Genomic DNA, 288,358 nt, shown 5'->3' with positions numbered 1-288,358 from the left:
CTGAACTTTCCCTGTAGATAACAGAAAGACCAGTACTGTCCTTTGACCTGGGCAAATAAAGCTCTTTTCCTCAGTCCTCAGTCTCAGGGCCTCCCTTCCCCATCTCTCAGACTTTGGAAGGATCTTCTCAAAATTTTGCAAGCCCCTGTCCAGTCCCTGGGACCAGTCAAGATTACAGTGTCCCCATAGCCATTTCTTCCCTTCACAACAGTCTCCAAACCCTAACTGGTGTGCTGTCTCTCTCTCCTCCTCCCTTAAGATGGGTTGACCAGATATCTAAGGGAGTTTCAAACTCATGCCTATGGGTGCCCACAATTAGCTCAGTTCCATAAAGGTACCTGGCAATAAAAGCATTATTTTGTGGGATACTACAAGATTGAGCTGCCAGAAGAAGGAAGACATGCTGATTTGGGGTAACTCAAATTGTTTATATGGACAAAAACTCTCAAATAAAAATTTTTTACTTTTCACAATTTTCACAATTAAGCCAGGTCTAAAGCCATAAAGTTATTGCTAGAATACTGTGAAAGAAAGGAAAGATGACTGAAATGAAATATAGGGCTTAAGGACTAACAACATTGTAAATGAGTGTTAGAGTGGGATGGGAGGAGAGACATTGATTTAAATCATCTATCTAGAAGCAACATGAGGTCTCACAGCACATAGCTACCAACAGAGGATCATCTTAAAAAATGATCCGCTCAGAATAAGGATCGTTCACAGTGAAGTTAAACGTTGTATTTTTTGAGGACAGCCAGTGCCTGATTCCTCTAAGAATCCAATTTAGCATTTTTAGTTGAGGGAGGTGTCTCAGTACACTGCTGTACTTCGAAATTAGTTACATGTTTCCTTTATCTTTCAAGGATTATGAAAAGAACTCTGAATTTTATAAACAATGCCAGTATTGTCCTATAAAACAATGGGTTGGTTTGATTCAAAATATTCAATGATTCAGGATTAAATCATAACATACTGGCATTATAAGAAAAACTGAGATGTCATGGAATATTTGCTGGATTCTACCTACCATCATCTGTTTCCCAGTCTCTTGACAGCAGCATTTTAATTTCCTTTGGAGAAACACCTTCTTCCCTACTCTGAGTCCCTGTAGTTCAAGTTGGGGTACTGCACCCCCATGCTGGGTCCAGGGATGGGCATGTGACATGGACTGGACAATCAACACGGCCTTTTGCCCTGGCTCCAGTGACTATCCCAAGGATATGCACATATCCCATTCCAGGCCAGAAGGCAACCACAAAAATTTTTAGTAGAATTATCCAGGAAAAGATATTATCTTTCCACTGCAGTTATTAAATCATCAAAAGTATAATCTAGAGTTGTCAAAGAGCCAGCACATGAAAGTCTGCTTGAACATAAAATCAACAAAGAAGAAAGCAAAGATAAGCATTAGACAGAGAATCCTGAAGACCTCATTTTAGTCCTCAATCCAAACATGTGAACTGTTATACATGAAAATAGTACTGTTACAGACAAAACTGTGTATGACAGAAATTCATATGCTGAAGCCTTACCCCTGATGTGACTGTATTTGAAGATAAGCTATTTTTAAAAGAATTCTGGTTTGGGGGATGTGGATAAAAAAAAATGTACCAATATTATAAGGGAGTTGTATTGCCTTAGAAACCCCAGGGCTGGGAAACGAAGCTCTATAATTACTCAACCTCTAAGGCAATTAAAACTCAAGTCCCCCCAAAACTTCCCTAAAGGAATTTGACCGCTGAAAGAAAAAAGGAATCTTCTTTAATGACTATTTCAGCTGTGGCCACAAGGGGCGATAGAGACCAGAGCCCAGAAGAGACTGGGGACAAAGGAATTTATTTCACTGTTAGGTCAGGGGTCTCTGATATTCCTGTTCTTCATGATGTTACGTATGTAACAGAACAGCAGCCATTATATATCATCTCCCTTTCTTTTTCCCTGAAAGTTTTTTTTTTTTTTTTTTTTTTTGCCCAGCCACGTGGCATGTGGGATCTTAGTTCCCTAATAGGGATTAAACCTAACCACTAGACCACCAGGGAATTCCCGAAAATTATGTTAAATGTTACTTTTAAATTATGTTAATCCTCTTTTCCTTTCATAAATGTGCGATAAGCCAGGATAGTTAAATATATTATTAAGCTATAGATTCCAAAATCGTAGGCGATGACTCTAAGTCCAAACAAGAGGAATCTGTGACATCTAGATAACGTGAACTTTGAGCTCAGTAACAATCACTCTTCCCCTTTTGCCTTCTTGTCTGAGATGATCCTTCCTTGCCTTGTGACACACGGTAGTATGAACGTACTTCTATTACAACACTTTTTATTGCTTAGTCGCCCAGTTGTGTCCGACTCTTTGCAACATGGACTGCAGCACGCCAGGCCTCCCTGTCCCCCACCATCTCCAGAAATTTGTCCAAGTTCGTGTCTCTTGCTTTGGTGATGCCATCCAGGCATCCCATCCTCTGATGCCCTCTTCTCCTTCTGCCCTCAATCTTTCCCAGCATCAGTACTTAGAAGACTAGAAATTCCTAGAATGGAATTGTGCCTTCTCTGTGAGCTCAGGCAAGTTGCTTAAGTCTCAGTTTCAAGTTGTGTATGATGATTACAGCATGCAGAAAACAAAAACCTGGCAGATGATAGAAACTCCAAAAATTTTTAAAGTATTGTTAAAATCAAGAACTTCCACTATCTGAACCTAATCCATGTTTTCAAACTTACTTCACACTGTGACTCATCAGGCATCTAACACTCCAGCCAGAAGCTCCTTTTCTTGTACTCTACTTCTCCAAGGTCCGATTCAAAGAAAACTGCTAAGGGGAAGAAGAAGAAAATAAAAACCTCCGTTTCCTCTTCCTTGATAGTAAAAGCATAAGTTTCCTTTGAAATTATATTCTCTGTGTTTAGAGCATAACACTACATATTGTGACCTTTTAGAATAGCGCTGTTCAAAGACCATAATGGCATGTTGCACTTTTGCAACTACAGACATTTAAGTGATACTTCTTCAAATTTTTATATTAAGCCAAACAAAATAAAGCAAAGATTGTGCTTGCTTGAGCTTTGTCACGGTACTTCTTCATGGAGAAGCCAAAATTCCCTGTGAGAAAACAATATTTCATTCAAAGATGAGAAAATGGTGGCTAGCACAGGTTAACTAAATCATGCAAGTGCATATATATAAAGAGAGATAGTAGCACATTGAAGACAGGAAATCAGGGCTTTCTCTACTGTTCTCAAGGAGGGTTGTAGGAGAGATTAGGCAGCTAATGACAACCTAGGTTACTTCTCCCATCTTGGTTCAGGGTGGGATTTTTATGAGGATGGACACCAGCAATAGTTCACTACTCATAATCCAGAGAGGGGAGCAGAGAGCTGGAGCCAGAAACAAGTAGTGAGGGGATCAAGAGGGAAAACAGTGAGGGAGAATAATTAAAGGAGTGAGTGCTGACTAACTTTCCTCTGTACTGGCTTTGCCAGGGGCGAACAGCAGCTTGCTCCCTTGTGTGCTGTGGCAGAAAAGCAGCGCATTCCATTTAGTTAAGTCTCTGCAAGTGGAACTTGTGTTACTGAATTGCAGAAAAATGAGGTGGGGGTAGGAGTGAAATTAATAAGAGGGATCATTTTTCTTTTCTTTTCAAAAATGTTAAGAGGAAAGAAAAAGAACAAAATATAGAAAACCATTATTCCTTCATGGATTAGTCAGGAGAGCTAATTTCATCCAGTTCTACTTCCATCCAGCCTCACAGTACAAAGCTCTTTGGCCTTCCATTTCCTCAACGAAAAAGTAAGGGATTGTGCTGGTTCCAAATTTCCAGGGTTTTGTATTAAGGAAGTAATGACTTCGTGTTTTCATGGAAATAAGGGAGGAGATAAGAAACTAACATTTAGCGATAGTCACCTAGTGCCAGGTAAATGAGACTTGGGTTTTATATACATAGACTCAGAACTCAAACAGCCCAGGTTTGTTTATGTGTTCTGCCACCTAACTAGCTGTGTTACCTTGGGGAAGTTACCTAACCTCTCTGTGCCATCAATGTCCTCAGCAGTAAAACAGAGACAATGATAACTACGCCCAAAGTGTCACTGGGATTAAATGACTCTATCTATCTATCTAGACATATATTGATGTAGAATACTACACATATGTAGTGTTATGTATATAGAATAGTAACTGGCATAAAGTAATTGCTCTACAAATGCTATTAAAAGGATTAATACAACTCTAAAAAGTGGACATTCACTCCATGCAGATGAAAAACAAAATGGCTAAGAAAACCAAAACTTCAGAGCTTTGAGCTTTTCTGACTTCCAGTAGTTTTAGTCTGTTAACTACTACCCTGTACCAGTTAAAAAAGGGTGAAAGTCACAGCATTTTGTAGGCAGCTAGGGAAATTCTACCAGTTACACAACCAACAGTCAATCAAAATCATTCAATAAATACAGAATAAACCACAGGTCACAAAAGTCCTCCAATCCCTAGCACAGCTTTTGGAAGAGTGTAATAATAGTTAATTTGCCTAGGTAAAGAAATGCCCCAAAGGGATTACTCTTGTATTGGGCTGAGGTCCAAAGAAAAGACTGACATCTAGTCTAAAGGTTCTCAGAAATGCAAATTGCCTACTTCAAATTCCAGGGAATTTAAATCTCTGCATGGAGGAGTCTTTCTCTGGACTGGAGGAAGAGACTTTTTTGAAGAATTGGTAGACCCTTTCCCCATCATAGGGAAGGTTTTGATGGGGGTGGGGGCTGCAGGGAAGGGAGCACCAAGTAGAGAACTCCAGGTTCAGAAATCAAAAGGGGGAAGGGGAAGGTGGTAGGGGGAGATATTTCAGGATAAAATCAGATACCACAGAAGAAAAAACACAGACTGTAAGAAACTGATGATTAGTCTGTTTCTCTCTTTTTTAGGGGGCTTAAAATTCGAGGAACTGTGACAATTCCATTACACTCAGTAGATCTCAGAGTATGAGAAAAGGAGCCCTAAAACAAATCAGTAGTTTCTGAGAGTTTGCAAGAGGGAAAAAACACGAGCTAACTCTTGAAAAACCTACAAGGTATAAAAGAAGAAAAGTAGTCCAGAAAGTACTGGATTGGAGCTAGAAACATGGTATTTAAAATTAACTTATCTGTTCAACAAATATTTATTCCTTGTTATTTTATTTATTTATTTATTTATGGCCAGATACTCTTCCAAAAGCTGATTATACAGTTCTGATCAGATAGGCATGGCCCTTAGGGGATTTAGAAAGCTAATGAAGGAGAAAAAGAATATTCAAGAAAACAAATATACACAATTGTAAGTTAGGGTGATCCTATAACAGAAAAAGAGAGGATGTCATATAAGAAGATAACAAGGAATACACTTTTATATAAGGAATCTACTTTTAACCAAGTATAAGAAATCTAGTTTTAACCAGGCAGGAAGGCTTCTCTGAAGAGGTGACATATAAGAAAAGGCTTGATAGGTGAGGCTTAACCATGAATAGGAGGAACTGGAGGAGGGAGAAGCATTTTAAGCATGTGAAACAGAAGGTGTGAAGATCCTAAAGTAAGAGATGATCTACCAAGGAGAAGGCTGATGTGAATTATCTGCTCTCCAATACAGCAATATACTGTTTTTCTTTCCACAACCACCACCTAAGATTTGTAAATCTCGTAAAAATAAGTTCAATGAATGGATTCACCTTTTTTATGTACGTTTTTTTCTTTCTCAGGGTAGTGAATCACTAGACAAAGCCAGCCATCTTCCAGTGCATATTAAAAATAGCTTTTCCAGATCTACTGTTATCATTGGCTTTTTTCCAGGACTTTATGCTCTACTGAAACTAAGCACTTAAATGAGCAATTTAACTCGGGTTTTTTAGCCTAGGAAAAAGTGACGTTTTTGATTCTGTTTTGTGATGTAGGGCTGAATTTTAAGTTGCTCAGTTATAATTAATCCTTTGTAACACCGCAGAAGCAAAACATCTGTGACCCCTGTTCAGTAAAAGAGCCCTGTACCAACCACGTAAGTAAGACAAAATGCACTCGAAACAAGGCATTAAGGACCATTCTGAGTAAAGCAGCCCAGTGTTTATGCTTCGACATATAATTGAGACAGGCTCAAAAGGCCTTGCGACATCGTGACACGCTGCTCACTTTGGCCAGCAGAGGGAGACGAGAGAGTCGTCAAGCACCTAATGGAGCCACACCCCGAATATGGTTGCTTATTATCTCTCTTCTGATATTTTAAAACCACAAGAAGAAGATGAAAAATTCTTGTCCAGAAAACGCTTAAATTTTAACACTGAGGCAAAATCCACATAACAGAAAATTAGCCATTTTAGAGTGTACATCTATTACCTCCACAGTATTGCATAATCAGCCCCTTCTCTAGTTCCAAAACATAAAAAATGCTTATATTTCATACAAAGAAAATTTACAAAAGCCCAGCCCTGTCTTCTCCTCATTCCGTCACATTCTGAGTTTTGCCTCCACCTGCATTACGTTAGAAATCGTTCCCGCGCATTCTCCGAACAGCCTTCTCCACTAAACAATTCACAGACTCTGATCCAGGGTTAAAATTACATGTTCAAAAACCAAAACCATCTCAAGTCTTAAGTTTTTTTCTCTGGGAATCGTGAGGTTGCAACAGCCAGTACACGTAACTGTTTAAAAATTCTATACATATTATGTTTTGTCCTTTCTCAACAAAGAAATGAATAAATTATTTTTATTTAAATAGTTACAAAACAGAAATTAACAATGTAATACACCAACACCTTTCAGTCTTTTATGTGAAATTTAAAGTTCTTTCCATCTAGAGTGAAATTTTAAGATATTTCTAGGTTAGAACGAGAGCCAAGATTTTAAGGGCACCATGTCAATTGGTTAGATAACAAATTTGGGGGGGAAAAAAAGAAAACAGTTAATGTCACAAAAGCTTAAGGTTTACAACCTAAATCCACTATTTTATTAAAGAATTTAATCTACTTCATGGGGCCTTGGCCCAGGGAAGGGTAAAAAAATGACAAACTGGAGAGGCAGGGGGAGGGGAATTGCTGGTGGTGACTCTGGGAAAACAGGCGGGAGGGAAACTGAAGAGCAAATGAGGCCGGATCCGCCCTAACAAAGAGGCAGAAACTGTGTCTCAACAGCCACCAAATCCAGTTCAGGGCGGTTTGAGCCAGTTTCTGAGCTGGATTGAGAACAACAGCCTCGGCTGAGACTTGACGAGGGTGAAACAGAAAATACAAAATGGACTTCGCAGTGAGAAGTGGAATTGGCCTGGACTCGCAGGAGCCTAAAGCTGTTTCCTGGAGTAGCAAAGTCAGATAAAATATAAGGCCTGGAGCCGGAACAGCGGCCTACTAAGTAAGGAAAAACGACAGAGCACTGCCTCTGTGCCTGGATCCAGTCCGCATTTTCCCTCCTACTTCCCCTAATTGTGGCTGGTGAGGGAAAAGGGCCTCAGGGTATCAGTTTTCAGAGAAAACTGGCTGCGGTGTGGGGGGAGGGGAGGATTGCGTGTCTAGGGTGGTTTAATGTGTATCCCGGGGGGGTGGGGGTGTAGATTGTGTGAGAGTCTGAAGGAGAGGGAACAACACTTCACACCCTGCAGTTCACACCGCCTCTCTGCACCTCTGCTGCATTATTGCACAACCTCAACATACACCGCACAAAGGTGTCTTGGGAGCGCGCTACGCTCTGGATACTTGCACATGTAATTACCAGGCTCCTTCGGCTCTATGCATTAATGACAATACACGAATCAGGACTGTCCACATGCTCTTCTCAATTCGTGCCCTAGAATACATACAAGCCGTACATACGCTCTCAACCAAAGGACACAGCAGTATTAGGTAACAGTGGAATGACAATCCTGTCCTCGCTTCCCCTCCCCCAGGTGCCAGAACCTCTGACATCTGATCAGTCCCACCCTAAAGTGGCTCCTCTCAGAGAACAACAGTGAGCTGTGGCCCGCAGCTGTCCAGGGTGCGCACATCCTGCGGCCAGGTTGGGCTCAGAGCCTTCTGGACCACTTACATCTCCTGATCCCCCCTGAACTCCAAAGGCTACCTAGGAATTCTAGCCGAAGTCCGGACTTAGCGTGGTGTGGGGTGTGGGGGAGGGGAAGAGCAAACTTGGGGATGGGGTGCTAAATTCCCTTTCCCCTGAATATCCATCCCAAAGATGTTTAGACTCTTCCAGAGGCACTACATAAGTGCCTCCAGACCCCAAGGCTTGTTTGAATTGGAAGGCAGCCCTGGTGTGGGGAGGATTGTGGGGACCCCGTGAGTGTACAGATCTCTCTCTTTCTCTCTCTCTCTCTCTCTCTCTCTCTCTCACACACACACACACACACACACACACACTCAAAGACACATTCAATTAAAACCGGGTCTGTAGAGTTCCAAATACCCTGAGAGATTGGGGGAGAGGAGAGGGAGAAGGTCAAACTAAAAGACGTCACCGTGCTATTTTTATCTTTATACCATAGATGCATGCATGGGTGGACCACTGGAACACATTCATTTTGCATTATTTATGTTCCACAATCTTCCATAAATGAAGCTTGTTACTAGCATGTCCTAGTTGACGCTATTACACAAGTAAATAACTTACGCAGCCCTTCTATATTCATTTCATTAACTATTAGATTGGGGCTGATATAGATTCTGCCAGAAGGTTTTTGTTGTTTGGGTTTTTTCGATTTGTTTTTTAGTAGGCAGTTTCTCCCCACAGGAACAAGCAGAAGGTTACAGAGGAGATGAAGGTAACAGAAGTGAACAGAATCATAATACCAAGAGCTTGCTATAAGCTAGATACAATACCAAGTATTTCATATATTAAAGTATGTTATTCAGTATTCGCATATACCTCTGAGTTAGACATTGTTCCCATTCTAGAGATGAGGAAAATGGAGCTTGTAAAGATTAAGTATTTCATCAAATTCCTCAAATGAAGTGGCAGACCAAGATTCTGGTCGAGTCCTTGTTTTTAACCCCCTGTTAAACTGCCACCTCGCTGGCAAATAGCCTTAAACTCTTTTTTCAGATCCCACTGTGTGTCTGCCTACTTTGGGCAGGGAGGTAAGATGGTTAAGGTGAGAGGGGAGGACTGCTTCAGCGATGAGGACGTGGTTCCTGCCTTCAACAAGCTTTCAATCTAACCGCTGTTTTTTTCAAGGACAATTCAGGACTACTGTACGAGGAATTATTTTTCTCTGCCTCTGGGTCTCAGAGGCCATCTGGGAATTATAGTTCGGCATTTCCCTGCCATTTCCGTGCTGTGTGGGAGGAACGTTTGAAGTCAGGACAACCCTGGTACAAGCAGGCGGCACGGGCAGGCCGGGTGGAAAGGGGCCGGGCGAGGCCGCTGGGGAGCCGTAGCCATGGCAACCCAGCCTGCTTTCCAGAACAATGTCTCCAACCAGGAAAACGGCTCCAGAGAGCTTTCTCCTCATAATCCCCGCGGCCCGTTGGGCCAAGGAATGCACCAAGGGGATCCTTTCTTTGTAGAGAAGCGACTCTTTACAAGACCCAGGACAAAGGAAAACATTTGTTGTATAGTGTCTGTATTGGTTTGGAATAAAATCAACAACGCGCAGTTACTTAGGTCCTCTTCACTGTTCACAGGAAACGAACACAGGTTTGTTACACAAGCTTCCTATTTGGGGATAATATTTGTTTAACTTTTGTTTCATCCCCATTTTACAGATGGGAGAGTAGTAATCATGAATGAACTGGCTCTCTGTAAAACTATCATTAAAACACTGGTGCGTCCTTTCACAAGACCAAGGGGATCCTGCCTTTTTGCATCATTTATGATCATTCTACTGATAAAGTGAACAGAGTTCCTGTCCACGTGCTCAGGGGCCCGGGAGCTACCGCGCCTCCAGGACTCAGGTCCTTCCCACTCTCTACTTCCAGCCACTCGGCCCTCCCCCTCGCCCGCACCAGCAACCGCAGCCTGGAGGAGGCGGTGAAGGGGGAGGAGGAGGAGGAGAGGAGGAGGTGGAGGAGGGGGAAGAGGGGTAAGGGAGGGGAGGGGAAGGGAGGGGAAGAAGGAATGAGGAAGACATTCCAGCCCCACCCCTGCAAGTCTCCAACTCCAGCCAGTCGGGAAACGCCTGCTCAGAGAGCTGAAAGAAGACAGTGTGTCGACCGGTGACGACTACTCCAGGCTTTCAAATGATCTACAGCCTGACTACACCCTGAGCCTTGAAGACTGTAACTTTGCTGAGCCAGGGCGTGACCTCCCTAAAGATGACATCAAGGCCGCGGAAGTCAGTCCCCACCCGCAAGACTGAGAACAAAAGTTAATACCAGCTCAGTAACAAATGATCTACCATAAAAGCCCAAACTTATAAAGAATGTAATTTTTAAATGTAAATTTCCGGCCATGTGAGCCAGAAAGACTAAGAGCTCAGCAACTTCGTGGCAGTAAAAACCCTGCTACCTGATTCTGGGTGCCCCCCAGGAGCCCAATCCGCTGTAAAGTCTCCAAGACCAAAATCAGATTGGCCTGCCTCTACGTCTGCCCATTCATTGTGCAGTGACTGGGGAGGAAGGAAAACAGGTCACCTTCTCTGGGTGACTTTACAGAAATTGCCTGAGCGACTTCCTTAAACTACACTTTTCCACCTCATCCCCAGATTTTTTGTTGCCAGAGGATGACTTAAAGGTAGATGTCACCCCCCAATATGGAACAAAGCTGAGAACTCCTGCCAGTGTCACCCTTGTAAGGAGTTAGTTGAGTGACCTTTGGTTCTAAATGAAGGCTTAAATTTGTTGACCTTTCTCCTGGTAATGTATTTCAGTAGATACTGCTAACTTACCCTGCTTTAGGAGTGTAAACAATGAATCTTTACAGTGAATTTTTTGAAACTCAGAGTATTTCCTAGAATGCAGGGACGTAAAGTCCCTCTCCCCAAGATTGATCCTTGTAGTATTAAATATCCGTTCCGCATTCACTGAACACTTCTTAAGGATCAAGCACTATGTTATTTTTCACTACATTAGAACTGTGGATTTTAAAAATCACATAAAACATGAAACTTACTTTCAGAGAGCTTATAGACTGGGAAGGCCAATACCCAGGAAGTCAGCTATTGCAGAGTGGTATGATACATGCTTTGTAAAAATAAGAACAAGAAGATATATGTGGGAGAAGAGAGGGACATGAAAAGCAGAGTAAGGCTAGGCGGAGCAATCAGATAACTAGAGGGCTTCCTGTCAGGAGCTGGAAAATAAGATGGAGTTAGCTAAAGTGATACCAGAGCTCAGAGTCAGAACTGAGTTTTAATTCCATATTTATCAGTCTGTCAGTTATCAGGAAGACATTAAGAAAAAAAAAAAAAATCAAAGGGTAATAAAGGGCTTCCCTGATAGCCCAGTTGGTAAAGAATCTGCCTACAATGCAGGAGACCCCGGTTCGATTCCTGGGCCTGGAAGATTCTTTGGAGAAGGGATAGGCTACCCACTCGAGTATTCTTGGGCTTCCCTTGTGGCACAGCTGGTAAAGAATCCAACTGCAATGCGGGACCCAGGGTTTGATCCCTGGATTGGGACGATCCCCTGGAGATGGGAAAGGCTACCCACTCCAGTATTCTGGCCTGGAGAATTCTGTGGACTAGTCCATGGGGTCTCTCGACTTTCACTTTCACTTTCAGAATAAAGCAAAGCAGGGAACCTGAAGTCCAGTAGGTTAGGAGCTTTGCAGGACTGGAATTAGAGGACTGACATAGCAGAATTGATCTTTTCCCTCACCCTGGAGGGTTCCATGCATCTTGTAAGAAAAAAAGCCACATCGTAAATATGAAGAATCCTGCAAATTTAGCTATTGAGCAGCAGGTCTCAACACTGCAGCACTTTTAACATTTCAATATGTTGTTTATAACTTGATGTTTATTAGCACAATTACACATTATTGGACCTTATATCCAGTATGCTTGCCTGGGAAATCCTCTGGACAGAGGAGCCTGTGGACTACGCCCATAGGGTTGCAGAGTTGGACGTGACTGAAGCAACTTCACACACATGCAAGAACTGAAATCAGAGTGCGATTAAATACCTGATGCTGAGTCAATACTGTTTTCACTGAAATTTTCAGTTAATTTGCCAAGATCTGTTCACACATGTTATACTAAGATCTAGCGCCAGCAATTAACATTTGATCTATTCAACCACTTCTGCTCTTAAAGATAATAACAACAAAAGAGAGACTCTTTAAGAAGTTTACAAATGTTAGAGGGTAGAGTGTAGAAAGTCTGTTTTCAAACTGCAACTCCAATTTCTGGTCCCTCCAGCAAACAGCTTTTTCAGACACTGCTTTTCTCCTTCTGGTAATTCATTCATCGGTAGTTCACGGAATGTTTCTACATTTCCAGTTTCTGATCACAACATAAGATTGCATCATCTGACCACTTTGAAATTAGTGGTATGTTTACTTTGGTCAATAAGATAGGAGAGGAAGTGATACATGTCACTTCCTGGAAAAAGCTTTAAGACCTAGTCAACCATTAGCAGCCTTTCCATCCCACTTCTGAGGAGATCACAGAAGCAATGTTGAGATGAACCTCTTTCAGCTGGGGTCTTCTAGCCAAACCACATTGGGAGGTAGTATGAGAGATAAATGAACTTTTGGTGCATTGCATCATTAAGAATTGGTGGCTATTTGTTACACAGTGTGATCTAGACTATCCTGATTGACTCACCTCAATATCCGTTTATCTAACCTACTTCCCTCCTAACTCTACACAGTCTTCTGTTTCAGAGAAGCTGACTCTAGCTCCAGCTGAAGGATCTTCTTCAGCATAAGTCAATCATGATGATAGTCTCTTACCAGTCAGTGATCGAGAAATTGGGAGGTGACCAAGTTTGGCTAGTGAAATGTCCAAAGAAATCTGCTGGGAAGCCTCAGAAAAGTTTCTAAAAAGAGTTAAGACAGAGACAGACAGAGAGAGAGAAAGAGCTGCTCCTTTCTTTCCCCAGCTGTTGTCATCTATACATAAGGCACTAGTTATCTAGCACCATGTTATAATTTACATGTTTATTTACACATGATCTCAAATATTTATTATTCCACAGTTTCTGTGAGTCAGGAATTCAGGAGCAGCTTAGTTGGATACCTCTGACTCAGAGTCTCATGAAGCTGTGGTGAGACACCTGCTAGGGCTGCAGTCATCTAAAGGCTTGACTGGGCTAGGAACTTTACTTCCTAGATCATGCCCTCACATGGCTGTTAGCAGAAGGTCTCAGTTCATTGCTAGTTCTTGGCAGGAGGCTTATTACTTGCCATGTGGACCTCTCCGTAGGGTTAACTGAGCATTCTCATGACATAGTTCCTGACTTTCCCTGGAGGGAGTGACCCAAGAGAAAGTGTAAGGAGGAAACCCAAATGCCTTTATGTCCTAATTGCAGCAGCAACACACTGTCATTTCCATGACATTCTGTTCTTTAAATGTGAATCACTAAATGCAGCCCACCTTTAAGAGGAGAATTATGCTCCACCTTTTCAGAGAAGACTACTAAAAATTTGTGTTTAAACCAACACAGATGTAACAGCAGAAAGTACTGCGGCTGTGTAGAAACTACAAGGGGCTCCAGCCTAAGGGTCCCCTCACACTGAAGAAGGCACAGAAGGTATGGAAAGGCCCTTGATGACATTGCTAAGGTACAGCCTACCCTGGACTACTAATTATGTGAGAAAAAAATAAATTTCTTACAATTTCAGCATGTTTAAGATGAGGCTGACTGATAAATAGCAACTGTAATGGATATTCAGCATATTTGATTATCAATATATATTATAAATTAACCTATATATCAGTGAATATAAAGGATACATTTTCTATTTCTAAATTATAAAAGATATATATATCTGTGTGTGTCTATATACAATTTTTTATTCTATTACATATGTAAGGTATGTATGTATATGTGTAGAACTATGTACCATAGGATAAATGCTTGATACAAATTGTTCTTCAAATTATTCTAATTTCCAAGTAATTTGTTGATTTTTAGAAATAGTTGGTGCTATGTTTTGATACAGTGCTCACTAGCTAAAAGATGCTCCAGTATGAGTTATGATTCCATGGAAAGATCTGCCATAAAATTTTTCCAACACCATTTTAACTGAATTGATAGTCATCAGGTAGCTTATAATATGAATAAGTTTTCAGTTTGTCTTAACGCCAGCAATGATTTTCATGGTGCTGATTTTTCAGTTGCTGCTGAACTAAAAAACCATTCCATTCAAAATTTTTCTAGTAGAACAGTTTTAATAATAACTCATTTTATATAATCAGTATACATTTTATCAACAATCAAATAGGAAATATCATTTAAAAATAGGATAAAGAAAATTCTTCGGGCCAAATGAAAGGTGGCAATTAATGTGAGCTCATGTGCCAGGTTGGCTTGCCTGGATTCAAATACTGACTGGTCAAGTAAATCTTAATTAATTTTCTCACTTTAAAAATAGGATTGATGATGATTTCCTAAATCAGTTAGTAGACTTTTAGATTAGACCTGATACAGAGAAAATGCTAAGGTAAGTAATCGTTAACATTTTTATTAATAAAAGTAATGTCAATGTCCTTGATCCATGGGCATTCCATGAGTTTTAATGAATTCATCACAATTAAATGGATGTGAAATTCAAAGAGATTATTAAAAAGTGGTTCTTACACCTCAGATCACTCTTGGCTCCAAACTGACCCCAAGAGCCTTGTCTTTTTTTCCATTTTCCTTTCTGTTTTGAGAGTGCCTGTAATGACAGCAGAAAGTACAGACCTCTGTCTATCTGTGGCTGTATTTGCCCCGGCTGTGACCTGCCCATCTGCATTTTCTCTCCTTTTTTTGCTCACATGCAAAACATGACAGAGACTATATCTCCCATAAGCAGTTGTATGAGGGTCACTGGGGACCATCACCATGGGATCATTAGGTGTATCCTGGGTCTTCAATGCCAGAGTGCCAGCACCATATTAGAGGCCCTGTCTTCCCCACTGGGCTTAGGATTCAACTCTCACCAAGGCAGGTGCCTCCTGGATGTGGGCTAGACAATGAGTCCCAGCGCCCAGTCCTGAGGCAAGGTCATTAACCTTTCAGTTGATGAATTCAGGGGAGTGTGGGAGGTTCCAAGGGAGGGGCTGTGATAAGGGTGTTATTCTTATTGCCAGAGAAGTGTTTAAAGCAAAAAGAAAATAGTCTTCCAGCTAGTGGATAACTGGACTTCATAAAGAGGGAAACTCATGTTTGAGAAGGAGAGAAGTTAATTACCTTCACAACCCTTCACTATAATTCAGACTACTGATTGGGAAAAACTATGTTACGGAAGATGTTCTGAAAGATCTTCGTATGAGGCTCAGCCCTGGTAATGATTTTTTTTTTTAAATATTACTTTGTTGCTTATACTCTTCAAATTTATCAAAAAAGAGTACTAAAATATTATGACTTATTCTTAAGCAAAGTAGATCAAGGTCACTAGAGTCTTTTCATGAAATATATTTACATATCTGTACTAAGAAGAAAAGCTATGACCAACCTAGACAGCATATTTAAAAGCTGAGACATTACTTTATTGACAAAGGATCATCTAGTCAAAGCTATGGTTTTTCCAGTAGTCATGTATGGATGTGACAGTTGGACTATAAAGAGAGCTGAGCACAGAAGAATTGATGCTTTTGAACTATGGAGTTGGAGAAGACTCTTGAGAGTCCCTTGGACTGCAAGGAGATCCAACCAGTCAGTCCTAAAAGTAATCACTCCTGAATATTCATTGGAAGGACTAATGCTGAAGCTGAAACTTGAATACTTTGGGCACCTCCTGCAAAGAACTGACTCATTGTAAAAGACCCTGATGCTGGGAAAGATTGAAGGTGGGAGAAGAAGGGGATGACAGAGGATGAGATGATTGGATGGCACCATTGACTTGATGGACTTGAGTTTGAGGAAGCTCCAGGAGTTGGTGATGGACAAGGAGGCCTGGCGTGCTGCAATCCACAGGGTCGCAAACAGTTTTACATGACTGGGTGACTGAACTGAACTGTACTAAGCCAATAAGCAAGAGAGTTCCAGAAAAACATCTATTTCTGCTTTATTGACTACGCCAAAGCCTTCAACTGTGTGAGTCACAATAAAATGTGGAAAATTCTGAAGGAGATGGGAATACCAGACCACCTGACCTGCCTCTTGAGAAACCTGTATGCAGGTCAGGAAGCAACAGTTAGAACTGAACATGGAACAACAGACTGGCTCCAAATAGGAAGAGGAGTACGTCAAGGCTGTATATTGTCACCCTGCTTATTTAATTTATATGCAGATTACATCATGAGAAATGCTGAGCTGGAAGAAGCACAAGCTGGAATCAAGATTGCTGGGAGAAATATCAATAATCTCAGATATGCAGATGACACCACCCTTATGGCAGAGAGTGAAGAGGAACTGAAAAGCCTCTTGATGAAAGTGAAAGAGGAGAGTGAAAAAGTTGGCTTAAAGCTTAACATTCAGAAAACTAAGATCATGGCATCTGGTCCCATCACCTCATGGGAAATAGATGGGGAGACAGTGGAAAGAGTGTCAGACTTTATTTTTTTGGGCTCCAAAATCACTGCAGATGGTGATGCAGCCATGAAATTAAAAGACGCTTGCTCCTTGGGAGGAAAGTTATGACCAACCTAGATAGCATATTAAAAAGAAGAGATATTACTTTGCCAACAAAGGTCCATCTGGTCAAGGCTATGGTTTTTCCAGTGGTCATGTTTGGATGTGAGAGTTGGACTGTGAAGAAAGCTGAGCACCAAAAAATTGATGCTTTTGAACTGTGGTGTTGGAGAAGACTCTTGAGAGTCCCTTGGACTGCAAGGAGATCCAATCAGTCCATCCTAAAGGAGATCAGTCCTGGGTGTTCATTGGACGGACTAATGCTGAAGCTGAAACTCCAGTACTTTGGCCACCTCATGCAAAGAGTTGACTTATTGGAAAAGACCCTGATTCTGGGAAAGATTGGGGGCAGGAGGAGAAGGGGACGACAGAGGATGAGATGGCTGGATGGCATCACCGACTCGATGGGCATGAGTTTGAGTAAACTCCGGGAGTTGGTGATGGACAGGGAGGCCTGGCGTGCTGCGATTTATGGGGTCGCAAAGAGTCGGACACGACTGAGCGACTGAACTGAACTGAACTGAAGCCAGAATGAATAATCTATGCAAATCCATTGAGGCTCTTTAAGGCAAATATCTTCCCAGAGATAAGAAAGAAATTTGTCCCTTTATATTCTAAAGAGGACAAAATAAAGATGCACTGAGATTTCCTTTAGAAAAGTGAAAGTGAAGTCAATTAGTCATGTTCAACTCTTTGCGACACTATGAACCAGGCTTCTCTCCCCATGGGATTTTCCAGGCAAGAGTACTGGAGTGGGTTGCATTTCGCTTAGGGTAGAATTCTAATTCAAAGTCTCCACTGAGGATCTTCATCATTCATTACGCAATTAGGAAAACAAGAACCAACCTAGTTCTTTCAACCAGAAGAAATTTAAATAAAGGAATTGGTTAACCTTATTAGGAAATCTGGAGAGGGGAATGTTACTCTTCGAGTAATCAAGACTACCATTTCCGGGTTCAGTTCAGTTTAGTTCAGTTCAGTCGCTCAGTCGTGTCTGACGCTTTGCAACCCCATGGACTACAGCAAGCCAAGCCTCCCTGTCCATCACCAACTCCCAGAGTTTACCCAAACTCATGTCCATTCAGCCGGTGATGTCATCCCACCATCTTATCCTCTGTCGTCCCCTTCTCCTCCTGCCTTCAATCTTTCCCAGAATCAGGGTCTTTTCAAATGAGTCAGCTCTTGGCAGCAGGTGGCCAAAGTATTGGAGTTTCAGCTTCAACATCAGTCCTTCCAATGAACATTCAGGACTGATCTCCTTTAGAATGGACTGGTTGGATCTTTCTGCAGTCCAAGGGACTCTCAAGAGTTCTACAACACCACAACTCAAAAGCTTCAATTCTTTGGTGCTCAGCTTTCTTTATAGTCCATCTCTCACATCCATACATGACTACTGGAAAAAACCATAGCCCTGAATAGATGGATCTTTGTTGGCAAAGTAATGTCTCTGCTATTTAATATGCTGCCTAGGTTTGTCATAACTTTCCTGCCAAAGAGTAAACATCTTTTGATTTCATGGCTGCAGTCGCCATCTGCAGTGATTTTGGAGCCCCCCAAAATAAAGAATTGGTTTACCTTATTGGGAAATCTGAAGAGGGGAAGGTTACTCTTTGTAATCAAGACTACCATTTCTGGGTTAGGAGAGCAAAAGCATTAAGCAGAGGGCAAGGATGCGTGCAGCTAAGGTTTCTGTTACTGGAGCCCAGCTGCCTGAGCCACAGTCCAGGAGCCTGCAACCCTGGGTTGAAAGAGTTACAGCAGCTTCCCCTGACCTAGACATCACTGCTACTGTTGCCTCTGACTCCAGTACCATTATCGCCTTTTTCTTTGATCACTGAGGCAGTCTTTGTTGTTTCAACTACTGTTTGAACTTGGAAAAAACTGGAGAGTCACATCTCCCCTCCTCTTGCTTTTAAATCTTCCTCCATCAGCAGGATCTGACCCCAAATCATCGAATATATGTAGGTTACAGAATTTAAGCACCTTACAATGTTCAGCAGAGCACACAAGTGTGAGAATGAGGGCTGAGAACAAATACTAAATAACCAGCCTGAGAGGCTGTAAGGCAGTCACACCACATGGACTTAATATGGTCGAGACACTCCTTCACATCCCTTGGAAGGTTCTCTGAAGACAACAGTAAAGCTCCGGGTAGCTACTCGATAGTCTTCAGCCTTCAGACACAGAGACTAGGAAACTTCACACAATTGTAGGTTCCCATTTTAAAGCAAAAGATATGGGACAAAAGCAGTATTGGTAAAATCTAAATATTGTTTTTGTGAGTGAATTTGATGGCGGGAAAAGGACATGTAAAATCCTATGGCCTTTTTCTCTTGGTGTCCTAAAATTTTGTTTCACTAAGATTAAAGCGCAAGCTTATCCAGAGATGAAAAAGCACCATTATATTTGGAAATCTAAAACTGCATGCCATTCATATTAGGACAAAGCAGATGGAGAGGATAAGGTTTAACTTCAAATACTAGCCCCATGTAGAAAGTTACAAGGGTGGGCAAAATATGGAGATAAAAGCAAAGACCTATAGCAAGGGAGTCAGCCACTATCACTTGTGTTTTGGCAGAGACTCAAAGGCAGGCAGAGGAGTGGTAAAGTTTCATAGTGAAAAAAAAAAAAAGGGAAGCCTTCAAATATGCCCGAAATAAAGGCACGGGAAAACTGCCAGGAAAGCTAACTAGAAGTGAGGAGTCCTACGTGATTGGTTAGGGTATATGTATGGCTTTCTCTGATTGGTCCTAAGTTGGAAGGAGGAACAAAAATTAGGTAAGTTGTCAATTATTAGGGGTTTCTGGGTGACTCAGTGGTAAAGAATCCGCCTGCCAGTGCAGGAGACACAGGAGACACAGATTCGATTCCTGAGTTGGGAAGATTCCTCCGGAGTAGGAAATGGCAACCCACTCCAGTATTCTTGCCTGGAAAATTCCATGAACAGAGAGGTCTGGCAGGCTGCAGTCCATGGGGTTGTAAAGAGTTGGCCATGACTGAGTGACTGAGCACACATCAATTATTAGTCAAGTCTTGACCATACAGGTCTAGTTGTCATAGGCATTATTGTTTGGTTTCCTGGACTATCTCTAAAGATAGCAATTTGTCTTCCATAAGCCTGACTTTCAAGCTGGCTTTCTGAGCTTGTTATTGAAAGTAATACATTGGATTCTGGGACAGGTTGCCTCAGGTTATGGTTATAGGGGAGAAAAAACTTTTCTTCTACTCTCTTAGGTTCAGTAGGTGCACTCTGATAATTAAGCTGACAGAAGACTGATTAAGAGGAGAAAAGTACACAAGCTTTATTTGATGTTAATATCTTTACGTGGTATGAGGGCTTCATAGAAAAGAACTGGAAACCTCAAAGAAGTGACTAGACTCACAGGTTGACATATCATTTTTATCAAGGGCTATAAATTGTGGTGAAATGACTAGACAAAGGAAAGGAGTTTGGGATTCTTTGGGCTGTAAGTTGTGGGAAAGTGACTACAAATATGGGGGAAACTAATGGAAGATAAAGGTTATTCTGCTAAGGTTTGTTAGTGTAGCCTCATCTTGGTATCACCTCTCTGTCTCTGTTGATAAGGATGTTCTCTTCTTCCTGGCACCAGTAGGCCACCTTTTTCATGAGAAATTTGTGACCTGCTTTAAGGCAGAAAGGGGGAGGGTGGAAAGCCCTTCCTAGATCTGCTGTTTCTCTATTGCCTTTTCCTCAAAATTATCAGTATTATCAATATGCCAAAATTATCAATATTCCTCAACAGTGTGTGCTGGGTAATATGTTCTGATTCCCTCTTATAGGTCAGAGTTCTACTTTTATATATAGTCTGGCCATTGTCCGTTTGTATATTCAGTCTCTCAACTCCAATGGCAGAGGTAGGGTTGAGATCATTCTTCTTCTGACACTGACAACTCTATTAGGCTGTCTCTAGTATGAGGTATTAGGAGTTTACTTACTTCATGATGGTTAATGCTTTTTCTTAGCAATACTGAGGCCAGGTTGAAAATTAACAAGAGGAAAGCAATGTAACCAAATATTTTCCCCTAAGATATGAAAAAAAGATAACGAATTTTTAATCCTGAAAGGGGAATTTGAATTTCTCAACTTCATACCCAACACTCCATATGCATCTCTAATGGGTAAAATTTCAAGTTTGATAAAATGGAGAACTTTAGCCAATTATTTTGGGACAGCCCCACAAGAGAGCTGTCTTGGGGTGTATTTTTTGGAAACAGATCCTACACAAAAGATTTCAGTGTAAGTAGTCTGAGAGGTGATCTTAGGAAGCCTTGATAGGGAAAGGAGAGGTAAGTCAGGAAAGGGGAGGAGCAGTTACAGTAAAAGGTAAATTACTACTGGGACAACACAGCCACTATGCATATTATCAGACAAGAATTGCACAACTTTGGGAGGAGCTGAGGAAGTTCAGATCTGGAAGGGGAAGTTGGAGGAATAGCTGTTATAAGCAATTCTCCAGAAGCCCTGGGGTGGGTGGACAAAGGGAAGCTTGCAAGGAAATCTAAAAAGTCAAGCACATCCATCAGCAGATGTAGGGCTGTGAATGGGGAGCTCGCTGAGCACTCTATGGGAAACTATGCCTCTCTGTAACTTTAACTTCTGTGTATGTCCACTGCTATGTGTCTGGTGGTGGGCCTACAACTTCTGTTGATCAGCAGGGCTAGCAGCTGGGAAGGAGTCTAGTGTAGAAAGGAGCAATTCCAGGTGTGGAACCCAGCAATTCCATACCTGGGTATATATCTGGAAAAAACAAGTCACTAATTTGAAAAGATATATGTACCCCAATGTTTATGAATCATGAGTGGAACCCCTGAGCTGTATCCCACTGGGGGAAGAGGAAGCTGGGGCATTTATTCTCTCATTCTTATCAGTCACTTGTTGAGAGCTGTTCCCATGAGTATAAATTCCCAGCACTTAGAACCTGCTCTACACCTCCAGTGAGAGAAAGCCCTCAGGCAGTCGTGACTCAGCAGTAGGACACTGTCTCCTTGTACAGAAATAGTAAGTTGTAGGGAAAAGAGGATGGTGTTGATAGTATCTTCCACACTAGCCAACAAAATAAGGCCTCGGATTCCCTAGAGAGTACTGGGATCTAAGAGAAATCAGAAGAACTTTGCAGCAACACTTCTTGTTACCTGTTTTCTTTCTCCCTTCCCTGTATGTGTATATAGTAAATTCAAAAGATATCTCAGACTTTATTTTTGGGGGCTCCAAAATCACTGCAGAAGGTGATTGCAGCCATGAAATTAAAAGAAATTTCCTTACTCCTTGGAAGAAATTTATGAACAACCTGGATAGCATATTTAAAAGTAGAGACACTACTTTGCCAATAAAGGTCCGTCTAGTCAAGGCCATGATTTTTCCAGTAGTCATGTATGGATGTGAGAGTTGGACGGTGAAGAAAGCTGAGCACCAAAGAATTGATGCTTTTGAACTGTGGTGTTGGAGAACACTCTTGAGAGTCCCTTGGACTGCAAGAAAATCCAACCAGTCCATCCTAAAGGAGATTAGTCCTGGGTGTTTATTGGAAGGACTGATGTTGAAGCTGAAACTCCAATACTTTGGTCACCTCATAAGAAGAGTTGACTCATTGGAAAAGACCCTAATGCTGGGAAGGATTGTGGGCAGGAGGAGAAGGGGACGACAGAGGATGAGATGGCTGAATGGCATCACCAACACGATGGACATGGGTTTGGGTAGACTCCAGGAGTTGGTGATGAACAAGGAGGCCTGAAGTGCTGCGATTCATGGAGTCGCAAAGAGTCGGACACGACTGAGCAACTGAACTGACTGACTAACCATACTTCTGACTTTAGTTTCATTTACAGCCCAAAGTCAGGGTCTGACCTTCTCTTTTAGAATATATTGGGGTTGAATTTGGGGAGAGGAAATTATATGCACCACAGTAGAAAACAATGAAAATAATATGAAGTATTAGATAGTGTTCCCACCAGATCTGGTATCCTGAGAAAGAGTCATCACTTTTTTTATTTTTCAATCAGGAATTCATAACCTGAATCAGATCACGAGGAAACATCAGACAAATCAAAACTGAGAAACATTCTATAAAGCAGAATATACTCTTAAAAAATGTCAATGTTATGAATAGCAAGCAAAGACTGAGGAATTTTTCCATATTGAAGGAGGTCAAAGAAACATGACAATTAAATGTAATATGTGATCTTGGATCCCATGCTTGAAGAAAAAAAGAGTAACATAAAGGGCATTATTGTGACAAAATCAGAATATGTTTCCTAGAATAAAGTATCAATGTCAACATTTTGAATTGGATAACTGTATAGAGCTTTCATAAATAATATCCTTTTTCCTAGGAGGGTATCCCTGGTGACTCAGATGATAAAGAATCCACCTGCAATGCAGGAGACCCAGGTTTGATCCCTGGGTCGAGAAGATTCTCTGAAGAAAGGAATGACTATCCACTCCAGTATTCTTGCCTGGAGAATTCCATGGACAAGGAGCCTGGTGAGTTACAATCCCCAAGGTCGCAGAGAGTCAGACTCAACAGAGTGACTAACACCTTCACTTTTCACATTTTTGTTCCTAGGAAATACACTCTAAACTGTTGAGACAAAGGGCCATAATATATCTATTTCCAAATATGTCTTCTTTAAAAGGTTAGGTTGCTTTACATAGTGAAGAACTTACACCAATCCTCCTCGAACTATTAAAAATTCAAGAGGAGAGAACAACCCAAATTCATTCTGTAAGATCACCATTACCCTGATATCAAAACCAGATAAAGACACTACCAAAAAAGAAAACTACAGGCTAATAATTTTGATGAATATAGATGCAAAAAACCTTAACAAAATATTAGTAAGCCAAATCTAACAATATACTGAAAGGATCATACACCATGATCAAGTGGGAATTATTCTAGTCAGAAGGATGGTTCAACCTATACAAATCAATCTATGTGATACATCACATTAACAAAACAAAAGACAAAATCCACACCATCATCCAATTGATGCAGAAAAAGCATTTGACAAAAGCTTAAGAGGTTTTTGTACAGCAAAGGAAATCATCAACAAAACAAAAAGACAACCTACTGAGTGGTAGAAAATATTTGCAAATGATGTGACTGACAAGTGGTTAATACAAAACATACAAGTCACTCATACAACTAAATATAAACAAAGTGAAAGAAAACAACAATAACACCCCCCAAACAATCCAATCAAAGAATGGGCAGATAACCTGAATAAACATCTTTACAAAGAAGACATGTAGATGGTTAAAAGGCACATTTAAAACATGTTTAATATCACTAATTATTCAGTTCAGTTCAGTCACTCATCCATGTCTGACTATTTGCAACCTTGTGGACTGCAGTATGCCAGGCCTCGATGTTCATCACCAACTCCTGCAGTATATTCAAACTCCTGTCCATTGAGTCGGTGATGCCATCCAACCATCTCATTCTCTGTGGTTCCCTTCCCCTCCTGCCTTCAAGCTTTCCCAGCATCAGGGTCTTTTCAAATGAGTTAACTCTTCACAGCAGGTGACCAAAGTATTGGCGTTCAGCTTCAACATCAGTCCTTCCAATGAACATTCAGGACTGATTTCCTTTAGGATGTGTGAGGCGAGCAGAAGTAACGCAGCTTAGATTAGGAGTAGGCCTTCCTACTTGGTAAGATTATCAGGCTAACACTGACCGCTGTTTGCCAATTAGGACCAATTAGCTTTCACTTAATACTGACCGCTGTTTGCCAATTAGGAAATTAGGAACAGGGCGGAAACCCCCAGGAAAGTCCCGCGCGCGCCAAAGTTTTGACCAATGAAATTGCTTTGCAAACGTGTAACCAATCCACTTCTCACCCTATAAATTTGTGTAACAGCTTGGGCTCGGGGCTCTCTGACTCGCACCACTGCATTGGTTGCGGCAGAGAGTCCTGGCTCGAGTCAGTAATAAACTTCCCTTCCTGCGAGTTGCATTGTCTTGGAAGCCTTCTCTCTTCCCGCTCGGGGATTCGGACATCGGGCATAACAGGATGGACTGGTTGGATTTCCTTGCAGTCCAAGGGACTCTCAAGAGTCTTGTCCAACACCACAGTTCAAAAGCATCAACTCTTCGGCACTCAGCTTTCTTTATAGTCCAACTCTCACATCCATACATGACCACTGGAAAAACCATAGCCTTGACTAGACTGTCCTTTGTTGGCAAAGTAATGTCTCTGCTTTTTAATATGCTGTCTAGGTTGGTCATAACTTTCCTTCCAAGGAGTAAGCGTCTTTTAACTTGATGGCTGCAATCACCATCTGCAGTGATTTTGGAGCTCCAAAAAATAAAGTCAGCCACTATTTCCACTGTTTTCCATCTATTTGCCATGAAGTGATGGGACCATATGCCATGATCTTAGTTTTCTGACTGTTGAGTTTTAAGCCAACTTTTTCACTCTCCTCTTTCACTTTCATCAAGAGGCTCTTTAGTTCTTCTTCTCTTCTGCCATAACGGTGGTGTAATCTGCATATGTGAGGTTACTGATATTTCTCACGGCAATCTTGATTCCAGCTTGTGCTTCATCCAGCCCAGCATTTTTCATGATGTACTCTGCATATAAGTTAAGTAAGCAGGGTGACAATATACAGCCTTGACATATCTGTTGTTCCACCCTTGGTTCTAACTGCTGCTTCCTAACCTGCATACAGATTTCTCAAGAGGCAGGTCAGGGGATTTGCTATTCCCATCTCTTTCAGAATTTTCCACAGTTTATTGTGATCAACACAAAGGCTTTGGCATAGTCAATAAAGCAGAAATAGATATTTTTCTGAAACTCTCTTGCTTTTTTGATGATCCAGTGGGTGTTGGCAATTTGATCTCTGGTTCCTCTGCCTTTTCTAAAACCAGTTTGAACATCTGGAAGTTCATGTTTCACATATTGTTGAAGCCTGGCTTGAAGAATTTTGAGCATTATTTTACTAGCATGTGAGATGAGTGCAGTTGTGCGGTAGTCTGAGCATTCTTTGGCATTGTCTTTCTTAGGGATTGGAATGAAAAGTGACCTTTTCCAGTCCTGTGACCACTGCTGAGTTTTCCAAATTTGCTGACATATAGAGAGCAGCACTTTCACAGCCTCATCTCTCAGGGTTTGAAATAGCTAGACTGGAATTCCATCACCTCCACTAGCTTTGTTTGTAGTGATGTTTCCCAAGGCCCACTTGACTTCACATTCCAGGATGTCTGCCTCTAGGTGAGTGATCACACTATCGTGATTATCTGGCCCCTGCCACAGGGACAGGGGCTCTGGGTGCAGCCGACTTGGGTATGGCATATGCCCTCTTGTAGGAGGTCACCGTTAACCCCCCCATAGAGATGCCAGAACCTACACAGGACTGGGAAATAGTCTCTTGGAGGGCACGAACAGAATCTTGTGCACCATGACCTAAAAGAAAGGAGCAGTGACACCACAAGAGAATGACCCAGACTTGCCTGTGAGTGTCCAGGAGTCTCCAGCAGAGGCATGGGTTGGTAGTGGCCTGCTGCAGGGTTGAGGCCACTGAGTGTGACCGTACATGCATGGGATGTTTGAAGGAGGTCACCATTATCTTCATAACCTCCAACATAGTTTGGCCCCAGGTAAATAGCAGGGAGGGAACACAGCTCCACCCATCAAAAGAAAATTGGGTTAAAGATTTACTGAGCTTGGCCTCACCCATCAGAACAAGATCCAGTTTCCCCCTCAGTCAGTCTTTCCCATCAAGAAGTTTCCATAGGCCTCTTACCCGTCTCTATAAGAGGGCAGACAAGATGAAAACCATAATCACAGAAAACTAACCAATCTAATCACATGGACCATAGCCTTGTCTAAATCAATGAAACTATGAACCATGACGTATAGGGCCACCTAGGATGGATGGGTTATGGGGGAGAGTTCTGACAAAATGTGGTCCACTGGACAAGGGAATGGCAAACCATTTCAATATTCTTGTCTTGAGAACCCCATAAACAGTATGAAAAGGCAAAAAGATAAGACAATGAAAGACGAACTCCCCAGGTTGGTAGGTGCCCAATATGCTACTGGAGAAGAGTAGAGAAATAGCTCCAGAAAGAATGAAGAGGCTGAGCCAAAGAAAAAACAATGCCCAGCTGTGAATGTGACTGGTGATGGAAGTAAAGTTTGATGCTGTAAAGAGTAATATTGCATAGGAGCCTGGAATGTTAGGTCCATGAATCAAGGCAAATTGGAAGTGGTCAAACAGGAGATGGCAAGAGTAAACATCAATGTTTTAGGAATCAGTGAACTAAAATGAACTGGAATGGGTGAATTTAACTCAAATGACTATTATATCTACTATTGTGGGCAAGAATCCCTTAGAAGAAATGGAGTAGCCATCATAGTCAAAAAAAGATTCCAAAATGCAGTACTGGGATGCGATCTCCAAAACGACAGAATGATCTCTGTTCGTTTCCACGGCAAACCATTCAGTATCACTGTAATCCAAGTCTATGCCCCAACCAGTAATGCTGAAGAAGCTGAACTTGAACGGTCCTATGAAGACCTACAAAACCTTCTAGAACTAACACCTAAAATAGATGTCCTTTTCGTTATAATGGACTGGAATGTAAAAGTAGGAAGTTAAGAAACAGCTGGGTTAACAAACAAATTTGGCTTGAAGTACAGCACCATGCAGCTGCTGCTTGCCGTCCATCACTAATTATTACAGAAATGCAAATTAAAATCACAATGAGGTAGAATTTCTATCAGAAATTTCTATTACCAAAAAATCTATAAATAAACAATGTTAGAAAGGATATGGAGAAAAGAGAACCATCATATACTGTTGATGGGGATATAAATTGGTGCAGCCATTATTGAAAACAATATGGAGCTTCCTTTTTAAAAACAAAACTAGCATGTGATCCATCAATTCCACTCCTGGGTATATATCTGGAAAACATGAAAACAGTAATTTTAAAAGTGCACTCTAATGCTCAAAGCATCACTGTTTATAATAGCCAAGACATGGAGTCAATCAATGGCCATCAATAAGCAACTGGATTAAGAATATATGGTGTATATATATGAAATAGAATATTACTTGGTCATAAAAAAGAATGAAATAATGTGTTTGCAACAATGTGGATATGCCTAGAGAATATCATGCTTACTGAAATATCTCAAACAAAGAAAGACAAACACTACATGATATAACCTATATGTGGAATCTAAATAATCAGCAACCTCAGATATGCAGATGATACCACTTTAATGGCAGAAAGTGAAGAGGAAATAAAGAGCTTCTTGATGAAGGTGAAAGAGGAGAATGAAAAAGTGGGCTTAAAACTCAGCATTGAAAAAACAAAGATCGTGGTATCTGGTCCCATACTTCATGGCAAATAGATGGGGAAACAATGGAAACAGTGACAGATTTTGGGGTTTTTTGGGCTCCAAAATCACTGCAGACAGTGACTGAAGTCACAAAATTAAAAGACGCTTGCTCCTTGGAAGAAAAGCTATGACCAACCTGGATAGTATATTAAAAAAGCAGAGATATCACTTTGCCAACAGAGGTCTGTATATTCAAAGATATGTTTTTTTCCAGTAATCATGTACGGATGTGAGAGTTGGACCATAACGAAAGCTGAGCACTGAAGAACTGATGCTTTTGAACTGTGGTGTTGGAGAAGACGCTTGAGAGTCCCTTGGACTACAAGGAGATCCAATCAGTCAGTCCTAAAGGAAATCACTCCTGAATATTCATTGGAAGGACTGATGACAAAGCTGAAACTCCATACTTTGGTCACCTGATATAAAGAATTTACTCATTGTAAAAGACCCTGATGCTGGGAAAGATTGAAGGCAGAAGGAGAAGGGGATGACAGATGATGAGGTGGTTGGATGGCATCACCAACCTGATGGACTTGTGTTTGAGAAAGATCCAGGAGTTGGTGATGTACAGGGAGGCCTGGCGTGCTGCAGTCCATGGGGTCACAGTGTCAGACACTACTTCACAACTGAACAACAATGACAAATAACAACACAAATGAATGTATATACAAACCTGAAACAGACTCATAAGATATAGAAAACAAACTTGTGGTTCCCAAAGAAGAGAGAGAAGGGGAGAGGGACAAATTAGAGGTATGAGATTAACACATATAAACTACTTTTGAATAGATAAGCAACAAGGATTTACTTTATAGCACAGGTAATTATACCTACTGTGTTGCACTAACCTATGATGGAATACACTCTGCAAAAATATTGAAAAAATAGGTTGTTTTGAAACTCTTCAGGATGATGAAATAAAATTTATGAAAATGCTTCTTTTGGTTCACACACACACAAGAACTGAGTGTGGCAACTTAACTTAAAGTCTCTGTTTTCATAGGCAATATGCCAATGATGTGTCATTAATCATTCCTCAATTTTTAAATATTAAACAAAATGAGAAAAACCCTAGAACTTGCCTGGAATGGAGTTCTACCTAACTAGGGGTTTTTCTTTCTGGGAACTGATGTGGAAATAAAAGAACAGACTTTCAGTAAAACTGATTCTTTCCTAAGCTATTAACTAAATCCTGATGACATATTTGCAATCTTTATTAATTTCTGTATAATATGGCTGTATGAACAGGTAGCATAATTAACATAAAGTCACTAAAGTAAGAAAGGATAAGAATTAGAGTAGAATTCCTGTACAGAAGGTGGATAGGTATTAACATCTGGTGGTTAAGCTCTTGGGCTCTAGCAGGTAACCTGGGTTACAAACCTGACTTCATCGCTTGCTTGCTGCATGACAATGTGAATATTTTAACTTTTTTTTTTGTCTGCACCAGGTCTTAGTTGTGGAATATGAAATCTTAGTTGCAGCATGTGGTATCTGATCAGAGATTGAACCTAGGCCCTTTGCAATGGAAGTTCAGAGTCTTAGCCACAGGACCATCAGGAAGTCCTTCCTTAACTTTTTTAACCCTGTTTTCACATTTGTAAAATGGGCATAATAGCAGTGCTACCTTTCTGTAGTTCTTAGGGAGATTTAATGTGACAGTGTATGTGACAGTTGGGATAAACGTGGTCTACATATGTTTTAAGACATACCCATTTTAATGTATCATAAGGGTTCAGGGAAGGAACAGAGCCACTATATGTGTGTTTTTAGACAAGGAACTTATTACCGGAACTAGAGATTACACAACTGTGGGAGGAGCTGAGGAAGTAAAGATCTGGAAGAGGAAGTTGGAAGAATAGTTGTTATAAGCAATCCTCCTGAAGTCCTGGGGTAGGGGTACAAGTGGAAGCTTGCAAGGAAATCTGAGAATCCCAGCAGCCAATGTAGGACTGTGATTGGACAGCTGGCTGAGCACTCTATGGGAAGTTATGTCTCTCCATAACTATAACCTCTGTGTGTCCACCGCTACATGTCTGGTGGCTTACAACTGCTGTTGACCAGCAGGGCTAGCATCTGGGAAGAAAAGACTAGTGTAGAACAGAGCAGAGTGGACAGACTGAAGGCACTGAGCACCTTTACCTCTGCTCATCACCACGAGGACCTTAAGACAGATATGGCTACTGTTTCACTTCTGCCGCTCAAATCATGAGCAAATTCTTCTTGTGGTCAACTCTAACCTGGAACTATATGAGGAAAAGGATCCTGGGAAATGCACTCCCATAGAAGCCAAATTGACGACAGAACAATCCAGCATGCCTCAAATAAAACTGGCTTTAAACGTAGAGTTTATTTCTTGCAAATCAAAACCACAATGAAATATCTCACACCTGTCGGAATGGCTATTATCAAAAAGAGAACAAATAACCTGGGTTGGTGAGGATGTGGAGAAAAGGAAAGCCTTGTACAGTGTTAGTGGAAATATAAATTGTTGCAGCCATTATGGGAAATAGTATGGAGGTTCCTTAAAAAATTAAGAATAGAGCTACCACAGGATCCAGTAATTCTACTTCTGGGTGTTTATCGAAAAAAAAGGAAAGACTAATTAAAGAGATATATACACCCCTATATTCAATACATTTGGAAGCAATGGACGTGCCCATCAATAGATAAGTGAATAAAGAAAATATGGTATATTACTCAGTCTTAAGAAAGTATAGGGGTGGGAGGGAGATTCAAGAGAGAGGAGATGTATGTATATTTATGACTGGTTCACATTGTTGTACAGCAGAAACCAACACAACATTGTAAAGCAATTATCCTCCAATTAAAAATAAATTTTAAATAATTTAAAAAAAACCAACCAGAATTGGTTGATTAGAGAGCACATTAATTTCTGTAACAAGTGTTCTTTAAGAATATTGACCAGGTCAATCATACTCTAAATGCATCAGGAAAATGGCACACTTAAAGAAACTTTCCCAGGGCAAAATATTTACTAAAAATAAATTAATAATAATAATCTAATAAAAATAATCAGATAAAGCCAGAAACATTTCATCCAAAAATTGATTAAATATTATATTTATTTTTTATCTACTTATAGGGTTACTTATTTCTTTTTTATTTACTTATAGGCCTTTGAGTGTTTAAGTGTCTCCTGCAGAGGTACAAGTCAGCAGTAGCCTGCCAGCAGACCTGGAAGGTACAGCACGTGGCATAAATCCTCTTGGAAGAGGTTGCCATCAGCTCCATCATAGAGCCATGGAGCAGATGATCCACAAACTGGGAACAATTATATCAAAGAAGTTCTCCCACTGTTGTAAAAGTTCTAGGGCCCACAATAGATTCCCCAACCTGGGGATTTGACAAAGGGACTGAGAACCCCCAGGGAATTTGACTTCAAAGGCCAGTGGGATTTGATACAGAATTTCCACAGGACTGGAAAAACACTCTTGGAGAGCACAAAAAAACCCCTATGTGCACCAGGACCCAGGAGAAAGGAGGAGTGACCACATAAGAGAGTGAGCTGGACTTGCCTGTGAGTGTCCAGGAATTTCCAGCAGAGGCATGGGTTGACAGTGGCCTGCTGTGGGGTCAGGGGCACTGAATATAACAGTCCTGGGAGCCTTGGGGTGTGCTGGCATAAGTCCTTTTGGAGGAGTTCACCATTACCCCTACCATAGTTTGGCCTCAGGCCAAGCTACAGGGAGGGAACACAGTCCCACCCATCAAGATAATTGGATTAAAGTTTTACTGAGCATGCCCCATCAGAACAAGACACATTTTCCCCCACAGCCCAACCCTCCCATCAGGATTCTCCCACAAATCTCTTATCCTTATCCATCAGAGGGTAGACAGAATGAAAGCCACAGTCACAGAAAACTAATCAAACTGATCACATGGGTCATAGCCTTGTTTAATTCAATAAAACTATGAGCCATGCCATGTAGGGCCCCCAGGACAGACAGGTCATGGTGGAGAGTTCTGACAAAATGTGGTCCATTGGACAAGGGAATGGCAAACCACTTCAGTATTCTTGCCGTGAGAACCCCATGAACAGTATGACAAGGCACAAAGATAGGACACTGAAAGATGAACTCCCCAGGTTGGTAGGTGCCAAATATGCTACTGCAGAAGAGTGGAGAAATAGCTCAAGAAAGAATGAAGAGGCTGAGCCAAAGAAAAAACAATGCCCAGCTGTGGATGTGACTGGTGATGAAAGTAAAGTCTCATGCTGTAAGAACAATACTGCATTGGAACCTGGAATGTTAGGTCCATGAATCAAGGTAAATTGGAAGTGGTCAAACTGGAAGTGGTCAAACAAGTGTGAACATCAACATTTTAAGAATCAATGAACTAAAATGGACTGGAAAGGGCGAATTTAACTCAGATAACCATTACATCCACTACTGTGGGCAAGAATCCCTTAGAAGAAATGGAATATCCTCATAGTCAAGAAGAGAGTTCGAAATGCAGTATTTGGGAGCAGTCTAAAAAATGACAGAATGATCTCTGTTCGTTTCCAAGGCAAACCATTCAATATCACAGTAATCTAAGTCTATGTCTCAACCACTAATGTCAAAGAACCTGAGGTTAAATGGTTCTATGAAGACCTACAAGACCTTCTGGAACTAACAACAAAAAAAAAGATGACCTTTCCATCATACAGGACTGGAATGCAAAAGTAGGAAGTCAAGAGACACCTGGAGTAACAGGCAAATTTGACCTCGGAGTACAAAATGATGCAGCCCAAAGGTTAACAGAGTTTTGCCAAGAGAACACATTGTTCATAGCAAACACTCTCTCCCAACAACATAAGAGATGACTCTACACATGGACATCACCAGATGGTCAATACCAAAATCAGATTGATTATAGTTTTTGTAGCTGAAGATGGAGAAGCTCTATACAGTCTGCAAAAACAAGGACGGGAGCTGACTGTGGCTCAGATCATGAACTCCCTATTGCCAAATTCAGACTTAAAATGAAGTAGGGAAAACCACCAGATCATTCAAGTATGACCTAAATCAAATTCTTTATGAATATACGGTGGAAGTGACAAATAGATTCAAGGGATTAGATCTGATAGACAGTGTGCCTGAAGAACTATGGATGGAGGTTCATAACAATGTTCAGGAGGCCATGATCAAAATGATCCCCAAGGAAAAGAAATACAAAAAGGCAAAATGGTTGTCTGAGGAGGACTTACAAATAGCTGAGAAAAGAAGAGAAGTGAAACGCAAAGGAGAAAAGGAAAGATATATCCATCTGAATGCAGAGTTTCAAACAATAGCAAGGAGAGATAAGAAAGCCTTCCTCAGTGATCAATGCAAAGAAATAGAAGAAAACAATAGAATGGGAAAGACTAGAGATTTTGTCAAGAAAATTAGCTATACCAAGGGAACATTTCATGCGAAGATGGGCACAATAAAGGACAGAAATGGTATGGACCTAACAGAAGCAGAGATATTAAAAAGAGGTGGTGATAATACATGGAAGAACTATACAGAAAAGATCTTCATGACTCAGATAATCACAATGGTGTCATCATTCACTTAGAGCCAGACATCTTGGAGTTAGAAGTTAAGTGGGCCTTAGGAAGCATCACTACAGACAAAGCTAATGGAAATGATGGAATTCAAGCTGAGCTATTTCAAATCCTTAAAGATGATGCTGTGAAAGTGCTGCACTCAATATGCCAGCAAATTTGGAAAACTCAGCAGTGGCCACAGGACTGGAAAAGGTCCGTTTTCATTCCAATCCCTAAGAAAGTCAGTGCCAAAGAATGTGCAAAGTACTGCACAATTGCACTCATTTCACATGCTAGCAAAGTAATGCAGAAGATTCTCCAAACCAGGCTTCAACAGTACGTGAATTGAGAAGTTCCAGATGTTCAAGCTGGTTTTAGAAAAGGCAGAGGAACCAGAGATCAAATTGCCAACAAACTTTGGATCATAAAAAAGAGAGAATCCCAGAAAAACATTTATTTCTGCTTCATTGACTATGCTAAAGCCTTTGACTTGTGGATCACAACAAACTGGAAAATTCTTAAAGAGATGGGAATACCAGGCCACCTACCCTGCCTCTTTTTTGTTTCCTATCCTGCCTTTTGAGAAACCTGTATGCAGGTCAAGAAGCAATAGTTAGAACCAGACATGAAACAGCAGGAAAGAGTAAGTTAAGGCTGTATATTGTCACCCTGCTTATTTAACTTCTATGCAGAGTTCAGTTCAGTTCAGTTCAGTCACTTGGTCATGTCTGACTCTGCCACCCCATGGACTGCAGCATGCCAGGTTTCCTGTCCATCCCAACTCCTGGAGCATCCTCAAATTCATGTCCATCAAGTCAGTGATGCCATCCAATCATCTCATCTTCTGTCCCCACCTTCCCCTCCTGCCTTCAATCATTCCCAGCATCAGAGTCTTTTCAAATGATTCAGCTCCTTGCATCAGGTGGCCAAAGTATTGGAGCTTCAGCTTCAGCATCAATTCATCCAATGAATATTCAGGAGTGATTTCCTTTAGGATGGACTGGTCGGATCTCCTTGCAGTCCAAAGGACTCTCAAGAGTCTTCTCCAACACCACAATTCAAAAGCATCAATTCTTCAATGCTCAACTTTCTTTATAGTCCAACTCTCACATCTCTTGAAAATACAAGAGAGTTCCAGAAAACACCTACTTCTGCTTTATTGATTATACCAAAGCCTTTGACTATGTAGATCAAAACAAACTGTGGGAAATTCTTAAAGAGATGGGAATACCAGACCACCTTACCTGCCTCCTGAGAAATCTGTATGTGGGTCAAGAAGCAACAGTTAGAACTGGACATGGAACAACAGACTAGTTCCATACTGGGAAAGGAGTACATCAAGGCTATATACTGTCACCGTGCTTATTTAACTTACATGCAGAGTTCAGTTCAGTTCAGTTCAGTCGCTCAGTTGTGTCCGACTCTTTGCGATCCCGTGAATCACAGCACACCAGGCCTCCCTGTTCATCACCAGCTCCCGAAGTTTACTCAAACTTATGCCCATCGAGTCGGTGATGCCATCCAGCCATGTCATCCTCTGTCATCCCCTTCTCCTCCTGCCCCGAATCCCTCCTAGCATCAGGGTCTTTTCCAATGAGTCAACTCTTCGCATGAGGTGGCCAAAGTATTGGAGTTTGAGCTTCAGCATCAGGACAATGAACACCCAGGACTGATCTCCTTTAGGATAGACTGGTTGGATCTCCTTGCAGTCCAAGGGACTCTCAAGAGTCTTCTCCAACACCACAGTTCAAAAGCATCAATTCTTCGGCACTGAGTTTTCTTCACAGTCCAACTCTCACATCCGTACATGACTACTGGAAAAACCATAGCCTTGACCAGATGGACCTTTGTTGGCAAAGTAATGTCTCTGCTTTTTAATATGCTGTCTAGGTTGGTCATAACTTTCCTCCCAAGGAGTAAGCATCTTTTAATTTCATGACTGTAATCACCATCTGCAGTGATTTTGGAGCCCCCAAAAATAAAGTCTGACACTGTTTCCAGTGTCTCCCCATCTATTTCCCATGAAGTGATGGGACCAGATGCCATGATCCTAGTTTTCTGAATGTTGAGCTTTAAGCCAACTTTTTCACTCTCCTCTTTCACTTTCATCAAGAGGCTTTTTAGTTCCTCTTCCCTTTCTGCCATAAGGGTGGTGTCATCTCCGTATCTGAGGTTATTGATATTTCTTCCGGCAATCTTGATTCCAGCTTATGCTTCTTCCAGCCCATCATGCGAAATGTCAGACTGGATGAAGCACAAGCTGGAATCAGGATTGCTGGCAGAAACATCAATAACCTCAGATACGCAGATGACACCACCCTTACGGCAGAAAGCGTGCAGGAAAAACCACAGCTTTGACTGGACAGACATTTGTCGGCAAAGTAATGTCTCTGCTTTTTAATATGCTGTCAAGTTGGTCATGGTTTTTCTTCCAAGGAGCAAGTATCTTTTAATTTCATGGCTGCAGTCACCATCTGCAGTGATTTTTGGAACCCAAGGAAATAAAGTCTCTTAACGTTTCCATTGTCTCTTCATCAACTTGCCATGGAGTGATGGGACCAGATGCCGTGATATTAGTTTTCTGAATGTTGAGTTTTAAGCCAGCTTTTTCATTCTTCTCTTTCACTTTCATCAAGAGGCTCTTTAGTTCCTCTTTACTTTCTACCATAAGGGTGGTGTCATCTGCATATCTGAGGTTATTGATATTTCTGCCTACCAGTAGTCAGTTCACAATGATAGGAAACTAGCTCTTAGATCTTTTTGCACTGCTGTCCACAGCTGGCAACTTTACAGTATAAAATGGGTTATAAAACTCCAAAATTCAAGTCCTCATTCCAGCCAGTAGGAAGGAGAAAAAAGTAAACTATTATTTGTTCATTCTTTTTAAAAACACTTCCTAGAAAAGTCACCAACTGCAAGGAACTCTGGGACATATAATCTTTACTACAGGAAGTCTTAAAATCAGCTAAAACTTGAAGGAATGAGAAAGCAGGCATCAGGGACAAATAGCTATCATTGCCACAGTTCACTCATCCACATGCTCCTTCTTTCTACACAGAGACCTTGTCTCTTCAAGACTTAAATCCAAAGCGCCATCTGGTCACTGTATTAAGCTCAAAGTCCAGAAACTCTGGGTGATATTCAGTCATCTCTATCATGGGAGGATGTGACCACTCACACTCCAGAAATTCAAAAACCAAAAGTCAGTTTCCCTCCCCCTCACTCATATTCAATACATAATGGTGAAACAGGACTGAGATAGCCTTAATAAAAATTCCAGCTGGATAAGAAAAAATAGGAAATTTTCACACAACAGTCACTGGCACTGGTCCATAGACATGATCAAACCCTATTGGGCAGGAATTAGGAGGCTCTCTGGCCCTGGTGGCTCAGCTGGTAAAGAATCTGCCTGCAATTTGGGAGACCTAGTTTCAATCCCTGGGTTGAGAAGATTCCCTAGAGAAGGGAACCGCTACCCTCTCCAGTATTCTGGCCTGGAGATTTCCATGGGCTGTGTAGTCCATGGGGTTGCAGAGTAGGGCACAACTGAGCAACTTTCACACATACACTGGCCTGGAAACAGTGAAATTCCTTGATTAGCCTATTAAATGTCTGCTGATTCTACTCTCGGTGATGAACTCCTTCACTTCCTGCCCTTGTTATGGACTGAACTGTGTTTCCCACAAACTCGTATGCTGGAGTCCTAACCCGTAAACTGACTGTATTGGAAATAGGGCCGTTAGCAGGTAATTAAGGTTGAATGAGGTCAAAAGGGTGATGCCTTAATCTGATTTGACTGGTGTCCTTCAAAAAAGAGAGAGACCCCAGAAACAAGGCCATGAAGTTAGTTAGCTGTCTACACACTACGGAGAGCTGCCTCAGAAGAAGCCAAAGCCATTAACATCTTGATCCTAGGCTTCTAGTCTCCAGGATTGTGAGAAAACACGTCTCTGCTGTTTAAGCTTCCAGTCAATGGTATTTTGTTATGCAGCCCTGGAAGACTAACACAATCCTCATGGCCCTTAGCTTTGCTCCCTCACAAGTTCTTCCTTGCAGGCAATATAATTCTTTCAAATAGGATTTCCTTTTTATTTACTTTCAGTTCTTATAATCATAGCTAAGATCTTGTCTAGACATCGTTTTTTTTTTAAGTCTGAATGCTGATCTTTTACTTATTGGTTGTATTATTATGCCCAACTACATCTCCCTAAATTTAGTGGAGTTACCTCGTAGTCATTTAAAACTGATGAGTGAGAAGAAAGAAACCTTAATCCACTGTTTGTTAGCAATTGATCTCCTGCTAAAGTTGAGGAATTTGAGCCACTGCTTATAATTGGTTCAGTTTGGGGGTGCAGAAAGTTTTATCCCTGCAGAGACCTAAATTATCAACTTAGAATACAGGCCTCAGAGAGATAGTAACTCTTATAGCAAAGCTGTAGTGTTGTCAATCTCTGTTTCTGTACTGTCTGTCTCTAGCCTGTAAGGCTTTGCTGAAAGTGTCAGGAAGCAGACAAGACACACAAAAGTATTAATCTTTCTTATCATTTCCCCTAAAACTATAGCCCCAGTCAGTACATGGTTTCCTTTCCAAGCTAAAGTAGGGGAATGTTTGTCATGAAAAGGTCAGCCTGCAACATTGAGTCTATACCACATGCTGCTCCACTTCTAAAACAGTACCATGTATAATATTTCTGTTGTTGTTCGATGCACTACCCAATTTTCTCATACTTAATCCTGTGTTTACTGTGAATCCATTTAGCATGAAACAGAGAAACCTAAAAAGAATAGATAATTCAGTCAAATGGTAGTTGGTAGTTTTTTCTCTTTAATGTATATTATGTTGGAAGTAAAGCAGGCAGGGTTTGAAAGCAGTGCTAGTTCTGAAAGACCCATCCTTCTATCTTGTTGCTCTTCCATCCTCAAAACTGTCTCAAAGTCTGTCTCCTAGCTAGTGAAAAGAAGAAAGGTGTGAAGAAAATAATACCTCCTCTTTTCAAAGTAGATTTTCCAGAAGCGTACATGAAACTACTTTTGATGCTAAAAACTTGGCCTCTGTGCTGAATCAAATCTCAGAGAAAAGAGTTTTGTATGACATTGAAAAGAATAGTGTTGCTTTGTCAGACAAATGGGGACACAGTGGACTCACGCCCTTAAAAGCTGTGTCTCCCCATCCAGGGGAGATCTGGTGAAGAGTTTTATAATGGTTCAAGGGCAGGGTTGCTGATGAGGATCAAGGTATGTGCAGGACTTGGATTTCTTTAACTGGCCCTCAGGTATCCTCATCCAGCCAGTCCATCCTAATGGAAATCAGTCCTGAATAATCATTGGAAGGACTGATGCTGAAGCTGAAATTCCAATACTTTGACCACCTGATTCAAAGAACTGACTCATTGGAAAAGACCCTGATGCTGGGAAAGGTTGAAGGCGGGAGAAGGGGATGACAGAAGATGAAATGGCTGGATGGCATCACTGACTCAATGGATATGAATTCGAGCAAGCTCCGGGAGTTGGTGATGGACAGGGAGGCCTGGCGTGCTGCAGCCCATGGGGTCGCAAGAATCTGCACGACTGAGCGACTGAACTGAACTGAATTGAACTGATCGTCCTGATGAGATTCTGTGGGTCTCAAGATTATTAAACTGTGACCTTTTCTCTGGAATGAGGAATGGTTCATCAAGTAGTTAACATTTTCCATTTGTTGGGGGTTTTAGCCCAGCAAAAGACTTCAAAGATACTGTTGTGTGTGTCCTTTGAGGCGGAACCAGGACACTGTCCCAAGACTGCACTATTCTTTCTTGACTGCTCCTCCCTTGTCTCTGCATCCCCTCCCTTCCCTGATAAGCAACTGCTTGAACCTACAGTTTAGTACACAGGGAAGGTCATGGAGGCTGAAGCCTACTTCCTACAAACAAGAACCAAGGGACACAGGAAAACTTCCTGTGTCCAGGAACGCCACAGAGTCCTGTTCAGTTTCACTTTTGCTTATACCTATTGGACAAAACTTAGTTCTATGCAACACTGAAAACATTCCTTTCAGCTAAGTATGACAAGTTGTAAAAAGGAAGAGGCAAAGAAAGGTATGTTCTCTCCCTTTGGGTACACTGCCCGAAAACAAAGTACTCACAAATTCTAGTTGTGATCTATGGGTAGGCGTTTCTACCTGCTAGGGAAGCTAGAAAATAAAGTATTATAGGGAGTCAAATGGAAAGTTTTGTTACTAAAGGGAAGATAAGGAAAGAACACGTGAGATGACCAATTGCAGGCTTGGCTATGGGATGTGAAACACACAGCACAGCCTCTATCATATAGTTAAAAACTCAGTAAAGGTTAACTATTATTTGTGTCAAAATGGGGTCTAAATGTTTATTATTTGTGTCTGTTACCTTGTTTTATTCCTACTCAGATAACTTTTTTAAACAGACTTATTTTTTTTAAGAGAAGTTTTAAGTTTAACAGAAAAGTTGAACGGAAAGTACAGAGAATCCGCATATATCCCCTGCTCCACAGATGCGTGGTCTCCCCCACCTTCCATGAATAACCTTTAATGTTCACTATATAGAAGTGAAACCCAACCTTCTACTTCTTAATATGCTTCTATTGAAATCACCAGCACAAAAGACTCAGATGATTTCTTGAGTATGAAGTGACTTCACTACAACTTGAAAAAATCTTAGATTACAAACAACATACACAGTTTAATGAATAAAATCAATCTACTCTATATTTTAAGTTTATATTGTTAGCATATTTCATGAATGTTAAAGAATGAAAGCAAAGCACAGATCAATAGTTTATTTATTGTACCTCTGAAAATACATGCAGTGTGAATAAATATATTCCATATTATAACTTTCTATTTACAGAGCAAGTAAAAATTAATATTGCTTTAATAACACAAAGAATGACACGTTAAACTTGACCAAATCATTGCTAATGTTAAAATAGAAGATTTAGTGATTATCGACTAGGTTGAGACAATAACATTTCAGGGGCTGTGGGAGGGTTACCCTACTCACTACTCCACTCCTCAAAAACTCTTCTCCCTCTCTCGATACCTGAAATTCTTTTGTAAAGAGATAAAAGAAAAAAATAAATATTATTAGAGACTAAAGGTTGAGAGCACAATGAAAAAGTGTTCCTGAATGGGAGAGTCTTTGAAGTCAAAAGATCATAAACCCTATCTGCCCACATGAGGAAAGCAAATACTCTGAGATCATTGGCTACTGATGCCTTGTGCTACCAGCTGGGTAAGCACTGAGTTGGTTGGAAATTATCCACTGTGTCTTTGGTACCCATCTCAAGATTATGGCTTGTAACTGCCTCTGCTGAGTATCTGAAGCCCTGCTTTGGAATTAGAGTATGTAGCTTTCACTTGGCATGAATCAGGATTATTTCACTCAATCAAGCGTGTATCAGGGTCATAGACTAAGTGTCCATGTCTCTTAGATGAAGGTTTATCAAAAGTAAAAGATAAATGCAATTAAATCTTGGAATGGTGGAACAATGTAAATAAGATTCTGTTAAGGTATAAGTAACTAATAAAAGATCCTGACATATTTTGTTTCAAAGAGAAGAAAATAAAATAAAAAATACAACAAAATTTCAGTACTTTAGCAATTGTTGATGTGTGGTAGTAAGTAAGCTGACCTCCTCCATAGAAATAATGAGCGCAAAGGAATATCACTCGAATTAGCGTATGAGGTATTCAGATACAGTTATCTCTCCTGCAGGCTGCCATGTTGCCTGAATTCCATCTGTAGTCTTTCCTTCACCTCTCTAAATTCCTAGCCAGCACCACTGCAGAACTATTAACTTGATCCAGTTATTAAAAAACAATTTTAGGTATGTTAGGAACTTGAGTATGTGAATCTATTTTTTCAACAATAAATTTTATGAAATCTAAATACAGATAAAGTCTTTCTCAGGAAAGGTTAAGGTTCAAATTGAAGCTCTAATAACTAGGCTTTGAAGACAACACCAAAAAAAAAAAAAGTAAAATATCTTATTGTGAAAAATATTTACTGAAAGAAATAGTATTTTGGATATAATCAATTAATTAAAACATTAAAGTGAAAAAAATCCACTTTCAAATTACAAGGAATAACATTACTAGACATTAGCTCACTAAGGAGGACATGGAAAGTAAAAGATGTTGACTATTAAAGAAGCTTGGAAGTGATGAAAGGGTTAGAAAGGGAAAGGTGTCAGACACAAGCTTCACCCATCTCCCGACCCAAGCCACAGCTTTCCCGGTAGTTAAGCTACAATCTTGAATTACTAACTTTTACTTCTCTGAAGAATCACACAAAACATTGTTTTCCTGTTACTCAAGTATCAGGCAGTACCAGTGTAATTTCTTTAGTCACAAAAAATTAAGTCTTTTCTGGACTACAAATTGAGTCCCCTTTGTCCCAAAGGAAACTTCTCTCCAAATATATACTCAGAGTCCAATTTCACCTCCGTTTGTAACGAATTTCTCATATAACTTAATCGAAATTCTCATATTACTGGACAAACGCTTCCAAAAATTAGCATTCTTTAGCATCTCTTAATCTTAACTTCTTGTTTATTCTTTCAAATTTTGTTGCTCCAAATTTCTACTGCGACTGAGATTTTTTTCTTCCAGTCTTTCCAAAAGTAGGTAACTAACTCACTTCGGTCTTCATTTTGCAAAAGGATTCTACCTGGGCAAGAAAAGCTCTAGGGGTTTTAAATATGTAAATTGTCATTTGTATCAAAGAGATATCTAATCTAGTGCCATGATTTTATCTTCATGTCACCTTTGTATCTTAATGTGGAATATGAGGGTGGGACTAGAGGAAAGCTCCGCTCTTCCCCTCACTGGAGAAGTAAAAGTAGAGGGGAAAACAGAAGTCCTAAAATTGGTTTCCACTTGTCATTTACTAAGTTAGAAACTAGGCTACTCTAATAACACTGTAGCTTCCTTTTTTTCTGTCACGGTTTTTCAGGTTTAGTTCCTGGTAGTGATTAACAACAAAACTACCAAAGAGGCAAATCACCAGGGTAGGTTTGTCTTTACAGCTTGACAGAAACGTGGAAGATGATAGCACATGAAGGCAGAAGAAGGAAGGTTACCCAGAGAAGAGCACAGCCGGGCAGGGAGACATGGGCCCTGTGTCTGAGCAGGCTTCGGGCCCCTGTGTGGGTTCACAACTAGGTGTAACTTCCTGAATTCATTATCTAAGCATGTCTTACACTGATCTCCCAGAGAAGCAGCTTCTGGAGATGGGAGATCTGTGATCAGGGACCAGTCTCCTCACTCACCCTGGACCAACTTATCTCTATGGAGGGCATGCCTTTCCAACCCCAACAGTCAGCTCCTGGGAAGAATTCCTTTTTTTAAGTTCTCTTTATTAGCTGTATTTAAGTGATTGCTTGGCAGGCTCCACACTCTTTTATCCTTTATCCTTGCAAGTTAACAGTAGCTTCCTGGGACTTGCGGGAGAGATGAGGGGTGGGGGAAGAAAAGATAGAATCAGCCCATTTTCCCTAGTACCTTGTACAATAAACGCCCCCCCCCCCAATTTTTTTTTATAGGCTTCTTTCTTTTCCATATATAAAATACAGCCTAAGTGATTTTTTGTTTTGTTTTGACCCACACAGCATGGCATGTGGGATCTCAGTTCCCCAAACAAGGACTGAAACTTCATGCCCTGCATTGGAAGTGCAGTGTATTAACCTCTGGACCTCCAGGAAAGTCCCAGCAGCATGATAGTGGTGGTGGTTTAGTTGCTAAGTTGTGTCTGACTGTTTTCAACCCAATGGACTATAGCCCACCAGGATCCTCTGCCATGGAATTTCCCAGGCAAGAATACTGGAGTGGGTTGCCATTTCCTTCTCCAGGGGATCTTCCCTACCCAGGGATTGAATGCACATCTCTTGGATTTCCTGCATTGCAGGCGAATTCTTTTACCATTGAGTCACCAGGGAAGCCCAGAAGCATAAGTGATGTTTATTGTATAGTTGTGATGCTGAGAGCTTGGCCTCTGTGCACTGGTGCTGAGTTGAATCTCAGAGTCAGAGTTCTAGATGATGTAGAAAAGGATAACTTTATTATTTTGCCAGGCAAAAGAGGACACAGTGGGTTCCTGCTTGGAAAAGCTGTGTGTCCCCATCTGGGGGGACTTGGTAAAGAGTTTTCTAACAATACTTTCCCAAGGTTGGGGTTGCTGACAAGGTTAGGGTGTGTCCAGGTGGTCTGTCTCCTAACCATGATGAGCTTATTTGTTCCCTGTAATCCTGCCTCAGGTGCTTTCTTGGCTACTCCTCACTTGATTAGCCCATTGGAACTCTGGGAAGGTCGTGGAGGCTTACCTACAAGAAAACTAGGAAATAAAGGGCCTCTGTGCCTGGGAGCTTCACCAGGCCCCACTGGGTTTCAGATGTTCATATATTTTATAGAGATTTTAAATGTTTCTATATTATGAGACCAGTAAAGCCTTGAAGGTTTGACAGTGAGTTCATTGGACTCCTTCAGTAGATCACAAGAATATTCAGTTTCTGAGTTTTCCTGACAGCAGGCTAGGAAAAGTATCTGTTTTTCGTTTCTGTTATTGCATTGTTTTGGTTGTTTTAAATCTTCAGAGTCTCAAATTTCTTATTTCAGTTTGCTAACTTAAAGCAATCAGTTAGCAAATATTGATTTGCCCTAACCTGCTTCTTACAACATACTTTGTAAAGGTCAGGTTGGCATAAGGCAAGTTTCCTGTACTTGAGTGGCTTAAAATCCACTTGGGGGATTGGATTCCTTACCAACTGAGCTATCAGGAAAGCCCGGGGGAATGGATACAAGGGATTTTATTATCCTTTGGTCACTGGGTTGATTCAACCTCTGACAGCAGGGGTTTCCTTCTTGTTTCTGCATAGGCACAAATCTTCCACAAGATGGATAACTTTCTCACACAGAGATATGAAAAACACTCCTTTTAATGCAGGAATCATTTGCTTACTATTAATAGTGTGATGACTCAGATGGTAAAGAATCTGCCTGTAATGTGGGAGTCCTGAGTTTGATCCCTGGGTTGGGGAGATCCCCTGAAGTAGGAGATGGCAACTCACTCCAGTATTTTTGCATAGAAAATTCCATGGAATGAGGAGCCTGGCAGGCTATAGTCCAGGGGTCGCAAAGAGTCAGACGCAACTGAATGACTAACAGTTCACACTTTCAATAGTATGAGGAAAAGGACAGCAGAGTAAGCAAACAAGACGACGGGATGTACCTTCAATAAAATGCTATAATGCTGGAGTGATCTGATCATAGAGAGATAACCACTTTTGTCTTTGACTAGGCTATTTTATAACTCTTTAGAGATTAAAATTAACTTGTAAAAAACAAGTAACCGTGCAGATAATTCTTGTCCAGAGCCAAACAATATACATGCTGTCCAGAGGTGTGACAACTCTCACTCTCTCCCAAAAGTCGGTTTTATAGTCATTTGCAAATTCATTTCAATATTTTTGATCAATAAATTGTGTCTCTTGTTTGGATTCTCCTTTGAATCTGTTGTAACATCTTACTGGTTTCCTCATTTAACTACTAAGACTGCCTGTGTGAATGCTCACCATGTCTGACTCTCTGCAACCCCATGGACTATAGCCCACCAGGCTCCTCTGTCCATGGAATTTTCTACACAAGAATACTGGAGTGAGTTGCCATTTCCTTCTTCAGAGGATCTTCCTGAAACAGGGATTGAACCTGTGTCTCTTGCATCTCCTGCATTGGCAAGGAGATTTTATACCACTGAGCCTCCTGGGAAGCCCTTAACTACTACAGAGCTAGTAAAATCTTTAAAACATAGTATTTTTATATTTGCCTGAGAATCATGATTTTATCACTAAAAGATTACCCTTAAACACTAGACACAAAAATCTACTAAAATTAATTTGGGCAAATGGGAAACTGCAGGTCCATTTCAAGGAAAACCAAAGGAGGATGTATAAGGGCCTCTAGGTCTGGAATAGGAGAATCTTTAGGAGTCCAAAGTGTTTATCTTACCATCTTTCCCAATACATGTAATCTTTTTCTTTCTGCTTCTCACTTTTTTCTCAGTTTTCCATGTATGACGGGAAATTGCCCTCTCAAGCCCTAAAATTACAGAAATTTCTTTTATGCAGTCATTCAACAAAAATCTGTCAGAGGCTTACTATGCAAGATACCTCCTGTTCCAGCACACCTGCCAACAGATTAACATTTCAGTGTTTCTATACACTTTCCACACGCAGGTCAATAAGACAGACTCTTATTGGTTTATTTAGCTCATGCACCTACTCTGATCACATCTGCAGTACCAAAAAGGCAAAAATCACATAGTTCACTGCCATGGGAGAGAATTCCTAAGATGATGGCTGGATAAGGCAGATGAGTGGATAAATAAGCTTTTTCCATACATGGAATATAAACTATTAACATATAGTGTTAGATATACACTCCACTGCAGTCCCAAATGGAGTGTACTGCAATACATTCTGACACTAACACCCAGTGTTGGAAGACTACAAAGGTTAAGAGCTCGGTTCTCCAGAGACTGCCCTTACTAGAGTCGCTAACTATAGGTCCCCCTGCACTCATGACTGCCTTGGCTATAACGTTAGGAGTTTCCATAGCTTCCTCAGTTCAGTAGAGTACAGTCACTCCGTTGTGTCTGACTCTTTGTGACCCCATGGACTGCAGCACGCCAGGCCTCCCTGTCCATCATCAACTCCTGGAGCCTACTCAAACTCATGTCCATCGAGTGGGTGATGCCATCCATTTCATCCTCTGTCATCCCCTTCTCCTCCCGCTTTCAATCTTTCCCAGAATCAGGGTCTTTTCCAATGAGTCAGTTCTTCGAATCAGGTGGTCAAAGTATTGGAGTTTCAGCTTCAGCATCAGTCCTTCCAATGAATATTCAGGACTGATTTTCTTTAGGATTGACTAGTTGGGTCTCCTTGCAGTCCAAGGGATGCATCATTGGCCACATGATTAAACTCAATCTCTAGCTCCCTCTGCCACCCTAGAGGTCAGGCTGACTCAAAATATTAAGCATCTAATCCTTTGATCACATGGTTGGTCTTTTTGGTGACCAGTCCCCATTTTGAGGTTATCTAGGGGTCACTACAAACAAAGCTAGTGGATGTGATGCAATTCCAGTTGAGCTATTTCAAATCCTAAAAGATGATTCTGTGAAAGTGCCACTCTCAATATGCCAGTAAATTTAGAAAACTCAGCAGTGGCCACAGGACTGGAAAAGGTCAGTTTTCATTCCAATCCCTAAGAAAGGCAATCCCAAAGAATGCTCAAACGACCACACAATTGCACTCATCTCACACATTAGTAAAGGAATGCTCAAAATTCTCCAAGCCAGGCTTCAGCAATACGTGAACCGTGAACTTCCAGATGTTCAAGCTGGATTTAGAAAAGGCAGAGGAAACAAAGATCAAATTGCCAATATCCACTGGATAATCGAAAAAGCAAGAGAGTTCCAGAAAAACATCTATTTCTGCTTTATTGACTACGCCAAAGCCTTCGACTGTGTGGATCATAATAAATTGTGGAAAATTCTGAAGGAGATGGGAATACCAGACCACCTGACCTACCTCTTGAGAAACCTGTATGCAGGTCAGGAAGCAACAGTTAGAACTGGACATGTAACAACAGACTGGTTCCAAATAGGAAAAGGAGTACATCAAGGCTGTATATCGTCACCCTGCTTATTTAACTTATATGCAGAGTACATCATGATAAATGCTTGGCTGGAAGAAGCACAAGCTGGAATCAAGATTGAAGGGAGAAATATCAATAACATCAGATATGCAGATGACACCACCTTTATGGCAGGAAGTGAAGAGGAACTAAAAAGTCTCTTGATGAAAGTGAAAGAGGAGAGTGAAAAAGTTGGCTTAAAGCTCAGCATTCAGAAAACTAAGATCATGGCATCTGGTCCCATCACTTCATGGGAAATAGATGAGGAGACAGTGGAAACAGTGTCAGACTTTATTTTTGAGGGCTCCAAAATCACTGCAGATGGTGATGCAGCCATGAAATTAAAAGATGTTTACTCCTTGGAAGGAAAGTTATGACCAACCTAGATAGCATATTAAAAAGCACAGACATTACTTTGCCAACAAAGGTCCATCTGGTCAAGGCTATGGTTTTTCCAGTGGCCATGTTTGGATGTGAGAGTTGGACTGGAAAGAAAGCTGAGCACTGAAGAATTGATGCTTTTGAACTGTGGTGTTGGAGAAGACTCTTGAGAGTCCCTTGGACTACAGGAGATCCAACCAGTCCATCCTAAAGGAGATCAGTCCTGGGTGTTCATTGGAAGGACTGATGTTTAAGCTGAAACTCCAATACTTTGGCCACCTGATGCAAAGAGCTGACTCATTTGAAAAGACCCTGATTCTGGGAAAGATTAAGGGCAGGAGGAGAACGGGACGACAGAGGATGAGATGGTTAGATGGCACCACCGACTCAATGGACGTGAGTTTGAGTAAAATCCGGGAGTTTGTGATGGACAGGGAGGCCTGGCGTGCTGCAATTCACGGGGTCGCAAAGAGTCGGACATGACTGAGCGACTGAACTGAACTGAACTGAGCTGAACTGAGGGGTCTGTCATAAGTCACCCACTGGTAATAAAAAGTATATTCCTCTCCAAGAGTTTTTGATGCTCTGTACCAGGAATCAATAAAAAAGATCAGATATATCTTTATTACATCACAGTATATCTTTATTTCTATTGTGGTAAACACTGTAAGAATTCAGGCATTCACTCCCCATGGTGGGTTAACAGCTGAGACAAAATGAGTTGGTTTGCTGAAACAGAAATTTCAAGAAGGTAAGGAGACAGTAAAACAAGTCAGATGAGATCTTTATATCTCACTGTTTTAATACAACATTTTGGTTAAAAAAATTACTATATTTTCATTTGACAGAAATGAGAGTTTGTGTGGAAGATAAAGTTCTAAAAGCAACTGGACTGCAACAATGAGGGATTGTGAATGCCAGGCTAATAACTTTTGGAAACTTATCCTGTTGGTAGGATGTTTCATTGTACTGAGAGGAGCGTCAAAAGTGGTATTTTAGGAAGGTCAGACTGACAGCACTTTGTAGTTTGAATTAGAAAAGAGAAATCAGAGAAGCTATTAGGAAGTGCCAAAGTGTGATTTTAAAAAGAGCATAATTTTTTAAAACATGACTTTTATACAAATATAGAATGAATATGTATCAATGATTACTATTTATCTCATTAATGAGTTGGTAAGTTAGTTCAAAGAAGAATTAGAAGAAAAAAAAAAAGAATTAGAAGAATGGAGGATATATAAATGTCCATCTGAAAAATCATATAGAAATGCATATGCTAGGTTTGGGAAAAACTTCAAAGTTTTTTGTTTTTACCCTATGGGAAAGAAATGATTTGTATCTTTCCCTGAAAAATACATTTACAATTTCAAAAAAATTATAACAAAGTCTGGGGTCTAATCAATATTAAATATTAAGTCACACAAAACTATATTCCCAAGAAAATTAAATAATCCTGAGTGGTTAGGGATAAGAAAGTTAGATATTAAAGGGACATGTAGTCATGAGAAATGCTGGGCTGGAAGAAGCACAAGCTGGAATCAAGATTGCAGGGAGAAATATCAATAACCTCAGATATGCAGATGACACCACCCTTATGGCAGGAAGTGAAGAGGAACTAAAAAGCCTCTTGATGAAAGTGAAAGAGGAGAGTGAAAAAGTTGGCTTAAAGCTCAACATTCAGAAAACTAAGATCATGGCATCTGGTCCCATCACTTCATGGGAAATAGATGAGGAGACAGTGGAAACAGTGTCAGGCTTTATTTTTTGGGGCTCCAAAATCACTGCAGGTGGTGATCACAGTCATGAAATTAAAAGACGCTTACTCCTTGGAAGGAAAGTTATGACCAACCTAGATAGCATATTAAAAAGCACAGACATTACTTTGCCAACAAAGGTCCATCTGGTCAAGGCTATGGTTTTTCCAGTGACCATGTATGGATATGAGAATTGGACTGTGAAGAAAGCTGAGCGCTGAAGAATTGATGCTTTTGAACTGTGGTGTTGGAGAAGACTCTTGAGAGTCCCTTGGACTGCAAGGAGATCCAACCATTCCATGCTGAAGGAGATCAGTCCGGGTGTTCATTGGAAGGACTGATGTTGAATTTGAAACTCCAATAATTTGGCCACCTCATGAGAAGAGCTGATTCATTTGAAAAGACCCTGATGCTGGGAGGGATTGGGGGCAGGAGGACAAGGGGACGACAGAGGATGAGATGGTTAGATGGCATCAACGACTCCATGGACATGAGTTTGAGTAAAATCCGGGAGTTTGTGATGGACAGGGAGGCCCGGTGTGCTGTGAGTCATGGGGTCGCAAAGGGTCAGACACCACTGAATGACTGAACTGAACTGACTAAACTGATATATATATATATGAAATCAGTATTTCAAAGAGATATCTATATTCTCATGTTCATTGAACCATTAGTCACAATAAACAAGATATAGAAAAAATTTGTATTCATGAACAAGTGTATGGATAAAGAAACTGTCATATACACATACACACACTGGACTACTATTCAGCCTTTAAAAAGAAAGAAATCTTGCCATTTCAACAGTATTATACAACATAGATGAACTTGGAGGACATTATGCTAAGACGAGGAAAGAAGCTAGACACAGAAAGAAAAATACTAGATGATTGTGCTGATATGTGGAATCTAAAATAGTCAAATTTTCAAAAGCATAGAGTAGACTGATAGTTACCAGGTGCAGGGAGGTGGGGGAAGATGGGAGATGTTGTCAACAGATATTAAGTTTTAGTTGTACAAGATGAATTAGTTCTAGAGATATAATGTACTAGATGGTGATTACAACTAATACTGTATTGCATACTTGAAATTTGCTAAGAAAGTAGGTATCAGGTTTTTTGTTTTCCTTTGTTTTGTTTTTCTGCTACCCTATATGGCATATGTCACCCAACTAACACATAGTTACCTAACCCAACTAAGGATCAAACCAACATCCTCTGCAGTGGAAGCATGAAGTCCTAACCACTGGACCCCAGGGAATTCCGATATCAGGTATTTTTAATATACACACAAATGTAACTGTGGGAGGAGATGGATATTTTAATTAGCTTGCTATTGTAAGCTAATTACAATACATAATTTTATTATGTATTATATATCAAAGCATGTTGTACACCTTAAATATACATACATTTTATTCTTAAAGGAATATCAAATACAATTAACTAAGGAAAGATATGCTACTAAATTGATTGGGAAGTTCTTTCTATACACCTCTTAAAACTGTGGAAATAATTTTAAAAAGTAGAGCATACCAAATAAGCTTCATTTTTAACTTTCTCTTTTAAGAAGGTAACAATAACATTTGTGATTTTCAGAGGATCTCTGAATAACAAAAGGGATCTTATGTTTTTTCTTGAATTTAGGTTCTAGTTTTGGAAGGAAAAAAAAAATTTAAAGCTATAAAAGGAGATGTGGTCATGATTAACATAGACTCATATATGCCTTAGAACAATAAATGGTTATAGTTTGGCTGTCTCTTAATCAAAATGTCAAAATGGTAATTTTAAATAAACATAACACAGATTCTGTGGTCAGTCATCCAGTGGTTTGAACTCCATGCTTTCATTGCCAAGGACCTGTGTTCCATCCTGGTTGGAGAACTAAGATCCTGCAAGCCACATGGTGTGGGCCGAAAAATTAAAACACAGCAGAAAGTAACACAATTGCAAGGAAACTTAGCTTTTTCAGACGTGAACACTAAAAATTAAGTATAGCAGAAAGCACAGATCATTATCTTAATGACATAACAAATCTCTTCTATATGGGCAGAAGGTAAAAAATAACACTTTATTCTTGCAGAAATAGAAAAAAAAATCCATCCATTCTAAAATTCACATGGACTCTCAAGCGACTTCAAGTAGCCAAAATTATCTTGAAAAAGAAGAGGAAAGTTGGAGGTCTCACACACTTCCTGATTTAAAACTTATTATGAAACTATAGAAATCAAAACACTATGGTCCTGGCATAAAGACAGACAGACCAATAGGATAAAATAGAGAGTGCAGAAACAAACCCTCACGTATATGCTTAAATGATTTTTGACAAGGGTACTAAATCATTCAATAGAGAAAGGACATTACTTTATTTTTTCATCATATAATGAAACATATTTCAACATATTTATTTTCATCAAGTAATGTTAGGGAAACTGGATATCCACGTGCAAAAGAATGAAGTCGGACCCTTACCTAACACCATATACAAAAACTAACTCAAAAAGAGTCATCAAAGATCTGAGAGCTAAAACTGTAAAACTCTTAGAAGAAAATATGGGAGAAAAGCTCATGACATTGGATTTGGGGATAATTTTATGGATACATACCAAAACATAGATAACAAAAGAAAAAATAAATTGGACTACATAAGAATTTTAAACATTTTTGCCCCAAAGGAAACAACAGAATGAAACAGCAACCAATGGAATAAGAGAAAATATATGCAAATCATACATCTGATGAGTAAATAACTTTGAATACATAAAGAATTCCTACAGCACGGAAACAGTAACAACAAAGCAAATCACCCAATTAAAAAATAGGCAAAAGACTTGAATAAACATTTCTCCAAATGAGATATGTAAATGGCCAAATATGAAAAGACACTCAACATCACTAACCATTAGAGAAATGCAAATGAAAAAATAAAAACCATTGAGACATCACCTTACACTCATTAGTATGGTTATCAAAAACAAACACAAACCAGAAAATAACCAGGCTTAGCAAGGATGTGAACAGACCTTGAAAGAAGTGACATGATTGATCATTGGTCATGATGTGCATCTGTTATTAACATAGTGATTTTTGTGTTAAAAGATAAAGTGAATCATATTAAAAAGTTTAAGAGTTTTTTGAGCAAAAATTTATTTGAATTGAGTACCATCCAATTTAGGAGATAAAGGAGCTCTGAGGACCAGTATTTAATAAAAGATTTTCATAGCAGAAGGGAGCAGACACAAGGAAGTTATACTTGGCAAAAAAGCAAGTTGGTTATAGCAAGGTTGCTTTCCCTTAGGGAATCACAGGGGTCTATCAGACAGATTACCTAACTAGTGCTGAGGAGGTAATTCCTAATTGACTAGTTTTAAGATTTCATTTCTGGGAGAACTAAAACTATAATTAAGTTTCAGTTTGGTGATCTGGAGATTATTAGCATAAGCAACTGCATTTGGGGTCTGTTGTCTTGCTTTTTAATAAGACCTATTGCAAAGTTTTTACTTTGTGCAATTACTAACATTAATATATCATGATAATTAAATTGGAAATATATTTTGGAGGGAATGGGTGTTATTTAACTAAAGATGATGTTATAAGTTGAATGATGATCCTAAAAGATAATTGGAAGTCATAATCCCTTCTATTTTAGAATGTGACCTCATTTGGAAATAAAAGTTTTTGCAATTACAAAAGATGTAATTGATTAAGATGAGGTCATACTCACAATATTATGAGGCAATTATCCTTCATTAAAAATAAATACAGTTTTTAAAAGAGATGAGATCATACTGGAATTAATCCAGTATGACTGGTGTCCTTATAAAAAGACAATGTGAAGATAGTAGGAAGAACATGATGTGAAGATGCAGGCAGAGGTTGGAGCTATCCAGCTGTAAACTAAGGAACATCTGAGGCGGACAGAGACTGGAAAAGGCAAAGAATGAGGACCCCAACACCAGACTTGTAGCTTCCAGAATCAATTTCTGTTGTCTTAAGCCACCCAGTTTATAGTAGTTTGTTACAGCAACCCTAGGAAACTAACAGGCATTGTAACTACACTGGAGAAACCTACATTTCTCTTCCTGTGCTTTTCTCCTTTACTTTCACACAGAACACTTCACTTCTGACACTTCTGGTCACCAAAAGTTTGGGGTTTTCCCCCACACTAAGCAATTTGCAACACTAACTGGGTGTTGTTCTGCATTTTTAGCTTAATTCAGACACTCTCTCTCTGGAGATAGTATCACATCCCACAGGTTCATCACATAGGCATGATCCATCATTGATTCCATTTTCAACCCTTCTCTATTCTCAAGAGAATGAGGTAGGGTGGGGGGAGATGACAATTCCAAGCTTCTAACCATGGCCTGGCGTTTCCAGTAACCACCCCTTACCCGGGAGCCATCCAGAAGCCCAACTCAAGTCAACCCATAAGAACAAAAGACACTCAGCACCCAGGAATTATAAAGCTTTCAGGAACTCTGTGCCAGGAATTGGGGGGCAGAGACCAATAAATATTTTCTATTATCTCATAGTAACTAGAATTACAAAATGATACACATGAGATGGTTGGATGCCATCACCAACTCAATGGACATGGGTTTGGGTAGACTCCAGCAGTTGGTGATGGACAGGGAGGCCTGGCGTGCTGCGGTTCATGGGGTTGCAAAGAGTCGGACACGACTGAGTGACTGAACTGAACTGAACTGACACATGATAAAACAAAATGTGGTAACTAAAATTCATACATGTCAGAATTGTGCAAACTGAAGACTACCTATAGTCTTAAACATCCATATTACATATATATTAAAAAATTAACTAACTGCTATTTCACAGAGAGAACATGAAGATTTGATACTTGTCATATGTAAGCATTTTAGCATTTCACTGAAATATGTGATGACCCTCATAACCATATACATATATGATTTTTAAACCTTCTTAAGGTGGCAAAAATGAACACTTACAGACAGCTGTTTAATAACATAAGAAAAGTATATATAAAAATAAATGTATACTTTATATATATAACATATTTAATATATCTATTAATATATAATGACCAATTTTCAGTATTCTATCATATTTAGAAATTTTTCAGGTAATCAGATGAATCTTTAATTAGCCAATATTAGCATCTTGAAATTAAGGATTTTAAGTTGATGTGCTAATGGAATATAATTAATATTGATATAAGAAAGTTTACTAGAATTATAATTCAATTTAATTGAATGTATATTTCATGATATTAAATTTTTATAGCATATTCTCTACTAATTAAATCAGGAAGATACAGTTTTTATTTATTTTTTGAACCTTATCTATCAAACTAGTCCCATTTGTCCAAGGATTCACCATAGTCCTGTGAACTTGATTTTTATATCTAAATTCATCTGAGTTAGAAGTTTTTAATGAGAAGATTTGTTTCTTTTGAAAAGGCCAACACATTTAGAACCTTAGAAATTCAGGGGTTTTCCCCCGGGCCAGGATTCTTATCCTCTTTATAGGTTGTAAGATTTTTTTTTTTTCAGTCTGTATAAAACAACAAAATTGGAGCTCCTTTAATGTAGAGGCTTTATAATTTAATTTGTTTTTGTGAACATACTCCAAAAGTAACACACTACCTCTTACTAATGCAATGGGATGGATATGCTTGGCTTTGTATTGCTTTTTTTTGGCTCCACAGTGCAGCATGCAGGATCTTAGTTCCTGACCAGGGATTGAACCCACGTTCCCCTGCAGTGGAAGCTCGGAATCTTAACCACTAGACCATCAGGGAAGTACAATGCATTTGCTATTTTTAATAACAGACACAAAGACACACAGAGTTCAAAGATTCTCATACAACCTTATCCATGGGTAAAAAGTAAATCCAGAATACAAAATTCACCTGTCTAGATATCCAAAGATTCTTTTATTCTTTCCAGGGGGCACAAAACATTTGTTGCATTCATTTGGATTCATAAATTGTCAAATAAGCAAGGAAAATGACAAAAAAACCAAAATACTCTGCCACATCTCACTAAACAAAGAATAGAATCCCACAAGATCAATAGAGATCACTAATGATTCGGATCATAAAACCAAATTTCCAGTCCTTGCTGCTACCAATGGGAAATAATTTATCAGCTATGTGCACATCAGAACTGGGACTGAACCTGACCAAGAACCAGAAACAAAAAAGGAGATAAAGAAGGGTCAGCTTAAGTAAAATTATATTGCTGCCTGGAATTCACTCCAAAGACCAAAAAGAGTAATGCCTTAAGTATTCCATGAGATGTACTTCCTGAACAAGGCAGTTTCACTGGCTCTAGCTTGGTGAGTATAGGTTGGTATCTAGGTGGAACAACTTCCATAACTGTGAAAGTTAAATTTTATTTCTATAAAGTTTAAAATGACTCAAACATACATATAATGACACCCTCAACAATTTCTTTCATTACTGAGGGAACTAGCAGGATTGTAAAGCTGATTTAAAGGAGAATTAGAGAAATTAAGGACTATAAAATAAACCCTCAAAAAAGACATAATAAATAAATGACATAATAAATAAAAGATAAAATAAATTTGTTACATTTGGGACAAAAGTGATCAAAATCCAATAAGGCTAATATAACCTATGATGATATCTCTTCCCATTTATTAGTCATATATCTGCCAGGAAAATAATCTACAAGATGATATGTACCTTACAGTCCTAAACCATAGTACTTAATCCTAGAACTAGGGAGAACCTGTTTACAGGATGAAGTATAACACTGAAAGAACATTCAATCATCCTTTTTCTTTAGCTCCAATTTTTAGATACATTTTTTTAACAAGGCAAATGAAAGTAAAGTATGAAAAAAAATTAGTTCAAATTTACTTCCTCTCTAGAGTTTCATTTATTTCTTAGTTACTTCTGCCACATTTTTGTATATTGCTGCGATCCCAAGTCAGGGGATCCTGTAGATGACCTAAAATTGCTTTTGTTACCAAAACACCAGTCCCTGTAATCAGTGCACAGTGAGGCAAAACAACACCGAAACACTGGAGTTCAGAACAGAGAAAAGTTTATTGAGGGCCATGCAAGGAGATGAGTGGCTCATGTCTTAAAAACCCTAAATTTCCCCAAAGCTTTCAGCAAAGCCCTCTTCTAGGAAAGGTGAGGGAGGTTCATGGTGAAAGTCTTTGTTCTGGAGGTCAGGTCATGGTCAGATAAGGATGTTCTCTTAATTTTACCAAACAAATAATTATAAATCTCTACCAAACAAATAATTATTCTCTGTTCTGACAAGAAACGGGCAGGTCCCCAGGCATGACTTCCACCCTCCAAGTGGCTAAGAAGAGGTCCTGGCTAAGAAGAGGCAGACCTCAGCTGGAGGCTCCCTCAGGGCAGGTCCCCAGACCCTGCCCAGCCATCATCATCATTGTTGAGGGAGCCAGGCGCCCACAATCCAACTGGCCCTTAGGCTCCTCAGGCCCTCATATGGCAGGGGCAGGTCCCATGAGCTGTGTCCCAGGAAGACAGCTGTTAGGTCACAGAGGTGGAGATGGGGGAGAGGTTCACTGCCACCTCAAGGTCTTGGGCTGGCCAGTAGGCGGCCTTGGCAGGGGCTCTGGAGCCTTTCAGGACACAGCCCCCAGCCTGCTCCCTGAGCCCTCAGCTCACCACCCACTCAAGGCCAGGTGAGCTGGAGAGCCCCTGGGGAGAAGACAGGGCTCTACCTTTTACCTCACTCTCCATCTGCCAACCACCACTCTAGAGATTCTTGTCCGAATCCCGTCACCACCTGTTGCTCCTTGACAGTTGGTTGCTTGCGGGCAGGGCCCGCTGCAGTGCTGACTAATAGCCGAGCAGGACCACTAACAGTCACTCCTTGACAGTTGGTTGCTTGTGAATGGGGTGGGTGGGGCCCGGGGCCTGCCATAGCTGAGCAGGACCACTAATGGGTCGCTCTGTGACAGATGGTTGCCTGGGCACCTGACTAACGAGCTTGTGGGAGGGGCCCACTGCTGTGCTGACCAATGTCTGAGCAGGATGACTAACGGTCACTCCTTGACAGTTGGTTGCTTGTGGGAGGGGCCCACTGCTGTGCTGACCAATGTCTGAGCAGGATGACTAACGGTCACTCCTTGACAGTTGGTTGCTTGTGGGAGGGGCCCACTGCTGTGCTGACCAATGTCTGAGCAGGATGACTAACGGTCACTCCTTGACGGTTGCTTGTGGGAGGGGCCCACTGCTGTGCTGACCAATGGCTGAGCAGGATGACTAACGGTCACTCCTTGACAGTTGGTAGCTTGTGGGGGGGCCCACTCTGTGCTGACCAATGGCTAGCAGGACCACTAAGGGTCCTGTGGTAACTGTTGTCTGGTAACAGAGTGAGTGTGGGTAATGGCCTAGAGCAACAGCCACATGCTCTATCTTCACTGAGAATTTTTCCTTAATGTATTAGCAAAAGCAAGAATTCTATCACCTTTAGTTTCTTTTTAAGCAAATAAATGGTAATATTTCTTTAATAGGAGCACTTATAGCTGAGTTTCTAAAAATGGAGAAAGGGAGTTTGAAGTGGATCAAGTTCTAACATAACTTCCACATTCCAGGTCTTCCCACAAATAATTATGAATCATTTTTAACATTTATTTATGCCTGTATAATGGAGAAGGAAATGGCAACCCACTCCGGTATTCCTGCCTGGAGAATTCCATGGACAGAGGAGCTTGGCGGGCTACAGTTCATGGGGTTGCAAAGACTTGGACATGACTCAGCGACTGTAAAAGAACAGTGCTTGTATAATATACAAAGTCTACTTTTGCCTGTTTCACTCAATTATAGTTGAGTTGTATGTTTTGAAGTATTTATTCTATGTTCTACTCCAAGATCTTATGTCTTTCAGCATAGAACAGGGGCATAAGAAGCAGCTTAACTCCGTCTATTTTTGTGATCTTGGATAAATACATGAACTCTTTTGCCCCACTTTCTTTATCTGGTTTTATGTTGAGAGGAAAAATAAATTCTTCCCCAGGAAGGAATATTATACTAGTTCTTCACTGCCCCATCAAATTCATCAATCAAGGTTCAATTATTCACCCATCTCTGTCGCTATTATGATTCAACTGATAAGAGAAGGCCAACCAGGTAGCACTTCTTATTTTACACAAGACTTAGCTAAGAAGCTAAGATTCCTAGCCTTGTATTCAGATACTCTGATTCTGTAGGACTGAGATCAGCAAAGAGTCTGAATTTTCACTCAGATCTCCCAGGGAATTCTTAAGCACAAGGTCCTGAACACATTGTTGAAATGGTAAACTGAAACAGCTGAAAATAGACTTTGAAAGCTAATTTTCCATACCAACTGACATGGAGGCAGAAAACAAAATACAATTTTGGGTAACTATAGCATTGGGAGAAATTGGGGCTAGCCTGGCCCAAGTGGCAACTATTAAGAAAATAAAACAGGTATAGAAGAGATTACTCATTGTAAAAGACCCTGATGCTGGGAAAGATTGAAGACAAAAGGAGATGGGGGCAGCAGAGGATGAGATGGTTAGATAGCATCAGCGACTCAATGGACGTGAATTCAAGCAAATTCCAGGAGACAGTGAAGGATAGAGGGGCCTGGTGTGCTGCACTCTATGGGGTTGCAAAGAGTCACATATGACATAGTGACTGAACAACAACCAAGTGATCCAGGCACAGCAATTGCAGAGGTTAAAAGAAAGGCAGTAGCTATTTAGACAGTGTACTATGAGTTCTGCCAAAAGATGCTTCACTTCAGAAATCAATGGTTTTAGCCTCACTGAAGTGGAATTTGCAAGAAAAATTTGACAACCAGCTTACTAAGATGTTGCTAAATGTATATTTCAAAAAGACACTTCATGTAACAAAAACTGACTCAAGCCATGACAATAGAATTATAGGCACTTAAGCAGTTCTCAGACTTAAATAAGTTTATAAAAGTAAAATATCTGAATAACGGGAGTTGAGAAATCCCACAGAAAGAATGATATAACATCACACACTGGGAGAGGGAAAATGGCAAAACTTTTGGATATTGGCTGTGACCTAATATACCAAGGTCTTAGGACTCAGGACATCACTAATTCCACTTATCAGAATAGGGCTTAAAGATAAGAATGATAAGATATATTATGTATTCATCATAAGATATATGAATTTGTTGCCCAATGGCCTCAGTCGGATTCTGAGTTCATTCTGATAGCCCTTGCTTAAAATAGGATGGCTAGTTATTAGTTGGATGATGTGACCCACATTATGGTTGTCAGTCACCCTTGACCTTGTTCTTGCTCAATGCATCCATAAGCAAAGTAGCAATAGTTGCGGTGAAGGAGGCCATCATTCCCATTTATCACCTGTACTTCACTTTGCCATCACTAACTCATCAGCTCAGGCTTCCCTGGTGGCTCAATTGATAAAGAACCCGCCTGCAATACAGGAGAGTGCCTGTAATGCAGGAGACCTGGGTTCAATCCCTGGGTTGGGAAGAAAATGGCAAACCCACTCCAGTATTCTTGCCTAGGAAATCACATGGACAAAGGAGCCTGGCAGACTACAGTCCATGGGTTGCAAGAGTTGGACATCATAGTGGCTAAACCACCAGTATTGCTAAGGGTTTAATTGGCAAGGCATACTGATCTTTATTAAGAGGAAACTCGAGAGAGGGGATAGGGGAAACCATCTACCTGATTGTATGATCACATGACTCAGTTCTGACCTGTGAAACATAAGCAGAAATGTTTGTGAAAGTCCTTAAGTGGGGGTGGTTGGGACATACCATTTTCACTTCTTTCTTTACTTGCTGACTGAAAGAATGTATGTGTGCTGTCTTATTTGAGAATATTCAATTCTTCCATTCAGGATAAAGCAAATGAGATATTTGAAACTCATAAGAAGTACAAAGTCTAGATACTGGGTAAGCTATGAAATAAAGGTGAAACTCATGGAGGGTGTTAACTATAGATATGTGTAGGCAGGTAGCTTATGAGATGTAGGCAAATTTCATAAAGTGTGTTAAATACAGATTTTAAGTAAGTTAGTAACTTGTAAAACATGTCTAAGTTACATATAATAAATGGAGTATATGGCAGGATAAACACGAATTTTATTCATAGATAGAAAGGGGTAAAAAAGTTGAATCACAAGGTACAGGTATATCTTTGGGCTAACAGCTAGGTTATCCTTCAGTCAGCTGTTGTAGTAGACAGAACTGTAAAATGGTCCTCCAAATTTCTGGCCCCCAGTGTATATACATCTTCACTTAGTTATTCATCAAACATTAATTTAGGTGTTGTGAAAGGATGTATTATGTACACATAATAATGCAATGTATACATTGCAGATATAGTTGAGATCCTAAATCAGTTTATTTTATTATAGGGGGATTATACAGATGGACCTGACCTAAGTTTAAGAAGGCTGTAGCATGAGACAAGTGCTCGGGGCTGGTGCACTGGGATGACCCAGAGGGACGGGATGGGGCGGGAGGTGGGAGGGGGGTTCAGGATGGGGAACACATGTAAATCCATGACTGATTCATGTCAATGTATGACAAAAACCACTACAATATTGTAAAGTAATTAGCCTCCAACTAATAAAAAATAAATAAATAAATAAAACAGAAAAAAAAAAAAGGTTGTAAATATAGGCATAAAGATCAGAGACAGAAAGCTAGAGATTCAAAACATGAGGAGTTGATGCATCGTTCCTGCCTTGAAGACGAAGGGGGCCACAGGGCAGGGAAGATCAGCAGCCTTATGGAATCAAGAGCAGCCCCTAGCTCACAGCCAGTGAGGAAAGGGAACCCCAGTCCTGCAACTTCAGCAACTGAATTCAGTCAACAGGAAGAATGAGCTTGGAAGTGGATTTGTTCACAGAGCCTCAGATAAGAACTCAGCCCAGATAAACCTTGGTTTCTGCCTTGCAATGCCTTGAGCAGAGAAACTAATCATGTAGAACCTCTAGCCTCCAGAGCTGTGACTACTAAATGGGTGTTGTTTTAAGCCTCCAAATTGGTGATAATTTGTGACACAGCATTAGAAAAGGAATACAGCTGCTCATTAGTGATATTTATCATGGTACCATTTTGGCCTCACACACGTTCTACCCTACAAGCATAGATAACACTCATAATTGTTCAGCAAGCTGATTAGGGAGCTACACTTGCAGCCAGGCATACTCGTCCCTACCTCTTGTTGATAGAACATAAGAGTTTGTTGGTTCCAGAAACCTGCCTGCCAAACTCCCTTGCTCAAATCCTAGTTCTGCTTATAAAAATCATACCATCAAAGGGGAAGAGTGATGAGGTAGAGAGAAAAAGAGAATATATAAACATTATGTAATCAAGGATTCAGTTAATATGGTGCTTCCATCTACTTGCATCCTAAGTGTATGAAACCTTTTATCCTTGTTTCTTTTTCCTTGTTTTCTCATTCTGTGTTATAAATTGATTTAATAGGTCACATAATTTGAGCATCTTCATTTCATTTGCAGACCTTTTTGTCCCAAAAACTCTATGATAGCTTGCATGCTAGTGTACTTAGAGTTTACTGTTGCATCAAAGAAATTTCTCACAAGACAAATGTGGGCATAATGTCGGGCATGCAAGCAGCCATTTTGGTCCCATGAGACAAAAGGTCCATGCTCAGGATGGTATTGCTGTCAGATAGAGGGAGAAACAATTTAAAAGGAGCCTGAAATCCTTACATAATGGTGGGCTGTGAAAGCCCTGAATTGCCTATTTTTTATATGTGAGAGAAATAAGCTTCTATCTTTAAAAAGTGTCAGTATTACTGATTTTTCATCACTAACAAAACTAGCTGAGCCTAACTTTAATTTATGCAGTAACGTTTCATGTTTCCTCCACTGTGTCTAATAATTGGTTTTTAAAACAATCTTTAGTTGTGGCATGCAGGATCTTTAGTGATGACACTTAAATGCTTAGTCGTGGCATGTGGGCTCTAGTTCCATGACCAGGGATCGAACCTGGTCTGTCTGGATTGGGAGTGCAGGATCTTGGCCACTGGACCACCAGGGAAGTTCCCCCTACCCACCCCACTGTCATCTTTCAACTCAAGCCCTGCTCAGGGAAGCAGCCTTGAACTGCATTCCAGGATCAATGATTAGATCAGGGTAGGTATATGATTGGAGGGAAGCTAGTTTACATCCTATGAGATGACCAGCTAAACATGTGATTGTAAACATCTAAGACAAACACCCTAGCTTCCTCTGTAATTTGGACTATGGAGTTTGAAATGGGGAGGTTACCAGTTAGCAGAGAGTTGTGGGTTTAACAGTCTAGGGTGGGGCCTGAGGGTTTTTTTTTCTTTTTAAATATCAGCTTTCTACTAGTTCCTATTTATTTCCTAATTGGAGATCTCAGTTGTATTGAAAAGATTATGGTATACTGAGTCAAGTATTTAAATCTCATTCCTACCACTTGCTAACTTTGCTAGTTGTCACGTAATCTCTCTGATTTGTAATTTCCTCCACTATGAAGATTATGTCTAACTCTCAGGGTTGTAAAGATTACATGACATAAAATATTTAAAATACCTGGCACATACTAGGCACACTGGAAATCTTCAATAAATGGAATGTAGTAGGTACTTTACTGATATCATACAATATTTGTCTCTCTCTGTCTGACTTACTTCACTCAGCATGACAATTTCTAAGTCTATTCATGTTGCTGCAAATGGCATTATTTCATTCTTTTTAATGTTTGAGTAATATCCCATTGTTTAGATGGACCACATCTTCTTTATCCATTCCTCATTGATGGACATTTCAGTTGCTACCATGTCTTGGCTGTTGTAAACAGTGCTGCAATGAACATTGAGGTGTATGTATCCTTTCAGATCATGTTTTTCTTTGGATACATGCATTATCTGGGTAATCTAGAGGTCTGTTTTTAAAGGCTGTATCTTCCTGTTCAAAAGTGATATTTTCCTTCATATTTGCAAGCCCAATTTTTAAAGAATTGTATGTTGAACATTGTATATCCAAAAACTTATGGGAACTGAAATATTATTTTTGTCCCAGAGAGTGCATATCTTTTCCACTGTCAAGAAGTTAGATTGTTCCACGTGGGATTATGCTCTGTTTGGGTTTAAAGTGAAAGTGAAAGTGAAGTCGCTCAGTTGTGTCTGACTGTTTGCCACCCTGTGGACTGTAGCCCATTAGGCTCCTCCGTCCGTGGGATTCTCCAGTCAAGAATACTGGAGTGGGTTGCTGTTTCCTTCTCCAGGGGATCTTCCCGACCCGGGGATCGAACCCAGGTCTCCCACATTGCAGGCAGACGCAGGCAGACTCTTTAACCTCTGAGCCACCAAGGAAGCCCATTGTTGGGTTTAGATTATTACACATTTATTTTGTTTGAGTTTACCTCAGGTTTCAAGTATCTGGAGAGTGAAACTTGGAGTTCTCTCCTGTGTGTATAGCATATCCATTCCTCTAGTAGGACTTTTGAGATTAGGTATTGGGAGACTGGCTACATCTTACTGGGAAGCAAAACTCCTATAATTAACAAATTTATACTTGCTTTTGAAAGACAATTTGGAAAATAATTCCAAATAAAAAGACAAAACTCAATCAAAGTACCATCACTACAATTAAATTTCATCATTATTTTGATGTATTTTCTTACAGAAATTATGCTGGGGTTTAATAGCATATAATTGTCTCATTATTTAATTGAAATGCTAAAAATAAATGTATACTTTGATTGAGAGTGAGACTACCTAAGAAATTTTTTTTGGTCAAAACCTAAAGGAAAATAATATTTATAATGAGACCGCTTGCTTTTACATTTTGTCTAGTTTTCTCTGAGGAGACATCCACAGTTGTATTCTTGCAAGACCATTAGTGTGGTAAAGTCAATTCAGAATGGCTTCTTAAATTATTATTCTCAGAATTTTTGTTGGGAGTTGTGTGCTGTGCCTATAGTTCTTTTAAACAAATCTGCTTAACTAATACCCAAACCTTCTAATTTTTGAGATATTAATTTTGGTTAATCTCTTAGGTAAACAGGCCTATAACTGTCAGTAGCTTTTCTAAAAGGATACATAGGTCATATATTTTCTGAACCTTTGAGTATCTAAGAATAAATTTGTTATTTACTTTTTTACATTAAAAACAATTTAAACATAAATTCTAATGTCCCATCCTTTCCCCTCTCAAAACTATTATGATACTGCTCAATTAAGTATTTGGTATTAATACAGCAGAGGAGAAGTCTGATGCCAATTTGATTTTTGTTCCTTGAAATATAACATTTTGTATCTCCATTCTTTATACAACCACCGAAGACCCACCCATGGCATATATACCTTCTTATGCTCCTCTCAAGCTAAAGGTCATAGGATTTTTATCTTGCCTATTATTCAAATATGCTGATAAAATGTTTTAGAACACAGGTTTCTTTTTTATTAATATCATTTGAAATGTACTTCAGAAGCCTGAAGTGAAGCACTGGCCAGTGCTCTCTAAAGGTCATCTTAGTCAAAACTGGTGCTGAACAAAGAGGTCAAATACTGACCTTGTCAAGTTCCAGATAGTTCTCACTCTCCTTCACTTCACCTCCAGCTTGTCTTCCTGTCTGTGAAACCTGTTGATGAGCAACAGACACTTGGTTAGGACACAGAACCCATAGCTAACTACACAGAGGCAACAGCTTTCCCTATGTAGTCCCACTTAGGCAGCATTACAAGCCTTACTTTTCAGAGAAGTTAGCTAGTGACTCCTTCTCTGTTCCTTCAACTAGCCTTCTCTAGCTGTTATTTCCCTAGCTTCAACTACAGGTGTAGAAGGTTTAAATCACATAGAATCTCTTACTTTATAAGACTCATTTAGATCTCTGCTTCTCTTACTTAATACTAAATGATATTGTTATTGGTACTAATAATTGGTCCCGGGGAACAGAAACAAAATGATGGGACTTTCAAACTGATTTTCTGATCTGCCTAAATTTGGGATTAATGACCCTGTTGCCAGGAATAAAATGGTAACCTATTGCATGAATTGGGCAAGATACTTAAATTATAACACATTGTCATGAGCAATCAATGGCCTATAGAAATAGCTGTTACCATAGATTATCTCATGGGAAAAACAATAGTGCTGGCTGATTGCTTCCAGAGGCACTGTAGAACTTGAAGAACAAAAATTATGAGTTCAGAACCTTAAATTTCCAGCTTTAGATCTGGATAACGAACAAGATGACTTCTATGACTGCCTTAAAATACATCTCTATCTCTTTTATCCGCAGAGTGTCAAGGTTTCTGACCAAGTCCAAAGTCTAGATGTGTGAATGGCTAAGTTACAATGCAGATTAAAATTATAACATCAAATGGTCTCTTATATTAATGTTAGAACTTTGATTAGGAGGAGTGAGAGAATTGGGGCTGGTACATAGAGGAGACTCCAATTAGGCTAAGAACTCACATTTTGTCAAGCATCTTTCGCATCAGAAACAGCCTTTTGTATTCTGTCTTTGTTACTTTTCTTTTGTCTGAAGGACCAGTAATGACCTTTCTTAAATTGGTTCCTTTATAGGGTCCAATGATCCGCAGTATGGACTTGGAAAGTATCCCTTTGAAAATAAAGTACAAGTTGTTTCATCTGATCCCTTCTACCAGTAAGAAAGGGACGGGATGCTTTTTGTGTCTCTTCGGATTTTAGAGATAACATAAGCTACTACTATGATGCACTTACTGGATAACCCAAAGCCTGCTGGTTTGGTATGGATCCTGGAAGAACCTCAGCATCAGATCTAGTCTTCAGCACAATCTGTTCTGTCATTTGGGCCATATAACTTAGCAGATATGATTATGCTTTGTTTTCTTTGGTAGATAGTGCTACTATATGGAACCTCTGGCTGACTCCTATAGGATTTTGAGGCAGAACTACACCATCTTCTGTGGATGACTACTGTCCTTTGAGAAACGGCTTCTGTCCCACTATAGGCCCTAATACAGACTGACAGCTTGACCAGAAGCTACTAAGTTACCATGTAACCTCAGTTGCCTGTCATGAACTGAGTAATGTATGATACATAGAGGCATAAAATTAAGTATTCATCAGTTCAGTTCAGTTGCTCAGTCTTGTCCGACTCTTTGCGATCCCATGAACCACAGCATGTCAGGCCTCCCTGTCCATCACCAACTTCTGGAGTCTACCCAAACCCATGTCCATCGAGTCTGTGATGCCATCCAATCATTTCATCCTCTGTCGTCCCCTTCTCCTCCTGCCTTCAATCTTTCCCATCATCAGGGTCTTTTCAAATGAGTCAGCTCTTCACACCAGGTGGCTAAAGTATTGGAGTTTCAGCTTCAACATCAGTCCTTCCAATGAACATCCAGGACTGATATACTTTAGGATGGACTGGTTGGAACTTCTTGAACTCCAACGGACTCTCAAGAGTCTTCTCCAACACCACAGTTCAAAAGCATCAATTCTTCGGCGCTCAGCTTTCTTTATAGTCCAACTCTCACATCCATACATGACCACTGGAAAGACCATAGTCTTGACTAGATGGACCTTTAGCAAAATAATGTCTCTGCTTCTTGATATGCTGTCTAGGTTGATCATAACTTTCCTTCCAGCAGGACTCTATCATCAATATAGATTGGTCTTGGAGAAATTCCTACAGGAAGTAGTAAGTTGTACGAGTCTGCTTCTGTCTTCTGCTACACTTCTTCTCTCTTTTGCACCTATGAATACATTGGGACTTCCTATAACTAAGAAAATTTTGGGTGGACCTGGATTAAAGATGGTTCTGAATTATATACTGGCATCTTTTGAAACTTGATGGGTACAGTACCACAGTCACACTCTGGAGTAGACTTGAAGAATATGAGTGAAGGAAAAACCTCATTTGGTGGGATTTCAACTGGTACATTTAGTTGTCTACTGTATCAGGACCACAGAGTTGGTTAGAAGTGTGGATCTATATTTATTAATGGGCATTTGCTGTTATCTGGCTGGATGGTCAGGGACAAAACAGAATTTGAAGACTGATGGCACAGAAGTTTGGGGTAGAGGTATGTGAATGGACACCTCTAAATAAGCACAGAGTGTGGAGATATTTGTATCCCTTGTGAATATCACCCAAGAACAACCTCAGCAAAAGAGTACATTTAAAATAAGGCAGAAAAGACAATCCATTCTATAGATGTTAGGCATCATTTTTCTTCAGACATCCCTGTCCTTGACAAATGGGCTTTTGCACAAAGTGGTCATGTGGTCAAGGATGGAGGTTATGCATGGACTTAACAATATGGATTTCCATGGACCAAAACCATTGCAATGAGCCCATGATTAACAGTAGAGACCAACAATGACCCTCCTGCTTTAAGACCATTCCTGGAGATAAGTCTACCTCGGTAGCAGGCTGATTACATTATATTAATTTCATCATTCAAAGGGTATACTTTGTTCTCACTGATATAGACTATTTCAGACTAATATAATTTGGAAGAAGATTTACCTTTCCTGCCTACAATACTTCTTCCAAACCCACCACAACCTGTGGATTTACAGAATGCCTTAAGCACAATGTTCCAAAGAATATAATTTTCAACCAAGGAACTCATTTTATGGCAAAGTATGTTGATATGCTCATTTCATAGAATTCACTAGTCTTCCTGTTCTCATTACCTAAAACAATTGTCCTAATAGAATGGTAGAATGGCCTTTTGCTTTAAAGACAAGTTATCTTTTAGAGTAATTGAAAATATTTTCTTTTACCTTCATTTATTTCATTTCTGATACTCTCTAGTTCTTTATGTTGATGCATGTTTCTGACCTATCTAATATTCCTTATCCCTGAGAACTTCTCTAACATTTCTTTTAGAGTATTTCTGCTGACAATGAATTTCCTCAGTTCTGATTTGTTTGAAAATATTTTTATGTCTTCTTCATTTTAAAGGATACTTTTGCCAGGTATAGAATTATGTTTTGTTTTGTTTTTTTCCTTTTAGCACTTGAAAAGTGTCACTTTATTGTCTCTTGACTTGCATTGTTTTTGATGAGACATATATGTTATAATTCTAAGCTTTTTCCCTCTATGAGTAATATATCTTTTTCTCTGGATGACTTCAAGATTTTTACTTGTCTTTGACTTGCAGCTATTTAAATATGATATGCCTAAATTGTGGGGCTTTTGTATTTATCCTACTTGGTTCTCTGAACTTTTTGGATATGTGATTTACTCTCTGTAATTAACTTTGGAAATTTTTTGGCCATTGTTTATTCAAATATTCTACTTTGTTCTTTCTTCTCCTTCTAGGATTCTAATTATGCATAATATCAGACCATTTGATATTATTCCACATCTCCTGAATATTCTGTTCTATTTTTTTTTTATTCTTGCTTTTCTTTTTGCATTTTAGTTTGGATAATTTCTATTGACCTACCTTCAAGTTTATTGGTTCTTTGCTTACCTATGTTGAGTTTACTGATGAGCTCATTTAAGGTATTCTTCATCTCCATCACTGTGATTTTTAGCTCTTCCAGCTGTACTGTACTGATATTTTAAAAATCTAATCATTTTAGCATGAGGGGGTGAGGAAGGAGGTGAGGGATATAATGTTGAGATTAAGTCACAGCTTTAAGCAGGCCTGTGAATTTGGGTCTTGGGGTATGGATTTCTTAAGTGTTCTGTCTCTCTTGCTTGAGTGTACAAGACTATCTTGGATCCCCTCTATCATTTCTTTTGGGTTTATATTCCAGGAATGGGATTGCTGAATCCTATGGTAATTCTATGTTTAACTTTTTGAGGAAATGTCAACCTCTTTTCCACAGAGGCTATACCATTTTACATTCCCACCAGTGGCTTAGATGGTAAAGTGTCTGCCTGCAATGTGGGAGACCCCGGTTCAATCCCTGAGTAGGGAGATCTCCTGGAGAAGGAAATGGCATCCCACTCCAGCATTCTTGCCTGGAAAATCCCATGGACAGAGGACCCTGGTAGGCTATAGTCCATGGGGTCACAAAGAGTCAGACACAACTGAGCGACTTCACTTTCTTTTTCTTTCCAGTAACGCATGAGAGTTCTAATTTCTCTACATTCTTGTCGACATTTGTTATTATTATTTGCCTGTTCGTTTTTGGTGATAGCCCTCCTAATTGCTATAATGTGGTATGTCATTGTGATTTTAAAAAATATTTATTTTTAACTGATTGATGATTGCTTTACAATATTGGTTTGATTTCTGTCACACACCAGCATGTACAACATAGGTGTACAAATGTCCCTTCCCTCCCACCCGTTCCCACACCTCTACGTTATTACAGAGTTCCGGTTTGAGTTCCCTGAGTTGTACAGCATATTCCCATTGGCTGTCTGTTTACATAAGTTAGTATATATGCTTCCATGCTGTTCTCTCCATGCTGTTCTTCTCCCTCTTCTCCCCCACCTTTGTCCTTAAGTCTGTTCTCTATATCTCGGTCTCCACTGCTGCTCTGTGAACAGGTTTATCAATATCATCCTTCTAGATTCCATATTATGTGTTAATATACAAAGTTTGTTTTTCTCTTTCTGACTAACTTCACTTTGTATAATAGGCTCTAGGTTCATCCACCTCATTAGAACTGACTCCAATGTGTTCCTTTTTATGTTTTAGTAGTATTCCATTGTATACATGTACCATAGCTTCTTTGTCCGTTCATCTGTTAATGGACATCTAGGTTGCTTCCACGTCTTAGCTATTGTCAACCGTGCTGCAATGAACATTGGGGTACATGTGTCTTTTTCAGTTTTGGCTTCTTCAGGGTATGTGCCTAGAAGTGGAATTGCTGGGTCATATGGTGGTTTTAGTTCTAGTTTTTTAAAGGGATCTCCATACTGTCTTCCATAGTGGCTGTATCAGTTTACATCCCCACCAGCAGTGCAGGAAAGTTCCCCTTTCTCCACGCCCTCTCCAGCACTTGTTATTTGTGAATTTTTTTTTTATTATGGTCATTCTGTCCAGTGTGAGATGATATCCCATTGTAGTTTTGATTTGCATTTCTCTAATAATGAATGAGCGCCGAAGAATTGATGCTTTTGAACTATGGTGTTGGAGAAGACTCTTGAGAGTCCCTTGAACTGCAAGGAGATTGAACCAGTCCATCCTGAAGGAGATCAATCCTGGGTGTTCATTGGAGAGATTGATGCTGAAGCTGAAACACTAGTACTTTGGCCACCTCATGCAAAGAGTTGATTCATTGGAAAAGACCCTGATGCTGGGAGGGATTGGGGGCAGGAGGAGAAGGGGACGACAGAGGATGAGATGGCTGGATGGCATCACCGACTCGATGGTCATGAGTTTGAGTAAACTTTGGGAGCTGGTGATGGACAGGGAGGCCTGGCGTGCTGTGATTCATGGGGTTGCAAAGAGTCGGACACGACTGAGCGACTGAACTGAACTGAACTGAGTGAATAATGAATAATGTTGAGCATCTATTCATGTGTTTATTAGCCATCTGACAGAAGATAAGATGGTTGTATGGCATCACCAACTCGATGGACGTGAGTTTGAGCAAGCTCCGGGAGTTGGTGATGGACAGGGAAGCCTGGTGTGCTGCCGTCCATGAGGTCGCAAAGAGTCAGACACGACTGAGTGGCTGAATTGAACTGAACAAAGACATTTCTTTGGGGAAATGTCTGTTGTTTTCTACAGAGGTATATCATTTTACATTCCCACCAGTAATGCATAAGAGTTCTGATTTCTTCACATTCTCATCAACATTTGTTATGATCATTTGCTTGTTTCTGGTGATAGTCCTCCTAATTGCTATAATGTGGTGTGTCATTGTGATTTTTAATTTTCATTTTCCTAGTGACTAATACTGTGGAGTACCTTTTTGTGTGCTTATTGGATATTTGTATATCTTCTTGTAGATAAGTTTGTTCAAGTACTTCACTCATTTTTGAACTGGGTTTTGTTGTGTTTATTGCTGTGAGTTATAGGAATTCTTTATAAATTCTGGACTTCTATTAGATTTTCAATGATTTTGTCCCATTAGGTGGATTGTCTTCTTATTTCCTTGATATTGTCCTTTGATATATAAAAATTTTAATTTAAAAAAATAGAGAAATAATTAACACAGTATTTTATTAGTTTCAGATATACAACAGAATTCAATATCTGTATACCATGCAAAATGATCACCACAATAAGTCTAGTTAACATCCATTACCACACAGAGTTATAAATTTTTTTCTTCTGAGAACTTTTAAGGTTTACTCTATTATCAATTTTCAAATATATAATACATTATTTTAAACTAGACACAAAGCTGTAGATTACATCCCCTTGACTTATTTATAACTGAAAACTTGTACTTTTTGACTCCTTTCACCAATTTCACTTACCTCCCTATCCCACATCTCTTGCAAGTGTCTGCCTGTTTTCTGGATCTATGAGTTTAGCGTCTACTTTGTTGATTTTTAAAAAAATTCCACGTGTAAGTGGGATTATATGGTTTTTATCATTCTCTGACTTATTTCACTTAGCCAAATGCTCTCAAGATCCATCACAGTGTTGCAAATGGCAGGATTTCATTCCTTTTTAGGACTGAATATTTCATTATATATATATAGATCACATCTTCTTTATTTATTTATCCATTAAATGATCACTTAGGTTGCTTCCATATCTACTGTAAACAATGTTGTAAGGAACATGGAAGTGCAAGTATCTTCTTGAGTTAGTGTTTGAGTTTTCTTTCAATAAATACCTAAAAGTGTAATTGCTGGATCACATAGTTCTATTTTTAAATTTTTTGAGAAACTTCTGTACTGTTTTTCATGGTGACTGCACCAATTTACATTCCCAGCAACAGTGCACAAAGTTTCCTTTATCCTCTACATCCTCATCAACACTTGTTATCTCTTGTCCTTTGAATAATAGTCATTATGATAAGAGTGAGGTAATATCTTATTGTGGTTTTGATTTACATTTTCCTAATGAGTACTGATTTGATCACTTTTTCATGTATCTGTTGGTCATTTGTCTTCTTAGAAAAATGTCTATTCATATATTGCACTTATTTTTCAATATTCTTTTGCTGTTGAGTGTATGAGTTCTCTCTGTATTTTGAATATTAATCCGTTATCAGATACACAATTTATGAATTGGTTTCTCCCATTCTGTAGGTTTCCTCATTTTTTTTTCTTTTCTAAATCAATACAATTTCTCAAATTTATTTTTTTCTTAAAGAAGTACTTCTAATCTCTGTCAAAAGGGAGGTGAGGAAAGGTCCTCCCTCCCTTGTAAACACTGAAATACAGATCTGAGAAACCAGAGTCGACACACACAAAAAGTGCATTTTACAAAATATCAACTAAAATATATTTTACATGAATTATACTTCCACTGAAATTCTACCAGCTGCATTTTCAGGTTCGAAAAAATATTTCCACATCTAAGAGATTTCAAAAGCATTTAAGTTCTGGGCAGTGGACCTCGCCTCCCTGGAGGAGGCCTGATCTCCTCCTGTTGGGTGAGGCTGGGCTCCTTAGCAGCCCCGACTCTGCCACCCTCTCTTACTGCCCCACCCTCCTGGACTGATGTCTTCCTCCAAACAGCTTATTCAGTAAGAGGCGACCCAAGTTTCTTACCTTGGGGTTTGAGATTGGGCTTCCCATGTGTGAATTTACCTCTGAATGGTCCAGGCCTCACCTGAGACCAGTTACTAAAACAGGAGGAGCTTTCTGCTCAGGGACAGGGCAGGGCTGGGGGATTGCTGGGCGTGCCCTCAGGGTTTGCCTCCACCTCCTGCCCAACTGCCCTCACCCAGTGCCACCTCCTCAGCCTGTGGGATCCATGTCTGCTCCTCTCTAGGGGAGCAGGACCCAGTGCTGCCCTCCTTGGCTCCTGTCCCCAAGGTGGTGCCCTGCAGAATGGCTGAGCATGCGCCTAGCGCCAGGCCCAAGCCACGCATCCTCTCCCCGTCAGGCTCCTCTTTGGTACAAATAGGAAAGAACTAGGCTGCTCCAGCCCCCACAGAGTGCCCCAGGGCCAGGGCCTAGTCCTGGCAAGGACAGCAGGGGGGTGAGCCTCCTAATCTACTCTGGGGAGCAGCATGAGGTGAGAACAGGGCCCCTTGGCAACAGGAACAAACTAAAAATGCAGGTCTTTAGCTTCTAGAGTGAGTGGCTGCAGCTCAGCAGGTCTGTGGACTGATACAATGTTGATTCTTGCTGGGATGTAAATTAGTGCAATCTACAAAAGACTAGGGAAAGGGGTGTAGGGGGCAAGGGGAGCCACAGCACTCCTTTGGTTTGATTTCAGGTGGGTGTGGCTTGAAGAGTCATGTGTGAAGTTCTGCAAGAGGTTTCCTAGAACCTTCAAGTGTAAGGCAAGAGGAGAAGTCTTCAATAAATCAGGTAGCAATTTTCCTTGCCCCCTGCCCCCAGGTTTCCTCATTTTATTGATGGTTTCCTCTGCTATGCTGAAGCTTATTAGTTTAATGTAGTAATACTTATTCATTTTTGTTTTTGTTGCCTTTGCTTTTTGTGTCAAGTGTAAAAACTCACTAAGACCAATGTCAGTGAGCATAACATCTGTTTTCTTCTAGGAGTTTTAAAGCTTCAGGTCTTACATTTAAGATTTTAATTCATTTTGTATTAATTTTTGTTTATGGTATAAGACAAATGTCCAGCTTCATTTCTTTGCATGTGGCTGTTCTGATTTCTCAACACTTTTTATTGAAGTGACTGTCATTTCCCTATAGTATATTCCTGGCTCCTTTGCTGTAAATTAACTTACTATATTTAACATATTGGTTGATTTTACATATTTGTGGATTTACTTCTGGGATCTCTATTCTGTTCCACTGATCTATATATATATCTGTTTTTATGCCAGTGCCATACTGTTTTGGTTATTATAACTTTGTAATATAGTTTGAAACCAGAGACCGTGAGGTTCCCAGATTTTCTCTTTCTCAGGATTGCTTTGGTTGTTCAGATGTGTGTGTGTGTGTGTGTGTGTGTGTGTGTGTGTGTGTGTGTGTGTGATTCTTTGTATCTTTAGGGTTTTCTGCATATCATATCATGTAGTCTGCATAATAAAACTGTCATAATGACAGTTTTGCTGCTTTCTTTCTGATTTGGATAACTGATTTCTTTCTCTTATCTAATTGTCCTGGCTAGGACATTCAATACTCTTTTGAATAAAAGTGGCAAGAGTGGGCATTTTTGTATTGTTCTTGGTCTTAGAGGAAAAGATCTTAGCTTTTTACCATTGAGAGTGATATTAACTCTGGGCTTGTCATATATGGCCTTTATTATGTTGAGGTATATTCCCTCTATACCACTTTGTTGGGAGTTTTTGATCATAAATATAAAGTTGAATTTTGTCAAACATTTTTCTGCATCTATTGAGCTGATCATAATTTTTATCCTTCATTTTATTAATGTGATATATCATACTGATTGATTTACAGGTATTGAACTAGCCTTCCGTTCAGTTCAGTCACTCAGTCGTGTCCGACTCCCAGGTTTTCCTACTTAACACCTCAGTAAACTACTCTGAAAATTGGAGGACAATAAGAAGTATCAGGTTATGGTTCATTCATATTCTACCTTAATGGTAGTACAGGATATATAGCAAGAAACTGCTCAAAGTGATCTATGTTTATGACATTACTACTCTGACAAATATTACTACTACTACTACAATTGCTACTATGATTACTATTAGCTAACACTCATCAAGGTATCAAGGCTAGTATATACTCAGCATTCCTCAAAATGTTTTATCATAATTTAATCTTTGTAAAAACATTATCAGATAAGGGACTTTTTTACCATGCCCATTTCATATTTCTGAAACCATTTGGATAGACAAGTTTAGAACATGTAATAAGAAGCTGAGCATGCATGTGTGCTTAGTTGCTCAGTTCAGTTCAGTCACTCAGTTGTGTCAGACTCTTTGTGACCCCATGGGCTGTAGCACATCAGGCTTCCCTGTGCATCATCAACTCCTGGAGCTTGCTCAAACTCATGTCCATAAAGTTGGTGATTCTCAGTTATGTCCAACTCTTTGTGAACCCATGGACTGCAGCACGCCTGGCTCCTCTGTCCATGGGGATTATCCAGGCAAAAAAATTGGAGTGGGCTGCCATAACCTCCTCCAGGGGATCTACTCAAGCCAGAGATCAAACCAGGGTCTCCTGCATTGCAGGCAGAGACAAGATTTTAATTCAGGTAGTATATCTTCAGAGCCCATTTTTATAAGCACGAAATAAGACTGTTTCTAACTGATTTTGAAGCTGAAACACCAATACTTTGACCACCTCATGCAAAGAGTTGACTCATTGGAAAAGACCCTGATGCTGGGAGGGTTTGGGAGCAGGAGGAGAAGGGGATGACAGAGGATGAGATAGCTGGATGGCATCACCAACTTGATGGGCATGGGTTTGAGTAAGCTCCGGGAGTTGGTGATGGACAGGGAGGCCTGGAGTGCTGCAATTCATGGGGTCGCAAAGAGTCGGACACGACTGAACGACTGAACTGAACTGAACAGTACTTAGAAACTCCAGCTTTCCCTTTTAACTGTTCCTTTCTCAAGTTTATGTTGCTTTTCAAAAGTTTTATTTTCCTTGTTCAATTGTTGCTCAATTGCTTCATTTTAAAATATTTACTATTTTAGGATTTTTTGCTTTTTGTTTTTTGGAATTTTTTCTGTGATATTGCTTTACTCCACTTTTTTTTTTTCTAGAAGACTATTCAGTCTGTATATATAAATAAGCCCATCATGGAGGGTAAAATATGTAAATCCTTCAGTACTTACTGGTAAGTAGCTGCCCTACCCCAAATATCCCTTCAACCGGCCAGTCTGTCTCAAGGCTCAGCTGAAGAACCCCTGGACCTCTCCATAAACCTACAACTAGAGGATTCAGTTCAGTTCTGTCACTCAGTTGTGTGACTCTTCGCGACCCCATGAATCTCAGCATGCCAGGCCTCCCTGTCCATCACCAACTCCCGGAGTCTACCCAAACCCTTGTCCATCGAGTTGGTGATGCCATCCAGCCATCTCATCCTTTGTCATCCCTTTATGCTCCTGCCCCCAATCCTTCCCAGAATTAGGGTCTTTTCCAATGAGTCAACTCTTCTCATGAGGTGGCTAAAGTATTGGAGTTTCAGCTTCAACATCAGTCCTTCCAATGAACACCCAGGACTGATCTCCTTCAGGATGGACTGGTTGGATCTTCTTGCAGTCCAAGGGACTCTCAAGAGTGTTCTCCAATACCACAGTTCAAAAGTATCAATTCTTTGGTGCTCAGCTTTCTTCACTGTCCAACTCTCACATCCATATATGACTACTGGAAAAACCACAGCCTTGACTAGATGGACCTTTGTTGGCAAAGTAATGTCTCTGCTTTTAAATATGCTGTCTAGGTTGGTCATAATTTTCCGTCCAAGGGGTAGCGTCTTTTAATTTCATGGCTGCAATCACCATCTGCAGTGATTTTGGAGCCCAGAAAAATAAAGTCTGACACTGTTTCCACTGTTTCCCCATTTATTTCCCATTAAGTGATGGGATCAGTATGCAGATGACACCACCCTTATGGCAGAAAGTGAAGAGGAACTAAAAAGCCTCTTGATGAATGTGAAGGAGGAGAGTGAAAAAGTTGGCTTAAAACTCGACATTCAGGAAACTAGAGGATTAGCATCTGGTAAATTCAGTTCAGTTCAGTCGCTCAGTTGTGTCCGACTCTTTGCGACCCCATGAATTGCAGCACTCCAGGCCCCCCTGTCCATCACCAACTCCCGGAGTCTACTCAAACTCAAGCCCATTGAGTGATGCCATCCAGCCATCTCATCCTCTGTCCTCCTGCCCCCAATCTGTCCTAGCATCAGGGTCTTTTCCAATGAGTCAACTCTTCGCATGAGGTGGCCAAAGTATTGGAGTTTCAGCTTCAGCATCAGTCCTTCCAATGAACACCCAGGACTGATCTCCTTCAGGATGGACTGATTGGATCTCCTTGCAGTCCAAGGGACTCTCAAGAGTCTTCTCCAACACCATAGTTCAAAAGCATCAATTCTTCAGTGCTCAGCTTCCTCCACAGTCCAACTCTCACATCCATACATGACTACTGGAAAAACCATAGCCGTGACCAGGTGGACCTTTGTTGGCAAAGTAATGTCTGTGCTTTTTAATATGCTATCTAGGTTGGTCATAACTTTCCTTCCAAGGAGTAAGCGTCTTTTAATTTCATGGCTGTAATCACCATCTGCAGTGATTTTGGAGTCCCCAAAAATAAAGTCTGACACTGTTTCCACTGTCTCCCCATCTATTTCCCATGAGGTGATGGGACCAGATGCCATGATCTTAGTTTTCTGAATGTTAAGCTTAAAGCCAACATTTTCACTCTCCTCTTTCACTTTCATCAAAAGGCTTTTTAGTTCCTCTTCACTTTCTGCCATAAGTGTGGTGTCATCTGCATATCTGAGGTTATTGATATTTCTCCCGGCAATTTAGGGGTCTTCAAGCCTTCTTCTATTCTAATTGGTCAGTGCCTGGTATCACAAGGATTGATAAACATTTTAAGCATCATATTACCATAAATTTAAGCCACACCTTTTCCTCTTTTCAGTGCCTTTGCATTTCTGTTTTATCTAACTTGAATCTTATTTCTTTTGTACCTATTCTGACAGCCACTTTATGTTGTACATTATGAGTCAGATCAAGCATCACCTCTTCTGTGAAATTTTCCTACATTCCACAAGGAAGATTTATGTTCTCTTGTTTTACATTTCTTTTATTTTTAGTATATAACCTCATGATTGTAATGATCTCATAATGTGAATCTGTATATATGACTTCTTTCTGATTAGAGGCAGTGTCATTTCCTCTGGGCATCTCTAGTGCTTAGGAAAGTGTGTGAATAAATAATAAACGGTGTACTTGATTGAAACAATGAATGATTGGTTAGATTAACCAGCAGGTAGAATGGCTAAAGAGCCTATAAACATGTGATCGGGGATATATGAGGGAAGATTCAAATACAATAAAACTGTCTAACTGGAGTTTTAGGGAGGCAAGTCTAGAATATGAGCAAGAAAGAAAATTGACCAATTGGTGATTTCATGTTCAATTATTTCCCCTTTGTCATTAGCCAAGACAATTAAGAATGAACTATTACAAAAATGATTCCTTTTTATTTGCTTATAGAAGACAAAGAGAAAGCTAATGAACTCTACTATACCAATCTCATTTCTTATTATAGAATTTTAAATATTGATAGATTTATAATTTGCTGAGCATCTATTTTATAACTGAGCACTATGTGTTAAGTAAATTATAATACCTAATTTGTTATAATTGAGCCTCTATTTCTTTATTGAGCACCAATGTACTATATTCCGTGCTAAGGACAGAATCAAATTATAGAAATAAATATTAACCACCCCATATTAATTTCTAATTATTTACAAAAACTTCCTGTTAACTTTTTTGTCTCCTCCACTGTAGTAGAGATTTCTTAAAGACAGGCAAATTAATATAGGTCTGGAACACACTCATTGCTAAATAAATACTGAATGAATAGATTAAGCGTTAACGTTTACTAATAATATTAAAAAACAACCAAACTTCACTATCCATTTGTCAGTCTGCTTTTGCTTTGCAGAATACATTTACATCTATCCGATCATTTAATCTCCTCGACTGATTTGAATTACAGTTATCATCATTTTGGAGATGAGAAAACTAACACACTTATTCCAAGTAACAAGTAAGCAGGAGTAACTGGACGTAATCCCAGATTCTTCAAAAAACACGAGGAGCATCTTTTTTTTTTTTTTTTTTTTAATTGCACTCTGTGGCCTTCATGAGGGTTTGGCTCGCAATAAAAAACTGAATAACAGGGATACAACAGGTGGAAAGGTATAACTGGAAGCGCTTGTTCTGGTAGAGAACAACTGAAAGAAAAGATGTGTTTGCGCCATTCCCTCGTGACTTACACAGTTTAAAGTATATTTTCGGAGTTTTTAATATAAACGATAAAGTAACATGCTACAGCCTTTTTCGAAAACCTTGCCGTAGCTCTTTTAACTTTCACCAACCTATTTCCTTCCTTTTTTGCTGAGGCTCATAGAGGGCGCTCACAAAGTGCTACTCACTGGTTGAGCGATGCGCCACTCAAAAACACACCTCACTGCAACTAAAGGGCGCAGCGCCACCACCTCGGACTAGCTTCTCTTTTCTACGGCAGGAGGCGGGGCCAATATTTCTCATTCAAATAAAAACCCAGGAGATTTGCATGGGGAACGGCCAACCCGGGAGCCTATTGGCTGAAAGCACGGCGGGCGTGGCCAATATTACGACCACCGAGCCCCGCCTACAATAATTTGCATAACGGCCCCGGCGCGTGCAGGGGAGAAGCGGGTTTGTTTTTGAATCTGCGGAGGCGGCGGCGGAGGCAGCGGCGGCGCGGCGAGTGAGGAGCGCAAGAGTGAGCGGCAGCGGTGGGGACGGCAGCGCGGGACGGCTCTGTAGGACGGAACTTGGTTCCTCCTGCCTCATCTCCTGCCCCGAAAGGTATATGTGAGTCCCAGGGGCTGTTATAACCACATTTTGTTAAATTACTATTGTATTTCTTAAGAGTCAAGACCGCATTATGGCGGCTGCGGGAGTTGTGTTTGCGCCTGCGCGGTTGCGGAGCTGCGGGCGGGCGCTGCATGGGAGCACGTGATCTTGCGGGGTCGGGCTCTAGCTGCAGTTGTGCAGCTGGCGGGGCGGTGGCTGCGCAAGCGCAATATTCATTTTCAAGATCTAATGTTCTTGGACGCCATTCGGGTTCTAGATTTAATTTTTCAAATTCTTGAGGGGTTTCTTTTTGTTATGCGGGAATTCCTGTATTTTTCAAGGAAAACGTTTCTCTTATGCTGTATTCCTGTAGCGACCTGAGAGGAGTTTTTTTGTGTGTGCGTGTGTGTGTGTTTCTCCTATTCTCTGAGAAGCTGTGGACTTAATTTTGTGTAAAAATGATTGTCTATTTGTGGTTCTCGAGTTTAATTTCACTTTAAGTGTATTGCTGGGTTCAAGTTTATATTTACGGAGCTGAAGATCAGCACCTAGTGGTGTTCTCACGGGAAGTGCAATTATTTGAGCTGCATATTTGCAAATACATTTTTAACCCTATCCTTACCAGTTCTATTATGGAATGTTTTCAAAATAGGAAGTTTGAGGTTTAGAAATATGAGAGGGAGGGGACATTGGAAGAATCTATATAATGTTGTTTAAAAAGAAATCTCAATCTCCTTAGGTATTTATGTTTTTTAAAATAACTTGATCTTCGGTCGGTGGAGTTTTAATCAGTGGTGTGCCTCTGACCTTGCTTGCATTTGAGTTTTACATTTTTTCTATTTCTGATTGCTTGTCTATTACTGCTTCAGTTAGATTATTTTTGTTACTTTGACTTTTAAAATTGTAATGATATGTAAAATATAACTCTCAAACTCGGTAAATTTTCCTGATAAAGAATTCTACAAAGAACTCCCAACTACCTGGAGGCCTTTAGGAGGAGATTGTGAATCATCAATCAATCAGTTGATTAAAAAAACAGCCTGCTATATATAAATGTGTGTAAGATATTTTGTGTTTGGTTTTTTAAGTTGTCTGTTCCTGGTTTTAGTTTCTTAAAGTACTTACAAGTATCCTGATTATTTTAGTTTAAAATGGTAGTGTTACTATATTTAAATCTTATGTAAGCCTCTGGGAGAAGTTTTATACGATTTAATATAATTCTACCATTGTGCAGATTATTTCTTACTGGCCTGAAAACTTGTAAATGGTTGTCATAAACGTCATCTTTGGCTTGTATATACAACAACTGTTTTCTTGGTTGGTTATGTAACTCTTAAGTTAGTCACCTGTCAAATGAAGTGACTGTCATTTTATAATCTTGGTTGGTTTAGGGACTTTATTGCCTACAGGTACCGTTAATAAGTATTAAATAGATGTAGTTGAAAGGAATACTTTCGGTTGATGGGTTTTTTAAAAATGACATCGCATGGATAAAATGCAGTGATAGGAATAATTCTTTTTTTCTGAACAGAGTATTTGTTATTGTGATATAATTTTTGAATCTTCTAAGTCTTTTACACAGAAATATATTTAGAGGGCAGTTGTGTAATTTTTTCCCTTCTATGCTTCCAGGTTGATTACACAACACACCCCTTCCATCTCCAGATATAATTTCAAATATTTTAGAGTTGAAACATGTTTTTTTCTGTGTCTGTGTATGCATACATAGGTTAAGAAAAGAACTTCTGTCATAGGGCGTGTTTCATTCTGCACTTCCAGAAAAGTGAAATATTTTGTTTTATATATTTAAGGTTATGTTTTCATTTGCATATACAAATAATTGCCTCAAGTTAATGCTGAAGCTTATAAGAGGCACTTGACAATACTGAAGAACATAACGAACTATGTAAATATTAGTATTGGTAGGATAGTTTTGCTGTTAAACGTTTGTTAGAAAGGCAAGTATAGTTCTATAAACTTAAAACTAAGAATAATGTACTGTCTGAACATCTACTATTTTTTTGTTCATTAGTACTCTGTGAATAGCAGGCATGATTTGGAATTTTAAGTTACTGTTAAGACTGAATGAATTCTGTTACTGGGAGCTAATTAAAATCCTTTTAGATTTGTACATTTTAAACAAAAAATTCAGGAAAAAAAGGTTTGACTACTTAAGCCAAAGCCATTAAAGTTTGTTTTTTCTTTAAATTGTGGTTTGAATATTGATATTTAAAACTTTTTACTTGTTCGTTTTAGCACGTTTCGTTTTAGAAGGTGTTGAAAATTAATTAGAAATAAACACACTAAATGTTTTTGTGACTTTCCTATTTATTGATTGATCAATTAGTTTATCTTTTGGATCATAATTTCATTCCTGCCCCTTAACCTGAGCATATGCATACACACATAATGTTGTATTGTGGATATTTACTTCCCTGGTGGCTCAGCGGTAAAGAATCTACCTGCAATGCAGGAGATGTATAGGAGACATGGGTTTGATCCCTTAGTTGGGAAGATTCCATGGAGGAGGAAATGGCAACACATTCCAGTATTCTTGCCAGGGAAATGCCATGGACAGGGAAGCCTGGCAGGCTACAGTCTATGGGATTGCAAAGAGTTGGACACAACTGGGCATGCACACACACACATACAACCTAGTGCTATATTGTGGGTATTTATCCATTTCATTGTTTTTTAGAAGTATGTTTTTCAAAAATGATTGCATAATATTCATTTTGTGAGAATATCCTAAATCATCAGATGTTCTTGAAATACGTTTTTAAACAGCCACATAATATCAGTGTCTTTAATGAGAATGTACTGTGACTTTCCTTATTGAACATTTTGTTCATTTTGCATTTCTCTATTATAAATAAAGCTACAGTGAACATCTTGTACATGAATTATAATCTATATCTTATTTCTTTGAAATTACTGTTTCAAAGGACTTTTAAAATAATTTACAAAATAAATAAAAACTTAGTTTTTTTGAAAAGCATTTCCCATGCCACCATGATTTTGGTGGTTGAGAAATAGTAGCTTATTAACTTTTTTTCCTGGTAACTAGTGAAATTGAACTTTTAAATATTTAATATATATGCAACTTTCTCATTTTTCTTGACTTTGCTGTTTGAGGATATTTTGTGTATCTTTTTTTGTGGTAAATGTTAATATTTTTCTTATTTGTAGCAGTTATTTGTGAATATGAAAATTGCTTTTCATATTTTTTGCAGGTTTTTTTTTTTTTCAGTTAAATTTTTTAAAACAATTACTGTGGGCTTCACAGTGAAACAGTGGTAAAGAATCCACTTGCCAGTGCAGGAGACACAAGGGATATGGGTTCGATTCCTGGGTTGGGAAGATCCCTTGGAGTAGCAGTGGCAACCCACTCCAGTGTTTCTTGCCTAGAACATTACATGGGTGGAAGAACCTGGCTATCTACAGTCTATTGGTTCACAGATTTGGACATGGTTTTACCTACTTAGAATTGTTATGTTTTAATGTAGTGATGTGCACTGCTTTTTCATTTATATTTCCAGGACTTGTCTGCATAAAAAATATTACCTGTTGTAAGATGAACTAAATGCTTGTCTGTTCTGTTTATTTTTTCCAGGTGTTTTAATTATCTTAAAAAATACCTTTGCACCTACATAGAGTTTATTTTGACATTGTGTACAGATGAGTTGCTAGTTTCAATCTTTTCCAAATATCTAATTTTCTTTGAATTTTGTGTTGGTGATTCATTTCTTATTGCTTTAAGATGCTTCTTTGACCATAGCTTACTAGATTTGAGCTGTCAGTTCTGCTTCATTTACTAGGGATATTTAATTAGGTCCATTGACCTTTGGGGGATCTATAGATAGGTTTGAAAACTTGCGTGGATTCCAGTTTTATGTGAGTGAACATAATTTGCAAGTTTTTCTGGGGAAAGAGTTACAGTTTTATCAGTTTCTCACAGGAATATGTTATGTAAAATCTAAAAGCAGGTTAACAACACTGTAACTGGCCCTTGTTTATATAGCAGTACTGTGTTGTTTTATCTGCTGTAGTGCTATAGACTATATAAATATATGAAGGGACAATACATAGCATTCCTTTTCATAATTTTCTAAGTGAGTTTTCCCTGCCTTTGTAATAAATTTGGCAAAGTTTTAAAACAGCCAACTATTTGGAGTTTTGTTTAGAGTTGCATGAAAGCTAAGTTAGGATAATTTACATCTTTATACAGTTTTTTTTTTCCATTCATGAATATGATGCTTTTCTTGTAGATCCCACAAAAATGTACTGTTTTTAGGAACTCTGGAAAAAATTGTGGTACTTGTTACTTTTTATTGAGGTGTTACTTTACTGGTTTCCTATAATGATATAATGTTAATAGGGATGAGAAGGTAGAGGATGTAGGATTTCATTTTCATTTTTAATCTGCTTCAGGATATAACATCATGTTAATAGTGCAAGTATAAAGTTAGTAGTAAGAGAAATAGCTTGCTGAGGTAAAGTGTTCTACAATATTTAAAAACAATTTTTCTTCTTTGTTTAACATAGACTGTTTTTTTAAATGGGAAAATTTTGAAATGTTATCTGATTCATTTTTTGGTCAGTATGGAGCCTAGTAGATAATATGTAATAAAGATTAAAGTTTTTTCTTTTTAATCTCTTTGGTAACCTTAAATATTTCTCTCATAAGTATGTTTCCCTAATTTTTAGCATAAATTCATTCTCTAGTAAATCTATTCTTTGTGCTGATTGCAGTGAAAAATATAATCTTGATTAATAGTGTATTTCAGTTGTAATTCTACTTTTAAAAATATTTTTATAATAAGTACAGGAAAGAATATAAAATAATTGCCAAAATATTTATGTTGAATATAATGAAACTTGAAAATTCGTGTCATGTGTGTAATGGAGAAATCAAGGAACTAGAGATAAAAATCAAATGGTAAAATATTGGCTTTATAAAAATGAATCTAGGACTAGTTAGAAATCATGTTAAGATACTAAATTACTTTTCTTCAGTATTTTCTTTTTAATGAGAAATTTTGTCTTTGGGTATTTTTCAAGCAAATCCACTTATAGAAGTTTGCATATTTTTATTTTTTTGTGTATGACCTTTGTCCTTACTTGAGAATTTTTCCTAGTTCTCAATATTGTGATTCTTATGTTTCCAAACTATAATAGATAAGTTGCAGTAAACTAAAGAGTTTGCCTACAGTGCAGGAGACGCAGGAGACATGGATTTGATCCCTGGATCAGGAAGATCCCCTGGAGAAGGCACTGGCAACCCACACCAGTATTCTTGCCTGAAAAATCTCATGGAGCCTAATGGGCTACAGTCCAAGAGGTCACAAGGAGTTGGGCGCAACTGAGCGACTAAGCACACAGCACAGTAGTAAATTAGGGAGAGGAGAGGAATGCGTATGGATGGGGTTAGGAAGTGATGGCTGGCATCTTCTTAGTGAATTGGGGTTAGGTATCAAGTGCGAGAACAAAAATTTACAAAGTTAGTTTTGAGGTTATTTCGCTTGGGAATTATTACTCCTAGAGACGAATCAGTATTTATAGAATGTTCATTATGGTACCTGAGGATCTTATTAACAATTCTGAATTATAGAGGATATCTAATGATGTTAAATTTGTTCAAGAAGGCAAAGAGGTTTAGATATGATTTGGCTTAAAAAGACTTCTATTACTTTGTTTTTAAGTTTTGAGGTATAGGGAAAATTCATATATTATCATACCTAGTTATTCAAAGAAGTCACAGGCAGAAAGAAGTTTGAGAGTAAAGACCTTACTTTCGAGTTCCTAACAGCTGTGAGGCATTATAGGAAAACTTAGGTGATGTTTTAACAGTAAATTATAAAAGCATCATTGAGTAACTCTTGGGAGCATTGTCCTTCTTAGTTTCCTAGAGTACGCAGAAATTGCCTATCCGTTAGTGGAGCTTCTCTTAAAATTCTTGCCCATTTGATCTTGTTATGTTCTTTAGAGATTTCAAGACTAGAAATTACTTCTCAGTATTCTTTCTTAGACGGTCATGCAGTCTAGGGAGTAACTCAGTGGTCTTTTCTGTCGTTTTAGTTTTTTTCAAAACAGAGAAGTGAATTCCAAAATTAAACTATGTTTATATATGCTAAAAGTTGTATGGTGAAATCCATTTTGTGTTGGAGACAGTATGAGTGCTGGGCAGCATTTTCAGTGTTTTTTAAAGTACTGCAAAATGAGAAAACCAGGGTATTAGTATTGATTTATAATGGAATGTTTCCAGGTTTGAATTTTGATCTTTGGGTTTTTTAATCTTTAAGAGAATGACTAGGACATCTCGTTGGTCCCCCTCCTAAAAAATGTGGCTGGCCTAAGGGTGCAGTTGATAGTGTCTGCTTGACAGTCTTTATGTAATAATTGGACTTATATAAACACAAATGTCTGGGAAATGAAGATGATCTATTAACTTTACTGTCAGAAATACTTTATTCGGATCTGCAGTTTTTCATTGTTCAGAATATTTTTTGTGTTCTTTTGTATCAGATAACTGTGATTAACTGACTGTACCCCTTTTAGTTTGGGAGGGAGGGAGAGCCCCTTGTGTGCTGATGATGACTTGCGGTAGTAGTGTCATTATGTCGAACTATATATTCTTTTCTCCCTCTCTTTGTGGTTTGCGTAACCCTATGCTACTTTGTGAAACCTTGTTTTGGTAGGTACCCAGGAATTATGTGTATGGCACTTTTATATTCTATTAGCTTGAATTGGATGTAAAAATGGAGGTTCGTGGAACTGAAAGAGCTGTGAAAGAATCTCTTCTTGAGTCAGTAATTGTCAAAGATGTCTTCCATTTTGTAGAAGAGTAAACTTAGATGCTAAGAAAAGATTCTGCTCTTTTGAGGACCAGGGACAAAAGAAAAAGAGATTGGTGAAACAATAATGAGTGATTTTACTGCTTCAGCTCTTTCTCAGTTAAGACTTTTCAGCTTAGGTGTGTACCTGCCCTGTTACCCTTATTAGATTAAATGTCTCAAGAAAAGGAATAAATGGAGAAACATATGGAAAAGAGGCTGTTTTTGAACTTCCCTTGTTTTCTTTTAGGTAGTAAATGTCAAGAGCTGTTGGAATACAGTAAAGGCTAAACTTTCTGAGAAACTGTTAGTATTAAGGATAATGAATGTTTATTTCTCTTATAAGATAATACAAAGGAAAACTCTTCAGGTGTGTAAGTGGCTTTGGCTTAATATTTGTGGTTTCTCTATGTTGAACATGGTTTCTAGGTTGAACATGGATGATTTCACCAGCCAGGGGCAAGGGAGAAAGAACAATTGGAGTGCACAATCATTCTTTTGAGAGCCTCATATGGATGAGGCATATTATCAGTTTGAGTCATGTTTTATGGATCTGCATATAATCATTGGAACATACATAGCTGGAAGAGGAAGGCTGGGAAATGTAGTATCTGGCTGGACAACCATTCATTCAGCTAAAGTTAGAAAATTTTATAAAAGAAGGAAAGAAATGGTATTAGAGAAGTTAGCATTTTCTGCTACTAAAGGAAGCTGGAGAAGTGGTCTCTAATTCATAACTTGATACTGAAACTGACTCTCTGTTTTAAGATCCAATTAAACTTAGATCTAATTATAACTCTCTAGCTTCCTTTGAAGGGCTTCCCTGATTGTTCAGTGGGTAAAGAATCCACCTGTAATGCAGGAGACCCAAGAGACATGGGTTTGATCCCTGGGTTGGGATGATCCCCTGGAGGAGGGCCTGGTAACCCACTCCAGGATTCTTGCCGAGAGAATCCCATGGACAGAGGAGGCTGGTGTACTGCAGTCCAAAGCTTCACAGAGAGTCACATGTGCCTGACTGAGTAAACACACATGCATACACATACACATCTTCCTTTGAAGTGAAATTTTGAGAGCTTTACAGTCATGATTCCTGACTGAGGTTCTAGTTACTATGAATATCTTATTAGGTAGAATTTTTTCTCTTTCTACTTGTCTCTGAAAACGTTAAATCATGATGAGTTTTGCAAGAACTCAGTGTAATATCTTTGAATTTTGCCAGTTAACTTACTTTAAAAGGATGAAAGGCTATAGGTAAACTCTGAAAGTTTGAACTGCTTCTTTTAGCTTCAAAGTTGAGTTTATGTTTGAATTATCCATATACTATTTTTCTTCCTTTTATGTCTATATAAATAAACTATACTTACTTTTCTCAAGATAGAAAATGTCATTTTTGAGGGCTTTGCAATATACACAGGTAAAAAAAATTGTGGTCATAAATTCTTTGCTTTCAGGTAAAACTTAACTGATAAGTAATAAGTAAGTAAGTAAAAGTTATTGTCTACAGATGATAAATATAACAATAGATATTTGTGTGAGGCACAAAAAGTGGGACTCTGTTAGATGGAGGTCAAGGAAACCTTAGAAGAATTGTATTTTAAAGGAAGAATTAGGAGGATATTCTTAGTAAAGGTTATTCAAAATCTCAGAAGTGGGAAAGTAGTATGTTTAGGAGAATATACTTATAATGTGCCTAATAAAGGATATTGTTATCCTGAGCTGCTGCTAAGTTACTTCAGTCATGTCTGACCCTGTGCGACCCCGTAGATGACAGTCCACCAGGCTCCCTCGTCCCTGGGATTCTCCAGGCAAGAACACTGGAGTGGGCTGCCATGTTCTTCTCCAATGCATGAAAGTGAAAAAGTGAGAGTGAAGTCACTCAGTCGTGTCCGACTCTTAGTGACCCCATCGACTGCAGCCTTCCAGGCTCCTCCGTCCATGGAATTTTCCAGGCAAGAGTACTGGAGTGGGGTGCCATTGCCTTCTCCATATCCTGAGCTAGGAGTCTCTAATTTCTCTTTTTACTTTGCTCTACTTTGTATCTCTTTTAAAGGCTTTTATTCCTTTCAACTTTTTATGTTTATAATTACTTGTGTAGAACTTTATAAGCATCCTGCAGTTAGGAATTTTATCTTGTTGATGTATTTGACAACTGTCACATTTTAAAGACAAAACCCTTTTAATTGGGGATAAGACTGCTATTAAAGTTACAAAGTTGCTTTCGACAATGTCTACATTATTATTTAGTAAATATTTGCTTATCGAAAGAACAGAACCCCTTTATTTTAGGTGCCAAAAAAAAGGGAAGGGGGTGGGGAAGATGTTTTAACTCCTTTCATTTACTCATGATAATCCACAGATGTCAGAACTTTTCAGAAAATAATTAGCCATGAAGTTTCAAACCCACTGGATAAATTGTCAAAAGATTTGACACTTTGCATCTGGAAAGTTATAAATAGTGAAATAACTTTCGGAAAAAAAATCTTCAGTTTCATTTATTAAGAAATAGAAAAAAGAAAACACTTTTGCTTACCTATTAGTAAGTTCTTAAAATATAAATCTGAAGGACAAATGTATGCAAATAAATAAGGGTTTGATGAAAAGGTGGAATGACTTAATTTTGTGTTGTTTGTGTGATTGTCTTCTTCCCCGTAAAACTTAAGTGATATAATAGTTGGAAGATTAAAAATATGCAAGCAAATTAAGAAGAAGAAAAAGAAAAGGCAAAGAATTTTCCTAAAACCATTTAGTAATATAGTGAAATGGAATGTATAGTAATTTTGTCTTGGAGCCTGGCCAACTAGTGTCTCGGAGCAGTATTTCTTTCACATAAAATGGTGATACCACCTACCTGGTAGGCTTATTTTGAGGATTAAATGAAATTAGTTATATAAAATGCTTAGCATTTGTTCTTGACATACTTTTCAGATTTGGCTTCAATCAGTTGATGAATCTTTTAGTAAGACATGAATATTTACTAAGAGGCAACCATGTGCAGCTTTAGAGAGCCCTGCAGTACAAGGAGGTATATAGAAAATGACAGTGTTCTTGATTACTGGAGTTAGAACTTTAACAGTGTTTAAAAAGTAACTTAAAAGAGTAAGTTTGATAATGCCACTCCCTAGTAGGAAAAATATACATTCAGAAAAGTAGTTTATTTGCAAAGGTTTGTGAGAGTTCAGATTTAGGACTTACTCATTAAATTAAGATAAAAACAAAAAACAGAAAATACCACTAGAATATTTAAAGGATAAAAATCTTTCAAGGATATTGAATTCACCAGCCTCATCATGATGAAAAAGCAGCCATTTTCTCACATTAGTTATTTATCTTCAAGGTTTATCATAATTCTTCAGACTGTCATTATTGTCAAAGTTAGAAATGAAGTCATTTATTTGGGGGGCTAGGTCCATACAGAATTATCCTGTTTTCTTTTTGTAATTTCAGGGTGCAGTGTGATCCCTCACCACTTATTTACCTGTCGGCTGTGGAACTTGCTGGACATGCTAACTTAAAATTGAGGCAAAACAAAGTGTCAGTTTTCTTCCATAACCCTTCCTGTGACCAGGTTTCTACCCCATAAGGCATAGTGTTGACCATATAAGTTTGTTTAATGATTTTCTGATTCTTTATTTTATTTTGATATTTTGACTACTTTATTGATCTAACGAAGTACTGTTAAGTATAGAAGGGCTTCCTTTTATCTGCTTAACAAAACTATACATGTTTGATATGAATTAACTTCTGTCTAGTTTTATAAAGTATAATAATTTACTTATTTATCTGCTTGATTACAAGATTAGGAGCTAAGGTCCATCTAATTTATCTCAGTGAGTTTTCACCTGGAGTACTTAAAGCTGTACTGTATCATGGTTCTTTAAGATTCCCACATTTGTCAGTGTTCCTTGTCTGTCAGCAAGTGATATTCTTTATTCCTCTGAGCTGGGAATCCCTTAAGTTATAAAAGAGATACTATAATGATTTCCTGTGAAAACCTACAAGGCATCGTTTCTACACTTGAGGTGCAGTCGTCGTTCCCTTTCATAGCTAATTAAAAGAGATAAATATCTCCTGTCTCTGTGGTCATGGTTACAAATTTGATTTATCCAGTTTTATTCTGGAAGGGAGGAAAACAAATTCTTACTGAAACTATGTATGTGAGTTCATAAAAAGTAGAGAGACTCAGTTATGCTACTTTATACAAGATTTAATCATTCTTCTGTTTTTTTTTTTTTCATTCTTCTGTTTTTAAACAAGGCCAATCAGTATATTTAGTATTTTTCTATAGAATTGTGCTTAAAATAACCTGATGGTTTATTAATTTACAACATATATTAAGATCTTTCACAGAATATTTTTTTCTCCTGAATTCTGAGGGTATTGGATCAAGAGACTATTTAAATAATCATTTGTACAAAATATATCTTAAATTAAGAGTTAAAGGTAGATTAAGAAGATAGTGATTTTCTTATATGACCATTAAAAATAAAATGTTAACTGCAATTAGTTAACTACAATGTAAACTAAATTAAACTTCAGTTCTAGGTAATTCTTACTCTCCTGTTCCTAGGGTTAAGTAATCTGCTTAAACAAAGTTGTCTACATTGAACTAATAGAAGAGTGGAATTCCTGACTCATTTTCTTGATACAGTTATGACAGAAGTTGATCACTAGGATGTGTGTATCCATGAACCTCATCTGTATAATAGTTGGGATGTAGTCGAGTCTGACTCTGGGCAACCCTACAGACTGTAGTCTGCCAGGCTCCTCTGTCCATGGGATTCTCCAGGCAAGAATACTGAAGTGTGTTGCCATTCCCTTTTCCAGGGGATCTTCCCCACCCAGGGACCAAACCCACTTCTCTTGTGTCTCCTGCATCAGCAGGTGTGTTCTTTATCACTAGCGTCACCTGGGAAGCCTGATAGTACAATTGGTACAGTTCTTTACTAAGGACTTTTTGGTGTTTGTTAAGGAGACACTCCCCCTCCCCTACCCATACAGCTTCAGTGGCAGGAAGGATCATGATTCATTTTTGTTTCTTAATTCTCATTGCTCTGGACTGCCTACTCACTTTCTACATCTGGTACACTACTTTAATCCTTAAAATTTTATTCACCATTGTGGGGATTTCTCTCACCCCTCTTTTGTGTAGAACTTTTGTTTTCTGTGTGCTGTATCTTTTTATTGACTTACTCTGTCATTAGGAGGAGTGGATCACATTCTCTAGGAGCTTTTTGAGAAAGAGTATATGGGAAATATGTTTTTTGAGATCATGTGTGTCTGAAAATTGCCATTTTATATTTTCATGCTTGATTGATAGTTTGGCTAGGTATACAAGGCTAGGTTGGAAATCATGTTACTTTAGAATTCTAAAGGCACTGCTCCATTATCTTCTTGCTTCTGTTACCACTGAGAAATTTGAGGCCATTCTTATTTTTTTATTTTTTTTCCCTCAGTGGAAGCATGTAGAATCTGTTATTACTTTCTAGGTGTTCTGAAATTTCACTTTAATTCCTTGATATTGGTCTATTTATTATTGTTTCCTGGAATTAATTAATCAGTCCCTTTCAGTTTAGCAGCCGTTGTCTTTTAATCCTGGAATTTTTCTTAAATGGTGACATCTTCTGCTATTCTATCATTCCAAGGTGAATTTTTGGGTAGAGACTCACATTTTTTTCTCTCTTGTTTATGACTTTGTCTTTTTGCTCAGGTAGATTTTTTTTTATCATAAGGTCCTTCTATTGAGTTTTTCTTTCTTTTTTTTAATCATGTTCTTAATTTCTGTTGTGTATTCCTTGCCTGTAGTATTTTATTCTTGACATGAATGCAGCATCTTTTAATATATGTGGATATTAATTTATTTTTGAAGTGTTCTACCTGTGTAGTCTGTTACTTTGTGTTTTATTTTTTGTTTGTTTGTCTTCCATATTAGACTTTTCTTAGTTGTCTTTCTCTTCCTTACCTGACTGTATAATATGTTGTGGCAGAGTAAAAAATTGATTAGAATATCTAAATCTGTCAGTTTTAGACTTCATTATGGGCTCGCCTGGGTGGGCTGTTTTTGGAAAGTTCCCGAGACCTAGGGTCTTGTGTCTTGTGCTTGTTAAATACCCTTAGAAGGTAGTCTTTCATTTTCATACGTGGAGAGTAAGGATGTTATTGCCAGCATTCTGGAAGATTAATGGAGGAAGAGGATTGGGTTGTCTTCAGTGAGCACTCAATCCCTCTCTTTTTCGTATGCTACTCTAAGTTTTTTTAAAAAACCTTTTTATTTTATGTTGGAGTATAGCTGATTAACAATGGTGTGATAGTTTCAGGTGGACAGCAAAGGGACTCGGCCACACCTGTATTCATTCTCCCCCAAACGCCACTCCCGTCCAGGCTGCCACACAACACTGGCTGTGCTCTGCTGTGCTTAAGCTGTGTTCGACCCCCATGGACTGCCACCAGTCTCCTCTCTCACCAGGCTTCTCTGTCCATGGGGATTCTCCAGGCAAGGATACTGGAGTGGGTTGCCATGCCCTCCTCCAGGGGATTTTCCCAACCCAAGGATTGAGCCCAGGTCTCCTGCATTGCAGACAGATTCTTTACCATCTGAGCCACCAGAGAAGCCCAAGAATACGAGAGTGGGTAGCCTATCTCTTCTCCAGGGGATCTTCCTGACCCAGGAATCGAACTGGGGTCTCCTGCACTGCAGGCAGATTCTTTGATAGTTGAGTTACTACTCTCCTTTTAAACTGTGGATGTTGTTTTCAGATCTTTGCTAGGATTGGGGAGAGCAGGCATTCAGTGGAATGTGGTAAGGACATCTAGAGATTTCATTGCTTCACAAACAGCTTTCACTAATCTCTTTTTTAGTCATGCCATCCTACTATTTGCTCCCTTCACTTCAAATTGGTTCCTAACTTATCCCCTATGCAACTTAGAATGTAGTGTTTTGGGAACTGCTTAGTTAGTTGCCAGTGAAAGTGAAGTTGCTCAGTTGTGTCCGACGCTTTGCAACCCCATGAACTGTAGCCTATCAGGCTCCTCTGTCCATGGGATTCTCCAGGCAAGAATGTTGGAGCAGGTTGCCAGTGGTTCTGCTTATTTTCCAGTTCTCAGAAATCTTTGTAGCTATTGTCCCTTTTACTTTTCTCTTTGTTCTTGAGAATTCATGTCTTCAAAAAATACCTCCAGTGTAGGTTAGTGGGATTTGAGTGAGTGAAGTTAGGTGTTTTCAGTTTACCATGTTAATAACCTTCTATTGTTATTTTTAATGTTGATAGTAACCTGTGTACTTAAAGTGTATTAACAAAATTAATAAAAATGTATTTTTACTTAATACAGTGAAGCCATTTGTTTAGATTCCATGGAAGTTTCAACATTCACATATGCAAAGTTTTCTAATGGTGTAATATGTGATATATTAAAAGTATAGTAGTTGACTAAAGTTAATTCTCTTATAGTTCTTTTTCATTACTACTTGTGTGACCCCTGGCAAATGATTTTATTCTATAGTCATAAAATGTTTGAGATTATAGTACCATTATTTTACATGGTCATAGTAAGAGTGAAATGAAAGTGCTAGTTTTACTTAGGAAAAGGGTAAAACATTGAGTAATCATGGTGATGTTTACTTTACATTAGAAATGCCTTTCAAATGTGTTTACTTTTACAAATAAACATTAATTGGGTTTATTAAGACTCACTCTAGCTAAAACAAGTTGATTATAATCTCTGACATTATATAATCAAGCTGTACTCTTTCTTAGTAATATTGAAATTTTTTAAAGTAGATACTATGATTATATCTGTAATTTTCTATAGAGTTTTTTTTTTTTCCCAGAATTCAGCTGTTCTAAGCACATGTTATCTCCTGTATAGTGCCTATAAAAGCACTTTAAAAACTGAAAAATGCTCTACAAAAGATAGTTTTTCCACTTTGGGTTTTGAAGTGCAGAGTTCTTTAAGTTGACAGTTAAAAACTTAGCTGACATATTCTCCTTTCTAGAGAATAAGAGTTGAGATCCTAAAAAATGAAGATTCTTAAAGATGTAGAATTTTCAGGGATTTTTGTGGAAGAAATGAACACATGGGGAATTACCCTGGATATGCGCGAGTGCCTCCTGGTTTATAGTCTATGGGAACTTGAGTAGAATTTGTATCCTGCTGTTGTGTGTAAAGTTGTGTAAATCTTTTAATTATGTTAAATTGGTTAATAGTGCTTGTCAGGTCTACTATATCTTACTTTTCTGTCCATTCTGTTAATTAAAAAAAATTTTTTTTTTTTTATTTTTCAGTGGGCTTTGTCATACATTGATATGAATCAGCCATAGAGTTACACGTATTCCCCATCCCGATCCCCCCTCCCACCTCCCTCATTCTGTTAATTTTTGAGAGTTTGATGTTGAAACTCCAGCTAAAAATCTTCATTTACTTAAAATAATTGTAATATATAGTGGAACTATATGTAACTTATGTTCTGTATTTTCCAAGTCTCTTGTAAATGTGTTATAGTACTTTCATAATTTAAAAAACAAGAAGAGAGAAAGACAAATACCATAAGATAGCACTTACATATGGGCTTTGAAATTTGACACAGATGAACATATCTACAAAACAGAAACAGACTCATAGACATAGAGAACAGACTTGTGGTTGCCAAGGGAGTAGGGTGGGGTGGGGGAGGAATTGGGAGTTTGGAACTAGTAGATGCAGACTCTATTATATAGGGAATGGATAAACAACAAGGTCCTACTGGGTAGCACAGGACACTGTATTCAGTATCCTGTGATAAACCATAATGGAAGAGAATATGAAAAGTTATATATGTGTATGACAGTCACTTTTCTGTACAGTAGAAATTAACACAATGCTGTCAATCAACTATACTTCAATAAAATGCATTTTTTTAAAAATTAAAAAAACAGGGAATTAATTCCAACTCACCAAATATTGAGCAAATAAATACTGTGTTTCACACTATGGAAGTGAGTGGAAAATGAACTAAGTTGTGATTTCTGTCCTATAAGGACTCATACGTAAAGATGTCAATGACAAAAGATGCTGAGTATGTTAGTGGTATGTATAAAAGATCTTGAGAGAGCAAGTACACCTGGTTTGGAGTTTGTACATAGTAAGAGGAAAGGAGAGCAAAAAAAGGATTGTCAGTGATAAAATAATTTAGGTTGAATTATGAATAGGATTTATTGGGTAAACCAGCACATAGTTTCTTGGGGATAAGGAGTGAAACTTTGGCAGTGACACCAGATCTCTGAGTAGCAGCCTGACCATTATTCTGAGTTGTTTACGTGTTGCACAGAAACAAGCACTGTGGGAAGGGATGGACAGAGCTCAAGTAGGCTTAGGCTGAGTGTAGTCTAGAATATATTTTAGCTATTAGCACTTTCATGAAGTTATTTACTCTCTGTTTCCTCAATCACGAATTGGAGATAAACCTATTTGTAGGGTTAGTGTGAGGATAACTAAACAATGTATATAAAACTTACATGAAATCTTGATTTATGTTAATATACTTTACTGTTCCTTTGTCTTCTAAAGCCCCTTGCATGTAGACAATCGATACATTTATTGATTTGACTTAAAGTGTCTTGGGATAATAGAGAGAATACAAATAAATTGGTGGTAAATTGGTTGTAGAGGCTGGAGGAGGATTGGTATAAGGAGGGAACTTAGATTCTGTTTCTTATTTGAAATCTAAATTGGGTGAAAAGGTAGCTCTTATAGCCAATAGCTGTTGGGAAGATCCCCTACAGGAGGGCATTGGCAACCCACTCCAGTGTTCTCACCTGGAGAATCCCCATGGACAGAGGAGCCTGGTGGGCTGCATACAGTCCCTGGTGTCGCAAGGAGTGGGACACAAGTGAGCGACTAAGCACACATAGCCAATAGCCAGCAGCTTAGCTTGCCCTGGAGAGCTTAGATTGAGAAAAACGTGTTTAGTGTTTACATTGGAAAGGTATTTGGCAAGACATAGGAGGTTTAAGGAGTGCGGGGGAGCAACCTACACTTGAAGGGATGTTACATAATGTATATCTCAGTAGAACAAGCTTCCAAAAGAATCTGCTGCTTGAATATCAGCTGCTGTTCATCAGGCAACTCAAAATGTTTTGGTTGTTTGTCTCGCCCCATTAACCTTAGCCACATTCTGGTGCTACAGTAATGTCTGTCCTGTTAGAATCTTTCCCAGTTTAGCAATTTCTTGCTTTGAACAAGTAGATCTGAGGCACCCTCAGAGAATCCATTATATTTTTGAAGAATTAATGTGGCTTGGATCAAGTGTTAATATCAACTTTTCTTCCCCTAATGCAGTACTTAAAGCAGTTTACATTGTCTGGCTATCTCATGGAGGATAAATAAGGACTTTTAAAAAGCAGATTTTTTTTTTTTTAACTTTTATTAGGGACAATTTCAAATGTATACAGAAATAGAATGAATTAATGAGCTCCATGTGCCCATCACTCAGCTTACGCAATCATCAATTTTGGGGGCCAATCTCCTTTTGGCTAATCCCTACCACACCCTTACCAAGTTTTCGTAAATACCTACCTTTAGTGGTGGATAGAGACGAGAGCACAAGGCAGCTAAATTTAGGAAGGTAAACCAAGTCAGAGAAAAGGAAAAGATGGATTTCTTGGCTGATGTGAGTTATCAAGCAAACAGGTTCTTCTGTGCCTTTGTCCTTTTCCTTTTAGTGGTTGGTTAATGCTAAAAACTAATTCTTGTTGTTAATACACCCACTTTCAGACTGAATTTTACCCTTTTGTTCTTCCTATTTGTTTTTTCCCCTGAAGGTGTCTACATTCTTTATTTTTATTTGCTTTTCACCCATGTCAAAATGTTGAGAGGTCTGTGCCAGGGCATGAAATTAAGTTTGCCCTGGGACCAGCCACTCACCTGGAGATGTCTTTGTGACCATCTGGACTACAGACTAGAAGAAATTGTTTTTACCTTTATGGCAGGTTATTCAAAATAAGCTTTGTTGCCATTTTAGCTGTAAAGTCTCTAGTCCTCCCCAGTACTTATTTAAAATTATTGTCAAGAGTCAAAAATCTGATTGCAAGGTTTAACCACTTGGCTAGATTTGAGCACTTTGGAGCTTAGATTCTGTGGGAAAATCTTTAACTAGCTTTCTATAAATTGAAATTGATTATCAGGATTTAAAAAACTTAATTTTCTAGAAATTATAAAAATTGGCACTCTTTTCATGTAAAAAGTACTGTAAAAGAGTTAAAAAAAAAAAGACCTTGAGCAGAGTTTGACTTTTTTTTTTTTTTTTTTTCTGGACTGAAATGGAGGCTTTCTTTCAAGTGAATTCCCTGATGTTTGCTGTGTGTGATTTGGCTCTATCTCTGTAACTGCTAATATGTGGCATGGACTTTAAGCTGTTTGGGATCAGGATGTACCCAAACTCTGTATTGCAAGTCGGGATTCACAGGCATTATGTTACAAAACTGGCTTGCTGCCTTCTGTTTTCTGTGTTCTGAGTAGCTGCATTGTTTGTTGCAGTATATGCACAAGCTGTTGTCAGTGTTGTTTCCTGCAGGCTGACATAGTGGGAGGGGCTTTGTCTGATACATAGCTGAGTTTCCACTGTGTGAGTTCTTGAGTGCACACTGCAGCCATCTTAATTACACTTTAGTGCAACTGAGACAGTGCAGCTGTCTCAAAATGGCTGCTAACCTAGTCTTTGTAGCTGCTTAGGCAGCCACTATGCCCCTGAGGAGACCTGCCACATGCATCAGGACCAGAGGTAAGAACCAATTACTCTTTATCTCTGAACATTTTAATTAAAAATATTTGCATTTTACTAAGTTTATATAGGAAGGTGAACTTGGAGCTTGCTTGCTAAGAAGTTGAAATGTTTGCTGATAGAACCTATAAACCTCTTTTATGGAAACAGTACATAGCATGCTGAGGTCAAAGGTTAAATTCCTGTAATTTCTCACCATCTTATGCTCTGTCATTACCAGAACATTTGATCACCACAGTAGTGCTTTTCTGGCCCTGGTTAACTTCATTGTTTCCTTTTATGTTGGAAAATTCAGTGTGCTTGTTATTTATTTGTAGAAACAAAGCACAGTATATTATCTCAGATTTTTTTTTTTAAAGAAGCCATAAATAAATCTTGTTTTGCACGAAGATTGTGATTTTTTTTAAGTTTGTATGTGTGTATCTGTATGTTTTGGAGGTATTGTTTGATAGCTTTCTGGGAAGAATGTTAATTTTCTGGATATAAATCACAGTTACAAAAATTTAAAAAAATTTTCAACACTGTTACTTTTTTTGTCCTGTGCGTCCCAGTTCTTTATTATTATGCTGCCTCCTCCCGGCCACCCAGTTGTTTCACAGTTTTGATGGGGCTAACTTTTATCATTATATTTTTTGCTTAAATTGACATTCAGATTCAGATTTTGAATTTAGAAATAGCTCACATTTTCTAGGTCTGGATACCCTTTTTCTTTGTATCTAATGTATTCTTATCAACAGGACTGAAGTAAATCTCAGTTTTTTAGTTAATTAAGTGATATTTTGTGTGTCCAGTTTACCTTAGTTAAAATGTGTAGTATACTTAAATTAATGACTCAGTAACTTTGTTAATTTAGTTTCAAAATTTTCAAAAAGCTTTCTTAACGTTGTTTTGAAGTAGAAAACTTTATTGAGATATTGTAAGTCGGTAGTGACCCAGAAAGTAGGAGAATTAAATTTTTGTTATTGTATTATTTCAGATAGCAGAACAGTTATTTATAATTAAAATGCTGATATTTAAGCAGTACTTAAAATTTTTTTTCTAAATGATATAGTGCATCCCTCTATCTTTATAAATAGAGTATTATGAATATATCCCTGACTAATATGACTTAGAACAGTAAGTTTTGGACTTTCTAAATACAGCAGCTTCTAAAAAATAGCAACTTTTTGCATCTTAAATTGTTATGAAGAACCCTAGCATATAAAAGGGATATATGAATGCTGTATTTATTGTATATTTTATAATGTAAACTTATGACATCTCCTTATTATAAACTTACTTAATAAAATGAGAACAATTAGGCTGTTATGATGAAAATGATAGTTAGAAACCAGATCATGTATGACAGTTATGGTCTTTAGGATCTAGGTCACCTATTTGTAGATGTCTAGGTGCTAAGGGACTGTGGAATTCAGCTTGAAAAATACTCTAGAACATATATCCTTTATTTCTTTTCTAATACACAAATTTTCATGAAAGTAGTGTGTAAGACCTATATTTGCATGATTTAACAGTTTAAGATTGCTGCCTTGCCCTGAAATTGTTTTACTTGTTCTTATTTTTATACTTTTTAAGCAACATTTTTGTTTTTCCTAACTTAATCAGTATTTATTTATTCGGTGGCCTAAAATGTATCTGGGATCATTAGCTCAGTTTTATCAACAGCTGCAGTATGTTCGTTTTATGTATTAATTTATTACTTTGTAAAGTTATTAGGACTTTTTTGTGTGCTGTAATGAATTCTCATAATCTGAACATTTCTTTATGTAAATGTACGTATGACCTTGCCTGTGAAAAAGTAAAAGAACTACGAATCCAATATGTGTGACAAATCCAATATATGTGAGTGATTCTATCCATTGTGCATTTCGTTTCAGTAAGGTTTTGCCCTAGAGTATGAAATAGGAAAGTGAATGTGCTGTGACTCTAATCACTCTTATTTTTTTGGCTTCTTATAGTACAAACAGCTCACTGTATTTCAAAAATTGCATATGATGTAAACCAGCTACTTGGTTTTATATTCTTTATTGCTGGAGAGAAACTGGCTAGGTTGAAATTATTGATCAATTTATGTTAACCTTCAGAGTAGGGCCTCAGGGAAATTTTAATGATCCATTCTTCTTGCCTTCTATTGTAGACTATAAAATTTACATCCACCTTACCCTCCACAAGATGAATCCACTGATTATTACTTAGACAAGGGGAAACCCCAATACACTGCGGTTACTCATTTCTAATTCTTTCAGTGCCATGTTGCACTTTTGCAGCTATGAACATAAGCAACTATAAACATAAACTTGACCTCACTGGGATTATTACTTTTAGGATTGGTGACAGTTTTTAAATTTTCTATGCTGAATTCCATGTTGGCTATTATGCTCAATAATTGAGGGCATGGTAAATCTGGGTAATTAAGGTGTTACATTATTATTTTGTCACTTTTTGCCCTCCTCATTTGTTTATCCCTTTTCACAAGCCATTTTGCTAGCATAAACCTTCAAGAGAAATGTTGAGGTAGCAGAAAGAACATTGACCAAGAGTTCAAACCTATATTTGAATTATACTTTTGCTACCTTTTTCTTGGCTAACTTTTACATTTTCTGACTCTCATTTCCTTATCTATGAAATGGAGGAAAAAATCCTATCTATTTGGCAAGGATATGTTGGCAATTTACATAATGTTTTTGAATAATATCAGAAAATACTCCACAAATATCTGGTATGCTAACTTTCCTGTAGTACTTGAATGCTCTTCAGTTTCTTTTCTCAGATGTCAATACTATATCAAATACAGTTGGATCAGGGAATGTGTTCTGTTTAGAAAGAATGGGAATTTTCTCATAGAACTCATGTTCAGAAGTGGTAACTAACACCATTATATCCACCTGATAATTGATATATTCACATTTGTACTCCTGGGTCCTCTCTGTTGAAGAAATTAGCCTTCCTTTGCTGTATGTGGGTAGTGGCAGATGTATTTATTAAGTCAAGCCAGTATAGAATGTTGTCATTGCAGGATTAGAGTAGGAGAAATGTTTGGTTCCAGTCTGGCTGAGTAGTCCACATATGCGGTGAGAAAATAACTTTTTCTAAAGAGATAACTTGAATTTAGGGCCTAAAGAGTTTTATATGTTTCAGTACAGATGAGAGTCCTTACAGTATAGTTCTCTTTCGGTGGCCACAAACTGGCAGTGAGCAGACTGCTTTAATGTTTTAACCGTTGCTATATTTCTCTAACACTTAAAGTTGTCAGATTTTACACAAAAATCTGCTTGTCTCATCTTTTAGAAAATAGAATATTGGGTAGTACTAGAAATGTATTTTGCTTGAGAAAAATAATCTGTCTACAGTTGAGTACATAAACTCCTTCAGATAGGGCCTCCTCCTCACAGCTGGTCCTCTTCATTGATTCACATTACCTTCTAGACTCCGGTGAGCTGTTCGTTTTAAATCCCTATCCTGCTTACTTCACAGATTGTTGGCGGTCGTTAATACCTAAAATACAGCTTCTCATCCAGAAGAAAGTAAACATAAGTAAAATCTAACCTACTTCATGTGGTAGAAGACATAGCATATGTAAAATCAGCTTACTCTTTAGAAGATACGGCACATTGTCTTGTCCTGGATTTTATATTAGAGTACCATGGTTACTGATTGAAGGAGATCTACTGACTTCAGCAAAAAGTGACATTCATTTGAAAGCAAAGTAGTTAAAAAAGTACAAACTAGGAACATTTAAGTTCCTCAAAGTCTTTTAATGTGATAATAAATTCTCTTTACATGTTATCACTGTATTAAATCTATCACTATATTTATTTGTTATATCACTGTTGATGTTTTAAATGATGATATTGAATAGAAAATGTTAAATTATATTCACGATGCACAATTTACTGAACAGGTAAATGGAATGAACTTTATCAAAGAGTTTTGCTTAAATTGATTAAGAAATATTAGCACTTAAAATGAGTAAGTTCCTAATAGAAAGTTCTCTTCACTGTACTAGACTAGATAATTTCAGAGGTTATTATATATACTTGTTTTTGTTAATATTTCACTTCCATGTATAAAAGATTTACCATCTCAACTATGTGAAGGCTTCCTTGATAATCCATGAAACATGGTAGTGTATAATTGTGATCTGATGGGAATTTGAATTCCACATTTTCCAGAGTAAGCCGGCTTCTTAGTGTTCATGTAATGCCATGACATTGGTAACTCCAGTGATGTGCTAGAAGAATGTTACTCATTTTTAGAAAGTGAGTTTCAAGTTAGAAAGCTTTAGGGAAAATTGAAAATCCAGTTAACTTGCACAGGAAACATTGATTGACTCCCTTGTTTTCCCACTTCTTACACTCCTGAAAGAGAAAGTGATTTGGAAGAAAGCGTAAAGTTTATTCACATAAGGGATTGTTAATAAATTGCTCTAGTTAGAACTTCCACTGAGTGTTCTCTATTAGTAATTTGTAATAGTCTGTTATTGGACATTAATGTGTAAATACGGAAATGATGAAAATAGTGCTTACTCAATAAATCTTTGAGTTTAATGAGAAGGGGGAGTTTAACATCAGAAAAAAAAGTCTAGAGTTGCTTCTGCATCTTCTTGAGGGCATCTGCCTTCTCTGCTGAAGTAAACCAGACAGTACTGCCCCGTGGAGTCATCTGACTGATGCTTTTTTTTTTTTTTTTTTGCTGACATACAAGCACCATGGCATGCAGAGCGGAAAGTATTAGTGCAGAAGTCAGGAAGTGATTGTTTTGGTGCTGCTCGTGAGTAGTTGCGTAGTTTGGATAAATTATTTAGGCTCTAGATGCCATTTTGTGACCATTAAATGAGGAAGGTGGTTGGACTATAGGTAAGAATACGAACTTTAGAATCAAACAGGGTCAAGGTGATTCATGTTCTTCCACTCATTTGTTAGAATAGTGCTCAGAGTGTCAATATAATGCCTATTTATAGTAAGTGCTCAATTGGTCCTATGCGTTATTTTTTATGAGATGGAGGCTATTTGCTTATTTTCAGAATTTCAGTTTTCTTAAAAATGGGGATAAAGTAGCATATAGAGTTGATACTGGGATTTAAATGGGTAAGACAAAGTACCTAGTGTAGTGTTTGATACAAATAAAGTATGAGTAAGATTGGTTGGTTGTTCCTCACAAGGTTCTCTCCAGCATGAATTGTTTTGCTCTGTGTTTCTTTTTTTAATCATTATGAAATTGAGAGGTCTGGGGTACTAGGTACTCTAGAAAAGGGTTTAGGGAGAGAGGATTGTAAGGGCCCTGGCTGATACACAGTAACGATGCCCAAGAGCAATGTGTTTAAATCTCAAATTGAAGACCTTCAAGAGCCGGAAGGGGACAAAACAAAGAGTTTTTATTTGTGCTAGGGTAGCATGATAGAGTGAAACAAAAATGTACTGTGAATTGATCAGTTGAATCAACAAATTTAATAAGTATTTATTATGCTCCTCTTAATTTGCCAGGCACTGTTTTGATGACTGTAATACAAGATCCCTTGCTCTCAAGGAGTTTACATTGGGGCAGGGAAAAAAGGAACATAGAATTAAATATGAGACGCTCAACTGAAGATGCTGGAGGTGGAATGCGGTAGTGACTAGCTAGGTGAACCCTACTCAAAATGTGTTCTGTGAGTCAGTTCACGGTCAGTTATCAGTTCATCTGCTCCTGGTCCTCCATTAGATAACTAAAATTAAGAATGTCTAGAAAATTTTACATCAATCTAAGAAAATAATTTTATATCAGATCAAAGAATAAAAGTCATATTTTATATGCTTCCCTCACCCCCCAGATAACTCATCTTCATTGTGTTTTACAAGAGTACTAATCTGTAATGGATTGGAAATAAAACTTTGATTCTTTACCATTGTTAGTTTGAGAAACATTGTTTCTCAGTGTTTCTCAACTTTAATTTAGTGTGGTAATTTCCATTCTTGGCACTTAGGTAAGCAGGCTGCAGAAATTTTGAGCTTCTTATGATTAATTAATTCATTGTCAGGATTAATTTATTTCTCTAAATATTGTTATTGACATTATATTTTATGCTGGACTAAAGGACTTTAGGTCCTTTGATTTTAAGTACATTTATTCAAAGAGTTGGGTGTATAAAGTAGAAACAGAGAGGGAGGAACCAAAATTAAAACTGGAATGAATACAATACTTAGCTGATTTCCGACTCTGAGATTTTATGATCAGTTGTTCTTTTGGTATAAAATCTTTCCTCCCACCACGTGTTAACTTGCACGGTGTCTACTATATGAAGTCACACGATCTTATATATTTGTCCCTGTCCTTTCATCTGATGCCGGTGGAGCACAGATCCTAAGAAGAGAATATAGTTGTTGAGGAAATCTACTACTGCTTATCAGAGATAATGTAGGTAGCATTTAGGATTATCCACATATTAGAAGTCTACCAATTCCTGTTTTTATATAGCTTTATCATTTCCTTATTTAGAGCCTTATTTATTGCACAGTAGGGATAATTTAAGACCTATGTTTTAAGACAACTGAACATAAGATTAAAAAATAAGGAACATATTTTGGATAACCCTTAGCATAGTAAATGGACTTCCCTGGTGGCTCAGATGGTAAAGAATCTACCTGCAGTGCGGGAGACCTGGGTTCAATCCCTGGGTCAGGAAGATCCCTTGGAGAAGGGAATGGCAATCCATTCCCGTATTCTTTCTTGCCTAGAGAATTACAGGGACAGAGGCTATGTAGTCCATCGTGTCAGAGTCAGACATGACTTGAGCGATTAACACTTTCATAGATAATGACTCAATTCTTACCCAGTCAGATCTGATCCATTAAAACAATACATAAGTGATTTAGGTTCAAAAAGAATATGCCACACAAAATATGTTCTTGTGTAGATACTTGTTATATAACATGCCTGAGTGTTGATATTGAGTGCATACTTTTGTAGTATTCACCAGTGGTAAATATGTCGAATAATTTAAACATCATAATAGTGACACTTGAAGATGTATTATCTTACTATCTGGTAAAACATAAAGCAATATGATTCTAAGAACATGTCTATTTAATGATCATTTACTATTTAAATGATTAATTAAATTTTGAAGGCAGTTGTAGAGTAGAATAAGGACAGCTTTTAGCTAATATGAATTATAATTTATATTTTTAATGGTTGTTAGAATAGCAATCATTGGATTTATGTAATCATGTTGGTCTATGCCACAAATTAAGGCTTTTGAATATCTCGGGGGGTTAAAAATATTTTTGATGTAGTGGGGTTAGAATTTCAGTTATATAAGAACTCTAAGTTGGTTTTTTTTATTACCTGGATTTTAATCATGTTAGTAAACAAATAACTGGATATATTCTAGAACCAGTCAGTGCCTGTTGGGGAACAAGTGGGGGAGGGTTCACTCGGCAGTATTCTTCAGTTTGGTCATGAAGTGAGGACTGCTTTATGTAAATTGTTCTTACTGGCGCCAGCTAGCTGTAACTGCAGTCTGGCTGTGCTAGGGCAGCAAATAATATGTGTCATGGATTTTCTGTTTGGAATGTATAAGAATGCAGCCTTTTGGACTGAAAGAACAGAGTTGATGTATTAGGAGTACTGAGACCTCCACAATTGCCAGTGAATAAGTGAAGTAGTGAGAAGCTATAAGCCTTTTAAGTTTCTGTTCTGCTTTTATAGATTTGTACCTATTGATACTATTGGGTAATATGTGGGAGGTACTTAGCTGCACACAGTTGCTGCAGACTTAATAGTTGGCAGCATAGAAAGCTATACAAAAGAATTCTGATTCTAGGCATCTTCACTTGCAACAGTCCTTTGGAAGATGTACGTTGAGTGTTCTGTGAGCTTCACTGACATGCTGTCTGATGTTTTCTGGCTTTTGAGGTTGATGGGATATTTGCTGCACAAACTACACAACAGATGTGAACCACTGAAAGGAGCTTTAATATGTAGCCAGTCTACTGTATTCCTATTTTTTTTTTAATGAATATGTACCAAACAAGAAATAATTTAGGCTCAAAAAAAGCTGATCTAGAAATCTGCATGAGCTTTTATGGTTATACAAATGAACTGAGTAGCAGTGGTTAACAGAAGAGGAAGTCTTTTTCACAGTATCAAGCTGCCCACAGGTAAGAGATTCAGGTCCTTCTTCTATGATAGCTTTTCTCCCTCCCCTACCTCCTCAGGCCTTATATCTGCCTCTCACCTTTGGGAGGTTTTTTTTTTTGTTTTTAGTTTATTAATACCAGGATTACTAGATTGTTTAATGTTAATTTTCAGGAGATTCTAAATGTCATACTTGGATTTGATTTCTTAAAAATATTTTCATCTTCTCTAATTTATCTCAGGTTTAAATTGACATTAACAGTAGGCTTCATATATGAGTATTATTCATGCATACAATATGTTCTTATTACATGGAAATCAGTTTTAGGTCTCTTCATTATAGTTCTGTTACTGTGTTCTCAGTTGTAGTGACACCAACTGGTACATGAAGAGCGATGACTTTTTGTAACCTTACTAAACATGAAGTTTTAGTTTAAGTGTACCCCTTTAACCTCAAAATCAGAATGCTTGTGTTTTCACAAGTGACTCATTAACATACATTAGATAATGTATGTTTATACATATAACATGGTCAAGTGTTCCCTACCCCCTTTATCATTTCCATTTCCACATATTTAAATTCATCACCATTTTATGAAGTGAATTTAAGAATCTAAAACTAACAAGAATGTATTAATTAGAAATTCTGTTGAGTCTAATATTTTATTTCTTAAGCTCGGTGAAAGGTACATGAGCATTTATTTTTTTTTTTTTTGTATGTCTGAAAAATTGCATGCAAAAAATCTCATTGAAAAAAAATAAAGAACTATATAAAATAATGAATATGGTAACCATTATTGTAAGTCGGGCGTAACAGAGGCAACTCAGCACGCATGAAAAGATACGAAGATTTATGTTTATAAAGAAATGCATACTGATGATATATCATTATTGTTGTTCAGTTGCTAAGTCTTGTCAGACTCTTTGTGACACCATGGATTGCAGCATGCCAGGCTCTCCTGTCCTTTACTCTTTCATACTGTATCAGTATGGCCAATGATAAGATATATTACAGATTGATATAACAGTTTTAGAGGGATGAGAGTGGAGAGGTAAGAAAGTTGAATGAAGCTAAGAGGGGGCAGTGAGGCTAGTTTAGAGAAATGGAAGGAAGGAATTAGAGTAGGCAGTTCTCTGCCTTTGCATTCTTTTCTGGGAGTTAAATAGCAGGTTCTTTCTGCAACCTGAAAGTGCTGGTTTTAGTTGGGACTTCAGTTCTCTAGATGAAAGGTAGTTGGTCCTTTATTACTGAGTAGTTGAATACTTAAAATCTAGAGGTCAACTGTGATAAAAGGCACACTCATGTTTCAGGGGCCCGAACTATTTCCCGTTGCCCTTTGACTGTATTGCTTGGGATTTTAAAAATGATTGTATTAATATATGTTCTCTTGAAGTATAAAAATGTATATTTGTGGATATATTTCCTCTAAGTAAAGAGTTTCACTAGAATTGGAGAAATAGTGATAGTAGAAATATATCAATTTTGAATAGTGTGCTTGAGGTTCAGTGGAAGAATGAGGCTGGATATGTTCTCTTGGTGTAGAGAGCACAGCTGGGAAATGTTTTCAGACTTCTCTTTGAGGCAGTGTTTGGGAGAATGTTGGGCTAGGAAGACAGTGGAGACAGACTGGTTTATATATGTATATAGATAAAGAGGCAAGGAGTTGTTAGACCAAAACAGAGGCATTTATTGATTACTGTTAGAGTTAGGGGTCAAGGCAAAGAAAGATGATGGAAAACAGGAGTATTCTGTCTATAAAGAAAAAAACCTAAAAAGAGGCACATAAGACAAAAATAAAGGCCATGAGCATAATAAAGATGTGCAATCTTCGAGAATGTTAAGCTTGAGTTTGCATGATTCAAAAATCTAGGGAATGAAATCTGAAGTTTTAGTTTTGGTGTTCCTCTTAGGCAACAAAACTTTTGTTTAGCAAGCAGTGTAGACTTACAAAATCTTCGAAATGAAATGGACGTGAGTGATCTAGTAGTTCTAACATCACACCTTGCACTGGAGTCTACTGTTTGTTAATTCTGACAGGTAATTTCTGACAGGTAGTTATCTGGCTTCTGCATCTACATTTCTAATGACAGAAAAGAAAGGCTCTAATTTTATAAGGCAGTTCCTTCTTTTGTTGGACATCCAAAACAATGAACGCTTGCAGATTTTGAGACAAAATTGGCTTTTCATTGTTTTGTTCCTGCCCTCTACCTTGTGTCTGTCTCTTTCTCTGTGTATCTCTCTATTTTTTACATGACAAATCTGCACTATTTAAAGAAAGCCATTAAAATTCTCTTGTGTTTTCTAGGCTAAATATTCACCATTTTTCTAACGTTTGCTCATTGTTCTAGGTCTTTCTTTAGCCTGGTCATCCTCTTGTTTATTCTATTGTTTTTAAAAGTCTCTTTTATCTGTTATGCTCATAAGTAAATACATTACTAAAAAGAATGTTCTTTTTTTCTGACAGTGTACTTCTGTTATCTAGTTTTAAGTTTGCATTGACATTTTTGGCAGCCACTTCCCACTGCTGAATTTTATTGAGTTTGCAATAAGTTAAAATCCCTTAGTCTTTTTCATGTATTCCATTGATAACGTGTAATATACTTAAATATTTGAACCAAGTGTATTATCTTATAATTATATTTTCTTCTTGATTTCTAATGTGGTTTATTATGCTTTCTTTTGATTTTCCTTGCTTGTTTCCCCCCCTTTCGGAAGTCTTTCAAAGAGCTGGTTTTGGATTTCATTGATTGCTTGCTGTTTTATTGAGTTTCCCATGATAATGTTCAATTTTTATTGTAGTTACTTTCTTTGGGTTTATAACTTTTACTTGCATTTTTGAGTTTGTGCTTCTTTATTTTATTTTATTTTTTAATATTTTATTTATTTACTTGGCTGTGCCCGTCTTAGTTGCATGTGGAATCTTTAGTTGCAGCATGTGGGACCTAGCTCCCTGACCAGGGATCACACCCAGGCCCCCTGCGTTGCAGGCACGGAGTCTTAGCCGCTGGACTACCAGGGAAGTCCCTGTGCTGCTTTAGTAGTGTATGCATTTAGATTTTCTCCTGAGTGTCATTTTAGTTGAATTCCCTGGGTGGTATTTTGTTAATACTTTTTGTTTATATTACCACTGAGTCCTCCTTAATCCAAAGTTTTAAAAAAAAATTTATGAGGCGATAACTTTCCCTCTCATTTCATTATTGTTTATCTAACTGTATTAAGTTATGGCTAGAGAATGTGGCCTTGTGTGAATTTTTTTAGGGGGGTAGTCTTTGAATTTATTAATATTTCCTTGTCACCACATGCACAGTCAATATTAATGTATGTTGATTTTTGTTCATAAAAATTTGTATTCTGTGTTTTTTTGATATACAATTCTATTTACTTTTCTATTGAGTGACTTCATTTCTTCACTTCAGCATGTTAATTGAGAAATGCATTTTTAATATTGTTTTTCTCATCTGTAGAGTTTAGAAAGAGGTGTGTCTGTCTTTCTGGATTTATTAGTTTTTCCTTGAATTTTAAAAAATATATTTTTGGTGTATGTGATTTGAAGTGGTATTATTTAGGTATATCAGACATACTGTTTCTAGTGGATTGTACCTTTTATTAATTAGAAATATCTTTTTTGTTCCATTACTGGATTTTAAATTTGAATTTTTTTTTATATGTTACATGTGGGTTTTATACATTATACTTCTTTTTTGTTTGGCATTTGCCTCATGTATCATTTTTACCTATTTTCAACCTTTCTATGCTATTTTATTAAAAGGTAATATATAGCACATATTTGATGATATTTTTGTCCTTTTACCCAGTTTGAAGCCTAGGTAACTTTTAGATTGATAATTTTCTTTATTCCTTTGTTCCCTATTCCACAATCTTAAAGTCCATTAATTCCCATTTTGTAATTATCTTATATTTTGTTCCAGAATATTTGTTTTAAAGATGGTCGGTCCTCAATTATTTTAGCCTGCTCATGAGTTTTACTTCTTTTGTGGAGCATTGCTATTTCCCTTATCTGAGTTTCTTCTAGGGTCTTTTGCTGTCTTCTATCTGTAAGTATATCTTTATATGATTATGTTAGCAATAATCTATTAACTCAGTCTTTGCTCACAAGTAGTACTTTTATTTTTTCTATCCTTGTTGATTTTCTGGCAATAGGATTCTAGGCTAAAAATAACTTTCCCCCTGACTTTGGGGATATTGTTGTTTTATTTTAGCATTTAGTATTGCTGATGACAAGTCTGATGTCAGTTTAATTTTTATTCCTTTGTAGTTAAAATGATTTTTTAAAAAATTCTGAGTTATTAGTATTTCTTCATATGGGTTTTCTGAAATCTCAACATAGTATGTCTAAGTGTTAAAAGTTTTAATTTAGTCTCTTTTGGTAATTAGTAGACCTTTTTCTTTGGAAAACTTTTTTTAGGTCTGTGAAATTTTTTTCTTACTTTTCTCCTTTTTTTCCCTCAGTTCTTTTTTTCTATAATTCCTCTTGGATGAAAGTTGTTGCTTCTGGGTATGTCCGTCATGTCTCTTAGCTTTCTGTTTGTCCTTTGTATCATCCCTACCTCCCCCTGCCCTGACAGTTTTAATTGACTGTACTCGTCTCTGTGCTTGAGAGTTCCTGCTTTGTTTTGGGTGTGTGCTGACCCAGGTGACTGAGGGGGCTTTTGCCAGCTGCTGATGGCAGAAGCTGGGGATGCGCGTTTTCAGTGGGAGCCTCCCCCTGTCTCTTCCGGAGCTCAGTGTCTGTGGGTCACCACCCTGTCTGCGTTCACAAATGCCGCGTCACTGCTGCCTTGGTTCAGCATTGGCATGAAAGAGATTGGGAAAAGTGGAATGAGCTTAACTGTTAAGATAAATCACACAAATATGTTGTCATTTGAAAACTGAAACTGGTATATGAGGTCTAAGTAAAAGTTTGTATTTATGTTGTTGTCTTCTCCTCAAGGGAACTGCTGTAAGTAGTTTGGCATTTATCTGTCCAGACTTCAAAATATCACTTACATGCATATATCAATGTTTATATTTATAAAATAAATATAAAATAAATATAAAATAAATATATTATTTTGCATTTTAAAGCATCATTGCATAAAATTTGGAATACTTATTAACTACTTAAATGTCTAAGAATTTTCTATTTATGTCCTCATTAATCTCCATAACATTTTTATGAAGGCAGGCATTATAATAGTCTCAGTTTCATAGATGAAGATACTGAGGCAAGGAGAGGAGAAGTCTCATGGACAGGTAATTTAAGAAGGAAATGATCATACCTGTATTCAAAGGGGTATGTCTGACTTCAAAGTTTGTACTGTTAAGTATGTTGAATTCTAAAGCTACTTGTTGTATACGTAATATTCACATCAATAAGAATATCTACTGTGTTCTTAATTTCTTATTGTTCTTTATTCTTTAGTGGATCTTCCAGTACTTTTTAACTATTAGGGATTGATTTTTAATTTGTTTGTTTGCTATTATAGTACAGCAGTAGATATCCTGATACATTACCTTTTAAAAAGATATTACATATTATTAGTAATACTTAAGATGGATATCTCAAAGTATCTTTGGTGTGTGAAAGTGAAAGTGGCTCAGTCTTGTCTGACTCCTTGGGACCCCATGGACTGTAGCCCACCAGGCTCCTCTGTCCATGAAATTCTCAAGGCAAGAACACTGGAGTGTGTTGCTGTTCCCTTTTCTAGGGGATCTTCCCGACCCAGGGGTCTAACCTGGGTCTGTTGCTCTGCAGGCAGACTCTACTATGTGAACCACCAGGGAAGCCCTTTGGTGTGTCAAAGTGATACACAGTTCTGCTTATTTGCCCCTGAAAATAGCTGTGACACTGAAGTCTTATATCAGCAGTGTATGATGCTACTCATTGCTGTACGTTATCGCTAACAATATTTTTTTTTCCATTTATTTGTATTAGTTGGAGGCTAATTACTTTGCAATATTGTAGTGGTTTTTGTCATACATTGACATGAATCAGCCATGGATTTACATGTATTCCCCATCCCGATCTCCCCTCCCACCTCCCTCTCCACCCGATCCCTCTGGGTCTTTCCAGTGCACCAGGCCCGAGCACTTGTCTCATGCATCCAACCTGGGCTGGTGATGCTAAGAGTATTCTTTACCATCTGAGCCACCACGAAGCCCAAGTAGTTGCCAATCTGATGTAAACAAAGTATTTTCTCTTACTTTTGTCTTTTTCTGATTATTATCGAAGTTGAATAGTTTTTCTTATGTTCCTTTCATGAATTGCTTATTTGATTTTTTTTTTGTCCTTTTGAGTTTTTTGTCTTTTTTACTCACTAATAGATACTCTCTTATTCTGGTACTAATCATATTAGCACTATGCTTTTTTTTTTTTTGAACTGGGGACTGCTGTGGTACTGCAGTTGTGCAGTAGGCCCGCCTCCCATCCCCAGGTGACAAGCTCTGCCTATTTGGTGGTGCAGCCACTAGGCTGGCAGGCTGCTGCCCACTGATTGGCATGCCCCTGGCGTGAGGCACCCCAGCACAGTACAGTGTCCTCCCCGAGATTGGCGCCCACGGAAGATGGGCAGGTGGAGGAGCGGAGGAAGGAGGCCTAGCGCCCGAGAAGGGCTGGGATGCGAGCCCACTATGCTTTTCAGCTTTAAAGTGTTTCTGGAGAACAGCATTGAAACAAGTACACTATCAAGGGTGAAACAGATCACCAGCCCCGGTTGGATACATGAGACAAGTACTCAGGGCTGGTGCACTGGGAAGACCCAGAGGGATCGGATGGGGAGGGAGGCAGTAGAGGGGATCGGGATGGGGAACACATGTAAATCCATGGCTGATTCATGTCAATGTATGGCAAAACCCACTACAATATTGTAAAGGAATTAGCCTCCAACTAAAAAGATAAATGAAAAAAAATAATCTGTGATTAAGAAAGCGCTAGAGTACTAACACTGACTAAACAATTTAGTTTAGAATTTTAAAAAGTGAAAGTGAAGTCGCTCAGTCGTGTTCAACTCTTTGCGACCCCGTGGACTGTAGCCCACCAGGCTCCTCCGTCCATGGGATTCTCCAGGCAAGAATTCTCCAGGCAAGAATACTGGAGTGGGTTGCCATTTCCTTCTCCAAAGTAAATGGTAAATAAAGTGTTTCTCAAAACTTGTGGTTACTTGTTACTTTTCTAAGTGCCTTTGATATTGTCTACATTGAGTCATATACCCAGCATAGTTCTAATATTTCACATCCTTTCATAGTTTTGTCAGTCTTTTTCTTATATGTTGATGTTTCTAGATACTTTTTTTCTTGCTATTCTGAGTTAAATGTTTTCTTCTTTATATCTTCTCTGAGGTCTTACTCTTTTTGTTAAGATTTCTAGAACAATAAATGTATGAATATAGTACCACACTTTTTGTTTCTGCCTTTTATGGAAATATCTGTGATGTTTTACTACTAAATATGAAGTTTTCTGTTGGTTTGAAGTTGCCATTATCAGCTAAGCAAGCAGTCTTTATGTTCTTAATTTTCATTTTTACCTGTGAATGAGCCAGGGAACATACTCAATGCCTTTTCAGTTTCTGTTGAAAAATGACAGTTAATTTTTAGGTTGTTAATACATATCTGAATATGCTTAATTTTTAAGTTATTAGAGGTATTTAAAATGTTTAAAATGTGCAATTTAGGATAGAAAACTATTTTCATTTAGTAGTTAGCCACACCTTAGGGATAGAGTGCTTCTAAAGAGAATGTATAATTTTTTGTTTCTGGGCCTTAAAGATCTAATAGGAAGTGTCAGTCATTTCATACAGACTCCCTCCTAGTTTCTCCAAGGACTGTTCACAGTATATTATTGAGAGAGTTGTTACTGCCATTAATAGTGACCTGGCTAATCACATGTCTTCTCCAGTAGAATAACTTTAGAATGTGTATTCCAGTATTTAAAGGATGATAAAAAAAACTTTGTAGAGAACTGTGATAAGTATTTGAAAATACCACAGTCAGGTCTTTGATCTGAATTTGTGAACCCTTGAAAAGAACTTGGTAGTTTATTGCATTTACGATTGTACTTCTTTGGGTTTCCCTCCCCAACCCCTTCGTTTTCCCTTTCTTTCATTTATTTATTTTTTTTAAATTCTGGAAGCTCTAGGCTCAGTTAAATATTTTAATGTGGCAGACAGCCAGATTTCCAATAGTCCTGAACTCAGCATGTTGCTGTTGCTTAGCAACTACTTGTGAAGTCTTGTGGATATAACTGAATTATAAGTAGGGTTATGGGCAGAAGTGCAATTGAAATTGAGATTGCTAAGAAAAGCATACTCTTTTCTTCGCCCTCCCGTTTGAATTTGAGTTATTCTTTATGCAGAGTCAGTTTTCAGAAATCTGGCTCATAAAAACTGGGTGTACTAACTCTATCAGGAAGACAGTAAGGGCTCTGTAGAGGTCTTGTTTGTAATTACACATTTGAAAGCCTGTTTTTATTATTAGGATTAAATAGTCTATACCAGAGAGGTAGTAGTTAATGGAAAATAGAGTTCTCCTAATTTTCATGGTTATTCATGTAGAAAGGTTTCTACAGATTGTATTACTGCCTATATTTCTTTTCCACATTTATGTTAAAATTTACATGTGTAACAAATTTTTGGTTATATTTCTGTAAAAGTTTTTAATCACATTGTTTCTTTAGTGTCTTAAAAACTGTCCTGTAATAGTGACCATTTAGGCATTTGATAAATACACAAGTACTCCAAGCTATCTTTGCCATTTCTCAGTAGAGCAGTGGGTTTTCAAGTGGAATTTATTAAAATTTTATTTAAGGGTCAAAATTTAAGGATCCTCTCAGTCCTTTGTTTTCCATTTATTCCAGATGGAAAACTTTAGATCTAAAGGTCTTCAATGGTTTGCCCAAGCCAGCTGTCTCCAATCTGTGTTTTTTTCCTGCATTATTGTCTTCTACTGATGCAGATCTAAAGCTTTTTTTTTTTGCACTCATATTTCATCAGTTTATACAAAGTTTAATTGTAGTCTGTAATTTAAAGTAAAAACATAAATTGAATTCAGTAGCAAGCACAACTAATCTGAGCCGATTTAGATGAGAATAGACAAACGTGAGATCTCAGTAATACTTCTGGTCATCAGTCAATATATTTATAGAATGGGTGGAAAACATTGACTTCCTTGGTCTAATGGTTAGTAGGAGAGAGATTAAGAGAGTTTCCAAAGTATAATGTTTTGGTGAGATTTGCAGATTTTTTTTAGGTTCTGAAAGAAAACAAAGTGATAATCCTTAGTTTTGGGGAAGGAACTGTGTTTTCTTAAAATATATCACAAGCTTTTTGTAGTAGCTTCTGATAGCCCAACTTGTGAAACTAAGCTTTTTAGGAACATTTGCCTAACACAAGTAGATTATATTCTCATGCATTGTTTGCCAGGGAAGTTCCAGAGTGGGCATATAATTTTTCTTTTTTTTGCTCCCTGGAAGAGTGCTGGTCCATTCTGAGTTTATGCCCAAGAGAGATCTTGTTATCAAAAGCACAAGTTTTTTCTTAAATTCTAACAGAAGAAAAACATAGATTTGCAAATAAAATCAATTAAAAAAGTTGCAGTAAACATAATTTTAGTTAAATCTATTCAGTGATAATATACTAGCAAATATTGCTTTGCTACAGAAGAGAAAAATTATAGGTACAAAGAAGAATTTGAGTTTCCTCTTTGAAATGAAAGATTAGGCTTCTTTTTTTAATTTAGTTATGTTTATTGTTAGAGTTAAACTTCTGTACACATAGGCTATGGCCACAGAATATCTGGTTCTCAGATGACAGTTTGAATTCCTGTGGGTTGTAGGAGGGGAGGGTCTAGAGATGGGTAAGAGTATAGAAAGATGGAGGAGGGTGACATTTCTTGCGTGTATCTAAACTTCTCTAGAACATTTACTTGCTGTACTAATTTTTAACACTAAGGTGCCATTGATAGTTCAGACCTCCCAAAATTCCAATTGGTGTGTGATAAAATGTTTACTTTGAATAATATTCTGCAAATTTCATGCTTTTTCTGTTCTCTTGAAATATAAAACTGGTGTCAGTAAAACAAAAACATATAATAACTGCTTTAAATAATTTTAAGAAAATATGAAGTGCTGAGATATATATTTAAAGTGATAATTTGACTTACATATCTGGAATTGTAAAATACTTTTTCCCCACTTGTTGGGCCTTGTTATCAAATTTTGACCCATTTGTTACATTCTTCCCCCCTAATTATAACTCGTAGGTTAATTCATATCTTTTCTTTTGATGAGGATCATAGTTTGTTCAGGTAAGTAAACAAGATGAATTTACATTTAAGATTTAAATTGCCTTAAAGGTGTGGATACAGTTCTAGGTTAGATCTGAATATCCAAGTCACATGTGAATACAACATTAAGAAAAATAAGTAAAACAATAGCTAAGTTACCTTTCATTCAGACCACTGCCTAAAATAATAATATTTATGTTTTTAAAGGCTTGGTTAATTTTAAAATCTAGCTATCTTAAAAGGATATGCTGCCAATGGATTGCTTTTCTGATGTATTTTCATCCTTAACTGGAGCTCTTTTTGTTACTTAAAACTATTCTGCATTTTTATGTCTTAAACACACTGTTTATAAGCTTTATTAAAAGTAAGTCTTTTACATGTAATTTTCATAATGAAGTTTTTAGACTTTCCTAATATCAAATACTTCCTAATATCAAATGGCTTCCCTGGTGGCTCAGACGGTAAAGCATCTGTGTGCAGTGCTGGAGACCCGGGTTTGATCCCTGGGTTGGGAAGATCCCCTGGAGAAGGAAATGGCAACCCACTCCAGTACTCTTGCCTGGAAAATTCCATGGACTGAGGAGCCTGGTAGGTTACAGTCCATGGGGTCGCAAAGAGTTGGACACGACTGAGCGACTTCACTTTCACTTTTAACTTTCAATATCAAATACATGAATTGCTTTTTTGACCAAAAAAAACCATTTTAAAGTTAATTTACCACTTCATTAAAACATAATGGAGGGTTTGAGATATTTAAAACATGAACTTTGATAAGCCACGTTTGTTTTAATATGATTTGATTATAACCAACCTTTCATTTCAACAGCTATAATTTAAATTCTTGAAATTAAAAAAAGATTTTTTCCCATTTTACCTTTTCTTTTTATTGTCCTTTTATTTAGTTATTTTTAATTTTGGTCATTCTTCAGTAGCCCATGAGCTTCATAGTTAATTACATTAGACTTCACATTGCTTGGCATCTTTATGATTCTCCAGAGTAAATGTGTTATATACATACAAGCATGCATACTAAGCATAATTGGGGCTTCCCTGGTGGCTCAGATGGTAAAGAATCTGCCTGCAATGTAGGAGACCCAGGTTTGATCCCTAAGTCAGGAAGATCCCTTGGAGAAGGAAATAGCAACCCACTCCAGTATTCTTGTCTGAAGAATTCCATGGACAGAGGAACCTGGTGGGCTACAGTTCATGGGGGTCGCAAAGAGTTGGACACCATTGAGCGACTAATACTGAGAGAGACTGAAGCATAATTAGGTTGGAAAGTTAGAATGTTGACAAGCATTCTTTTATTTGGGTGACAGAACCGTGTTGTCAACTTTAATATTATCCCACATTAGACAAAACTGAAAAAACCAAACATAGCAGTATTGTAAAGATTAAATATTTATATGTTTAACTTTTGCTTGACATGAATAACAGGATTGTTTGTTTTCCTCAGGAATTGTTTTAGTTTGAGAAAACAGTTATTGAATGTTGACTGTGTGGAAAGCACTATATGTTGGAACAAGTTTGTGTCAAAAATAAATAAGGCCTAATCCCCACCTGGTTAGAGATCTGCTTTGATTAATATTTAATCTTTGTATTTTTAATACACAGTAAAATCTTTTACCCTTAAGTGAGATTCTCAAATGATTGCAGGGGAAAGGTGTTAGAAAAAAAATGCAGCGCTATTCAGATTTTGACAGATTTTAGAAGTTTAGAGATGTAAGAACTATGATTAAACTGTTAACTTTTTCTCCTGAAAAAAGAACACTTAAATATATATGTACATACATACATAAGTACATACATATATATGTACATACATACATACATACATATATAAGTAAAATGGTATGGACAATGGCATGTAACTTGAAATTGGTCCATTAATTTAGCTTAGAATTCATTTTTCTTTAATTGCCACTTAGTAAGAAAAAGTTCCAAGTTAATATTCTAGATGATGAAATGCAAGGTACATCATTTTCCCCAGGAAAATAAAGTGTTTTTGCTGGTGGTTTTCCTCATATATATTCACATCTATTCTGGGATTCATACTAGCATATTGTTTCTATTTTTAGGCTGTTGCCAGGCAGATTAAAAATTTCTCCTTTTAGGATTGCCCACTTTCTAGTTTTCTGATTGGTTACATGAACCTGCTTTCTTTAGCCAACCACAGTGACTATGCAAATTGTATTTCAGTTTCTGTTGCAGTGAGAGAACTGATAAGATGGCTGCAGGGGTTTTCCTCTGGGGTACGTTTATTATTCTAAAGAGGATTTCCATCATTATGTAATAATAAGCAAAAGTAGATTTTTTTCAAAATGGCATTTTATTTTTTGAAATGTGAAATCAACTAATTAAACAAGTTTTATAAGCCTTGAGAAATGCCTCTTGTGTGTCAGATTAGGTTAATTTTAATGGAGTTCTGTATTGAACCTTGTTAGAGGCAGCATTTTCTGTCAGTGGGTATATGTTACTTTTTGTTAGTAAATGAACATCCTGACTTCTCAAAGGAAGGTTGACTTCTTTGTAAACCTGCTGTATGTGAACATGCCAACATGTTAGTGTGTAATTCTGTCAGAGATATTCTAGATTACTACCTTTGCTTTATAAAATAATTTCATTGTTTCGCTTAAGAATCATTTTATTTTAGTTATATGTATATAGCCCATCATTCTTTTAGTCGATGTTCACTAAGTGTATATTATATTCCAGATACTGTGTAGCTTATTAATATTATTCCTGGATATTTACTTTATTTTTTATTCTTTTGTTAAATGACCTGTGAAGTACGTCATAGTGATATCAGCATATTTTGTTTTTGTTTTTGTTTTTTTTTTATCAGCATATTTTTAAGATGTTTTCTAACAGCAAAACTTGGGCATTTAAAATGTATTAATCTTATACCAAATACATGATGAGATGTGCCAAAGTATTTCATAAAATATACTTAAATGTAGGTATTATAGTCCATTTATAATAATTATTTATTTTGAAAATTGAAGTATAGTTGACTTATGGTTTTACATTAGTTTCAGGTATAAAATGTGATTCAATATTATTATAGGTTACATACCATATAGAGTTATTACAATTTTACTGACTGTATTCTCTGTGCTGTGACATTCCTTCCCTGTGACTTATTTATTTTATAACTGGTAGTTTGTACCTCCTGATCCCCTTCACCTGTTTCACTCATTCCCCACATTACCTCCCCTAATAATTATTTCTGGAAAGATACATGTAACGTACTGTTAAATACAGTGGCAAGACACTTCATACTGAATAAAGATAGCACTGATAAACTGTAACAAAGCATTATGTAACTCCAGAAAGTTCAGTAAATAAACCTTGTTTATAAGCAAGTTTATCATTAATTACATGTAAGGCCTCTTGGTTATAGTGCCCGTTTACAGTAAAAGAGAATGCTCCTGTTTCACTTAAGACTCCCTAGTCCTTTTGGAAAAGGCAGTTGATTGCATTTCCTGTGCATAGGATACTTGATTCATATATGTACCTGGAGTGTTCATTTGCACCATGCTCAGTACTGTTTTCTTGTTGGTAAAATTTCTTTTGTTCTTTTATCTTATATGAGTATCTCATGCTCATTATTACATCCTGTGAGATAAACATACTATAGAATTATGTCCCATTTAGGACAGGCGGAAAAAAGTAATTGGCTTATCTGAGAGGAACACATGGAGAACAAGGTTGCTGTTTTTTTCTACATATTGCCTTTTATAGAAGTATACTAGCGTAAATACAGGTATACTTGTTGACCTAGAAGTGTTAATTCCCTAAAGTGGGAACCAATAGTTAGTTCTTTTTGTTTTTGTTCCTTTGTCTGTGTTGAAAGCGTGACCCAGTAAAAGTCATAGGTTGAAAACAAATGAAAAAGTATTCAACTCTAGTTTTGCTGTTTAAAAAAAAAAAATCACAGGCTTATTGAGATGTAATTCACATGCCATACAATCCACATGATTAAAATATACAACTCATTGGTTTTTAAAATACTCACACAGTGTGTAACCATCACTATAATTAATTTTAGAACATTTTTTTTATTACATTATAAAGAAATCTTATATCCGTCAGGAGCCATTCCTCATTTCTTCCCCAACCCCCAGTCCTAGCCAGCTACTTATTGCTTTCTGTCTTTATAGATTTGCATGTTCTGGACATTTCATATAAATGAAGTTAGTCAATATGTGGCCTTTTGTGATGGGCTTCTGAAACTAATGTAAAACCTCAGTTTTCAAGGTTTATTCATGAAGTAACATTTATCAGTACTTCATTCCTTTTTATAGCCAGATAATATTTCATTTTAATGGATATACCACATTTTATTTATCAGTTGCTGGACATCTGTTTTTATGGCTATTATGAATAGACACTTTTAGGAGGTTATGAGAAGTGCTTCTATGAGTATTTGTGTACAAGTGTTTGCATGGATGTGATTTTATTTCTTGTGGATATGTATACCTAGGAGTAGAATTGCTAGACTTTTATAGCAGCACTGTTGAAGAAGTGCCAGCCTCTTTTCCAAAGCACCTGCTCCACTTTACAGTCCCATCAGCTGTATGAGGATTCCAATTACTCTCCATCTTTTGCTAACACTTGTTATTTTCTGCTTTGGTTATAACCATTGTGTTGTGTGTGAAGTGTTAATTATGCTTTTGGTCTTCATTTCTCTAGTGACTAATGATGTTGAGCATCTTTATGTTTGTTGCTTATTGGCTTATCTTTGGAGAAATATCTATTCAAGTCTTTTGCTCATTTTTAAATTGGGTTGTTATTGAGTCATAGCAGTTTTTGTATATTCTAATAGAATAGATATAAGTCTCTAGTTCTATTGTTATTTGCTTGGATAACTTAATGAAAAGTTACTTTTAAAAAGATACTTCGATGTTTAAGAGCTTCTTGGTAATATTGTTGGAGCTAATGTGTGAACCAGTCTGTAGGCTGATGAAATTGAGGGTGTACAGTCAGAGCTCATTCACTGTGTGAATAGGCCTTAGCAATTATATTAAATGACTTTTCCATTTTCAAAGAGAAGAAAATAGTGGCAAATACAGTATTTATGGCTTATTGTTTTGAACAGTAGAAGACCTCCATGGTTGCAAAATTTTAAAGGATGAAATGCATAAGAAGTGTACATATGCAAAGAAAGCAATTTCATGCTGAATCAAGTGTCTTTTTACTTTACTAAGTTAATTATTATCCATGTAGTGAATGATAGTGGCATAGCTATTGATGTAAAGTTGAACTTGTATAACTTGTCACTTAAATGGGAAAAAATATGCCTTGGTATAGGGTTATCTTTGAGTTAAGGAGTTGGGATGTGGAAGGAGTAGCATGCTCTCTGATAACGTTATACAGAAGGCTTTGTTTTTAATTTCTTATCTGGATGATGGGTATACATATGTTCATTATATTAGAATTTATATCTTGCTGCATGTTCTCTGTATTTAATAATGAAAAATTAATTATAAAAGAACATCAGTATTGCTAGACTTTAGTAAAATAATTCAAAATTTAAGCTAGAATCAAACCTAGCAAGCATCTAGTCTCACCTCCTCAGTTTTACTGTTGAGTGACATGAAATCAGGAGAGAGTGGGTGATTTATCCTGTGACAACTATTATGCCAATGTTGGAACACAGAGTAGATTTGGTTTTGTTAGTTTAGAAATCTTTGTTTTGCCAAGCTTTTATAATTATGTATTTTTGAGATGTGGTAGATTATATGTGCATGCATGCTCAGTTGTGTCTGACTCTTTGCAACCCCATGTACTGTAGCCTGCCAGGCTCCTCTCTCTATGGAATTTTCCAGGCAAGAATACTGGAGTGGATTGCCATTTCCTACTCCAATGGGTAAATTATATAGTTCACTGTTATTCTGGTAAGATTACATATCCCTGCGTTTTGCCATGTGACATGAATTGTTTCCCCATGAGAGCTTTTTTCTCTCTACCCTCTTAACTTGGGTTTAGCCAATGGGCTATGAGTGAAAGTGGCGTCTACTGTGTCTAAGAAAAAGCTTTAAAATCCATTGTATATTGTATGGTTCTGTCATTGTGGGCTTTTTTTTCTCGGTCATTATGGGCTTTTCTCTATGCCACAAGACCTGGAATTGTGGGGGCTGGGGAAGCATTTGCTGCTTCTTCAGCTGATGACCTAGAATGAAGATTGTTAGTTATTAGCCAGTAAAAAAGCATTTTTTTTCTTACTGCTTTATTACCTAGTGAAAGCTGACTGACACAGAAAGTAAGCTCTCGATCCTTTCTCCTTAGATTGAGTCGATAAGAAAAGTAAGCGCTATTTCCTATCATTTGAAGGATTTACCTCTTTCAACTTGCCCTCCTAAATCATTCTGGGTGTTTTATTTCATTCAAGTAAAGGGTGACAAATTTTGGACAAGTGGTTCTTAAATTCTTGAGGAAATAAAATACATAGCAGTCTGTAATTTTACTCATGCTGCCTGGGTGCTGGTGGAGTTTGATGAGTCGACAGATAAGCTAGTGGGCCCTGATGGATAACTGGCTAATTTTCTGAGGGGTTGTAATTTAATAAGTGTGTTCTATAATTGAGTTTGTTGGATCAGGTCAATTAATGTGACTTTGCATGTATGACAGAATGATCCCCGAAATACACTGGAAGAAGTGATTTTAAGGTATCTTGTGTTTGCATTTTTTCATGTAGACAACTATAGTATTCTTCAAAATATATCAGTGAATGCAACAGATTAGACTGTAGTGACTGTTCTGGTTTGATGTGCTTATTAATCAATATTGATTTGCTCTTGCTTTGTCCACGGGATTGTTGGTAAAGCAAACTTCTGTTTCCTTTGTTGCTGATTAGTTTTAAACATTTGGTTAAGGGATATCCCATTATATGTTTTGATATCTCAGCTGATATCATGAGGTTGCTGAGAGGCAGAGGGGTTATTTGTTGCATCAAATATTATGAGCGCTCGAAACCATACCGAACTCGTGAGTATTACTAGATCAGGAACGGATTTCCAGCAGTTAATGTTTCCTTTTTTTTTTTTTTTTTTAAAGGTAGTAGTGTTTTTCTGCAATTGAGGGAAGAACCATAGTATAGTAGAATTGAGGAATTGTGAACTGTAAGGGATTCTGGATTCTCAAGTAAAATATTGCCAGTGCTTTGTGAGTGACTTCAAGAGAAGTTTGGAAACAAGATGAAAATCCTTGTGGAAGTTTTAATAGGAGTAGTGATTATGTTTTACTACAGTTTTAGAAAAATAGTTATGGACAAAGTTGACAAGATACCTAGTATTTAAGATAAAAGTTTAGAAACTGTATTAAATCTGCGCAGATAAATAACAAGAGGATGAATCATTTCACTTGCAGTTTCACCAGTCTTCACTAATGAGCAGTAAACACTATGCAGATTATTAACATTTACTGTGCAGCAGAGTGATTATTCTTTATGATTTTATTTCCAGGAGTATTGCAGAATTCTCAAGTAAAATTCAGAAGTGCAGAGTAAAATCACACAGTTCTCGATTGAGAATGGAATTCTTAGCACAGTAACTGAGTTGCATTTCTACAGAGGCTAGGAATCCTCAGCATAAAGTCATCATTTAAGAGTAAGCCATCATTAGTCAAGCCTACTGACTAATGTTTATTTAATCTATTTAACATAAACTCAAATCTGAATAAAAATTATTTTTAGCATCCCATTATTCAGAATAATGTTATAGTACTACCAGTTAAAAGCATGAATTTAATTTAGAGTACCTGTGTCAAAGATAGAAATGTCAAGTCCACTTAAATGGCTTTGCTTAGCATTTTGCAAGTTTTTGCTAAAATTTTATTTTTAAATATACTTCATCACATATCCATACTTTTAATTAATATAGTGTTTGTGTATGTGTCTGTGCCCTTTGACCCAACAGTTTTGGTACTTCCTGTTGTTTTGTTAGTTAAAGCAGTTCTTGGAAAGCAGTAGTATAGATCCTTGTTTATTTAATCAGGAAAACCCTGCTATGGACTTGTTATTGAAATAAGAATCTGGGGCTATGTTACAAATATGTATCAATTTCATCGTTCACCTTTAATTTTGCACGTTTGGATTCTTGGTAGAGCACTTGCCCTCATCTGCTTCCCTTGTTGCCGGGCAAGGTTTGTGATGCTGATGTCTGATTGGTCTAGGCAGCTATGGCTTTAAGCCAATCAAACAGTGAATTTCAGTTCTCTCACAAGACTAAAGCATTCAAGCAGCTGCTGATTTATTTTTCCTATGGTGAGATTATATAAACTAAAAGTATGGCTGCAGCAAGCTCCCTCTTGGGTATGTTTGAAAAATTACAAGGTTCATCTGTAATTGAAAGAGAAAAAGTGAAGTTTATTTTAAAAACTTGCTACTAAAAATCTCATAGGTTTGAGATTTTGAGGAAAAATATTCTGATGACAGATTTCCTAATTGTATTTTATAATTTTATATTTAAAGGACTAGAATGATATCATATAGAAAAAATTTCCCTTCAGTTTACATGAATATTTATTATGTAGTATATATATTTGCTTTATTTCTTCAAAAGGGGAGAGCTCATAACCTTTTTATAACCTGCTGCCAAAGGCAGTTAAGGTGAAAAGAATATAGTAATTGTACTTATAACACTTAATACAGGTTATCAAGAATCACATTTTAATTTCATTAAATGAATCAAACTAAGTCAGTTCAGTGCAGTAGACAACAAAACATTTTATAATGCTATCCATAGTTAACCTTTGGGTCCAGAATACAATTAACTTTTGGAATTGGAAATCTATCTATAGGGATAGATGGGTATGAAAATAATGTTGTTAGTTATTTGGATTTAAGATTTTGCTGGATTTTTAGTATGTTTTATATACGTTAAAGACTATGGAATTTTAAAAAGAAATTTACAGTTGAATTTTGCAGATTCTAACCCATTGTGTAGAGACGTATGTTCTTGTTATGTATTGTCCATATTTGACTCATTCCCCAGGTAGGGCATGGATTTATATTTCTGGAAACATTCTTTAAATGAAGATAAATATTTATATCTTTTATCCTATTTTATTTATGTGGTATATTTTGTGCATATTATAGGTTTAGAATTTTATGCAATTATGTTCTAGATTACTTTTATCAGACAAAGAACCTCACTGAAGTGTTGCGAATCCAGGTTTTAACTATGTTTTTCTGACCTTATTGTCTGTCTCCTGTTGCTGGGCAGGAATCAGAATGCTGGCTGCTGATTGGCTGAGTTTGTGAGCAGCTCTTGAACAGCCACTTAAATTCTTAAGCTTTTTGAGCAGGCAGATTGTAGGCTAAGACATTACAGCTTTTGGTAATACTTCTCTTTGTTGTTTCATAGCTATAATCTCTTTGCTAGAAAGAAGAGTGTGAAAGGAATGGGTGGAGGGGGATGAAGCAGAGAAGAAAATAATGGTTTCACTGAAGAAGAGGCTTATTGGGCTTTCCTTAAAAATAATTTACCCAAAATTTGAAAAAAAAAAAAAAATTCCAAGCCATAGAGACTTATTTGCAGGTAACACACCCTTCTTGGTTATTTAAATATAAATTCCTTTAGTAAAGGTGAAATTCTTGTTAATACTGTAGAAAAAGATTTTTTTTTTTAAAGTGGTGATATTTCCCCACAGTTCTTGAATCTGAACATTAAAGTAAGGACTTAAAACATTTTTTCTTACTATCTTCCTTATGAAAAATGTTTTGAGGAGAAATAGTTCATTACATTTTACACATTTACTTCTAGATATGTCAGACACTTTCTGCTGTAAAATATAAGTGCTTTTCCTATGAAAATAAATTACAATCCTGTGAGAGCTTCATGACTGTAGTGTTGCTGCCTAAAAATGTAGTATTTCTTTTGTAGTATAGTTTTGTGAACGATATGTCAGTTCCGGATGACGATATTTAAAGTGATCTTTAGAAATGTTTTGTTCCAGTCATATAGTAATGGTGACTTGTTTGCAGGTAACACACCCTTCTCTCCTGTGTCTGTCTTAAATATACATTATTTATGCAAAATAGATTTTCAAAAACTTACTGCTGATTGGTTTGCATAGATATGGCTGAACTAGTTTGAACTGGTTGTTCATGCTACTTCCTTCTTGCTTTGTTATTCATTATATTTACTTAGAACCCTTAAAAGATCTTGTAAATGGCTGTAGTGTGCGCCCTTGTGGGTACAGATGGTAGTTATTCTGTAATTGTTTGTATAGTCTTTTATTTTACTGTATTGATGGCAATTTTGTTGATAAAACCAGCTTGCTTTGATAACATTTATTTTTATTAAATGTTACTTGGTGGCAGTTAACATTGAATATGACTGTGTGCATGGTAGACTTTCTAATTCATATACAAACTACCAAAAATATTTAAGAGAAACTTGTTTCAGATTCTGTATGCCTGAAAACATCCTGAATATACATAGACAATTAAAATAACATTTGTTGAGTGCTAACTGCTTTCCAAACACTTAATGTATAGAATCTCATAATCATTACTGCAACCTCTGTCAGGTACTGATATTCCCTTCTTAAGGTGGCTGATATTAAACATTGAAATGCTAGGTAACTTGCCCTGTGTCACATAGTAAGTACATGGGAGAGTTAGAAATCAAGCACATGTTTGTGTTGGCAGAATTCATGTTCTTACTGGAATTACTAAAAATTATGAAAACAGCTTTTAAAAAAAGAGGAATGTTTGTTTTTAATGCATCTGGCAACAGCAACCAGTTATGTATATAACGGCTGAGAAATGTGGCTGTTACAATGTCAAAATCCAGAAGAATTGCAGTTCAGTATTTGAAAATATTTAAAGGGTAACCACACTCCTAGTACTATAAATTTAATCATTTTTATGCTTGGAGTCAGCAAGGAAAATGTCTACAAAACTTGCATTGTATCTTCTTTGCAGAACATTTTTCAATAAGTGTTTAAATAAGAGTTTAAAATGGATTGTAGGTGGGAAAAATTTTGAAGTTTCAATTGTAGCTGCATTTAATAGTCCTTAAAAATAGTGCTGTGATAATTTTGCTTTGACGTTTCTTCTCATTTTAAGGTAATTTTTGTAAATAGTTTTACTCAGCTCTGTATCTTAAAAACCCAGGAAGACTAAGACCTATAAGTAGTTGACTTACAGTAAGAATATGAATGCAGATTTTATACTGCAATCTAAAAGTACTGTGACAAAATGGGTGGTTCTCAAGCTTTATTGGCCTCCAGCAAATAGGCTGGGCCATAGTTTTGTGCCTTCCAGCTAGAGGAATGATGGAGTATCAGGAACATACCTGTAACTGAAAAGTTGGGTTTATTGTTTGTTGCAGTGAGAGAGAATGCTCCCCACAGGGGAAACTGAGACATATCAGTGGGAGGATATTAGAAAAAACCTGGTAAAGGGTTTATTTGTAGTACAGGTTGGGTTTTGTGGGGGGAGTTTGAGGCAGGAGAACCTTACTCTGGATTAGGTACTATCAGAAAGGTGGGGAGGGAGCAATTCTGTGCTCAATAACTATCTCAGTAACTGTTATCTGTAAGGAAGACAAACTACAGTGAGGATAAAACTACAAGTGATTTAAAAAAAAAAAGTGTAACCATCACTTATTTAGTCAGAGGGGGAGATATTTAGTAATTTATAGGTTGCTGGGTTGCAGAGTGGCCTTGTCTAATTTAAATGCTGAGTTTGTTATGTCCAACATGGCTTAGCTGTAAGCATCAGGTCAATTTTTAATAACATTGAGCTTTGAACCTTAAATTCCTAGATTTCAGAACTGCTTTTTTTCCTTTTCCAAGCAAGTATATCCTAGCATCATTCATACTGGTAATGGTGATATTAAAGCAATATTCATGATTCCTGTGTATCTTAGTCCTTAAAAGAATGTTTGTTTTATTCCACTGCAGAGTGGCATCATTGTCTTTCTCTAGGACCAAATCTGAACTGGCCAGATGTTAACACAGAAACATTGATAGAGAACATCCTTATCTTAGTTCTGATCTTATTTTACCATTAAGTATGATATTTGCAATTTTCTTTTGTAGATAACCTGTATTAGATTTTAGTTGTTTACTTTTATTAGATTTCTGAGTGCTTAATTATGACTCAGTTTTGAATTTTGTAGAATGAATATTCTGTGTTGAGATGATCTTTTGTTTATTTTTACCTCCTATTCTGTTTATGTGGTAAATCACATTGCTTGAAAAAAAATTTTTTTTTCTTAAATAACAGAAATGTATTGTCTTACATTTCTGGCAGTTAGAAGTCTGTAATTAAGGTGTTGAGGGGGCCATGCCCTCACTGGTGAAGCTAAGGAAGGATCTGTTCCATATTTCTCTCCTAGCTATGGCTTGTGACTGACTAACTCCAGTTACCACACAGTGTTCTCATGTGTATGTGTCTGTGTCCAAATTTTTCCCTTTTAATAAATGCACTCACCATATGGAATTAGGACCACCCTGATGACCTTATTTTAACTTTATTGTCTCTGCAAAGACCCCTATTCAAATAAGGTTACAATTTGAGAAATTATGTCTTAGGGTGCTAATTTATTTTTTTCAAGGGGACATCTTCGTTAGGCCTAAAATCTGCAATGCTTAGTGACTTACTTGTAAATCTACACTGCTTGATTTTTTTATTAATGAAATCAACTCTCTATATATGTATTTTAAATAGCTTATTCATATAGTTGTGTGTTACTACCTTTTAAAGAAATATACTTTTCAATAACTCACAGATGAAAGAAGAAATCACAGTGGAAATTAGAAGATATTTTAATAGAACAGTGAAAAATATGACACATTAAAATGTGAGATGCAGCTAAAGCAGTTCTTAGAGGGAAATTTATAGCTTTACATGAATACATTATAAAAAAGAGGAAAGATTAAATTTAATGCTTAATATTTAGCATATTGTGGAACTGCCAGACTATTTTTCCAAAGCAGCTGTACCATTTTACAATCCCATTGCCATTGTATGAGAGTTTCAATTTGCTCACATTCTTACCAACACCTATTATTTCTTTTGATAATAGCCATCCTGGTGTGTATGAGGTATTACCTCATTTTGGTTTTGATTTGCATCTCTCTGATGACTAAATGATGTGAAGCATCTGTTTATGTTCAAGTATCTGTTTATGTTCAAAATTGTCTTTTTTGTATCTTTTAGAGAAATGTTTGTTCAAGTCTGTTGCCCATTTTTAAGTTGTTTTTTTGTTGTTATTTTTCAATTGCAAAAGTATTTTACATTTTTCAGATGTAAATCTCTTACCGGATATATTATTTGCAAATATATGATTTGCAAATACAGTTGACCCTTGAAAAATGTCGGGACTAGGGATGGTGAACCCCTGTACAGTTGAAAATCCTTGTGTAACTTTATAGTTAGCCCTTTGTACCTGCAGATTCAACCAACCGCGGGTCAGGCAGTAGTGTAGTATGTATTTATCAAAAAAAAATTCCAAGTTTAAGAGGACCCCTAAAGTTCAAACTACATTTGTGCAAGGGTCAACTGTATTTTCTTCTATTGTGAGTGGTCCTTTCACTTTCTAGATAGTAATCTGTTATTAATATGTTAACAGTTATTTAGATATTTCTGGTTGCAAATGTAATATTTCTTTATGTTCCTTAATTCTCCTTTCTTTTTTCCCCTATCTCTATACCTCTCCCCATTCCTCTACTGCTTTCATTCTCTTCTTTTTCCTATGGCAACTACTTTTTTATTTCGTGTACTTTTTTAACACTCTCTCCTCCTTACTCTATGAATCCATTAGCTTACTGAGAATGAAAACTAGGAATTAGTCACTTTCCCCCTAACATGCCTAGTAATTGATCTCTTATGAACTGTACCTATTGTCAATTTTATGTTATATAAATTCAATAAATATAAAAATTAATACACAGCTTTATGTATGTTATGCTTTAAGTTAGCATAAATAATTATGCTTTCTATAAATATTTTAAAATTATATAGAGTGGTGCTTGCTTCTAAGATCAATTTGTAATAAGTCTATAATTAGGTGGCTTTGGTTTCAAGTGTTAAACTCTTTTTCTTTCTTTTTCTTTCTTTTTTTTAAAGATTCAAAATGGATAGTATAGAAGAACCTCAAAGAAAAGTCTTTAAGGCTCGAAAAACAATGAGAGTGAGTGATCGTCAGCAACTGGAAGCAGTGTACAAGGTCAAGGAAGAGCTGTTGAAAACTGATGTCAAGCTGTTAAATGGCAACCATGAAAATGGAGATTTGGACCCAACCTCACCTTTGGAAAATATGGACTGTCTTAATGACAAGGAAGAGGTGAATGGCATTGAGGATCTTTGTTTTGATTCTGAAAAAAGTAAAGCAGAATGGAAAGAAACACCCTGTACCTTAAATGTTCATGTAAAAAGCAAGCAGGATGATGACTTAAAGTGTGAACCTTTGTCTGCAAATAATATAAGTCCAGATCTAGCCTCTAAACTGGCTACTGAACCATCTTCTGGTGATTCAGCTTCTGATCTGGCTACTGGAGGTCTGGAGTCTGGAGATTCTGTCTCTGGAGACCTGGCCTCTGAAGCATTAACCTCTGGTGATCCTGCTTCTGACCCTATCTCTGGCGATCTTGCCTCTGGCGGAATAGTCTCCAGTGAACTGGTCTCCAGTGAGCCAGTTTCTAATGAACTGGTCTCCAGTGAACCAGTCCCTGGTGAGTCGGTCTCCACTGAACCAGTCTCCAGTGATTCAGCGTGTGATGATCCGGCTTCTGGTGATCTTGCCTCTGAATCACTGGCCCCTGGTGATCCAGGCTCTGGTGATCTGACTTCTAGTGATCCAGCTTTTGGTGATTCAGCCTCTGGTAATCCAGCCTCTGGTGAACCAACTTCTGATGAACCAACTTCTGAGACAGCCTTTGACCCCACCTTTGACCCAAGTTCGGTACCAGCCTGTGAACCAGTTCCTGAAACTGATGGTACACAGCCCAGTAGCAATAAAGGTGATGATTTTCTTCAACAAAATAGAGACAATGAAAAGTTAGATCAAATTTTCTCATTTGATGAGAAAAATAAAGCTGATAGTAATAGTGATGGCGATGCAGAAGCTCTCGAAACAGATGATACAATTATTTGTTCAGATCTGTCTCCTGAAAAGAAGTTAGAAGAAGATGCAATCACAGAATCTGCTCTTGGAGAGGAGGCTATATCTAGCAGTGTGGAGATTGACCAAAGTGAAAAGAATGAAGAAGAAAATTCTGCAGACCTTATAGAAACCATTAGTGAAGATGTTATAAAAGATGACAAAAATGAGAATATCCTAGAAAATACAGATTCTATGGAGACGGATGAAATCATTCCTATTTTGGAAAAGCTTGCACCTGCTGAAGATGAACTCACTTGCTTTTCTAAAGCTTCTCTCCTTCCAATTGATGAGTCAAGTCCAGATTTGGAAGAAAAGATGGAAGGTTCCTTTGGTTCACCGTCTAAACAAGAAAGTAGTGAGAGCTTGCCGAAAGAAGCCTTTTTGGTCCTCTCTGATGAAGAGGATATTTCAGGTGAAAAGGATGAGTCTGAAGTTACATCACAAAATGAGACATGCTCTCCAGGTTAGCATATTATTTAAATTTTAAAGATTTTTATTAACTTTAACAAACTGCTTAGTAAAACATTCTCATAAAGTTTTAAGTTTCTTTTAGTTACGGAGGAAGTAGAGAATGATGGTGACTAGAATACTCTCTTAACTTGACAGGTTCTTAATTTGACAGAATTCAGAATTAACAAAGATGCACTCTGAGAGCAGCATTGTGTCAAGTGCTGAGAAGGGAGATAAAAAAATGTAGAAAATATTACACTTGCCTGTAAGGAGCTTGTAGACTGGGAATAGACAAGATGGACCAATATAACACTGTGATGTAACAATTTCCAGTACATAATTAATCAAAATTCTAAAAGTTGTTCTTGCTGTCACTTACCAACCGAATAACTTTGAATCTATTATAAAGGCCTGCTGTTTAATTTATTTTCTTCAAGTGTAACAAATTCCATTTTAGTTTTCCAATTGAAATCTGATTCTTTTAATATTCTTTGTCCAGGGAATGATACCATCATTGCTGGAATTCAGAAACCTGGAGGCCTAATTATATGTTTGATATAGACTATCCATTTGCTTCCTAAGCATTCTAGATTCTACCTAATGTTTGACTCATTTTCTAAACGATCTCTTAATAACTTAAATCTCTATTATTTGATTATGTTCCTCTCTTTGGTTAGATTCCCTATTACTTTAAGAATTATTTCAGACTCCTTATATAAAAACTGTATAAACTTCATGATTTGGTCAATGCTTGTCTTTCCCATCTCTTTTATTATTGCTAGAGAAAAAGGGAGAATGAGAAAATCCTACCTTGCTTTCATGGTGAAACTCAAGCATCATTCCCATATGAAACTTTCTCAGTTACTTTCAGACTGGCATGAGTGCCTTTATGTTTCCATTGTGTCACATTCTCTTACCCTTAGCACCCTGTGAGTGGAGTGACCTTGTAACAAGAAACACAGCATTTGGTTTTAGTTTGTTTGAAGAAAATAAAAAGGCAAAACACAGGATTCCCCCAACCCACTCCAATATATCATACCTACATTTCTTTTGGAGATAGAAACTTTTCCCTTATTAAAGATGACTTCATTTCCAAAGAGCATTCATTCATTTATTAAACCTGTATATATAGAAAGGCCAGTTTCTTCTTGGCTTGGGGATTTAAAGGTAAAATTTATTACTTGCCCTGAGGATTCTGACAAGAATTAAACCACAGGCCATTAAATACAAGGTTGTGAATACAGTAATAATGTTAAATTGGTAGGCTAGGAGTTTAGAGGAGAGCAACTTTATGAGATATAGATGTTTCAGGGAAGCACTTTCCTTTCACTATTTGTGTAACATAGAGTTTTAATGAAGATAATCCCTCTTAATTGCAACTCCATCCTACTTACTCAGGTGAAAGGTCTTGGAATGATACTTTTTTTGTCTGGTTCACGTTCCATATCCAGTCTGTCAGGAAATCCTGTTGTTGCTACCTGCAGAGTAGATCTAGAATGTTGTCTCTTCTCGTCATCTTCACTGCTATCACTTCTGCTCTGAGCCATCATAATCAGGCCAGAATAGTGCTTGGGTCACAGTTAGTGCTCAGTAAATGTTTGTGGAATTAAGTAAGTAATTAATAATATAAGAAATATAAGAATATTTTAAGTAATGTAAAAAAAGTGTGTCATGGAGGACCTTGCTTATAATGCTGAAGCGTACTAGTACTGGGGAACCATTGAATGAGTTCAAGGAGGGGAGAATAACATGATCAAATTTACATTTTGGAAAGATAATAAGTAACAGTGTTTAGGGTGAACTTCACTCATTTCTCAGTAAGTATAGAGAGAGTAGTATTAAAAATATCTTTTGGTAGTGAATATAAGAAAGTTAGAGCAAATTGAAGTTTTAATGGGTTTATACGTTTTACTTTTATTCCAGAATCTAGGATATTGGAGACCATCCCTCCCACACAGTGCTGTTAAATGCAGCAAGATGAATATTAAGCTACCCCTATTGCATACTTTGAAAATTCAGAGTTGGGTTTATTTTTGGTTACTTACTTTTAGACTTTTATTTGGTTGTATGCTGTTAACAGAGTAAGTTTAGTAATCGATTAATTTCTTAGCTGGTAACTGAACTTTTATTTTCTGTCCCCGGTTCCAAAGGAAATTTTGTTATTGTAGATTAAAGTATAGCTTCTTAACTGTTCTTTGTTCTTTTTATGTGGTGGTAGAATCTGTTTCATGTCATATTTGTTGCTGTTCATCTGTCGAAGTATTACTTTCTTTAGATTCTTTATTCTTGACTAATTTTTAGTGTTTTCAGAACACAGAATTGTAAATCTGGCTTTTCCCACTAAGTACTAATGCTTATGTGCTGTACTAGTAGGAAAACATAGAACTCTTACTATTTCAGACACTTCTTCAGCAAATTTGTTTTAAATGTAGCAGTTATGATGTGTATTAGCATCAATAAAAGATAATGAATGATATCAAAACAAATAGAAAAGCTATTTCAGGTTTACAAAGATAGGAAAACCTAACAAATGATTGCAGCTTCTCCTGCTGTGTAACAACTGATACTAAATGTTTAAAATCACAGTCTGTGTAAAAAGGCTAGGAGAAGAAAGGTTTCTCTCTGGGAACATTGCAGCAACACCAGAGGAGGTACACACATTAGTTATATCTTTCATGTATTTTCCATACTGTGCTCTCCTCTAGCTACTGTTTGTCTTTCCTGCCTTTCAGTGCCACTCCTTAAGTTACGTTAACAAAGCTAGCACAGTTTCATCTCTTCCTGTTTACTCTCTAACTTAATTGAATTGTGATTTCCACGTTGTCAGCCTCCTACCTAATTGTTCTTAGTGGAGTGACACTGATGCTCCTGTTGTTAAATCCAGGGGCATCCTTTTTTTTAAAATTTTTATTTTTTTTATTATTATTTTTTCCATTTATTTTTATTCATTGGAGGCTAATTACTTTACAATATTGTAGTGGTTTTTTGCCATACATTGACATGAATCAGCCATGGATTTACATGTGTTCCCCATCCCGATCCCCCCTTTCGCCTCCCTCCCCATCCCATCCCTCTGGGTCTTCCCAGTGCACCAGCCCTGAGCACTTATCTCATGCATCCAGCCTGGGCTGGTGATCTGTTTCACCTTTGATAGTATACTTGTTTCAATGCTTATTTTATTCTCATACTTAAATGATCTCTTAATAACAATCCCTCCCTCTTGAGGTTCTCCTTAGTTTTCAAGCTACTGCATTCTTAGATTTTTCCTCCATTTTTGCCATTGTCATTCTGTTTCTTATGGAGAAATGAAAGGGAGAGCTCTTCTGACTACTTGGCTTTTTAAAATTCTTTAAACATTGTTATTTCTTAGTATTTTTGAGGAGAATAATCTGTTTTAGAGTAAATAAGATTTTATACTAAGTTCTGACATAATTTCCTTCCAGATATTACTTCAAATTTTAAAAATATCTGATTGATTTGTTTTTCCCTTTTCATTGAATCCTTAAGATAAATTCAGTTCAGTTTAGTCAGTCAGTCATGTCTGACTCTTTGCAACCCCATGGACTGTAGCACGCCAGGCTTCCCTGTCCATCATCAACTCCCGGAGCTTACTCAAACTCAGGTCCATTGAGTCGGTGATGCCATCCACCATCTCATCTTCATTTAATTTATTTATAAATTAATCTTATCCTAATTTATTTATGAGATAAATTAAGTGATCATAAATGCTAATCAGGATAATTGCATGGGAATAGAATTTAAGGTTTCTGTCTAATTTTGCTTTAGGGAAAGTGATAGAATTGCCATGGTTTAGACAATTAAAATTATTGGTAATTTGTTTTCACTGTTTACTGTGTTCAGCTAAAATTCTTTATTATCTCAGCCCATTAATATTCAACTGTCTTACCTATTTGGATTTTCTTTATGGAACCTTGTATTCCTATACATTGGTGTGGAAGTTGCAGATTTTTCTATTAAGAAGTTGAGGAAGATCAAAGATAAATTTTGGAAAGGGAAATGTGAGAGGAAGATCAGCTTCAGATGGCTGTTGTTGCCCATGTTAGATATATATCTGGATTTTAGGGCAGAGGCTTGGACTGTCTAGGAATAATTAGGAGTAGATAGATTACCATACATAGCTGGAGTAGGAAATGGCAACCCACTTCAGTATTCTTGATTGGAAAATTCTATGGACAGAGGAGCATGGCGGACTGCACTTCCTGGGGTCTCAGAGATTTGGACATGACTAAGCATGCACGCATAGATAATGTTTATTTGGCCGTATAGACATTAGCTGATGTCGAGTGAGAGCTGAAATCATCTCAGAGTGAGTATAAGTGCGTGAGAGGAGGTCCAAGAACTGAGCTGTTTGTAGTCCAGTGATTAGAGATTGATGAGATGAGGAAGAACCAGCAAAGAGTACCAAGAAAGAGCTTCAGCTAGAAAGAAAATTAGGAGATTTTGTTGTCTTAGTAAGTCAAGTAAAGAATGTTCTGAGAAGGAAGGAATAACTAGCTCTATTTATGTATCAAATGCTGCTGTTCAGTTAAGGTGGAAGAGAGTATTTAATGACCTGGGGATCATTTGTCACGTTGACAAGGGGCAGTGGAGTTGAAAGCCTATTTGAAGTTGACTTTCAGAGAGAATGGTAGAATTGAAGATAATAAAATGTAACTTTGCCCCCCAGTTTTGCTTTAAAAGGGAGCACAAAAACTTACTGTGGAAGATATATTGTTTGGAAATTTGTATTAGTTAAATAAAGTCTTTAAAAATGTTCTGGAAAAGACATATTACCAGTAATGGCACATTTTTCTGACATTTAATATGTCTTCTGAGGTTGACATTTACATTGGCTATTTATGTTCCTAGTATCTATAAATTGCTTGTTTCTCTTCTTTACCCATTTTGTGTGTGTGTGTGTGTGTGTGTGTGTATTATATTGTCTTTAGTTAGTCTGTAGGAACTTTTTGTTTGAAGTGTTTCTCATAGTCATTAATCTAAGGCGGGGAATTGGCAGACTATGACTGATAAGCCCTAACTGTTTTGGCCAATAAAGTTCTGTTGGAACATAGCCACATCTATTTGTTTATGTACTACATATTTTTTATCAGTAGTTCCCATCATAAGTACAGAATCGAGCAGTTGTGTCAGAGACCATAGAGCCCACAGGATTGAAAATACTTATGTTTTGGCCATTTACAGAAAATGTTTGTCAACCTTGACCCAGGGCAGTGTATTTGTCCATATTTTTTTGGAATAAAGTTCTATTCCATGTAATTCTGAAAATGGGGGACTAACCCCTGATGTAAATTCTGTCTTCTTATCCTCTACAACACAGTTTTTCTACCTTAATTTAATGGAATTATATTAAAGATAACTGTCATTAGAAACATTTGTCTCAGCTCTTTCCCAAAGTTTTTAGGATTACCAAAATTACGAGGTTTGGTACCTGCTGTTAGGGATTTACTGCCTCATCTGGTTGAAAGAAAAGAATACCACAGATAGAACTGCATAGGAAAGCATGCCAATACATGAGGCTGTATTCAAGATGGGGAGGAATTACAGCAGAAACTGTGGATGAGGACAGCTTCTACAAAAAAAAAAAAAAAAAAAAAAAAACAGTCTTAAGCTAAGTATTTGGATAAGATTTAGGAATCCCAGAAACTACTCTAAGTTATATATAAATCTGTCTGTGTACATAGGCTTTTGATTATTATTCTGAGTTGATGAAAGTTCACTTAGATTCTGTATAGGCTTTGTGAACAACAACAACAACAATTAAAGAAAGATAGGGCCTTACTCCTTTCTGTAGATTCTGTTAATACCATTTTTGTAATCCCAAGTTCTTTATTAAGTCAAACTCGAGCCTAAATTTTAATTCTCTTTGTTCTTTATTAAGTTCTTCATTAAGTAAAACTCGAGCCTAAATTTTAATTCTCTTTGTCTATTTTTAGTTCTTAAGTCAAACTCGAACCTAAATTTTAATTCTCTGTCTATTTTTAAGTCCTAATAAGTGTTTTAAGTATGAGAATACAGTCACATCTTCTGAACATATCTGGAAAATGGAATTGGATGATAAGAGGAGTTTTTTGAATAAAATGAAGGAATCACAAGCTCAGCCTGATATCTCTCTCAGAAGAGAGGGAGAGGAACATACACATAAGAGAGGCAGACCAAACCAGGCCAGTTTGCTCGACTCTTTTCTGATTGAATGACGTTACAAGGCTAATTTTGTCCTTTGGTGGTATGATGGTTTGCTGAATAAAGACTAGGTAAATCTTAATCTTAAGCAACCAAGTTACTCTGGAAACTTGGAAACTATGGGAGTCACCACCCTTAGTATTAAAGATAGGAAAACTTGGAAAAGTAAATATAGTAAATGCTTTGTAATGAGTGTGCAGTCTACAAGGGAGCAAAACAAACTTTCATTTCATTGAACTGAGGTTGAGGGATGAGATCTTAAAAACATTTCTCATGAGCATAGGGTGGTAAATGGGAAGTTAATTTTCTAATACTCATTTATTTTAAAGTTTAAAAATAGTCTCAGTAATCTTTATATGTACTGTGTTAACATTCTTGTTCTGTTTTACTACTGTCACGTTTTACAGAGTTATTGTTTTAATATCTTAGTGTGAAAAATATTGTAATAGGTTCATCAGTGATCCTCGTCTTTGCCTGTTTTCACCTAAAAATTCTTTTTTTTCTTTTTAACCTCAGCTTCTACTTAGTATTCTTTTTTTTTTTTTTATCTACTTAGTATTCTTGCCTGGAGAATTCCATGGACAAAGGAGCCTGGTGGGCTATAGTCCATGGGGTCACAAAGAGTCGGACACGACTGAGTGACTAACACACACATGCTACTCAGGGCTGTTGAAACTAAAATCCTGGTATTTGAAGCAGAAATGCCTTATCAGAGTCTTTACATAGTGCTATATACACATGGTTGCTTATTTAATTTTGGTTGCAGTATATGATAAAATATGTCATGTTTTATTGAAGCTAAAGGATATAAGGGAGGAAAATAGAATCCAAATATATTAGTGATTTGTTCTTCTCCCCTTAATGATTAAGTTAGTTGAGGAGCTATAAATTGATTGACCAAAGACCATATCTGGTGCCTCTGGAATTTTCTTTGTTATAACAATGCAATTGTATAGATATCTTTATAAATATTTTTTGATCACATCCTTTAATCGTTAGCTTTTATATGCCTGTTGTGAAAATTACTTGTGCTGCATTGCTTCAGTCATGTTCTATTCTTTGTGAAGCCAACCAGGCTCCTCTGTCCATGGGATTCTCCAGGCAAGAATACTGGAGTGGGCTGCCATGCCCTCCTCCAGGGGATCTTCCTGACCCAGGGATTGAACCTGCATGTCTTACTCTCCTGCATTGGCAGGCGAGTTCTTTACCACTAGTACCACCTGGGAAGCCCGAAAATTCCTTAACCTTTCTGAATGTTACTGTCCTTATCTACATGATGGCAAAAATACTGTTTATGCTAAGTCACTTCAGTCGTGTCTGACTCTGTATGACCCCATAGATGGCAGCCTACCAGGCTCCCCCATCCCTGGGATTCTCCAGGCAAGAACACTGGAGTGGGTTGCCATTTCCTTCTCTAATGCATGAACGTGAAAAGTGAAAGTGAAGTCGCTCAGTCGTGTCCGACTCTTAGCGACCCCATGGACTGCAGGATTATTTGGAAGATAAGAAGTAATGTATGTTAAGCACCTAGCTAAGTTAGTTGTTGGCATTGGTATTGAAGTAGCTATTACTTTTTGGTAAAACTTCTTTTATCCTTAGGATAGATTTTGCCTATCCATAACCATTAAAATAATGATTCAACCTATCTGGTCAAAAATATTAGGTGTTTTGAGTTTGTCAGTAAATTGTAATTTTTTTTGTATTTTTTTGTAATTAGTCACAACTAATGTTTTAGTTTTAATAACTGAATATAAAGGAGTCTGAATGCACTATAGTAGTTGTTTTCACATCTATTGATGACAGTAAATTATTAAGGTATTTTGTTTTAAAATCGATATTTTTTTTTCATATTAAGAGTTTATTATGAACTTGCAAGAACTTTTAAAGCTAGACTTGGTCATTGATTTCCACCAGTTCATGCTCCTTTTTTTATTCCCAATATTTTACATTTTGAGACTGATTTCATGAAATATTAGCTGGATAATTACACCAAAAATGTAAATTATTATGAACTGTTGACAAATTATAATGGAAAAAATTTTCCTTTTCTATTTTTGTTATGGAAGAAGTAGAAAGCAATGAAAAGGACAGCAAACCTGAGGAGGAAGAGCAAGTAATACGTGAAGATGAAAGACCTTCTGAGAAAAGTAAGCATGTATAAGCAAACCTGAAATTGTTTTAAAAATTGTTTCTGCTTTTAAGGCTGTAGAAAATACTCTTTTGTCCATGAAATGATTATAAAATTTTTCAGTTTAAGTAAGCCACAGTAAAATAATTTTCTTGATGGTTAACTATCTTTGAAGGTGTTAATTATTTCATGTGCTTTATTGTTTTGTTTATTCTTTCCATTGTTCCATAAGAAAGATTTAAGCTTACTATTTATTTAGTAAGGTACTATCTGAATATCTTGAGATAAGTTGTTTTAGATTTTCTTTTAGAGCATGGTCCTATAGGAATTTTGTTTGAGGTGATACTGGCTAATGGAAGTATGTATCTCAGTTTATTTAAAGCTCTTAAGCTTTATGGGAAGGGGAAAACAATGTTACTGAATGTCATTAGGTTTATGGAAAGATCATTGGACCAGAAGTCAAGAAATCGGTATTCTGTAACTCTCTGTCTTACTCCTCTCCATTTGTGCATGTGTAAGTTGTAATACAAGAGAAGTTGTGGAATAGAATTGAATTTTAAGTCAGGCACATAGATAGGGATATAGGGTGAGATAGAGAGGAAGATTTATGGTCACATATGGCCATTTTTCTTTAATAAGTGTGGAGATTTTAATATTTTCCTTCTTACATATTCAAAAAGAAACCAGATAAAACTTGCTTATCATCTCATGAGTGTTGTCAGTAAAAGTGAAGGTCTTTGAATATTTATTATTTACCAAATTACTTTCATAATAACATTAGTTTTATTATTTTTATCAATAAATATTTGCAATTTATTAAGATATGTTAAGAATAACTGTTGACATGTTATTTTCCTAAGGCCAATGATTAAGGGAGAATTTTTCCTAAATTTAGTGAGGAAAAAATTTTACTGAGGGGATAGAATTAAATAAAACTATGCACACTTGTAGAAGTACGTAATGTGAGAATGAATATTGAGAAATCTGTGACTTGTGAATGAATGCTGTATTTTATCAGAGTTCATATTGTAGTATAGAATTTATTAAAAATGAATTTAAGATGATCTCATATTGTTAGTTCATCTTCCATCTTAATACGAAGATTTTGAGGAAAGAATGTTCTTTGTTCATGTTGTTCGTCCACTTGCTTGTTTAGCCATTAGGAAGTTCTTATTTAGCATATTGAAAATTGTTTCAAGTTTAAAGCTAAAAGCTATCTACTAACTTTTCTGATCACAAAAGCAAATGATTGAGAATGCTGTTTTGTAGATAGAAATAATATTTTCCTGAGGATGAAAAATAAGCATTACAGTCTATCTATAATAAAAGCATTTGATTGGTGTTTAATAAAAGCACCTACTTTTTCTTCTCAGGTGAATTCTTTAGAAGAAAACGTTCTAAGTCAGAGGACATGGACAATATACAGTCCAAACGCCGTCGATATTTGGAAGAGGAATATGAGGCAGAATTTCAAGTAAAGATTACAGCCAAAGGAGATATAAACCAGAAGCTACAAAAGGTGTTAGAGATTTTAAGTTAAAACCATATTAAATAAAAGGCTCCACCATCTTTATTCTTCTAGGTTTTTTGACTTTAGTCTGTATTTTATTGATATATTCAGATTTCTCATAGAAACAAAGAACATGAAAGTGGTTGGGTTTATTACCCTTAGTTTAATTCTAAAATTCCTTGTGACCTTTTTGAAATTAAATCATTGTTGTTTTTCTAAAGATACAATAATAATCATCAAAATGGGAGAGAAATTATGACTTCTTATTTATACAAAACTGAGTATCAGTTTTCAGCTTTTTTTCCCTTCTACACTCAACTTCATTCTAGTAGGAACATTAGAGTCTCATATGTTAACATTTTAGCTTTTATAACTTTTTTCATAAGCTGGTTTCATGGCTTAAGTCCTTTCGTTCTAAGATTTTTGTTACATATTTTAGGCTTAGTATTAAAAATGGTGTGAGCAATGCTCTGGAAGGACTAGGAAAAGGAATATTTAAAGTACAGGCTTTGGAAACTTCTCACTATATGTATTAGACTAGAGGTAGAAATAGTGAAAATATAAAGTGTTTAATATATTTTTCAAAATGTGTTCATGAATGTTGACAAATCTTTTTTTAAGAGAAGAATAGGAGGCTTGGGTGAAATTAGTTTTTCAAAGCCTTACAGATTTAATGGTGAAATTATAAATAATCTAGGCTAGTGTTCTTCTACTCAAAGTGTAAAGATCCCCATTAGAGAAAGGAACAGAGAGAGACAGTAAAAAAGTGGCTTTTTTTCTCTCGGATCTTTTTATCATATGGTGATAATAGTGCCAGTTTAGTCTTTCTTTTAGAGCTATTAGAAGTATGAAGATAGCTATGTGAAAAATTTTGAAAACATCTGTGTATACTGAGGGTTTACTCCTCTAGGAAAGTGCTACTCGAGTGTGGTCCATGGATACGCACCATGTGTCCTCTTTATGGGTCCATAATGAGATAAATATAAAACTGTGAGTAAATTTCATAGGGCAGTGAGATTCTTAATGTCTCATAAAAATATCATCTGTAACAGATTAGAAAATATTAAAATCTGGTCCTTCACCTTGTTTCCTTAAATCACAATAGAAGGTATGGGAGGGGAATATTAAAACTTCAATTTCTGATTGTTTTAAAAATTTCACCCTCTGGAAATTTTCCATTTTTAGTACACTTTATTCTGTTACAGTAGATATTATATAGGCAGAAGTAGAGGATTTCAACAGATAGCATTGTGTTATGGATGCCAGTATTTTTTTTTTAAACAAACTATCTAATGTATTAGTACTGTCTTAGTACTTCAGAATATTTACTGTTTGCTGCTTGCTTGAAATTCCTTTTTTGTAACAAAGGATTATATATATTTTTAGGTTGTACAGTGGTTGCTGGAAGAAAAATTGTGTGCCCTGCAGTGTGCTGTATTTGATAAGACACTGGCAGAATTGAAAACACGAGTGGAGAAGATTGAGTGTAATAAGAGGCATAAAACAGTCCTTGCGGAACTACAGGTTTGTACAGTGAATTGCATATCTACGTGTCATCATTTTCATAACTTTCTTTTTTTTTTCATAACTTACTTTCTGGTATATGTTTTCCAAGTTGACAATAAAGTATATTTAACTCCTAAGTATTAGGAATAAAAGGAATTTCTATTAGTTTGCTCAGGCTGCCATTAAAAAAATACCATTAACTGGGTGACTTCCAAAACAGAAATGTAGTGTCTCATAGTTTTTGGAGGCTAAAAGCCCAAGGTCAAGCTGCCATCAGGATTGGTTCTTTCTGAGGGCTGTAAGAAAGAATTATTCATTTGTCTCCTCTAGCTTCCTATGGTTTACTGACAGTCTTGGGCATTTCTTGTCTTGTGGAAGTATCATTGTGATTTCTGGCTCCATCTTCACGTAGTGCTGTGTCTGTATGTGTGTCTGCTTCCAAATTCCCCTCTTTTCTAGGGATACTAGTCACCCTGGATTAGGACCCACACTATCTAGTAGGACCTCATCTTAACTATAGTTGACTTTTGGACAGTGTAGTGGTTAGAGGTGCTATCCCCACTGCCTGCAGTTGAAAATCTATGTACTGGTACCTGCCTCAGAAAATGAAGAAATTCATAAATGACTCACCCACGGCAGTAAGCTAGAACAGTTCAGATAGAATCAGAACTCAAACCCTAGTTCCTTTGATTTAAGTTATGGTGATCTCTAATTGAACACAGACTCTCACTCAATTTAAAGATCTGTAAAATGAAAATGTGAATAGTATATTTATTGAAAAAAAAATTTCCCTGTATAATTGGACCCATGCAGTTCAACTCCATGTTGTTCAAGGGTCAACTGTAATTACCTCTACAATTGCCTATTTCCAGATAAGTCTGTGTTCTGATTCTTGGGGTTCAGACTTCAGCATACTTTTGAGATATGTATCAACCCATGCCAAGCCTCAGAAGTGATCTTAGCACTGTATCTTCAGTATCCCTTCAGTCAGTGAAGAAAGGGTGGCATTATCTAAAATGCTGTTAAGTAGTGAATAATGTTTGCTGTGATTTTTTTTATATTAATCTATTTCCTCCAATGAATTGTATTTTTAAAGACATTAGTTTGTTGATCTATGTTTATGAATAAATGCTTTTAATTTTTTATGAATATATCTGTATATTAACATGTAATTAGAAGCTTGAGCTTCTAATTAGTTGAAATGAGCACATGGTAGCAGGCTTTAGTAATTAATTTTATTTCAAGATTAAGAAGCTGGGAAATTTCATCAATACATTCATTCTGTCATAAGAGAATGTGTGGTTTCTATTTGGTAGGTTGTCTGAAATATGAGCATTGTCTCAGATGCTGACTTGAAAACCATTTATAGAGCCTTATTTACAAACAAGGGAGAAGTGGTTCATGAAAATAAAGTTGCGCAGTTGAAAGCAAATTGCAAGCACCTTAGATTTTAGGAAGTGTATATCTCAGCCAACAAGTTTAGTTTTTTAATTTCGTATTGTAAATCTTATTTAAAGTGAGACTTTATTAATAATAAGGTCATTGTAGTTATTTTATAATGCATCATTTAGGACAGCACTATTCCTGTCTCTTACCTTTAGCGGATCCTTACATAGTGATAGTATTGTCTAATCATTACATTTTATTTTACTAGTACTATTTAGAATGTTGAATTAGAACTTGAAAATGTTGGAAGATTTAAGAGAATAATTTCATTCATGGTTTGTTATCAGTCCCATGGCTGCATCTATGATTTTGTGCTTTTAGAACCTGAGATTTTAACTCTCATATTTTTAAGATACAAGTCTGTCTCTAACTTTTAATAAACCTTTGCACTTGGATATTTCTTTGTAACCTTAGAATCTTAAATATTCCCAACATCAAACCAGTCATCTTCTCCACAAATAAGTCATGTTGTGGAGTTTGCACATTGTTTTCCTTACTCAGAATTTTTGAATTCTTAGAAAAATTTTCCCATTGTTCCTTTTATTCACAGTTTTTCAGTTCTTGGAAACTGATTCCTCTGTATCACTTTACATATACACAGTGAGTTGCCAACTTAAAACTTTTAAATTTCTTGTAAAAGTCTGTCTTTTACATCTTTTAACTTTCTACAAGACCATCATCACCCAGCTCCTTGATTATAATAGCAGCCTTTTACATGATCACTTTGGTACTGCTTTTTACATCTTTACTGGTTCTTCTCAAGCATTGTGTTCATCTTTCTAAAATGCTGCTTGTTAATTCTCTTCTGTGTAGTCCAATTTCCTCAGTTGTGTACAGTTTAAACCTGTCTTCATTTTCTGATTTGTAATTTAGATCTCCTAGCTTTTGATCCACTTTTCCTAATCCCACCAGTTGCTTCACTGTCCTACAGAGTATTTTTTTTTTAAGATTAAAAAATAATAATTTTATTTATTTGTTGGCTGTGTTGGGTCTTCATTGCTGTGTGGGCTTTTCTCTGGTTGAGGCGAGTGGAGGCTGCTCTCCCATTGTGGTGGCTTCTCTTGTTACCGAACATGGACTCCGGGCTGTGCAGGCTTAGTGACTGCAGCACAGGGACTCAGCAGCTGTGGTTCCTGGGCTCCTGAGCACAGGCTCAGCAGTTGTCGTGCATGGGCTTAGCTGTTCCACAATATGCGGTATCTTTCCAGACCAGGGATCAAACCTGTGCCTCTTGTATTGGCAGGCAGATTCTTTACCACTGAGCCACCAGGAAAGCCCCCTGCAGGGTGTTAATGCTCACAGTATTTTTATTTCAGCCATTTGATTTCATATTGTAGCTTCCATTCATTTATGATCTGTCTTTACCATGCCATTTATTTACATTTTACTCAGCCCAGTTTAGTTCCCATCTCTTTCTTTGTTGTTCTGATATTTAGATTTTTATGGAAGTAAAATTTGGATAGCAATTACTTTAAAGTTTACAGTTCAGTGTCATTTGGTACCTTCACACTGTTGTATGATCATCATCTTTATCTAGTTCCAGAACATTTTCATCAATCCAGAAGAAAACCTTGTACTCACTAAATAGCCGCTTCTCATTTCCTTCTCCCTCTAGCCCTTGGGAACCACTAATCTGCTCTCTGTCTCTACTGAGTTACCTCTGCTGCATTATTTCATATGAACAGAGTTACACAATATGTGACTTTTTGTGTCTGGCCTGTTTTTTCATAGCATAATGTTTTTCAGATTCATACATGTTTAGTATGTGTCACTACTATATTCCTTTTCATTGCTAAGTAATATTTATGTTTCTATACTGTTGAAAATAAATAGGAATTAATTCAAGATGTTAACTTGTGTTATACACACACACACACGCATATTTTGTTTATGTGTTCTTCAGTTGATGAACATTTGATGAGCATTTGAGTTCTTTCCACCTTTTGAATATTGAAAATAATGCTGCTGTGAACATTTGTATACAAGTATTTGTTTGAATATTTGTGTTCAAATCTTTTGGGCATATACCTAGGCATGGAATTGTGGGTCATATGGTAATTCTTTTGTTTAATTGATTGTAGAACAGTCAATTGTTTCCTGTTTTATATTCCCACCAGCAATGTTGAGGGTTCCATTTCTCCATTTTCTTGTTAACACTTGTTACTGTCTGTGTTTTTTAAAAATAATCATAACATCCTAAGGGATATGAAGTGGTATTTCATTGTGATTTTGGTTGTGTTTTCCTAATGGCTACTGATGTTCAGCATCTTTTCATGTGTTGTTTAAACATCTGTGTATCTACTTTAGAGAAAATTTAAGTTATTTTTATTCCTGGATTTTTTGTTTTTGCCTTTTTATCGTTGAGCTGTAAGAGCTCTTTACATACTTTAGATATTGAACACTTTAAAGTACATGATTTATGACTATTTCACCCACTCTGTAAGTTTTCCTTCCACTTTCGTCTCTTGATAATGTCTTTTGTTTATTTATTTATTTATTTATTTGATAATGTCTTTTAATGCACAGAAATTTTACATTTTGATGAAGTCTTTTAGGCAGCATAGAGTTGGGTCATGATTTATTATCCACTTTGCTAATCTCTGTCTTTTAATTGAAGAGTTTTTCATCTCTTTACATTTAAATTAGTTACTGATAAAGAAAGACTTAGTCCTACCATTTTACTTGTCTTTCACCTTTTTTGTTCCTTAATTCCTACATTACTGCCTTCTTTTGTGATTTTTTTCTAGTGAACCATTTTGAGTCTCTTCATTTTTCTCTTTCTATAAAGTTTTTACTTTTTCCTTAGTGATTACTCTGGGGATTAAACTTAACCTCTTGAATTAATACCTATTATACAAAAAAGTATACAAAACTTTTCTTTCACAGTCTTGTCCTCCCATTTCTCTGGTGAATTTCTTAATTTCAGTTATTATACTTTCAACTGCAGAATTTATACTTTAAAAAAAATATATAATATCTGTCTCTACTGATATTCTCTCTATTGGTGAGACATTTTTTTCCTTTTTTTTTTTTCAAGTTCTTTCTCAATGGTATCCTTTAGCCCTTTGAACAGATTTAAAACATTTATTTAAAGTCTTTGTCTAGTAAGTCCTATGCCTGAGCTATATTTCTGTTAACTTTTTTCTTTCTGTGAATAAACCATACTTTCTTATTTCTTTGTATATGTCCTAATTTGTTCATTGTTACTGTTTAAATGAATATTTTGAGTATTGCAATGTGACAATTCAGAAAATCAGATTTTCCCCTTCTCTCCAGGGTTTGCTATTGCTGCTTGTTGTTGTTTGCTTGATTAGTGGGTTTTTAAAACAATTTTTGGAAAGTATATATTCTTTATTGTGTATGGTCACTGAAGTCTATGTTTTGTTAGCTTAGTGGTCAGCTGATATTTTGACAGTTACCTTAAATTTTCAGACAGTAAGGAATCCACCTGCAATGCAGGAGACCTGGGTTCAGTCCCTGGTTTGGGAAGATCCCCTGAAGAAGGGAACAGCTCACTCCAGTATTCTGGCCTGGAGAATTCCACGGACAGAGACCCTGGCAGGCTACAGTTCATGGGGTTGCAGAGTCAGACATGACTGAGCAACTTTCACTTACATGCCGGGAGCCTAAAAAAGTAAAGATTACTCTCCCAAGTCTTTGCAGGTTAACTGTATTGGGGTACTCTTTCAACACAGCTTCCCTGGTGGCTCAGACAGTGAAGTGTCTGCCCACAGTGCAGGAGACGCGGGTTTGATCCCTGGTTCGGAAACATCCCCTGGAGAAGGAAATAGCAACCCACTCCAGTACTCTTGACTGGAAAGTTCCATGGACTGAGGAGCCTCGTAGGCTACAGTCCATGGGGTCACAAAGAGTCAGACACGACTGAGCGACTTCACTTTCACTTTCAACACTTAGTCTAGGCCATTTACAACCTGTTTTATCACACTTGCCTTATTCTTGTCTTCCTGCTTGCATAGATTCTGAAGGCTAGTCTGAGGTGACAGCTTAGGGTCTTTTCAGGCCACTTCTGAGCTTGCATTCTGTCCTGAACATTCAGATAGTCTTCTTAATTTCCTGAGATGGGTGAGAGCTTTTAAAGCCCCCTTCTGCCATGTGTCTTCTTTCCCAATGTTTTCCATCTCAGGCATTTCTTTTCTTTTTTTAATACTTTTTATTTTATGTTGGAGTATAACTTATTAATAGTGTTGTGATAGTTTCAGGTGGACAGCAGAGGGACTCAGGTATACATATACATATATCATTCTCTCCCAAATGCTTCTCCCATCCAGATTGTCAAATAACACTGAGCAGAGTTCCTTGTGCTATATATAGTAGGACCTTGTTGGTTATCCATTTTAAATAATAGCAGTGTATATATGTCTGTCCCAAACTCCCTGACTAACCCTTTCCCATATCCCTTCCCTCTGGCAATCATAAGTTCATTCTCTAAGTCTGTAAGTCAGTTTCTGTTCTGTAAATGTTGATTTGTATTACTTCTTTTTGGATTCTGCTTGTAAGAGATGTCATACAATATTTCTCCTCCTCTGTCTGACTTTACTCAGTATGAAAATCTCTAGGTCCATCCATGTTGCTTCAAATGGCATTATATCATTCATTTTTATGGCTGAGTAATACTCTGTTGTATATATGTACCAGATCTTCTTTATCCATTTCTCTCTCAATGGACATTTAGGTTGCTTCCATGTCCTGGCTGATGTAAATAGTGCTGCACTGAACATTGGGATGAATGTGTCTTTTTGAATTATGGCTTTCTCTGAGTATATGCCCAGTAGTGGGATTGCTGGGTCATATGGTAGTTCTGTCTTTAGTTTTTTTAAGGAACTTCTGTGCTGTTCTCCAGGCTTCCCTTGTGGCTCCGCTGGTAAAGAATCTACCTGCAATTAGGGAGACCTGGGTTAGGAAGATCCCCTGGAGAAGGGAAAGGCTATACACTCCGGTATTCTGGCCTGGAGAATTCCATGGACTGTATAGTCCATGTGGTCACAAAGAGTTGGACACGACTAAATGACTTACACACAGATACATACCATTCTCCACAGTGGCTCTATCAATTTACATTCACACGAAGAGTGTAAGGGTATTTCCTTTTCTCCACACCTTCTCCAGAGTTTGTTGTCTGTAGATTTTTTTGATGACCATTCTGAGCAATGTGAGGTGATATCTCATTGTAGTTTTGATTTGTATTTCTCTAATAATTGGTGATGCTAAACATCTTTTCATGTGTTTTTTTGTCCATCTGTATGTCTTTTTTTGAGAAATGTTTATTTAGGTCCTCTGCCCATTTTTTGATTGGTATTTTTTTTTGTTTTGATATTGAGCTGGATAAGCTGTTTTTATATTTTGGAGATTAATCCTTTGTCAGTTGCTTCATTTGCGAATATTTTTTCCCATTCTGAGGGTTGTCTTTTCATCTTATTTATGGTTTCCTTTGCTGTGCAAAATATTTTAATTAGTCCCATTTGTTTATTTATTTATTTTTCATTACTCTAGGAGATGGGTCAAAAAAGATCTTGCTGCTATTTATCTGCCAGTAGGTTAATTTTTGAAAAGAAATATTTGAGAACTGTAGATGTAGCTTCCCTTGTGGCCCAGCTGGTCAAGAATCCACCTGCAATGTGGGAGATCTGGGTTTGATTTCTGGGTTGGGAAGATCCCCTGGAGAAGGGAAAGTCTACCCACTCCAGTGTTCTGGCCTAGAAAATTCCAGGCTCATATGTACTATTGATTAGGGATCTTCTGTGATTTATAGATATGTTAACTATTCATATATAATTCTCAGTGAGAAAATGAAGTGTGGTTCCAACTATGTTAAATAATAAGAAATGCAAGCACATATATTCATAAATATGCTGGTTTGTGAGCAAGGAGGAAAAAAGCCAATCTTCTAAAACTTAAGCATGTTTACTTTGGGTTTTGAAGTCAAGGATTGTACAACAACTTATCTTATTTTCTTTGCTGTTGTCTGTCTTCTGAGGATCCTATTACCCATAGATTTCTTGTTATGTATGCACAGGTTCCTTTTTAATACTATAATGCCATTTGATTTCTGTCTCATTTTTGCTTTTTTTAGGCCAAGATAGCCAGGTTAACCAAACGCTTTGGAGCAGCCAGAGAAGATCTTAAGAAAAGACAAGAAGTAAGAATTTCTGTTCTTACATAGTTGATACTTAGCCTTAAGTGGTGATCTTAGGAGGCGCTGACCTAAGGAGGGAGGAAGTCTGAAGTTCTCTTTCATGCTGTGTACTTCCTGCATGTTGTTTCTGGAACTTATGCTCTAGAACTAGTCACTAACCCTTTCTAATCCTCACTGTTTTCATACGAGCATCAGTACATACAATATGCATATGTCAGTCACTCTTGAAATTGTATTTTCTCTCCATCTTTAAAATTAGGCTTTGGGGATTTGCCTTACCATGTTTCTCTCAGGCATACCTTGGAGATACTGTGGGTTCAGTTCCAGACCACTGTAGTAAAGCAGTTATTGCGATAAAGTAAGCCACAAATTTGTTAAAAAAATTTTTTCATTAAAGAAAAAAATACATAAATGTTATGTTAATTCTATAATCTATTAAATGAGCAGTGGTATTATGTCTGAAAAATCATTTAGATACATTTTAACATACATACCTTAATTAAAAAATGCAAAACATAAGATAATTGCAATAACATCAGAGATTACTGGTCATAGATTTGCTGTAGACTATAGTAGGGTCTTCCTAGTGCTGCATGGTAGAGAATCTACCTGCCAGTGTAGAAGATGCGGGTTTGATCCCTGGGTCAAGAAGGAAATGGCAATCCCCTGCAGTATTCCTGCCTGAGATAGCACATAGACAGAGGAGCCTGGTAGGCTACAGACCATGGGATCACAGAGAGTCAGACACAACTTAGTGACTAAAGCAACAACAAATAGCAGTATAATAGTAATGAAGAAGTTTGAAATATTACAGGAATTACCAAAATGTAACACAGAGACATTAAGTGAGGAAATACTATTGGAAAAATAGTACCAAGCTTGATGCGTGTTGCTACAAACCTTCATTTTTTAAAAAATGCAGTATCTATGAAGTGCAGTAAAGCAAGGTATGCCTGTACTTGCCAGTGTAGTATGTCCTGCCAAATGTTCAGTATTACACAGCCCACTTCTCTTCCTTTCTTCCTCCATGTAGTTTAGTCCAGGTGTCGTAGTATAGCACAAACTGTGGTTTGTAATCACACTTTGCTTTCTGTTGTTTCCTTAGTTTTTCTGTAATATGGATTTTTAGTATAGCATTGTACGTTGCAGTATTGTTTTTAGTTGAATTCTTTCTCCTCTTTCATTTGAGCAAGTTATATTTCTTTGTGTCTTGATAACTTTATTGCCTGGTACATAGTAATTTCCAATAGTAGTTTTTTTTCAGTAGTAGTCGTTATTCCTATAGATATTTCTGTGTTGAATCGTTTTCATATCTTCTTTACTTGACTTTTTAAAACAACTTATTTTGAAATGATAGATACACAAGAAATTGCAACAATAACAGATAGACTCCTATGAACCCTTCACTCAGCCTCACTCATTGGTGAAATATATACCTGTAGTACATTATCAAAACCAAGAAATTAGTACCATTCTATCAAATAGTTTTGTAGACTTTATCAGTTTCCTTCAGTTTTTACATAAATTAATTCTGTATATCTGTGTGTTTCTCTGCAGTTTGATCTCATTATAGATTTATGTAACCTGCCACCACAGTTCAAGATACAGTCCCTTACCACACAGGGACTCCCTCCTGCTTCTCTTTTACAGTTTCAACCTTGCCTTTATACCCTACCCTCACCTCCTGTATTCTGGCAGCTACAGATCTGTTCTGCATCTTTATATTCTTTGAGTTTAAATTTTTAAGCTCTGATTTATCTTTTCTTGAGCAACTGAAAGTTTGTTTACACAGGCTAATCATCAAATCCTCATTTGGCCACACCCAAAGATTTTTTTATTATGGTCTTCTTCACTGATGTAATTGCTTTTCTGATTTTAATCTAGTTTCTCAGCTTTAAAAAAAGTGTTTTTTTTTGGTCACTATAAAAACTATTTCTTCAGTTAGAAAATTGGTATAAACCTTTTTTTAACCTTTATTTGCTATGCCTGAACCAAACATAGGGGTTTGAAAATTTTCCATTGTTTTTTTTACAATATGATGTTCCATTTTTTTCTTTTCATCCTGTGTCTGAACTAAGTAGTGCTGCCCACCTTGTACTTTTCCAGTGTTTGTGCATATCACATTTGTTATCAGAACTGTTTTCCAGGTCTTACTTGTTTAGTTAAAGGAGATAGGCAGAGACCTTAAGATATACAGATGAAAATATTACGATCCCTGAAACGTTTGTCTTGAACAGCTACAATAAGTATGGAAAGAAGGACAAATACTGTGTAATTCCTAAAGATTGGGAAAGATTAATTTGAACAATTAGTGTGTGTGGCACTTGAAGAAAATGCTAAGGTAGTGTTCAGTCTTTCAAAATTGTGTTACTTCTTTTAGTTTGTAAGGCCAGTTTTAAATTTCAAAACTTAGACATCTTTCTAACTCATTCTTGTTTTTGTTTTCTTCTTGTGAGAGATATTTCTAGAGAAATGTCAAAAGATTTCGTTCTTCCATGTTTTAATTTCCTTTAATTATGGTTTGTCTTGAAGAGCTATAACGTTTGTCTTGAAGAGCTACAATAAGTATGGAAAGAAGGACAAATACTGTGTAATTTCTTATAAGCAGTTTTGCTGTTAAGACCATATTCATATTTAATCTATTTTATGGCTTTTTGACTGATATCTTTAACTTTCATCCTTTCTATTTTTTTTTTTTTTAACTAAGAAAGAAATATCAAGGTATTTCTCTCCTTTATGGAAATCAGTGACTTATAATTGATTCTCAAATTTTAGATTTAATCTAAATTCTTTTTATTTTAATTGTGATAAAAACTTAACTTAGAATTTACCATTTTAAATTCTGTAGTTCAGTAGTGTTAACTGTATTCACATTGTTGTGTAACATATCTCTAGGAATTTTTCATCTTGCAAAACTAGAGCTCCATAGAACAACTACCATTTCCCCTCCCCGTTAGCCCCTGGAAATGATCATTCTACTTTGTTTCCATGGTTTTGACTTCTCTAGATATCTCCTAAGTGCAGTCATACAGTATTTGTTTTGTTTATCTTATTTCACAAAGCATTATGTTCTCAAGGTTCATCTGGGTTATTGCATATGACAGGATTTCCTTTTTTAAGGCTAATATGCCATTGTATGTATATACTACATTTTCTTTATCCTTTTATTTATTGATTCATATTTGGGCTGGTTTCAACTTCTGGCTCTTATGAATAATGCTGCAATGACATTGGTGTGTGCAGACACCTCTTTGAGGTCAAAGTTTTGGATATTTCTACCCAGAAGTGAAATTGCTGGGTCATTTGGTATTTCTGTTATTTTTTGAGAAGCCTCTATATAGTTTTCTTTTGTAGTCACATCACTGCTGAAGTCACATTTAGGGCTTCCCAGGTAACTCAGTCGGTAAAGAATCTGCCTGCAGTGCTGGAGACCCCACTTTGATCCCTGGGTCTGAAAGGTCCCCTGGAGAAGGAAATGGCAAACCACTCCAGTATTCTTGCCAGAAAATCCCATGGACAGAGGAGCCTGGTGCGCTGTAGTCCATGGCTTTCAAAGAGTTGGGCACGAGTGAACAAGTTAACACTGAGGAACTGAGCAGTCACATCATTTACATTCCCATCAGCATGGCACAAGGGTTCCAATTTCTGTATGTTTTTGGCAACACTTTTTTTTTTCCTCTTTTGTGATAGTGTCCACCCTAATGGATGTGAGGCCTTATCTCATTGTGGTTTAGGTTTGCATTTCTCTGATTAGTGATGTTGAGCATCTTTTCACATGCTTATTAATCATTTTGCATATTTTCTTTGGAGAAATGTTTATTCAGGTCCTTTGGCCATTCGTAAATCTGGTTACTTATCTTTTAGTTGTTAAGATATAGGAGTTCTTTTTATGTTTTGGATATTAACACCTTACCAGTTACATGATTTATAGTTATTCTCTGCCATTACGTAGGTGTCCTTTTCACTCTGTTGATTGTTTCCTTTCATGTGCAGAAGATTTTAAGTTTGATGTAATCTTCTTTGTCTTGTTAATGCTTTTGTTACCTTTGCTTTGATCCAAGAAATCCTTGCCAAGTCCACTATCCTGAAGCTTTCCTCTGTGTTTTCTCCTAAGAATTTCATAGTTTAGGTTTTATGTTTAGTTCTTTAATCCATTTGGATTAAACCTTATATATGATTTAGTGGTCTGACTTTTTTCTTTTGCATTTGGATATCCAATTTTCACACAGTTTGTCAAAAAAGACTTCTTTCCCCATTGTGTAGCCTTTACACCCTTGTAGAACATCATTTGAGTGTATACATGAAGAGTTTATTTCTGGGGTCGGTATTCTGTTTCACATTTCGGCAGGTCTGTCTGCATTCCAGCACCATACTGTTTGGATTACTGTAGCTTTGTAACATGTTTTAAGATTAGGAAGTATAAGCTTTCAACTTTGTTCTTTTCTAAGATTGTTTTGACAATTCAGAGTTTCTTGAAATTCCATTTGAATTTTAGGATGCTTTTTCCTATTTCTGCAAAAAATGACAGGAATTTTGGTTGAGATTGCATTGAAACTTTTGACCACTTTGGGTAGGATGGACATTTTAATCATGCTATAGATTTTTTAGTGATGGCCATTCTGACTGGTGTGAGATGATCTCTCATTGTAGTTTTGATTTGCACGTCTCTTAAGTTTACAACTGTTTTAAACTGGAAATAAATTCAGGTCACTTTTTTCTTCCCACCATTTTGTTGACATCACATATTATATCTTTTTGTATTGTGTGTACGTTAGCATAGATTTACAATTATATTTCATACCTAAATTCTGTACTAGAATTAGATGTGATTTCTGTTTCCACTTTATAGTAATGCAGTATTCTGTATTTAATTTTGTATTTACTTTTACCAGAGAGTTTTATATTTTCCTTTGCTTTCAGGTTGCTCTGTAGTGTCCTTTCATTTCTACTTGAAGGACTCCTTTTAACATTTCTTGTATGGTGGATTTAGTGGTGTGAAATGCACTCAGCCTTGTATTTACTGTGGAAATCTTAATTTTACATTCATTTTTGCAATGATAGTGTTGCTAGTTATGATATTCTTGCTTGGCAGTATTTTTCTTTTAGCACTTGAATATATCATTGCACTCCCTTGTGGCCTGCTAGGTTTCTTCTGAGAAAAAAGCACTGATTATCTTAAGGGAGCAGCCTTAAATGTGATGGGTCTCTTTTCTCTTGATACTTTTACAATCTTTGTAACTTTTCACAGCTCCACTATAATGTTTCTTAGTGTAGGTCTCTCTGAGTTGGAAGTCTTTCACCTTTTTGAATTTATCAGGTTTCTTTCTTTGGGAAGGTTTTGGCCTTTACTTAATTAGGCTGTCTGCCTATTTTCTTTCTTTCCATTCTTGTTCTCCCATATTTGTATATTGGCCCACTTGATGGTGTCTAATAAATCTCTTAGTCTGTCTTTGCCTTTTTTTCATTCACTTTTTCTGTTTGATTCTCTTAACTCAATAATTTCAAATGATTTATGTTCAGGTTTGCTGGTTCTTTTTTCTGCTTGATACAGTCTTGTTTTTATCCCTTCTAGTAAATGTTTCAGTTCAGTTGTTGTAGTCTTCAACTCCAGAATTTCTGTTGGTTCTAATCTGAAGTTTCATTTTCTTCATGCTTTGTTTTCCTAATTTCATTCAGTTTTCTTTCTGTGTTCTTTTCTGTCTCATTGAACATCTTAATGATAGTCATTTTGAATTCTTTGTTGGGTAGTTCCTAGATCTGTTTCTTTAAGATTAGTTTCTGGAGATTAATTTCATAGATTGATCCATATTTCTGTGTTTGTTTGTTTTTGTATGTTTCTCTTTTGTTGAAATCAGTCATTTGAAAAAATACACTTCCCATCTTTTTGGAATATCTTTGTACAGATGAGGACCTTTACTAGTTGGTCCAGTTAGATAACTCTGATCTCCTTTCAAACCTTTTTTCAGAGATGGCATTTTCTTGGAGTTTGTGCATGTATCTTCAATCTGCAGAGTTTTGTCTGGTTCTATTTGGGATCTTCCCATCCCCCACCTGGTATCTGCCTTTCAAATTGCTGCTGCTTTAGCAAACCATTATATTAGAGTTACCCCTGTTGTCTCTCTGTATTACTGCCAGTTTTCTGGTTTAGGACCAAGAGGTTTGCCTTTCTTCTCATATACCCCCCAGGACCCCCAATGTGTGCTGCTTCTTCCTAGTTGGGTGAGATTGAAGCCTGTACTTTGATCAGTGTCCCCCCAAAATCTGCAAATTCCACTGTTTCTTTCCTGAAGGAGAGGACACTTGTTGGGATTTTTTTTCTTTTTCTTTTATATTTTACCACACTGTGTAAGGAAGGAGGTGGGATATGGTGGTTAAGTGCAACAGACTTTCCTACGTTCTATGATTTTATCTCTTTTGGGCTTACTCTCATTTAAGGTGCTCTAATCTCTCAACAGATTTCATGACTTATTTATACTTATTTATTATGCATATACTCCTCCTTTTATATTTTTTCCCTCTGAAATGTTTACCTTCATTTTAAGTGTTTTGAGTGTACCGATTACTCAAAGACTTATTAGTAGATGCACTTCTTTCCCCTAAAATTTTTTAAAACTTTTCCCAATGATGCTACAATGTCAGTTTCATTTGCTTTTCTAGATGTTTCAGATGTTTCTGTGTCGGAGCAGTTTATCTTAATTCTTTATCTTTTTTCCTCCTCTACATGGATAAAATCATTCTTTTATCCTATAAAAAGTAGCAAAATATATTTGTTGTTGAGAAGAGTGATTAGTGGCATCTGCTTGATGTTATCCTAAGTGATTATCACCATTTGTTCAATATGTATTATATTTAATTAAGACTTGAGTGGACTTATTTTTCTCAATTTAAGAAATAGATGATAATAGTGGCATTATAATGGAGGCCCAAATAATGGTAATTAGCATATAAATGTTACAACTCTATTTCTTTTTTTTTTTTTTCATTTATTTTTATTAGTTGGAAACTAATTACTTTACAACATTGTAGTGGTATTTGCCATACATTGACATGAATCAGCCATGGATTTACATGTATTCCCCATCCTGATCCCCCCTCCCACCTCCCTCCCCAACTCTTATTTCTATAGTCCCTGTTTTGGAGGATGGAAAAAGGCTTAAATTAGTTTGTACTGAAGTTTAGAATTGGGGCATCTTTTTATGAAATTATAAGTCACATAGTGACAAGTCGTTATTTTTTAAACAAAAATTATAAAAATAATTTTGATTTGTGACCTAGGATACCACTTAATTGGTAATTAATTACTTCTGAGGATAAACATATTTTCCTTGTTTGTTGAGTTTCTGCTTGTAATCTGGTGCCTCCTCTGCCAGGATATATAGTAGGCATTTACTAGATGTTTATTGAATGAGTATCTAGTTATTCTTTAGATTCATATTGTTAATGCTTACTGAACACTTTTAGCATGTAAACTATTTTTACATTCTTTATTTACTCATAAAAACTGAGGTCTAGGAATTATTCACTTTTCATATGATAAGTAGTTGTGACAATAATTTGTGTAAGCGCTTTAATATGTGCCAATGCCAAGGTTTAATTTTTTTTTTTCTTAGTAAGATTTTCTCTTGTACTATAGAAATAACAGATAACGTATTAACAAAGCACTTAGAGGTCTGAAAGATTCCTTGTGAATTGGGCTTTATTTTACCTTGGTATTTTTCTCCCCAGAACCCACCAAACCCACCTGTATCACCAGGAAAGTCTGTAGTTGATGTCATCAGCAATAACAGTGTGCCCTACAGGTGAGAATTGTAAACAGGCTATTTATCAAGTTTTTCATTAAGAGAACAAGGTTCTGATTTTCTTTATTGTTCAGAAAGATCTTAGAATGTAATGCTATGTATTTTTGTAGAGATAAGTGTTTGGTGTACTGAATTAGTATATTTGCTTCTTTTTGCTTTGCTGTAATTGTTCTCCTATGGATATTGATTTTGCTAGTTTTTTATAAGGCTTTCTTTTGTCATTGCCGATTTCTTTAACCACTTATGCTAAATAGTATTACCTTAAGTATTTGAGAAATTCTTTGGTCAGAGTTGATAAAAACTAATGTGTGCAGATATTCGGACCCATTTTCGGTTTTCAGGTTAAAGTATTGAGGACATAGAATATAAAAGGAAGACTCTTCCCTAATGCCCTACACCCCAGCATTCCAGTGTTTTCATACCAGCTTTGCTTCACTGCATTCACTCCCACTTTAGTGCTTTAAATTAATATCCACGTCTAGCTACCCTTTCTTCATATGGGCCACTGCTTTCTGTATGCATAAGTAGATATCCCTTAGAATGGCATGTCCATTGACCATTTGTGTGTGTATATATTTCATAGAAATACAAACACGGTGAGACAGATGTTGGAGTCCAAAAGAAATATAAGTGAGAGCGCACCGCCATCTTTTCAAACCCCTGTGAATACAGGTAATATTCTTAACACCGAAATACATTTTGTTAGGAATTGAAGGTTTTTGTTCTCTTTTCTTACACTCTTTTGAGCTTGAAATGGACTAGGAAACTGAACACAGTTATGTAAAATTGAGTGCTAAGAGCAAATTTTTGTTTAAAAAGTAGGATCACAGATGTACATAAAAATACAGAAACTCAGATTTCTGCTGTAGTGATTCTCAAACTTTTGGGTGTTGGCATTCCTGTATAATCTTAAAAATTATTAAGAATCTACAGAGTTTTACTTATGTTGGTATATTAATTGATATTTACTATGGTAGAAATTAAAACATATAATTTTTAAATGTTGATTAATTCACTTAAAAATAATTGCAAACCTATATTTTTTACCATTATACAGTCCAGTTCTTGCCTGGGAAATCCCATGGACAGAGGAGCCTGGTGGGCTGCAGTCCATTTGGTCACAGAAGAGTTGGGCATGATTTAGCAATTAAACAACAGAATTACATACCATAAGTAACAAGTTTTGGTGAAAAGTAACTCTTTTCCAAAATTAAAAAAATTAGCAAAAAGAATATTATTATATTAAATTTTTATGTCTCTTTTATACTTCACTTAAAACATTAAGATAGCCAAACACACCTGGATTCTCATATCTGCGTCTGCGTTCAATCTGTTGCAATTTGTTGTTTTAGTTGAAATATGTGAAGAAAATTCAGCCTCATACAAATATGTAGTTGTGAAAGGCCTAGAGAGAATGTGGGTATTATTCTTTGACATAGCAGGTAGTGGTTTCTTAAAGGTTAGTTGCAAAGTGAAATCAGAAATCATACCAATAAACCTTTTTAAATTTTTCACAAAATTCGTTTGTCTTATACTTGGATGAGTCGTTTACTAATATCATTCATTGATCACTTGGAAAATATTCACCGAGTTTTCTAAGTCTTCCAAACATGGGTACATTTCATTAATAAATTTTTTTAAAATTGTATTTATTTACTTTGTTATCAGTTATTCTCAGAAGAGCCTTTAAAGATTTGGAAAGCTAACCATGCTCTCAGGGTGGCAGGTAGATGTATTTTCCCAAGTTCTAAGTTGTTTATTTTTTAAAACTCAGATTTTACTGTTACCAGTATATACTGTTGGTTGTTTTCTTTGAAGTCTCTGCCTTATTTGGTTTATTTTCAAGAAAAAATTTGCCAGATACCCTAATGTGAATAACCGTAGTATGTTTATAAGTCAGTCTTTCAAGTAAAAGTGGTATTCTATCAAATAGGCTGTGAGCTCAGCTTATAGCTCAGCCAGTCGTCCAAGCACTTTTCCTTGAGCCAGCCAGCCTTACTTGGTATGCAGCAGTAATGCTTTATGTGTGCCTCTGATTTTGGAAAGACTTTACAAATCAGTGAGAAGGAGATTTGGTCATTGATTTTTATTAAACCTGCTCAAATGAGAAGAAACACAAATGGCTGAGCTAAAAAGAGACTATAAAACTGCAGTGACCAACATTTTTATTTACTCTGCTCTTTGTTGTCAGCTCCTTAATTCTTCTCCCATCTTCCCTATGTTATTTTCCATATCACATAATGTCAATAGAACTTTAATAGAGGTAGTAACCTCTCCTCACTAGTTGCTCTCCCAGGGAATTCAGTAACATCGGATCCACAGGTACAGGTTTCACTTTATCCATATGGCAAAATACCATCACTAAGTTTAACTATTATGAATTTATGGTACTCTTTCTAGATATTCTATTTGAGTTTATTTATTGCCAGTGTTCTAAGGCATTTTTAATGTATTTTCAAAATTGTCCTTACAGTTTTGCCTAGTCACTGTTTTTTAGTTGTATTTCCAGCTAGTTACTCTGAAGTAAATATGCTAATTTTCAGAGACTCTTGATACAGAGATAGCAGTCCTCCATCTTAATGATAAAACATTGCTATTTTCATAATGTACCAAATGTAAATGCAGAAATGATTCTGCAAATAATCTAAGAATTCAAGGATTTAAATCAAATTAAAAGATATGAGAGACTTCTGTATATATTGCAGTACATCAAATTTGTATTATATTATCTTAGCTGATAAAGATAGCTATTTAAACTGAAACTTCTCTCTCTTTTTTTTTTTACAGTACCTTCAACCAATCTTGTCACTCCTCCAACAGTTGTCAGTAGTCAACCTAAATTGCAGCCTCCAGTGACTTCAGGTTCTCTGACAGCCACATCAGTTCTTCCTGCACCCAACACAGCTACAGTAGTTGCTTCTACTCAGGTGCCTAGTGGAAATCCCCAGCCTACAATCTCTTTACAGTCTTTACCAGTGATTTTACATGTACCTGTTGCTGTATCCTCACAGCCTCAGCTCCTTCAGAGCCATCCAGGGACTTTAGTGACCAATCAACCATCAGGCAACGTTGAATTCATTTCTGTACAAAGCCCACCTACAGTGAGTAGTCTTACCAAAAATCCAGTGTCTTTGCCATCTTTGCCAAACCCCACGAAACCAAACAACGTTCCTTCTGTGCCCAGTCCTAGTATTCAAAGGAATTCTCCCGCCAGTGCTGCACCGTTAGGAACAACACTTGCTGTGCAGGCCGTTCCCACAGCACACTCTATTGTCCAAGCCACAAGGACTTCTTTACCTACAGTAGGCCCGTCAGGACTCTATAGTCCATCAAATAATCGAGGTCCTATACAGATGAAAATTCCAATTTCGGCTTTTAGTACTTCATCTCCTGCAGAACAGAGCAGCACTACCACCACAAGAATTGGTAAGTCAACATGTAGATTTAATAATAGAGAAGCAAACTTGTTAATAGTCTGTAGATAATTGAATTTGTGTGTGTATTGTGTATATGTAGTTGACTAACATTATTAGAAGACAGAGTGAATAGAATTTCACAGAGACTATTTTAGTTACCTAAGAGAAATGATGTTATTAAAGTGGGATCTGAGAATTTGAGTAAGAAGTTGCCATTTGTAATTCATCTTTTACTAGTTTTCCTAACCTGGGCAAATTTTTAATTTTGGCTTTGTAGCAAGCATTATGAATTACTTTTATAATACATTTTACAGATATATCTAAATATACAGAAAACAGTATGTTTTAAGATATCTAAGTGATGTAATATATGCTAATAAGAGGAAAATAAGAACCACACATCTTCTCTAGTGACAGTGTTAGTTGCTCAGTTATGTCCGACTCTTTGTGACCCCATGGACTGTAGCCTGCCAGATTCTTCTGTCCATGGAATTCTCCAGGTAGAATACTGGAGTGGTGCTCACTGGGGCAGCACATATACTAAAATCAGAATGATACAGAGAAGATTAGTATGACCCTGCACAAGGATGACACGCAAATTCGTGAAGTGTTCCGTATTTTTTGTTCATGTTTGGCAGAAACCAACAAAATTCTATAAAGCTATTATCCTTCAATTAAAAAATAAATGAATTAAAAAGAAAGAATAGTAGAGTGGGTTGCCATTCCCATCTCCAGGGGATCTTTCCAACCCAGGGATCAAACTTGAGTCTCCTGCGTTGAAGGCAGATTCTTTACCATCTGAGACACTAGGGAAGCCCCTGCCCATTACCCCATTTGGAAAAATCCTTTGTGCATTCTTCACTCCTATCTTCCAAATTTGAATGGTTTTATACTAAGTCTTCCCTCTTTAATTTACTGCAGAACATTTGCTTGCTTCTTGTTTTCTCTTATATAGTTTCCCATATGGCATATTTTACATGATTATGTTTGTATATTTATATTTACTTTGAAGTATTGCAAGAAGGAGAACTTGATTGTTCCTAATTTAAAATCTGTAGAACTCTGTCTTCCTTGTTCTTAGAAAGCATCGATTGTATATACATTCTTCAACTTGCTTTTTCTTCATTTCTGATTTTATATTTATCCCCACTACTTTTAGAAAGATAGGAAAGAGTACCTGGGCATCATGTATGTAGTGAAATTGTAGTAACTGTCCTATTGATATAGTTGACCTTGAAATACAAGAAAAAATTATAAAGTACAAAATTACTTTTTATAAGTGAGATATACAGGGCTTGTTTTTTTAATTTTTTATGTGGTCTTCAGGAGAGTACTTTTCTTCTGAGTATATATTCTCATATATAGGGAGTTTCACAGAGTTTCACAGAGTTACTGAGAGTGTAAATGAATGGTAGATAAAAATTCATACTGGAATGAAACTGAATATCACCCTCATACAATTAACGTCTGGGATATAAGATTGAAATTTCAAATACAGTTATTATTAGTATTTAAAACTAAATATTTGCATGGTACAGTAATGATATTTATTAGCATTATCTGCTGTCACAACATTCCTTAGATGCTTACTTTTAATTGAGTTCAGTGAATGAGAAAGATTTTCTGGGGGTGGGTTACATTTCTTCCAGTCATTACTATTTTTTAACATGTTAGGTGGAAGATGATTATCATGGACATTGTTTTCTGTGATTTTGGAGTTTTTCTTCTTTATGAAATTTTGAACTTGGTTGACATTGTTTTTAAATCATGGTTACAAAATAAGGTAAATTCTTAAATATAGAACTTTCCCTGAAAGACCATAGCCTGAAAAGAAGTAAATAACTTGAAAGATTACTTTGTCTAATGTTATGATTACAAGTTCCCTAAATACTTGTACAGTATCAGAATTATGAGTTTCCCAGGTGGCTCATTGGTAAAGTATCCACCTGTCAATGCAGGCAACTCAGGAGATGAAGGTTTGATCCCAGGGTCAGAAAAATCCCCTGGAGGAGGAAATGGCAACCCACTCCAGTATTCTTGCTAGGAGAATCACATGGACAAAGAAGCCTGGTGGGCTGCAGTCCATAGGCTTGCAAAGACTTGGACCTGACTGAGCATACACACACACACATCTGAGTTATAATTCAGTTAATTATCCTGTTAACATTGTATGAACATTTGTTGACCCAAAGTGTGTGTTTTTCCCAAAATTATCTAGCTTAATGTGCTTTATTAGTTGTAATGTCAGTCTGTTTAATTTCTTGACTGTCATTAATTATTTTTGTATATAAAATTAATAATTTTAGTAATTATTAGTTTTGTGATAATACATTTATATTTAAAACTATATTTTAGCATATATATATTTAACACATATATACTTTAATACATAAATTATATTATGGAGCTCTTCATTTGAGTTCTATTTGGAATGCTTACATATATTTGAAAGTAAATTATTAGATATTAACCAAAACTATTAACGTTAAGCTTGGCTTTGTTTACCATATTAATTAGAAGGAGGTCCTATGAGATGATATATTCTCTGATTATGCATAATTTTAAGGATGCCATAAATGGCATGAAAGTAGGCATTTAGCTATTGAGACTTGCAAAAACCTAAGCCAAGGTGAAATAGCAAAATTTGGGTGAATATGAAGGCTGAAGCCAAACATTAATATACCCATAAGGTGATAAATTAATTAGTTATTTAAGTAAAACTTTTTAAAAACTATGCTTATGTAAGTTTTATTTGCATAATGTACAACTAGACAGCATGCATTTGTATATATTTATGTACATATGTCTTCATAGAGTAAGTCAATATTTTTTATTAAGTATAAAATAAAGTTGTTCTAAGGATTACTTGGAAATTTAAAGACCAAATTATAGCTTGTCTCATTCATTCATAAAAGGAAATGGCTACCCACTCCAGTATTCTTGCCTGGAGAGTCCTGTGGACGGAGGAGCCTGGTGGGCTGCTGTCCATTGAGTTGCACAGCGACTTAGCATGCATGCATTCATTCATTAAACATTGAATGCCTGTTTTGTTCTAAAATCATGCAGACACACAGAAATGTACAAAATAGTCCCTATTTTAACCAAGCTCATAGTCAAATAGGGAACTTGAATGTTAAATAATTATAAATGTGATGAGTGTAAATATATGCAGGTTTCTGTGAGAGGATATGGGAGCTCTGGGAAGGTACGAGAATGGAGTGAATGGCAAGATGATGGGAAGTAGAGTTTTAAAGGATTTTTACAGAGAGGAAGGAGTGTGACATCTAGGAACACTGGCTACAGGAGGGGAGAAAATGGAGTTAGAGAAACTAGAGGTTCTTGGGAGTGCTCTAGATGAGAGATAGGGTGGTAAAAGTGACTTAAAAGTTTTTGCATTCCGTTTATTTTCATTCAGTTATCCAGCACCTACCAAGGTACACTACTAATGCACCCGTGTAAAATGCACATGCTCATAATGCACATCCATTTTATGATGCTGGTAAAAATTTAGTGTTGGTTAACAGTGACAATATCTTTTAAGAATAAAGAGACAGAGATGTTTCTTATATGATAGAGTTTGGTGTACAGTTTTTTACTTTATATCCTGCCAATTTTATTGCTTGATAGATTGATTCATAACTTTTTACTTTCAAAATTCATCTGTAGTGGTAAAAGAAAAGATGCAGTGAAACTATAAAATGTTACATTGAGAATCAAGACAACAATCTAATAAAAGGGTAGGAGAAGTTAATGGAAAATCTAGGATAAAGAATATTTTTACAGCTTTATGAATAATTAACTTTCTGTCCTGAGACTATTAAGTAAAAGAATCATGCTGGATAAGAAAACTCTCATATTTATTAGTATTTTTGTGTTTGTGTAGAAATAAAACATTTCATTAATCAGTTTAAATCTTTCCTGAATCTTGAGAATAATTGTATGTGGATAATTCCACAGAAAATTCCATGGACAGAGGAGTCTGGTAGGCTACAATCCATGGTTTGCAAGAGTCAGACACAACTTAGAACGAAACCAGCCAACCAGCCAATCAACAGAAAATAAAAATGAAACTCCCTCACCTGCTTTGCTTCTTGACTTACCTTTTATTTTCACTTGAAAATGTGTTTTAAATCCAAATGAATGTATTCTAACACTGTATATATATATTTAAAAATTCGTAGTAAATTGCTTATGTTTTGGTAATGTCTTGAGTGTGTATTAATACTCTGCATGTCAGTAACCTGGAATTAATTTTTTTTTATTAAGTAGTATTTTTAAGAAGTATTATTTAAAAAAAATTTTTTTATTAAGTAGTATTTCAAGAAATTCGCAGTCCAGAAATGAAGCTGATTCATTATAAATGAAGCAATTTTAAGATATTAAAGATATGTATATGTCTTTTTAAAGTTACATACATCTTAAATATACCTGGGAGATTCCTTAGGTTATTTATACACACACATGCATGTGTACATATGTGTATATATGTATATTTTCTTGCTATGCAAAGATCTAAGATAATTCAGATAGGATAGGCAGAAATTGGAAGGGCCCCTTTTACTTACCTAGCCTGTAAAACCCTCTTTTTAACAAGTAGATATTTATCCTCATTTGTTTAAATGTATAGACAGAAATAATTCTATCTACCATTTCTGGTTTTGTCTTTTTAAATATATTGATAAATGATTTACTTTGTATGTATGTTATGAAGATTTACAAATGAAAGGATTGTCATATTTTGACTAAAGTTTTTTTGACAGAAAGTGTGGATAGGATGTTTCAGCATTAGAAAACTCCTATTAATGTAATTGACCACGTTACCAAAGAGAAAAAAACTGATTAATCACTTCAGTAGATGCTCAAGACATTTGACAAAACTTAATACCTTTTCTTTAGAAATTGAGGCAGAAAAACATCCTTTGTTTCTTTTCTGTGCTGTTTTTTCATTCAGCTATCTTTTATACAACTATATAGTTGTAGTTCCATACATGCAAAATTCTTATGTATGTGTGTGTGTACAAACTCAATACAGGTTTATTGAAAAATGAATAAAGGAAAACCATCTGTGATTGAGCTGTTGAGATTATGCATGTATGTTTCATCAGGATCACTTTATTTTTCTAGTGAATTTATTAGATTTTTGTCATGTTACTGAATTTTTTTCTCCAGAGGTGTGTAGTATGGAAGGATTATATTTTATTTAACTTTTCGTGTTATAGCATTTAGGTTATACACATCTTAAATTGCTTCCCTGCAATATTCCTTTGGTTAGAGTTAATTTGTGTTTAATGGGTATATGAAGTGTTTGGATTTCTAGTATCAATTTGTCCTTCTGAAAGATTTGTAGCAGTGGTCTATGAGAGAGTAATTTACATATGTGACTTGTTGACAGACAAAAAACTATTGGAGAAAATTAACGTGAATTGTTGTATATAAAGAAACCTACCCTTTCACATTTTGTAGGTTCCTTTAAAAATAGCTCTGAGTTTGTTTTGTTTTTTGACTCCTTAGAAAACCAGACAAACAAAACAGTAGATGCTTCTGTTAATAAGAAAGCAGCTGATAGCACATCACAGGTAAGATGTTTCCTACTGTTTCAAAATGAAAGAATGGATTTCTATTGATGTTCTTTGATAAAATGAAAATTATTCCAAGTCTGTTTTTTACAACTGTCCAAAATTTTTCAAACAGCTTCTCTGTGTTGTTTGACAAGAATTGAATTTTTTGATTAGTAATTCTCTTAGTGATATTGGATTATATATAACTGACAGTCTAGTAATTTTCTTTCATACAGTGTGAAATTTTAGTCTCCAAATTACATGTGGCCCATCTTTTTAAGAAGGTCTCACTGGTTTATCCCTCTCCCCACTCCTCCCCATCCTCTGTCCTGCCATTGCCAACACACACAGAGACAACATTTTAGTTTGTTCAGAGCTGATCAGAAACAGTTTTATAGAAAGAAAATTTTGGTTTTTCTGATAGCTTGTTAATATTTTGCCATCCTTGGTACTTTTTCATGTTAAATTTAAGTCACCCAAGAGTGGAGTAACTCCATTTCTCCTGTATTAATAAATTAGTTCATCATGATTCTTTTTCTACATTGCTTTAGGTGTAATAGATTCATAGGGAAGTCATTGCATGTTTGATGGTCTAATTTCTTCCCTTCCTCTTAATCGTATCTAGAAACTCATATATTTTCCTAGTGAGAGAAAAAAATCTTGAATAAGTCAGGCGTGAATAAAATATGTGAATTTTAAAACAAGGGCATAGTGATCTTTAATTTTGACTATTCATCTTTAAAATGATGGATTGTTGACCAAAGATAGATATACACCCTGCTGTATAGATCAAACTAAAGCTATTAGAAATATTTTATTTCTTACAAATTTTAGCAGGCTTTTTATATGATATTAAAGGTCAAAGTTCTGATTCTGAGAATGTCTTGTAGCTATGTTTTTAATTAAAAGTATATGGAGTACTTTTTTGGAAGGCATGTAGTATAGGAAACATCGATATATTCAGTGACTTTTCTGTAACATTTATAGCAAGTCTAACTTTACTTTATAAAGTAAAACTAAAGCTAAACAAAGAAATTACAAACATTCTCATTTCTCTCAGTAACTTTTTTCTTGTTTGTTTGGACATACTAGGTAATGTTTTAGAAGAGGAAGATGGACACTAATGGCTGGGTTTTTTTCTTGTTATAAATGGTGATTCTTCTAGAGCTGTGCTGTCTAGTGTGGTAGCCACTAATCACATGTAGGCTATTTAAATGAAAATGGATTTAATTTAGCCTTAAATAAAAAATTTACTTCCTCTATCATAGTAGCCCCATTTCAAAGCTCAAAAGCCACATATAGATAGTAGCTACCATATTGGAAAACAAGGATATGGAATATTTTCATCATTGCAAAAAGTTATATTCTGGTGTTATATGGCAGCCTGGATGGGAGAGGAATTGGGGGGGAATGGTACATGTACATGTATGGCTAAATCCCTTTGCTGTCCACTGAAACTGGCATAACATTGTTAATTGGCTATACTCCAGTACAAAATAAAAAACTTTTTAAAAGTTTTATTAGGTTGCTGAAATAAAGTATATGTAATATTGTAAACATTTCAGTAAAAGTAAAATTGATATAAAAGTTTGCCATACTTTTAAAGTTCTTTACTTAAAAATATTCTTTTTAAATTAAAAAAAATAACAAAATAATATAAAATCTAGTCACACTCAGCTACTTATTATGTTCTAGAAAGTCTAAAACATGTATTACCACTTCACAAGTTTTAGAATCGTAACTATTTTAGTTTACATTGTATTATATAACTTTTATTTTGATGACGCAACTTGTACCAGTAGATCCAAAAGACACCTGAAATAGTAAGTTACTGCATCAGATTAGCAAAGAGACTGTACAACCAAATTCTAAGTTCTCAAAGAATATTTTTTTTTAAATTCTTCTTATTTATTTAATGAATTTATTTGGCTGTACCAGGTCTTAGCTGTGGCATGTGGGATCTTACTTCCCTGACCAGGGATTGAACCTGGGCCCCCTGCATTGGGAGCATGGAGTCTTAGCCACTGAACCACCAGAAAGGTCTCTCAATGAATATTTTATTTGGCTTACAGGAATAGTAATTCACTACCATTGTATGAAAAACACAAGTAGCATGACTAGGCAGCTAATCTGTTAAAGTCATGTCTGATCAAAGGTTTGAATGAGTTCCAGTTATGGATTTAAATAGTAAATATAATATGCAAGTTTTATTATATAATAAATTATTATGGAAATATATATGGGCTACTAGTTATAAATTGATGCTATATTGGCTTTTTGGGTTATAGATAAAATTTTTGTTGTGCAGAAATATTTTGATAATGTTAACACTACAGTTTTTTTGAACATATGTTAAGAAATTGCTGTTAGCTTTTTACACTGTATGTTACTTGGTAGCAAATAGAATCTGGTGTGAAATAGGTAGCCTATGATTCTTTACACTCTTAGCTTTCTAACCACTCAGATGACTTCTTTTTTCTATGCCAAGTCTTACTTAGTTTTACTTCTGAACACTTGTAAAACTATCATAATTTAGAAGGAATGTAGATGGCATGTATAGAAATGATCGTTGTTCAGACATAGCTAATGAGAAAATAATTAAAGATATAAAATGTTCTCTTTTTGTAGTCCTTGAATGAAGATTTCTCTAATGTCTTTCAAATAAGCATTTATTAGCATATTCCATATAATTGTTATTATTTTATTCATAGATCTCATTTCATGTAGAACATTACTAATATATTTTATGGGGTAAAACATTATTTATTAAAACTACAATCATATGTTGTAAAACAGTGTAGAAATCATTTTCTGCTGCATCTGTAGTTTTATATTACTGTTTGGAGGGACTTGAGATCCACCTCAGTTTTGCTGATTTGCTAAAAGGGCTCATAAAACCTGTGACAGGTTATATCATGGTTATGGTTTATCACAGCAAAAAATAGAGAACCAAACCAGCAGGGAAAAAAAATAAGCATCAAGTGGGATCAAGTGCGGTCAGGCTGAGGCTTCCATGTTTTTCCCTAACCAGCACTGCACAGGAGGGGCTTTCTCTCTGGTTATTACCTTAGGGAACAAGTGACAAAGGTCTTTGCCCTGGTAAGCCTGACTGAGTGTCACGACCTGAGCTGATTGGACAGCTGCTTCTTTCTGTGTAGCCAGCTATGGCAGTCACAATGCAGGACTCCCAACAGTGAATCCAGGTGTGCATCATCAGCCTTGGTGTTTGTGCAGATCAACCTTGATAAGCCAGTATGACAGAGTTCATTGTTTAAAGTGTTTGAGATACATAAGAAAATTATCAATAATTTATGTAAACTTTCTAAGGGCCACATATTTGGTAGCCAACCAAACCTTAAGATAGTTCCCAAGTTCCTTTGGAGAGATTGTGGAGTGAACAGCCGGGTCTTCTGTACTGGCATTCTCTGCAGTTGTTGAAGTGCCCTGTTCTAGCCTTTCAAATATATTCTTTGTTATTGCCTTTAAAATATGATCTTATTATTTTAGTACAAGAAAAAATACCCTACAAAGCCAATATCTTTGTCTTCTTGAAATTTTAAATTCTTAGTATTAAAACCTACTTGACACAAGATGTTTTTTAGCCTTTCAGAACTTCAGTAATATGTATAAATGCAGATATAGGCATGTAATGTCTCTTTACATAAGTTTTCTCAGAAAAATTGATGGCAGAAAAACATGAACCTAGTGACATAGAAATAATAAGCTCTAGAGTCAGACAGTCTGGCAACTGTAACTTACCTAATATGCAAGACTTGAATACGTTACCTAAACCTTGGAATTGATTTCTTAACTATAAAATATGGCTAATGCTGATCTCAGCCACAGATTATTGTAGATGAAATTTGTTAGTGAATGTAGAACACTGACCATGGAGCCTGATGGAAATAGTTTCAGCTATCATGAATATCTTTTATTTGCTGTTAATAATTATTGAAATAATTAGATTTTATTTCTTAAGAAAATAGAAACAGGAGACTACTGTAGTATGTGATAATAGATGAATTTTATCAGTCAAGTTAGGATAAAATACAATTCAGTAAATTAGCTCATTGATTATAGACCTTTCTTCCTATTATAGATTATACACTATAGAAAAATATGCACCTTATATTAGAGCATTAAAACAATAAAAAGAAATAGACAAATTGACCCTTTTATCTTTATAAGATTTACTCTTTGTATCTTCTCTAACATTAATGTAATTACAGCAGTTTTTTTCAGTGTTTGTGTATTTGTATTTAAAGTGAGTATTTAGGAGGAAAAAACTAGTTATTTCTTGATTTTTTGATGTGTTATTTCATCTGACAATCCCTAATATTGATAGGAAATTTCATTCTGTTTCTTTGGTTTAGTCAGTGATATGGTTGAATTTAGGTCTGCTGTTCTATAATTTAAAAAATATATCATCTATTGTTTGGTTTTGGGTACTTTTCCCCCTACTTTAATTTTGTGATGATTTTTAATACTCTTAATTTTTCTGTTGATTGTTCTTAAAATGTTGAAGTGTAATTGATTTACAATGTTGTGTTAGATTGTGGTGTACAGCAAAGTGATTCAGTTATACATATGTATATATTCTTTTTCATTACAGATTATTAGAAGATATTGAATATAGCTCCCTTAGATACATAGTAGAATCTTACTGTTTTCTATTTTATATGTAGTAGTTTGTATCTGCTAATCCCAGACTCTTAATTTATCCCTCCCTGCCTTTTCCCCTTTGGTAACCTCTAGTTTGTTTTCTATGTCTATGAGTCTGTTTCTGTTTTATAAGTGAATCCATTTGTATATTTTAGATTCCGTGTGTAAGTACCATGTACCTTTCTGACTTGCTTCACTTAGTATGATAATCCTTAGGTCCATTCTTTTTTGTGGCTGATTAATATTCCGTGTGTGTGTGTGTGTGTGTGTGTGTGTGTGTGTGTGTGTGTATAAGAGAGACATCTTTATCTATTTATCTGTCAGTAGACATTTAGGTTGCTTTCGTATCTTGGCTGTTGTAAACAGTGCTGCTGTGAACATTGGGGTGCACATATCTTTTTGAATTAAGAGTTTTCTCTGGATATGTGCCCAGCAATGAGATGTTTGGATCAAGTGGTAACTCTAGTTAAGTTTTTTAAGGAACCTCTATATTTTCCTCCATAGTGGTTGCATCAGTAATTTACATTTTCACCAACAGTGTAGGAGGGTACCCTTTTCTCCACACACTCTCAAGCACTTATTGTTGGTAGACTTTTCAATGATGATGCTTCTGACCAATTTGAGATGATACTTTCTTGTAGTTTTGATTTGCATTTCTCTGGTAATTAGCTGTGTTAGCATCATTTCATGTGCCTGTTGACCATCTTCTTTGGAGAAATGTCTGTTTAAGTCTTCTGCCCATTTTTTAATTGGGCTATTTGTTTTTTAGCTATTGATTTGTATACCCTGTTTAAATATTTTGAAAATTAAGCCCTTGTCAGTTGTGTTGTTTGCAAGTACTTCCTCCCAGTCTGTAGGTTGTCTTTTTGTTTATGGTTTCCTTTGCTGTGCAAAAAGCTTATGAGTCTTTTTAGGTCTCATTTGTTTATTTTTATTTCTATTGCCTTGGAAAACTGACCTAAGAAAACATTGCTGTGATCTATGTCAGAGAAAGTGTTGCCCACCTTCTCATCTGGGAGCTTTATGGTGTCATGTCTTACACTTTAGCCATTTTCAGTTTACTTTTGTGTATAGTGTGAGGGCATGTTCCAGCATCATTGATAGACATGTGGCTGTCCAGCTTTCCCACCTTGCTGAAGAGACTGTCTTTTGTCCATTGTATCAGTCTTGCCTCCTTGTCAAAGATTAGTTGACCATAGGTGTGTGGGTTTATTTCTGGGCACTCTGTTCTGATCCATTGATCTATTTCTGTTCTTATGCCAATACCATGTTGTTTTCATTGCCATAGCTTTGTTGTATTGTTGATGTTGGGAATGTTAGGCCTCCAGTTTTATTCTATTCTCCCAGGATTGTTTTGGCAATTTTGGGTCTTTTATGATCCCACATAAGTTTTAGGATTGTTTGTTCTAGTAATTCTTGGAAAATATTTTTAACAGCTGTTTTGAAGTCTGCTAAATTCAACATCTGGCTCCACTTGGAGTTATTTTTATTGACTATCTTTTATTTCTAGTTGGGTTCCACTTCACTAGCCTTTGCCTGTTGTTCTAGTAATTTTTGATGAATTTAAAATTTAATTTTAAAAGTGGACCTTAGTTGGGCAAGTGGATCTTATCGATCTGTTGCAGCAAGTGGATTCTGTTATGTTCTTCAAAGGTTTGTTAAGAACTTTTCAGTTTGGGTTTTACAGATTTGTGATGTTTATTAACAAGTCATTTTCTGTGAAGTCATTATCATAGAAAAGGTTTATAATTGTAAGATTTAGAGTTACATCATGGTCTTTGGATTTGGCCTGTATATCTAACATCAAGAAATTATTTTCTTTAATTTTGTAAAACTTTAGTATTGTAGATGAAAACCTTAATCATTTGGAGTTGACATGACTGTAAATATACCAAAAATTATGTGATTAGCATTTATTGAGCGGTTCTTGTGTATTATGCCTGGTGTTAAGCTTTTTGTTTGCATATTTGTATCAATCCTTATAATAGACTTCATATCAATTTTTTGAAATTAAAAAAATGGCATTTTAACATAAGTTCATGTAACTTGTAAGTGTTGGAACTAAAAGATTCAGTCATTCTTTTTGACTTGAAGATCTTGGCTCTTTAGGTCTATGTTGTACTGCTTTCCTTTTTTTGTTGCCATTATATAGTTTAAAAAAATTTTTTTAACTACATTTCTAATAATTTTGGACAATGAGTTGACTTTGGTCAAATTGGATGTCATCTGATTATAGCACATTACATCCTATGATACCATACCATTCTTTAGGGAGAAAAATAGATTATTTTATGTAACCTAATTCTGGCTTTAAAGTTGCCTTTGGTCTTTTTGTGAATTAATGTTGATAATTTAGTATAGGTCTGGTCAACATTTTAATATTAGAAGTGAATTATGTTTACATTTAATCACTTAAAGCACTTGATAGTCACTCTAATAGCTCTATGTAATTGACAGTATAATTAAAAAAGAAAATAATTTATTGTGAAAGATTTCTTTTTTTTTTTTTTGTGGCAGATATTTGACTCATGAGGATCCTTGGGTCATTTATCTGACAAACACTCTTTAGGTAAAGTCATTTAGGGGTCCGGATTGAACCAGGCTATGCATTATCATTGCTTCCCCTCAGTATCGTTTTATTTTCTTTATGCCTACCAGAGTTCCCATAGCAAAATGCAGATGTTTTGTTTTTTAGAGTGGAAAAGCCACAAGCAGCGATTCAGGTGGTGTCATTGATCTCACAATGGATGATGAAGAGAGTGGAGCTTTACAAGGTACTTAAATATAAGTAATCATACTAAGGAATGCTTTAGTACCATTTTTCTCTCTTAACTCATTATACTTAGTGAGGACAAATCTTGACAGCATTGTTTGTGTCGTTTTTAGAAAGAGTTTTTAAGATTATAAGTAAAAAATAGAAATCAAATCTTGGGAGAATATTAACAAAGCATAAAGGAAAACAGAGCAACTAAGAGAATATTTAACTTAGGGAATACTTCTCTTTTTATAGCTGTTATTTCACTTGATCCTTACCATAACCCTGTAATGCCCATTTTAGAATTCAGGATAGATTCAGAGTACAAATTAAATCTAGGTCTTTAGACTTTAAGCATTTTTTCCAGATGTGTGTATGTGTACTTTAACATAGGTGTTAAATCAAGATATTGTTAAAAAGCACATATACCCAGAATTCTCAGTATTATTGTGAGTTATAATATTTAGAAATTATATTGGTTAGCTGATGACCGACACTCCAAGTTATTCTTCTACAGTGTTAATAGGTGTTCTGTAAATAAAAACGTTCATGGTTAAATATGCTTGGGAAATGCTGAGTTAAAATTATATGGGTTTTTTCCCTTAATACAGATATCTCTGAACCTTTACTGTGCTGATTTACAATGTAAATCTCCAAGAATGATTCAAGCGATAGAGTATTTCTCAAACTTATTTGACTGTACAAAATAACTTTGCTCATAGACATATCTGTAAAACTTTGTGGTGGTAATTATATAATGCATGTGAAAAATCTAGTAGGATCAGAGTTATTATACCTCTAAGACATTAATTTTTAAAAAAATATTAGAGACTTTAAGAAATTATATTTTAGGGAATAAGATAGTTCAGTTGGTTTTAGAAAAACAAAGTTAAGTAGCTATACAGTTCATTATGTGACATTAAGGTCAGGTTTTTTTGTAAAAACTGCTATAAAATTGGAAGATTTATGTCATCATATGGTGGGGTTGAATTCATGCCTATCTGATTATTGTTTAAACATTTCAAATTTTCTGTATTGCTTTTACTATTTTTTTAATACACAAATCTTAATGAAAGAAACTTCCTAGAGCACAAAAGTAAATACTGGTTATTTGTAAGAGGACACAGATAGGGCTGGTTTTGGATAAAAAAGTAAAATAAAGGTTTGTCATCTGTACTCTTGCCATTTCCTTTTGTAGCACCCCTGCCTCTTAGAATCTCTCTCCATTGCCCCACCAATGAGTGTTACTTAAATTCTCCCATCTAATGTGCATTGTCTTCATCAACACTCAGATGTTAAAGTAGCTGCTGCTAAAGCCTTAAGCTTTTTGTATTAAGTTAGAAGTAGGATTCTTTTCATTAAAAAAAAAAATAACAACTATATTTTCTTTAAATGTGATTTAAAATCTGTGGTAGAACCAACAGTAAATTATTTAAGGTTCTGACTTGGTTTTCACATTGGCAGAAGTACACTTAATTAAAATACAGTGAAATTGTTCTCTTAGTGGTAAAATGCAAATGAATGGCAAAGATAAACTTATATATCTGATATTTTTCTATCATTAATCATATTGCCTCACTTTTAATTAACAGACTCTAAAAAGGTAAATCACACCCCTGTGTCAACCATGAGTTCTTCTCAGCCTTTATCTCGACCGTTGCAACCCATCCAGCCAGCACCGCCTCTTCAACCATCTGGAGTGCCAACAAGTGGACCATCTCAGACAACCATACACTTACTACCTACAGGTAAACTTGCTGAATCACTGAGCTGAAACTTTAGTTTGGCCTGTTGTGAAATATGACTGTGAAACTGAGTGGAAGGGTTAGACAGAAAATTAGCTCATTTAGGTAAGTACCAATGGATGTGATTACTGGATCATACAGGAAGAATGTGGTTTTGCAGAAACGGCCAGAGTAGAGTGGCTGTACCAGTTTGCATTTTTACCAGCAGTGAGTGTGAGGAAGGAACTGTTGCTCCACATCCTTACCAGCATTTGATATTGTTAGGGTTTTAGATTTTCATCATTCTAATAGGGATAGTAGAATCTCATTGTTATTTGATTTGCATCTCCCTGATGATATATTATGTTGAGCAGCTTTTCCTGTGCTTCTTTGCCATCTGTTCATCATCTTTGGTGAGGTGTCCTGTTAGATCCTTTGTCCACTTTTTAATTAGGTTATACATTTTCTTACTGTTGAGTTCTAGAAGTTCTTTGTATGTTTTGGATGAGTCCTTTATCAAATAATGTCTCTTAGAGATATTTTGTCCTTTTCTTCACATTCCCTTGAGATGAACTTGATTTTAACCTAATTATGTTAGTAATAAGTTATAAAAGCTGTAACTATTTTTTTAAAGATTAGAAAATTAAGAATAATCTTCATTGTTATTTTTTATTTTTTAAAAAATTGTATTGGAGTATTCCCATTGTCATTTTGAAGACAATGTGTGTTTTTGAATGTAGTGTGACTTAATTTTGCAGATAGTGTTTTAACTAGCAGCACTGATACAGAATGGTTATAAAGAAGAGTTAAACTATATATGTGTTTGTTGTCTAACAGTGTAAACAGCAAAAATGAATATAGTTTTTCTGGAACAGATGAATATAATGATTCATTCTAATTATAACCAAGATGTTATAATTGATCAAACAAGAGTTTTTCAGTTATTCTTAACTAGAAATTGTTTTAACTGGCCTAACACTACTGTCAGAAGATAACCATTAAAATTTTATTGTTTCGAATAGGAGGTGATTTGACTCATCTGAAAAACTTGTCAGTTATAATAGCCAATCAGTTTTTTGAACTGTGGGACCACAAGTTACTCTTTTGGATTTATATCCATCGGTAGAAGGCCTGGAGGGCCTAAAATTCCACTCTGCTAAGAATAATTTAACATTGAGGAAGATATATATATATATATATATATATATATATATATATATATATATATATATAAGATTATACTCCCCAAAGTCTAAACCCTTTCTTCATCTTCACATGCTTATTTATCTAGACAGACCAGAGTGGGAAGGACCTTGGACATGGTCAAGGTGTTCTTTTCTTCTGAAACTTGGATTGTACTAATACTAACCCTGGTTGACCCTGTCATTCTTAACTTTTTCATGATTACAAAAGGAGACTCTTGTCTGTTATAGTAAATTAGATTTTGTATAAAGTGAATTGTCATTTAATAGAATTTACTGCATCTTAAATCTATTTTTCTGCTTTTCATTAGCTCCAACCACCGTGAATGTAACACATCGTCCAGTAACTCAGGTGACCACAAGACTCCCTGTGCCGAGAGCTCCTGCAAACCACCAGGTGGTTTATACAACCCTCCCTGCACCACCAGCTCAGGCTCCCCTGCGAGGAACTGTTATGCAGGCTCCTGCTGTTCGGCAGGTCAATCCCCAAAACAGTAAGAGACCCTTTTCCTATTTATGTTGTTCTTTTGCATGTGGTTGGAGTGGCTTATATTGATGTTAGATGCAGCAGAAAGTGTTCAGTATCATACTAAAACTATTATTCATTCATTTTCTTTTCTTAGGAGAGTTAACCAGAAAAAAATGGACTGGTATCTAATTTGTATTCTGTGTGTTGTCTTCAGTTTAATTATTTATGGCCTACTTGATTTGGTGTTGGTCTGTACAGTACTTTAGAGACAACTTGCCTAGTTAAAGTGGGAGTGATCAATTGTGACTTAGCCCAGATGGAGATAATGGTAAAGGATAGCCTCCAATGAGAGTCTTAAAGGTATGGAAGGTGGCTAAGAAATAAAAGATGGGAAAATGTTTAAGGTAACTTGTAATTTCCACGTGTGTGTGTGTGTGTATGTATGTGTGTGTTTGTGTATATATACATATATATATGAAATATATATGTTTTCAGTTGCAAAATACACAAACAAGTTTCTATAAAGGATATATTTAAAGCTTAAAGAAAAATAGCAAAGTGAACCACATATGAACTCTCCACTAGGCTAAGAAATAGGACTTCATCAGAATCCAAAAGTCTGTGTATGCCCGCTCTTAATTGCATCCTTCTCCCTTTCCATCAGAGGTAACCATCACCCTTACTTACTTTCTGTTTTTCTGTATGGTTTTGCAGTCTCTATAGGTATCACTAAAAATATTTAGTTTTGCAAAACTTAACAAGCAGGGGCAAATCCAGTTTTTTACTGAAACTTCAGTCATGCCATTATTAGGTGATGGCTATAGGAGGAAATAAACTAAACAGAGTCTCTAGTTCACATTCTGGCTTTAGCTTTCTCAAGCTTACAAGAGCTTTCTCTGGGGAAATCAGTCAGTGGTGTCTTAAATGAATTCTGGGAAACAGGGCTCGCCCCTGGCAAGGTACCCACAGTACTGGATATATGGCAGAAATATGGTTGGGCGATGAGTGGCTTCTAAATGTTCTCCTTTTTTTAATTAAGAAAACTTATTTTATTTTTGGTCACACTGGGTCTTCATTGCTGCACATGAGCTTTCTGTAGTTGCGGGGAACAGGGGCTCCTCTCTGGTTGTGGTGTTCAGCCTTCACACTGCGGTGACTTGTGCAGTGCAGGCTCTCGGGGCTCGGGCTTCAGTGGTTGCAGCTGTCGAGCAGGCTGGACTCTAGAGCACAGTCTCAGTAGTTGCCCCATGGCGTGTGGGATCTTCCCAGACCAGGGGTCAAAGCCGTGTCCTCTGCATTGGCAGGCGAATTCTTATGCACTGTACCACCGAGGAAGTCTGCTTCTAGATTTTCTGCTTTTGTTGCCCTGATGTCTGTATAAAGAGTTTTCTGTTGGATGAAATGAGTATCCTCAGCTGATTAGCAGGGCGTGGAAAGGAAGAGAGGAACCTTGTTAAAATGAGTCAAGATTAACTTGCCTGTTCTGGAGGCAGCAGAGATCTTTGTGAAGAGAGCTTCGTGTTTTCTATCTTTAGAGTCACAGTGCTCCTTTCTGACCTGTTTGCCTCCTGTGTTCTGTGTACCTCCAGTGCTTCAGTGCGCTGGGATTTGGGAAGGGATCTCATTTCTTTCTTCCCTGTGCTGGGTCTCCTGTTCACTGTGTCTCCTGTTGGCCTTTGTTGATCTTGTCTCTCCTGTGGCTACTTGAAGAAAAGTTCATGGAGGTAGACTGTTTATGTTGGTAGCTTGCATATGTGAGAATTTCTTTATCCTCATGCTCAATGATACTTTAGCTGAGTATAGCCTTCTAGGTTAGAAATATTTTTCCTTTTGAATTTTATAAGCATCACTTTACTGATTTTTGAATGTTTAATTCAGTATTCTACCAAATTTAGATAGAACTCAATTAATCACTTCATTTTCTTTTATAGGTGTTACAGTTCGAGTGCCTCAAGCAACTACATATGTTGTAAACAATGGATTAACCCTGGGATCAACGGGACCTCAGCTCACAGTGCATCACCGACCACCACAAGTGCATACTGTAAGTGTGGACCCTTGGCTTCACAAAATTCTCACCTATAAAGCTGTCAGATACCACTGCAGTTGGTACTTTTTCTTTAAACTAGTTATATCGAAAGAAAATAACAGGTCTTCTGTTTTTCCAGCAGATGTTTATTGAAGTAAGTAGATCTTACCATTAGATCTATCACCATTACCCAGAAACACTTCTGGGTAATGATGGTTGGGGAGTATAGAGTTTGCTTGTGGCGGTGTGCAGCATATAAAAATAGTCCACGTCTGGGGCATCACAAGTGAAATAGACCATGTTAAACTTATGGTTAGGTTAAAGAGCATTCTTGAGTAGTGAATATTTTTTGAAAGTATTGAATATTTTAAGAAATATTGTTGCATGTTTAATTTTATTTTTTTCCTCAGAATTTTATACTAGTTCTGTTACATTGCTATCATTTTATTGGTTTTATTTTAAACTTTTAATTAAAAAAGTTTTTTTTAATTTAGCTGTAGTTTATCTACAGTATTGTAGTTTCAGGGGTACAGCTTCAGATCTTTTCCATTATAGGTTATTATAAGATATTGAATGGAGTTGCCTGTGCGGTAGAGTACATCCTTGTTTACCTATTTTATACATAGTGATGTGTATCTGGTAATCCCATACTCATAATTTATCCCGTCCCCTCTCCTTTGGTAACCATAACAATTTTCTGTGTCTGTGAACCTGTTTCTGTTCTGTAAAGAAGTCCATTTGTGTTTTGGATTTCACATCTAAGTGATATATAATATTTGTCTTTCTCTGACTTAACACTTAGTACTTTTAATCATCCAATAGTATTGGGAATTCATTGGTTAAGAGATAATAGAGAAAACCAAAGATTTCTCCAAATCGATGTCACATTATCCTGTGACCTGACTGTAATAGTATTTGGTATGATAGAGTGTGTGAATGGAAATGCTGACTCTAATCTAATCTAATCTCCTGCTCAATCTAGGAGACTGAGGCTGATACACTTTTTACCAAGCAGAGCATCCTTTTTAAAATATACATAATAATGGCTAAGTTTCTGAAGTGCTTTCTATGCACCAGGCACTGTTAATTTATGTGGTCCTTACATAGAAATTCTTTAGAACTCTAGCTTTCCTTTTTTTATCCTTTATTATAGGTATGGCTGCTAATGTACAGAGTGGTTGAGTAACCAGCCCTAGGTCATACCTCACAAAACCCGGTACATTCCAGTTCTAGAGCCTGTGCTCTTAGCAGCTGTTATTTTGCTGTCCCACTGCAGTGAAAAAACGTCATGTTAATGGAGCACTTCACATATATGAGACACTCTACTATTTTGCTTGTATTATTTTATTTACTCCTCCCAACCCTACTGTGTGCTGAGTCGCTCAGTTGTGTCCGATTCTTTGTGACCCCATAGACTGTAGCCCGCCAGGTTCCTTTGTCCATGGGGGTTCTCCAGGCAAGAATACTGGAGTGGGTTGCCATGCCCTCCTGCAGGGGATCTTCCCAACCCAGAGATCAAATCCAGATCTCCTGCACTGCAGGCGGATTCTTTACCGTCTGAGCCACCGCCACCAGGCAAGCCCTTGAGAGTATTCTCCATTTGATAGAAGAGGCTACTGTGTCTTAGAGATATTACATGATTACTTGGTGTCATTACCAAGCTAGTGTCAGAGGCAGAGCCATTTTAAAACTCAGATTTTCTGGTCCCAGCACCTCCACCATGTTGTCACAGTGCTTCAGATCTAGCCCTGTAGGATCTGTGGCAAATATCTCATTACTGTTGTTTGCAACTACAAATAACTTAATTCATCCCATATTCCTTCAAGAAATATATAGTAAAAATCTCTGATTTATGCTACAGTTTTGCAAATGGGATGATCCATCAGAGCTTTTTTTAAAACAGGATTCCATATGAATTGTCTTAATACACTGTATCTCATTGGAGAAGGCAGTGGCAACCCATTCCAGTACTCTTGCCTGGAAAATTCCATGGACAGAAGAGCCTGGTAGGCTGCAGTCCATGGGATCGCGAAGAGTAGGACATGACTGAGCAATTTTCCCTTTTCACTTTCATGCATTGGAGAAGGAAATGGCAACCCACTCCACTGGAGAATCCCTGGGATGGCGGAGCCTGGCGGGCTGCCGTCTATGGGGTCGCACAGAGTCGGACACGACTGAAATGACTAAGCAGCAGCAGCAGTATCTCATAAGAGAAACATTCTTTTAATTTAATTTTAATAATATTTTTAACTGGGAATTTTCAAATACATATAAAAGTAGAAAGATTAGTATAGCAATCCCCACGTACCCATCACCTGTCTTCAGTAGTTATCAGTCTTCAGCAGTCATAGCCAGTCTTCTTTCATCTGTATTGCCACCCACAAACTCACAACCTGTGTATGCACTGGAATATTTTGAAGCAAATCCCTGATATATTATCTCTAAAACTTCAATAGAAACCTCCATTGCAGTGGCAGAAACAGAACAGTAACTCAGTTGACTTAACTGTTTTGAGATATAAGAGGATTCTGTAGCCTCAAATTTTAAGAATTAGAAAGGGCTGTGATAGGCTGTAAGCCATTATCATACTCTTTAAATTCCTACTCTGTCCAGTCAAGTTCATGACTTCAGCCTTCTTCTCTTAGATCTTACTAGTTGTATGTTTTTTTAATGTTATTTACTTAATTTGAGAGAAGTAATACAGCAGGATGGCCAGTATTCAAATCTGTTTTTCTTCAGCTTTCGATGTTTCATGTATTTGCATTTGCTTTTCCCCCCTCTAACTTTGTATTTATTTTAGCTTTTAAACTGTGGATTATGCTTTTTTCCAGATGTGTATATGAATTTTTTTCTACTTCGCATATGAATTTCAGCGTATTTTCATTCCTTGAGATTATTTGGCAGATCATTTTCTGAGTTGTTACTATGTGCACGTTACTAGCACTGAACTTTGAAAAGGCATGGAGATTTAGAAGTTATCAGATCTTCACAGAATTCCCTATTTAGTGTATGCAAATTATTCATTTAATGAAATGCATATTAAAACATAATTTTGTTAAATGAATTTCAGTTAAGGAAATCTCATTTTTTTCATGACTTCCAAACTAAAGTCATTGAGCAGTAATGTTTCACTTGGCTGGGGTGGGGGGGAGTACTTATATCTCTGTTTCCTGGCTCTTAAATCTTTTTGAAAAAACTGTTATCATTGTCATCTTAAAACCTAGATGATATAATGTCGAGCATTAGGTCAGTTTGTAAGCTTAGTATTCATGCTTTTTCATTATCTGGCCTTAACTTACCTTTCCAAATTTGTGTGTTCTTCTTCACAGTCTCTGTGTTTTTGCCCATAAGTCCCCTCACTTGCCTATCCCCATGCACTTGTTCATGTTTTTACCTATTAGGAGAAAGATTCACAACTATTTCTACATTTCTAAATTCTCTCTCTCACAGTCCGGTAAAAATGTCACCTTTTTCATGCAGACTGACCAAGAACATAATATACAGTCAGTGTTATATGTATGTACTTATAAAAATATGCTACTGTCTTTTTATGAAGAAACAGTCTGAAAATGAAAGTAGAATTGATACTCAAATCTTAGATGATTTCTAGACTGCCAACACATGTTATTAAAAAACATGTTATACTGAAACAAGGGCCTGTGGTATAGATCATTAAATCATTAATTATTTTATCAGAAGTAGATGATTATTTCAGTTTCTGTCAAGATGATGTTCCATCAGCCAGGGCTTTTGTTTCCCAAGGAAAACTCAGTATCTCAGACCCAAAAAGCACAGAGGGAATAATCTCAACACTCATCTTCTGGGTCGTGACTGGTTACAAATCATCAGGGAGAACTTGCCAGATGTGTGATATTTGCTATTTCCCAGTATTCTTGATGTGAAATGAAGACTCTCTGAAAGCAAGTGATTTCTAGGATGTTATAGTTCTCGCTTTAAGAAACAGTCCTTGCTCTGATCATTATCCATCAACATGACTCTTTTTTCATTAGGAGCCCCCACGCCCTGTGCACCCAGCACCCTTACCAGAAGCCCCACAGCCACAACGTCTGCCCCCTGAAGCTGCCAGCACATCGCTGCCTCAGAAGCCTCACTTGAAGTTAGCGCGAGTTCAGAGCCAGAATGGCATTGTACTGTCCTGGAGTGTTCTGGAGGTGGACAGAAGCTGCGCCACTGTTGACAGCTACCACCTGTACGCGTACCACGAGGAGCCCAGCGCCACTGTACCCTCACAGTGGAAGAAGATCGGCGAAGTCAAGGCACTTCCCCTGCCCATGGCATGCACTCTCACCCAGTTCGTGTCTGGCAGCAAATACTACTTTGCAGTACGAGCCAAGGATATTTATGGGCGTTTTGGACCTTTCTGTGATCCTCAGTCAACGGATGTGATCTCTTCTTCGCAGAGCAGTTAAACCTTGGAGCCTTTCTCTCTCCTTCTTTCAGAGTTCTACTTTTTGGTCTTGTTTTAATCTTGTGCATGATACCCATTGTAAAATGCACATTGTGCAAGATTTCTTGGACCGATGTGTATATACACTACATTTGTTTATAATCAGAATAAACTCAGCCCATAAAGCAGAATCTTTTCCTGAACAATTCGGGCTTCAAGGTTTTGAAATGTAAATGTGCACCTTGCTTTAGTTTTGAGGCTGGGGTATATGTGTGGTGTGTGCTTTTCTGTATTTATATGTTTATTACAGTGGAATCTCCCATTTTCATTCTCAAATTTACCTCTCTTCCAGTGTGAAGTAAGTAGATCAAAGGATTTGAGGTATGTATCTGGCATGATTCTGCTTCTACGTGATCTGTAGGTTTATAGATAGATGATTTAAACTGACTCTAAATGAAACCCAAAGAAAAAATAAAAAGCAAAATGGTCAAATAGTTTAAAATAGGTTAATGTGAACACAGGAAAAGATCTTTTCATATTTTCTTTTGTCTTTTCTGGGTTGTCAGTTCGATGAGAAAGATGTGCAGTGGGCCCTCCCTTTTCCAATCTGAGATTTTTTCCATTTATTTTTGTGCCTTAAAGATTAACTGCAAAAGTAAACAGGGCCATTTTTCCATTGTGGTTTACTCTTCTCTTGTCAACCTTTCATCCTCATTTCTCCTTTTTCTCCACCAAATGTAGCACATTTCCCTCAAGTAAATTTTAGACCAAGGCTTTTATATGTAGTGACATCATTACATTTAACTTGCTCTTTTCTTCCAAGAAAATTAATGCTTTTTGTTTCTGGTCACTATTTAACTCTGTGTAAAGTGAACCAAAAGAAGACCACATTGTGTAAGCCAATTTCCCTTCAAATATATTTTAGTATCTATGTTGCACACTGTCTTAGAGATTATGAAAGCAATTCTAGTTTACCTTATCACCCAAAGTATACCTTATCACCCATAATATTCTTTCAAAGAAAGTAAATAGTAAAATTCACAAAATACAGTGAGCTAAACTATCAAAGGGAGAGCTCCTTTTCTTCTTTATCCTCATATCATTCTTCCTGTATTAATCTTTTCTTTTGATGGTGCTAAGTTTTATCTGATTCACCATATTTCAGCTTTGGATAGGGTTTAAAGTATATCCTTTGGGGTCATTTATGTAAGAAGTGACTTTACAACTTCTGTGCATCTCTGTTCCTCTTCAAAGTTTTAATCAAACTTTGGTCATGGATTTTCTATTTGATTGCCAGTCATACTGGTATCAGGTACGTGTTGGAGTGTAGGTAGCTTAAGACAGGAGAGCTGGCATAATTTGGGGGATGAGAGTGGGGTTGACAATGCTTGGAAAGGAATTTATGAAGTTTGTGGAATACATTTTCAAGCCATCTTCCATATCATGTTTGAAATCATATTCCTGCCTTCTTAAATAAGTTAGTCATTAATTTATTCTGGACTTATAAGAGGGAACTGTCATTTCCATATTAATGCTTCTTTGCAACTTCAATGGCTTGTAACAGGAAACATTCTACTTGTAAAGAAACTCTCTTTAGAGACTTTTACTGATCACTGTACTGTCAGGTTGGATGTGAAGTTTGATCGATGCTGAAGAAAGCCTACAGATTGCCAAAAGTAAATGCTCCAAAATCTCCCTTTTGCTTTCAGAAAATAGACCACAATGAGAATTAAAATGTCCATGAGTCATATTTGCCAACCAACTATGTAGGCATTACTCATTGTGGGTCTAATGATGATGGTAAAGAAATTGCCAATGTCATGCCAATGAAAAATTTTAAAGGGAGAAATTAATGATCTTCTAGATGTATGTGAGCACCTGTCTTATATCTGCATGTACATATGTTTTTACCTGCAATGGTTGCAGTGTTGATTATGTGTTGGAGATCATTTCAGTCGACAGAATAGAAAAGCCCATGTTCAAAATTGCTCTTTATTGACCGGTTTTATGGTCATGTGATAATTTGCTTACCTAGCCTAGAAAGCTTCCCCTGGTGAGTACTTTATGTTTACTAATCCTTTTTTTTTTTTAAGCTTTCATAGCATTATATAATCAGGTGAAGAAAGCCCAGTAGCATGAAAATATTATTTTGACCTATACTGTGTGATTTCTGTCAGAGAAAAAAAGAAATAACTTAAATAGTAACCCTAAAAAATAGATTTACTACAGTAAAATAAAACTTTTTATTCCAAGTGGTGGAGGGAAGGTACAAAGAGAGCTTGTAATTATTTGAGGGAAAAGATATTATAAGATGGCTTCTTTCAATTAGTCTGCCACAGGATTTATAGGCAACAATTATGTTGGAGTTACTGATGGGTGCTAGACTTGAACTCTAGGTTTTTATTTCAGGCAGGTTTTTTAATGTTGAAGAGAGCTTTCTTTTTGTTTGATTTGTTTCTTTAGAGACAGAGAATGGAGGACTCAACTAGAAATAGCTACTGGTCACATATTTTTAATAGCAATTCACACTTCATGGTACCTTTTTTAATTTCACAGTATCTTTTCACAGAGTATTACAAATAAGCTTAATAATCCCATTTTGGGAATGCGAGTTTGCTACGTTTTTAGCCTGACAATACTTGTGTAAGTATTGCCTCATTGGAAATCCTGGAAACTTCTGATACTTCAACTTGAAATATAGGGTGTTTATATGACGTTTAAAGGTAATGGTGATGTTTGTTACTGTCTACTTTGCACTTTGTCAGAGTAATTTTCACCCAATTTTAAGTGTGAGTAAGCCTCACATTTTAAAATAATATTCTTGCCAGTACATTTATAAAGTATATACAAAGACATCTGTTGGTAACAGGTAACTTTATGAGGTAACTATATCCCTCTATTTCTCTGGTCTCACTTTTTAAAACATGCAGAATACTGTATGCTATTTAACACAGTCAAAGTTTATGAGAGAAGTGAAGAACAGAGCTTGCTTCCTTGAAAAGTGAATGTTTGTTGGGATGCCATTTGCCTCACAGACATGTGTTCCCCACTGTCCCAACCCCCATTGCCAGATAAGAAATGAAAAGTTTGATTGAATAAAATGACCTCAAACAACGAGCTTAGGACCACCTGTCAGCAGAACTCCTTAGGCAGGCTGTACCATACAGTTCTCTTCCTGTAGCCAATAAGTGTTAACGTGGCTTTTTTTGTTTGTTTGCTCTTTTGCTTATATTTTCCAAATTATGGTTTATGCAGCAAGGTGTTAATATTGCATGATATGCATTTATCTTGTTCCACAAATTTTTCATTACTGTACAAGATTAACAGAATAATGTCTGCGTTAGCCTCCTCTCTCACTTGTATACACTGTGATGTTGGCACAGTACGTTACTGCAAAGACTTCCAAATGTTCTCCCAGACTTTCCTTGTTGGGCTATTTCAATATCCTGTGGTTTATTCATTATTTTAGCTTTATCATTGACCATTCATTGGCCTGTTTTATTCTGATTTCCAGAAAGACCATGTCCCAGTATTAGATTATTGCAAATAACTCTATCTAAAGCCAATGTATAATTCTGCCTGCCTTACTCTCTACTGGGTAAATGATGGCCCCTCCCCTTTCTGAAAAGTTTGGGACAAACAAAAAAAGTTAGAACAATTCCTGTAAAGTGTTTCGTTAGTGTGGCAGGTTTATCCAATTCCAAAAACTTATTTCCCTTGAGCCAGCCAATGGAGAGGAATAGAATGATACAAAAACGTGTTTTGTCTTCTCATCTTCAGCTTTATCATGCTAAGTTTGTCATTCTTTTTTTTTTTTTTTAACTTGTAGAGTCAAATACCCACTCTTTATATTTAATTGCTATCTTAAAAAAAATTTTTTTTTGTAAATAAGGTAACTGGGCAATCAAACATCATTTGGGGAATCCTGGCTTTAGAATTTTATCAGCCATTTCAAAATTAAATATAAAAATAATTCCTTTGTAGGAAACTTGCATCCTAATATTTCTTTTTACAGTTGAAAGTGTAAATAATAAGACAGTGTAAGACCTTCTGATGTCTAATAGAAAGTGGGCTGTAGCAAGTTGCCCTATTTTTATTAGGTTTCGAAGGTTTTTGTGGGTTGTTTTTTTTTTTTTTTTTTTAATGTACAGTAGAGTGGTGTCTGTATAAGTGTTAACTGTAGTGGGATTTTGTCCAGCAAGCCTGAAATTTATACTTTGAAATAAACTACTGGGTTTTTAACATTCTGCGTACTCTGATCCCCTCTGTTATTCTCAGACCTCGTGAGTATTCTTTTCTTCTGTGAGTCTCTCACCTTGCTAAGAGCCACTGTGAACACTGTTCAGCATCGCTTACTTAATTTGACAACACCATGACACTCAAACAACATATAATCCTCCAGCTTTGAAAGAAACGTTCGGCAGAGCTGCTGCTAGGTTAGATAAGCTGTTTTTAACTAATAGGAGACAATACTAAAGTCTGCTGTATTATGTTTGTTCACTACAGAAAGACTTCAACTGTTGCTTGTTAATGACCAGAAAAAAACAAACACATACTAACTGCATTTCTGTTGGAAGTTCCCCCACCCCCTAGGGCTTGTCATGAAGTGCATCCAGTGAGGAGAAGGGGACAGAGAAAGAGCATGAGGCAGTCAGGGTCTTAGCAGCCAGGCCCGGCAGTAGCTTCACCTCGGAGTCCACCCCAAGGACTCTGTCACATGGCTTAGCTGCCCAAGGGAAGCTGGGAGGTGCGGCCTGTTCGGCCAGGCACACGTGGAGATGGTGGATCCTGGGGCGAGGGAGCAGTTTCTACCGTACTTTCTGGTGTATAAGCTTGTGTGCTGAAATGGTATTGTTTATTTATCATGTTTCTTCTATGGTGCCCCACCCAATTGTAGATGCTTGTTTTAAAAATGACAAAATCAGCAGCAGAAAATGAAAGTGATAGACTGGATCGAATATATTTCATTAAAACTAATTCTGAGTGGAAAAACACAGCTAAAATAGTGCCTTTGGTATCTTACTTGCAGACTTCTATTCCCTTATCTCCCTCCATTTTCTGTCAAGTTACAAAATAGGTTTCATGGTAATAAAATCAAAGTTGTAGGCCTCTGGCATGCCCTCATGGAGAGTTTTGTTGAAACGACTCCAGTGAAAAACAGGGAGGCCACCTTGTACAGTGGGCCCACTGATGGCATAGGCTTTGTACTTGGATGCCAGGTAGATGTCTGCCACCTGCAGAGAGAGGAGGGGGATGTTTTAGAAAACCATTGGGAAAAAAAAACACAACTAAGCACCTTTTGGTGTGGTCCCTGCTCTTTGTCCCAAGTCAAAATATTAGCTCCCCTTAAAATAAAATCCTGCAAGCTTCCACAATATGCTCTTCTGTATCCATTTGGCATCCAAATGTGAATTGACTAGTTGTTCAGTTGCAAAGTCATGACCTGCCAGGTTCCTCTGTCCATAGGATTTCCCAGGCAAGAATACTGGAGTGGGCTGCCATTTCCTTCTTCTGGGCAGGGGGCGGGGCGGGGGGGGGGGGGGGGGAGTCTTCCCAACCCAAGGATCGAACCCATGTCTCCTGCTTGGCAGGTGGATTCTTTACCACTGTGCCACCGGGGAAGCCCTGCATTGACTACTAGAAGTGTATTAAACTAACAGCCCAAAGTGTGAGATCTGGAGTCAGGTTACTCATATTTAGAATTCAACCTCCAAAATGTATTTTGACTCAGTTTTCTTATTTGTAAAATTAGAGTAATAACCCTACTTCATAGAAGAGTTGTCATGAGGATTAATGAGAGCAAATACTTGAAGTAGTGCCTAGAATGTATTAATTCCTCAGTAAAAGTTGTTATTAATCAGGGCAGTAACAAGAGTATTAAAATAGAAGGAACTTGATATCAAAAAATAAGGTCCATGGTTCTTAAAAACACTTAAACATTGGGTCGTAGCAGATCTTAAGCTTAGAGAGGAAAGCAGAAAATGTCGCATAACTTCAAATTTTCCTCATATTCAAAATGGCTCAAGAGAAGTGATATTTTTAAAATATGTGCTTCAACAGAACCTTTTTGATGAAAAATTGGCAGGCTCTTGTCCCCTGAAAAAGGTAAAATTTGGCAGATGAAAGCTTGGCTTGGTTTCACCCCAGTTCAAGTAATTCTCTTTGTGTACTCTGGAATGGATATAACACTTTTTACTCACTTTACTGAATGTTTGCAAATACCATTAAAAAGAAATAAATACAAAAGCATTCACTGGGGCTTCATGTGTGCCAGGCTCACTGCATCCACTAAATTTTTTGTACATTACACAAAATCTTAAAGAGTCATTAAGACTAAAGCTTGGCTCAAACTATTCTACACCATCTTCTGTTTAGCCATTAGGCGGATAGAAAAAATAATGTGTCAGGGGGTTGGCATTTTTAATAGATTTCAGAGCTTCAGATAGAACAGTTAACTCTAATAGATTTCTTCAGAACTTAGGACCATAGATGCAAATGAAAAGACACATGCCCAAATCCAAAAGTACAAAAGGATGCAGTAGAATGATTCTTTTCCACCCACTAGGTGGTTAACGCATAATCTTGGACACTCCAGATGCAGTCATGTGCCAGTAAGTTGTTAACAGTTAGCTCTCTTAGGAAAAAAGACCCCAATTTGCAGTGTTTGCTGATTTCCACCATTTCAGGCTATCAAACTGGTGTTGACGTTGTAAACCACCGGTTCTCACAAGCCTGTATGAGTGGGCTTCAACCCCACTGTAAACTCACTTATTACCTATATTGTGAGACACATTCAGCACTTAACAATTGTAGCGTAGTGATCTGGCCCAATACTTATTCCTTCAGCTCGATTCAGTTCCTGTTTAAAGTGGCATCACTGTGCTCTCAATATGTTCTTTGGACTTTGGGCCAGTCTGGTAAAAGTTAAGACAGCAACACTATCACCATCACCATCATCATCATCATGGTTATGCACATTTACAAATAACATGCAAAGTACTGTTGTAAACATTTTGTAGATATTAAATGTTCATTCTTCACAACAACCCTAGGAAGCAAGTACTCTTCTTTCCATTTTTCAGATGAGCAAACAGAAGCCCTGTGAGATGATGTGATGAAGTGGCAGAGCAGGGACTGGAAGTTAGTCCAAGGGATCTACCACTGTAACCTCTGAAAAAGCTGATTCTGTAATTGAGTTCATGTTTAAGAGACATTGGGCTTCCCAGGTGACTCAGCAGTAAAGAATCCTCCTGCCAATGCAGGAGACACTGGTCAGTCCTGGAGTCAGGAAGATCCCCTGGAGAAGGAAATGGCAACCCATTCCGGTATTCTTGTCTGGGAAATTCCATGGACAGAGGAGCCTGGCGGGCTACAGTCCATGGGTCGCAGAGTCAGACACAACTGAGCGACTGAGCACAGGCACAATAAGTTAAAGAGACGTTACTGTGTTTTATGCCACAAAAATCTCTGCAGCTCTGCCTTTGAACAGGCCTAGGCGCTGGTGGAAATTAAATTCGAAAACCAGTAGGGTGGGGCTTCCCTGGTGGCTCAGTGGGAAGGAGTCCGCCTGCCAATGTGGGATAACGGGTTTGACCCCTGGTCCAGGAAGATCCCACTTGCCGTCAAGCACCTAAGTCCATGGGCCACAACAGAGCCTGTGTTCTAGAGCCTGGGAACTGCAAATATTGAAGCCCGTGAAGCCACTGCAGTGAGAAGTGGACTGCACTGCAACTAAAGAGTAGCCTCTGCTCACTGTAAGTAGAAAAAAGCCTGAACAACAAAGACCCAGCACAGCCAAAGTAAAGCAAACAGAACCCAACAGCACATTACCTTGGTGTCATAGCAACCTCCAGGACTCGGATTGAGTGAGTTTAGGTCCTCACGGCAACAGATGGTGTTGCAGGGATCACCCTTGCTATAAGGGTCCTCCTTGTAATCTAGGGAACAGTGATGGGACAGGGTGAGCACTGGCCATTCCGAGATGCATTTTTTCACAGTAAGCTGTGTGGCCCTATTCAAGCCTGGGTGTCCAGAGCGTACACCCCAGAGGCCTCCTCTGCCCAGCCTGCTCCCACATACGGAAGGCCCCTGTGGCTTGTACAGGGCGGAGGCAGCCTCGAGCCCCGACTCCAGGCTCAACCTGCGCTCACAACCCTTCACAGTGATGACTGGACAGAAGAGAAATAACAGCACAAGCGTGTGTCCAGTTTTTTTTTTAACAAAGCAAATAGAAATCTGACTTTGATATTGTTCATCAAAAATAAAGTGTTTACAGGTAGTTTTTGTTTTAGTAGCTGCTTTTGTCCTTGGAAGGAAATCTGTGTTTGGGATGGTAGGGTAAAAAACAAAAAAAAAGTTACCCCTGTATGGGTTATTTCTTTTGTGTTTTACATAAGGAGTTTTTCAATTAAATCCATAGAACCTTCTTCCCTGTCATTTTTATAAAGAAGGACAAAATTCTATTTGTTGAGTATATAATATGCAGAGTATCAACTGAATACTAAATAATTCAATAACTTCTTAGACTGCCTTCTAGTACAGAAGTGATAAACTTACATGGATTCTTTATCCATGGGGAAGAAAAGGAGTTTTGAAGAATGATTCTTGGGAAATGTGCTACGTACTGTTGTATCGCATGATATATTTCATGGATTCCATGTCAGTCACTTTTCCTTGGTCACGCCGGAAGATTTTAGCTCGAGGAGCCAGATCGTAAGAGTAGTCCAGACCCAGGTTCTTGACCAGTATTGGATAGCCACTCCAGTTGTAAACTTTTTCATGGAAAGGAATGTTGTAGGAGGGCCAATATCCTGATTTGGAATGGAAGGGAGAGAAGGGTGGGATTGACAGGAAGGAAGACAGAAGAGAGAGGAAACAAAAGACGTGTCAGGAATGGTACTTTCTTTTGAACATCAGCACAGCTGTGTAATTACAAAGTAATATTACACAGAAAATAATGGCTGTGAACCCTGGTAATCACACAGATCCTTAGAAATTTACAGAACCAGTATAGTCTAGATTATTCCATTAGAGGGAGAAGAGCATCAGAATTCTTTGGTTTTTCACCCCAAATTCTGAAAGCAATCTATTAAGCAGAAGAAAGCTGACTTCTAGGTTCAGAGTTGAATAATTAGGCCTTTGTCAGTTAACCTCATTTCTGCCCCCTCTTTTTTTTTTTTTTAGTAGGAAGAGAGAAAGGAAAAGTTACATTGTGAAGGGATCAGAGATGATCTTAAGATTCCAGTAGACTTTTAACTCCTCTGACCCTAAACATTCATAAGGCTCAGTTTCATTCAAAGCTTCACAGTGTACCAGCCCTTCGTCACTAGGCATCAAACGTGACACAACTTTAATAAAATTGCCATTTCCGGAACATCTCAGATTACAGTAGCCTGGGGTATTGCTGCAGGACTGTCAGCCAATGTAGGGCCACCTTCACCATTCAGGGTTTACCTTCCACACCCATCTTCTCTTGGCCCTTGTCTGCCTTCCTTTTTCTCCTTACTATTTTATAGCATCCACTGCTTGGGGTGAAGTTATTAGAACAAAACAAATGACAAAACGTTCAACCTCACTGATTCTGGGGCATGGAGCCAGCATCAGGGTGAAGGGAGACAAAGACAACATTGAAAGTACAGGCTAAAAATCACATTTATTATTGCAGTATATCCAGGTAATTCAGACTTGGGAGTTAGACTGCCTGGCTCTTAAGCCTGGTCCTGCCAATACTAGGTATGTGACCTTACAGAAGTTACTTAACCTCTCTGTGGCTCACGTCTTCATCTGTAAAATGTGAACAATGATGGTCTTACCTCACAAGGATCACTGCTGTGAGCATTAAGTGAGTTCAAATGGACAGCAGAGCTTACAATAGGGTCTGATATTTGGTAAGCACTAGATGAACTTTGACTGTTACAGTTCTCTACATGAATGGCGCAAGTGAATAATAAAAATGGTTGCTTTTTACATTTTCATAAAGCTTTATGATTAAAAAAGCATTAAAAAAAAATCTTGTATTGGGTTGGCCAAAAAGTTTCTTCAGGTTTTCCCATCACATTGTACGGAAAAACCTGAATGAACTTTTTGGCCAACCCTACAGTATCAAAACCACCTGCTGATGTGTAAATATTACCATCCTTCCTTCTAAAGGAAGAAACAGAGGTTCAGAGAGGTTGGATGCCTTCCTTCTGACTAAAAGCACCTAGGACTTCTATCGATATATCACTGTGGCTTCTAGATACTAGGTTTGTGGGCTTTTTAAAAAATGGCTAAATCATATGTTTCTTCCTCAGCTTTTCTTCCCTTCCAGTAAGATGGTCACAATACTGCCTATCTGGAAATATGTTGTGTGTGTGTGCTCAGTCGCACAGTCGTGTCCAACTCTTTGTGACCCCATGGGCTGTAGCCTGCCAGGCTCCTCTCTCCGTGGGATCTCCAGGCAAGGATACTGGAGTGGGTTGCCATGCCCTCCTCCAGGGGATCTTCCCGACCCAGGGATCGAACCCAACTCTCCTGTGCTCCAGCACTGACAGGCAGATCTTTTACCACTGTGCCACCTGGGAAGCCCTTGGAAATACGTTATGAAGGTCAAACAAAACAAATAAAAGATACATCAAGTATATAGTAGACACTCTGAATTTAACTCTGTGTCTTCTGCCTCTGGGGGAAAAATAAAACATAAAATCCCCCAAACTACAGATGGATCAGCATCAATTTATTTAATACCAGGGTAGACTTCTTCATGGGATCTAAAAATGGTATTGCAAAGAACCCAAATTTACCATATCATCAGCAGCAGTCCAAAGAAGAAAAGGCTTGGGGTAACTAGTCCACTTTAATAAGCATCTCCCTCTTGAGGCTGGCTATTACTCTCAGGCTCTTAGGAGCTGGATGGGCCAGTCTTCAGAGTCAGATAGCCGTCCTCAGTTTTGAATTGTTGTGCTAACCAAGTAACCACCCAGTGATCTGACTTCTCAGGTAGATTTCCCAAGAAGTGGAGGTAGGTCCACTGCTTGGTAGCACCTGATCTTCTTGGCAACTGAAGTTTCCACCATAGTCAATTCTGCTTTACGCACATGGTGTGCATTTCACAGGCGGGAGTCACTGCAGAGTGAGGCATCTCCCCCTGGGTGTTATTACAAGATGAATGTGAGGACCTGGGAAATGAAGGACCAGCCCTGATCCCCAGGATCCACACGTTCTCTTGGTTCTGTACCTACTCGTCTCTCAGTGGACCTATTTCAACAGTTTCCTAATTCACCTCCTGTCTTCTCTCTGTCCTTCAGTGTGTTCCCCCTCTCCAAAGACTCCAGTTTTCTAAAGCAAGGTCCCCAACCTCTGGAATCTAATGCCTGATGATCTGAGGTGAGGTGATGTAATAATAACAGAAATAAAGTGCACAATGAATATAATGCATTTGAATCACCCCCAAACTCAAATCATCCCCATCCCTCACCCCAGGATGTAGAAGAATTGTCTTCCACGAAACCAGTCCCTGGTGCCAAAAAGGCTGGGGGCTGACGCTCTAAAGGATAAAGGCTAAACTGCTCAGCAGAATCCAAGGGCAACAGTTCTCCCATCGCTACCTCATCTTCCACGTCACAGCCTCCTGTCCAGCCATCCTGAGCTAATACATTCACGTTCACGCCATGATCTCATGCCTCTATCTGTTTGATTTGTCCCCTTGTCAAACTGCTGAGCTCCTTTCTCACATGTCTCTTCATTCTTTCTGGAGTTGTTTGTCCACTGATCTCCAGTGGCATACTGGGCACCTACTGACCTGGGAAGTTCCTCTTTCAGTGTCACATCTTTTTGCCTTTTCATACTGTTCATGGGGTTCTCAGAGCAAGAATGCTGAAGTGCTTTGCCATTCCCTTCCCCTTCTCCAGTGGACCACATTTTGTCAGAGCCCTCCACCATGACCTGTCCGACCTGGGTGGCCCTACACGGCCATGGCTCATAGTTTCATTGAGTTAGACAAGGCTGTGGTCCATGTGATCAGTTTGGTTCATTTTCTGTGATTAGTTTTCATTCTCTCTGCCCTCTGATGGATAAGGGTAACAGGCTTACGGAAGCTTCCTGATGGGAGAGACTGACTGAGGGGGAAACTGGGTCTTGTTCTGATGGGTGGGGCCATGCTCAGTAAATCTTTAATCCAATTTTCTGTTGATGGGTGGGGCTGTGTTCCCTCCTTGTTGTTTGACCTGAGGCCAAACCATGGTGGAGGTGATGAAGATAATGGCGACCTCCTTCAGGTCCCCTGCACCCACTGCTACACTCAGTGCCCCGACCCTGCAGCAGGCCACCGCCCACCCACGCCTCTGCCTGAGACTCCTGGACACTCACGGGCAAGTCTGGGTCAGTCTCCTGTGGGGTCAGCTCCTTTCTCCTGGGTCCTGGTGCACACAAGGTTTTATTTGTGCCCTCCCAGAGTCTGTCTCCCCAGTCCTGTGTAAGTTCTGGTGGCTCTCTGGTGGGGTTAATGGCGACCTCCTTCAACAGGGCTTATGCCAGACCCAGGTCTGCTGCACCCAGAGCCCCTGCCCCGTGGCAGGCCATTGCTGACCCGCACCTCCACAGGAGACACTCAGACACTCAAAGGCAGGTCTGGCTCAGTCTCTGTGGGGTCTCTGGTGTGCACAATGTTTTGTTTGAACCCTCCAATCAGTGGAGAAGTAACTCCAGAAAGAATGAAGAGACAGAGCCAAAGCAAAAACAACGCCCAGCTGTGGATGTGACTGGTGATGGTAGTAAAGTCCGATGCTGTAAAGAGCAATATTGCATAGGAACCTGGAATGTTAGGTCCGTGAATTAAGGTAAATTGGAAGTGGTCAAACAGGAGATGGCAAGAGTGAACATTGACATCTTAGGAATCAGTGAACTAAAATGGACTGGAATGGGTGAATTTAACTCAGATGACCATTATATCTACTACTGTGGGCAGGAATCCCTTAGAAGAAATGGAGTGGCCCTCATAGTCAAGAAAAGAGTCCAAAATGCAGTACGTGGGTGCAGTCTCAAAAATGACAGAATGGTCTCTGTTCGTTTCCAAGGCAAACCACTCAATATCACAGTAATCCAAGTCTATGGCCCAACCAGTAATGCTGAAGAAGCTAAAGTTGAATGGTTCTATGAAGACCTACAAGACCTTCTAGAACTAAAACCCAAAAAAGATGTCCTTTTCATCACAGGGGACTGGAATGCAAAAGTAGGAAGTAAAGAGATACCTGGAGTAACAGGCAAATTTGACCTTGGAGTAAAAATGAAGCAGCACAAAGGCTAACAGAGTTTTGCCAAGATAATGCACTGTTCATAGTAAACACCCTCTTCCAACAACACAAAGAAGGCTTTACACATGGACATCACCAGATGGTCAATACCGAAATCAGATTGATTATCTTCCTTGCAGCCAAAGATGGAAAAGCTCTATACAGTCAGCAAAAACAAGACTGGGAGCTGACTGTGGCTCAGATCATGAACTCCTTATTGCAAATTCAGACTGAAATTGAAGAAAGTAGGGAATACCACTAGTCATTCGGGTATGACCTAAATCAAATCCCATATGATTATACAGTGGAAGTGACAAACAGATTCAAAGGATTAGATCTGATAGACAGAGTACCTGAAGAACTATGGTCAGAGATTCGTGACATTGTAGAGGAGGCAGTGATCAAGACCATACCCAAGAAAAAGAAAAGCAAAATAGTTGTCTGAGGAGGCCTTACAAATAGCTGAGAAAAGAGAAGCCAAAGACAAAGGAGAAGAGAAAAATATACCCATTTGAATGCAGAGTTCCAAAGAATAGCAAGGAGAGATAAGAAAGCCTTCCACAGTGATCAGTGCAAAGAAATAGAGGAAAACAATATAATGGAAAAGACCAGAGATCTCTTCAAGAAAATTAGAAATACCAAGGGAACATTTCATGCAAAGATGGGCTCAATAAAGGACAGAAATAGTAATGGACCTAACAGAAGCAGAAGATATTAAGAAGTGGCAAGAATACACAGAAGAACTATACAAAAAAGGTCTTCATGACCCAGATAACCACAATGGTGTGATCACTCACCTAGAGCCAGACATCCGGGAATGCGAAGTCAAGTGGGCCTTACGAAGCATCACTACGAACAAAGCTAGTGGAGGTGGTGGAATTCCAGTTGAGCTATTTCAAATCCTAAAAGATGATGCTGTGAAAGTGCTGCCCTCAATATGCCAGCAAATTTGGAAAACTCATCAGTGGCCACAGGACTGGAAAAGGTCAGTTTTCATTTCAATCCCAAAGAAAGGCAATGACAAAGAATGTTCAAACTACTGCATAATTGCACTCATCTCACACACTAGCAAAGTAATACTCAAAATTCTCCAAACCAGGCTTCAACAGTACATGAACCAAGAACTTCAGATATTCAAGCTGGTTTTAGAAAAGGCAGAGGAACCAGAGATCAAATTGCCAACATCTGTTGGATCATCAAAAAAGCAAGAGAGTTCCAGAAAAGCATCTACTTCTTTATTGACTACAAAGTCTTTGACAATGTGAATCACAACAAACTGTGGAAAATTCTTAAAGAGATAGGAATACCAGACTACCTTACCTGCCTCCTGAGAAATCTGTATGCAGGTCAAGAAGCAACAGTTAGAACTGGACATGGAACAACAGACTGGTTCCAAATTGGGAAAAGAGTACATCAAGGCTGTATATTGTCACCCTGCTTATTTAAATTATGTGCAGAGTACATCATGTGAAATGCCGGGCTGGATGAAACACAAACTGGAATCAAAATTTCAGAGAGAAATATCAGTGACCTCAGATATGCAGATGACACCACCCTTATGGCAGAAAGTGAAGAACTAAAGTGCCTCTTGATGAAAGTGAAAGAGGAGAGTGAAAAAGTTGACTTAGAACTCAACATTAGGAAAACTAAGATCATGGCATCTGGTCCCATCACTTCAATGGCAAATAGTTGGGTAAACAATGGAAACAGTGAGAGACTTTATTTTGGGGCTCCAAATCACTGCAGATGGTGACTACAGCTTTGAAATTAAAAGATGCTTGCTCCTTGGAAAAAATGCTATGACCAACCTAGATAGCATATTAAAAAGCAGAGACATTACTTTGCAACAAAGGTCCGTCTAGTCAAAGCTATAACTTTTCCAGTGATCATGTATGGATGTGAGAGTTGGACCATAAGAAAGCTGAGTGCTGAAGAATTGATGCTTTTGAACTGTGGTGTTGGAGAAGACTCTTGAGAGTCCTTTGGACTGCAAGGAAATCAAATCAGTCAATCCTAAAGGAAATCAGTCCTAAACATTCACTGGAAAGACTGATGCTGAAGCTTCAATACTTTGGTCACGTGATGTGAAGAAATGACTCACTGGAAAAGACCCTGATACTGAGAAAGATTGAAGGCCAGAGGAGAAGGGGATGAAAGAGGATGAGATGGTTGGATAGTATCACCAACTCGATGGACATGAGTTTGTGTAAGCTCCGGGAGCTGATGATGGACAGGGAAGCCTAGTGTACTGCAGTCCATGGGGTTGCAAAAAGTTTGACGCGACTGAACTAAAGTTTCTAGCCTGTAACCTTCCACCCAGACATCATCTTCTCTTTCATTTATTCAACAAATATCCAGTGAGGACTTCCTGTGTGTGCTGAGCACTATGTTCAGTGCAAGATGCTAGGACTTACTATGGACCAGTAATATACTTAAGAATTGATAGAAGTTTATCTCAACTCATTTTCATAAAACCTGGTGAAATTGCAAAGATGGGCTTTCCCAGGTGGCACTAGTGGTAAAAAAAAAAACTCACCCATCTGCCAATGCAGGAGACTTAAGAGTCTCTGGTTCACAGGAAGAAATAGAAGATCTTAACAGACCCATCACAAGCAAGGAAATCGAAACTGTAATCAGAAATCTTCCAGCAAACAAAAGCCCAGGACCAGGTGGCTTCACAGCTGAATTCTACCAAAAATTTAGAGAAGAGCTAACACCTATCTTACTCAAACTCTTCCAGAAAATTGCAGACGAAGGTAAACTTCCAAACTCATTCTATGAGGCCACCATCACCCTAATTCCAAAACCAGACAAAGATGCCACAAAAAAAGAAAACTACGGGCCAATATCACTGATGAACATAGATGCAAAAATCCTTAACAAAATTCTAGCAAACAGAATCCAACAACATATTAAAAAAATCATACACCTTGACCCAGTGGGCTTTATCCCAGGAATGCAAGGATTCTTTAATATCCACAAATCAATCAACGTAATACACCACATTAACAAATTGAAAGATAAAAACCATATGATTATCTCAATAGATGCAGAGAAAGTCTTTGACAAAATTCAACACTCATTTATGATTAAAACTCTCCAGAAAGCAGGAATAGAAGGAACGTACCTCAACATAATAAAAGCTATATATGACAAACCCACAGCAAGCATCACCCTCAATGGTGAAAAATTGAAAGCATTTCCTCTGAAATCAGGAACAAGACAAGGATGCCCACTCTCACCACTACTATTCAACATAGTGTTGGAAGTTTTGGCCACAGCAATCAGAGCAGAAAAAGACGCAAAAGGAATCCAGATAGGAAAAGAAGAAGTGAAACTCTCGCTGTTTGCAGATGACATGATCCTCTACATAGAAAACCCTAAAGACTCTACCAGAAAATTACTAGAGCTAATCAATGAATATAGTAAAGTTGCAGGATATAAAATTAACACACAGAAATCCCTTGCCTTCCTATACACTAACAATGAAAAAACAGAAAGAGAAATTAAGGAAACAATACCATTCACCATTGCAACAAAAAGAATAAAATACTTAGGAGTATATCTACCTAAAGAAACGAAAGATCTATACATAGAAAACTATAAAACACTGATGAAAAAAATCAAAGAGGACACAAACAGATGGAGAAACATACCGTGTTCATGGTTTGAAAGAATCAATATTGTCAAAATGGCTATTCTACCCAAAGCAATCTATAGATTCAATGCAATCCCTATCAAGCTACCAACGGTATTTTTCACAGAACTAGAACAAATAATTTCACAATTTGTATGGAAATACAAAAAACCTCGAATAGCCAAAGTAATCTTGAGAAAGAAGAATGGAACTGGAGGAATCAACCTGCCTGACTTCAGACTCTACTACAAAGCCACAGTCATCAAGACAGTATGGTACTGGCACAAAGACAGAAATATAGATCAATGGAACAGAATAGAAAGCCCAGAGATAAATCCACGAACCTATGGACACCTTATCTTTGACAAAGGAGGCAAGGATATACAATAGAAAAAAGACAATCTCTTTAACAAGTGGTGCTGGGAAAACTGGTCAACCACTTGTAAAAGAATGAAACTAGAACACTTTCTAACACCATACACAAAAATAAACTCAAAATGGATTAAAGATCTAAATGTAAGACCAGAAACTATAAAACTCCTAGAGGAGAACATAGGCAAAACACTCTCTGACATAAATCACAGCAAGATCTTCTATGACCCACCTCCCAGAATATTGGAAATAAAAGCAAAAATAAACAAATGGGACCTAATGAAACTTAAAAGCTTTTGCACAACAAAGGAAACTATAAGTAAGGTGAAAAGACAGCCCTCGGATTGGGAGAAAATAATAGCAAATGAAGAAACAGACAAAGGATTAATCTCAAAAATATACAAGCAACTCCTGAAGCTCAATTCCAGAAAAATAAATGACCCAATCAAAAAATGGGCCAAAGAACTAAACAGACATTTCTCCAAAGAAGACATACAGATGGCTAACAAACACATGAAAAGATGCTCAACATCACTCATTATCAGAGAAATGCAAATCAAAACCACAATGAGGTACCATCACATGCCAGTCAGGATGGCTGCTATCCAAAAGTCTACAAGCAATAAATGCTGGAGAGGGTGTGGAGAAAAGAGAACCCTCTTACACTGTTGGTGGGAATGCAAACTAGTACAGCCACTATGGAGAACAGTGTGGAGATTTCTTAAAAAACTGGAAATAGAACTGCCATATGACCCAGCAATACCACTTCTAGGCATACACACTGAGGAATCCAGATCTGAAAGAGACACGTGCACCCCAGTGTTCATCACAGCACTGTTTATAATAGCCGGGACATGGAAGCAACCTAGATGCCCATCAGCAGACGAATGGATAAGGAAGCTGTGGTACATATACACCATGGAATATTACTCAGCCATTAAAAAGAATTCATTTGAATCAGTCCTAATGAGATGGATGAAACTGGAGCCCATTATACAGAGTGAAGTAAGCCAGAAAGATAAAGAACATTACAGCATACTAACACATATATATGGAATTTAGAAAGATGGTAACGATAACCCTATATGCAAAACAGAAAAAGAGACACAGAAGTACAGAACAGACTTTTGAACTCTGTGGGAGAAGGCGAGGGTGGGATGTTTCGAAAGAACAGCATGTATATTATCTATGGTGAAACAGATCACCAGCCCAGGTGGGATGCATGAATCAAGTGCTCGGGCCTGGTGGGCTGGGAAGACCCAGAGGGATCAGGTGGAGAGGGAGGTGGGAGGGGGGATCGGGATGGGGAATACGTGTAACTCTATGGCTGATTCATATCAATGTATGACAAAACCCACTGGAAAAAAAAAAAAAAAGTCTCTGGTTCAATCCCTGGGTCAGGAAAATCCCCTCGAAGAGGGCATGACTACACATCTCCAGTATACTTAGTTGGAGAATCCTATGGACAGAGGAGCCTGGCGGGCTACGGCCCCTAGGGTCACAAAGAACTGGACATGACTGAAGTGAAGTGGCTTTGCAAACACGCACACACATGTGAGATTACACTGTCATGGGACTTCCTGGTGGTTCAGTGGTTAAGACTCCACGCACCGAGGGGTGCAGGTTTGATTCATCCCTGGTCGGGGAACTGAGATCCCTTATGCCGCATGGTGCAGCCAAAAGAAGTATTAATTGAGCTGCTACTCTGTACTAGGAAAAATCATCACTGTGACTTAACCAGTGCATGCAACCGGGGTCATAAATAAATAGTACAGAAAACTTTTTTTTTAAATAAATAGTACAAAAAAGAGTACATTGTCATATGAGTGTGAGGTGTAGGTTTCACACGTGCTGAACCTTGTCATTCTTTCCCTGCGTGACAAGCAACAGCATTCCCACCCCTGCACCCCCACCATACACACCCCCATCATACACTCACACACCACGCATTATCCATCATATATGTGTGTGCGCGCACACACACACGCATCAGACTTCTAGCATGAAGAAAGTACCTCTCCGCAGAACAGCAGTTTGTTCAGAATATTCTACGTATGTAGGAATCTGCTCCACAATGTACAGAGTGCCTTCGTCAAGGCTGTGGTTCAGATTTACCTTCTTCAGGTCCAGGACCATGTACTGATTGTTATATGTGCCTGAAGCAGAGAAGACATGAAGACAGGGCATAGGAATTGCTTGGCTGGTTAACTCAAAGTCTAAAGAAAAACGTACATACCTACACGTTATTCTGCAGGGCCACTTACCAGAGTTGAATTTTGAAAAGACCTCTGCCCACTGCTTGCCATTGTTAGCCATCATATTGGCCACCCGGACTCTTTGCCAGGCCAGCAGAGACTGGGGTACCACATGCTGCAGCAAGCTTTTATTATACACGCTGTTTGTGGTCTGCAGCAATACCAAACCACTGCTGAGAAGGTAAAAGTCGTCCAGAGACTCCAAAAACCCTACAGGAAACATGAATATATGAATCGGTATACATTTGTGCAAAATATCAAACCATCATTGTTAATGTAGAGCTTCGCATATACAATGCATTTTGCAGAGTATCAGTTATTATTTCTTTTGGGGGGGTTTAAAAAATTATAAGTGGAGGATAATTGCTTTACAATGTTGTTGGTTTCTGCCGTACATCAGCGTGAATAAGCCATCGGTATACACACGTCCCCTCCTTACTGAACTTCCCTCCTACCTTCCACCCCATCCCACCCCTCTAGGTTGTTACAAAGCACCAGGTTGAGCTCCCTGCATCATCACACTGCAAATTCCCACCGGTTATATATTTTACATATAATATGTGTATATTTCAGTGCTACTCTCTCAATTCATCCCACCATCTCCTTCCCCCGCTGTGTCCACAAGTCTATTTATTCTCTGTCTGCGACTCTATTCCTGCCCTGCAAATAGGCTCATCAGTACCATTTTTCTTGTTTCCATATGTGTGTGTTAATAGACAATATCTGTGTTTCTCTGACTCACTTCACGCTTTATAACAAGCTCCAGGGCATCAGTTATCATTAGCCTGTCCCAGCTTAGGTTCACCTCTGCAGCAGGTGCCAGTGAACCTCCATCCCTGGGTTCTCCTTTGAAAAATTTTGATTTTATGATTTGACAAAAATACATTAAATCAGGAACTAGACCTAAGGAGGCATGATTGACAAGCAAAGTATGAAATGAATTTTAATGACTATTCATTCACCACTTGGGCTGGAGTCATTTTGCAGTGTTTCATCTGAGCAACCATGCAAGAGCAGCCTTGAGCAAGCTCTCTGATAGAAAATCTCCACAGGATGGAAAGCTGTATTTCTGGCCTGATACTCTTGCTAATTCACTCCTTATTGTAGCAGCCTCGATGGACACAAGAGGGCAGGCGTTCTTTAATACGTGTAAGTAAGTGACTAATACTAACATGAAAGGAATAGTCTTTCATTCAAGAGCAAGACTGTTTATAGAAGACCAAAAAAAAAAAAGTAGGCCATCCAGAGTTCCGGAACAAAGAAGATAAACTGTCTTATAAAAAACTTTAGTCAAGGAGTCTAATTTTATAATTTCGAGTTTAAAGTTAAAGAAAGGAAAACAGGGAAGGGACAAAGTCCTGAAATACTGCACTATAAGAGAAACAAGTGTTCTCTGAATATGTAAAATTATATTCTTGCTCTAATCTGTCACTAGCAACTTTGGAAGGCACACTATGTTAGATAAGGATAGAGTGAAACACTCCGGTATGAAAACCAGCTGGCAAATTACATTTCATAGTAAGCTTCTTACTAAATTTAATGAGGAGACAAAAGAGAACCCTTACAGTTAATAAAGCATCTTCCAGGGCTTAGAACATAACCACCTGAGGTCTTCCCTGGTGGCACAGTGGATAAGAATCCTCCAGCCAGTGCAGGGGACACGGATCAGGTCCAGCAAGATTCCACATGCCGAGGGGCAACTAAGCCTCTGCACCTAAAGCTCGCACTCCGCAACAAGAGAAGCCACTGCGACGAGAAGCCCTTGCACCACAACGAAGAGTAGTCCCAGCAGCTAGAGGAAGCCTGCACAAAGCAACGAAGATCCAGGGCAGACAAAAATAAATAAGTAAAATCTTTTAAAACATGGACTTTCAGAAGGTTTTTTTTTTTTTTTTTTTTTTTTAATAGCCACTTGAATTATAAACAATGACCACTCTCCTCTAATTCTATTTAGATCTATTGCTTAGCACAACCCAGAAGAGTTTATTCTTCTTATCCTAGCAAGTGTATTTAACACGTGCCCCGTTTGGAAAAGTGACATTAGCATCGCAGGGGTGTGGGACACTCCCTTTATCTCTCCCCCTCAATCTACAACCAGTAAAACCAGTAAAGCATCCATAACTCAACAAAGGTGCCTCGGCCCCACAGAGCAGGATGCTGGAGAATTCCACACACCTGTATCCAAAGGTGGGTGGCCTGGACCACGTGGAGGAGGAAGAACCAGAGGAACAATGAAGCCAGTACCTGTCGTCCCGAACCCCTGGCCACAATGACTGGGCCCAGAGCCCGGGAGAAGCCCGAACAGCTGGGCAGGCGGCACGCAGGAGTCTGGAGGCCTGGTCACAGCACCCCCAGCCAGCAGGGAGCCGGAAGGCAGCGGCAGCAAGCCCTGCAATCCTGTTCCTCAAGCTACGGGGGCACCGCGACTCAGCCTCCGCTCCCCCACTGCCTCCAGCAGCAGCACCCACAACCCCAGTCGAGGCAGAGACGCCCGGTTTCCTTTCACCCTCGCCCTCCCCATGCGCAGGGACCGGCACACCGCCGAGGAACCCGCTAGCTCGGTGCCCCGGGGGGCGCCGCCAGCAAGACCAGCAGCAGCAAGGCGCCACCAACGCTGGTGACAATGAGGGTCCAGGGCAACATCCCTGACAGAGACAGTAGAGGGTGGGAGGTGGCAGCTCTCAAAAATAACCGGAGGCAGCTCTGGGAAAAGAACCCACTCCCCGTCGCAAAAAAGAATAAAGAAAAGGAAAGGAAAGGAAAAACCCACAACAAAACCAACTTGCGCTATATCGCCACCTAGTGGAGAGCAAAAGAAAGGCATCTAATTACTAAACATTCAGGCGGATTCTTTACCAACTGAGCTGAGGGAAGCCCCAATGACTAAACTACTCAACAGTTACTCAAGTGGGGGAAAAAAGTTTTACCTAAAGAAGAAATATTTGACAATTCAAATTTACTGGGTGAAGCACAAGCTGCAAACAAGATTGGCGAGAGAAATATCAATAACCTCAGATGTGCAGATGACATCACCCTTACGGCAGAAAGTGAAGAACTAAAGAGCTTCTTGATGAAAGTGAAAGAGGAGAGTGAAAAAGTTGGCTTAAAACTCAACATTCAGAAAACTAAGATCATGGCATCCGGTCCCATCACTTCATGGCAAATAGATGGGGAAACGATGGAAACAGTGAGAGATTTTATTTTCTTGGCCTCCAAAAATCACTGCAGATGGTGACTGCAGCTTTGAAATTAAGAGACACTTGCTCTTTGGAAGAAATGCTATGACCAACCTAGACAGCATATTAAAAAGCAGAGACATGACTTTTCCAACAAAGGTCCGTCTAGTAAAAGCTATGGTTTTTCCAGTAGTCATGTATGAATGTGAGAGTTGCACTATAAAGAAAGCTGAGCGCTGAAGAATTGGTGCTTTTGAACTGTGGTGTTGGAGAAGACTCTTGAGAGTTCCCTGGACTGCAAGGAAATGCAACCAGTCCATCCTAAAGGAAATCAGTCCTGAATATTCATTGGAAGAAGATGCTGAAGCTGAAACTCCGATACTTTGGTCACCTGATGCGAAGAACTGACTCACTGCAAAACACCCTGATGCTGGGAAGGATTGAAGGTGGGAGGAGAAGGGGACGACAGAGGATGAGATGGTTGGATGGCATCACCGATTTGATGGACATGAGTTTGAGCAAGCTTTGGGAGTTGGTGATGGACAGGGAAGCCTGGCATGCTGCAGTCCATGGGGTCTCAAAGAGTTGGACATGACTGAGCAGTTGAACTGAACATTATAAAAATTTTTGTATAGGTAAATATTATATTTCTCCTCCTGTATACACTGCAGTGTGCTCATTCCCAAAATGCCCTCCCCCTGCCACCCTTCCCCTCTGGTAACCACTAGTCTGTTCACTGTATCTATGTGTTTGTTTTTGTTTGGTTTGGTTTGTTCATTTATTTTTAATTTATTTTTGTATTCCACATATGAGTGAAATCATATGATATGTGTCTTTCTCCATCTGACTTACTTCATTTAGCATAATACTTTCAAGGTTCCCAAATAGCCAAAACAATCTTGAGAAAGAGGAACATAGCTAGAAGAATCATGCTTCCTGACTTCAGACTATACTACAAAGCTACAGTCATAAAACAGTATGGAACTAGCAAAAAAAGACACATCAGTTGCTTAACTTCATAGACTTGTATGTCCGGTTTTTTCCCCAGGTTTGGGTAGCCCTCAACTGTTATTTCTTTCAATACACTCTCTTCACTCTCCCTTCTCCTTGCTGGGATACCCATTACCCTAATGATACATTTCCTAATGGAGTCAGATAGTTCTATAGGATTTTCTTTTCTGTAGACCTTAATTTCTTCTCTTCTATCTATATCATTTCTAGATTTGTCTTTGAGCTCACTAATTCTCTCTTCCATGCGGTCTCCAGTATTTCCAGTTCTTTCTAATGCAGCCTTCATCTCATTTATTAAGTTCTTCAGCTCCAGAGTTTCTATTTGGTTCTATTTTCGAATTTCAGTTGGTATTCAGAAAATACCAGTTTCTCTTTGGTATTCTTTCTGTTCATTAATTTTATTTCTGAGCTCACTGAATTGCCTTTCAAAGTTTTCTTGTAGCTCATTGGGTACCTTCACAGGGATCTGAATTCTCTATCACTTAGATAATGTTATAAACCATTAAAAATTTAAAATGTGTTCATTTGCACATCACATGCATTAACTGCTCCAAAGTTTTTGAAACCATAAGCCCCCGTGTCCTTGTGTTCTGAAGTAAAATATTGACTCAAGAGTTAATCATTGGAAAATGTGAAGATGTAGAAAGAAAGAAAGAATAGCATTGGGCTGGGGAACTGGTAACAATTTAGGCTATAATTCTGCCACACAGAAGAATCACTGAACTCCCAGTTCCCTGAAAGACATGGATAAAGGCCTGACATACATTCCTAAGTTGTTTTTACAAGAAGCAGACCCCACCCACCCCCATTTCATCTGGAGAGACGAAAACTATTGGCCACAAGGACAAAGGCCCTAGACTGGCTGAAATCAGAAGACTGATGATGCTTGAAGCTTCACCTTGATGCCAGTCAATCCAAGAACTGTCGATTAGCTGATCATGCCCTGCTCCTCACGCTATGAAACGCCTCATTACGCTCTTCAGGGTGGGTCATATAGTTTTGAGGGCATTAGCCCTCTATGGCCCTCTTTGCCTGGCAAAGCAATAAAAGCTACTCTTTCCTACTTCACCCCAAACGCTGTCTCTGCATTTCTATTCAGCACCAGTGAACAGAGGCTGAATTTCAGCAACACTCTGAAGACCAAAGACCTTCCTTCCTTCCAAAAGAGTAGACTCATTGTTGACCAAGGACATGATTGACATACAACTCAGGGTCAGGCATGAGGATCATGACTGTAAAAATATCTCTGCTACACCCCTCACTTTATCCATACTTAGCAATGGGACGTTGCAGCATCTCCTAGCAAGAGGCATTGTCTGTTTCCCCACCCCTTACATCTGAACTGTTTTGGCTTAACAAAAGGTGCCAGTTCCAGCCTAGGCCTCAAGAGACCTTGCACACTTCTCACTCTTTTATAACCCTGTTACAGCTGAGGAAATGGTACAGCCTAGCCTAGGCTCCTAGTGCAGGAGGGCCAGCCTCTAGCTGGGCAGCCCCCAAAGTGCAGCAGAGTTCATTCAAGATCAACGGAGCTGCCCACCCCACCCCAGCCAACCATGGATGCATGGATGTGCCCAGCTGAGACACCGTCCTGTACACTCAAAAGCAATACTAGTCACGTATGAGTTTACAGCACAAACTTGTGGAGGTTTAGCAACAGCCAGTATAATAATAGTAATCCAGTTACACAACATATTTTGCTTTCAAATGTCTTACTGCCATTTGATTTTAACAGAGATGGATGTGACACTTCGGGAATAGTTTTCTTTTTTAAAAGAAAAAAAACAAAGTAATATCTTGGCACCATACTCACCTTTCTGCTCAGGTTTTTCCCACAGCTAAAGAGGAACAATATCACTTCTCAGACCTTGGGGAAGGCAATCACCTATGCTGAGCTGTCTCATGTTTCAAAGCCTATCTGATACTCACTAAAACTTTATTTAACACCTACTAGATCCCAAGCATTGTGCAATGACCCCAGCCTAGAGACGGTAGTAGAATTCCTTCAGCTTCTCCAAAAGTCACATGCCCAGACTGCTCTCCCTGCCCACCTCTGCCCCACTCTGAGTCACCACCGGGAGCTCTGCACTAAGGTGGTTGCAGTGGGAAAAACCTCTGCTTCCTCCCTAAGAAAAGGTGCTCTCCATGTCATCCCACGACATGAAATCTTCCAGTCATTTGTTCTGTCTACTCCACAATGGACTCAGTCTTCCTACCTTACAGAATGGCATTCATTTACTTCTCTTTCTGCCAAGAACCTAACTGGTACCAACCAATTTCCCCCTTCACTGTCCAATAATTATTCTTCAATCAAGTATGACTGGTTTTTTGTTTTTCAGCACATTTCTGCTTTGCCCTGCAATAGGAATGTGATCAATGAAAGATTCATACTATTAGATATTCAGGCACGTGAAGACCATACTCTGGAGTCTGAATATCCTGAAGTAGCTCAAATAAAACAATAAGTATAATTCTTATTCTAAAGTAATAATAATCTCTTGGGCCATAAAAATGGCTGAGCACTGAAGAATTGATGCTTTTGAACTGTGGTGTTGGAGAAGACTCTTGTCCCTTGGACTGCAAGGAGATCCAACCAGTCCATCTTAAAGGAAATCAACACTGAATATTCATTGGAAGGATGATGCTGAAGCTGAAGCTCCAAAACTTTGTCCACCTGATGTGAAGAGCCACCTCACTGTAAAAGTCCCTGATGCTGGGAAAGACTGAAGGCAGGAGGAGAAGGGGATGACAGAGGATGAGATGCTTAGACAGCATTTCGCTCTCAGGGACATGAGTTTGAGCAAACTTGGGGAGATAGTGAACAACAGCAAAGATTATACAGAGTAAATATGAAGAGGTGGGTGTACATTTAATCAATGTTCAATTATTATCCACATCAAAATTGTTTGCTTTTCTTCAACAAGAAGTTATTTACTTTAGGTTATATTACTTGTTTACTGTTTCCTTTTCCATCTATCCCATAGCATGTAAGTTCCACCAGGGCAGGAACTTTTTCTGTCTTGCTCACTCCAGTGGCAAGAAAAGGATTTGACATGCTGTGTGTTTGTGCTCAGTCACTCTGCTGCTGCTGCCAAGTCACTTCAGTCGTGTCTGACTCCGTGACCCCACGGATTGCCAGTGGAATTCTCCAGGCAAGAACACTGGAGTGGGTTGCCATTTCCTTCTCTAGAGGATCTTCCAGACCCAGGGATTGAGCCTGTCTCTCTTGCATCTCCTGCATTGGCAAGCTGATTCTTTACCACTGTGCCACCTGAGAAGCCCCTTGACACATAGTAGGTGCTCAATTAATAAACTGTTACGTACAAGAGAGAAGGAAAAGATGGTGGTGACTAACATTTATAGTGTACCTACTACACGTCAGAAACTTTGCTTTAGAAGGATGGATACTTTCATTTGATCTTCACAAAAAGAGTGCTTAGATGAGCTATTTTTCATTTTTTTAAGTATTGAGCTTTTTAAAGCTTATAAACAGCATTGTCAGGGATAAATCTAGAACTGAATCTCAACACATGCCTTTTCCACCCTAACATACGTCGGACAAAATTGAGGGGAACAGTCATGCAAATGGCAACAAGACGTACGCACAATGGAGCAGAGACATTAGAACCAATTAAGGAGAGGGTGAATCATGGGGAGCTGCATGTTTAAACAGGGTGGAGGTGGACCAGTCAATCAAGAAAAGTGTTGAGAATGAGGTGGAATTTCTGGAAAGATAGAAGGGAAGAAGCTTTCTTTTGGCTAGGTGGGGAAAGATTCAAGGCAGGGGTGGCCTGGCAGAAGTTATCAGCATCCTGGTGCTAAGTTGCTTCAGCGTGTCCGACTCTTTGCGACTCTTTGGACTGTAGCCCGCCAGGCTCCTCTGTCCATGGGATTTCCCAGGCAAGAATACCAGAGTGGGTTGCCATTTCCTCCTCCAGGGGATCTTCCCGAGCCAGGGACTGAACCGACATCTCTTACATCTCCTGCATTGGCAGGTGGGTTCTTTACCCCTAGCGCCTCCTGGGTGTCTATTCAGTATCCTGGGATACTGAATAGATACAAAGAGGAACATTAAAAAAAAGTAAGGTACACAGGAAAGCAGGAATGAAGTGCTACAAAATCTATCTACAGTCTTTGGAACAGGTGACCGAGTTCTACTTTTATTTAGTTCTACTTTTATTTCTTCTCCTCCTTTGGTTCTGCTAAGATAAAAGAGGTAACATGAAATTAATAAAAGTAATTTACTCCATTAAAAATGTTTACAACTATAAAGGCAATTTAATAACGAATGAAAGTAGTAATATTACGGATTATGAAGGAGACTGGGCTACATTTTCCCCAGGCATTGAGGGTATTCTTTTATCTTCCTTCTTTCAAGTATTGGAACTTCAAACAGGAGAAGGCTGAGCAAAATCATGTCTACTCAGACCAGAAGGGCTGCCAGAGTCTAAAAGGATAGACATGGAAACCCAATCAGTTGGAAATGCCTAGGGTGCTTGTTTGAATGCATCAACCCAGATCAACTGGTTAAGAATTCCTATGGATGGCACTTTAGAATCTGCATTTTTAACAAGCTCCAGAGGAAACTGTAAGGGGTATGTACATGTGTGTGGGAGGCGATGGAATGCCCAGATGTAATGCAAAGTAGGAACACATGCATGCTTGGTGAAACATACTGAGTGTGCTCTGGAGAGCTCCACTTACAGATAATTAAGCGGGAAGCCTCTGCCTCACAGGCATCATCATTATTTACTGTACTCCTCAATTAGAACACTTTGAATAGGTTCCAACTTTGGTTCCCACGCAAAAGTTCCACCCACCCGTATCCCAGGAGGCCCTTTGAGTCCATGGTCTCTTAGTTTTAACCATTTAACTTAGATACAAATGGAACCATTTCTGAAAACAAACCCCCCAAAATGGGTATTTTGTAGTCAGATATGTTTTGCTTGAACCGCACTGCCCAACCTCTGTGCAGTATGGTTCTGAAAAGGCTATTTAACTTCTTTGAACCTGTCTATTTGAAAAATACTGATACAATACCCTCCTTGTTAGGTCTTTATGAAAATTAAGTGACATAATACACACCAAATGTGTATTATGCATACACTGAGTGTCAGTTATAATGGTGGACACATAAGTAGGAACTAAACAAATGTTAGTTTTGGGGGCTTTTTTTTTCTTTTCATTTCAAAGACAGGTTAAGCACAAATGAGTTTAAAATAACTTACTTAAAACTTGGGTGCTGCCTAATTCCCACCCAACTAGTTGGGTCCTATTCATGTCATTCCTGTTAAGGTCCTAACTTGCTTCAGTGGGGTCTGACTCTTCGAGACCCTGTGGACTGTGGCCCGCCAGGTTCCTCTGTCCCTGGGATTTTCCAGGCAAGAACAGTGGAGTGGGTTGCCATTTCTTCCCAACCCAGGGATAGAACCGACACCTCTTCTGTCTCTTGCACTGGCAGGCGCGTTCCTTACTAGTGCAACCTGGGGGGCTTACAGAGGATCAACTTACAGGTCCAATCCCTACACTGTCTAGGTGTGCATCTGAGATGCCTTGATAACAATTCCTGAGCATCTTAGACTCTTATTTTCAAATCAACAGCATAAAGGGAGGGTGCTAAATAAATTAGTTTTAAAAACATGCAGTTTATTAAAAAAAATAAAAGGGAGGGCAGGATGAAGAGAAGACAATGAGATTGTGATAGAGATGATGATCTCTTCAGCAGGCCCTTCTCCACCTCTCACTGAATTTCCCATCTTTCTCTCTCCAGTTTCCACATGTCCACATCAGGATGGGTTGTCTGTAATCTGTCTGCTGTCTCCTTTCCTTTTTCTTTCCATTATCTTTTTTCTCCTTCCTTGCCTCCATAGATATTTATTCAATGACTGCCATGTGCAAGCCTCTGTACTGGGGATGCAGACATGAATATGGAACATGGGCTCTGAAGAAGTTACCCACAGGCACCAGGGAAGCTGAAAGGAGGGGTAGCTGGCTCTGCCTGAAAGTTAGGGAAGACGTCGAAGAGGAGCTCTTGTGAGACTTTTGTTAATATGGAAAACACTTGGGTAAGATGCATTAAAAGGCAATAAAAATGCTCATAGGGTGAACATTCCAGTAGCAACACAAAGAAATTGGGTGATTCCTCCCATAAGTAAAAATGATAACCTGTATGGTAGTGGTGACTTAGTCACTCAGTCATATCTGACTCTTGTGACCCCATGGACTGTAGCCTGCCAGGCTCCTCTGTCCATGGGATTTCTCAGGCAAGAATATTGCAGTGGGCTGCCATTTCCTTCTCCAGGGTACATTATGATTAATTGGGGCTTACCCAAGGAATGCCAAGTTGACTTAACATCTGAAAATTAATCAGTGCAACTCACTATATTAATATAAGATGAAAATTAGATGATCATTTTAATAGAAAACAAGAATTGCATAAAGTGCAGCACTTATTCATGATAAAAACATATTTAACCTTATAAAGGGTATCCACAAAAAGCCTACAATTAACATCATACTTAATGGTGAATGACTGCATGCTTTTTCACTTAAGACCAGGAACTAGGTAAGGATTTCCATGCCACTTCTAGTCTATAGTCTACAGTCCTGGAGGTCTTATCCAGTACACTCGTGGAAGAAAACAAAGACAGACAAGGTAAGGGGGAAGTAAAACTGTCTTCCTGCAGAGATGGGCTGATGATGCATCTAGAAAAATCCCAAGAAATCTACCAAAAAAAAAAATAGCTATTAGAATGATAAATGAATTTAGAAAGTTCTCAAGATAAAAACTAAATATACAAAAAATAGTATTTCGATATTTTGATGGTTTTTAAATTTCCACAAATTCCTTGGCAATTTTCCCTTGAAACGATAGATTCTAACGTCCTCTTCTTGAGTGTGGACTAATCGTAACAACCTCCTTCTAATAAATAGAATGTGGTGGAAGTGACAGCATGTGACTTCTGAGACTAGGTCATAATAGCCACTGCTGTTTCTGCCTTGTTCTTTTGGATCACTTGGTTTGCAGGAACCAGGAGCCCTGTTTCAAGGATGCTTGAGCAGTTCTACAGAGAGGCCCATGGAGGGGAATCGATTCGTCAGTAGCATTTTGTTGACCATGAGTGAGTCACCTTGGAAGTACATTTATCAGTTAAGTTTCAGTTAAGTTATCAGAGATTTCAGCCCCTCAGGCTCTGAGTCTTTGCAGACACAAGCCATCCTAACTGGGCCCTATCTAAATTCCTTATCCATAGAGACCATGAGAGGCTAAATGACTACTGTCATTCCTTCAAGTCACGAATTTGGGGCATGACTTGTTACATGGTGATAGATAACTAATGCATACATACAAACAATGAACAATTGGAAAAGGGAATAAAAAACTGATTCTGATTACAGTAGCATCAAAATTCACTTAGGATTCAAATTAGTTTAAGGTATGTAAGCCCAATATACTAAAAACTACAAAAAAAAATTGCTCAAATTAAAGAAGAAGACCTAAATAGAGAAACAATATTTGTGGATGGGAAGACTCAGGATTACTGACATGTTGATTCTCTCTGATTGATTTAGAGCTTCAATGCAATAGAAATCAATAGATCTTTTTTTTTTTTTTTTGACAAGAACAAATTTTATTTTTAATACAATTTCTAAAGGTTACACTTCATTTATACTTATTACAAAATATTTGCTGTATTCCCTGAGTTGTAAAACGTACCCTGTAACCTATCTTACACCCTATAGTTTGTACCTCCCAGTCCCCCTACCCTCTGTAATCCCTCTATCCTCCCCACCAGTAACAACTAGTTTGTTCTCTAAGAGTCTTCTTTTCTCGTTATATTCAGTAGTTTGTTGTATTTTTTAGATTCCACATATAAGTGATTTCATATAGTATTTGTCTTTCTCTGTCTGACATAAGTGAAATAATTCACTTAGCATAACGCCTTTCAAGTCCATCCATGTTGTTCCAAATGGCAAAATTTCATTCTTTTTATGGCTGAGTGGTATTCCATTGTGTGTGTGTGTGTGTGTGTGTGTATATAATATATATACCACATCCTCTCTATCAGTCATCTGTTGATGAACACTTAGGTTGCTTCCATGTCTTAGTAATTGTAAATAATGCTGCTATGAACACTGGGGGTAACATATCTTTTCAAGGTAGTGTTTCTGGCTTTCTTTTTTTTCTTTTTTGGATATGTATCCAGGAGTGGAATTGCTGGATCATATGACAGTTGTAGTTTTAGTTTTTGAGGAACTTCCATGCTGTTTTCCATCGTAGCTGCACCAATACAGATTTCCACCAACTAGTGTACCAAGGGTTCACGTTTCGCCACATCCATTAGAGATATTGAGTAGAGTTCCCTGTGTCATACAGTAGTCATCTATTTTACATATGTGTTGTCTGTTTAAGTCGTGTCTGACTCTTTTGCGACCCCATGGACTGTAGCTTGCCAGGCTCCTCTGTCCATGGAATTTTCCAGGCAAGAATATTGGAGTGGGTTACCATTTCCTTCTGCAGGGAGAGCCTAGCGATGGTGGAAGAAACTAAAGATCCAGACAAGTATATAAGCTTTTTTTAAAATTGTTTTTCAAATTAATTAATTAATTAGTTTTTGGCTGTGCTGGGCCTGTGTTGCTGCAAGCAGGCTTTCTCTATTTGCAGTACATGGGCTTCTCATTATGGTGGCTTCTCGTTGCAAAGCAAGGGAGGGCTCTAGGCACGTGGGCTTCAGTAGTTTGGCACATGGGCTTAGTTGCCCTGTGGCATGTGGAATCTTCCCAGACAAGGGATCAAACCTGTTTCCCCTGCATGGACAGCAGATTCTTATCCACTGGACCACCACGGAAGCCCCAGTGTATAACCTCTTATCTGGGAAGTGTTCCCGAGCTACAGTGAGGCCAAGGGGGTGTGCCAGCAGGATGTCTCCCAGCTTATGTTCCCTGGCTATGTCTCCTTAGCCTCTAGAGGGGTGGGAAACCTGAAACCTGTCTGAAGCTGAAGCTCCAGGCTAAGTAAATGTGTTTTTTTACAGGAATACTTGGGTTTTATTTCCACTTGCTGTCTGTGCAGTGCCCTGGGGGTGTTTGCCTGCTGAGAATTGTGTTTCTGGTGGTTACAGCCCTGTGGAGCTCAGGAATGCCAGTGTCCTTTGCCAGCAAGGCCAAGGGGTCAAAGGGTGTCCCCTGTGTGGATTGCACGTGCTCAGCGGCTTTAGCAAGACTGCTGGGGAGTGTAGCAGGTGGGGCACGCTAGCTCTCCAGCCACAGCCAGGAGGTGGGGGAGTCGTGCGACCACTGTACCTGCAGACTTCAGCAAGGACATGGGACAAGTCACCACCATTCACCCTGCCTGCTTAGCTAGGCAGTTGGTATTGTATTCAAGCTCACCAACCTGTTCTAGAGTGCTAGGTGGAGAATGCAACAACCAGGTCCATCAGTGCCTCTGCTTTCAGGAGGGTTTTCTTCTTTTTTTTTTTTGCTCTTATTTATTTATTTTTGGCTGTGCTGGGTCTTGGTTGCTGTGCAAGCTTTTCTCTAGTTGAGGCGAGTGGGAGCCACTCTCTAATTGCAGTGCATGGGCTTCTCATTGCTGTGGCTTCTCTCGTGGTGGAGCACGGGCTCTAGGGCACACGGGCTTGGTAGCTGCAGCTCCCTGGCTCTAGAGTCCAGGCTCAGTAGCTGTGGCACACAGGCTTAGTTGCCCTGCAGCATGTGGGGTCTTCCCAGATGAGGGATCAAACCTGCATCCCCTGCACTGGCAGGCAGATTCTTTCCCACTGAGCTACCAGGGAAGCCCAGGAGCTTTTCAATTGTCCCCTGTCTCTCCAGCTGATGCCTTTAGACCGACAATGAATCTCCTTCACATATGGCCCTTTACAAGCTACTGTTACTCTGCTCACTCTGAGGGTAAGACCACATGCAAAATCCTTTAATAGGGGAATTTCACAATCCTATTGCACTTTGGAATCCTTGGAGCTCAGCCCTGTTGGGTCTCTAAGCCAGGAGTTTTGGGCTCGTCTTTCTGGGGCAGACCCCAGGAGCTGGGGTGCCTGGAGTGGGGCTCCTGGAGAAGTGGTAGGCTCATGAGAGTCCTCCTTGTCCAGTGTTGCTGCATGCAATAAGGGGAGAGGTCTTTTGCAAGACCATGTCTCTGCCTTTCCTACCTGCCTCAATGTGTTCCTTTTATTTTGCGTGTGGGAAGCATTTTGTCTAGTTTTCAGATCTTTTTCAGAGGGAAATGTTCCATACTTAGCTGTAGATTTAGTGTGTCCATGAGAGCCCAGGAGTTCAGAATTTTTCTACTCTGTTATCCTGGACACTGCCTTAAGACCTTTCTAGATTAAAATTGGGGATATTATATTAATTTGTTTCCTTGAATAACCTCCTCTATTTTTATGAAGTCAGCTGGGACTCTTGGTGAACATGAGATTGGCTTGACTAAGTCTGGGTGTGCTGGGGTAAGCAAGTCCTTTTGCAATACTGACCAAGGCACTATGAAGGATTACTAATGCTCCTCCTACCCCTCTATGCTGGAGGAGTTTTGGGAGTGCCCTTGTAATAATTCTTACTAGGCAATTATCCCTCAAGGATTTTGGCAAGAACAACAGGAATATACAGAAAGTCAAGATCTGCTATAGTAATTCAGCAGTCATATTTTTTTTTTTCTTCTTAAAGATGAATATCAGTGTTCTATCCATATATTGATCTATAATATGTTACGTGGTTTGAGTTGCCTGGATTGTTGCCTCGGCCTTCTACACGTTCTGTTGGAAGCCTCTCTTGTCCACCACTCAGGAGCTTGGCATTTTGTAATTTTTAAACGTAAATCTATTAATGTCACTTCCACTTGTCACTTTAATGGTCTTGCATTGCCCTTCATTGCCTCCCTCTGGGCTTCTCTGAACGTTTTCTTGCCTACAGGCTTTTACATGTGCTATGTTCCATGTGGAACATTCCATCACCCTGTTATCCCAATTGGTCTGGCCAATTTAAAATTTACTCTTGCTTTTGTGTCTTAACATAAACTTTACTTTCTCTTAAAAGTTTGCTCATCATCCCCAAACTACTCTTCCCTATTATTACACAAACCACACTTTAAGCATTGCTTTCTTTATTTGTCTCTATTTTTCACCAGAAGGTAAAATTTTGTTAGAATAGAGACTGTCTGTCTTGTTTTCCATCACAAACACTCTGTCTAGCACATTTTAACCAAAAATCGTAGATGAATAAATTATATCATGACGATCTATCAGTTCTGACTCAACAATTCTTAGTATATTTATCCATATTAGGAAGAACCTCCAGGTCCTGCTACTCTGAATACAAAACCAACATCACGATCCTAATTCACTCAATCTACCGTGGCATTCCTCCACCAAAGAAAAACAAGTCACCCGGCTTCTTTTCTGGGATCAACAGTACCTTCACATGGCATAGAGTTCACAGCAAAGCTTAGTTCCACACCTATTGAATGAATCCAATGTGACCGATCCCTTAATTAAACAATTCTTTCTAATATAAATAAAATTCTACATAGTTTTCATGTTTGCTGTTGAGAACAAAGCAGTTTAGTTAGAGAAATTATGAATTACGGTGCTCCACTGGCTCCTATAAAAAAATCTTGGAGTAAGAAAGATATCTTTTGTTTTCTCTCAGTTATATCTATACCTCTGTATCTGTCTATTCTGTAAGGAAATCAACCCTGAATATTCATTGGAAGAACTGATGCTGAAGCTGAAGTTCCAATGCTTTGGCTGACTCAAAGAGCCAACTCATTGGAAAAGACCCTGATGCTGGGGAAGGTTGAAGGCAGGAGGAGAATGGGGACAACAGAGGATGAGATGGTTGGATGGCATCACTGACTCAATGGACATGAGTTTGAACAACCTCCAGGAGATGGAAGGACAGGGAAGCCTGGTGTGCTGCAGTCCATGGGTCGCAAAGAGTCAGACACAACTAAGTGACGGAACAACAATAATACACGCAAATATCAGCAAGCCAAACGTTTTCATATGAAATCCCTCCATGTCCTTCTCCCGCACTACTTTTGGGATCCAGGACTGTTAAGATTGGAGAGATTTGAAAGCAAAGATTTCAGGTAGCAGTTGAATTTTGTGTTTTATCAAAAATAGGAGGATGAGTAGGAATGGTTCATTGTCTCAGTATCTTGCTGTACTTAAATTTTGGAACAAAGAATCAAAGCATGGTCTAACTTGCAGAAAGGAGTCCTCAATCCCCCTCAATACTAAAACAATCCAGCAGACAACAACAAAGATGAAATCCAAGTGGTCTCAAAGGAAGGATCAGGTCACAAGGACAGTAAAACAGATCACTATTCCCCTGGTCAGAATTCCTGATGGGGTAAAGCTAGTATTATCAAGAACAACAGAACCAGAAGAGGCAATAATACTCTGACAAAAATACTCTTTCAAAGGTAGATATGACAGGTGATTGGTATAACCACCCTGTAAGTTGCATATTTGTAATTAGAGGTTAGTGTCCACATCATACCCATGTAGGACACTTGGATGTTGGGTAAGAACTTCCCCCTTGTCTTTTTGCTGGTGATGTTTCCTGTAGAGGTTGCAAACCCGCTGTTGAGGGCAATCCCAGTCATCAGATACAATTTCAGGGGTTTACACAGTGGGTTTTGTTTTTTAAATCCATATTTCTCTCTTGAGAAGCTAGAGGATATGGAAATACTGATCTCCAGGACATGTCCGGGTGACAACAGTCAGTAGGTGCTGAATAGCTGACTCCCTTTCAATGGACCCTGTCTTTGCTATAATTGTTTCCACTTCTATTTACTTTTACTGACCCCTTTTATTCACTTGTATCATCTTCTCATCCCCTTTAGGCATGCATGTGTGCACACTCAGTCTCTTCAGTCATGTCCAACTCTGCGACGCCATGGACTGTGGCCGACCAGGCTCCTCTGTCCATGGGATTCTCCAGGCAGGAATACTAGTGTGGGCTGCCATGCCCTCCTTCAGCAGATCTTCCTAACCCAGGGATCGAATCCACACCTCTAACATCTCCTGCATTGGCAAGTGGTTCTTTACCATTAGCACCTCCTAGGAAGCCCATTGCAGACATGAGCCCCGTGGGAAGCCCCCGCTTTAGGCACAGGAGTTTTCAATTCCTACTCTACAAAGACTGTCCCTTCTCATCCATTTCTACTTGCTCAAATTCTAGTCATCATTCATGGTTCATCTCAAATGTCAACTTTTTTCCTTTTCCCAACAATCAGATGTGAGTTATCCCTATTTTGAATGCCCACAACATTTCTAATACTTCTTTTGTAGCCTATATAGTACTCAGCAGTAATATTATTATCTGTATTTTATTTGTCTTGTTAGTATAAGACCTATAAGCTTGGGACAACGCCCCTTGTCAGCTCAGGAGCAATTATGGAATGAGAATGACGCCCCTTTTCCCTAGGCAACATAATTCTCCTAAAAGAAAAGGGGGGAATGAGAGGGTAACAGGCAGGAAGGCCAGGGGTCTCCAAACGGAGGAAAGAGGTTGCAAGTGCCAGACATTTTTATCTCTCTTAAGCGGCAGGAGGAAACAAACCAGCGATGTTTTTTCTTCTCTATACAAATTTAAAAGGAGGTTTCTCTTAAAATGCTGTGTTGCCATGACACCTGGTTTCACCTGAAGCTAACTACTCTCAAACCCTGAGTTAACCAATACATTTCTTTTTCTTATGGAAATGTTGTCTTAAACTATGACTCTATCTTCAAGTTGGTTCCACCAAATGGCCGAACCTACTTACTCAGGTATTGTTCCCTAATCTATGTAAATGAAAGTATTTGCTGGTAATCTGCCCTTCTACAAGATTCAAGCCAATCGTTTTATGGCCAGGGATGAATTGTCTGGTGCCATTCTAAGTTTTATGACATTCCTTTCTTTTCTTAACAGATTGTGAGTGACTATATAACAGTAATGTATCCTGCCTGAAGACAGTCTTTGGATTAAACCCTCTGGCTAATTCTGTTATCTTAAAACATAGATTATGGGAGTAGGTCTGGCCTTTACAAGGATGTATCCTGCCTGAGGACAGTCTTTGGATTAAACCTTCTGGCCAACTCTGTCATCTTAAAATGTAAATTATGGGAGTAGGTCTGGTGAGGTCTTTACAACCTCCAGACATTCTTTGGATTCATTGGAGAGTATATAACTCCATTGCTAATACTAGCGAAGGGGTACTCTTTTGCCCCCTTCTGATGCCTATGTCAGAAGCTTTCTCTATCTCCTTTATATTTTAATAAAACTTTATTACACACACACACACAAAGACCTATAAGCTTGTACATTCATTCACTCATTCATTCAGCAAAAATTTCTTTAAGTACATGTTGCCACACACTAGGTAAAGTCCTGTGGATATTGCAAAGAATAAGAGAAATGGGTAAATCAACCATACTTCGACTAAAAAAAATCATATAAAAGAGTACTGGATACAGGCTCTCAAGGAGAAACTGCAATCAGGATCTTTCTTGCTCATCTTTGCGTGCACTGCGGAGCCTCAGAAAGCGACTTGTACTTAATAAATACTCAGTTGGCATTTGTAGAAGTTGCCAATTTCTGGCAACACTCTTAGCATAGTTTATGACATACTACTTTAAGTAAAAATAATAGAGTTATAGTCCTTCAAACAGCACTCTAAAAACCAGTTTTCATTAATATATGTTAATCACTAAACACTTCTTAATCCACTCCAGTTACTCTGAATCACCAAGGTTTTATCCTGAAATAGAACTCAAAGTACTGAGATGTCCCTCTAAATTTAGTTACCTGGGTAACTGCTGAAAGAGAGGCGACTGCTGCTGGTGTCTTTATCAACGATGTTGAAGTCCCAGTGTTTATATATCCTGAGCATGGCTGCATATGTGTACCAGCTTGAGTGAGCAAAAAAGATGTTCTCAAATCCAGGAAGAACCTATAGCCAGAATCACAGTGAAGTAAACAGATAACTGACTGCAAATGTGGGAAATGTACAAGGATTACATCTATTGAGGTGATTATTGCTATATTTGGTAATGGAAAATTAACCTTTAATGTACACAAGACAGATTCTGTCCTAGCTTCCAAAATGGAAGATTCTAGAGTGTAGGAGTGGCGGGTACATACAGCATGAGAAAAATGATGGAAGAAATAGAAGTGCTGTGTGCATGCTAAGTTGCTTCAGTCATGTCTGAGTCTTTGCGACCCCATGGACTGTAGCCTACCAGGGTCCTCTGTCCATGGGATTCTCCAGGCAAGAATACTTGAGTGGGTTGCCATGCCCTCCTCCAGGGGATCTTGCTGACTCAGGGGTCAAACCAACATCTCTTGAGTCTCCTGCATTGGCAGGTGGGTTCTTTACCACTAGCGTCCAAACAGAGGAAACATCATGTACATCCAATTCCCTCTATCAGTTCCTTCCAGTTCTTAACTTCATGACAGAGGAACCCATGAGGTGATACGTAACTACAGCAGGGGTGATGAGATGACATGTTTGGGTGACATATACAAAGAATCTCCACGGAGCAGAAGAAGGAGCAAGGCTACTCACCTTAATAAGGGCAGAGCAATGTCCCATGTCCCATCTCTTAAAAAACTTCAGGCTGGAGTTTTTTGTGGGAGAAAGTGAGGGAATCAGATCCAGCAGGTCTCCAATAGCATTCAGGAACTGAATCTGGAACAGGGTTATGGGCTGGGGAAAGACAAAGACTGCACTTAACATTGATTTGTTACTATCACATGCCATTTTCTATCGGGAGGGTTCCCCTTGTTAGGTATCCACTACATCATTCCTTTGTGAAGAGTCCCTCATGTAACAGATACCTAGATTTTTTGTACTTTATAAAATAATTTTTATTGCTTTATAGTTTACAAGACGTTTTAGCCTGTTATCCACAGATTCGAGGAGTGGGTCCTGGAAGAGAAAACAAACAAAGCAGCCTGCTTGCATTTCTCTACTGCAAGTTTTTTCAGTCTTGGCACGAGTGATACATACATACATACGTGCATGCCCAGCCATGTCTGACTCTGGGACCCCATGGGCTGTAGCCTGCCAGGCTTCCATCTCCATGGGACTTCCCGGGAAGGAACACTGGAGTGGGTTGTCGTAAGATCTATAGTGGAAATTCTTTTCACTCCTCTTCTCTGTTCAAACCTCAATCCTATCTCCAGCTTACCACTTGAATTGGTTTCTAGCGTCTCTCTCTGAACTTTTAGAAATGCCTTGTACTATGCTAAGTCGCTTTAGTCGTGTACAACTCTGCAACCCTATGGACCATAGCCTACCAGGCTCCTCTGTCCATGGGGATTCTCCAGGCAAGAATACTGGAGTGGGTTGCCATGCCCTCTTCCAAGGAATCTTTTAAAAATGCCTTACAAATACATTTTTTTAAAACATAAATGACAGTATATTTTATGTGCTTCTTTTCACCTTGATTTTTTTTTCCTCTTCGTATCGTTTGGTATCTTGGGGACCTTTCCATATTGAATGTAAAAATCTTCCTCATTCTTTTAAACAGTATGTCAATGAATGAATGCATTATAATGTTTTAAATCAGTATTTTATTGGTGGACTTTCAGGTGGTTTTCTAGTCTTTTACTATTAAAGACAATCTTTCAATAATCAGCCTTGGACACATTATTTTCTATGTGTGTAACTTCGTGTAGAACAGCTTTCTAGAGGTGATTTTGATTTTAATAGATATTTCCATATTATCTTCACAGGGCTTACTTCAATTATACTATTACAGCCTCAACAAAGAATTAAACAATTAGTTTATTTCCAATTTGATAAGGAAAAAACAGTATCTGGTAGCTACATTTAAGGTAGACTATTTTTAAAGTCTTTATTGAATTTGTTACAATATTGCTTCTGTTTTATGTGTTGTTTTTTTTTGGCCATGAGGCATGTGGGATCTTAGTTCCCCAACCAGGGATCGAACACCCCTGCACTGGAAGACGAAGTCTTCACCACTAGACTGCCAGGGAAGTCCCCTCACTGTAGGTTTTGTTTTTTTTTCTCACTGTAGTTTGTCTTGACTTTTATGACTACAGCTAAGTGTATATTTAAGAATCTTTGGATTTACTTTTTGTGAACATGCTTTATTTTTCTACTAGGTTATTCTTTTTTATCTACTTTTAAGAGCTCTTTAAGTCTGATATGAATTGCATCAGATTTTTTCAGTTTGTAATTTGCCTTTAAATTTTTTGCCTTTATTTTAAAAATCAAGAATGATATCATACATATGAAAGAATGAAGATGTAATGCACATTTTAAGAAAAAATAATAAAAATAAACTATGTACTTGCATCCCAGTTAAAAAATAAAATATTTTAAATAGAATACTACTAGCTGTGCCTTAGAAAGTCACCAATCTCATTTCTGTTCCCCACCAGCAGTAACCACTCTGCTAAATTTCATGTTGTTCATTACTTGCTTTCCTATCATTTTATCATCTCTGTATAAATCCCTAGGCAATATATTTTTAAAACTTTGCCTTGTTTGGAATATGGATAAATAGAATCATATCATGTGCATTCTTTTGCTCAAAATTATTTTTTTATATTGATCAATGTTGATAGTGTGGAAATGGTTTGTTCATTTTCATTCTTATATGGTATCCCATTACATGAACATATGGTATCACAATATACTTAGGATAAACATTTGAGATGTTTACAGTTCACGGTAAACAATGGTGCTGTGAACTTCTACATATGTGGACCCCATGTTCAAGACTGTATCTAATCTTGGAGTGGATCCGCCAGGTTGTAGAATATGTATTAACCTCAAATGTTTCAAGTAATGTCCAATCCTTTTCCAAAGTGGTTGCATGAGTTTACTTACACCAATAGTGGTTGGGATTTCCCAATTCTGGTGTGTAATAGGATTTCACTGTGGCTTTATGATGCATTTTCTTGAAATCGTGCATTTCTTCACATGTTTATTGGCCATTTGTATTTCCTCTTCTGTGAAGTTCCTGTTGATGTTTTGTGCCCGTTACCTATTTTTCTACTGGGTATGTTCTTTTTAAAAATTTGTTGACATTATTTATGTATTTGAGATACAAATCCTTTTTAAGTTAAATGCATTGTAAATATCTTCCCTTGGTTTGCAGCTTATCTTTTCACTCTCTCTATTTTCTTTTGATAAAAAGAAATTCTTATTTTAATTAGTCAAATTTCCCAATCTTTTTCTTCATGGCTAGTGTTTCTATGTCTTGTTTAAGATAGACCGTATCCTCCTGGGGAAGACTAAATGCTACTGGGTCAAGGCTATTGTCATTACTTCTAGGCTTTTTCAAGGGACAAAGAAAGGAAATGTACATTTTTTTTATTAAGGAAGTTAAAAGTAATGATTTCCTACCTATATGTTAATTAAAAAATACACAGTGTGTTTACTTCATTAATTTCTCTTGTGCTGAAAATCTTGTTATCTAATATACTTCTTTGCTTTATCTTCATCAATCAAACTCTATCAGACTTCAAAATAGCAATATCAATATTTTTACTAAAGTAAGATTACAAGTCAAGGCTGTCTATTTTTGTTTTGGTGATTTTCTTATCCTTAGGATCTGTTCCACGGAGGATGCCCTGCTTTTTGAGGATAATTGGGTTTTTTTTGCTCTTTTGTTTTGGCCATGCTGTGTGGCATGTGGGATCCTAGTTTCCTGACTGAGGACCAAACTCATGCCCCCTGCACTGAAAGTGTGGAGTCCCAACCACTGGACCACCAGGGAAGTTCAATAACTCTGTTTTGATGTCATTTAACTGTTGCCCATGTGGTTATACGATGAACTTGATATACCACTAAGTATATTTGTGTGCATTCATTTTCAGGTCTCAGGAGTTGCTTTGCTTTAAAAAATTTTGTTAAGTATGAACAGCATTTACATGGTTTCAAAGTCAAATGTAAAAAAAGCAATTTACATCCAGAGAAATGTAGCTTTCATTTCTGCTCCCTCCACTCTCCTTTCATTTATCTTTTAGTTATTGGTTTACACTTTCATTGCTGTTTCTCCTTGAAAATATGAGTAAATCTATCATCTATCTATCTATCATCTATCTATCTATCATCTATCTATCAATCATCTATTATCTATCTATCTATCTATCTCAATTTCTTATGCAGAAGGCAGCACACGACATACACTGGTCTTTACTTTTTACACTTAATAACAGATTCTGAAGGTCAGTCCATAGCAGTATATGGAGGTACACCTCATTCCTGTTTATAGCCACATCATTTGTACAACCAGTCTTCCATGTCTTTGGCTGTTTTCAGTCTTTTCACTACTGTAAATTATCTGCAATGAATAGGCTTATATTGTTGCCAGTGAACCTTTGTGATAATTCTGGAAATCCTGCGTCAGAGGATAAATGAGTATGTGATTTTGGTGCTGGGTGTTAAACTGTCCATAGCAGATATGCCACTTTGTATTCCCACCAGTCTTTTAGGAAAATGTCTTTTTTCCCCTTATCACCTCATCAACACAGTACACTCTCACACATTGGAATTTCGGCCAAATTGATAAGTGAGAAAATATTTCTCAGTATGGCTTTCCAGGTGGCTCCAGTGGTAAAGAATCCACCTGCCAATGCAGGAGACGTGGGTTCGAGCCCTGGGTCAGGAAGATCCCCTGGAGAAGGAAATGGCAACGCACTCCAGTATTCTTGCCTGGGAAGTCCCATGGGCAGAGGAGTCTGACTACAGTCCATGGGCTCACAAAGGGACTGGACACAACTTAGTGACTAAACAACAAGCATTTCTCAGTATGGTTTGAATTTGCATTTCTAATTTTATTACCAAGGCCAAGTTCATGTGATTAGCCATACTTTTTGCACCTATTTTCTATAAACTGTTATTTTATATATTCTGTCCAGTGTGCGTGCGTGCACGTGTGTATGTGGTTATATATATTACCCCCAGGAAATAAAATCTTCCTAGTTTTTGGAAGTATATTAAACAGTACCTTTCTATCCTCAATGCTTCAGTAAACTTTTCAGAAAAAACTCTGACGTGTGGGCCTGGGCTGTGTGTGTGTTTGTGTGTGTATGTGTGTGCCTGTGCTGAGGAGGATGGAAAGCATAGTATTTGCACACTTTTAAAAACTTATACATTTTTCTTTATCATATTGTCTAAAACTCTAGCTTTAGAAGGTTAATCAAATAGCCAGTACATTCATATCGGACTTCAACCTGACCCAGGGCACATGAACAAGACTGACAGGATGCAGAAACAAGCTGGTTTATTTGTGTATTAAGCTTGGATTTTGTGTCCAACATTGAGTCAGATTCTAGTAATGAGATAGGTAAGACTGTACTTCTATGCAAAAAATTTATTTTTTAGTCCTACTTGGATCTTCTCCTTAGTTGGAATGTAGTTTTAAAGACCATTTTCAGTATTCTTGCCATACCACATAAATCCTGAGTGGCTTTTTAGAAATCTTACCTTTGTTCCTTCTAATATAGCTCTCTTTGTTGCCCCTGAATACAGCCCATCCATTTGTGCCATAACATAGCCTGCGTGTTTCCAAAATGGGTCATCCTTGTAATATTTGATATTCTCCCGAGTCCATTGGTCTTGCTTCCTGCAAGACAAATTAGATTTGTACTAGTGGTCTCTAGGGTTGTTCATCCAAAGCCAAATTAAACCCAAGCATTTAAAAGTTATATATTCAGATACTTATGCTAGTATAGGGGGCTTCCCTGGTGTCTCAGATGGTAAAGAATCTGCCTGCAATGTGGGAGACCTGGGTTTGATCCCTGGGTTGGATCCCCTGGAGGAGGGCATGGCAACCCACTCCAGTATTCTGGCCTGGAGAATCCCCATGAATGGAGGAGGCTGGCGGGCTACGGTCCATGGGGTCCCAAAGAATCAGACATGACTGAGCGACTAAGCACACACAAAGGCTAGTATAATTTAAATTCTGGCTCTTGTAACATTCCAGTTATTTTGAAAAGATATTAGGGCAAATCCTAAATGCTTTTGAATTTCTCCCAAGGACTACGAAAGTGAACATGTTAGTCGGTCAGTCATGTCCAAGTCTCTATGATCCCATGGACTGCAGTCTGCCAGGCTTCTCTGTCCACGGATTTCTCCAGGCAAGAATACTAAAGTAGATAGCCATTCCCTTTTCCAGGGGATCTTCCCGACCCAGGGATTGAACCCAAGTATCCTGCACTGCAGACAGATTCTTCGCCATCTGAGCCACCAGGGAAGCCCCAAGGACTATGACTCTTTATAACTCCACATGCCTTACCTAGAACTATCTAGAAACACAGATGTGATATTTATTTATTTATCTGTGATTTATTTATCTGTGATATTGAGACCTAAGAAAGTTGAGGACAGACTATTCAAATGCATCTCATATAATGTTATAATGTTTTCACCAAATCCATAGTGACAAGTTGATTAACTTACTTTTGTCAGATATAAGTGGTAAAGTTAAGCAAGAAAAAAAAAAAAAGCTCTTAAGGACATAGTGGATTGTATTTGCTTATATTTCTCTCAGATCATTTTCATAGTTTATGGTTTGTTCTATTCCAGTTTTTGCCAATAACTGCCTCAACGACTGTCCTATACAAAAGTCTTTTTGCAGTTGTTTTATTCTCCTTTCATTCTCTCTCATGTTTTAGTTGTCTGCACTTTATGCAAGATGAGTTGACATCACTTTGTATACTAAAAGTAATTTCTGATTTGTTCAGGCTATCTCCAGATCAGTTTAAAAACACAATATCACTGCTTCACGAGATCTAGCCTAGATGCTCTGAAGGACCTTCACATCTGACAAAGAGGTTGCTAGGTATATATTTTAGAGGGCCAAACCAAGAGTTCTTCTATCCCCAAATTAGACTCAGTCTGTCATCCCCACAAATATAAAACAAATTTTGAATATTGAGAATTATTAGTCTCCAGAAAGCTTTACTAATATAAAAATGTTCTCAAAGGATGTTAGGAATTATAACTTAAGATGTGCACTACCTTCCCAGCTAGGATGAGTCACCAGGTCCATAAAAAGGAAGCACCTAGAGAAGGAGGAGGGGGGTTTCTGAAGGAGAGGAGTCCCCGGGTGGAAGGGAGCCATGGGTTTGGTTTTGCCTGTCTTGTCCTGTGAGGTTTCCTCTAGCTGCATTGCAGCTGATAATGTGATATATTAACCTGACCTCTCAAAGGGCACAAATTAGAAGGCATTTGTCTGCAACCAGTTTTTATGCTATTATCAAAAGGTGCTACACTTAACTACAAGAACCACTCTGGAGTCCTGCCTTAGAGACAGAAAAGAAATTGGTGAAGGAAAAATGGCTGTTTGGAATGACAGATTCGATCCCTGAAGCCTCAGTAACAATGAAAAGAGGAATGCTAATCATACATACATTAAAAAGTCCTGCACTTTATTCAACATGGAGTGTTTCTTGATCAGCTGTGGGTAGAGGTTTGTGAAGTGGTCATCTATGTGCCTGAAACGAGAGATGAAAATCGTTACATTTCCATTTTTCTTCTGGGATTTTCCCATCACAGTAAATTATTTGTTATTTTGGCTAACTGAGATGTTCCCTATTGCAAACCTTCCCTATCTTTTTTAATAAATCAAACACACAATTTAAAATTGGAAATATTTTCAGTGTATAGAAAAGCATAGAATATAACGAACACCCAAGTATCCACCAGTCAACTATATTAAATCATTCACTATATTTACTATATTTGTTTCATATTTTTAAAAAAGATATAAAACATAAGCTAGAGTTGAAGTGCTGACATTAATTGTCCTCCCTTCTCCCTAGAGGCAACTGCAATCTTAAATCAGTATTTATTATTCTCATACACATTTTAATACCATATATATATTTAAATATTTAATCATAGATAATGTAGAGCATTGCACCCATGTACTGCATTTCAGAGTCTTTTGTTGACTATGAGGGTTACTCCATTTCTTCTAAGGGATTCTTGCCCATAGTACTAGATATAATGGTCACCAGAATTAAATTCACCCATTCTAGTCCATGACCTAAAATGTCAATGTTCATTCTTGCCATCTCCTATTTGACCACTTCCAATTCACCTTGATTCATGGACCTAACATTCCAGGTTCCTATGCAATATTGTTTTTTTTTTTTTGCAATATTGTTTTTTACAGCATTGTACTTTACTTTCATCACCAGTCACATCCACAACTGGGCGTTGTTTTTGCTTTGGCTCCATCTCTTCATTCTTTCTGGAATTATTTCTCCACTCTTCTCCAGTAGCATACTGGGCACCTTCCGACTTGGGGAGTTCATCTTTCAGTGTCATATCTTTTTGTTCTCAAGGCAAGAATACTGGAGTGGTATGCCATTCACTTCTCCCTTCTCCAGTGGACCACGTTTTGTCAGAACTCTCCAGCATGACCCGTCCATCTTGGGTGGCCCTACACGGCATGGCTCATAGTTTCATTGAGTTAGACAAGGCTATGATCCATGTGATCAGTTTGGTTAGTTTTCTGTGACTGTGGTTTGCATTCTATCTGCCTCTGATGGATAAGGTTAAGAGGCTTATGGAAGCTTCCTGATGGGAGAGACTGACTGTGGGGTTCCAAAGAATAGCAAGGAGAGATAAAAAAGCCTTCCTAACTGATTAATGCAAAGGAACAGACAAAAACAATAGAATGGGAAAGACTAGGGATCTCTTCAAAAAAATTAGAGATACCAAGGGAACATTTCATGCAAAGATGGGCTCAATAAAGGACAGAAATGGTATGGACCTAACAGAAGTAGAAGATATTCAGAAGAGGTGGCAAGAATACACAGAAGAACTATACAAAAAAGATCTTCATGACCCAGATAACCACAATGGTGTGATCACTCACCTAGAGCCAGACATCCTGGAATGCAAAGTCAAGTGGGCCTTAGGAAGCATTACTATGAACAAAGCTAGTGGAGGTGATGGAATTCCAGTTGAGCTATTTCGAATCCTAAAAGATGATGCTGTCAAAGTTCTTCACTCAATATGCCAGAAAATTTGGAAAACTCAGCAGTGGCCACAGGACTGGAAAAGGTCAGTTTTCATTCCAAACCCAAAGAAAGGCAATGTCAAAGAATGCTCAAACTACCGCACAATTGCACTCATCTCACATGCTAGAAAGGTAATGCTCAAAATTCTCCAGGCCAGGCTTCAACAGTACGTGAACCGTGAACTTCCAGATGTTCAAGCTGGTTTTAGAAAAGGCAGAGGAACCAGTGCTCAAATTGCCAAGATCTGTTGGATCATTGAAAAAGCAAGAGAGTTCCAGAAAAACATCTACTTCTACTTTATTGACTACACGAAAGCCTTTGACTGAGTGGATCACAACAAACTGTGGAAAATTCTTAGAGATGGGAATACCAGACCACCTTACCTGCCTCATGAGAAACCTGTATGCAAGTCAAGAAGCAACAGTTAGAACTGGACATGAAACAACAGACTGGTTCCAAATTGGGAAAGGAGTACATTAAGGCTGTATATTGTCACCCTGCTTATTTGACATATATGCAGAGTACATCATGTGAAATGCTAGGCTGGATGAAGCACAAGCTGGAATCAAGATTTCAGGGAGAAATACTAATAACCTCAGATACGCAGATGATACCACCCTTATGGCAAAAAGTGAAGAAGAATTAAAAGAGCCTCTTGGTGATAGTGAAAGAGGAGAGTGAAAAAGCTGGCTTAAAACTCAACATTCAAAAAACTAAGATCATGGCAACCGGTCCCATCACTTCATGGCAAATAGATGGGGAAACAATGGAAACAGTGAGGGACTTTATTTTTGGGGGCTCTAAAATCACTGCAGATGGTGATTGCAGTCATGAAATTAAAAGATGCTTGCTCCTTGGAAGAAATGCTATGACAAATCTAGACATTATATTAAAAAGCAGAGACATTAGTTAGCCGACAAAGGTCCATCTAGTCAAAGCTATTGTTTTTCCAGTAGTCATGTATGAATGTGAGAGTTGAACCATAAAGAAAACTGAATCCCAAAGAATTGATGCTTTTGATCTTTGGTGTTGGAGAAGACTCTTGAGAGTCCCTTAGATTGCAAGGAGATCAAACCAGTCAATTGTAATGGAAATCAGTCCTGAATATTCATTGGAAGAACTGATGCTGAAGCTGAAGCTCCAATACTTTGGCCACCTGATGCGAAGAACTGACTCACTGGAAGAGACCCTGATGCTGGGAAAGAATGAAGGCAGGAGGAGAAGGGGACAACAGGATGAACTGGCTGGATGGCACCCCAACTTGCTGGACATGAGTTTGAGCAAGCTCTGGGAGTTGGTGATGGACAGGGAAGCCTGGTGTGCTGCAATTCATAGGGTTGCAAAGAGTTGGACATGACTGAGCGACTGAACTAAACTGTATAGCATTATTTATCATGTTTCAGAACATATAAATAAGTAAATAAGATCATACTATCTACCACTCTAACTTGTTTCCACATGACATTTTTTAATTTTTTTGCATTTAGTGTCATAATATTTATTTAATACAAATCTATAGTATTAAATTACATTAATATAATTTATTCTGTATGCAGTCTAAATGACATGGTCAATTCTTTTTTTAGATGTTTTAGTTGGAGGATAATTGCTTTACAATATTGTGTTTGTTTCCGCCATATGTCAGCATGAATCAGTGATAGGTATACACACATCCCCTCCCTCTTGACACTTCTTCACACCTCCCACCCCTCCATATGACATTTTAAAAGAGTTATCTATGCTATTATCAGCTTAAATTTATTCTTTTCATGTGTTGATGGTATTCCATGCTATGACTATGTAAAAATTCATTTATGCAGTCCTATGATAAACATTTAACTGGTTTTTAATTTTTCACTATTATAATACAACTTCAAACATTCTTGTAAATATCTCTTTTTGCACATTTGTTTTTCTAGGATATATATATACACACACACATATATATAAAAATGCTGGGGTGAATATTCTATATACCTAGAGTTATAGATATTGCCAAATTGTTCTCCACAGCTATTGTACCAAATTACATTCTTCTGAACTACATGTTAGATTTCTCTTTGCTCCATAGCCTCACCAACACTTGGCACAGTCACACTTTCAAATTTTCAACAATTTGATGTATTTGAAATGATATGTTGTTTTAATTTCCATTCCCCTCAGGATTATTGACTACTTGAGCTTCTTTCAAACTTATTTTAAAAATTAAATGTTCCTCACATGATATACAGTAAGCATTTCTGGTGAACTATACTTGACATATAACATTGTGTAATGATTTGATGCATTTATCTGTTATAGTATGATTGCCACCATAGTATTAGTTAATACCTCTATCATGGTACATAATTATAATTTCATTTTTTGTGATAAGAACAATTAAGATCTAATCTCTTAGCAACTCTGAAATTTATGATACAGGATGGTTGACTACAACCAGTATGTCGTGCTTTAGATCTCTAGGACTTATTTACCTACTGGTGGCAAGATAGTGTCCTTGAACAACATCTCCTCAACTGAACATTTTTTAATTGATGAAAATAATCCTTTTACATCTATTGTGATTTTAATATACTTGCATTTATTTTTATAATCTGTCCTGTTTTCCAATTACCATCCCTTTCTTTGTTGTTCTTTTATATTTTCCCTATTAGATAACATTTTATTATCCTTCTTTTAGCTTCCTGCTAATTTAAAAGCTATAAAATGTACAACTGACTCTTAAACAACATGTGTTTGTACTACAAGGGTCCACTTAGATGTGGAGTTAAAAAAACAACAACACACTCTTTAAATATGGAGGGCCAATTATAAGTCTACATGAGGGTTTTTGATTGCATAGGGTTGGGCATGGGTGTATCAATGCCTCTAACCCCAGCATTGTTCAAAGGTCAGCTCTATGTCCATCCTGAGGGCAACCATCATTAAAAATTTTTTAAACATTCATAACTATGCATTTTATTATAAAATCTAAGTGAATTTTTTTGTTTGTTTGTTTTTGGCTGCACAAAGTGGCAGATGAGATCTTAGTTCCCTAACCAGGGAGCAATCCGTGCCCCCTGCAATGGAAGCACAGAGTCTACCACTGGATTGCCAGGGAATTCCCATATAAAGTCTAAATGAATTTTATGTTTCTCTCCTCCTCCAAACATACACATCTTAGCAAGCTTTACCTACCCATTGACATCATCCATCATGTTATTGTTCGAAGATTTAGTTTTACCCTTTCAATTAAAAAATTATTAATTTTTTTTGAAGTTTTACAATGAAATCTTATTAATTTCTTTCTCTCTTGTGTTAACAATTATTCCTTATATCCCAAATATTCCCTCCTGCTATTCTTGTCAGTGTGTGTCCTATAAGATCAAAAGGTAAATAGAAGTCTGGGCATAGTGAAATATTTTATTTATCTAAAAATATCCTTATTTTGCCCTTGATCTTGGATAATTGAAATGGTTTTAAAACTCTAGTTTTATTTTTCCTTAGTACTTTTAAAATATTGGGCTTCCCTGATAGCTCAGTTGATAAAGAATCCACCTGCAATGCAGGAGACCCCTGTTCAATTACTGGATCAGGAAGATCCTCTGGAGAAGGATAGGCTATCCACTCCAGTATTCTTGGGCTTCCCTTGTGGCTCAGTTGGTAAAGAATCTATCTGCAATGCAGGAGACCTGGGTTTGATCCCTGGGTTGGGAAGATTGCCTGGAGAAGGGAAAGGCTACCCACTCCAGTATTCTGGCTTGGAGAATTCCATGGACTGAAGAGTCCATGGGGTCACAAAGACATATCTTCTGGCTTTATTGTTGCTAATGAGAAATATGCTATCAGTCAAGCCAAGATTCCTTGGTAATCACTGTTTTTCTTGCTGATAGTTTTTAAAATTATTCCCTTTATCCTCAGTTCTCTGTAGTTTCACCCTCTGGGTTGCAGCAATTTAATAGGCTGTGTCTTCTAACCAAGGACTCCTTTGTTTATTTATTGTGTTTTTGCTGCACTATGTACCTTGTGGGGTCTTAGATCCCTAACCAGGGAATCGAACCTGGGCCCATGGCAATGAAAGTGTCGAATCCTAACCACTGGACTGCCAGGGAACTCTGAAAGTGTTTCCCCCCACCTTTTTTTTTTTCCTTTGTTTTGGCTGCACTGGGGGATTTGCAGGATCTCAGTTCCCTGAGCAGGAACTGAACTTGGGCCATGGCAGTGAAAGCCTGGGATCCTAACCACTAGGCCATAGGGAATTCCCTTCATGTCTTTTTCAATTTTAATCAGTTCTCAACTACTACCCTATTAACTCCTTATTTGAAATTCACCCCCCCCCCCGGGGCTTCTGATAGACATATGTTGGAGTTTCTTAATCAAATTTCTCTGTTTAATAACAGCTCTCTCGTTATTTTTACCCCTTTCTCTGGGCAGTGTACCATGTAAATCCCTCAATACCAGTGTTTGATTCAGAAATTATTTCTCTGACTTTATCTCGACCAAGGTTTGCCCACTTATTGATATTTAAAAAATTAATTTCCCTAATTTTCATTTATGATATTTCAAACAAGTTCTTTTTTTTAAAATTATCGCAGTAAGTTTATTTATTTTTTGAAGGTCAAGTTTAAATTTAATGACTTTGGTATTAACTATACACATACTAGTAAGTGCTAAGACAAAATCTTCCGGTTCAGTTGTGACTCCAGACAGGATTCAGAGAGGAGTTCTAAAAATCTCTTCTCTGGGTTTTATGGAGACTTTCTTTACCCTCCTGCCTTAGCCTCTTAAGGCACTGCGTCAGCCTTAAAAGGGCACTGGAAAGGGCATCAAACAAGTTCTTATAAAATACCTACTTGTCTTCTTATTCTTCCTTCTTGTTCCACTAATTCTTCAACTTTTCCTTCATTTGTAACTTAGAGTACCTTAAGCATATTTAAAGTGTTTGTTCCAAAGACAAGGGCCCAGTGAGAGATGGAGTAGCTGTGGCTGCCTCAGCCGCGCACAGCAACGTGCTCCTCCCCACTCCCCCACACTGGCGTCGGCCTGCTCATTGGCAGGTGAAAATGGTGAAAAAGATCACTTACTATGATGTCTTGGGGGTCAAACCCAATGCCACCCAAGAAGAATTGAAACAGGCTTACAGGAAACTGGCCTTGAAGTACCACCCTGATAAGACTCCAAATGAAGGTGAGAAATTTAAACGAATTTCTCAAGCTTATGAAGTGCTCTCTGATGCAAAGAAAAGAGAATCATAAGAAAAAGGAGGAGAACAGGCAATTAAAGAAGGTGGAGCAGGTGGTGGCTTTGGCTTCCCCATGGACATCTTTGATATGTTATTCAGAGGAGAAGGCAGGATACAGAGAGAGAGGTAAAAACATTGTGCATCAACTTATAGTAACCTTAGGAGAATTTATACAATGGTGCAACAAGAAAACTAGCTCTGCAAAAGAATGTGATCTGTGACAAATGTGAAGGCCAAAGAGGTAAGAAAGGAGTGGCAGAATACTGTCCCAGTCCACTGGAATGCAAATAAGAATTCATCAAATAAGACCTAGAATGGTTCAGCAAATTCATGGAGTGCCTGCATGGAGTCTGTCTGCATGGAGTGCCAGGGCCATGGGGAGCGGATCAGTCCCAAAGATAGATGTAAAAGCTGCAAAGGAAGGAAGATAGTTCGAGAAAAGAAAATTCTAGAAATTCCTATTGACAAAGGCATGAAAGATGGCCAGAAGGTAACATTCCATGGTGAAGGAGACCGAGAACCAGGACTGGAGCCAGGAGATATTATCATTGTTTTAGATCAGAAGGATCATGCTGTTTTCACTTGATGAGAAGACCTTTTCATGTGTATGGCCATACAGTTGACTGAGGCATTGTGTGGCTTCCAGAAGCCAATGTCTACTCTTGACAACCGAATCATAGTCATCATTTCTCATTCAGGTCAGATTGTTAAGCATGGAGATATCAAGTGTGTGCTAAATGAAGGCATGCCAGTTTTTCATGGGCCATATGAAAAGGGTTGCCTAATCATTGAATTTAAGGTAAACTTTCCTGAGAATGGCTTTCTCGCTCCTGATAAACTCTCCTTCTTGGAAAAACTTCTGCATGAGAGGAAGGAGGTAGAAGAGACTGATGAAATGGACCAGGTAGAATTAGTGGACTTTGATCCAAATCAGGAACGATGGCACCATTACAGTGGAGAAGCATATGAGGATGATGAATATCATCCTAGGGGTGGTGTTCAGTGTCAGACCTCTTAGTAGGGCCTGTGAATAACACATTGCTGGTGTTTTATTTTCAGTAGTGATTGAGTGAGGGACTATAGTCATAATATGCTACTTGTTTTTGTTTTAATATTCAACTATAGTAGTGTTTTAAAAGTTAAATGAAGAATAAACTTGAATATAAAAGCTCTGACTTTGCCCTGTATGTATGATGATTTCAGGGTGCAAGATAAGTTTAATACTTGTAAAAACTACTTTAAAAAATTTCCCCTAGCATTTGTTAGGCCATACTTTGTAATTGATTTCAGCTATGTACATCAAATAGCTTAGACTGAAATGCCAGGTATATATATTGACTTCAGTGTATGACCCTTAATTGTTAAGCTATAAAATTAAAATTGTATTTAGGGGGGAGGAGCCAAGATGGCGGAGGAATAGAACGGGGAGACCACTTTCTCCCCTACAAATTCATCGAAAGAACATGTGAATGCAGAGCAAACTTCACAAAACAACTTCTGATCGCTAGCTGAGGACATCAGGCGCCAGAAATGCAGCACATTGTCTTCGAAAGGAGGTAGGACAAAATATAAAAGATAAAAAGAGAGATAAAAGAGCTAGGGACAAAAAAGAGAGACAAAAGACCCGTCCAGGGAAGGGAGTCTTAATAGAGGAAGCCTCCAAACACCAGGAAACCCTCACACTGGCGGGTCTGGGGGAAGTTTTTTAATCTTGGAGGGCAACCTGACTGGGAGGAAGAATAAATAAAACCCACAGATTACGGGCTTAAAAGCAACTCCCAGCAGAAAAGTACCCCAGACGCCCGCATCCGCCACCAGCAAGTGGGGGCGGAACGGAGAGGAGCGGGCGGCATTGCTTAAGGTAAGGACCGGGCCTGAGTGCCCTGAGGGCAATGGGAGGGAGCTTTTGTGAGTTACCAACTTTAACTGTGGGACAGCAAAAGAGAGAGAGAAAATTAACCGGCCCGAACACACTGCTGCCGTTCGCAGAACAAAGGGACCGAGCAAGTTCCGAGCAAGTTCAGAGGAGCTAGCCGTCTGCGGACCGGCCCAGCCCCGCCGGAGGCAGGAGGCAGGGGGGAGGGGAAAGGGGCAGGCTTGGCCCCAAGGACTGCATCCCCTACCGCACTGCAAACAGGCCTCCAGTTTCTAACCAAAGACTTCCTGAGATTCTGGATGGTCGACATCCGCCAAGAAGGTCGCGGCTAGACACAGGGCGCATGCACCCGACCGGCGTGGGTGGGGACTGGGGCTGGGGATGCGGAGGGCAGAGGGAGCAGGCACCCGACTGGCGCAGGCGGAAACTGAGACTGGGATCACGGAGGAGAGAAGGCGGCGCCGCACTGGGGAGAGTGCGCCCGTCAAGCTCCTGGCTGCCTGAGCTGCTTGGGCTGGGGAAGGCACAAAACGCAGGCGCAGCCGAGTCTGCGCTTTTGTGGAACACCCTAGGGCTGGAACCGCGCACAGCGGAGGGCACGCTCCATATAGAGCAGCCCGGAGCCTGAGCAGCGTAGACGGGGAAAGCAGCGCCAGCCCCTCCCCGCAGCGCGACGGAACTAGCGAACCTGAACAAGAGACCACCTCCGCCCGCCTGTGTCAGGGCGGAAACTAGGCACTGAAGAGACCGGCAAACAGAAGCCGAATAAACAAAGGGAACCGCTTCAGAAGGGACCAGTGCAACAGATTAAAATCCCTGAAGAAAACACCGACTTCACCGGAAGGGCCTGTAGATAATGAGAAGTGTAAGCTGGAACGAGGAGCTATCTGAAACTGAACCGAACCCACACTGACCGCAACAGCTTCAGAGAAATTCCTAGATATACTTTTACCTTTTTTTTTTTCTTTTCTTTTCTCTTTTATTTTAAAATTCCCTATTACTCCCCCATTACTCCTTAACTTTCATTTTCATAGATTTTTATGATTTTTTTAATTAGGAAAAAAATTTTTTCTTGTTTTTTCTTTTTCTCTTATTTTCTTTTAAAGTTCTCTATTACTGCTCTACTACTCCTTAATTTTCATTTTCATTTCACTATAACCTTGCAAAAAAAAAAGAAGCCCTATTTTTAAACCAAACTTCATATATATTTCTAAAATTTTTTCGTTTTGTTTTTGTTTTTAATATTGTATTTTTAATAGTCTAACCTCTACTCTAGATTTTTAATCTTTGTTTTTCAGTACATGATATAAATTTTGAACATTTAAGAATCCAATATTCAGTTCCCATTTTTACTCAGGAGTGTGTTGATTACTCTCTCCCACTTTTGACTCTCCGTTTCTACCTCAGAACACCTCTATTTCCTCCTTTCCCCTTCTCTTTCCAATCCAATTCTGTGGATCATTGTGGGTGTCTGGGCTACGGAGAAACTCTGGGAACAGACAACTGCGTAGATCTGTCTCTCTCCTCTTGAGTCCCCCCTTTTCTCCTCCTGCTCATCTCTATCTCCCTCCTCCCTCTCCTCTTTTTCATGTAACTCTGTGAACCTCTCTGCGTGTCCCTCACAGTGGAGAATCTTTTCACCATTAACCTAGAAGTTTTATTATCAGTGCTGTATAGTTGGAGAAGTCTTGAGACTACTGGAAGAATAAAACTGAAATCCAGAGGCAGGAGATTTAAGCCCAAAACCTGAGAACACCAGAAAACTCCTGACTACACGGAACATTAAGTAATAAGAGACCGTCCAAAAGCCTCCATACCTACACTGAAACCAACCACCACCCAGGAGCCAGTAAGTTTCAGAGCAAGATATACCATACAAATTCTCCAGCAACACAGGAACACAGCCCTGAGCATCAACAAACAGGCTACCCAAAGTCACACCTAACATACAGGCCCATCTCAAAACTCATTACTGGGCACTCCATTGCACTCCAGAGAGAAGAAATCTAGTTCCACGCACCAGAACACCGACGCAAGCTTCCCTAACCAGGAAACCTTGACAAGCCAATCGTCCAACCCCACCCACTGGGTGAAACCTCCACAATAAAAAGGAACCACAGACCTCCAGAATACAGAAAGCCCACTCCAGACACAGCAATCTAAAGAAGATGAAAAGGCAGAGAAATACCCAACAGGTAAAGGAACATGAAAAATGCCCACCAAGTCAAACAAAAGAGGAGGAGATAGGGAACCTACCTGAAAAAGAATTTAGAATAATGATAATAAAAATGATCCAAAATCTTGAAAACAAAATGGAGTTACAGATAAATAGCCTGGAGACAAAGATTGAGAAGATGCAAGAAATGTTTAATAAAGACCTAGAAGAAATAAAAAAGAGTCAATTAAAAATGAATAATGCAATAAATGGGATCAAAAACACTCTGGAGGGAATCAAGAGTAGAATAACAGAGACAGACGATAGGATAAATGAGGTAGAAGATAAAATGGTGGAAATTAATGAAGCAGAGAGGAAAAAAGAAAAAAGAATAAAAAAAAAAAAGAAATGAGGACAACCTCAGGGACCTCTGGGACAATGTGAAATGCCCCAACATTCGAATCGTAGGAGTCCCAGAAGAAGAAGACAAAAAGAAAGGCCATGAGAAAATACTCGAGGAGATAATAGCTGAAAGCTTCCCTAAAATGGGGAAGGAAATAGCCACCCAAGTCCAAGAAACCCAGAGAGTCCCAAACAGGATAAACCCAAGGCGAAACACCCCAAGACACATATTAATCAAATTAACAAAGATCAAGCACAAAGAACAAATATTAAAAGCAGCAAGGGAGAAACAACAAATAACACACAAAGGGATTCCCATAAGGATAACAGCTGATCAATCAATAGAAACCCTCCAGGCCAGAAGGGAATGGCAGGACATACTTAAAGTAATGAAAGAGAATAACCTACAACCTAGATTACTGTACCCAGCAAGGATCTCATTCAGATATGAAGGAGAATTCAAAAACTTTACAGACAAGCAAAAGCTGAGAGAATTCAGCACCACCAAACCAGCTCTTCAACAAATGCTAAAGGATCTTCTCTAGACAGGAAACACAGAAAGGTTGTATAAATGTGAACCCAAAACAGCAAAGTAAATGGCAACGGGACCATACCTATCAATAATTACCTTAAATGTAAATGGGTTGAATGCCCCAACCAAAAGACAAAGACTGGCTGAATGGATACAAAAACAAGACCCCTATATATGCTGTCTACAAGAGACCCACCTCAAAACAAGAGACACATACAGACGAAAAGTGAAGGGCTGGAAAAAATATTTCATGCAAACAGAGACCAAAAGAAAGCAGGAGTCGCAATACTCATATCTGATAAAATAGACTTTCAAATAAAGGATGTGTAAAGAGACATAGAAGGACATTACATAATGATCAAAGGATCAATCCAAGAAGAAGATATAACAATTATAAATATATATGCACCCAACATAGGAGCACCGCAATATGTAAGGCAAATGCTAACGAGTATGAAAGAGGAAATTAATAGTAACACAATAATAGTGGGAGACTTTAATACCCCACTCACACCTATGGATAGATCAACTAAACAGAAAAGTAACAAGGAAACACAAACTTTAAATGACACAATGGACCAGCTAGACCTAATTGATATCTATAGGACATTTCACCCCAAAACAATCAACTTCACCTTTTTCTCAAGTGCACACAGAACCTTCTCCAGAATAGATCACATCCTGGGCCATAAATCTCGTCTTGGTAAATTCAAAAAAATTGAAATCATTCCAATCATCTTTTCTGACCACAGTATGCAGTAAGATTAGATCTCAATTACAGGAAAAAATTGTTAAAAATTCAAACATATGGAGGCCAAATAACACGCTTCTGAATAACCAACAAATCATAGAAGAAATCAAAAAAGAAATCAAAATATGCATAGAAATAAATGAAAATGAAAACACAACAACCCCATACTTATGGGACACTGTAAAAGCAGTGCTAAGGGGAAGGTCCATAGCATTACAGGCTTACCTCAAGAAACAAGAAAAAAGTCAAATAAATAACCTAACTCTACACCTAAAGCAATTACAGAAGGAAGAAATGAAGAACCCCAGGGTTAGTAGAAGGAAAGAAATTTTAAAAATTAGAGCAGAAATAAATGGAAAAGAAACTAAAGAGACCATAGCAAAAATTAACAAAGCTAAAAGCTGTTTTTTTGAAAAAATAAACAAAATTGACAAACCACTAGCAAGACTCATTAAGAGACAAAGAAGAACTAAATTAATAAAATTAGAAATGAAAATGGTGAGATCACAACAGATAACACTGAAATACAAAGTATCATAAGAGACTACTACCAGCAGCTCTATGCCAATAAAATGGACAACTTGGAAGAAATGGACAAATTCTTAGAAAAGTAACACTTTCCAAAACTGAACCAGGAAGAAATAGAAGATCTTAACAGACCCATCACAAGCAAGGAAATCGAAACTGTAATCAAAAATCTTCCAGCAAACAAAAGCCCAGAACCAGGTGGCTTCACAGCTGAATTCTACCAAAAATTTAGAGAAGAGCTAACACCTATCTTACTCAAACTCTTCCAGAAAATTGCAGAAGAAGGTAAACTTCCAAACTCATTCTATGAGGCCACCATCACCCTAATTCCAAAACCAGAAAAAGATGCTACAAAAAAAGAAAACTACAGGCCAATATCACTGATGAACATAGATGTAAAAATCCTTAACAAAATTCTAGCAAACAGAATCCAACAACATATTAAAAAAATCATACACCGTGACCAAGTGGGCTTTATCCCAGGAGTGCAAGGATTCTTTAATATCAGCAAATCAATCAATGTAATACACCACATTAACAAATTGAAAGATAAAAACCACATGATTATCTCAATAGATGCAGAGAAAGCCTTTGACAAATTCAACACCCATTTATGATTAAAACTCTCCAGAAAGCAGGAATAGAAGGAACAGACCTCAACATAATAAAAGCTATATATGACAAACCCACAGCAAGCATTACCCTCAATGGTGAAAAATTGAAAGCACTTCCCCTGAAATCAGGAACTAGACAAGGGTGCCCACTCTCACCACTACTATTCAACATAGTGTTGGAAGTTTTGGCCACAGCAATCAGAGCAGAAAAAGAAGTAAAAGGAATCCAGATAGGAAAAGAAGAAGTGAACTTCTCACTGTTTGCAGATGACATGATCCTTTACATAGAAAACCCTAAAGACTCTACCAGAAAATTACTAGAGCTAATCAACAAATATATTAAAGTTGCAGGATATAAAATTAACACACAGAAATCCTTTGCACTCCTATACACTAACAATGAGAAAACAGAAAGAGAAATTAAGGAAACAATAACAGCCACCATTGCAACAAAAAGAATAAAATACTTAGCAGTATATCTACCTAAAGAAACAAAAGACCTATACATAGAAAACTATAAAACACTGGTGAAAGAAATCAAAGAGGACACAAACAGATGGAGAAACATACCGTGTTCATGGATTGGAAGAATCAATATTGTCAAAATGGCTATTCTACCCAAAGCAATCTATAGATTCAATGCAATCCCTATTAAGCTACCAATGGTATTTTTCACAGAACTAGAACAAATAATTTCACAATTTGTATGGAAATACAAAAAACCTCGAATAGCCAAAGTAATCTTGAGAAAGAAGAATGGAACTGGAGGAATCAACCTGCCTGATTTCAGACTATACTACAAAGCCACAGTCATCAAGACAGTATGGCACTGGCACAAAGACAGAAATATGGATCAATGGAACAGAATAGAAAGCACAGAGATAAATCCACGAACCTATGGACACCTTATCTTTGACAAAGGAGGCAAGGATATACAATGGAAAAAAGACAACCTCTTTAACAAGTGGTGCTGGGAAAACTGGTCAGCCACTTGTAAAACAATGAAACTAGAACACTTTCTAACACCATACACAAAAATAAACTCAAAATGGATTAAAGATCTAAATGTAAGACCAGAAAATATAAAACTCCTAGAGGAGAACATAGGCAAAACACTCTCTGACATGAATCACAGCAGGATCCTCTATGAACCACCTCCCAGAATATTGGAAATAAAAGCAAAAATAAATAAATGGGACCTAATGAAACTTAAAAGCTTTTGCACAACAAAGGAAACTATAAGCAAGGTGAAAAGACAGCCCTCAGATTGGGAGAAAATAATAGCAAATGAAGCAAAAGACAAAGGATTAATCTCAAAAATATACAAGCAACTCCTGAAGCTCAATTCCAGAAAAATAAATGACCCAATCAAAAAATGGGCCAAAGAACTAAACAGACACTTCTCCAAAGAAGACATACAGATGGCTAACAAACACATGAAAAGATGCTCAACATCACTTATTATCAGAGAAATGCAAATCAAAACCACAATGAGGTACCATCACACGCCAGTCAGGATGGCTGCTATCCAAAAGTCTACAAGCGATAAATGCTGGAGAGGGTGTGGAGAAAAGGGAACCCTCTTACACTGTTGGTGGGAATGCAAACTAGTACAGCCACTATGGAGAACAGTGTGGAGATTTCTTAAAAAACTGGAAATAGAACTGCCATATGACCCAGCAATACCACTTCTGGGCATACACACTGAGGAAACCAGATCTGAAAGAGACACGTGCACCCCAATGTTCATCGCAGCACTGTTTATAATAGCCAGGACATGGAAGCAACCTAGATGTCCATCAGCAGACGAATGGCTAAGGAAGCTGTGGTACATATATACCATGGAATATTACTCAGCTGTTAAAAAGAATTCATTTGAATCAGTTCTAATGAGATGGATGAAACTGGAGCCCATTATACAGAGTGAAGTAAGCCAGAAAGATAAAGAACATTACAGCATACTAACACATATATATGGAATTTAGAAAGATAGTAATGATAACCCTATATGTAAAACAGAAAAAGAGACACAGATTTACAGAACAGACTTTTGGACTCTGTGGGAGAAGGCGAGGGTGGGATGTTTCGAGAGAACAGCATCAAAGCATGTATATTATCTATGGTGAAACAGATCACCAACCCAGGTTGGATGCATGAGACAAGTGCTCGGGCCGGGTGCACTGGGAGGACACAGAGGGATCGGGTGGAGAGGGAGGTGGGAGGGGGGGATTGGGATGGGGAATACATGTAACTCCATGGCTGATTCATGCCAATGTATGACAAAAACAACTACAATATTGTAAAGTAATTAGCCTCCAACTAATAAAAATAAATGGAAAAAAAAAGGAAAAAAAATTGTATTTAACTGGCAGTCAGACAAAGAATTTAATTTGTAGAGAAGTGTTGGTCTGTATAGTTGTATTAAGTGGGATTCATTGTGATGGTTCTGTATTTATTCTATTGCCTCAAGTGTTACTTGAAGATGTCATGCTGTACAATTTAACTTAGCCTGTGGTGTCAGTGATAGAAACGATACCTTTCTAAAGACGGGATTTATCATAACATGCTGCTTCTTGAGAGCTTGCACTTGTAGAATTGCATTCTCTTCTGCTGTGTCATCTTTTATTAATATATATAGCTACTGGTCCTTGTTACTTTTTTTTTCTCCCCCTTCTCCTTGGACAGTAAGCCTTAGAGTAGTGACTTCTGGAGCAGGGAAACTTAGAGGTTAGAGTGATAAGACCTTTACATGGAGAAGTAATTTGCATGTATGAGCTAGGAAGGTGTTTTTGTAGGTATGTTACAGGCTTACTTTAAACCATTTAACTTATGCTCCAGAGTAACTGTCATTTAATGTTGGTAGTATAGCAAATTATGATGAATAGCTTTAATTGTATGTTTAAAGTCATATGTTCACAAGTTCAAATCTGGGTATCAGAATTTAAGCAATTCTTGAAATGTATGAATGTCTCTAATATACTGATTACAAAGCAAAAAAAAAAAAAAAAAAAATTCTTCAAGTTTTTCCTTAAGCGTCTTTAAAGTGTTTGTTCCAAGGACAAGAGCCCCGCAGATCCATACTCCCCCTCTTTGTTTTCTGCTCCATTTCTGGCTCAAGGGTTGTTCAACCCTGTTTGGGTACCAGCTATATTACCACAAAGCTCTCTTGCTGCACTTTTTGTCTGCCATTTGCTCTAAATTTAGAGCAATGTAGGTCGAACTGTGAGCCCTGTGCACTCTCTGGACTGGAAGCTTACCTAAAGTCTGATTCTGGTTTTCATTTGATGCTTTTTCTGCTGTGCTGAGTCTTGTTCAATCCTTTGTGACCCCATGGACTGTTGTAGCCTGCCAGCCTTCTCTGTCTATGGAATTTTCCAGGCAAGAATATTGTAAGGGTTGCTATTTCCTACTCCAGGTAATCTTCCCGACCCAAGGATTGAACCTAAATCTCCTGAGTCCCCTGCATTATCTGCTGAGTTCCCTACCACTTGCGTCACACGGGAAGCCTGAGGCTTTTGTTGACCCAGAGTTCAGCACTGTAAGCAGGACATGACTCAACTTTCAAAAATGGGAATTTAGCCCCCGGCACAGTGAAAATCTAGATATCCTTTATCTAATAGCTTCCAGCACTGAAACTGACAAGATGGAAATAGAGTTTTATTGCCCGCTAGGCAAAGAACATTAAAATCCTTTGAAATCTTTTATGGTCCTTGACTTCAACAAACTTCATGAGGCCGTTTCCTTCAAATTATTTGTAAGTTTTTTTTTAACTTAAGAATTGCATTTAACTTTTATTTATATATCTCTTATGCTGCCATATTCCTCTATCAAGTTGATCCCTTTTCTATCACCTCTAAAATGGAGGGAGAGAACAGCAATAAAGCTAGACAGGTATGTGGGTGACGGGGAAGAGACCCTCTGCCCTGGCCTCATACTTCAGGGGAATGGAATACAGAAACCACAGGTATGCTGGGTGACTTGATTTAGTTGCTTAGAAGCAAGAGCCCTGAAGTTTCCCCTCCAAGTTTGCCTGGGGAAACTGAGATGGCTTCCTGGATTGTCTGGGTTCATGAGCTAAATGAAGCCAAACCTGCACCCACCTTGAGTTTTAGGGGACAGCCAAAGTTGCTCTTGTCTGGTCTAGGGTGAAGTAAGAGGACATTGGGAGCTGATGAACCTCCTCAGGGCAGAGGACTAATATTTGGGGTGACCACCGCAGCCTCAATGGCATTGATTGTGCAGCTGGAGACCAGGGAGACCTTGGAATCCTCATCTGATGTCAGGTGGGGAAACACCCAAGCTAAAGACTCAACGAGATCCTTCCACTTCAGTAGATGCTCCAGAGAAGGACACAAGACAGACAATCACTACTTAAAACATCTCCCCTCCCTCAATGATGCCTGAGTATAACCAGTCTATTCTGGAGACAAGTGTTTGGGACAGGAGTGTAATATTCTGAACTTGTTGTGTGTGCGTGCTCAGTCAAGTCTGATTCTTTGTGACCCTCTGTTCATGGGAATCTCCAGGCAAGAATACTGGAGTGCGTTGCCATGCCTTCCTCTCGGGGATCTTCCCAACCCAGGGTTAAACTCACGTCTCTTATGTCTCCTGCATTGGCAGGTGGGTTCTTTCCCACTAGGGCCACCTGGGAAGCCTATTTTGAACTGACTTAGTCTCAAATGATAAATTATTTTGTTCTTATTCAAATAACTGTGGTCACATTTCTTGCCACGAGGAGGAATGGGCTCTTAACATTAAAATGAGTTAAGTGAGAACGAAGTTCTATTTTTTTGGAAAAAAATAACTTGTGGACTATTGACCCACAATGAAACAAAAGTCATACTTTTTAGCTGAGGTCTCCACCACTGCATCTTGCCCAGCTCCATTCAGAGTTCCAGATCCTCTCTACTTTTCAGTCTGTTTCAATACAGGGCCATGTTTCTCAACTGGAGTGATTTTTCTATCCATTTGGCAATGTCTGGAGACATATTTCGTTGTCACAATAGGGGGAGGAGGGAAGGTGCAATTGGCATCTAGTGGGTAGATAGCAAGGACGTTGCTAAACATCCTACAGTGCACAACAAAGGATAATTCAACCCCTGATGTCAAAGTGCTGAGGCTGAGAAACCTTGAAACAGAGGAACATTCATCCTGACTTGGGGGTGGAGCTGCAGAGGTCCACATCACAGTAGATAGGACAGATGGAGACAGAGGAGGGTAATTAGGCTAGAATTATTAAAATTGCTTCTTCCTTTTTTGGGTGAGGGCTAAATTTTTTTGATTCTGACATTCAGAGCGGGTGAACAGAAACCTCTACCTTGAGATCAGAAGTGGAGGCTTCTCCTGATTCTGCCCCATCCAGGGCCCCTGAGGAACATAACCCACTCACAGCCCCCTCGGGAGGCTGAGGCCCTTCTCTGACCCTTGGCCCTGGGACTCTATTCTTTGTGTGTGCTATAGCAATGCAGGACAGCAGATAAGAACAGAGGTTTTGAATTCTGAGCTCAAAGCTCGACCCACTCCTTCTGGGCTCTTTGACCATATGAAAGACTCCCAACTTCTCCATGTGTCTGGATTCTCATCAGACAGAACCCACACCAGTCTCCAGGTCAAGGATGTGTTAGATTTAGTTCCAGCTCCTATGGTATGTAAAGTCAGTAAGTTTCCTCCTAAGCTGGCGGAGACTTCACCCACCTTTCCATCTCTCACACACTCGTATATGCCAATCATGAAGACATGTGTGTGCCCACTTTTCCCTGAATCTATCTTCGTTATATTAATACCATATCACTTGACAGCCCACTCCAGCATTCTTGCCTGGACAACGCCATGGATGGAGAAGCCTGGTGGGCTACAGTCCATGGGGTCGCCAAGAGACGGACACGACTGAGCAAGTTTCACTTAGTGCTGGTCAGGAGCTCTCTCCTATGCTTTCCTAGCTGTTTTGATTTCCCACTTCCTGGGTCTGAGACTGGATCAGGCTCCTTTAGTATTTCCCATTGTGATTAATCTATTTGTGTATGTGCTGTGTCCATGTGCATGGACTCCATAGCCAGGTAGCTTGTTTCCAAACCTGGCTTCTGCTTACTAGCTTTGTGACTTTCAGCTAGTTACTGAACTTTTCTGTGCCCAAGTTTTCTCATCAATGATATGGAGATAATAATAATAATATATATCTTATAGCACTGTTGTGGATGAAATAATTTAATGGGCTTCCCAGGTGGCTCGGTGGTAAAGAACCACTTGCCAATGCGGGAGACACAAGAGTTGTGGGTTCAGTCCCTGGGTTGGGAAGATCCCCTGGAGGAGGAAATGGCAACCCACTCCAGTATTCTTGCCTGGAGAATCCCATGGACAGAGGAGCCTGGTGGGCTACGGCCTATGGGGTCGCAAAGAGTTGGATACAACTGAGCAACTAACACAGCTCATACAAGTAATTTGACATATATAAAATGTTTTGAACAATGCTTGACATATTTTAAATTATATATACATATATATATATATATATATATACATATGCTAGTCATTATCATCATCATCACCATTTTGTGGTTCATGTTAAGTTCCAAATAATTACTGGTTGACGTGTCATTTGATAATTTGAGGGTGGAACTGTGTCTTACTTATCTTTGCTGTGTCTACAGCCTTGACCAGAAGCCATAGTCAGTTTCTGGTATCAGAAGGAGCAAGTTTGGGGGTATGGAGGAGATTCTTGAAGTATCTCTTGATGGCAAGACAAACATTGAAAAGGTTCCACTTTTTTGACTACTTTCTCTCCTTTCTCTACTTGTGTCAAAATCTTGCTAGAATATCATTTCATCATAGTTTCAGCAACTGTTGTGTCAACACATTAACTCAAAAAGACTGAGGAAAGTACTGAGTGGTACTGAAGTACCACTTCTCTCCGTTCCAAGAACCCAGCACAAGTGTTGGCTGCATGCAATTCACTCACCCAAGCTGGGCAAACCCTGAAGAAGTCATTTCTGCAGCTGCTCCAGCAATGCACGAGATCAGCTGCTTTGCTAAAAACTAGAGCAGGCCAGGTCCCCACACCCTCATCACCATTCTTTCCAGAAAGGTCTCATGACTCATTTTATTAAAAATCAATCTATGGCTGTTTATCAGCTTTTACCTCATTAGTGAGCCATCAGAGACTCTTAGTTTGCAACTCTTAGGGAGCCACCCCAGTAGAGTTTAAAAAAAAAGAGGGGGGGTGGAAATTCCATCTGGCCAAGGCTGCTAGACAGGGCATTACATGGAAATAGGTAGCTCACACTTCTGATTCATCTCTAATAAAACTGGAACAACAACAGGATTCAGTTCAACTTAACAAGCCTGTTAAGTAAGTGCTGGTGGCAGAAGTGCTGTGCTGGGCTTCTGGGGTATGCACAGATGAAAGAGGGGGACCCTGTCCTCAAAGCACTAAGAGATGGTGGAGGAGAAAGATGGGGCTTTGACCCAGTAGAAATGGAATCAGAAAGAGCTTCATCAAGGAGACAGCGTCTGAGACGGGTCTTGGAGGTTGAGCAGTATTTTCATCAGTAGAGATGTGAAGAGCAGCATCTGGCTCTTAGGAATCATAGTTCGAAGAGTTGCTAGGAAAGGGATGTGCAAGAGGTGGAAGCAGCATCACGGCACCGCTCACGGGCGCAAGTGAAACGCGTGGTGCACCATGCAGGGAGGGGGTTCCTCGGGGGATGGGGGTCGGGCAGCGAAAGAAGAGGGAGAATAGAACATGAAGAAAAGCAAACCAGTGAGAGAAACCCCGGAAAACAGGGAGTGCCTGCTCTAAGCTGGATGTACTGCTGCTCCACACGAGGTCACCCTGCAGAAGCAGCGCAGGTAGATGACCTTGAGCTTCAACATAAAGAACTGATACAAAGGGTTGGACACAGGAGAGTGCTGCAAAAGTTCAGAGAAGCAGCAAATTGCTGAATGCTTCAAAGGCGATCATGGAGCATATGAGGATATGTCTTTGCGTTTTGATTTGGTTTCTTGAATATTTCATATTTCAAATGATATTTTCCGAGGTCGTCAAACCAACATCCTTGTCTATGTCAAGATGTTCATCCCACGATCTCCGACCTTGCACACACCTCTGCCCCCAGGAGGTGCAGGAGGCTATAAGGAACACTTCATTTTAAAAGTGGAAGAAAGTAGCGGGCCTATACCTTCCACTGCTCTTGGCAGCTGCCTGAGCAACTCTGTGAAGTGAGAGGGAAACAAGGTAGCTCTTTCTTCTGACCTCTGGCACAAACTCACCTTCTCTGCCCTGGCACCAAGGCTGTGTCTGGGTACGTGGGACTGTACTTTGCAAAATAGTTTCCAGCAGTATATGTTGTAAGTGGATGAAATGATGCCTGGGTATGAAGATGCTACTGCTTCTCATTGTGTAGCTGAAAACAAAAGACTCTAGCCTGTGACTTGTTTCTCCACCATTGGTCCGTGGCTACAGTCCTTCCAGAGGGTTGATATTTTAAGCTACTTCTGCTTTGCTTCAGAGAATGCTCGATACTTTTGCTCGGAGGGAGCCCCACGGCCTCCCTGCTCAGCTGAGACAGTGCATGGAGCACTTACTGCTGCAGTCCTTCTTTGATGGGGCCTTGGGTCTAAGAGTCTCAATTCCAGGAATCCTTCCAGTCGCCACTCACCAACCACACCCCCCTGCCCCTCCCACCCTACTTCCCTGCCAGAGCTCGTGTCTCTGTGAGCCCCAGCTCTTTACTTCATTTGGCACTTTCTCCAAATTAAACTCTTGCACCACAGAATGTGTACTAAGCCTTCACCCCCTGGACCATATCAGAGAGGAAGCAGGTAACCACTTCCCTCTCCTCCCTCTTCCCCAATCCATTGCCAGGGGTCTGTTTGATGCTTGCTGGACCATATCCCATGGCTCCGAGCTGTGAGCAAGGCATAGAGCAGAGCCTTGGAATGTGTGCTGATTCAGAAATTCCCTTACTTACTGAACTTCTCAGTAACGCAGTCAGAATGACAGCCAAGATGGTTTTGGGGGACTTCCCTGGTGGTCCAGTGGTTAAGAATCTGCCTTCCAATGAAGGGAACACAGGTTCAATCCTTGGTTGGGAAACTAAGCCCATGTGTCACAGTGAAGACCCAGCATAGCCAAAACATACAATGATAAAAATAAATAAAAAGAGGGTTTTGGTTATAATTTTTTAAAAAAATAGCAGCATATATTTATTTATTTGGTTGCGCAGCTCATGGGCAATTCGTTCCGTAACCAGCAATTGACTCTGGGCCCTCGGCAGTGAGAGCACAGAGTCCTGACCGCTGGACAGCCAGGGATGTCCCTTGGTGGTAATTCTTCCTCCTCCTCCTTCTCCTCTTTCCTGTTCTGTTCCATCCTTCCTTCCTTCCTTTCCTCTTTCCTTTATGTCCTCTCCTTCTCTCTTTCTCTTTTTCTTCTCCTTCAAACATACAAATATTGATCTCACTCTTCCATCTGCCCTCTTCCACCCTTTATCAGGCAACTTCCTGCTCACCAGCATCTTCTCGGGCTCAGTGAGATACAACAAGATGCCGCGCAGAGCAGAGCTCCTCTCAGATTCCTAGTATCACCCACAGGGGAAGCCCATCATGAGCAGCTGGGGAGTTCCCACAATCACAAATACTGATGGAGATGAACAGAGAGGCTGTCTTTCCAATTCAAGAAACCTCTGCTTGAAATAGAGAATGACCACCATCAAATGGGCCTCTACCCAGAGCTTCCATGACATGGCTGCCATCTGCCTTTTTAAACCAGATGTCCCTGCTTGCTCGATTGGAGCCTCCACTCCTGGTCACTGTAAATGCAACTTATTCAGACTCTGCCTTTCTTCAGGGCTCTCTTCTGTTACCTTCCACCTTGAATGATTTTGGCTAAGTCTAAGGTTCTTATCTATTAAGTGCCTGACCCAACACTCACTGCTTCCACAAAGCCTCCGTTGACTGCTCTGGTCCACCGGGGTGCCTTCCACTCAGACTCCCATAGGATTAATGATTAAATCACTTTTCATCTGTTCTCTGCAGCAGAAATGCTGCCGAGAATTTCCCAATGTTTCCTCAAGGATCCTGTGATGAGTGAGCTTCCTAGGCTGGCCCCTCCCTCACTCCTGATCCCCGGTCCCCAGGCTGCTGCTACAGGATCCTAGGGAAGGCGGATTCAGAGTCTGAAATCAGGAGCTTCTCTGGTGGCTCAGTGGGAAAGAATCCATCTGCCAATGCAGACAGATTCCATCCGTCTTCCATCCCTGATCCAGGAAGATTCCTCAAGCCGAGGGGCAACTAAGCCCCTGTGCCTCAACTACTAAGCCTGTGCTCCAGAGCCTGGGAGCCCCAGCTACTGAAGCCTGAGGGCCCTAGAGCCTGTGCTCTGTAACAAGAGAAGCCACCACCACGAGAAGCCTGCCCACCACAGCTAGATAGTAGCCCCTGCTCGCCGCAACTAGAGAAAAGCTTGCACAGCAACGAAGACCCAGCACAGCCAAAAATAAAAATTTTTTTAAAAAGAGAATGCAATGAGAATTCAGTGAATCCAGAAACAGATAAGGATTTGGAGGGAAAAAGAAAACAGTCTGGATTGTTACATGCAGAATAACAGTTTTAAACATGTTTTTAAACATTGTATTTACTTTATAGTTTTCTACATCGCCAAAAAGAGAGTTCCCTACTAAGGGGACTTGTATGGCAAGGTAATAAAAATTTGGTAGAAAGATAAAAACAGGAATTTTTAGTTTAAGGTTAAAAAAAAAAGCAGCTAGAGCCCAGTAATTAGCCATTCAACATTTGATATAATTGCCAGCACTTAGAAACAGATTAAGACCAGCACTGTGTTTACTATGAGTAAGGCTGTAACAGGGGAAAATAAGGTTTGGTTAAACTTGTACTCAGCGATCTAGGTCACAGAGCATAAAAAGAAGAAAGCCAAGTTCTCAAGATATTTTATATCAAAGGAAGAATGAGGCTTGTTTAAATAATTTGCCACTTTCCTTTCTTCAAGGAAGAGTTCTCCAAAAGGGATGCATCATGATTGTATTATTATAACTACATTTTTGTTATTTTCATTAGACAAAGGAAGAACTCAAGAATCAAACAACAATAGAACATTCATGTTAAGACATCAAAATTTCAATTTTTGATTGAATCTTTGCCCACTTGAAAGTATCATTCTAGGACAGTTGAAAATAAATGCTCTTACATTTTATTTTTAATTAATTTTTAATTAACCCTCTCTGTTTTGTGCTTCTCAAAGAGCCACTCCATCTCCCTTTGCTTTCTCCCTGACAATGAATGACTAGTGAGATGAAATGGCTTAGCCGTCTTTACAACAGTTTCATGAGAGGGAAATGTTTTAAATGTCACAACTGGGGGCTTTGCTCCTTCTAGGCAGGCATGACTATAGATACAAATGTAATCGTGATTTTTTTTTTTTAACTTTAGGCCATACTGCACAGCACTTAGGATCTTAGTTCCACGAGCAGGGATTGAACCCAGGCCCCTTGCTTGGCGTCTTAACCACTGGACTACCAAGAAAGTCCCTGTAAATGTAATTCCGATGTTTCTATCATATGAGAAGGACCACGGTGACTTTTCAATTCTAGTGTACAATGCTAGGAAGAAAAATGTTACTGCTGAAAAAAGAAAGGGACAGAGGTTGCCTTGCAGTTCTCTACCATGACTGGGGTACTTACGGGGCAGTGAGGTAACCCTCCAAAAAGCCGGCAGCAAACATGATGATCTCGTTGCTCAGGGATTGAGAACCATACCCTGCTTTGATCTCCAGGATACCCCAGCCTGTGGTTTTCACAGAGTTGTTGTAAAAGCCATAGGCATCCCCATTCCTGTCCAGGACATTTTTGACTTGTATTCTCTTCTCAGTAGGCATCCAGTACGCAGTTGCATAGTAGACCCCTGGAAGAAAAGAAAAAGGAATAATGCTAGGAAGTCACTGAACTGAGTGGCTGATGCCTTTCTTTTCCTGTGTAACCAACAATTCTAGCACATCTGCTTTTGAAGAGTTTCGTTCTATTAGAGTTGGGGAATCTGTCACACCACAGTTTGTCCTTGTTATTACTGTTTAATCTCTAAGTCGTGTATGACTCTTTGCAACCTCATGGACTGTAGCCCACCAGGCTCCTCTGTCCAGGCAAGAATAGTGGAGTGTGTTGTCATTTTCTTCACTGGATCTTCCTGACCCAGTGATCAGACCCATGTACCTTGCATTGGCAGGCGGATGCTTTACCAGTGAGTCACCTGGCAAGCCCTTGTCCTTGTTACAAATGGGGAAAAACCACAGCCTTGATCAAAGGCAATGAGCCTAGAGCACAAAGAACCAGGTCAAAGGTAGGGGTGTAGTTGGAGCATCAGAGAGGGAGTCTAAGTGCTTCAACCTTAGGGATGGAATTCTGGGCAAGGCAGCAGCTGGACCTCTCACCCTTCTTGTCATTCAACCAAGAATAAGATCTGGGATTTCCCTGGTTGAGAGTCCACCTTGCAATGCCGGGGACTTGAGTTCGATCCCTGGTCAGGGAACTAGGATCCCACATGCCTTGGAGCATGCAGGCCTGTGATTTGCAACTACTGAGCCAAAGTGCTGCAACAAAAAAACCCCACATCACACACTGAAAATCCTGCATGCCATAACTAAGACCCAATGCAGCCAAATAAATAATAAAATAAATAAATATAGTTTTGAAAAAAATAATAGGGTTCAACCCTGGTCTGAAGCCCTTTTCATCCCCCTCAATAGTTGGGCCAAAGCATCCACATTCTCTCACTTTCTACCCTATCTCTCCTGCTTAATTCTTTTGTTTCTTATCAAAAATATTTTATTTACAAAAAATTCCATGGAAATACACTGAATAATTGCTAAAATAAATTCAGGCAATTCATTCAATTTTTTATAAGAAGGAGAAAATTTGACATTTGAATGTTACTAAGGCAAAGAGTCGGACACGACTGAGCGACTGAACCGAACTGAACTGAAAGCTTAACTTAGAACATAAATAGTTGGAAAGGCAAACTCAAGGTTAGTCTCACTTAATGGCATGGTCTGTTTGCTTCCCACCAGCTCTCCAATCAGTGCAAGCATACATTGTAGAACATTATGAACCTTTTTGTACTCTGAAGGTAGGCTGTGCAGTTTTTTCTTAGGCAAAATGGATGGAATATAGGTGTCTGCATAAAAAGGAAGCAGAAAGGCAGAAAACACATGGTTGAACACTTTTCCACATTTCTGCTTCATCACAGTACTTTTTATTCAGCTCTTCATGTGTTCAATTGTGTTTTTTACACAGGTCTACAGAGCACCAGCTACAAGGCAAGAGGGGTCATCTCTAAAGTCAAACTGGATAAACAAGATCCCAGAGTAGCTAAATGAACCAGGCTGAGGGTACCTGGTCCATCAGTTTTTTATGTGCCAATTCTTGACACAGCTATTAATACTAAACCTTGATACCATGTCTACTATGTGAACATATTTATGTAGGCCAAGAACAGAAGAGATGAAGCAATTATCTGCGTAATTCAGAAAAAATCTTTCCTAGAAAGTTAAATAACAATAGGTGGAGCTTGATTCTGCCAGTTTTGAATCTATATGCTTTATCCTTGTTATAATTTATCTTACTTAACCAAATAAATCTCATGGACATGAGTTTGAGCAAACTCCGGGAGACGCTGAGGGACAGGGAAGCCTGGCATGCTGCAGTCCACGGGGTCGCAAAGAGTCAGACACAACTTAGCGACTAAACAACAACAAAGTGAACTTTAGGAAAAAAAACTTTGGAAAAAAAAGGTAGGTGAAGTATGTTCAACATATGGACAGGACCCAGTGAATACAGGTCACAGAACAAAATGATGAACTGTACTGTATTTGTCCAAATCACACAGATAATTTTTCCCACTTTCCTTCTTCATGGCCTGGAAAAACACTATGAGAATCTCCAAACACTGTCTTTGATACGTAAATTTCATCTATTGCTGGATACCTAGTGCTTTCTTTTGAGAACAAGCACTTGCTTTTTTTTTTTTTTCAATCTTATGAAAAAATTGCATTTTTCTATCCCTTTGGCTTTGCTTTTCAAGGACTTCTTTTTGGTACATGTAAGTATGAATTTCTACTTCCAAAGTGTGACAGATATATTGACCTTTTCTAAAATAAATGAGGAAAGGGACTTCCCTGGTGATCTGGTGGGAGTAGTTAAGACTCCTTGTTCCCAACGTAGGGGGCCCTGCTCAGGGAACTAGATCCCACATGCCTCAACTAAAGATCACATGTGCTGCAATGAAGTTGGGAGATCCCGTGTGCTGCAACTAAATAAACAGGTACAAGAGCTCCCAAATAAATATTAAAAAATAATATAAATGAAAAAAGTTAAAATATTGAAAGTTTAAGCACTTTTTCACAGAAATAAACTATTCAATCTTAAAGGTAAAGAGAAAGAAACACTTTATTCTTTCTATCAAGAATAATATCAGTCAACCAAGCTTCACATTTTGGGTAGACATTTTTCAAGTATGAATTTTTTCAAAAGCTCTTTTATTTAAAAAAAAAAAGGAAGAATAGGTGAATTTTGGCAGAGGAGTAAAATATAAAAATATGCACAATTTGTTTTAAGATTGGCATACAAACTTTTAAAACAGTACAATTATATAAAAGTATGGCCTGTAAAATATCCTTTGGCATTTCACTTGGTAGTTAAATAAAAAAAATTTTCTAAAAAAAAAAGAAAAAATAGCTACCAACACAGTCCATAAGTTAGGGTTGTATATATTGAAAGAAATTTCCCTTGAGTTTCAAAATCCGTTTCTTCCATAATAACTCAATGGACATGAGTTTGAGCAAATCCAAGGAGACAGTGAAGGATTGGACAGCCTGGTGTGCTGCCATTAATGGGGTCACTAAGAGTCGGGCACGACTCAGCTACTGAACAACAACACATGTAAGTCATCACTAGTGAGGTATATACGGCAGAACGCTGTTAGGCAAACAGAAGGAAAGAACGCATAAACAAATAATTCTTCCCATTTTCATAGAAATATTAGGTTAAATCTGAGTCATCCTTTTTGATGTGTCACTTTACTTTGGCAGAATTAAAATAAGCCCATACAAATGTCTGTGTTCAAGTCCCAGCAGCAGCGATATGTCTCCTTTGGTGGCATTATTTGATGCCAAGACACCGTACAGTCCCCTGGAGGGATGAAGATTGTGTGCATGTGTCTGCATCTATAACTGCAAACACCAAATGTAAGATCATACATCAAGCGCCATGTCGTACTGTTGTCCCCTCCTCCGCCTGCCACACTTCTTGATGACAACCACATACAATGTCAAAAACAGGACCCAGTAGCATACATAGAGCAATGTTCCTACAATTATAACTGTCTGTTTTGATTCTGAGAATGGCTTTTTAGATTCCATATAAATGGTGAAAACCACACCACCCAGGAGGATTGTGAACCAAACCGTTACGGGGATGAGCCCTATGAAATTAACAACAATGGTCTTCCTTCCAGAAGTACCCCACCCGGCTTTGTTAATCGTCGCAATTGCAAACATCTTGGCGGGAAGTAAACTTGACATGTATAACACTGAATAGAGGGACATAAAGACCATTATGGTGTTTCCTCTAAGGCAGCTGGCAAAAGATGATTTTATGAGACCCACTAACTGGACAGTTAACAAGAAGAGGAGTATGTTCCAGGTTTTACCCCTGTAGAAAAGCTGGATTACTGTAGCAATGAGAAAGAAAGGGAAGAACCCAGTGATGACGGCTTCATAGGTCATCCACAGGTGATGTTTGTGGAACCACATCGCGTTGTATAGCCACTCTCGGAAGTAGGACTTGCTCCATCGGGTCTGCTGGTTTAACCACCTGAGATATTCCTTAGGTGTTTCAGTAAGGCACTTGGATCGAGCTGTGTATTTCGTTGCATAGCCCAGACTCAGCACTCGGTTCGTTAGGTGCCTGTCATCTCCAAAACTACAGTGGCTGCCCATGAATTCTTGATTGTACCAGTCTTCCACAAATTCCTGCAGTAAGGAGTTTCGGTACATTCCCAGGGGTCCGCTAATGCACTGGACACACCCAAAATAAGACTGACAGGCCCTTTCTATGTTAAAAGCCATCCAGTATCTCACGCTGCTGAGGAAAGAGATCCAGGAATCATACTTGTTTAAAATCTGGACATCTCCCCCAACACCTCCAACCATGGGATCTTCTTCTAAAACCTTTACCATCTCCACCGATGAGGCAGGGTCAAGTATGGTGTCTGAATCACAGACCTGTACATAATCCACACTCCGTCCCAGTGCTCTGAAAGCCGTGTACATGACTTCTCTTTTTCCACCCCATTTTTGCATGATACAGATATTTTTGTTGGACAAGACCAACTGGGTGACATGTTGTGAGCTCTCTTTATGTGACTCATTTTTCTCACCAGGACCTTTCATGTGGAAGTTGCTCTTCCAGATATACGTGGCTGACATGTCCCTGCCCATGACTTCACTGAAGATGTCCATCATGTAAAGGTCATCTTCTGAGTTTCCGTCTATGACCATGACAACTTTAATTCTGGGGTAGGTTAGCCTTTTCACAGATTGCAAACATTTCCGTAAGTAGCCTGGATCTTCTTGATACGCGGCAATGCAGAGAGCAACAGTTTTGTTCAACTTAACAGGGGTTTCTAGAGATTTTTTCATTTTCCGGTGCTCCAAAAAGGCAAACAGACTTTGGATGATGAGGTGTGATAGTAAAACTGCACCGTATAGCCCAAAAGAGAAATAGTAATTATCCGTTTGGAAAAACTGGTAGCCAACAATATAAGCAGCTGTGATTCCAAGGAGGAGAGAAACTCCAAAAAGAGTGGTTCCAATTATTCTCAGGATACATAGTAACCTCCCACAGCGCATGTTGTTCGGCTCTGGGTCATAAAGTTGTCCTCAGCCTGTCTGTCCTGGAGGGTCGGCGGCAGGCAGTTTCCAAAACTGAGCTAATAGGAGATCAGATGAATTTGAGACAATGGACCAAAAAAAAACCCACCAATTTTAAACACAACATTTATAAAAGATTGAGGAGTTTTTTATTTTATGCTTTAGTTCCCCTCCCTTAATACTAGAAAGTCTCTTCTCTCTTTTGTATTTAAAGAAAAAAAAAAAAAAAAAAGGACTGGTGAAAACTCAACAGAACCGAGGAAGCGTAGAATTGGGAGAAAGTCTTTGGCGGGGCCTGGTTCAAGTCCTGAGTCAGTGGGTTGCTGGAAGCCAGGTCTGGTTAACTCTTTTCAGATGCCTTGATTTCCTCCTTCTGGCTGTTGCCTTTCTGCCTCCTTCAATGGAAGAGGTGTCTCCTGCTTAATTCTTCACAAATGACATTAGATTCCTACTTTGTAGAAATGATAGAAACTATCACCTGTGATTCCTCAAGTTCTTGATAAGTTTGTGAACTGATCCTCACAGCTCCTGTGTCCATCTCACCCTTCTTGGTCTCCTCCATCCCTCCACCCATGTCCCGGGTCCCACCACTTTCCTTAAGTGGCTCTCACTTTCATGAGGAACTTCTCTGCATCCTGTATCTTTTTGCTCCTGTATCCTAAAGCTCCCTCTCTGCAGTGGCTCATCCCCATTCAGGTTACTGTCTTGCAGCTCAAAGCTAACCAGCCATAGCAGCCCTCCCTGGATCACAAATGAAATTCTCGAATCCTAACGTCAGATGAACTTCCAAAAGCATATGACCCTGGTGACCACTTAGTCTTAAAGCTCTTTCCTCCCATGGCCTCTGGAATAACAATCTCCTGAATCACCATCTCCTCTACTTGCCTTTTCCTTACTTTTCCCAGGAGTTCCACTTTATCCCCAACAGCACAATACCTTCTGGATGATTCCTTTAGCACTAGGAATTAAAAATATCCAAAGCAAAATTCATATTCTCTTCCAATCCATCCTCCACCCTCTACTTTCTAGCTTTGTGGTCTTTCAGCCTAAAACCCAAGTCCATCCAGGTCTCCTCTCTCCTCCACAACTCATATTTAATCAAAAGCTCCTAAATCGCTCTCCCGTTAGTGAGTGCCTCCTTAGCTCTTCCTTTCTATGCTAGTTTAAAAAAAAAAGTGCCTCCTTAGCTCTTCCTTTCTATGCTAGTTTAAAAAAAAACAAATTTATTTGGTTTTGGCTGTGCTGGGTCTTAGTTGCTGCACACAGGCTTTTCTCTAGCTGTGGCAAGCAGGGGCTACGCTCTAGTTGCGGTGCATGTGTTTCTCCTTGTGGTGGCTTCTCTTGTTGCAGAGAACAGGGTCTAGGATGCTTGGGTTTCAGTAATTGCCACACACAGGCTCAGTAGTTGTAGCTTCCGGGTTCTAGAGCACAGGCTCGGTCATTGCAGTGTACAGGGTTAGCTGTTCGCAGCATGTGGGATCTTCCAGAACCAGGGATCGAACCTGTGTCTCCTGCATTGGCAGGTAGATTCTCTACTGTTGAGACACAGGGAAGACCATGTCTATGCTAGTTTCAATATCACAACTAGTCTAAACTATGAAGAGGCTTTTTCCCCCCAAGGTCTCTGACTTTTAATCCATTTTTCATACTTTGCCAGAGTGACCTTTCTAAAATGCAAAACTAATTTGTTTACTTGAATACCCCCAATTGTCAACGGCTTCCACTTCCTAGAATTAAAATTCTTTGACTTATCCTCTTGGGCCTTCATGACCTGGTTTCTGCCCACCTATCTAGTTGCACTCCACGTGATCTCGAAATCGTTACACACAGCTCTCCGGCCTACCATGAGCTGGTCCAACACCTCTGACTTTGCATATGCTGTTTCCTCTGCCTGAGATTTTCCCCCTTGTTGACTACTGAGTAATCTCAAAACAGTTATTTAAGACTCAGGAAGCAGCACCCCCTTTATAGGGCTTGACTCGCTCCACAAGCTCTATGTACCTTGTATGGAGGTCTGCTGGTCTCTATGGAGGTCTGCTGGTCTAATGTAACGTACACATCTGCTCCTGCTCCCAGCCTATGAACTTGTTTCCTCAGCACCTAATACACTGTCTGGCCCACAACAAGTACTCAATTTTTGTTGTTGTTTAGTCGCTAAGTCGTGTCCGACTCTTCTGTGACCCTGTGGATTGTAGCCTGCCAGACTCCTCTATCCATGGGATTTTCCAGGCAAGAATACTAGAGTGGGTTGCCATTTCCTTCTCCAGGGGACCTTCCAACCCAGGGAATGAACCCATGTCTCTTGTATTGGTAAGTGTATTCTTTACCACTGAGCCACCTGGGAAGCCATAGGCATTCAATAAATATCTATAAAAGGAAGGAGGACATAGGAAGAGAGCAAAATGAAGAAAAGAAATAGTATGTACAGCATTCAGAAACCACTGCACAGCTGCTCAGGTTAAAGAGAAACTTTATATTCAGGTCATCAGGAAGGTGGGAGGAGGCCAGAATGACTCAGATTCTGGGCTTCAACTCAGCAGATGGGTATTGTATCATCACTGAGAGAGGGAGCAGAAGGGAAACATGTCTGGGAGGGAGCATATGTTTAGTTTTGGACATACTAAGTTTTTAGTGGTTAAGATACTAGAAAGCTCACATACAATATTTAAATATGATTATCTGCTTTCAACATTCAAAACTGACTCAGTATTTTATTTATTTGGCTGAGGCATGTGGAATCTTTGGTTGCAGAATGCAAACTCCTAGTTGCAGCACATGGAATCTAGTTCCCTGACCAGGGATCGAACCCAAGGCCCCCTGCATTGGGAATGCAGTGTTTTAACCACTAGACCACCAGGGAAGTCCATACATATATATACATATATATATATATATATATATATATATATATATATTTTATGCACAGACTGTCTATGAAATGAGCACTAAAATTAGAAACAATATTAGAGCATCATGGCACCTTGGCCCAACAAGGTGATAGACTGGGACTCGGTCAAGCTGTGCTAATCAGCTAATGTTATAACTGTTAAAGAAAGATCTTGAGCAGGAAAATCAATTTATTCTGTCAAGTCATGACCATAATGGTGGGCTTTGTTTAAAAATGGTGAAGTGGACCCAGAGGAATCAGGTGGAGAGGGAGGTGGGAGGGGGGATCGGGATGGGGAATACATGTAAATCCATGGCTGTTTCATGTTAATGTATGACAAAAGCCACTACAATATTGTAAAGTAATTAGCCTCCAACTAATAAAAATAAACGAAAAAAAATTAAAATTCTTATTTTAAAAAAATGGTGAAGTGGAAGTAATGGCAGTGATAAACATAGGCAGGTGCAGACTACCTATTCACCAGGTTTCTGGTGATGAAAGAGAGTCTAATTGTTACTGAGTCAATTGACCAGTTGGATAATTGTGCGCAACATCCACAGAAAAGTCCTTTCTGCTCCTCCCAAATATAATAAATATGCTTTCCAAACTGATCTTGGACCATGAATGCTACAGCCTCACCCTCTTCCCAGCTCTTCTCCTGCATTCTCATCCACCCTTACCACCAGTGAACTTGGAGGGAAATGAGAAAGGATGGCTGTTTCACTGTTACTGGTACTACCCCTTTTTCTTACCACAAATAACAAACTTCTGCAAATCTTTGCTTTTTTGACATTCATATGCCCCCATATAAGGGAAAAATTTTTTTTTACCCAGTCCTCAGGAGAATTCAATGAGAAAAATTTGCTGCTAACACACTGACCAATTTAGCAAGTGCTTTGAGAATTAAGCCAAAATCTGAGTTTCTTGTGCTACCTCTAATTGACGTCCTCCGTTCCTCACTGTTTTCTCCATATATCAACTCTTCCCGGTTATCCAGTCTCATGCCTTTAAAAAAATTTTTTTTTCTTAAATACTTGATTAGTTTAAGCCTTATGCTTTTCTATTAAAAAAAAAAAATCTCCATGTTGTGAAGTGACTGGTGTGGAAACTGTAATAGCAAAAAGGCAGAAAAATATCACATAATTCTAATTTCAACCATGCTTTATGCAGGCTCTGTGAAGGTAGGGGCAACTTTTGATTATGACCGCATATCCTGGGAATGCTAGAGCTGGTACAATAATGTTTCTGTGATGGATCTAGATTACATGTGTGTGTTCCTGATCCCAAAGTGAAATTTATCTGAACATTCACAGAAGTTAGTCTAAAATAACTCAAGTCGTTATGTCCTCAAGCTCGCGTAAGAAGCCTAGAGGACATTCAGATGCCCAAGGGGCAAAAGCCATGTTCATGAAAATGAGACTTAAACATTTCTAACAGCAACATCCTTAGAATCAATGCACTTGATAAATACTTATTGAATGATTGAGAATATTACTTTCTAAAAAAGTTTTTCCTTCCACAAATAAAGATGAAAAGAAGCCCCATCAATTTTTTATTTCTATGTAAAAACCCAAACATCCAAATTGAATTTCTTTTCTTTACCTATGTATTCTAATATTTTCTATAAGTTAATTGTTTTCAGTTGAAAAAAAATTTGTCACGCTGTCTTAGAATTTGTAAAACAGTCAAACATGGCCAAAATCACTTTTTCCCATAGTTGGAACCTAAGTCTGCTAGCACTTCATTTATGAAAGAGGAAGTGGTGTTCAACCCTGAGCAATACAATTTTCCCCTAATATAGTCAGTCAGTTAGATAGAGGTAAAGAAACATGAGAAAGTAGAGCATGTCAGAGAAAATATAAAAGCAAAGTTGCAACTTAATCTATTCAGATTAGTTTTAGCTAATAGTTTACTATGATCTTCGAACTGCTTTTCTCTTTCATGTTCAATGAGCACAGTCACTCAGCTTCCTTCTCTGTACCCTGGCTTTGCACCTTTCCTTCTCTGAAAGGACTTAAAGTAAATGGATACCTGGTTTTTAGATTTGCTTTGTCTCTTCATCAGAGTCACTAAGAAAATAACTGACTAATGAATAATCAATCTCCAGGCAACAAAATCCTAAGTTGGTATTTTAGCTCTCACTCGCTCCAGAAATCAGAGCCTGGGATTCTGGATGGAAAGAGAATCATTTGGCGAGGTGCTCCAGAGAACAGGAGTAGGGGGCTAGGAGAGGGGAACATGGAGGGAGGGAAAGCAGCAGGGTGCATTTCAAGATGGTCCAAAGATGTGTGCAGAATAAGCCTCTGAAGACCACACCCAAGGGATGGAAAGAGGGAGCATTTATCCACCCACTCCCATCCTGCGGAGGTCAAAGGTGGCCTTTGACCATTCCCAGTTATGCACATGCTCCAGTGCTAAACAGTTATGATTTCAGAGGAGCTCTGAGGTAGAAAGTGGGGGCTCTTGCAGTTTGGCTGAGGTGAGGTGCCTCAGCTTACCTGAGTGAAGCTAGAATAAAAGGCAGAGTATGAGGTGGGTTGAATAATGTGTCTAATACACAAAGCAGGTTGAAAGGGATTAGTTTAAAAAAAAAATAGCTTCAAGGAAACCAAATACTAGTACATAAAAATGCTGCAGATTTCCTTGGCTCTGGAATGATCTCTTTCCTTAACCTCCTAGAAGTGTACCTGGTTCTTCACTGCTGGCTTAACTCAGAGTTCTTGTCAAAAGTCTTATCAACAGAAAGTCAGGTTTGCCCCATTCTGATTCAGCACTCAGCTCACTGCTCATCTAGATCTCTCTTTAGTTATAGGCATTTGTGTGTATTTGTTGCAGTAAATTTGACTATAAACTTGTTAAGAATGAGGGATGGCATCATGTATCTCATTGTATTGACTCCCTTGGGCTTAATATAATGTTTTATTCTATGGCCACTCAAATCCCCAGCTTTTACACTGGCTGGAAGGTTACCATTGGAGACAGATTCACATCACATCTGTGGTACATTAATTCTTGATTTCTCACTGTAAATTAGAATTTTGATATCTTAGGTCTGGTTTGAGTAACTTGATGCTACTTTATATTAGAACTAAAGCTATGTTTGCAAGGCTGCAGGGCAAACTTCAGAGCAAGCCTGTCTCTCTCAATCAAGAGACTTTCACAATTTTTCCCAAGAAGATTATAACATATCTGCTGTCTATGCAGACATGGAGTTTCAAGTGTTAGACTCAAGTTTCCTCATAATATCACTACCTCTATTAGTTTCATTTTTTTAACCACATTAAGTAAATTCCTGTTTCACAGTAGTACAAGAAACCTACATAATAACATTAGTAATACATTTCCTAGTTACATCTTTAAGCTAAGTTATCAAAAAATTGTGAGACATACTTGTAGAAGCAACTGGAACCGTCTCTATTTTTAGAAAAAGGTAAAACAAATGTATCCTTAAACAATTCTTAAAATGTTAAAAAAAATTAACCTTGAGATTCACTGCATTATTGCTGCTACTACCTTTTTTGCTATTTCAATAGTTCATGCTTTGTAATTTGGAATCCAACAAAACATATAGGTGACACAAGTGATAATAATGTCTAAATAAGTGTGAAAACTAAAGTTTCTATTTTGTGTGTCAGAACCAAGACCCAAGATGAAGTTCACGGATAAACACTTCATATATTATGGAAAGTAAATCACCAAGAAATAGTGACTTAAAATTTTCTACCCCAATTTTGGGGCTTCCCTGGTGGCTCAGATGGTAAAGAATCTGCCTGAATGCAGGAGACCTGGGTTTGATCCATGGGTTGGGAAGATCCCCTGGATAAGGGAATGGCAAACCACTGCAGTAATTTTCCTGGAGAATCTCATAGACTGAGGAGCGTGGCAGGCTAGTCCATGGGATCGCAAAGAGTCGGATACAACCGAGCAACTAACTAACACATACACACATACCCCAATTTCAGGACTGAAGGAGGGTCTTTTAAATTTTATTCTGGAGAAAGTTTTTGATCTTTTCTATAAGTTTCAGGACCAGGAAACAAAATTTAATAATAAAGATTAATAAGTATTACTATTTCTCCCAGAAATTCTTCTGAACTTATCTATTAAAAAAATGTTTTTAGCTAAGGTCTAGTCAATAAATGTGATGCCATGCTTGTATTTGCCCTGTCAGAGTCTATAATAAATGTGTATTTGTATGTTAGTCTTTATGAGAGAACTCCTAAATTTTCTCAAAATATCCCAAACTCCACGCATCCCAAACTAAAGTCACCCTATTCTCAACCCTCAAATAAGCACCTTTTCCTTTAGTTCTTACCTTGATGAAGCCAAAAAACATCTACCCGCTTTGATCTGGGTATTCTCAACTCAACATTGCTGAGTATTAGAGAAATGCAAATCAAGACTACAATGAGATAACACCTCACACCAGTCAAAATGGTTATCATCAAAAAAATTCACAAACAATAAATGCCAGGGAGGGTGTGGAGAGAAGGGAACTCTCCTGCATTGTTGGTGGGAATGTAAATTGATACAGCCACTATGGAGAACAGTATGCAGGTTTCGTTAAAAACTAAAAATAGGTCTACCACAAGACCCTGCAATCCCACTCCTGGGCATGTATCTGGAGGAAAACATAATCAGAAATGATACATGCACCCCAATGTTCTTACCCTAAAAAGGAACCTGAAGTTGTTCCTCCTGGCCATTTACCAAGTCTTCACACTTGTATCTACTTCCTTTCCTTTCCTATGTATTACTTTAGTTGAGGTTTTTCCCATTTCTGGGAATTATCTTGTATATATTATGATTAACAAACTGGTATAGCCCTTGAATTGGTTCAAGATGGCAGAGTAGAAGGATGTGCACTCACTCCTTGAGAGAGCACTGGAATCACAACAAACTGCTGAACCATCATTGACAGGAAGATGCTAGAACCAACCAAAAAAGATATCCCACGTATCTAGAGACAAAGGAGAAGCTGCAATGAGATAGTAGGAGGGGTGCAATCATGATAAAATAAAATCACATAATCACCAGGTGGGCTACTCACAAACTGGAGATCAATTATATCACAGAATTTCTCCCACTGGAGTGAAGGTTCTGAGCCCCATGTCAGGCTTCCCAATGTGAGGGTCTGGCAAGAGGAGAAGGAATCCCCAGAGAACCTGACTTTGAAGGCCAGTGGGATTTGATTGCAGGATTTCTACAGGATTGGGGAAAACAGAGTTCACTCTTGGAGGGCACACACAAAATCTGGTGCACATTAGCACCCAGGGGAAGGGAGCAGTGACCCCACAGGAGACTGAACCAGACCTTACCTGCTAGTGCCGGAGGGTCTTTGCAGAAGTGGGGGGCAGCTATGGTTCACCATGGAGACAAAGACACTGGTAGCAGCAGTTTTCAGAAGTACTCATTGGCATGAGGCCTCCATGAGGTCACCATTATCCACACCAAACAGCCTATAGGCTCCAGTGTTGGGCTGCTCCAGGCCAAACCACCAAGAGGGAAGGAACACAGCCATACCCATCAGCAGACAAGTGGGTTAAAGTTAACTGAGCACAGGCTTGTCCCACAAGAGCAAGAGCCAGCTCTACTTGCCACCAGTCCCTCCCATCAGGAAACTTGCACAAAGCTCTTAGATACTCCGTCTACTAGAAGGTAGACAGCAGAAGCAAGAACTGCAATCCTGCAGCCTGTTGAATAAAAACCACTATCACAGAAAGTTGGAGAAAATGAAAATGTGGAGGACTATGTCTCAGATGAAGGAACAAAATAAAACCCCAGAAAAGCAATGAAATGAAGTAGAGATAGGCAACCTTTCAGAAAAAGAATTTAGAATAATGATAGTGAAGATGATTCTGGATCTTGGACAAATGATTTAGGCAAGGATTGAGAAGATGCAAGAAATGTTTAATATAGACCTGGAAGAACTAAAGAACAACAAATAGAGGCAAAAAGTACAATAACTGAAATTAAATAGATACTAGAAGGAATCAAGCAGAATAAATGAGGCAGAAGAAGGAATAAGTGACCTAGGAGGCAGAATGGTGGAAATCACTGCCACTGAGTAAAATAAAGACTGAAATAAAGACAACCTAAGAGACCTCTGGGACATATTAAACACACCAACATTTGCATTGTGGGAGTTCAAAAATGATAAGAAATAGAAAAAGGATCTAATAAAATATTTGAGGAGACTATAGCTGAAAACTTCTCGAACACGGGAAAGGAAACCTCTCAACCAAGTTTGGGAAGTGCAGCGTGTCCCAGGCAGGATAAACCCAAAGAAGAGCACAGAAAGACACATGGTAATCAAACTGACAAAAATTAAAGACAACGAAAAATTATTAAAATCAACAAGGGGAAAATGACAACCTACACGGATACTTCCCTAAGGTTATGAGCTGACTTCTAGGCAGAAACTCTGCAAGCCTGAAGGGAGTGGCACAGTGTATTTAAAGTGACGAAAGGGAGGAAACTACAACCCAGAATACTCTACCCAGCAAGCATATCATTCAGATTTGAGGGAGAAATCAAAAGCTTTCCAAACAAGCAAAAGTCAAGAATTCAACACCATCAGAAAAGCTTTACAACAAAAACAAAAGGAACTCCTCTAGGTAGGAAAGAGACTAGCAACTTAAAACAACCTGTGCATCTATAGACTGCTATATCAAAACCTCATAGAAGAAGAAAACCTAAAAACTACAATAGATATAACCACAAAAAAAAAAGCAACCCAACATAACACTAAAGATGACCATCAAACCACAAGAGACGAGAACAAAAGAGGAAAGGAAGAAAAAAGGCCTACAAAAACAAATCCCAAGTAATTAAGAAAATGGCAATAGGAACACACATACTGATAATTACCTTAAATGCAAATGGATAAAATGCGCCAACCAAAAGACTGAGACTATTTGATGGCTACAAAAACAAGACCTGTACATATGCTGTCTATAAGAGATCCATCTCAGGCCTAGGGACACACACAGACTGAAAGTGAGGGGATGGAAGAAGGTATTCCATGCAAATGGAAATCAAAAGAAAGCTGGAGCAGTCATACTCATATCAGACAAAATAGACTTTAAAATAAAGACTGTTATAAGAGACAAAGAAGGACACTACATAATGATCAAGGAAGGGATCAATCCAAGAAGAAGAAATAACAATTGCAAATATATATGTACCCAACAAAGAAGCATCTCAATTCATAAGACAAATCATAACAGCCATAAAGCGAAAAATTGACAGTAACAAGATAATAGTGGGGGACTTTAACATCCCACTTTCATCAATGGATACATCATCCAGTCAGAAAATCAATAAGGAAACACAGGCCTTAAATAACACATTAGACTAGATAGACTTAATTTATATTTATAGAGCATTCCATTCAAAAGCAGAAGAATACATGTTTCTCAAGTGCACATGCAATATTCTCCAGGACTGACCACATGCTTGGCCACAAAGTGAGTGTAAATTTAAGAAAACTGAAGTCATATTAAGCATGTTTTCCAACTACAACACTTTGAGATTAGAAATAAAGTACAAGAAAAAAAAAATAAAAACACAAACACATAGAGGTTAAACAAGACTAAACAAACAATGGATCACTGAAGAAATCAAAGGGGAAGTCAAAAAATACCTAGAGACAAATGAAAATGAAAGCACAATGATCCAAAACCTATAGGATGTAGCAAAAGTAGTTCTAAGAGGAAAATTTATTAGCAATACAGTCTTACCTCAGGAAACAAGAACAATCTCAAATAAACAACCTAACCTCACACTTAAAGCAATTAGAGAAAGTAGAACAGACAAAACCTAAAGCTAGTAGAAGAAAACATAAAGAAAACTTTGTGAAATGGAGACAAAGAAGACAACAGCAAAGACCAACAAAACTAAAAGCTGGTTCTTTGAAAAGATAAAACTGATAAAGTCTCAGCCAGATAGAGAGAGGACTCAATAAAATTATAAATGCAAAAAATGTTACAACTGACACCACGGATATACAAAGTATCATAAGACTACTACAAGCAACTGTATGACAATAAAATGGACAACCTGGAAGAAATGGACAGATTCTTAAAAAGATGTAGTCTCAAGACTGAACCAGGAAGAAATAAAAAATACGAATAGCCCAATCATACGCAGTGAAATGGAAACTGTGATTTTAAAACTCCCAACAAACAAAAGTCCAGGACACAGGTGACTTCTATCAAACATTTAGAGAAGAGCTAGCACCTACCCTTCTGAAACTGTTCTGAAAGAATGGCAGAGGAAGGAAAATTCTCAAAATCATTCTATGAGGCCACCATCACTCTGATACCAAAATCAGACAAAGATATCACACAGATAAGAAAATTACAGGCCAACATCACTGATGAATACAGACACAGAAATCCTCAACAAAATACTATCAATTCTAATCCAACAATACATTAAAAGGCTCAAATACCATGATTAAGTGGGATTTATCCCAGGGATACAAGGATTTTTCAATATTCACAAATCAAGCAGTGTGATAAACCACATCAACAAACTGAAGGATAAAAACCATATGATCATCTCAATAAAAGCAGAAAAAGCTTCTAATAAAATTCAGCACCGGTTTATGATGGGAAAAAAAAACTCTCCAGAAAGTGGGCATAAAGGAAACACATGCTCAGTCGCTCAGTCAAGGCTGACTCTTTGCAACTCCATGGACTGTAGCCCTCCAGGCTCCTCTGTTCATGGAATTTTCTGGGCAACAATATTGGAGTGGGTTGCCATTTCCTTCTCCATAAAGAAAACATACCTCAACGGAATAATGGCTATATAAGACAGACCTACAGATAACATCATAGTCAATGGTGAAAAGCTGAAAGCATTTCCTCTAAGATCAGGAACAAGGCAAGGATGTCCACTTTTGCCACTTATATTCAACATAGGTAGGAAGTCCTAGCTACAGCAATCAGAGAAGAAAATAAAAGGAATCCAAATTGGAAAAAAAAAAAAGTGAAACTGCCATGATACTATACATAAAAAACCCTAAAGATACTACCAGAAGACTACTAGAGCTCATCAATGAATTCAGTAAAGTTGCAGGACACAAAATTAATAGAAATCTCTTGCATTTCTATGCACTAAAAGTGAAACATCAGAAAGAGAAATTAAGGAAACAATCCCATTATCATTGCTTCAAAAAAATAGAACAAAATAAAACACCTAGGAATAAATCTACCCAGGGTGCAAAAGACCTGTACATGGAATACTATTAGACACTGATTAAAGAAACCAAAGATGACACAGATGAAAAAATATATTATGTTCTTGGATTGAAAGAATCACTATTGTTCAAATAACTATATTACCCAAGGCAATCTACAGATCAAATGCAATCCTTATCAAATTACCAATGACATTTTTCACAAAAGTAGAGCAGAAAATCTTAAAATTTGTATGGAGGCACAAAAGATCCCAAATCATCAAAACAATCTTGAGAAAGAAAAACAGAGCTGGAGGGATCAGGCTCTCTGACTCAAAATTATCCTGCAAAACTATAGTCATCAAAACAGTATGGTACTGGCAGAAAAACAGATATATAGATCAATGGAACAGGATAGAATGCCCAGAAATAAACTCATGCACCTGTGCTCAATTAATCTATGACAAAGGAGACCAGACTATACAGTGATGGGAAGATAGTCTCTTCAATAAATGATGCTGGGAAAACTGGACAGCTACATGTAAAAAAAAAAAAAAAGAAATTAGATCATTCTTTAATACCATACATAAAAATAAACTCAAAATGGATTAAAGACACTACACAGCTCCTAGAAGAAAACATCGGCAGAACACTCTCTGACATAAATGGCAGCAATATCTTTTTTGATTCATCTCCCAGAGTAATGGAAATAAAAACAAAAACAAATGGGACCTAATTAAACTCAAAAGCTTATGCATAGCAAAAGAAACCATACACAAAACCAAAGATAACCCAAAGATTGGGGAAAATATTTGCAAATTATGTGACCAACAAGAGATTAGTCTCCAAAGCTTATAAACAGCTCATGTGGCTTAATACCATCAAAAACAAACAACCCAATCAAAAAATGGGCAGAGGACCTAAATAGACATTTCTCCAAAGAAGACATACAGATGGCCAAGAGGCACATGAAAAGATGTTCAGCATTGCTAAGTATTAGATAAATGCAAATCAAAACTACAATGAGGTATCACCTCACACCAGTCAAAATAGCTATCATCAAAAATTCCACAAACAATAAAGGCTAGGGAAGGTGTGGAGAGAAGGGAACCCTCCTGCAGTGTTGGTGGGAATGTAAATTCTTACAGCCACTATGGAAAACAGTATGGAGGTTTCTTTAAAAACTAAAAATAGGGCTACTATATGACCTTGCAATCCCACTCCTGGGCACACATCTGGAGGAAAACATGATCAGAAAGGATATATGCACCCCTATGTTCATTACAGCACTGCTTACAATAGTCAAGACATGGAAGCAACCCAAATGTCCATTGACAGAGGAACAGATAAACAAACTGTGATATATATATGCAGTGCAATTATTACTCAGCCATTGAAAAGAATGAAATAATGCCACTTGCAGCAACATGGATGAATCTAGAGTTTGTCATCCTGAGTGAAGTAAGTCAGACAGAGAAGGAGAAATATCATAAGATATTGCCTATATGTGAAATCTAAAAAGAAATGATACAAATGAACTTATTTATAAAACAGAAACAAAGTCACAGATTTAGAGAACAAACTTATGGTTACCAGGGTCAAGAGTGAAGGGAAGGGATAATGAGGGAGTTTTGGGGTGGATGTGTATATACAGCTGTATTTAAAACCTATAACTAACAAGGATCTATTGTATAACACAGGGAACTCTGTTCAATGTTCTGTAGCAGCCTGGACGGGAAGGGAGTTTGGGGGAGAATGGATACATGTATATGTATGGCCAAGTTACTCTGCTATGCACCTGAAACTATTACATTGTTAACGGCCTATATTCCAATGTAAAATAAAAAGTGTGTGCTTTTTTTTTTTAAGATAATACATTACCACATTAAAAAAAAAAAAAAAACTGGTACAGAAAAACAGGAAGTGAAGTGAAGTGAAGTGAAGTGAAAGTCGCTCAGTTGTGTCCGATTCTTTGCGACCCCAGGGACTGTATAATCCATGGAATTCTCCAGGCCAGAATACTGGAGTAGGTAGCTGTTTCCTTCTCCAGTGGGTCTCCCCAACCCAGGGATCAAATTCAGGTCTCCCACATTGCAGGTGGATTCTTTACTAGCTGGGTCGCCAGGGAAGCCCAAAAAAACAGGAAAGTACTGGGAAGTTCTAAAGCAGCCATGGTTAAGAAAACGGCACTTTGGCAAAAATAATCATAATGACTTCTGAAAGAGCTTTCTGAAAGAGCTGCTTAACGTACTGGTATGCACCCCAACTCCCCAGAATGTTAGGCCATGACTAAGAAAATATGTTTTTATAACAAATTATTACTTCACTGAACAGGGATTATCATCAGCAATTCTGTTGCCTTATCAAGAGATCCATGATTCCTTTTCAGAGAAAAGCAATTCCCATGGCTGGTCATAATAGTAATTCAATTATATAGCCCCTACTATGTGCCCTAGTTAGTTAAGCTTTCCTGATAGCTCAGTTGGTAAAGAATCCACCTGCAATGTGGGAGACCTGGGTTTGAGCCCTGGGTTGGGAAGATCTCCTGGAGAAGGGAAAGTCTATCCATTTCAGTATTCTGGCCTGGAGAATTCCATGGACTGTATAGTCCATGGGGTTGCAAAGAGTCAGACATGACTGAGGGACTTTCACACTATGTGCCAGGCACTGTTCCTCATAACAAACTTACGATATAGGTATTATTATAATACCCATTTTACAGATGAGGAAATTGAGGCATGGAGAGATGAGATAATTAGCTAAAAGTCATGCAGTTTGTCAGTATTGAAGCCAGGCTTCAAACATAGGTGGTCTGGCCCCATGGCTTCTGTCTTGGAATTCCAACTCTAATATCTCTCTAATATTTGACTTCCAAAAATGAAGACCTGCCAGGGAAAGAGTGAACATATGGCACAACTTCCACAGGGAATCTGGAAATAAGGAAGCCCTCAGAGATAAAGGATCAATTGAGATTGGCCTTAACCACAAGTCTGCTATGTCAATTAAGGAGCCTGAACAACTCCCAGGACTGTAGACTCCTTGAGAGCCACTTAAAGGGATTAGCTAATCTAGACAGGCAGTCAGTTAGTCTCAAGTGGTACTGGTAAGCCATGGAAGAGTGGAAAATGAGTCTGTGACCAGCTGTTTTGGGCAAGCAGTGACCGGTAAGGAGCAGCTATGTACTGCCTGAAATGCCCAGTCCTAGGGAGAGGCAGATGAATCAGGTCCTCAGCCTGAGAATCCCTGATATATTTTTTATCCCAGGTAGTTTGATTACAGTGAGAATGTGCCCGGAGCAGGCTACACAAATAACCGGATTGTTAAAAATCAGTTTCCTTGTTTCCAATCAGCTCTGGAGAATGGCAAAGAATGAATTTCTAGAGTCTATCCCTGAGAAACCCAGGGCCAGATCTGAAACTCACTTTACCAAGGCACATGCCACTTTATGAGTGTCTTGGCAACCAACCCATCTTTCCCTAGTGACAACCTGACTGCCCTATATATATGACTAGAAAAACTGGTAATTCCCTGGTGGTCCAGTGGTTAGAACTCCATGCTTTTATTGTCGAAGGCTTGGGTTCCGTCTCTGGTTGGGGCCACAAGCCGCTGGGATCCTAAAACACACGTGGGGCTTTCGGTCTGGAAAGATAAATGCAATGTGATTATGTTTGAAGTCTATAATAGACTGAGGCCAGAATTGGGGACTCCGTTTAAGAAGCAGTTTCTTGCAGGATGATATTTTCCTAAATAAACAGTGCCCCATCTTCAGAAAAACAATGTCTCCACCTCACTCTTTAGGCTACCCACTCCATCTCCCGGAACATTTAAAACAATCCCAATAATCTAAAAGGAGACCAGGAAAGGGAGAAAAGTTTCTGCCATTTCCGTTTCCGGGGCACTCCCCAGCCTGTCCCAGGTGTGTTCAAATGAGCACTCTAAGTGGGCTTAGAGGCGGCATCCACACCACCGCCTCCAGAATGTGCAAGCAAATTACGGGTCAGGAGCCAGGGAGTGATCACTTCTGAGCTCAGAAGCTGAGGCAGCTTCAGAAACTGGAAAAATCTAAGAGTGGTAAGTGGTCACGTTGCGAAAGCTAAGGCTTTGAAATCTGGTAACTGCACATACTGGTTAATGGAAGACAGTAGAATAGAACCCATAAGGAGCTTTTAGGAAGGGATAGCCCTGCTGAACCTCACCCTAGTCTTGCCCAAGGTCAGCACAGAAAAGGGATTAGGAAATAAAATGAATCCTCTCTCATTTTAAATAAATTGTCTCTTATATGTTACTTTTGAAGTCTTTCAGGTTGTTGGTTTGTTTTTTTTGTTTTTTAACTTAATCTTAGGTGTACTCATTGGGAGTGAAACAGACAAAACCTAGATGACCCCCCACCATCCCCAACACACACACACACACACACCCTCCTTTTGCTTTTGAAGCAAAGGGTACAGTTCAGTATCAATACCTGTAGGAGTAACCCTTGTTTAAAACCTGTTTGGTTAAGAGGGGAGTAGTCAAGTACATGCCCTTTTGCATTTCAGCGCTGCCTCCATTTGTTGTGTATCTTTATGCAAATCATTGAACTTGCTCAATCTCAAACTTTCTCATCTGTAGAATAGGGATACTAAACCTATTTAGGATCGTGTTATTGTTATTGTTTAGTGGCTAAGTCGTGTCAGACTCTTTGCCATTCCATAGACTGTAGCCCGCCAGACTCCTCTTTCCATGGGATTTCCCAGGCAAGAAAACTGGAGTGGGTTTCCTTCTCCAGGGGATCTTCCTCACCCAGGGATCAAATTCACGCCTCCTGCGTTTTCTGCATTGGCAGGCGGATTCTGTTTTACCACTATGCCACCTGGGAAGCCCATTTAGGATTGCAGTGAGCAGTATATGAAAGAATATAAATCTTTGGCTACACTGCCTAGCACATTTCAAGCTAACAATACCAGGTTGCACTTCTCAACACTTTAAACCAAAGCCACTGTCAAAAAGAAAAAAAGTGGCAACCTGGATCACACTCTATGATGAGAATAAATATATTTAGATGTCCTTTGGCTGACTTTTTTAGGATCAGCCAAGAATCAGCAAAGCCAAGAGCCGTGCAGGAGCGAACCGATTTGTCTGCCAAGAATTCCGGCCAGCACTTTCTAAGTTCGGAGAAACACACCCCCAGTTCCTCGTCCGGGGCCGTCCCCGAGGGCCAGCAGGGCTGGAGCAACCCGGGCCGTCCCCCACCCAGGCAGAAGCGCGTTCCTGGCGTCCACCCAGAAAACAGACGGACACCCGCGGGAAGTCAGCTTGAGTGGACTCCGGGGCTTACGGGGCGGCACGCGCGCAGAGGGGAGCGCGCGGGCTCCCAGGGATCCCTCCCGGCGCCCCCAGCCGGTGCGGCACACGGGGTGCGCGGCTCACCTGCCTGGCTCGGAGGCACCGCGGCGGCCAGAAGCAGCAGGAGCAGCGGTAGCCGGGCCGGCGGCGGGGGCAGCCCGAGGCGCTCATCCAGGCTGTGGCGGGACATTGCTCGGCGGCCGCGATCTCCGCTCCGCTCCGCTCGGCAGAACCAGGCAGCTGCTGGCAGAGCGGCTCTGGGGACGGCAGCGGGGCGCCCGGACGCGAAGGTTCGGGCGTCTTTCTTAACTTTCCTCTCTCATAAGCCCGGCCTGTTTGGGGCTTTTTAGGGGCGAGGAAGCCTCACGTGGTCTTGAGGACAACCTTCGCCCCGCAGGGCCCGTCTGGGAAGGGCGGGTCCTTTCTGACCCTTTAGCGCCCCGTGAGCCGGGCCGGGCCGGTTCCCCTCCTGCACTCCTGGGACCTGCGTGCTGCTTTCTCCGCACTCCGTCGGGCGGTTTGGCGACCCAGGGCTGGGACAGATCAGTTCACGTCCACACCGCTGGCCTCCAGGGCCGGCCACTGGTCTGCAGCAGCGGAGAGGGGGCGTCCTGGGCAGTGTAGAAATGCATACCCCTGCCTACACGCAGCTCCGATTCCTCGCCCTTTCGGAGAGGGCTTCCCAGGTGCTTACAACTCAGGGTTTAGAGCCCCTCTCCATCCCCGCTGTTTAACCTAAGTCCATTTGCTACTGCTCAGGACTTCGGATCGTTTGTTTTTCTCTTCATTGGCGGGAGCCACCACTGGCGAGTGATTCAGATCAGATGGGGCTGAAACCAGAGATATCCCAGAAAACTCCTGTGAAGTCCCCATTTCTGTGCGGTGTCAGCTGAAAGTGACATTGTGAAGTAGGCAACACCGTGCCTTGGGGGACATTGTGAAGGTGGCAGGGGGTGCCCTAGGTGACATTGTGAAGTAGGCAAAAGGCATTTTATTCATCCAATAAGCTTCTGTTGAGCCCACCTTATGTGTCCCATACAGGTGGTATAAAGACCATTAAGACCACGGTCTACAGCAGGCCAGAAGGGACAGAGCCCTATAAATAAACAGGTACCGGAAGTTTCCATGAGTGCTGTAACAGAGCCCTGCTTACCTATGACTGCATCCACCTGGGGACCAAGGCACCGCCTTCTCCATCTTTCTTCTGAGCTTAACCGAGGTGTTGAGGGGAGATGGGAAGGGAGGAGAAGAGGCACCTTTCCTAGAGGGCGAAACACATTTGTCATGCTAGGAAAGATGTAAAACAATTACATCAGATCTCTATGCAAACTGTTAAACACATCATGTAAGCCTGTTTCTTTTCCAAAAGGTGTAATTAACTTAGCATTTAAACACTTATGCGCTGATGGCAAAAATTTTAGCATGCCAAATTTAAGGTTACTCAATCTCATTTGGACTAAATTCTAAGCATTCTTCACCTCCTCCGTATTCTTTGCCCCCCTCCTGAAGGCTCATCTTTGTTTCAGGAGGTTTATGTGTTGACTGGGTAGAGGGCATCTACTCTGCTGGCCTTTTTGGCTTGGTGGCCTCCAGTGAGATGTAGTTCATCTCTTCTGGTCCTTCTTGTGGTACAGCAGTGGCAGGAATCCACTGTTGACATCTGAGGTTCTTGGCCTCACGTCTGGATTCCTACATGCTCTGTGTATTAGTTAGGTAATGACAAACTCCCAAAGTTCGATGCGTTAATGCAACTGAAATGTATTCCTGACTCATATACCAGTCTATTGTGGGAGTTCTTTATTGGTTGGTGGCTTTCTTTCATATGGGAATTAAGAACCTGGTATCCTTTCATCTGTGGTTCCACCATTCCCTAAGGCAGATGTCCCCATCTTTCTTGGTTCATAGTGCCCTGAGAATCTTGGGACTGCAGGCCAAAAGAAATATCTAACAGTTTCTTTTATTAATTAGTTAGGGTCAAACAATTTAGCAGTAGTAATTTACCCAGTGTCCTAGATGGTACTATGTTTTCCTCAAAGATTTATAATATCTCAAATGCTCCCTTTAGGTCACTGTGGTATGTTCCACTGATACTGTTATTTCCTGTGAATATTTAGCATATCCTAGGTCTCTTGCATTGCAGGCAGGTTCTTTACTGTCTGAGCCATCAGGCGAGCCCATATGCTAGGTAGCCCTTGTGAATTCACTGTGGTTGTCAAACTGGATACAGGAATCATCACCCAAGGGACTTGGAATGTTTTCTTCTAACCAGAAGAAGAGGAAAGAATATGGGACAGCTCTCCTACTTCTTATTCACTTCCACTCAGATTCCATCAACAGTAGCTAGACATATTGCCATACCTGGATGCTGAAGAGACTGGGAAATGCAGCCTCTGGTGGGATGTCACCTCTCAGCATGGAAAGAAAACATACATTTTTGGGGAAGGAAGCTGGCTGTCTCTGGCCCTCTCAGCAATCTCTTCATCCAGACTTGGATTCTACTGGATCCTCTGGCTCATTCTCAGACCCCTCCGATCCTTCTATGTGTGTGTGTGGCCGGGGGGTAGGAGGGGGGCGGTGGGGAGCTGGGGTGGAGTAGGGACTCAAAGATCCTCTGACTTGAGGTGTGTTAGTCAGCCTCCCCAAACAGTGCCCTCTATCACTGCTTATCTGCAATTCACATGTCATCGTAGGGCACATAACTCCTGGCAAATTCATGAGTTACATTCTGAGAAGTTTAAACACAGCCTCCTCTGCTCTGGTAACTCTAGACCTATTTGGAGTTTCTATTACCAAATGCTCCCACATCCCGCCCCACCCATCAAATAGGCGACTCATCTCCTAGAGGAAGGGTGGTGCTGGCCCTTGCATCAACCCACTGAGTCTTTCTCTTATCAGCTCTTCAAACTTTGTAGTTGTTTTCATAAGAGTTAGTATACATTCTTATACGTTATTATCTTTTAAACATTTATTATCTACTATATACCTTATTATGTATTCCTCTTATTCCAATTTATTGTTCTTGAATATTTTTCACACCACTTTATTTCAATCTGTGCCTTTCAATTGTCCAAGCCCAACTGTTGAATATTTCAAAATATTTTTCTCTCTCAAATGCACACATTTTACATTTGAATGACCTTGAATATTATGGTTTGTGTCTACACAAGACCTCAAAAAGTCACAAGCTTTACTCTTTGGTTTTTTCATTACTTTTGTCTCCTTCCTTGAGAAACAAGTCTTAGCTGCTTGGATTTAATCTACTACTGGAAAATTTACTAAGTTTTACTAAATGTGTAGGATAGTATTCAACTTCCTTCTGTATATTTACTTCTGTAGTTAATTTTTCTTGTATTTATTTATTATTTTCCTACATTCATTTTTGTGCAGGTTGTTTTGGTAGTTGAACTTACATTTGGTACTTTGAGATCAGATTGTTGAGTTCAGACTGCTGCAGAACCAAAGAAAAGATGGACATTCCTGGGCTCAAGCTTAATGCCTGTGGAGCTTGTTTTGCTCACTTATAACACAGTTCTGTACTGGGCATCACCAATTCAATGGACATGAATTTGAGAAAACTCTGGGAGATACTTAAGGACAGGGGAGTCTAGTGTGCTGCACTCCATGGGGTCACAAAGAGTCAGACATGACATAGGAACTGAACAACTGTACTATATCCCTATCCTCTCTTCTACTCACTTGCTTGCACTTTATATAAGCTGCCATCCATTGTAATTTCCAGACTGCAGGTGTTTTGTAAATTGGTTACATAAAAGAGGGGCTGCCATTGGTCAGTGATTGTAAGGCCACTAGCACATCTTAGCTTTGGGACCACAGTATAAGGGTGAGACGTGAATCAGGCCTGGGTTAACTGAAGTAGATGGGGCAGAGTTTAAAAGAGAAGTTGCTATATCAGTTGAATACTGATTAGAGTAGATGCTTAGCAGTGTAGAGTAGATGGGACAGTGTAGATGATTTATATCATTATCTTTTTCTACAGATAACTATAAACTTTTTACCCATATGATAGGCATCCTGGTCCCCATCTTTACATTCCAAAGAGGCTGAAAAAGACTGAACACGCTTGAGGCCAAGCACATTTTCTTCATTGTTTAAGAGATGTAATTCTTTTGCCTGACAGTTCTTTTTCCGTAATTTTTCTTTTTCTATTTCTTTGCTAAACTCAGTGGCTATCTCCTGGAGTCAGTTCAGTCACTTAGTCGTGTCTGATTCTGCAGCCCCAGGACTGCAGCACGATAGGCTTCCCTGTCCATCACCAACTCCCAAAGCTTGCTCAAACTCATCTTCATCGAGTTGGTGATGTCATCCAACCATCTCATCCTCTGTTGTCTCCTTCTCCTCCAGCCTGCAATCTTTCCCAGCATCATGGTCTTTTCTAGTTAGTCAGTTCTTCGCATCAGGTGTCCGAAGTACTGCAGTAGATGCCACCAATTTCTCTATTTACTTTCCTTCCCCCATTCTTAATTATCTTAGTATTTTCTCTTCTTTCTACAGACAGAAATACCAATGCCAAGTAAAAACAGTTAACAAAATACAACCCTTTTTTAGTTCTGTTTAATCTTGACTGCAGATGCAAAATATTTCTGTATTAAATGTCCCAGATCTTCTTTCAGATTATAAAAAAGGATTTAAGCCTAAACCATGTATAACAGTGAATAAATGAAAAGTGTTTGATCAAGATTTGGTTGGTCTAGTTGCTACTGATATTTTTAAACGAAGACAACAAGGATACAAATCTTAGGCAGTTCATTCTTGGAAAGTGGATAGAAATTAACATGTAAATGAAACCCAGGGTCAAAACCCATGAAAATGTTACTAGGAAAAGATCCTATTTCAGTCTAGCTGAGTAAACTAGATGAACATCCCCTGGATACAGAGAACTGTGTTCTCAACTGTGCATATCAATCTTCCAGAAAACTGCAGTCTGAGAAAGGAGTACTAGGGAGCATTGCCAAGAGAAATTTGAATACTCTCTCTGTTGAGAAACACACTGTCTGCTAGCTCTTTCAGTGTAAAGATGAGTAATCAGAAACAAGAACCAGCACAACATGGAGTCTTTTAGAAATATTGCCACATGAGGGGAAAGGAACATCATCCTGAAAGCTCAAATTTCTAAAAACTATCAATTTTAGGAACCCAAAGAAATCTTAGGAAAATAATATTAGCATCTTCTATAGGCTACGAGAAGATAGGCTGTCTTTATCAAGAGAAGAAAATTTATAAAGAAAAACAGGTTGAGAAGAAAAGGCATGAGATGAAATGGGAGATGGATAGAATAAGAGAGGGTTGATAGAAAACTAAAAATTTCATTGTCTTATTGACTTTCCATTGGAAGCTATGAATGAAGAGCAGAAACTGACACTGTTGAAAATGGAGTCAGGAATTTGACAGAAAAATTAATGAGGCCCTCCAAAAAATAGAGGGGAATGGTAGAAATGAAAAGGAAGGTAAAGATGAGAGACACAAAAGAGTCTACAGTCCAACCTAAGAATGATATTCTTACTGGAAAGTAAGATCAAATAAAGTCAAACAGAAGTACTGATCAAAACACTCTCAGGAAAACTTTCCTGAGCTGAGTGCTTTTCCGGATATGATGTGATGGGAGGTGCACAACATCACTTACATTGTAGTCTTGGCAATATTTTTTGCCTAATTCAAATCATGGGGATCATATCTGGCTGGGACCAGCTTCATGGGCACATGACCTGTGTGGTGACACATCCTCCATCCTCGATGGTGAGAGACGCAGAACAATGTGGACGCACTTAGTGACACTGGACTGGACAGTTAAATAGGGTTACAATAGTGGGTTTTCTATTTTGTGACTTTTATTGTATCTGAACTACAGATGCAAAATATTTCTGTATTAAATGTCCCAGATCTTCTTACAGGTTATAAAAAAATGATTTAAACCTAAATGGTTTATAACAGTAAAAAAAATTTTTTTAAATGGCAAGATGTGTTCTAAATATAAATTATAGATGAGCACTATAGTAAGTTACCAGTTTATAATCTTACAATCTCTAACTTGCTCTAAGCAAAATAAAAAATTAAAGTTTCAGCAATCTTTCCTGCAAAAAATATATATATATTTATATATATATATTTATGTTTTTATATATATATATATATATAAACACACGTACACACACACATCATCATCATCATCATCCTTAGAAGGGACCCATGCTTGGTTTAACGTCCTGCTGCCACTTGTCCTGAAATTCTTACTAATTTCTGAACAGACAGTCTTGCATTTTCATCTTGTGTGGGGCATCACAAATCATACAGCCATTCCTGAATCTGCCAAATCCACATTGTGGGACATCCTGCAAGACAACTGGCCTATATTATTTTTTAAAATGTCAGTTACTTAATAGATATCCCCTTCCCCACCCCTCAAAAACCCACTGCCCTAGAAAAAGCATGCAGTACTCTTCCAGGTTAAAGGCAGTTAAGGAGACGTGATGACCCAAAATATTAATAATGTGTAAGCTTTAATTGGATCTTGAGTGGGTATATGAGTATGATGGGGGGATATCTACAAAAGACATTTTAGGGGAGAATATTTGGAAAAAATTAAATAAATAAGGACTATATATTAGATGGCATTGTACATTTAAATATTTATTGGGCATGAAAATTACATTCTGTGTATGCAAAAGGAGGTCCTAGTTTTTAGCCAATACAGGCTGTGGTCAAGTGTCATGATGTTTGCCACTTACTTTCAAATGGTTTGGTAAAAATAAATGCGTGTAGTTCGGTCGCTAAGTCTTGTCTGACTCTTTTTGCAACCCAATGGACTGTAGCCCTCCAGGCTCCTCTGTCAATGGGATTCTCCAGGCAAGAATAATGAAATGGGTTGACATTTCCATCTCCAGGGGATCCTCCCAGCCCAGAGATCAAACCCACGTCTCTTGCGTTGGCAGGCGACTCTTTGAGACAACAGTTGCCTCAAATGCACATATATGCATTTGGGTGCACCATATATGCACCCAAATGCATATATGACCAAAGAACTCCCACAATAATCCTCCCGGCAAACTTCTTTTCTAAGGGGGAGTTTTTAATGAGTATTTGTCCATTGACTTTCTAATTGGTTTACATCTCCAGACTCTCCCTTTCCATGGCCACTAATACCTAAGTCCAGGCATCTCCTCCCTGTTTTCTTTCAGCAACCAGATGACTTCTCTTAAACACAGATGCTCTCAAGTCTGAACTCATCAATCTACCGGCCCTGGTCCTGGAGGTTAAAACGCTACCTTTTAAACTTATCAAAGCTTTCATTCAATAAAGGTAAGTCTCTCCCTAGGGGTAACTGCCTATCAACTATTAAGAAAACAGTAGGTTCTGAATGGTGTATAAGAGGAGGAAAAAAAAAAAGAAAACCCAAGAACTGTGATTGTTCCAGTGAAGGGAAAATGGAAAATGTTACCTGCAAAGTAGTAAAAAAGAAAAAAAAAAGCTGATTGGCTTTGCCGTTCAAGAATCATCTATAGCCTTTGTTGACAGAAAAGGCTGTGGCAGAGAAATTTTATATTGAGTTCATTTTAGTTCATGTGTTAGGGTAACCAGTGTTCAAGGACTCAGAAAATAGAATTGCATGAATCATTTTTGAAAGAATTACTTTGATACAGTTCAACAGACTGGATGACAAGTCAAAATTAAGAAAAATAAGGAAATTATGTAAAAATTTAGAGAATCTTTTACGTGGTTTAGTAACTTCAGGACCCCACATTCAGGAATCGAGTGGGTTCTGTATTCTCCAGTGAATTCTGCTAGCAAGGTAGTAGCTCGCCCTTCTGTGCTTCCATTAGCAAGACTGTGTTTTTTTCCTCTTCCCCTTCTTGCCCACTGACACAAGGTGGATTTCTCAAGTTGCATTTTTCACAGTGCAATGTAGATTGAGTCCCTGCTGTGGTTGATAACTTGTAAGTGCTTTTCTGCTCAGCTCCTTACTAAGCAATTTGATTGAAACACTGTGTCAATAAGAATTACCTAATAGAAGTCAAGTTGCATAAAAAACCCCATAATGGCTATTTTCATTGCCAAATAAATTGAGCAATGATTTTTCTACATCCTGGCAACTCCTCTTGAAAAATGTGTCATGTTTTTTTAAAAACTGACTATGAAAAACAATTTTTTTTAAAAATTGCTCAGTCATATCCAACTTTTTGTGATTCCATGGGCTGTAGCCTACAAGACTCTTCCGTTCACGGGATTCTCCAGGCAAGAGTACGGGAGTGGGTTTCCATTTCCTTCTCCAGAAACACAAATTAGTCAGGGGCAATTGCTTAGCAGTTATGAAGCCTATCCTCTTATTGTTCTAGGGAATGATCAATCTTATTCATTAGGCTTAGTGGTGTGGGGTCTTGGCTAAGCAAAACTAGGATTCTTGTTTGCACATGTCTGATGAATGCATGTGTCCACATGTATCCATCTACCTGAATTGAGTTGTACTGAGGAAGGAAACTGGAGAAGTAGGTTTGTGTTGAGCACCTGGGGGTAAGCAGAATAGGTGGGGAGAAAGATGAGTGGGTGGAGAGAAAAGCATGGTAGACCTCTTCCATAATTTGCCTGCCTTGTTAACTTGGTTTCAAAGCTTGAAGAGTAAGGGGCTTCAGGCAGAAGCAACAGATTTCAAGGAGTTTTTGAGACCTGGAGCCATTAGATCATTGTTCTGATGCTGGACGACACATGGACCATGGAGTAGAGAGAAGAAACATGGCTTCCATAAGTAAAAACTGCAAGGGGGCCAAACTGCA

The 288,358-nt window shown here is 38.3% G+C and overlaps 2 protein-coding genes, 2 non-coding genes and 2 pseudogenes across 9 annotated transcripts; 3 read left to right on the top strand and 3 right to left on the bottom strand.

Annotated features, from left to right (window-relative positions):
- Positions 1-79,800: 79,800 nt before the first annotated feature.
- Positions 79,801-189,797, top strand: ATF7IP (activating transcription factor 7 interacting protein). 6 transcript variants are annotated; one of them, XM_065940997.1, is made up of 16 exons: positions 98,197-98,506; positions 130,987-132,485; positions 140,740-140,820; positions 142,175-142,320; positions 143,698-143,835; positions 151,355-151,420; positions 159,143-159,216; positions 159,800-159,888; positions 162,004-162,143; positions 162,228-162,642; positions 168,144-168,208; positions 175,548-175,626; positions 177,200-177,355; positions 178,845-179,027; positions 180,934-181,046; positions 185,042-189,797. In XM_065940997.1, exons 1-16 carry the CDS (start codon positions 98,490-98,492, stop codon positions 185,459-185,461), a joined length of 3,681 nt encoding a protein of 1,226 aa, XP_065797069.1. In that variant the 5' UTR covers positions 98,197-98,489; the 3' UTR covers positions 185,462-189,797. The 6 variants fall into 6 exon arrangements, with proteins under 6 accessions (XP_065797045.1, XP_065797069.1, XP_065797040.1 ...); XM_065940973.1 differs by lacking the exon at positions 98,197-98,506 and adding an exon at positions 79,801-79,930 and having other exon boundaries at positions 162,004-162,642; XM_065940968.1 differs by having other exon boundaries at positions 140,743-140,820; positions 162,004-162,642.
- Positions 163,149-163,254, top strand: LOC136156726 (U6 spliceosomal RNA). The gene has a single exon (XR_010661212.1). It is a non-coding gene; the product is annotated as a U6 spliceosomal RNA (small nuclear RNA).
- A 583-nt stretch (positions 189,798-190,380) lies between the features above and the next one.
- On the bottom strand, positions 190,381-279,989 carry PLBD1 (phospholipase B domain containing 1). The gene is made up of 11 exons (XM_065941011.1): positions 279,660-279,989; positions 256,940-257,159; positions 231,548-231,631; positions 229,620-229,758; positions 224,721-224,861; positions 223,961-224,105; positions 204,981-205,181; positions 204,732-204,872; positions 194,064-194,249; positions 193,270-193,376; positions 190,381-190,673 (listed from the first exon to the last, which is right to left on the bottom strand). Exons 1-11 carry the CDS (start codon positions 279,763-279,765, stop codon positions 190,506-190,508), a joined length of 1,638 nt encoding a protein of 545 aa, XP_065797083.1. The 5' UTR covers positions 279,766-279,989; the 3' UTR covers positions 190,381-190,505.
- Positions 237,839-237,961, bottom strand: LOC136156468 (small nucleolar RNA SNORA26). Its single transcript, XR_010661018.1, has one exon. It is a non-coding gene; the product is annotated as a small nucleolar RNA SNORA26 (small nucleolar RNA).
- LOC136159666 (dnaJ homolog subfamily A member 1-like) lies at positions 238,210-239,407 on the top strand (annotated as a pseudogene).
- On the bottom strand, positions 260,500-262,158 carry LOC136159660 (hyaluronan synthase 2 pseudogene; annotated as a pseudogene).
- Positions 279,990-288,358: the final 8,369 nt, after the last annotated feature.

This window comes from Muntiacus reevesi, chromosome 1 (genome assembly GCF_963930625.1).
Source record: "Muntiacus reevesi chromosome 1, mMunRee1.1, whole genome shotgun sequence".
Taxonomy (NCBI): domain Eukaryota; kingdom Metazoa; phylum Chordata; class Mammalia; order Artiodactyla; family Cervidae; genus Muntiacus; species Muntiacus reevesi.
This window is presented reverse-complemented; position numbering and strand designations above follow the sequence as displayed.

Excerpts from the sequence above, each read along its gene's own strand:
- ATF7IP (XM_065940962.1), top strand. Across the intron at positions 143,836-151,354 it reads CAGTCCTTGCGGAACTACAG|GCCAAGATAGCCAGGTTAAC; the intron begins GTTTGTACAGTG and ends TGCTTTTTTTAG. Across the intron at positions 175,627-177,199 it reads AGAGAGTGGAGCTTTACAAG|ACTCTAAAAAGGTAAATCAC; the intron begins GTACTTAAATAT and ends TTTAATTAACAG.
- PLBD1 (XM_065941011.1), bottom strand. The coding sequence starts at position 279,765 with ATGTCCCGCCACAGCCTGGATGAGCGCCTCGGGCTGCCCCCGCCGCCG. Across the intron at positions 224,862-229,619 it reads CTATATTAGAAGGAACAAAG|CCCATAACCCTGTTCCAGAT; the intron begins GTAAGATTTCTA and ends GTCTTTCCCCAG. Across the intron at positions 193,377-194,063 it reads ATATATCATGCGATACAACA|ATTACAAGGAGGACCCTTAT; the intron begins GTACGTAGCACA and ends ACTGTTCCCTAG.